This window comes from Rhamphochromis sp. 'chilingali' (genome assembly GCF_963969265.1).
Source record: "Rhamphochromis sp. 'chilingali' genome assembly, chromosome: 15".
Lineage (NCBI taxonomy): Eukaryota > Metazoa > Chordata > Actinopteri > Cichliformes > Cichlidae > Rhamphochromis > Rhamphochromis sp. 'chilingali'.
Genome location: NC_137942.1, coordinates 26,450,626 through 26,721,977, shown reverse-complemented (window position 1 = coordinate 26,721,977; position 271,352 = coordinate 26,450,626). Strand labels below are relative to the sequence as shown.

The following is a 271,352-nucleotide window of genomic DNA, read 5'->3' as shown; positions in this document are numbered from 1 at the left end:
GCGCCAGATGTGAGGTTGAATACACAGAGCTTTCTCTGGACGCCATATAACATGCCCACCCCCAAGGCCCTATATGTATGTGTTATGAGTGTGAGTAATGTGGATGTCAGGGTTGTGGAATAAAATTTATGTAGCATTTATGGTCAGGGGTTAAAGTGGGCGAGTGAGTGCAGGTGTCCTATGTTGTAGTCAGTATCCACTGCAGAAGAGGAGGAGCACAAGGGAAGTGAGGTTTCACTACAACATAATGTTTCAGCTGTTTTTCTATCGGCTCAAAAAACTGTGTCACAGTGTGTTGGTAGCTAAAGCTCCAGCTTTACCTTTTATCTCACAGGGGCATAAAATAAAGAAAGCTAACTTCACTATCAAAGAAAGCTAACTTATCTATCAGGCCGCAAGAAAGACAGGACCTGGGGGGAAGAAGAGAGGTTAGATTTAAAGATAATGACTGCTCAGTGATACCTGATAAACTGCTAAAACTATTTTTTATCACATATTTGATTTGTATGTGCAATACTAGCTTTGTGTTATTCAAAAGCTGCATGAAAATGCTGTGTAGGTTTGTGCAGGCTAACAGATTAGTTTGCAGTAGTGTGGTGAATTCACAGTAAAGCACTGCGATGGACTGATAGACAGTGGCTGTGGTGGTCAGTCTTTGGTTACATCATAAAGCAGATAATGATCTACATTTAGGCTGATGATGCTTAGATTCATTTACTGAATTGAATCGTTATACCAACGTATACTGTCTAGTATAAAGACACTGTACAGTATAATGTTGGTGTAGGAAATGGAACTCAGTCGAGAAAACTCTGAATCATCTGCTTACATCTTGTTGAATTCAGTTGTATAAATCCACAAAGAGCAGCAGGTTAGCTGATCACAGTATGAGTTGTTTGTATTTTCCCCACACCGAGCCACTGCAACAGATCTTTGTGTTCCCACGAAATGTTCAAATCTCACTGTGACCGTTCTCATTTTTCTGTTTAGATGGCAAAGTCACATTCTGCAATGTAGGCAACAGAATATATATTCTGTTAAGATGAGTATATTCATTAAAAATAGAAATTAAATTAAAGTGGTAGTGCCAGCCAGATGTTTGTAGCTGTGGGTGTCTGGACTTTTAAAGCACTTTTAAGAAAGTTAATGTTCAATTTTAGAGAACGACTGGATGGTTCGAGTAACAGTATAATTTTAGCACTTACAGATCTGACAGTGAGTGGTTCCCGTTACTCATCCAGTCTCAGAAAGCACTGGTTAAAGTGTTTGTGTATTTATTGATTTATTTTAAGTAATTGTGTTTTATGTATATTATGGTTTTATATTTTTACAAATGCTTTATATACTTATTTATATACATATATATATTTAATGGTTTATACCTTGTGTCGTGGGGGGGGGGGGGGGGGGTAGTTGTGTGTGTGTTTCTTGTTTCTTGTCTTGTTTTTATGGACATGAAGTCTGCCAATAAAGATTGAATTGAATTGAATTGAATAACATTTACATTCTCATGTACCACTATTATTGTTGTCTCATCAGATAAAATGACAAAAAAAATCCCTCAGAATTTTAAACTACAGCATCCATCTGCGTGTCCGCATGTGCAAACGATTCAAAGTTCCGAGTTTTATATGTGATGTGCGATTTGTTAAAGTGCGGTGGTTATGAGAATCACTGTGTGGCGGGGCGCTGCATTTCATTAAGCGCGTGTTCTGAACGCGACACGTCGTATTCAAATGGCTTGATTTTCGTGAAAATTCTCCGCTTTTGTGCCACGGCATGAGGTAATACACGTCGAAGATATTTGTTGAAATGAAAAAGATGACGTTGTCGGCAGGATTCGAACCTGCGCGGGGAGACCCCAATGGATTTCTAGTCCATCGCCTTAACCACTCGGCCACGACAACTCGTACATCCCAATTACACAGACGTCAACTCATAACAAAATTTCCGTTATACTACTAGTTACACAAATAAAGCATGTTTTGAAGAGTATCTATAAGGCACTGGAAGCTGGAACAAGCAGGGAAACAAGAGCCAATCTTAACTCAGTTTACCGCTTTATACTCGCCTTAATATAACCTCATCGGCTTTTTAAATCTATTTAATCGTGCCAAATAAATAGATTTGCTGAATATTTTCTCTATGTAGTTATTAGAGTATCCTCTCCCCTTTTATTAATACCAAGTGTTTGTATTTGTTCAGTTCTTACGACTTAATATATTAGCACTGCACGTATATAAACTATTGCAATCTCTGAAAGTATGCATCAGCTGAAATCCTCCACACATGCATATGAGCTCATTGTCCAGTTTACAGCTCGTCGTAACGTGTAGTTTTACATTAGGTGCATTACTTTCGATTATTTTGTTGCCGTTTATCTCCCATCTTAACAAAACCTAAAGGGCGGCACTGAGCCATGGAGATGCAGAAAAACAGATGGCCTCAGTTATGTTCGGTTAAAATTAAAATGTGCGCTTATTTCTATAAACTAAACAAAAACAGAAGTGTGACTTTTAACATGAGACTAATTTGGAGTAATTGTCATTTCGGTCATTGTTGCCACTGAGCTGGAAGCAGTGACATCACGTGACTCCCGTAGCGAGGGCCTGCTGTTTGTTCAGCCAGAGAGGCAGAGGAGAAGAAAAAATGGCGGCTCTCGGCGCACCAGAACGGGACGCCGGGCTAACGTTTTGAGCTTTCACACCCGAAAAAGACACGGGGGCTTTACGGGGCCTATTGCACCGTCTGAATCCTCGCCAGTTCAGCTTTGTGGCGGTCCCGCTTTCGCTCGCGTTCGTGCAGGCTAAAGAGACGCAAACATTGGAAGCGTAAAATAATAGATTTCGCCTATCATGAGAGGGAAAAGGGGCAGGCCGCCCAAACCGCTACAAACCGAGGAGCCATCTCCAGCTGCGGCCCGGGGCTTGCGACCTAGGAGGAATTTGAAGCCCAGGCTAAGGGATAGCGGGGACGAGGACGCTGAGAGCCCCACAAGGGAGACCGTAAAGACGCCGAAAAAGAGAAGAGGGGGACCGTCGACACGGGGCAGGGGACGAGGGAGAGGTGCTGGTGCTAGAGGAGGCAGGGGTGGTCGTGGAGGAAGGCGGACGCCTGCATCCAAAGCGGTTGTGTACGATGACCACGAGAGCGAGGAGGACGACGATGCTGTCAGCCTGAGGTCGGAGGAAGATGAGTTTATTGAGGAGGAACCTCAGTCCGAGGAGGAAGAGGCCCTCAAGGAGGACTCTGACTGCCTGGAAGATGATATGCTTGAGGAGGAGGAGGATAATGCCAGCTACTGCACAGAGAGTAGTTTTCGGAGTCAGAGCACACACGCCAGCACTCCGGGTAAATAAGCACTTAAATATTGCCACGGGCACGGTGTCTGCACACACTTTGCAGGGGTTTGAAAATGCATCCCGAAATGTTGCTGATGAGTGCAGGAAGCAGTTAGGTTATTGTTCAAAATGGAGAATGCACACAGGCCGCAGTCCCCTCATTAAGGCTACTGCAGGTAGAGCGAGGCGGCAGCGGGATCACCAGCTTACCTGGTTGTCACAAACGTCTGTCACCAAATAGCTCACATATATTTCACCTGTAACACCACCGGCCTCTGGCTCCAAGTATCAAATCTGCAAATGCATTCATCTTAGCTGCTAACGTGCTAACTTTAGCAGGAAATATTAGCTTCTAGCTAATGTCTTAATAAGTCTGCGTTGGTTAAAGAACGACACCTGTATGTTTTTTAATCAGTGTTCGTAACATCCAGTGCTTTTTATGAGAGCAGTATGTTCTACTTTCTACTTTGAGTGTTTTATTAGGAGTACACAAAAGAGACTGCTAACTAACCTAGCCCACGAAGCTAGCATGCTTGTCATTTTTTTTTGACAGCTTGGCTAACTGTAAATCAATCAAGTTCAAACTCATGAAAACACCGACAGCAACTGTTCTCGTGGTGCAACCGAGCCAGGAAACATTGTATTGGGATTCTTAAGTAGATGTAACAATATTAGCCAGGTGACAGTCACTGTTTTCCTCAGTGCAGGGAGGTGGAGGTTCCCTCATTTAGCTAATAATGACACTGGCCATGTGTCGACCCGGCTATGCCAAAGTATCGCTCTAAAAAGTTTCCCACCACTGCAGGATTCTCAAAAAGGTGTGCCGCTGTGTATAATGTAGATAGAAAGTAGTGAAAATAAAAAAAATCAACTATCTAAATTTGATTTTTAACACAAAAAAAGGGACATTTAAAAAAACAAAAAACCAGTTGCTCGTTTTGAGTTTGAATCTGGGTTCTCAGTGTTGTGTTGAATCGCAGCTTCTTTTTAATACTCGGTAAACCTGAGGAGAGCAAATGCTGTAGTTTTGAAAGTAAAACCATTCCCCATCCCTGCTTGGCACGGGGTTTCAGGGGTAGCCCTGCACAGCTGCCCGTGTTTTCTGTTTCACAATGAACCATGGGGTTTCTAGTGGGGAGCTTTATTATAGAGCCATGCTGCTATAATAAGGCTACTTCTCGGTTTTACATTGTCTTACTAAAAATATAGACCTTCCCTTAGAAAGATAGACAGTGATTTCTTTCCTTTCTATTCTCATTGAGCACTCAAAGCACCGTGTACATGCACCATATGTTGTTCCATAATCTGCATACGTATGTATCATTCATAGTCAATGTAGCCTTTAAAGATGCGCAGGTTCACTAAATTCTCCATAGAAAAGCAGAGAACCCCTTCCCATCATAAGCCAAAGGCTGAGGAACGGCCTAAACGGCGAGAGTCTAATTAACACGTTACAGCAGGTGTATTGCATAGGGGTTCTCCTGACTTTTTGTTGCCAGTATCGACTAAAATGATGGATGCAAGGTTTTACTTTTTGAACCAGACTTGGAAAGTTAACTTTTTTTCACATTTAGGGTAAAATGTTCTATTTTGTCTTTTTATTTGATTTTTTTTCTGGCACATAAGTTTCACAGGCATATTTGAAAACAATAATAGTTAGAACTACCTTAAAAAATACTACAGGTGAGCATTGTAATATATTGCAAATGTATGACAATTCAAAAGCTGGTAATATCCTTAACATAGTTATTACCATGACAGCTTTAAAAGTAATTGTGTTACTTTTTTCTTTTGTTACGTTGTACTTGGTACTTTGAGGTGCCGTATTTCTCGTTCACAAATCTCATCGTGTTTCCCACAGGGAGGAAAAAAGGCCGAACTCCCCGACCTCGAACTCCCATTCTTGAAGAGAAGGAGATCCCTCCTCTTGAGCTTCCCGACACCTCTGAGGACCTCCTGGTGGTTAATGAGGAGCTACTCAATGCCATCTCCATCTACGAGGTGCTACGGAACTTCAGCACTGTGCTGCGTCTCTCCCCCTTCCGCTTCGAGGACTTCTGTGCAGCACTGGTAGGCCAGGAGCAATGCACTTTAATTGCCGAGACCCATATTTCCCTGTTGAAGGCCATCCTGCATGAGGAGGACTCCTCCAACACTACCTTTGGCCCTGCTGACCTCAAGGACAGTGTCAACTCTACTCTGTACTTTATTGACGGCATGACGTGGCCCGAGGTGTTGCGGGCATACTGTGAGAGCGATGTGGAGTACCATCATGTTCTGAAATACCAGGAGGTGGATGATTACCCTTACAGTCCTCTTGGAAGTAAGATTAAGGTGCTGCAGTTTTTGGTGGACCAGTTCCTAACCACCAACATCGCCCGCGAGGAGCTCATGTCTGACGGCAGCATGCAGTACGACGACCACTGCCGCGTGTGTCACCGCCTGGGTGACCTGCTGTGCTGTGAGACCTGCTCGGCAGTCTACCACCTGGAGTGCGTGAAACCGCCACTGGAAGCAGTTCCAGAGGACGAGTGGCAGTGTGAGATTTGTGTGGCGCACAAGGTGTCCGGTGTCACAGACTGTGTGCCTGAGGCGCAGAAATGTAGGCCCTACGTCCGCCAGGAGCCCATTGGATATGACCGCCACCAAAGGAAATACTGGTTCCTCAACAGAAGGATTATTGTGTAAGTCGGAGCCCTCGTTTCCCTCAGTATTATTCTGTGCTGGTCTCTTTGGCTCCGGCAGCTTATTTCCAAGCAGCAAGCATTTGATCATTGTTATTTAAGGTGGTCAAAATCTATTCAGATTGTTATTCTCAAATCTGACTTTGCCCAATTGTAACTTGAATGATGTAACACCAGAGATATTATCAAACCAACCACTTTGCAACTTATTCAGAGAAAAGACTGAAGCACAGTTCGATGAAATGAGTGTCTGTTCGGTTATCTCAGTTGCACTGTAGATTAGATATGGCCGATTTGCAACATCTAGTTATTTTACAGTTTTAAATGTCCTAATAAGTTCAGTCATCCTTGGTTTTCTGGCTAATTTTTAGCTAAACAAATGTACTTACATCTACATGGTCTAAGTATAAATGGTACATTACAAGCTATTAATGAATGATACCATAAGCAGACAGGCCCCAGCTTTGAGTATACAATAAAAAAAGACCATGCAGACATAAATGTATAAAGTTGCATACCATTTTCTAAAAGATGATCCCTCATTAATCGCCCTTTTGTTTTCTAACCTTTAGAGTGAACAGCTGCAGAGAGAAAGTGAAAGTTGTTGGGAAATAATATAAGCTTTCATATATTCAGTCCTTTGTTTGTCAAGAAATTATAGAAGAGCCCTGCAATCCAAGCCCTTTATCTTTTAGTGCCAGTCATGCTTTTCCTGATTGCATCTCATGCCCGGAAATGATGTTGTTTGAGCATAGCCTTTACAAACAACAGGTGAAATCAATCTCAGTGCCAGGCAGTATTTGCCATAATCTTTTTAATCTCTTTGACTCAGGGGAAAGAAACTTTATACTTGAGCTGAACGCATGATAAAAGCAAAGAATCGAAACCTATTTAACACCTGGTAGTCATCATTTCTGGTGTGTGGTCTGGTGGTTAGCCCTGTTGCCTCACAGCAAGAAAGTCCTGGGTTCGAATCCACCATCTGGTCGGGGCATTTCTGTGTGGAGATTGCATATTCTGCCTAATGTCTGCGTGGGTTCTCTCCAGGTGCTCTGGCTTCCTCCAACAGTCCAAAGGTTAATGTAAACTGGCTGTAGGTGTGAATGTGAGTGCTAGCACTCTCTGTGTTACCATGGTGTGACCTGTCTTGTGTGTAACCTGCCTTTCACCCTATGGCAGCTGCTACACCTGAAGAAGATGCAGTGATGATGTTTCAGTTATTCTTTATCTTTATTCTAGCAGTCCAGAATGCCCACCCACCTGCTGTTCAAAGCTTCTGTTTACAAGAGGCAGCCAATCAGCACAAAGCTTCCTTGAAGGGGAAGGAGTTAAAACAGCTTGTTTCAGACTCTGTGTAAGACGCATAAGGATTACTGTGAACTTTGACTCATGCAAAGCTGCTCTATTGGAGCCCAAAAGAAAAATGTGCAATTGGAGTTCAGCCCCTTTAAATTATATTCTATTTAAACGTTGCACTGTCATAGCCAAGGAAATAATGTTTTTTTTTAATCTAATGGTTAGCCTTTTCTCTCTTCCTAGTGAGGAGGATGGGGAGCATGAGAAGAAAAAGATCTGGTACTACAGCACCAAGGCTCAGCTGGAGGAGCTCATGGAGTTCCTGGATAAGGAGTACTGGGAGATGGACCTGCATGCAACCCTCGAGGAGATGAAGGAGGAAGTCCAGGCTCACATGGACATCACAGAGGACCTTACCAACAAAGCCCGTGGAAACAATAAAGCCTACCTCACTGCAGCCAACGGTACACATCATGGATTTTTTACTTTTGTGCGATAGCTGCAAATGGAGGGAGCTCAGGCTCATAGTAGTGGATTTTCATGCTATAGAGATGTAGAATGTAGCGACGCTTAGCTTGAAATCATTGATTTGACAGTGATCAGAGCACTTGCGACTCGAGCTGTGATACGCTTGCATCCTTGCGCGTTTAGGTCCCGCAGGGTTGCACTCTGAAACACGTCGATGCTTCAGATGATGCTCTGCAGGCAGCAGCACTTTGCATCTCTGACAGTTGGCGCAGAAATGTTAGGTGCTGCCTTTTCTTCCTGCGTCGTGTTCTCTCAGACAGCAAGCAACTGTTTTCCCCTTCTGTTTTCCTCCAGGGAGGCAGTGGTTAGAAGACTTTTTATTACTTAGCCAGCAGTTTCCGTTTGAGTTTGACAGGCTGCCATGTCTGTCCTGTGTTTTCTAACAGTTTTCCTGTGTATGTCAGAAACTGCTAGATGCTGTGTTTTATTAAGGATCTGCCAAAAGATAGAGGTTTTTGTAGGTATTCTGAAGCCTGAAGAGGAAGAAAATGTTTTGTTTTTTTTAAGCCACTGCAGACAAAAGAGAGTTATGAGTAAAGCTGGTGTTTTTCATCAGTTAAAAGCTTTCTGCAGCTGCACGGTGAGGCCTGCACCTGGTTCGTGTCAGTGGGGACGCAGTTGTCTCTGTCCCAGTGAAAACTAGGTTTATGACACATGATGTCTTTGAGATGTTGAACATTTGATAAAGGAAATTCCACTCCATCTTAAATCTTTATTTATGGGAATAACTTAATTTTTGCTGGATTAGTGAAGTTATAGAAACATAATGCGGGTTATACTGGAACTGAAAAGTATGATATGGATGCCTTATTCTGTAGTGGACTCTGGAGGATACTATTAGGGCTGCACGATTTTGCATAAAATGAGAATCACGATTTTTTGGCTTAGAATTGAGATCACGATTCTCTCACAATTCTCTTTTCCAATATAAATATTTATTGCACTTATTAACTGCACATCAACTTCGTAACAGTTGAGACTGAACATAAAAACAATAAATAAACATAAAAACAACAAATGTCTCACATTTTGTCGTTGCCACAAAATGTTGTACTGCTTGAAATTCCGTCTCCACCGTTGCTCGACGCTGCGTGTATAGAGCAGGTAGTGCAACAATAGAAAAATAGTTGCGGGACGGCACTGTGTAGCGTTTGTCTAGGGTGTTGATCATTTTCCTAAATCCCTCGTTTGCACAGTGTTGATGGGAGCCATATCTTTGGTCAGGTGATAAGTAATAGCCTCCGTAATTTCTTTGTGCCTGCGGGAGTTCGACGTGTATAGGGAAGCGCTGTATAAGGTTCCCATTATTGATGTTTGGGTGGTTGACCGGGACGGATTTTCTCCTGTCACTTTCTCGTCATCCCTGACGTGCTCTCCGTTGTTTTTTCCCTGCTAATTTTAGCATCACACGGCACAGCTTCTGTATCACGTGGTATAAGGCTCCGCCCTTGTCATTTGTTGAGCAGGAAGAGTGAGCGCTTGTTTTCATGCAGAAGATGAAGATGTCTGTCTAATAACTCATATATGAAATAATTAGTCAAGAAAATGATCATGAGATAACTCAATAAGGGAAATGTCAGACAGGCATGCATTGATTGTGATCTCCTGATACAGATTTTTCTTTGTGAGAACTACAACTGACTGCATGACATCTTTTCTTTAATTAACCTTATTATGTTCATAATAAAACCATTTGTTAAACTTTACCATTTCTCTCAAGCTGCAGTAAAAGTTACAGGATCTTCGTTTACTTAAACAACCCTGAAAATAAAGCGCTCACCTCCTAGAAAGTGGTACAAAGACCTGAAAATGAGTTGCTGTACGCTCACCTTTACCTGATATATTTCACCTACCACACAAAAGCAAAAGAAGGGCAAAACAAATGTCAGTGCTTGCATAATTTTCCATTGTCTTTATAACTTCACTAAATAAAAGCCTTTTCTCTTTTTCCACTCTTCGCCATAATTTTCTTTGAACCTTTGCTCATACCGAGGCTGCTGGCTTGTGGCGGGCCTTCACCTTTGGCTGGTTTTAACCACTTTTGCCTTTGTTAGCTTCTTTGAAATATTCATGTTCAGCTGGATGAAGGTGGTTTACGTGTCTGATTAGCTCTGTTGTTCCGAAACTTCGTGGTTAACCTTTTTCATTTTTGTTTTACTGTAAGTACACCACAAATGTAGTGGAGTACAGTAGGCAAAAAGAGAAGCTATTTTAATGCCATTTATACTTGCAGAATTTTTATTTCTATGCCATTCATTTATTATCCTTTTTTTTTCTTTTGTTTTGGTCTGCTGCACTATATTTGTCGGCTCGTTATATCTTCTGTCTTTTAAGAAACGATCAAGGAAATGCTAGAGCCTCTATGCATAATTTCTTTAACGCGGTTTTTAATTATTTATTATTTCAGTGATGCTGGAATGTAAGCCTCCTGTAAACAATGACTATCTGCACGTAAACATCTCACAAACATTGGTGGGGTTTGGTTAGATGCTGGTCTGCTCCTCACTGCTATTTAGTACGTCTAACAACATGTTGTCAGACTGTGACAGGCTGGCCGTAGTACATGTTTGTTTATTTATCCCTCGTGCCCCAGAGCAGCAGCTCTGAAAGACCTCTTATTTTACTTTTAATGCTTTAGATTTAAGACTTAACAGTTTTAAAGTATTACTTTTCTACGTCATTTGCACATATGTGTAATTGTTGCCTTCCATGTCGAATGAATGAATGTTTCCGTTTGTTTGTAGAAGTTGTCGTGGAGCGTTTGAAGGTCAGGCGGGAGGCACGGGAAGCAAAGACTCGAGCAGAGGAGCCAAAGCAGGATTCAGATAAAGGCTCTGTAAATGCAGCTGACGCTACTGCCGAGTCCACATCGCAGCCCGACAACGCAGAGAGCAAAGCGGTTAAACCGATGGGAGAAGCTGGTTCACAAGGTAAAAAGTTTCTCCAATGTATTTTTATTTTTTTTATTTTTTTGTTCAACTGCCCACTGGAACTTTCTCCAATTCCTCAAAGTAAAGAGCTAGCCTCCTACACGCAGAAGCTGAAATTCTGTCTGCAGCATTATCAAAGCAAATTCATTTTTACCTCTACTTGACCCATTTTGACTCTTCCGGTGCTGTTCGTCTTGTCGCACCACAGCGGCTAGCGCTCCGCCTGCTGCAGAAGAGAGCCGCGCGTCAGATCCTGACCCGGGCTCTGCCGCGCTGGACACAGCCCTGCCTAAAACAGAATCCATTGAATCAAACAAGGAAGCGCAAGTTTCCCATTCTGGGAGCCAGGAGAGCAGCGAGTCAGCTCCAGATGCGAAGCGGGAAAGGACAGGTACTCAGACTCATGTTTGGTCTGCAGTCCAGCTGTCGTCCTGCACTTCACGCCTTGCTGCTGGGCTGTGCATCCATTATCATCTGTCGCTTTGTTTCCGCTGTTTCTTGCTCACCCTGCCTTCATTTTACCCCGCTCATCTGTTTTGTTGGATTTAAGGGTTCGTCTCAAACCTCGTCGATCACGCGTAAGAACTTTTTTTTTTTTAAGGAGCAGAACTGGTCTGATTTCGTCTGAGCAGGCATTTAAACCAGAGAAAGAGTTTTAGTATCATTATATTTTACAGGCTACACCAGTTACCATCTACATGTGTCTGACCTGATTTATATCAGCAGATATGAGAAGGACCCTGCCCTAACATCAGCCATCATACTGGGCTCCAGTGTCACCATACCTGTGCACAGTAAAATCTTTTCATATATTGCACACATTTGGTTACGTTTATCAAACACTTGCAAATGTAGGAATAGAACTGTGGTTTTGTTATACTATAATATAAAAACTAATTCCATTCCTTCCTTAATATACTTAAGTTTTTTAACCATGCAGCTCAGCTGCAACACTTTTTCTGGTCTCCATTTATTTTTTTTCCACTTATAGCTTATTTGTAGTGTTGGCTGTCCGCTCTGTTACGGTTTGCCCTGACTTTAACGGGCTAGTGTGAAACGCTGTGATGCATATTTCCTAGCGGAGGCCGCTCGGGTGCATTCCATGCGTCTCGGTGGGTGTGAAAGAAAACGCTGAAGATCTGGACACAGGGAAACATTTCAAACAAAAAAAAGCCTCAGTGGCAGTTTTTACACATCCATCTGTCTCTGAACATTCAAGACCTGACGACACTGGAGTGGCCATAACTGTGAGAAGATGATTTCTCCTTTCACGTCACTGCACAGAAACCCTTCCGTGTGTTTTGCTCCTACGCTTAGCTTTAAAAGAAGGCAGGTGCATTAAGCGCTGCTAGCAAGCTCTCCCAGTTATTCCTGGTGCATTTAATTACTTATCCTGTGCTTTGTGTTGTCTGCTGCACGCTTGGTCTTGAAAAGCAAGTCATTTTTTTCCTCTCTCTCTCTTTTTTTTTGTTTTTGGCACTGTGATAAACGGCGTCCCTGGCAGCAGCTACCACGCCATGTCTGTCACAAGCAGCTCCTTATTCTCTTTCCAATTTATGGCCATTTGGTCGGGTTCTTGTCGCTCAAGACAAAAGGCTCTTTCCGCCGTTTCCCCACCTGCTACCTCGTCAACAAAGAGCTCCATGTGTGTGCAACGCTCTCCCGTCACGACTCTGAGGCAGAGCCGACGTTTTAGGTTGCCGCAGGTGTTCGCCTCATTTTGGAAGTGTCATAGATTTCAGTTATTTTAGGTCTGAGGAAGCTTTGAATTGTCGACTAAGCATTCTTCTTTTATAACAGTTTGTTGGGCATATGCTAATTCACATATACACTTCTTTTTTTTCACCTTTTTTTGAGGATTTAATAATTGTTATTTTTGGTTTGTTCTTTTTGTTCACCAATGTTGTGTACATTTTTCTTTTTTTGATCAATTATTTACACACAGTTACCACTTACAGCTCACCGTCACTACCTGAGCTGCACCATGGGCTCTTTCTGAGGCTACCCTTCACAATAAAAGCTTTAGGCAGATGCTAAGATGAAAAAGACGTCTTTGTAGAAGCAAGCATAAATATGTGGCTTACATTTCTGATGGCGATGTGAATATAATAAGCACATTTCATAAATTTCCACATGCATGCACGGTATTTTAATACTTTAGTAGTGATGGGAGCAGGCACATTTTCCCACATGCATAGAGGAACTTTTACTTCCTAACACCTCGCACTGCTGATGCTGTTATTGTTATTGTTAACTGCACTCAGTCTTTTTTGGCATATTTCTGTAGACGAGGACTCGAAAGAGTCTAGCAGCGAAGTCAGGCGAGCTGGTGATCTGCAGGCACCAACTAAAAATCAACCACAACAGCCGCAGTCGTCTCAAGCGGAGGCAAATGGTGGCAGCAGCCAGGTTCCTGGATCGGCGAGTTCCAAGAAACCCGAGCCACCTGACCTGGCCGATAGGTCCTCTCAGTCCTCTTTTACCAGCCAGGATGGGACAGGTGATAATTAAATGGGCTTTTTCATTTGTGGTGAATTGCCTTTGCCTTGGTGATACTGATAGTGAGTGTGTGTTCTGAATAACAGAGGAGTATAACGAAAGGGTCAAGAATGAGCGAGGAGCGGCGCAGGAGTCTAATAACCATACGCCCAGAGGGAGCAAGGAGGTGAGGAAGAGGTTTGGTCCAGCTTCACTGCTGAAAAGTGAAATGTGCCGCTTTAGTCTGTTGCAACTGTCATTCTGTTTTTTAAATATAAAAACGGGTTTTTATGTGCCTTTGTCCTCTGCTCGTGTTTCAGTCATCGCCCGTTCGCTCAGACGTCGAGTCCTTGCGTCTCAGCTTCTTGAAACGGGACCTGACGGTGAATTTGAACAACTTGTTCAAACTTGGCCAAGAGGGTAAATACAGGGTCTACCAAAACCAGTACAGCACCAATGTCCTGGCCCTCAACAAACATCAGCACCGGGAGGACCACGACAAGAAGCGTCACCTCTCCCACAAGTTTAGCTTGACCACCGCGTCGGAGTTCAAATGGAACGGCTCCATCTACGGCTCGAGAAGCCTGACAATCTCCACCCTGCGTCTTACCATCATCCAGCTGGAGACTAACATCCCTGGACCGTTTATGCATCCCAACTGGGCATCACACAGGTACACCTGGGACCAGTGGAAACGCCCCCCGTGTAGTTCTTAGACGTGCTACGTTTGGGCAGAGTCGCATTTCAGATATGAACATCACTATCATTAGTTTTATGCTGCTTGTGTTTGGTGTTTCTAGGACCAACTGGAACAAAGCAGTGCAGATGTGCAGCAAGGCCAGAGAATTTGCTTTGGCCTTGGCTATACTGGAGTGTGCCATCAAACCAGTGGTCATGCTGACTGTATGGAAGGAATCCCTTGGACACACAAGGTAAACAAAACTAACGTGGCGCTGTGAAAATGTCTGTACAAACAGTAAAACACAACTAAAGGGTTATTTGTGAGTCACTGCACCTGGGATTTCTTCATTTTTCCTTTTTGGAGTGCACGGCTGACAAACTCGGTAATGACTTTCCTGTTTCCAATACGGTCCTTGTGCTTTATGTCTTTGCTCATGTTTTTTTAATACAGGCTACATCGTATGACCTCCATGGAGCGGGAAGAGAAGGAGAAGGTGAAAAAACGAGAGAAAAAACTGGAAGATGAGGAAACACTGCAGCAGGCCACATGGGTGAAATACACCATCCCCATCAAACACCAGGTACAAACAGCAGCATCTTAACTCTTCTCTGTGTTAATGTGTAAACTACCTCGTCTGAAAACTACTTTTTAACCTCCTCGTAATTTTTTCCAAACAAGGTGTGGAAGCAGAAGGGGGAGGAGTACAGAGTGACGGGGTATGGCGGGTGGTGCTGGGTCAGTAGGACGCACGTGGCCCATTTTGTTCCGAGGCTCCCGGGAAACACAAACGTAAACTACCGCAAAGAACTGGAAGGTAAGAGATGAAGTAGCTTAATTTCTTAATGGTACTTGATATGTTCTCCTGCGGCTGACGCTTTGGGTGCATAAACTATTTTTGCTGTCTTCATTAGCGGCTAAAATGAGGAAGGAAAATGCAGCAGACTGTACAAATAAGCAGAAAATGCCAACAGAAATGGAGACTCAGGCAATTCAAAAGACAGCCGACAAGGCCAAAGAACAAGCATCCGTCACAGAGTCATCTCAGAGGGCCTCGTGCGAGGAGGACCGTAAATCTGAGAACTCCACAGAGGAGGAGAAGCCTGCAGAAGAGGCGCAGGGAAAAAATTCTGAAGCAAAAAGAGAAGATGAGAAAACAGAGGTTTCTTCAAACAACAAGCAGGGTAAGTTTAATTTAAGGTTTTGTTTTTTTTTTGCCTCTATGCTGTCCATGAATGTGCATCTCCATCATCCACTAACCCCTGCTCTTCTTTGTCATAGATAATCCTGATGGCAAAGGCCCTTCCTCACCTGCTGCACATCCTGAGAGGGATGAACCAACCCAGAAACTCGAGCAACCCAAGGAGGAGCCTGCAACATCGAAACTCTTCGCTGACGTCGTGAACGTCAGTGAGGGCTTCCAGCTGCGCACAGTTTATAAGAAGAAAGTAAAGCCTTCCAAGCTGGACGGGCTCCTGGAGCGCCGGGTGAAGCAGTTCACCTTGGAGGAGAAGCAGAGACTTGAGAAGTTAAGACAGGCAGCCGCAAAACCTGCTCCTGTTATTAAGACTGAAGGATCAACCAGACAGCAGACAGCTACGACTCCGTGCGTTAAAGTAGAAGAGAAGGACGAAAGCCTACAAGTGAAAGATGGCATGGTTAAAAAGCTTGACTTCGATCAAGAGGACATAAAAGCAAAGACGGACGGCCTGGAGGTCAAATCAGAGGAGTTAGGACCCGACAGAGGTCAACAGGGGGAATTAAATTCTGTGCACGGAAACAGCGGGGAGGTTTGTGCCCATAAAGAGGTGAATGGAGGACCCTTAACTAACCCTGGCCTTAACAATAAAAACAACTGTATAACAGAGACATTAGAAAACAGTGAAAAAACACAGAAGTCTGAGAATTCAAAGAAACGTGCCTATGAGGAAGTTGAGAAAGACTCTGAACAGAGTGACACAGAGAGCATGGAGGTAACCCAAAGCAAGACCAGTCCAGTACAGGTGAATGGGAAAACTATGGTCACAGAACCCGTGCACTCAAACCCAGAAACCCGAGATCAAGGTGACGTCAAAGAGCCCGTCAAGTCCCTGATGAATGGAAACCTCTCGCAAAACGATGTATCCGATATATGTCACCCCCCTCCTATGAAAGTCCCAAAATTAGAGAACCATGTTGGAGAGAAAGGAGACTCTGTTAGTAAGAGTGAGGATGTGGCCATGGATACCAAGGAGGCAGTGCCTGTTACGCTTCAGTCTTCAAGCCCTTCTTGCCAGAATAATAAAACTACAGATAATTGCTCTAGTGGTGAAGGTTTGAAGTCCTCTGCCACCAATGACGTTGTCACGAAAGTATCTCAGAACTCCCTGATACCAGACACGCCCAGCAGCACCAGCAAGCTCGATGTGCCCGCAGGAAGTAGCGCCGTTTCCAGCTCCGCCACCCAGCCCAGCTCCGGAACGCCCGTTTCCCAGAAGACTAAACTTCCAGCTGCTGACACCAAAACGGGCGCCTCTGGTTCAGCCAGCTCCATGACAATAAGTAAAGAGTACTCCACCAAAAATAGAGTCAGCCTTCTAAGGTTCTCCAAAACTAAGAAGGCCCGCTCGGGCACAGCCCTGCCGTCTTACCGCAAATTTGTCACCAAGAGCAGCAAGAAGAGCATCTTTGTCCTCCCGAACGATGACCTTAAGAGACTGGCGAGGAAGGCAGGCTTCAGAGAAGTTCCCATCTTCAACTACAATGCCAAGCCTGCTCCAGATATATGGCCGTACCCTTCACCTCGGCCCACCTTTGGAATCACGTGGAGGTCCGTAACACATTTAACCTTTTCTTGAAATTACCTTTAGATCTGCTGCTACAGTATGATGTCATTGCAATAGCCAGGTTGCCATAGACTCAATCCCTCAAATAATTTAGCTGCTTCTTTAATGAAAGGCTCTCGTCTCACAGTTGGCTGTAGTAGTAGTGGCCTCTCAGCCACTGTGATGAACCCCAGTGAATAAGAGAGCAGCTGAAAAAAGTTTAATATAAACTGAATTACTGTTGGAAGATTTACTAACTAACAGCTTTGGTGACTGTTCAGGTACCGTCTTCAGACTGTGAGGTCGCTGGCAGGGGTCAGTCTAATGCTGAGGCTGCTGTGGGCCTGCCTGAGGTGGGACGACATGGCTGTGAAGCCCTCTGCTGCTGTAGGGACAACGCGAAAAGGTTAGAAAATTCTGAGCACATGTTATGTACAGTTTTCTGCTGTTTTTTTTATTTAAAATATGAAAATGTGGCAATGTGTTTTATCTTTCACCAAAGAAACAACGGAGACAGACATCACCACAACTGAGATTATAAAACGAAGAGACGTGGGGCCCTATGGCATCCGCTCTGAATACTGCATCAGGAAGATCATCTGCCCCCTCGGAAACAGAGACACTCCCAAAGGTAGAAAACGAAAGTCTGTTTGGGCATGATGTAGGATCTTTGACAAGCTGTTAATGGTCCACTTGAAGAAGATTTCTAAACATAATTAATTGTTGCTTTCTGACTTTTTGTGAGCAGAAACCCCCACTCCACAGAGGAAAGGCCTGCGCTCAAGTGCTCTGAGGCCTAAGAAGCAGGAGCCCACTAAACCGACTGGTCCTGTTGCTGTGGAAACGTGGGTGCCCGAGGAGGAGCTGGAGCTGTGGGAGATCAGAGCCTTTGCAGAGAGGTGAGGAACTCCCTCAGCGTCGCCTCTGTATGTTTCTTCATAGCGTCACTGTGTTAGTGAACACTTTACCTTCTTTTTGGTGCCACAGGTTGGAGAGGGAGAAGTCACAGGGCGGAGATCCCTCCAAGACCGGCAGTAGTCTGAAGACAGCGGAGGAGGTCAAGGCCCATTTAGAGAACCAGCTGAAGCAGGCCAGACTGGCAGCCCAGCAGGTAGAAACTCGGCGCAATGCAGTTACACGGGTGTAATCAGAGATTCTGGCTCTGGGTAAAGCGCCGCACCAGCAGCACATTTAAATGGTTGGACACATTTCTTTCAGAAACGTCTCGAGCAGCAGAGACCGACCACAACTGCCACAACAACCACGACAATGTGCACCACCACCTCAGCCGGCACTCCCGGCACCCCAGTATCGGTGGGCCAGAAGACAAGTCAAATAACTTCAGGAACCAAGATGGTGTTGGCCTCCAAACTGAGCTCTCCAGTCCCGTTCCAGCAAGACAAGAACTTCCATCAGTCTTTTGCTTCCTGGGTCAAGCAGGGTCAGGCTAACAACAGCTCAGGTGAGCAGCTGGAAGATGAGGAGAGGTTTAGTCATCTTCCTTTTTACTCATCATCCTCATCATCATCTGTAAGATGGAGGAACCGAGGAGGGTGCCATAAGATTTCTTCTGTTTTTTCTATTTAAGTAATATTGGCATCCATAAAAAATACATCATCTGCACGACTTCAGCGTTTTCATTATGAGTACGATTCGCATGCCAAAAGAATTTTGTGGTTCGTGGTGTCCACTTTGAATCCTGCAAAAATTCTCAATTCTGTATATCCTTTGAGGCATTCATGCAATACCGTGTGTCATTAGACTCTAAACCAATATACCCGATACCAAAATATTCAAAACATCAGCCTCCTTATATTGACTCCCAACAGTGGACACCACAGCCGTAGACTGGCTGTTGTGGTGGTCCTTCTTGGGTTACCCATGACCACAGGTGGCGTGGTGTGTCTTGCAGCCTCCACTGTGGCTGGTAGCATCACCACCTCAGAGCAAGCCTTCCAGATCGCTGGTAGCCCAGTGACTGTGGCTGGCCAGGTCCTCGCCGCCAAACTGCCACTGCCCGCTAACAGCAAGATTGTCACCTTGAACATGCCCACTACTCAAGGAGGTAGGGAGCACGAGAATGACATCCATTCCTGCCGTTTTTGGCGTATGTGTGCCCAAAAATGGATGGTGAAGTATTATGTGAAAATGTCAGACTTGCGTTGAAGTATTGATGCTGAGCTTAGATAATGCCACATTTTCTGTGTGTGTGTGTGTGTGTGTGTGTGTGTGTGTGTGTGTGTGTGTTTTCTTTGTATTCTGAAAAGGTTCTCTGGCTAAAAGCTGATCGCTGTTTTGTAAAATCGTTTTTTTCTTTGGCTTGTGTGTATAAACTACTTTAATCTAGTTAACTGAGTGAGGAAGACTTTCAGACACGCATACTCAGTGCATGCTTTTCCCTTCTGTTCTTGTTTACCTGTATCTATGTTCCTAGCACATTTCTGCTTTTTCTCCTTTTAACATAAATGTTCCTGTCAGCAGGTGTAGTGCAGCAAAAAGTCCTGGGTATATTCCCCTCTGGGCCTCCTGCGAACCTTAGGACATACAGCACACTACATCCTACAACTGGCAACATCAACCTCAGAGCCACAACCTCCACCTCAACCACCCAGCAACAGGTCTTTTGTCCTTCACCCTGCATTTTTCACTTATTAACTAAAGACACTAAGCATGATTACTGATGTTTTCACCCTTGGGTTTGTTTTTCTAGGTCACCACAGCAGGAGGCCAAACACAGCCCAGTACCGCAGTGAATCAGCCACTCACTCAGTCTACCTCTGTAGGCACAGCAGGGGTCAGAAGTTCAGCAGCTCAGCCAGGTTTGTGTCTGAATGCTACTTTTTATTCTCAGGTTAACATCCCCAACATTTCAATACAAATAATAAATCTTGATCCCTTCCAGGTCAGGTTCATCAGGCTGTGGCTCCGATGGGCCGTGGCCAGCCTGCAGCTGTGCCTGGTTCTACACCTGTGCAGGCAGCTTTGGGTCAGAGGGCTGCAGGTCCTGCACCATCACCGTGTGCTGCCTCCACAGCTCCTGGACAGTCTCCCGGAGCTCCTCCCCAGACACAAAGACCGCAGCAGGGTCAAGTTAAACTCACTATGGCACAGCTCATGCAGCTTACACAGAGTGCACAGGTTTCCCTTACTCTTTCTCTCTAAAAGTAATTTATAATATCTTAATCTTACAAATATATAAAAAAAAAAAAAAATCCTTTTGTGTGCAACTCCACAGGGAGGAAACCCAGGTCTGACAGTGGTGATCCAGGGTCAAGGCCAGACCCAGGGACAGCTGCAGATCATCCCGCAGGGTGTAACAGTCATCCCCGGCCCCGGTCAACAACTAATGCAGGCAGCTATGCCCAATGGCCAGGTCCAGCGCTTCCTCTTCACTCCGATTCCACCATCATCTTCAGCTCCAACTTCAGCACCTGCTCCTGCTACCCCTGCCAAACCCACTGCAGTCCAGACCCCCCAAACCCAAATGTCAACTCCTCTTCAACCCAGAGCTTCTGCACAAGTCCAGACGACTCCCTCATCTGTAGCCCAAACCCAAATGACGGCCCCTTTGCCTGCCCCAACGCATGTTGCAGGCCCGACACAGATGCCAAGTTTAGCCCCCACTCCAGCTCCAGTCCCCATGCAAACCCAAGTCGCAGCCCCCGTGCCCACTTCCCCACAGGCTGTCGTCCAGGCTGCATCTCAAATGCACCTTTCAGCCGCTACCCCGTCACCTGTCCCTGCACTCTCGCAAATATCCACTCCCATGACTGCTTTGCCACAAGTTGCAACCCACTCCTCCACACAGATGTTGCCCTCCACACCAGCCTCAGCTGTTGCACAGCCCCAGCTGGCATCATCGGTTCCAGCCCTCCCAGCACCAAATGCAGGCCCGTCTATAACTCAGAAACAGGTTTTGACCTCAGCATCATCACAAGCTGACCTCCAACCTGTGGTCCAAACCCTCGTCTCCAGCCTCGCACCCAGTTCTCTACCTACACAAACCCAAACTGCAGGCTCACCACCAGGACAAGCTGTCCCCAGATCCCAAGTCCAGGCACACGCCTTCAGTTCTGCTCCAGGGTTATCCTCCACCCCAGTTCAGGTGCATGCTGCTGATCCCCTGCTCCCCCAGGTTGCTGGTGTAGCAGCAGCTGGTCCTAACTCTGTTCCAGTGCCCATTTCTGCCTCTCTTCCTTCACCTGTCCAAGCTCCCACCCCGGCCCTTGCACCCGTCTCTGCTCCCGTCATAGCCGTCATGTCCACGCAGATCGCTGTCCCGTCCCCAGCCAAAGCTCTTACTCAAATCCAAGCCACAGGTCCTGTCCCCCTCCATGCTGCTGTGGCAAACGCTGTTGTCACACCAGTTACTGCCACCTCAACAACACCTTCAGTGCCAGGTAAAGTGCCCACCATCATCAGCACTGTCCTGTTGTAGTGGACCTTAGAATGGTTTTGCTTTAGTTGACTTTAAAATTTTCTGTTTGCTTCTCTGTCTCGTTGTAGCTTTGACAGAGCAGAGGGCAGCTCAGCCTTCAGGATGGACTCCCACCTCGCCTCAAGCGCAGACTCCAGTTCAGCCAGCTCTACAGGCAGCAGATGCTGTTCAGCCACCCGCTCTGGCTGCTGTACCCGCCTCCGCCCCTGCTCCAATCGCCACTCACTCCCCCCCTGCTCCAATCGCCACTCACTCCCCCGTTACTCCGCTGCCTCAGGCATCTCTGACTCCTCAGTCTCAAGCACAAGTCCAGCACCCGGTCGTCGTGTCCGTGCAGCAGGTGGCACAAATACCGGTCTCAGCAGTGCAGGTTCATATGACGGGATTGCCGGTTTCCTCTGTCGTGACCACCATGAGACCCGCTCAGTCTCAGCTTCAGCCCCAAACCCGCACTCAGCTTCAGCCCCAGTTTCAAGGCCAAATCCGTGCACAGGTTCAGGTTCAGCCTCGCGGCCAAGTCCAACAGTTGCCACACATTCAGGCTCAAGTGCATCTGCAAGCACAACCTCAAAGTCACCCCCAGGTCAGAGTTCAGTTTCAGCCACGAGCACAGATCCAACCACAAACTCAGCAGCCACCCCAAGGGCAAGTACCCCCTCATGCTCAGATTCAACCTCAGGTGCAGTTTCAATCCCAAACAAAAACCTTGCCTCATGTTCAGGCTTCAACCCAGGCCCAGATCCAACCTCAGTACCACCACCAGGTACAAGCTTCATTCCAAACGCAGCCGCAAACCCAACCTCAGGCTCAGCAACAGCCTCAGGTCCAACCGCAACCCCAGGTTCAGCCCCAGCCTCAGGTTCAGTCTCAGGCCCAAAGTCAGCTTCAACAGCAGCCTCAGATCCAAACCCAACTCCACCCGCAGGTTCAGGTTCAGTTCCAGCAACAAAGCCAGATTCAAACTCAGGCCTCTCAGCCGCCCCAGGTTCATATTCAGTCACAAGTTCAAACTCAAGTCCAAACCCAACCCCAGTTTCAAGTCCAGTCATCGCAACCAACTCAAGTCCCACAACAGCTTCAGGTCCAAGCCCAACCTCAAGTCCAAGCAAAGCTCCAAGTCCAGTTCCAACCTCAGAACCAAACTCAAGTTCAAACACAGCCTCAGATTCAGGTCCAGTCTCCAATCAGGCATCAGCTCATCACAGTTCCAGGTCTCCAGCAGCCCGTGCAGCTGCTGTCAGCTCTGCCGCCCCACGTTGCAGCCCAGATCCAAGCCCAGATCCAGGCGCAAGCGCAGCAGCAGGGTGGCACGGTTCCTCAGCAGATCAAACTGCAGCTTCCGATCCAGATCCAGCAAACCGGGGGACAGATTCAAGCCCACCAGATCCAGAATATGGTAACCATACAGGCACCGGCAAGTGTTCAGGAGCAGCTTCAAAGGATGCAACAACAACAGCAGCAGCAAGTTCAACAACAGCAGCTACAGCAAACACCAAAGAAGAAGAAACACCAGGAGGCTAAAAGGGAACAGAAGGAGCAGAACGCACAGGCGATCAGCCCTGGAGACGGCATCCAGAAGCAGGTATGAGTCAAAAGAAGAACAAAAATTAGGGATTTCTCACAAAATTTATGTCTGTGTGCAAATGTTAGTTATATAAAGACCTGTTTTAGACCTGACACTGTATTACAATCGAACATATATTAAAATAACTTCTTTGGGGTTTTTTTAATGTCAGGCGGTAGTGAAGCAGAATGCTACAGCAGAACAGCTGAAACAGAGGAAGACCCTGGCTGCAGCTGAGCGAGAGGAGAACCAAAGGTTCAGGAGCTCGAGTCGGTTAAAACTGTTTAAAACCGATGACGCGGATGAACCAGCGACTAACGCGCTCTTTTCTCTCTTCAGGATGATCGTCTGCAACCAGGTGATGAAATTCCTCCTCGACAAGATTGAGAAGGACGAGAAGCAGGCAGCTAAGAAAAGAAAGAAGGAAGAGGTGGTGGAGCAGAAACGCTCCAAGCAGAATGCCACCAAGCTCACCGCGCTCCTGTACAAGCACAAAGAACATCTCAAGGCTGAAATCCTCAAAAAGAGGGCCCTGTTGGACAAAGAGCTGCAGCTGCAAGTGCAGGTGAGCACATCTCCAGCCTTCTCAAACATATTTTTTTTGTCTATAGACAGAGAGAGTGGGAATATTCTTGTTTACTTTTATTCCTTACATGTGCTGTCTCCCTCTCAGGAGGAGCTGAGGCGGGACATAGCCAGGCTGCAGAGAGAGAAAGAGAAAGCTCGAGCTGCTATTGCCCAGGCTGCTGCAGCAACAGTCAAGGCTGCCTCTTCCCAGTCTTCCCACTCCTCCCAACTCTCTCACTCCACACATTCCTCTCACAGCACGCGCACAGTGACCTCACCTTCATCATCCCACAAGCGGAAGAGAGAAGATGAGAGAGACAAAGACAGAAACAGGGAAAGGGAGAGGCATCACGACAAGAGTAAGAAACGGGACAGGGACAAGGACAAAGACAAGGAGAGAGAGCGACACAAAGACAGAGATAAAGAAAGAGATCGGGAGAAGGAGAGAGACCGAGAACGGGACAGACATCGGGATAGGGACCGGGACAAGGAGAGAGATGGGGACAAAGACAAGGACAGAGATTCCAACTCTTCAAAACACAAGAAGAAGAAGAAGAAGCTGTCTTCTACCTCAAAGGATCACAAGAAGGACACCAAATTGTACTGTATCTGTAAAACGCCCTATGACGAGTCAAAGTAAGCTGTCTTGAGGGGAGGGGGGGACTTGTAATAAGTCATTGTAATTTGACTGTGAGGCACTCTGCTGTCATTAAATCACCTGATTTCTCTCAGGTTTTATATCGGGTGTGACCTGTGCTCCAACTGGTTTCACGGCGCCTGCGTTGGCATCACGGAGAAGGAGGCTAAGAAGTTGGAGGACTTTGTGTGTAACGACTGTAAACGCGGGCAGGAGGGAGGAAGTAATGAGGAGCTGTACTGCATTTGCCGGACACCATACGATGAATCGCAGTAAGTCACCATATGGATGGCTTTACGTTAGCATTGTCTGCTCTAATTATAGCACCGCTTTTGTTTTTCAGTCTGTGTCAGACGTTTCCTTTGTTTGCATATTTGTGTGGAGTCTTCCTTCAGTGTGCTAACCGGGATGTGTGCGTCGCTCACCCACAGGTTTTACATAGGCTGTGATCGCTGCCAGAACTGGTACCACGGCCGATGTGTGGGGATCCTGCAGAGCGAAGCCAATCACATCGACGTGTACGTGTGCCCGCAGTGCCAGTCGACAGAAGACGCTATGACGGTCCTCACGCCGCTTACTGACAAAGACTACGAGGGGTTGAAAAGAATATTACGCTCGTTACAGGTATGAAAGTTTTGGAATTCAAGACTGTGTCATTTTTTTTATATTAACAGTAACAAGGTGGTTTCCAATGTGTGGGCTGAGGTCAGTGAGAGGTACTTTCAGCGACTTCCTTATTTCCCACACAAGGTTTTTATTTACGGGGTCAGCACTAGGAATACACAGTGTTGGGCAAGTTACTTTGAAAAAGTAATTAATAGTTTATAGTTACTAGTTACTTCTTCAAAAAAGTAACTGAGTTACAGTATTCTAAAAGTAATTAATTATTTGAAAAGTAACTATTGCGTTACTTTTTTTAAAAAAAAGCGTTTAACCCTCTGGGGTCCAGGGTATAATTGGCCATTTTTAACTACTTTTGATTTTCCCTCCACATTTCACCTTTAAAAACTATTTACTTTGCCTTGTTTGGTATCATCCTTTTCAGCACAACCTCACGTGTCTGAATTTACAGTTATGTTTTCATTTTGACATACTGTATTAACACAATTGATCTAAAATCAGACAAAAAACATAAAATCAGAGAAGAAAATATTTTTTTACTGTAACAACCACAAACATGTTTAATGAATCATTTTTCATAACTTTAAATGCAAATATACATTTTCAATTTTAAAATCATATGCACAAGTTTTGCAAACAACAAAGTTATTTGCATCCATTTACCTTTTACCTTGATTTTTTAAATAACCATTTTAAACTATTTACAGAACAATCAGCTGTTCTGCATTCAATAAGATGCCACACAAATTATTTGTGCCACTCCAAAACAATAATTTCTGTCCACTATAAAGGAGAACATCACAGCCTGATACCTGCAGGTCTGACAGCAGCAGGTGTATCACTCCTGTTTCTACCTGGAGACAGCAGTCGCCTCATTGTTCTGACACACAACACAAAACTATCCACAACACTAAACACTAACTACACAAGACAACACATTAACTACACACCCCAAACACGCTAAACGTCACAAATCTCTCAACATCTCAAAACTCGCTCTCCCTCTTTTTCTGCTCTCTCTCTCTCTCTCTCTAAAACTTCCCCTGTTTTTTTTTTTTGCTCATAAGCAGCATATATTGTTTATCATGACTCTGGTTTTACGTGGCCTATCAACACAATTTATAAACTGGTAACGCGGGGATGGGGATGTTTTGAGTCAATCTCTATTTAGGTCTTTTATATTTCAGAAAATGCAGGTGGCTCCAAAACTGGGTGAAACTGTAAAATCTATAAACTGTAGAAAAAGTGAGTGAAAACTATGGATTTTTTGAGATTAAAACATGGCAACAAGACACAATAAAATACTTGCTTTGTCTTTACATTTAAGTGCTTTGATGCTATTTATGTGTGTGTTTGTTTGTGTAGTCAAGGGATGTTGACAGTGAAGTTTTATTTTATGCCTAAAGTAGTTGCAGTAACAAAACCGGCATCATTTCCTGAATTATTATTTTTTTCTCTTCCCCAGTCTCATAAAATGGCATGGCCTTTCCTGGAGCCGGTGGATCCACATGACGCGCCTGATTATTATCGTGTGATCAAGGAGCCAATGGGTAAGACTGTGTGACAAAAGGTCATTTAAAAAAAAAAAAAAAGACAATGCTTTTTAAAGTATTTACTCACGTGTGAATTCACCACGTACGGGAGAATTTTGTTTTAACTTATTATAATTATTTAGTTTCTCCTCCAGTTACAGCATTTATTTGCTGTTTTTGCCTCTCTTTGTCAAGTTTGCATAGACTAATTATGTGATAAAAAATTGTGTAAATGTATGTATTTTTTGTGATGTGAGCAATGTGTCGTGCTTTTCCTTCCTCGCAGACTTTTCCACAATGGAAACCCGTTTGCAAAAGCGACATTATCACAAGCTCACGGAGTTTGTGGCAGACGTGACCAAAATCTTCGACAACTGCCGCTACTACAACCCCAACGACACGCCCTTCTATCAGTGCGCCGAGACGCTCGAAGCCTTCTTTGTACAGAAGCTAAAAGGTTTCAAAGCGAGCAGGTGAGTTTAAGCGCTGCTGGTGCCGCAGACTCGGCCTACAAGTTTCTCTCCTCCGTGCTCGTCTGTTTGCTGTAAACACTCGACTGGCCTGACTGGCTTTTTCAGTAATTCTGCCATTTCATTTGTTTCTTCCTTAAAGGGGACCTATGATGGTTTTCCATATTTTCGATACTGTTATGTAATGGTTTATGCTTAGAGCCTATATAGGATTGTTAAGACTGGTACCGATATTTAGTGATTTTAAAGAAATCTGATATTCTGGCCAATATTTAGCATGAAACAAATAGATTTCCTGACATTCGTTCTTGCTAAGGTTGGATCAGCTGGTTGTTTGTCATGTTTCTAATCTGTATTGCCAACAGGGCAGTGCCCTCTGGTGGACAAACCACGCAACATTAACACTCATAACATGGTTGCCAGGTTTTTAGGGATTTTTTTCTCCCTCAGCTTTTTTATTTTACTATTTTTATGTTTTGTTTTTTGCCATTTCTCAGCTGTTATAAATGCCAATACCAGTATATCAGCTGTGGTGTATTTATGCTCATATTAAACACGGGTAAGGTTTCAAATAATGAGCAGGTATTCATCTGCCTGATGTCAGTGAGAGTCCTCTTTACAGGCATATAAGTCCCACCCACTGCTGTTACAAGGGGCAGCCAATCAGCAGAGTTTTGGCTTAAAGGGACAGAGCAGGGCTGAAATAAGAATTAAGGATTACTTTGAAGTTTCAAAGCTACTATAGTGGACTTTTAATAGGTCCCCTTTAATGTGTGCATTTATGGCTTTCCATTCACGGTTTCTTTTCTTCTTCTTTTGTTTTATAGCACTAGCATGTGTGTAGTGATGATGTTTTACTTGTGCTTTACTTGTACGTTGTAGTTGCTTGGCAGTACTAAAAACCCAAGAGAGCTGACAGACTTTAGGCCATTACATCCAGTGTCTTGGCAAACCCGAGTGCCATGTTTACATCTTGTATTGTGTATCATCTTGCATTTGTGTCTGTTCACTTTTGCTGCATGCCTTTTTGATTTATGCCATCCCATTTTCTTCTTTCTTACAGATTGTCAGATTCTTAAGTGGGCCAGTCTAGCTGGAGTCTGGACTGGATGCTGGGGTCTCTAGTAATATTGATATGAAAGCAAAACAAAAAGAATAAAAAGGCACAAGAACACAAACAAAACACCAGAAGTTTTCAGGAACCCGTTGTGATCACGGTTTTCAGTGACAACACAATGGCAGCCATGTTGACAGGTGTCAGTCATGTAATTGAGGGGCATGCTGTCTTCACATCGTAAACATAGACTGTATAGAAAAAATGAAAGTAGCCCCAACTTCAACTTTTTATCTGCTTTCTTTCTTATAGCTACAGAAAACAAGCCACTGACTTTCACTCTCAGTCAACAGTCTCAGGTTTTATTGAATGCAACATTGTTGCTGTCAAAACTGATAATGGTGAGCCACGGTGGCTACTTCCATCTTTTATATACAGTCTGTGATCCCGAATCAGGAGTCGTGGCCTTTTTGAACAATCAGTCACACTAACGAGGGTTGTGTTCAGTAGAAAATGCGTTTTAGTTTCTCATTCTTGTATTTATTTCAGTTCTACACCCGAGTTAATTTGGGAATTTTGACTCAACGATATAAAGCTGCATATTTTAATATAGAGAGATATTTATAAGACGTTTTGTATACTGCCTCCCTCCTTGAGTTTGATTTTTTTTTTTGTTGTTGTTGTTGTCCTGGCTGTTAAGGTGGTTGTCTTGAATGTATATACCCTTCTTTTATTTTTTTCTCTAAATCATGTACAGCGTTTGTAAGATATGCCTGTATTTGACTGTTTTAAATAACAATGAAATAATTTTTAGATAGTATTATTTTATGAGACTAAAATGTACTAGACGGAGTAAGGAGTTAGAGCAAAGTAACCTCAGTTTGTAGTTGTGGAAGATTTCTTCACTAATAAAAAGCATTCCCAGTTAATTACACCAACATGGCTGTAGGATCCCATGCAGACCCCTTTGCATCCTCTTGTCTCTTGTCTGATCACTGTTATAGCAATAAACAACCTTGCGAAGGGCTCTCAACTTTCCCCTCTCTTCACGTTCTGTAGGTCTCATAACAACAAGCTTCAGTCTTCTGCAGCCTCTTAGGATACATCGCACATTGCGCGAAACAAAAATGCACTTGCCAAGAATATGGCTTTCCTGAACTGTAACTCTGTGATGGACTCTGCCTCACCCTGTGTTTGGGGTTTGCTCCTCTTCGCCGCTGCAGCGGGAGGTGGTGGTAGTGGTGGTGGGGGGAAGCTGGACAACCAGCTTGCTGCTTTCACGGGATCTCTTTTCCAGGTAGAGCCGCCCTCTGCTCATTTCAGCTGTAAGGGACCTGTTTTTATGGACCTGCTTTCATCAGAGGAGCGAGAACAACTGAGGCATTTCAGAAGAAAGTTTACCTCGGAGAAAAGACTCTTACGAGCTCTCATATTTCCATGTACTTTTTTTTTTTTTTTTTTTGATCTGAGTCTTTTTATCTTTTTTTTTTCTTACTTGGTTTAAAAAGAAGAAGAAAAAATCCCTCAGACCATTTCTGTGGTCATCATGTCCAATGTAATAGAAACGGAATACTGTCAAACAATGGCTAGGTTCTACTCAGCATAATGAGTAGAGTTTTGTGTCTAAATTCATATATCACAGTGGAGCAATGTTTTTTCTCCCATTTCCACTCATTGTTTAGTCTGATGTGGCATGAAAGATCGTTTAAGTACTAATTATCTGGACATCGATAGTCTGCTTGGTTAAACTTCTATAACCTACTGAAAGTAATAAGCTATTGTAAATGAGTTGCTTTGCAGTAGTGACTGAGAAGGATGATGTATTTGAAGGTTCCTGCCCTGTTTGTTTAACAAAACAAAAAAACACAAAAAAAATCATCAGATTTTGACTTGATTTTCTTTTCCTTTTTTTTGTATTACAACTGAAGAAATATTGATGTACATGGAACTTAATAAAATGGAAAACACAGATTTCCTTCCTCTGATTTTGACACAAAAGAGTTTTTTTTTTTTTAGTGTCTCTTAACTTGCAGACATAAATCATAATGTAAAAACTGACAGAAACTCAGGTTATGCTGTACATAACCTGAGTTTCTATATCAACTGAGTGATCAGCTGACAGAAAATTGGTTAATCTTTTTATAATTGTTTCCTTTTTATTTTATATGAAAATCCCAATAAATATAACCTCATGCTCGCTGATCCTGTACAGAAAAGTAACCGTTACAGTTCAAAACAATATCCAGTTGTGGTCAGGAATATATATTCACTTATCGGCACGGATCTCATGGGCTTGTAATGATGTCCTCGAACTTTTCTTTATCAAGGGTGGAGTGATTGTACAGCGTCTCTTTAATGACTTTAAAAATTGATTTTGGATTTTACTAATCCATACAAGGTCAAAAGTAAACACACATTCCCACTATTATTTGGTTAGCAAGTTCCACTTCAGCCTGACCCTTTTGTTATCCATAAAGAAGTCCTTGGCATAGTTTTGGATATTTGACCACTCTTCTTGGCAGATGTTTATTTAAATTGGCTGATTTCCTGACTCCAGCTTTAAAGTGTATTCCACAAATTTTCAGTAGAGTTGAGGTCGGGGTTTTGAGGAGGCCGTTCCATAAGCTTAACATTGGCCTGTTCTATCTATTACAAAACCAACTGTGATGTGTGTCTGGGATCATTGTCCTGCTGGAACGCCCAGGTGTGTTTGAATTTAAGCCGGTTATTTATTTGAGCCGAAGTTGAAGAATCTGAAGGTCGTCCCCCAGAGCACGATGCTACCACCACCGTGCCTGGCAGCTGGTACAGTGTTCTTGGGTTTGAAAGCCTCACCTTTACCCCTCCAAACATCTCTTGTCACTGTGGTCAAAAACCTTAATCGCAAACAAGCAATTTTTAGCTGCGTTTGAATGTTTCCGTTTCGGAGCAGGGGCTTCTCTCTTGGTCGGCAGCCTCTCAGTCCACGGCGATATAAAACCTGTACTTATGTGCAACTGTTTAAACCCATGATCATGGATCCTGCAGTTGTTAAAGAATGCAACAAATTTGTTTAAATGTAAAATTATTCAGAGTTCTTCTGACTTTGATGAATCCAGTGTATATATCCTGTCAAATTATTCCTTTTCATGCTCGCAAAGAGAAACTACCGGTTCTAGTCGATCGTGATCACTAATGAAGCAGGCCAAATTAAAGGACGCTGTCGAACATTCAGCGCTACTTTTTAAAAGGTTTAAGAGAGTGCATGTATTCTTTTGAGCCTGTATTGATTACATATCCAACATAAATCCAAAACTTGTTCACCCAGTTCTTCTTTTTTAAAGTCATTAAAGATGTATGCTATACAATCATTGTATCCTGGAAAAAGAACATTTCAAAGAAACTATTAAAAGCCCAAATTTACCATGACATTCACGGCCATGATGTGTACATCCTCAGACCACACCTGTATTGTTAAACAATGGTTCATAATGTAACTTCCAGATTTATTGTTAATATATTTTATTACACGTACTTTTTAAATGTATTCTATTAAAGGTTAGTTAAGACATGGGAAGGTAGTTATTTTGTGGGGGTTGTTTCCCTGCAAGAGCAGCGTGATACTTGAACAAATATGCACAGATCTGGGAGCAGTGCTACCGTTCCAATATTCAACTCGAAATGTACAAAGTTGGCACAAAACCGACCCGCAGTCAGATCTGACGTGGTAGCGCCCAATACAGAGTTCTCGCGATATTTAAGTGACGACATTTCCTGTGTTCACCGTGATTTTTTTAAACGGCCCAATAAGAAGAGGCGGCAGGATGCTTCAGCTTGAACAGCCCAATCAGAAGGCTCCAAAGCAGGAATTTAAAGGTCTGTGCGGCGTTTTCGGTATGCCATAACTTCTGCTCGAGCACAGGTAAGCATGTGTTAACTCCTTAATGAGACTTTTAAAAGTGTTTTACGATTAAGTTTTGAAAAAGAAGTTGTTGTCTTTCTGCGTGTAGTTATTGCATCAACTGTATTTTCTACGTAAAACGCTTGCCCGATAGCTTAAGTCAAACAAGCAGTACCGCCATATGTCTTAATGCGCGATCACGAGGCGCTTCCGTGTGCTTAAGGACTTCTTCTAAATGTCTTTCAGGAATAAACACGACTAGAGGCTATTTTTATTTTTGCCCACCGCTGTTGACATTTCCTGTTACTTAAAAATGGCTGAGAACTCCCCCCGTCTGAACCAGTTCAAGAACAAAGGCAAAGATGTCAATGTGAGTTTCATCTGCACTATTCACAACTGCTCGCTGAACGGCAAGCTTGTGAGAATTGATTATTTTATTTATTGGTATGTGACATAAATGCAGGAGCTTCGACGCAGGAGGGTGGAGGTGAACGTGGAGCTGCGCAAGGCCAAGAAAGATGACCAGATATTCAAGAGGAGAAATGTGTCTGCGATGCCTGAGGATGCCACTTCTCCTTTACAGGAAAGAAGCCAGAACTGTCAGGTGAGCACTTGAAAGCATCATTTGCTGTTTTGCTTAAATCTGGCATTGAGTAAACAGAAAAAACGGATCTAGTCCCAACAGCTTGGTGCTAGTGCTGTGCAGTACTGCCAATTTTGATCTGATACTAGGGGCCTCTATTGCCAATATCAATAATCATTTTGTTTCAATGTCCACAAAACTAGAAATTGAGTGGGTTACATACTATCCTTTAAACTCGGTATCAATCTTATCGTGCTAGTCAATCAGTCAATACCAATACTGCTGTTGGGATCAGTACCATTGGGATTGATCTGCCCATCTGTTAGGTTTTTGTATGGGTTGGAGTTCGTTCAGTGTGATATTCATTGTTAACCCACTGACATGTCAAAATATAGCAACACAAAATCCAGTTTTAAATTTGCATGTCCAATAAACTGCTTTCTGTTGTCCTGTGCAGGGGCTCAGGCAGTGGACGGTCGAGGAGATTGTCGCAGGAGTGAACAGTGGGAATTCTGAGTCCCAGCTCCAGGCTACACAGGCTGCACGGTAATGACTGTGCATTAAAGAAATCATCCTTTTTCTTTTTTTCTTCTTTTTCCATAAATAAAGGCTACATAACTACTGGCACAGTAACTCTTATGTACCGTTTTGAATACAGGAAGTTGCTGTCTCGTGACAAACATCCTCCCATTGACCAGCTGATCAGCGCTGGTCTCATCCCCAAGTTTGTCTCCTTCCTGGGATATGTGGACTGTCCTCCGATCCAGTTCGAAGCATCCTGGGCTCTGACTAACATCGCCTCCGGGACGTCCGAGCAGACGGCCGCTGTCGTGTCAGGCGAGGCCATTCCTGCCTTTATTAGCCTGGTCACATCCCCCCACCAGCACATCAGCGAGCAGGCGATCTGGGCCCTTGGAAATATTGCTGGTAATTAATATGAAAATATTCATATTTGGTTTTTTGTTTGGTTTTTTTGTTTTTTTTTTATTTTAGTGGTGATAAAGTGAGGTTTGTTCATTTTTTTTTATTTTTTTTTAAATATATTTTCCCCTCCTTTTTAGGTGATGGATCAGCTCTTAGAGACAAGGTCATCAAGCATGGCGCTGTGGCCCCTCTGCTCGGTCTGCTGGCTGTCCCTGACCTCAGTGCATTTAGTGTGAGTGTGGATTCTGTTTCTCTCCCTGTTTATATCTGGAGAAAGTTTCAAAAGTTTGACATGATCAGACTCAATCGTTTATTCTCCTCCTTGGCCAGTAGGTGGTTTCCCAACTCAAATATAACTGACCTTGTGCTCTTCTCATATTTGAAATCTTTGCAGGCTGGCTACCTGAGAAATGTGACGTGGACACTGTCAAACCTGTGCCGCAATAAGAACCCCTCCCCTCCTATGACAGCCATCCAGCAGATTTTACCCGCTCTCGTCCGTCTGCTACACCACGATGACCCGGAGGTGCTGGCTGACGCGTGTTGGGCTGTTTCATACCTGACAGATGGCCCCAACGACCGCATTGAGGTGGTCATCCAAACCGGTTTGATCCCTCGTCTGGTGAAGCTGCTTGGCTTTGAAGTCTTGCCTGTGGTTGTACGTATAAAGTCTTGCTTGAGTTTCTTTTATGTCGTAACTTCTCACCCAGTCCCCCTGATGTGCAGCGACTTGTTCTCACTGCATTTCCTCTCGCCTTTCCTCAGACTCCTGCACTCCGCACCATTGGCAACATTGTGACTGGGACAGATGAGCAGACACAGGCGGTGCTGGATGCTGGAGCCTTGGCCATGTTCCCCCCACTGCTTCGCCACAAAAAGGCCAACGTTCAGAAGGAAGCTGCCTGGACTCTGTCTAACATCACAGCAGGAAAGGACTCACAAATCCAAGAGGTCATCAACGCAGGCCTCGTTCCATACATGGTTGAGCTGCTCGCACGGGTATGCTTTTTGTGTGTGTATGTAAAGGTACATATTTTATACCCTTTATTTATTTTAAATTAAATGATCTATGTTCCTTATGAACTTTGTCTGCAGGGAGACTACAAAACTCAGAAAGAGGCTGTATGGGCAGTTACAAACTTCACCAGTGGGGGCACTGTTCAGCAGGTGGTCTACCTGGTTCAAGCCAATGTGATTGAGCCACTTCTGAATCTCCTCTCCTCCAAGGACAGCAAAACTATTCTTGTCATCTTGGATGCCATTACCAACATTTTCATGGTGAGTTGATATTTATATTTTTGCAAGATTCGATGATGGGGTTTTTTGTTCTGATGATAAATGACATCACTGGTGTGTTTTGATCTTAGGCTGGGGATAAAATCGGTGAGTCCGACAAGCTGAGTCTAATGATCGAGGAATGCGGTGGACTGGACAAGATTGAGGCGCTGCAGTCACATGAGAATGAGATGGTCTACAAAGCCTCCCTGAACTTGATTGAGAAATACTTCTCTGAGGAGGTGGGTTATAGTCCTGGAGAGTGGTTTGCAAAATGAGCATTTCTGTGCCTTTTTTTTAACTTTAATAAGAATAATTATTTTATTTTTATTTTTTTTAAAGGAGGAAGTCGTGCAGAGTGTCATCCCAGAAGCAACCAATGACGGCTATGCGTTCCAGATCAGCGAAAGCCAGAGCACTTTCAATTTCTAGATTGACTTCTAATACCTCTCCTCTCCCTACTGTACCATCATTTCTATTGTGCGTCCTTTGTTCATGTCTGTGTGATGTTTTACCATTTTTGTTTGTATGTGTTGTACATACTGTTTTAACATGGCTGTAAATAAAGTTGTCAGATCGTGTGTGTGTGTGTGGTTTTAGTTTATTGTATCTAAACGGAGTGCTGTAAAATGGTAAATGGCCTGTATTTGTATAGGGCTTTACTAGTCCCTAGGGACCCCAAAGCGCTTTACACATCCAGTCATCCACCCATTCACACACTGCTGTAGTCTGAATGACTATAGGGCGTGCAGAATTATTAGGCAAGTTGTATTTTTGAGGAATAATTTTATTATTGAACAACAACCATGTTCTCAATGAACCCAAAAAACTCATTAATATCAAAGCTGAATGTTTTTGGAAGTAGTTTTTAGTTTTAGCTATTTTAGGGGGATATCTGTGTGTGCAGGTGACTATTACTGTGCATAATTATTAGGCAACTTAACAAAAAACAAATATATACCCATTTCAATTATTTATTTTTACCAGTGAAACCAATATAACATCTCCACATTCACAAATATACATTTCTGACATTCAAAAACAAAACAAAAACAAATCAGCGACCAATATAGCCACCTTTCTTTGCAAGGACACTCAAAAGCCTGCCATCCATGGATTCTGTCAGTGTTTTGATCTGTTCACCATCAACATTGCGTGCAGCAGCAACCACAGCCTCCCAGACACTGTTCAGAGAGGTGTACTGTTTTCCCTCCTTGTAAATCTCACATTTGATGATGGACCACAGGTTCTCAATGGGGTTCAGATCAGGTGAACAAGGAGGCCATGTCATTAGTTTTTCTTCTTTTATACCCTTTCTTGCCAGCCACGCTGTGGAGTACTTGGACGCGTGTGATGGAGCATTGTCCTGCATGGAAATCATGTTTTTCTTGAAGGATGCAGACTTCTTCCTGTACCACTGCTTGAAGAAGGTGTCTTCCAGAAACTGGCAGTAGGACTGGGAGTTGAGCTTGACTCCATCCTCAACCCGAAAAGGCCCCACAAGCTCATCTTTGATGATACCAGCCCAAACCAGTACTCCACCTCCACCTTGCTGGCGTCTGAGTTGGACTGGAGCTCTCTGGCCTTTACCAATCCAGCCACGGGCCCATCCATCTGGCCCATCAAGACTCACTCTCATTTCATCAGTCCATAAAACCTTAGAAAAACCAGTCTTGAGATATTTCTTGGCCCAGTCTTGACGTTTCAGCTTGTGTGTCTTGTTCAGTGGTGGTCGTCTTTCAGCCTTTCTTACCTTGGCCATGTCTCTGAGTATTGCACACCTTGTGCTTTTGGGCACTCCAGTGATGTTGCAGCTCTGAAATATGGCCAAACTGGTGGCAAGTGGCATCTTGGCAGCTGCACGCTTGACTTTTCTCAGTTCATGGGCAGTTATTTTGCACCTTGGTTTTTCCACACGCTTCTTGCGACCCTGTTGACTATTTTGAATAAAACGCTTGATTGTTCGATGATCACGCTTCAGAAGCTTTGCAATTTTGAGACTGCTGCATCCCTCTGCAAGATATCTCACTATTTTTGACTTTTCTGAGCCTGTCAAGTCCTTCTTTTGACCCATTTTGCCAAAGGAAAGGATGTTGCCTAATAATTATGCACACCTGATATAGGGTGTTGATGTCATTAGACCACACCCCTTCTCATTACAGAGATGCACATCACCTAATATGCTTAATTGGTAGTAGGCTTTCGAGCCTATACAGCTTGGAGTAAGACAACATGCATGAAGAGGATGATGTGGACAAAATACTCATTTGCCTAATAATTCTGCACTCCCTGTATAGTGTATTCAAAGTAATGGCTGTTAGTGAGTTTAAATGCTTTTTAAGAGTTTGTGTTAATAAACTTCCAAAGTCACAATGCATTAGTTATAAACAGGAGCCCTGGAAAAGCTATGTAGAGCTTACATAATACATATAGTATAATTTCCTAAAACAGATTCTTTTAAAAAAAAGTTCATTCCAAATTTCTGGACCTCTGCAGGTCATAGATTTCACAAAAAAAGCTTAGTGGATTTGATCTTTAAGTAGAAGCATGATGTGCTGACAGTATAACTTAACTGGTGGTTATTTGAATTGGCTTTGTATGGAGCACTAGAAGTGGGACACGCATTAGAATAAAGAATTTGGTGCTCCAATTGTGCAACAAAATATGCAGTAAAATGCCTAAAATTTTATTTAGTAAGACATTACTAAATTTATCATTTAAGTAAAGTAACACTAAATATTTCAAAATTAATCCAATAATTCTTTAAATCTGATGGATTTTGCAAAGAACCACTAACTCAAACACTGAAAACATTTTAAAACCCATCCGTTCTTTTATTTCTGACCTTTAAAATGGTGAATGCAGTCCTCATTTTCAAATCCATTTCCCCACTGTTTCCTTTTCCTGTTAGCTCATGGATCATATTAGAGGCAAACTTGTGGTGTAACGGGCCCATCTATTAAATCTGCTATGCCCTGCAAGGCCAGCTGATGTGTGTCCATAGTGGGAGGTGGTCTATTAATCAACAGATACCTTTTGGTTTTCCACAGTCAGAGTTTAAAGATGGTTGGTTGCATCTCACCTAGTCTGTGAATTTTGGTGGTTAGTTGATTTTCTGGGTCCACCTCGGAAGTTGGATTGATGGGAAAATGTCATCAACCGTCAGTGATGCAGGTGGTCGCCAGTCTTCCCCATCCATCTGAAACGTGGCTTCTCTTTTAGACTGGTTTCCACTCCATAGTTGAAATATGTCAGACATATTATTATCTGGGACTGGTAGACCAGGCAATGGTGGCTGTTTGGTGAAACTGTGGAGAAGGACTACTGGCTTCTATGTGATATTTCATCTCCAGCACGGCCGTCTGTAGTCGCCAATTTTTTTCCTGCCTAATAGGTTTTAAAACCTCTACTGAAGCAGATGTAACAGGGTGGTGGATATTATTGTTTTTAAGACAGATAAGGGTTAATGTTTAAAACTGCCTGCGCCCACCTCAATGCACATCCCCGCAGTAACTCAACCAGTAATTTTTGTGCCGTCTGACGAATAGGTTCAGCTCTGTTGTCTAAACACCAAGAAAAATTGTCTTAAGAAATCTGAAAAAATACCTCAGGGGTTGGAACAGGTCTCTCCAGAGGTTTGGGAGGTGACAGTGGCGAAGGAGCGAGCAAAGGCTGTGCCTGGGTAGTGACAAGTGGAGGATTAATAGTGTGAGATGGGTGAGACGCAGAAGAAACAAACATATCCTAGAGTTCAGCAATCTTTTGCACAATGGCATTTGACAGAGCATGTTTTGATGTGTGCTCAGCTTCTCTTTCTGTAGATCCAGAGAGCGACTCAGCACCTGAGTCCGCTGAGTCCATGTGAGCCTGATCATTCTGTCATAGTCTACAGTACAGACTGGACTCAAGATGCAGAACCCAGAAAGATTCAGTGAAGGTGTGTTTATTTACGGTGCAGTGGGGACGGCAGAAGAAATGTTAGTCCACAGAATCATCTCCACACAAGGAGAAACCCACTCTCAGAGACCCACTCAGGATTCCCGCGGAGAGAAACGGAAGAGTTGAGGAGATGACACAAGCCAATGCATACAATACCTCAGACTATGAGCCAGTAACACTAACTAGTTCCAGTTCAACAACCATCTTAAACAGCAGGCAGCTGAGATGATTACCAACAGGTGAGTTTGTTATCTGCATCTTCAATGTGCACTTTATTTACATATACTGATAGCAGGATCGCTTAAGTACCAAGACAAGCACCAATCCATGTAGTACAATAAATAACAGCATTCTTTCAGTGCAAAACTACACAACCACAGATATCACTGCAAACCTTGAGTGGTCAGTAACTGTGCTATTAACCAGCTCATTAACGTGACAGGTAAAAAAACAGTTTTTTTCAAACCACTTCAAACGTCTCCTGGAGCTCAGTAGCAGGATATCTAAACATGCATCTGAACTACAGTTACCATTCTGTACACACCGCATTTCCACAGCATCCAGCGATACAAACCTCATTAGGGAAGTAAGATTTAACAAGTTATGTGAGAGTACGGAGGCACAATGAGACAGCAACAGCCAGAGATGCTCACATTAGCCACAACATTAAAACTGCCTGCATAATGCTGTGTACAAGCCCCACTGGGGTGTGGACACAGGCACCTTGGGATGTGAAGTCTAGCACTAGGATGTTGGCAGTGGATCCTTTGGGAGCTGATGGTTGGGGAGTGGGTCCTCAGTGGATCTGGCTCCAATGTGTTCCTTGGATTCTTAATTGTATTTTGATCTTGGAAGTCTGGCAACACCTTGGCTTGTTTGTTATGTTTCTCTGGCTGCTCATGTAGTCGGGGGCTGTCACTGTGAGGGAGTGTGCTCAGTCTGTAACAGTGTTTGGGCAGGTGGTCCACGTCAGGATTACTTCCACATAAAACCCAGACCCGTTAAATCCTAAATAAGTAAGTATAAAGGGCCACCTGGGAGGAAGTAAGTCAGGCATTCTGCAGGTTGATGCTTGGACTGCACAGCAGTGATTACACCTCTTTTCTTACATGTCTTACATCTCTCAGCTTGATGAATGTTACAAGTTCAGACTTTCTAAGAACATATGTGATATTTGAATCTTGCAAAGTACCTGGCTAATGTTTTTGTTAGCAGTCTCCAACAGTGCTGACATGGAAAAAAAAAACTTTGTTTGCATTACATTCAGTTTTTACAAATATATGAAAAATAGCTTTTAGTTAAAATCGCTGCAAAGGATTTATGTGGGGCTTAGCTATGCCTAACAGTTCTCTGATTGCCGACACAGTTTACTCAACTAAAATTTTTGGGGGTTTTTTGGTAACCTTTAAGTGCTGCAATTCAACTGCCTGAAACCAGCATGTGATCAGTCGCTATACTGCATTTAAAACATCAGCCGTGCACCTGTTGAATACAGAACAGCTCATTTGTGATCTCTATGAGTAAACCCAATGAGCATGTGTCCCCACAGACCCCACAGTGTTTTTATCTTGCTTTTCCCTGACACCTAGTGGACACTGATGGGCATGTGGTGTGTGATGTATATGATTGAATAGAAAAGCCAAAATTTGTGTGGGGTGTTATAAGACATTTCACAGTGTAAAACCACTCTGACCTATGGCACACTGCATACTGTGAAAAGTGTTAATGCTGTTTATTTACTTTATATACTGAACAGTATAACTACTATATATTTTATCATCATTAGTTGATTAGTGTGTTTATTGGACTACAATTAGGCCTCATTTATACCAAGGTAAGCACTGGAAGTATCCAACTCATTATAAATTCATAATAAATGCTAATAAAAACTGGAAAATTGCAAAAAGATTTCTTTTAGTTTCCATTTAATGGCTGATCTGTTAGAAAGTAATGTATTTATCTCACAGCTTACAGAATGAGAGTTCATAGGTTAGGAGCTTTAGTGGCCCACATGTTGTGCTCAAGCATTTGCACTAAAAAGGAGATCAGTGTGTTTGTGTGCATTACGCTTGGACACTACACTATGTGTAATCTGTCCAACAAAACCGCTGCTGAGCTCTTCACCTCCTTTTAGAGTCACAGTCGCAGGAGCAGGGAGGAAATCAAACTCCAGCATGAAAGATGTGCCGGCTTTGCAAAACTCCTTTTTTCCCTAAGAAAGACCTGCAAGAGATTTGGAGGTGAGACACTGTAGTAGAGAGGCATCCCTCCTTGTTTACAGTGACAGGACTTAGGAGACAGAGGCATTAGCTACTCTGCTTATTCACATTTCTTAAATCTGTTAGTGTGATAAAACAAAGAGTACCTTGACCATTGCTTACGCCAACCATATTTTTTCTAGCCTGCTCCTAATATGTATTAAAGTCTGGTTACCATGTAGTTAGATGGATGCTAGGAGCTATTTTCTTACTGTAGTACCAGGCAGACTGCACATTTATATTTTATTATGATTGCCTTTCGTGCTATTGCAGCTATATGATGACCCAGAGGTGTTCAGGCTCAAAGCTCATTTAAATTATCTTCAATACTGTCAGTTTCAGCCACATCACTCAGGCTGCTAGTTAGAGACAAAATCCTCTGACTTGTATACAGTGAGTTTGTTTCTACCTCATTGTTCCTTTCTGGCAGCTTATGTAAGAGTTTGCTGGCCATAAGCTGAGTGATCACAACTGTCCCCAGTTACATATAACATTTGATTTAAAAGCTCCAATTGTAGTTACTAGTTAATATAAAGGGACTTAATATTAAAATCCCAAAAATCAAATGACCCCCTATGGGCAAACACTTGGCAACACTGATAAGGAAAAATTCCCTTTTAACAGGAAGAAACCGCCGGCAGAACCAGCCTCAAGGACGGGCAGCAATCTGCTGTGACCAGTTGGGAGTGAGGGGAAGGAGACAGGACAAAAGACACACTGTGGAGCCAGAGTTTCATAATAACAAGTATAAACATAAAGACATGAGTGAAGAAAAAACTCAGTGCATCATGGGAACCCCCAAAAAGCCTAGGCCCAATTGCAGGCTGACTAAGGGAGAATCCAGGGTCACCTGATCTAGACCTAATTATATGCTGGTGTGGCACTATGTTAAAGACAGAGACATGAAAATAGTAGCCCCCCATTTTATTTTATACTCAAGGACATTTTCTTTTAGTAAGGCCACTGCAATGTAAGTTTTACTGTTGTATAAGTTCCGCCAGCAGAGGGCGCTCGGTCCTGTACGGGCGCTCGGTCCTCGGTAGCTGACGCTACACTAGAAGAAGTAGTGCCAGTGGTGAAGAGGCAGCGTACGGCCTGCGCGCCAAAGAGAACTGATGGTCTTATTTTTCTGTTTTTACAGTTTTCTGTAAAAATAAATATGTTGCACGGGAGATGAGTTGGCCCATCATTTCAACAGTGTAACATATTTTGGCGAGCCAGCCAGGAGGTGGCGCTAGTGAGTCAACACCATCACCAACCACCTTCTTTCCCAAGAGACGAACCTTCAACCAAAAGAAATGGAATCTCTGCAACCTCTGCGTGACGAAGTGAGTGCAGCCTTGTGGCAGTTGGAGAGAGAGCATCTTGTGGATGTCTGCAGGCGACTGAAATGTTCCGGCCTGGACAGCGCAGAGTCTCACAGCAAGACCAAGAGGACACTCATCAGGTTGGCAGAGGGCATGTTTGATGATGTGGAGAAAAGTGAGGAAGAGGATCAAGTGAAACAGTTTTATAAAGACATTGCTGTATACATCCAGAGACTAAGCAAAGGGGAGAGTCAGTCAGAAAGGGAACCCCAAGGCATAGAGTCTATGCAAAAGAAAGATCTTGAGAACACCGCATGTGCTACTCCAGTACATATTGCAGATTACTCACCCAGAGCCCGACCAGAGGCAACGTGAACTCTTCAAGAGGTAACACTGAAGAAGGAGTTTAAAATCTGTGGGCAGATTGGAGAGCATGGGCAGAAGGACAAGCTATCCTATCTCAGCTTGATTCGCCAGATTGAGAATGGGAGTGAAAAAGGGCACTCGGAGACTGAAATTGTGGAAGCGGTAATTAGGGCCATTAGTCCAGGAACACCCCTAAGAGACATGTTGGAGATTAAACGTGGGTTAACACTTAGCAAACTGCTCACCATATTAAAGGGACACTATAGGGTAGACAGCCCCACTGAGCTTTACCATCAGCTCCTCAATATCTCCCAAGAGCCCAAAGAAACTGCTTTAAACTTTGTATTTTGTGCCATTGAACTTAAAGAGAAGTTGTTATGGAAAGCGGCAAATGAGGAGACAGATGAACTGTATAGCAGAGCCACCATCCAGCGCAAATTCCTCCGCTCCATTGAAACTGGGCTGCTCAGTGACTCTATCAAGTATCAGCTACTGCCCCCCCTAAATGACATAACCATAACAGATGAAGAACTGATTGAGAAAGTCAATGAAGCTTCAAAGCTAGAAAATGAAAGATTTGAGAAACGGAAAAGGTCCACTGCAGCCAAGATTCCCAGGGTCCAAGAGCTCCAAACAGAATGCCAAACAGCCCTGACATCTGCTCAGAGCCCCTCCAAACCCAGAGAATCCCCCGCTACAGTGGCCATGACAACAGTGAAAAATAAAGACACTAAGTCAGACACGCAGCAGATTATAGAAGAACTACGTAAAGAGATGAAACAAATGTTTATGGCTGTTATGGAAACCAGTCCCCGCCCCATGGCACCAAAGCAACGAGAAAAAGACTGTAAAAAGTGCAAAGAAGAGGGGAAAGGAGAGAGCTGCCTGCACTGTTTCAAATGTGGGCGAGAGGGCCACTACTCCCGTGGATGCCAAGCACCGAGACTGCCATCGGGAAACGGGGAGGGACTACTGAGACGGGACCAACAGTAGTCCAAAGCCCACGGTCCCATAATGAACAGTCAAGCCCACCAACATCCTCCAAAGAAACTGCAACTGGTGTCCCATCAGCGATAACTGAGGTTCACTATCTACCCCCTCAACGGAAGTCACGGTTAGTAAGCCTGGTGGGAAACAGATGTACTGTGAACTGTTTTATGGACAATCACCCAGCTAAGGTGTTGTGGGATTCAGGGGCACAGTCCAGCATAGTAAATGAAAACTGGCGGCAAAACCACCTCCCTCACACAGTCGTCAGACCTGTTTCAGAACTGTTAGACAATGAGACGCTCACAGTGTTTGCTGCAAATGACACACCCATTCCCTACATTGGTTGGATAGAAGTCAGCTTCAGACTAGGCAGTGATTTGTCCCCAACCAGTGAGCTGCAAGTTCCAATATTGGTATCCAGTGACCCGGCTGTGGCCAGTGATCCCATCATTGGCTACAATGTCATTGAAGCTATCGTGAACCAGGAAGAAGTAAAGACCAAAGGAGGAAGAAAACAGCTAGCACACTATGTGAGTAAAGCATTTGAAATAACTGTACGCACTGCACATAATGTTGTCAAGCTTGTGCAGAACAGCAGTGAAGGCCCAGAGACAGGTGTGGTAAGGACTGGTGTAAGAAGAGTGCCTTTGTCAGCGAACCAAGTCACTACAGTTTATGTACGGGCACACGTTAGTTCACATGCCCGGGGCCAAGACATGCTCTTTCTACCTGATGGAGCTGACCCACAACCAGAGGGCATAATATTCAGTGATGTACTGGTGAAAATCCCAGACAGAAAAGTACCATATGTGCCCATCCCTGTGACTAACACCACAGACCACACCGTTTATCTGGAGAGCCGTAAAGTGATTGGATACCTTGAACCAGTAAAGACTGTATACACAGCTGGCATCCAGACTAAAGTAAATGAGCTGACACAAGAGAACAAAAATGGTACAGAGCTAAAGTCACACAACCCGAGTAACACACAGACACGAGAGAACCAACAGAGACCAAAGTCATGGGACCCACCAGTGGATCTCCAGCATCTGGATGAAAATCAGCGAGCGGATGCGAGGAAGATGTTGCGAGAGGAATGTGAGGCGTTTGCATATGACAGTGACGATGTCGGCTGCATACCATCCCTGAGGATGCATATAAGCCTCCATGACACAAATCCTGTGAAAAAGACTTACATGTCCATCCCAAAACCCCTGCACAACGAAGTGAAAGAGTATTTGCAAGACCTGCTTAACAAAGGCTGGATCACACCATCACGGTCCCCCTACTCATCACCTGTGGTGTGTGTCCGCAAGAAAGACGGCACTCTCCGCCTTTGTTGTGACTTTAGGGAGCTCAACCGCAAGTCAGTCCCAGACCGCCATCCAATCCCAAGGATCCAAGACATGTTGGATGCTCTGGGCGGGAGCTCCTGGTTTTCTGTGTTAGACCAGGGTAAGGCGTACCACCAGGGTTTCTTGGATGAAGAAAGCCGCCCCTTAACCGCCTTCATCACACCCTGGGGGCTCTATCAGTGGGTACGCATTCCCTTTGGCCTGAGCTCCGCACCCGCTGAGTTCCAGAGAAGCATGGAGCACTGTATGGCAGGCCTCAGAGACACTATCTGCCTCCCAAACCTGGACGACAACCTGGTGCACAGCAGCAGCTTTGATGAACACTTGGAACATATCCGCCTTGTCCTCCAGCGTTACAGAGAGCATGGTGTTAAGCTGACCCCAAAGAAATGTGAACTGTTCAGGCGAAGTGTGAAGTTTCTGGGAAAGCTGGTAACAGGTGAAGGCTACACAATGGACCCAGCAGAGTTGGCCCCAGTAATGGCGTTAAAGGAAAAGACACCTGCAACCGTCGGAGAGGTACGTCAAATGCTTGGTTTCCTCTCTTATTACAGGCCTTTCATCCCCAACTTCTCCCGTATAGCCCATCCACTCTACAGCCTGCTCAGCCCTCCATCTTCTGAGAACTCTGCTCCAGTCTCAGTCGACAAGTCCAAAAAGGAAGTGAAGAAAAGTAAAGGCCACTTACCATCACGGGCGCCCATTCAGTGGACGACCTCCCACCAAGAGACATTGAACCAGCTTGTAGATGCACTTACACGACCCCCCATTCTCGGGTACCCCGACTTCACAGAGCCTTTTGTGTTACATTGTGATGCATCACAGGTTGGGTTAGGTGCTGTTTTGTATCAGCGGCAGCAAGGCAAGATGAGAGTCATAGCATATGGCTCCCGCACCCTGAGTCCAGCAGAGAAAAAGTACCACCTGCACTCTGGCAAATTAGAGTTTTTGGCTATGAAGTGGGCGATTTGTGAACGTTTCCGGGATTATCTGTACCATGCCCCATCGTTCGTGGTGTACACTGATAATAACCCACTAACATATGTGCTCACTACTGCGAAGCTTAACGCCACAGGTCACAGATGGGTCGCGGAGCTGGCCAGCTACAACTTCACCATCCGCTACCGTCCAGGCAAGACCAACGCAGATGCTGATGGGCTGTCGCGAATGCCGCTGGACATTGACAGCTACATGAAGAGCTGTACAGCTGAAGTTGGACAGGAAGCCATAAGCGCATCAATGGAGTCTGTAACGGTGGAGGAGAGAGACCCTTGCCAAGGCGTTGGAGTTATCCAGGTGAGTGCTCTGAAATTAATCAAAGATTCTGACACTACCCAGTCTTTTACACCAGACCATATACGCAGAGCCCAGGAGGCAGATGAAGTTCTGGCAAGAGTGCTCTGGTATAAGTCGCTGGGTAGAAGACCAAGTAGAACTGAGGTGAAGTCAGAGCATCCTGCAGTAGCTGCACTACTCAAGCAGTGGTTGAAGCTTCACGTCGACCAGAATGGTGTCCTGCGTCGCCAAACATCACGGCGAGAGCAGCTACTGGTCCCTAAAGCCTATCGTTCCCTGGTTTTTAAAGAACTCCACCAAGACATGGGCCACTTAGGGGTGGAAAGGACGCTCGACCTGATTCGAGACAGGTTCTACTGGCCGCAGATGGCGAAAGAGGTTGAACACTTTGTTACAGAAGAATGTGAGTGTCTTAAGAAGAAAAAACCGAGTAAGCAGACCCGTGCACCTCTGTCCTCGATCCAGTCCACTTACCCATTCCAGCTGGTGTCCATAGACTTCCTTCACCTGGAAAAGTGTAAGCAGGGCTACGAGTATATACTTGTTATCATGGATCACTTCACGAGGTTTGCCCAAGCCTATGCAACGAAGAACAAAGCAGCTAAAACAGTCGCTGACAAGCTCTTCAATGATTTTGCACTCAAGTTTGGCTTCCCGACCAGACTACACCACGACATGGGCAAGGAGTTTGAAAACAAACTCATGGCAAGACTGAAAGAACTCTCTGGTATCCAGGGCTCCCACACGACACCCTACCACCCACAGGGTAATGGACAGGTGGAGAGATTCAACCACACCCTGCTGTCCATGTTGCGGACCCTGGAGGACAAGGAGAAGGATGATTGGAAAGAGTCGCTAGCTAAAGTCGTCCACGCGTACAACTGTACGAAGAATGAGGCAACAGGCTACGCCCCATATTACCTCATCTTCGGACGTTCCCCACGCCTGCCCATCGACTTGCTCTTCAACCTGAAAAGGGATGAAGCTCATGTGGACTATGATGACTATGTTAGCTGCTGGAAAAAGAGAATGCAGGAGGCGTACACAGTGGCTTCTCAAACTGCTACCAAGGAAGCTGCTCGAGGCAAAGCGTACTACGACAAGAAAGTTAAAGGGAGAGATCTTCAGCCTGGGGATAGAGTGCTCCTCCGAAATCTCACTCCTCGTGGTGGTCCCGCGAAGATCCAGTCCTTTTGGGAGAACCAAGTCTACAAAGTGAAGGAGAGGAAAGCAGATAACAGTCCAGTGTATGTGATCAGCCCTGAAAATGGCCAAGGCAGAGATAAAGTGGTGCACAGAAATCTCCTACTGCCCTGTGACTTCCTACCAAGTGAGAAGCCATCAACACAGACTGTTCAGCCCCAAAAAGACTCGCCGACTGTGACAAGGAAGAAGTTCAGACCTCCGCGTAGACAGCAGCAGCCAGGGAATGGCGACACATCGGATGATGACGACAGTGGCACCTTCCAGTGGTACCTCAGGCCGGTTCCAGGGAGACGACAGAGGCAGACTCCGCTTAACCCTTTGGCAGAGTCCTTCCAGCCTCATCTGAGTCTCCACTGTCAAGAAGAGGATTTGCCACTACAGAGCGAAGAGGATTTGCCACTACAGAGCGAAGAGGATTTGCCACTACAGAGCGAAGAGGCTTTGCCACTACAAACTGAAGAGACTGGGCCTGGGCAGATCCAAGGCCCTGACCCTGACAATGACAGGCCACTGAGTGGTGATGCTATGACTGACATTCTAGCTGCAACTGGTGGTGAGACTGACTCTGTGAGGCAGTGACCTCAAAGACAAAGACAGCAACCAACGGTACTGAGCTATGACACTTTAGGTCAGCCAACTTTGGTTCAGAGGAACTGTACAGTGACTATGGCTCAGGTTATTGACTGTAATGGCTTCTGGAGACCATGGGCTGTGGGAGTGTGTTAAAGCTATGGTTGAATAGATGATGCACACAGAAATGTCAGGTGACATTTAATTTTGTGGGGGAGAGTGTGGCACTATGTTAAAGACAGAGACATGAAAATAGTAGCCCCCCATTTTATTTTATACTCAAGGACATTTTCTTTTAGTAAGGCCACTGCAATGTAAGTTTTACTGTTGTATAAGTTCCGCCAGCAGAGGGCGCTCGGTCCTGTACGGGCGCTCGGTCCTCGGTAGCTGACGCTACACTAGAAGAAGTAGTGCCAGTGGTGAAGAGGCAGCGTACGGCCTGCGCGCCAAAGAGAACTGATGGTCTTATTTTTCTGTTTTTACAGTTTTCTGTAAAAATAAATATGTTGCACGGGAGATGAGTTGGCCCATCATTTCAACAGTGTAACACTGGAAAGTTTTAAGTCTAATCTTAAAAGTAAAGAGAATGTCTTTCTCCCAACTCCAGATTAGGAGCTGGTTCCACAGACACCATATAAGGTGCCACACGTGACCAAGTTTAGCCAGTTACAAAGGTATTTTGTGCATCTGCATTGTTCAAAAACGGCAATAAGCAGCAATGATTATAACAGAAATTAGAGTTTAATACAACATGGACTTTGGTGTTTGTTTAGCTTATGCAAATTATTATTTGACATGTCATTTGGGGGTATGCAGCAGTGAAGCTCTAACATGATGAGCCCATAAGTTGACACGTCTTTTATTACACTGACCTTGATGCATTGTCCTGGTTTTAGTTCTTATGATTTTATGTGAACATGTTGGATATTTTTTGTCGTTACAATCACTGTGGACAAGTTATTCAACCGTGCGAGTGGTTTAAGTAGTTTATGGACATATGAAAGGGTTTGTTATTTTTTTAATGTTTCATGAACTACTAACTGATGTCTGCATTACTGTCATTTTTGTGTATACCTGCAGCTTACTGTGCCCGATCACCTCAAAGACCATAATTATTGTAAGAGAAACACTGCATGCCAGGCCCGTGATGCAAAGAAACCCAGAGCCAGCAGGAAACAACCGTGCTGCAGCAAGGACCAGGTTGGATGTGTAAAATTTCAGGAACAGAATCATTTGAGGGTTTTGAAGTTTGGACTTCATTGTGGTTCATCAAATTTAGATTTTTGTCTTGTTTGAAAAAAATGAGGTCGCTATTAACTACTGACATTCCCTTGTGTGCTTCTGACCTTTCCCCAGGTTGTTAATTCAACCCAGAGGCCCCGGCGCCGTGACAGAACAGTCAGTCAGCCCCGGAAAAGGAAGCGAAGCCCAGCATCCAGTTCTTCCCGACCTCCAAAGACCTCAGTGCCTCCCTCTGCAATCTCACATGATGACCTGCCAGTGTCAAAATAATTGCCCCCCAGACCCGAGCCATGCAGTACCGACCACCAGCCAACCAGCTCCAGCTCCAGCCCTTTAAAAATCCACAACCTCTCAGTGGAAGATTATCAGCGAGTCTACCATGAGGTGGTAGATAGCATGCTGACGTACGTTTGTCTCCAAATGTCCTGTCACTTTTTTAAATCGCCAGCTCTAAAATGGTTACAGTATGGTTTTTGACCACATGCATCATTTTGATTGAATTTCTTCTTGCAGGTCCAAGAATGGCCGCAAACGTCCCTACAGTTTAGAGCTGGGGAGAAGTATTAAACAAAAGCTGTGGGAGAGACTGAATCGTCCTGTGGTGGAGACATCAACCAACGAGGACGGACTTGAAGAAATTGACATTGTGTATGGGCAAAAAGTCAAAATCCCACAATATGATTTTCTGTAAATAGTTCACATGTGACTTTGATTAAAATATAATTTCTGCACAAGTTTGTGTTTCTGTGTATTATAGATATATTCCACTGTGTGTTTGGACAACTCTTTAAGGTCACTGCTGAGAAAATTCATAAAACCTTCATAGGACTTTTATTTTGAAAAATCACTACTTATATTATTATTTATCTGACTCAAAAGGGCTCATTTGAAGTCCTTCTTGACCATGATATATATTCAGGCACTGTGAACAAAACATAACATCCATCTTTAATTCACTCGCGCCTTTGTCTTTTTAAAGACAACACATTACTTAACTTCCTTGAATAAAGTGCAGAATGCTAGAGATTTATGTCATTCTGTTTGCATACTAAATATTCAATAATCATTCATGTTCTCTAATGACCGGTGCCCAGTGTTGTGCCAAAAAGTGATCGTTTGCCAAAGTGATTTCTGGTATTTGCCAAAAGATAATTGATGGTAACAGATGTAAATGACTTGCTGTCATATAATCTGTCAAACGTTTCTCTCATGAATGAGATCAATTCATTTTGATCCAAAAAGAAACTTCCTTTCATCAGATGTGACTTTTATTCAGCTTTCATTTATTCAGGTAAAAAGTGTCGCTGACATTAAAAATGTCGTTTTCAAACGAGGTCTGGCCTGGAGGGCTGCAGAAGTTACAAAAAAATCACAGTCCTTTAAAAAACTGTGATGTTCTTCAAGTGGCCGAAAAGGACTGGATGGATCTTTATAATGTAGGTACAATAAAGCAGATTCATAGAGCTGCTTTAAAATTTGATATAACATATAACCCATTTTTAAACTCTGTTTACTGCAGCCTATTTAACAATATAAGCAACTATATAAAAACATAAAAAGAGATCTAGACATAAAAAACACGCAAAAAGTGATTGGCATACGATCACTTTTTGGCACATCAGTGCAGCGAGGTTGTAATTGCTGCTTGTAACCATCAGGGGGCAGTATCGCTAGAGTGCAGTCTTGGAACCTGTAACGAGAATCACCCTTCATTATCATTAGAGTTACATCTGCCTCACTACTCCCTTTTCTTGCCTTCCAGTATAACATGTTTGTCACTTGGCCCGCCCCGTTACATCACCACCAATAGTTTAAAAAGGCACTCTGGAGTTCAGACACTATCAAGCTGCACAACTTGTTCACACCAAAGAAATGATGGATCACCCAACCTTTGAACGAGAGAACCAAGAGCGTGTGCAGGCGGTGGAGAGTTCATTCCATCAAGCAGGGAAGCCCTTGTCCAAGCCGGGCCGGATTCTAATCGGAGAGGGAACTGTGTTTAAGCAGGGTCGCAAGAAGATACAGCAGAAAATCCTCTTCCTCTTCACTGATATTCTGGTGTACGGCAGCATTGTTGTGCCTGGTCGCTGGTACAAAAAGCAGAAGATCATCCCTTTAGGTGAGACATTCATCTGCATTTCCTGCAGCTAACCTACTGTGAGAAGATTAATGTGAAACTGCCAAAAAAACAATTTTATGACTGAAGAGAAAGAAATATAGACAAAAGCTTCAAGAAGAGCCAACACTATTGAATACTGTCCATAATATGACTGGCAAGTAGAAAATAGCAAGTGTGCTGTGCTAATTTAACTTCATATGTTCAGCTTTCTGCTCATACCACTTTATCCATGTAATTTTTATGTTGTTATCAAATTCACTATGATTTTAGAGGACATTGAGCTGGACGACCTGGAGGACAGTGACATATTCAAGCATCAGTGGCTGATCCGAACACCGAGCAAGTCTTTTTTTGTGTCCGCCCCTTCATACGAGGAGAAGAAGGCCTGGATAGAGCACATCAATGAATGCCGGTCCAGCCTAATGCAGGGCACCAGCTGCAAACCTTCCAAGAAGTTTGCTGTTTCCTGGATTCCTGATCCGGCTGCTTGCAAATGCATGCGGTGCCTCTCTACAAAGTTTAGTGGGGTCAATCGTCGACACCACTGCAGGAATTGCGGCTTCTTAGTCTGCAATTCATGCTCCAAGCAACGTGCCGTTATCGATCACATCCACCCCACTAAAAAGCTGAGGATCTGCAGTTTCTGCTACAAGAATATTAATGAAGAGAAGTTTCGCGACAGGGGAGACAGCGCCGGGAAAAGCAGCAAGTCAGAGGAGGAAGATTTTTGTCCTTCTGGTGAGGAAAATGAGAAAGTGGAGGAAGGAGAGATAGGGATCTATTCTCCCAGCAACTGGCTGGACACCAAAAACGGGACTTGGGAACGGCTGAGCATTTATGATTACCCAAAGTCAATACCATCACAGTAGCCAATAAACTGCAACAAAGACGCTTTTGAATGGATTCAGATTACAGAAAGTTGATTTTCTTACATGAAGTTACATAAATGTAAAGATAAATGTGACGACGTATTATTTGTTTGTTTCTATTTGTGTTTTAATCTTAGGCTGTACACGCAACAATTTGCACTGTAAATAACAAATCAGGAGTGAGTCGAAAAAATCATTTTAAAAAGACAAGAATATATCATCTTTGTACATATTCAGTGCCATTAACCATGCTAGTTAAATGAATAATGCTCCATCTGCCTGTCACTTTGCTGCTGGAACAGCTGAATTTCACAATAAAGGATATTTCTATTCCAAAAAGCACTGTCTTCTCCCTGTGCATGTGACTCTGAATGCACGTTTCTTTGTTTGAATGCATGTAAAGTATTTGCATCCAGTATCTGCTCTTTTGCTGCTCCTTAACCTCAACAATAAAGTGCAGATAATCAATTTGTGAGAGATGTTATTACAACACTGAAATCTCTCATCATTTAGTAATAAGTCCTCTGTTTAGCCCTCAGAGTCTTATTGGAGCATATTACAGTGTTTTCTTTTACTTCTGTGACTTTTTGGGGTTTTTATTGTGCAAGTCAAGGTCAGTGAAGTAACCGTATATAGTTCCTCACCCACTTAGGGTATACATTTTTCCAATAAGCATGTATATAAAAACCATTCGGGAAAACACATAGAACCTTTACAGCACCATTGATTTATCATCATTTTTCTTCTCACTGGCATTTTTCATAAATATAACATACAAACATACATATCAAACTGTAGCACGTCCTAGTGTTACAGTACTTGATGACGCTGCTATAATAATGCGGTAATAACAGAATGTGGCTAAACATTTACACTTCTTTTCAAAGATTTAAGTTCATTCTAGTTAACTCTCTGAATCGAGCACATCCTAATACAGTAGACAGCTCCAAAACAAAAGCGAGTACATTTTTGAGTCAGTCAGCCAGTTTTGAAAGAACAGTAAATCGACTGAAAGCAAAATACTGATGTAGAAATTGTAACTATGTAACAAGAAGTAGACAAATTGCCTTCTAACTAGTGGTGGTTTCTGCACATTTTTTTGTATGCAACTCAATTAAAACTAAATAAATTATAAATATTGAATTATTCCGTTAATTTTAGCAGTAATAAGACTTACAGTAAAAGTAAACACCAATATATGTGATTTAAGTATAATAAAACTATTATAAGGTCACAAAAAATAAATGAATAAAGAAAATGATGTATAAATGGGTCAAATCACTGGATCACTGTACAGTGATATGCAAAGTTCTGGCAACATCAAATATCCTGTTTACCTATGTTCTATGTTTATTTATTTATTTATTTGTTTATTTATTTATTTATTTATTAGGAGTGTTTTTTGTTTTTCTGGAGTTTTTTGTTTTGTTTTGTTTTGTTTTGTTTTGTTTTGTTTTGTTTTGTTTTGTTTTGTTTTGTTTTGTTTTGTTTTGTTTTGTTTTGTTTTGTTTTGTTTTGTTTTGTTTTGTTTTGTTTTGGAGATATCATGGCTCCTTAGATCCGTCTGGTCAATGTCTAATACCTGCTGCTAATTTTAAGTAAACAGGTCACCATCTTTATACTACACATTTCACTAATTTCTAAAAGTTAAACAATCTTTTAAATTTTTCTAATGCAAGGGTTTCATTAAGTTACCCCTGTTTGATGTTATGATGACCAGTGTTGGTCAAGTTACTTGAAAAAAAATAATTAGTAACTAATTACTGATTACTTATCCAAAAAAAACGTAATCCCGTTACTTTACTGACTGCTTATTTTCAAAAGTAGTTAGTTACTCAGTTACTTAGTTACTTTTTAAAAACATGATACACAACCTGAATAGGCAATAAAGCAATAGACCTTTCAGCCCAATTCTACTTTTTCTGCATAATACATCATACAAAATGTAATCAAATAAAAAAGTCTCTTTTCAAAACTTGTTTTATTAGTTTTAATCTTTTAACTTTGTGCACATTGCATCAAGCAAAAATTAAATTATATGCAACAGTCTTTGACAATTAAACCTATTTTCTGCATATTCCAGAATATAAAATAAGATATATTTTTTTCTGTTTACACTCACTCTTTCAAATAGATGCAAGTAAAACACTCCCTTACTTTACTCATTACTTGAAAAAAGTAATCGGATTACAATGATACATTACTTGTAACGTGTTACTGCCCATCTCTGATGATGACAAGTGTGTGAGTAGCTAAGGCCAAAAACACCCAGTTTCCTGAATTCTTGAAGAACGCTGAAGTTTGAAATACTTCAGGCTGATCGAGCTGATGCAGTGATCTCACTGCATTATCTGCCACATAACCTGATCTTTGCTGATTGACTGGAAGAAATTCACCTGGTTCTACGAAATCACAGTGAGTCATAACGAGGTCAATGTTGATGTCCATTTAAGTTACCAAAAATGGCTCCTTGTGCAGTGAAGGGTTTATTAGACTGAGAGGCAAACTGCTTCTCGCTCAGTCGTGTGGAATGGTTTCCACAGAACCCATTTAATATCAGCACTAGTACTGATACTGGTCAACACAGAGCATGAAGTACAAATAAATACTTGTTGGTTTAAGAAAAAATACATGAATCCCTTTTGAGAAGTTTAATAGAAGTACAGCCACAAAGACTAGAACACCTAGTGTTCAAAAGTAAAATTACCATATTGTCGGGATGCTTGGGGCTTCCCATGCTTTAATTACAATATGATCAGACACATAGAGCTATTTGTCTGTTTGTATATCTGTCAGCGAATTTCCTGAAAGTGGGTGAAGAGGTGGAGCATGAGGAAATGAAGATCTTGGTACAGATTCAGACTGCTTATTTGAAATATGAAAAATATGCCACTGGCTTTGGCAGATGATGTGCTGCTTTAACTGTTGAAAGCATATCCCCTAACCTGTCAGTATCTTGGATATATGGCCTGTCTGTCTGTCTGCGAGCCAACAATGATTAAATGATAAATGGTAAATGGACTGATTCTTATATAGCGCTTTTCTACTCAAAGCGCTCTGTCATGTCATAACATGTCATAGTTTCAGGTTTCTGCAGTGTATTTGTTCTGTTTGATCCTTGTTACATTGGCTGTGTTTATGGTTTTTCCAGCCTCCGGCCTGAACGTTTGTCTTCATGTGTTAGTTTTTCATGTTTTTGTCATTTCCTGTTTTAGTCTGTAGGTTAGGTTTTTTTCTGTCTTTTTCAAGCCTTTTTCCTGCTTTTGTTCCTCTCATTTTTGACTGAAAGCCCCATCGTCATTACTCTCACCTGTGTTTCATCGTATAATTAGGCCCGCCAATTTAATGCAGTTTCCTTGTATTAAAATATCTCTGGGATTAAATGTTAAGTTAAAGGTAGTAACTTTCTTTAAGCTGACAGAAAGAGTCTGACCCCTTTGAGATCAGGTACGCTGTATGTGACCCACAGTGTAGTATAAGTTTGACATCCCTGGTTTAGATCCAGTTTGTAGTCTGGATGGGAGGAGTCATTTATGGTGTTGTGAGCCTTCTTCGAGCTGCTATTCCAGGGTATGTTGAGAGTGGAGGAGAGCTGGGCATAAAAGATGCCCAGCTCTCTGTGAGGTTTGGAACTCTGCAGCTTTGAGTTGACAGAGCGTTGGTGATTTTTACACACTATAGACTCAGCACTCAGCGAGAACACGTTCTAAAAGTTCATGGCTAAGTTGCTGTGGTTCCACTTTGCAACAATAGCACTAACAGCTGATTGTTGTACATGTAGGACCAAAGAAATTTCACAAACTAACTTGTTGCAACTGTTGCATCCTATCACACTATCACACTCAAATTCAGTGAGCTCTTAAGAACAACCTGTTCATTCACAAACAATATGTTATAAAGGCAGACTGCATGGCTTGTTACTACATTTTACACACCTATGGCCACAGGACTGAAAACATCTAAATTCAAAGATTCAAAGAGTTTGGCCCAATACTTTTGTCAACGTAGTGGATAGTCTTGACTTTCCCCTTTGTTAAGGTGTTCACCTGTTCACCTGAGTGACATATTTCCTTTCATTTTTGTTAATGATGTTTTTGTTACTTACTTATTTAGGATTGTTTTTTAATTTCTGATATTACTGCTTATTATTACAGATCATTAATTAGATACCCATATACGGTGGCCCTGAGAGGTCAAATGCAGTGCAACTTAAGAAAACACTAATAAATAGAAAAAGAGCTAAGGTATCCGTGTTAGTGCTGCGTGACATTGCAAATTTTGGTATTGATTCAATACCAAGTAAACACAGAGCCAGTATTACCGATACCAAAACTGATACTGATAATTTTAACCTATAAAGGCAGCTTATGTAGGGATAAATAGTGCCTCATAATTTATGAAATGAATCATCAATTTGCAAATGCTGAACACACTTTAATGACCGCAAAATCACTGTGATGTTTTACTTTCCACTATGATTAGTTGACAGCAAACAACAACAAAAAAAACTGTCAAAAGAATTTTCATATATTTTGACACCTGGAATGTAAATGTGCCCGTCTTTAAAACAATTTGGGCAACTTCAGACTGTAACTACGCCCATGTTAAATTAATAAAGGGATATAAACACAGGGAGCTGGGCTTGCCTGTGCCATCAAAGGCGGTCCTACTCATCACCAACCCTTGTTGGAGGGGGCTGTGTATATGATTCATAGTTATATGCCACATGTTGGAGAAATGCTTCACTCCCACAAAGCGTGTTGTCGTCACTGGTCAGCTCCCAGCAGCAGCCTCCTGAAGGGGGATCTACCCCGGAGGGCTCCGCAGTTCAACTCTCGACGAGCAGAGGAGGACTCTCACAGTCCGAGGAAGAGGTTCTCAATGAAGATGTGAAGATAAGCAGCGCCTCGGCTCCACCACCAGCTCGTTCACACGCTCCAGCAACGGCGGCCTCATTTCCAGTAAATGCAATTTGCAGCAGCCCTCCACTCGGGCTTTTCTTTTTCCTTTTCCTTAATTTTTCTCATTTGTGAGCGATCGCTATGGCAGTTCAGTCCACATCCGGGCCACAATGCTTTGACTCCATTATTGTCTAAAACTGGCGGAGAGGTTGATAAACCTTGTCATTTTTTACATTTAAATAGACATTTTTTTGGGACGCGCAGTGACGGCTGGGGTCGAGAGGAGATGTCTAACCAAGGAGTTCGGCGGAATGGCCCCGTGAAGCTGCGATTAACAGGTAGCCTGCAACGCTTTTAAATCCCCACGTATTCCCACACACACACCAGCTAGGAAGGCTCCGTGTATTTGCTGGCTGGGAACAGTTCACATGGGCTACGGAGTTGGCTCGCCGCCGGTGCTTTCTGCTCTCATTTGCACAGATTTGTTAGCAGCAACAGTGTATTTAAATTACTAGCTGACTTCACAGGGCTAAGGCAAGCAGGAAAAGCGAGGAAAACGCTTAATGAGGATATTGTTGCTCTTGGAAATAGTCTCAGCCTCGTGATTGTCGCCAGTAAAGCACCACCAGCCATAACAGTGGTACCCGGGTCGCTCAGCTCCAGTAATGAGCCGCCTTCCAGTTGTAGCTGGTTGACGCTTATCAAACCTTAGTGTGTATTAGTGTCTCACATTTATATTCCAGCTCGTAAAATTCCATTATTTTTAAACAAAGGGGAGCTTTACAAGTGTTGTGCTGTTCCGCTGACAGACGGGCTCGCACAAAAGTTGGCTAGCTGAACGTAGCATTCCCGGTTAGCTCTAATCAAGTCTTTATGACAGGACAAGCTTCGGCTGAGATGATAAGCAGCTCAGGTCACTGGAGTCTGAGCAGTGAGCGAGCAGTGCGCCAGAACCGACAAACGGCTGTTTGTTTTGGTGTCGTCGTTAAAGCAGGTTAAAGTTGTATCCGTGAACCCGTGGCCCCCTTTGTACCGCTACGTTATGATTCACTGGGAAACACTTGAATGTCACTTTGTTTGGAAGTAGCATGTAGCTGTGCTGGTCTGCTCGGACCTGTCGCTCTCCTCGGCATCAGCACACTCAGGAGGGGGGGAAATAAAAAGGTTTACACGAGAGCAGCTCACTGTTTTGACTGGAAGAGGGGGTCAGACGGCTGCCTCCTGGGTCTTTTTTTGTTTTGTTTTGATGTGCGTCCAAGGTCCGACCTGAATCCAATTAAAGGGCTGTTTGTTCCACCAGGAACTGCCGAGGGAAACATTTAAGTTGGTGATGTTTCTGATAGGAACAAGTGGAGATAAACAGGGGATCTCAGTGAGGTGAGTGGGATACATGCAGAGTGGCAGAAGACAGGAAAGCTTTCAGCAACAGTTTCACAATGACGCAAAAATTAGATACTGATCATCCATACAGTTGTATATGAGTGTGTATTTGAGAATGCGTTGCCTTCAAAACTGTTAGGATCCCAGTCCTTACTTTCTCTACAGTGATGTTCCTCTGAAGTAAGGCTGCTAACAGAAACTAGACACTGTTATTAACATATAAGCTCGACATGTACAGAGCCCTGCTTATATAGCAGAGCATCTGAGACCCAATGACTACAGCTGGCCTCTCCCATTCTCTACCGAGGATCTCCTAACTGTCCCTCGCTCTGATTTTAAAACCAGAGGTGATCTTGCTTTTTAGGTTTTGGCATCCAAGCTGTGGAACAGCCTTCCTCAGCCTGTCAGGTCAGCTGATTGTGTTATTGGTTTTAAAGCTGAAAACACATTAGCTTTCCCTTAGTCTCGTCCCCTTTATTTTCGACCCTTGTTTACAACTATTTGCATGTATTGAAGTGTGAATAGTTGATTATATGGCTGTCTATGTGTCCGTATTTTGGATCGTTATACTTTGATGTGTGGATTTTACTTAAACTGTGAAGCACTTTGTAACTCTACTTTGCAAAATGAAGTTATGTCATTTTTTTTAGGTACACAACTTCAAATTAAAGTGGACCTTTAAAGTTAAAAGGGCTTGTTGCAGAGAGTATATGAACTGAGAAGCTATACAAGTTAAACAAGGATTATTTTGAACCCCGTGTCATGCAAAGCTACTCTAGTAGACTTGCAGGGTTGAGGAAAAATGCGACTTTGGAGATGAGCATAATAAAAGTCTCGGTTGTGAACTAGTTTGTCACTGCAGTCGTCTCCTGGTGGAATTCGAAGAATCTGAGTCCACTGTAGGGAAAAAATGGTGAGAGCAGGACATTGCAGCGCACCTCTCCTGTTTAAGCTCAGTTAAACTTGTGAAACACTCATCAAGAGTCAATATTAAGCTCCCTACTTATCAATCAGCAAGAGAAATAGAAACTACTACTTGCACACATGTATGTGTTTGGCTTTCAGGATCCTTGCATGCTTTGTTTTGTTTTTTCAGTAACACCAGCTATCCATGGAAAGTCCCCCCCCCCCCCCAGACTTATGTAATCTGGTGCTATCTCATCCATATGGTCCGCTCTGTTCCTTCGCTCAGGCCGTCGCGATCCCTTGTTCTCCAGCTCGTGCAAAGCGGAGCTCAGAGGAAGTTCTCAAAATCAGAATCAGAAAGGGGTTTATTGCCAAATGTTGAGCAGGTTTACAACATTAGGAAATTGCTGCGGTGCTTCAGTGCAAACATAGTGTCATAAATAGCACTTAAATAGACATGAAAAAATAAAAGTAGGGATAAGAATTAAAAGTGCTACGTAGAAAGATATGTGCATGAGCTATACATGAGATATATACATGAGAATAAGAATTAAGAGTGCTACGTAGAAAGATATATCTGTAGGAAGGCAGACAGAGTCCTCACTTTCATATTTGAAGCTTCACTCCACGTTGTCATTATGTTTCTTTGTTTAGCCCTGCACAGCTCTGTGTACTAGGTCGGTACAGAAGAAGCAATGAGTTCAGAGAGTGTTGCTATGTCGTAGCTGCGTGTTGTCATCTCCAGTGGAGTTTTTTTTTTTTTTTTTTTTTTTGACATAGCTCTCTGATTAATTTCTTCCCCCGACAGGTTGTGAGCGATGAGTTGCTACATTTAAACAGGCCCAGAACTGTTTGCGTCGTAGGCTTCTCTCCTCGCTGACAAGCCTCCTGTCCATTTAAAGCAGATGTTGCAGATGTTTGCCGGCTATTAAAGCAGGGGAAAAAAAATATCACAAGCAAGCTGCTAAAGCCCACACTTAGGCTCCTGAGGGCAGGTTTCCATTATAACCTGCAGCTGATGTCTGCTAAGTTATGTCATGAAACAAACACGGCTAATGGCGTAACATTACATCACATGCACCTAAGTGAAATTGCTGAGAAACGACTCGTCTTATCGTCCGATGCATCTTAAGCTCTGTCATGCACGCCTGGCTTCTGGCATAACTTGGGATGCTTTCCATCATCTGTGCCTGAATTTTTTAAACTTTGCAGAAAAGAGAGCACGTCATTTGTACCCTCAGCAAATATAGAACCACAAGCTCGCCTGTCATAGAAGTAAAATCAGACACATAAAATAGATGGTTAATAATCAGGCACAGTTGGAGCGATGTCCTCATGAAAAATGCTTCTATCTGGAAAGATGTGCACCAGAATAATAAAACTGACCGATGTTTAATTTAATTATTTTTTTTGTCTCTTCTGGTTAGGTCCTTTACGGGTTATTGCTGTTGTGTCTCAGCTCTGAGTTTACATGTGACTTGTTAAGCATATGGTTTGCTCATCTGAATTCTTTGGCGCGGCGTGAACCGCCAAAGAGAGCTATCTCAGTGGGATTCCCTGCAATTCTCCATTCGCGTTCCCACCTCTTCCTCTCTGAGTCACTCCTGTTCTTTCCGACTGTAAGCCTCTTCCCTCTCAGACCAGGGTCCAAAGCATATTTCACTCCCACCCTCTCTAACCGAGCTTCCTCATCACTCTCCGATCGTCCTTCTGTCTGATGCACTTTGTGTTTAGTTTATTTCTTTCTTTTTTTTTCTGTTTTAAATAACCACACATGAGAGTTTGACAGTGCTGTTATTTTTCATGAAGTGGTTTGCAATATACCAATGAATGAACATGCAGAAAAAAACACACTTATTTGAAAGCTGCAACAAAGGCCCAGTGTGGGTTGGAGTGAAAGACTTGGGTCTTTTTTAAATTGCAAGTCCTCGCTTTTCAGTGCAGCTCATCGCCTCCAGATGAGGGTCTTTTGGATGCTGCTTAACTGCAGAAGACCCCCCCCCCCCCCCCCCCCCCCCACACACACACACACACACACACACACACACACACACACACAGCTGGGCACCGATGAGGCTGTGGAGGCACACAGGACCTGATCATCAAAAATGTTTTAATGTGGTCTGAGCTGGCTGCTCGGTGCATTCATGTGGCCTCAGTCAGAGCCATTTTTACAGAGTGGCTGTATGGAAGTGATTTGGGTGCATCTGGGTGTTCAGACAGGATACACTGTAAATACACAGTGATTAGCTGCATGTGGTGAAATGTCGACTCTGCTCGGCCCATCGCGGTCATGCATCTTGAGCAAACATTTCCACATTTTTACTTTTTGTTTAGTTTTTTTCTAAGCTTTTGACAGGTTGTAAAAGAAAACAAAAGAATAGCTGAAAAAGACCAGGGAGGAGTGGGAGAGGTGGAGAAAATAAAACAACAAGGGTGGAGGAATGCAACGAGCAATTATGGCACATCATTTGTAAACACACCCCCCCCCCCCCCCCCCCCCCTCCCCCCTCCGCTGTGAGCCTCCCATAATTTTTAAATTGTCCCATCAATTAATTGACTGGCTGAAGTTGGCTTTCCTGTTGGTTCAGCTGCTCCTCGATGAGGACAAAGCCTTCTTGCGGTTGCTTTAGCCCTCAACTGCTGCCAGCAACAGCCCAGAGGAGACCAGATGTAGCAGGCGGGAGAGAAGAGTGGGCAGCTTTGTAGAGAGGAAGTGCTCCCCAGACTCGAACACTTGTCCAAACGTCACCCCCGACAGGTGGGGAGCAGAGCAGTCTAGATCCCCTTATGATAATAAGTAAAGTGAAGAACCGCAGTCGTATTACTCAGCGGGACTTCAGGCGTCTAGTGTGTTGCTTGTGTCACTGGGTGCCTCGCAGATGTATGTGCTCGCTGAATTATAACAGTGTGTATGGGTTTGATTAGTGGGCAGCGTGTGTGGTTTGGGGAGATTAACTCTTCCTGCTGAGCAGAGCTTCAACACCTCATATTGGTTGCTTTGTGATATTAATATTCGAACAAACAGTATTTTCCTGTATCCACACACTCTGTTTTATTTGGTGTCTGAAAGAATAGGGAAAATCAGCCGCGGTGTTCCCTGTTTGTACTCAAGTTTTCGACAGCAGAGATCCTCAGCCGGGGTGGCCTGTATCCGAAGGGGATTAGTTCTAGAGATGCCAGTAGGGTACAGAGCTCATAGTCCTTTGAGAAGCAAAGCAGACCACTCATGATCCATCCTGGTAGCTTATCTACAGCTGTTATTTGGGGAGTAACTTTTTTTTTTACATTTCGATCCAGATGTTGAAGCTGTGCGACAGATATTTGGGAATTTCAGTGCGGCCGTTTGAGCTCTTGTTGGCAGAGTTGGGACCACAACTGAGACAATTCAGGTCCCCGAGATGCTCAAGTCTGACACGCAGGCCCTCTGTGTGCCTCAGACTTCCTGTATTGGAGGTTGCAGGCCTTTATGCCTTTTATTTGACAGCAGCACTAGTGGCCAGGACAGTGAAGTTATCAAAGGCAGAATCAAACCAGTGTTGACCCAGACAAAAATCTAGATGAATAAATGGGACTAAAGGCCAAATCGGAGGGGGAAAAATGCACTGCTTTTCTCAAGCTTGTGTGGTTGCCTCACATGTAGGTTGTGCCGCCTCATCTTCTGACCCATTTAAACACTAAACACACACACAGATGTACATCTTTTGCACTGTGTGTCAATTGGCCCTCCAGGTAGAGAAGGATGATCATGTCTGCTGTTATCTTGAGACAGGGACGACCTCCATACCTATGTTTTATGTAGTGTATGTGCTCGAAGCCACGGTTAATTACAGTTTTTAAAGAATTTAGATTAGCAGGGTATATTCAGGGTCCGGGATGAGTCAGATCAGGATCGCTACACTCCAGGATCGCACTAGTGGTGTGGCTTCTGTGGGCCTGACAGGGAAAAAAAAAAGAGTGCACAGAGTGAGACCATCTCTTTGGCCTTTGGAAAAATACTAATCCTTCAGGGTGGTTTGGGGAAGACCTTCAAAGGCCTGCTCTCTTAACCTGGCTGTGGTGGTTAATGGGCTTGAATTGGATTAGTGGTGCGTGTGAGGGAGGGACGTTCCAGTGAAAACTAAACAGATTCTCGCCCGCAGGCACTTCTCCTATCATCCCCTGCATAGCTGTTATACATGCTGTCGGTCCCAAAAGCCCAACCCTCCCAACCCCAGCTCCATTTCTTGCCTACTTCCCAAACTGGTTCTCCCTTTGAAGTTAGAAACTCCACTTGAGGGTATTTTTTCCATTAGAGAGTTGCATGCATAACCGATATCAGTCCAGAACCCTGTTTGACTTTAGATGCCCTTGCATGTCTAAAAGAAGTGTATACTGAAGAACAGTATCCATCAGACATTGTGATTATATCTTATTTTACTGACAATTTGAGGGTAACTTGGGTCAGAATCACCCATGTGTGCATGAAGCTCGAGTTGTCTTTCACCTGATGGTCAGGATGTCTGCGATTATTTATTTATTTTTATCACTCAGCAGCGTGCCCAGGTGAGATCACTCAGCACGTTTGCACAAAGTCTCATTAGCACTGATAAACATCGACGCATGCATGTAACCTGAGATTAATTCTTCAACGTGCTAGGTTGACTTTAAACTCTGATGGACAGGGGTTGACAAGATTATCTGTGTAACTCTGACTAACTTTAAGCAGATGGGGTGCTCTCTAGTCTCCCAGTGTTACCAGCTGTTGGTGGTGGTGGTGTTGGTGCTAAAGCCACAAGACGCCAACAGCTGACTGGAAATGTCTGTTCATGCCTTAGCCTGACGTTTGAGCCCCCTTGAGTGCTCTTAGGAGACAGGATCAGAAGAGAGATGTTTATATTCACACCAGATCACATTTCCAATGGCATCTCCTCTGAAGCTGAGAAAATACACCACTGGATTCCTGTGCAGTAAAAAAATCTGACCGCATACGCACAGACAAGTAACTATGATATTTTAGCAGTGGCGCTTGCCTCAGAGTTAGAAAAATCCTAAATATGTGCAGAGGCTCGTAGTTACTCACTATTCCCGGTCTACTCTCGAATGACTGTCTGGTTGATAAGCGTTGCGGTTTCCTTCGCAGGAAGTCACTTAAGATATCAAACTCAAGATCCAGCCAAAACTGGGAGTGCCTGATGAGTCAGCGCTCGGGCAGATGCTACAGACACTGAACTCACTCATGTTTACAGATGTAGTCTGATATCTGCTTTTAACCCATATTATTACAGGCAAAGTGTTTGATGTACAAATGGCTTAAGACTAAAAGTGTTTTTTTTAAAAGACCAATACAGCAGGAGACTTGTGCACTAATTGTGTAGGCATACTTAGTTAAAGATAAACACGTCTAAGCTTGTCTTTGAAATGTCTGCATACCTATACACTTTAGTAAGTATTGGAAAAATGGGTTAAACTATATGGAATGTGCATTTGATGCCTTGAGCTAGGCGCTTTTCTAAACATGAAACAGGAAATCATCAAGTCATCAGGGCCCTGCAGTGCGTGCCTACTCATTATTTAGTCAGCACAGTTTCTTTCATCTACTGACCAAACAGGACTCCGTTTAAATTGTTCTCTCTGTAGCCACATTGGGTTGTAAAATCTCTGCCACTGTTGCCACACGGTTGTTGTTTTTGAATTATTCCAGGCCTGTATTGACCGCCACTGGTATTGTGGGTGTATAGTGCTGTTAACCCCCTCATCTGCGCTGGGTATAATAGTTTTTTCTGGTTGATATCCAACTTCAGATTCTAGTGATGTAACCAGCCACCAACGGTGCTGCTTTTTTCCTCTCAACCAAAATATTTCTTTTTGCAGAGCAGTCCAATGCAGAAAAACGATTATCAGCAACAGGCTTGCAGAGTTTCCTGCACACAGACGTTATTTTATTGTAGGCAGCAAAGTATATTTGGTGACTCATCTTAGCAATTTTTCCAACTGTCTGAGAGAGCAATTCTATCTGCACTCGGTTTACCGGTGGATGATCCCCCCCCCGGTCTTATTTTAAAAGTTCAGCTAGCCCTGGCCTCTCCATCTCGTATTTCTGCTGTCTCTCCAGAGAGCTTCTCATCCCACGGTCAGACACGGTTCAACTCCACCATCTTGCACCGCAGCTGGTGATTGTACTTTGGCTCTTAAAATCCTGAACCTGCAGCCAGTGGAGACCTGTATGCACGAAGCTCACCGAGGTTTCAGAGCGGAGCAGGGACCTCCTTGGCCAGCTGCAGTCCAAGGTGATGGCGTCTCTCTGCAGGATGAGACAGACTGTGCCTTATGCTGTTTCATTATTCATTTACAAGCTTTCAAATTCTACTTTAGATATTTTATTTTGGCTGCTGTAATACAGGGATTTCTCAACTTTTGAGCTAAAGCATATCGTCTCATATTTAACAAAAAACAGGAGCATCTTAAACAAGTATTACTTAATAATTTAGAAAAGCACGGGTGTGCCTCGTTCCTCGCACACATGGATGCCCTCACAAATGGTTTCAGCATGGCTAAATTTGGGTCAGACATGATGACGCATGTCCTGTTGACACTTGTCAGGCACTTTAAACGCGACTCGCAGCGCATTGTAAAAGCCGTTTATTGCATGCACCTGCACACAGCGGCATTCGGCTCTAGTTAATGCTGACAATTACTGTTAATGAACATGTGACGTCACAGCGTTAGTCGGACATTGCTGGCGTGCAGCGGAGCGCTTTCATCTACGATGACCGTGCTGTTATTGTCCCGAGATCCACCCAGTGCAACGCATCCATTGGCGAAGTGCAGAAGGGAAAATATGGCATGGTGGTAATGATGTAACGGTGCTCCCAGACGAAGCTGTGAAGTCATTCTTAGAAACTAAAAGTCCCCGGGAAATTTTGGAGGGAGCACGCGGTGGTCCTCAACTTCTGTTAAACAAGTTGGTACTAAGCACCCCTCCACTGCAGCTTGATCCAAGCCTCTCCTCTGCTCTCCTCCATTACATCAGAGTGGGCAAAGGAGCCAAGAAGCTAGAAGAGCCACGCAGCCACTCAAAACAGCTCAGGTCCAAGCCAACAGTGGTGCAAGCTTGCAGAAGCCCGAGCGGTGCCTCTGCTCTGCTCCGCTCACTGTTTTGACTTCTCACTTAGTAGTGATGGTACTGTGGAAGACTTTACTCGTCTGGATGGCTCTCTGTCAGGCACATTGTAGCACACAGAGTGGAAAGAGAGAGTGATGTACTGCGCAGGGGAAGCAGGAATGCCACAGTGCCATTGTGGCATGGTTTCCCACTATTTGGGAGCTGAAAATAGGAGGGCCGGACTCCTCTGTTATGCAATTGCAGCGGACTGTATCACGGAGGGAAAAGGTGACGTGAGGTGGATGAAATGCTCTCACATTAAGAATGCTGCCAGCCTCTTTCCTCTCACGTGTGGATGTGTGTGGCAAGTTTTCCCCATGTCATACAACAGGTTTTTTGCAAAGGCAGCTGACCTGTTTGATAATCTCCCTTTCTGTGCATCTTTGTATCGGCATCTTCTCTTTGTTTAAAGACTAGTTTGGTCAAAAGGTAATCTTAGTTCAACGTCACGAGGTCCTATTGTGTGTTTTCAAGCATTTAAAGAGTCATTTTTTAGGATTTTGTATCACAGTTAAAAAGCTGTTTTTTGTTTCCGGGACTGGGAGCCCTTATGTAAGAGGAAAATTTAGGGCTTAACGTCACTTCACAATGTGGACACACTTTCTTACACTATATAGCTGCAATAATCATTTGTTACACCCTAAAAGCCATGTGATAGTTTTCGCGGCTGCGAGTGTGCTAGAGTCCACTTGTATCCAAGTGATACAAATTTTTGTTATCAGATGGTGAGCTCAAGGCTCCTTGTGGATGTCTGCACCCCTGCCAATGTTTTGCTACCGTACTACAAGCAACAACTACACATGCTCCCGTCAGCCCAGATCCAAGCGGGCTTCAAAGAGCTATAACAGGAGCGACTACTCTTTCTCCATGGTGTCTGCAGCTGTCCATGTCCACTACAAAGTTTAATCCCCATCTGAGGAGTGTGAGGCATCACAATCATATCAGTTGCTGCTGGCCCTAAGATAACATGGGAGGGAGGCGTGGGCACAATATACTTGCTTTATTGGTGTAAATAGTCCCTGCTTGTGTGCACTTTTTAATGGTCCTCTGCAATTTCCTGATTTATGGCAACTTATTTTGCTGACTGCTCAGATTGCTGTTCTAACTTTTATTTTCTTTCTTAATGCATGGCGTGTTTCCCAAGGTGAATTTCCCCAAATGTCTTCTGTTAAACAATCCAAGCCCCTAAATATTAGTTTACTACAATAATGGACAAAAAACAGAAACCTGAACTGGATTCTGTGGTATTGTCTTCTTTTAAAGCTCCCGTGTTTAAAATCTCCCCACTAGATGTCAGTAGATTGCAGATTGCAGTCAACTGAATTTAGTTTTCTTGTACCTCCCAATGCAAGTGCATATTCCTTGCTACAGTGGCAGCTGTAGGACAGACAGTTCTGGCTACCGTTCATCTGTAGTGAGTTTAGGCAGTCCGTCCGCTGTTTACCTTAGCTGGAGGTTATTTGCTCTGGAGGAGGGTGTAAAACTGTGAAAGGAGTCTGTCATCAGACAGTAGTGAGCTTCACTGAGTCATCGATTTGTATCAGAGATACTGAGGTGAGTTGTTGAGGATATCCTGAACTTTTGTCTCAGTAAGTGCTGCTGATTTTGCTGTTGTTGGCTGCTGGTAGTGAAACCAAGCGCATCTAATTGTCAGACACTTGGCGAATAAACTTTCCTCCTTAGCTCACTCAGCCTAACATTAGCTAGTGTTGAAGTACGCCGACTTCACGGATTCTTTTTGATGGTAGCGATCAGGCCGAGACTCTTACTTCCAAAACCAGATGTATTTATTTGCGCTTTACAATAAAATACGGATGCATCCGGAGACCTAGCTAACTAGCCTGCTTCCGCTACGTTTAGCGAGGTCTGGCTCACAACCGGAAGTCAACACAATCTTATGGGTTCGGTGTCCCACCCATTGTACCACCCCCTTCAACTGTCCTGCCTCTGGTCTACCCCACCTCAGCACTATAAATAAAATCCTCTAAGTTTAAACCTAGCTCTGTAATCCTCTATACCTACAATGAAAAAATATACCATCATGTCCCACAAGCATCCCTGTTGTTATCAGCTGCCCGGAGACGGTACGGTATCATGTCTAACCTGCTGACAATAAGTAACTGTGACAATACATGCATGTTTTCGTGTCTTTAAAGCCTTGACTTTAATTCAGGAGATGAGGCTTGAGGTGAGGTTTTATCTAGATGTCTCTTTGTCTCCTGTCCTTCATATTTTCACTTCTTTGGTAAAGGGGACTTTTCATATCATTAATCACAGGCATGATCCTTCATGTCTTGAATCTAAAAGTGTAGACACAAATTGATATTAATTAATATACTAGTTTTGTATTCATCTACCTTCGGTGTACCACGTATGTAACCCCTCTCTAGTCACATAGATAAAGTGTGGTTAGATGGAACAGTGATGTCGAATTCAAAATGGCGGTGCAACATGTTGACTTCCACAAATTGGCGCCTGCTTTTAAACAGGAGTAGTCTGTTATTCCAGTTACTGTGATTGTTGCTGTGAGACATAAACATTAATACAGTCACTTCCTTTGCTCATTAAATCTCAAATGTCACCAAAGAACTATTGGTGAGAGCAGCCAGCGCTTAAAATAAAACCAAAGCTTATCTTCCCACCTAATGACTCACCTCGACTGGTTGCCCAAACATTAACAATATCATATAATCACTGGAATTTAATACATCCTTTTCTAACGCCACCTGGAAGAACAGGTCTTCGCTTCCTCTGAGCGTCTCAAAACATTTCACGAGTGCTCTCATTACTTTTCCAGCAGGTGCTGAGTGTGATGTATGATGATATATGGCTTCTCATAGTCACGGCCTTTTATCCTTTTTATGAAAAGAAGCTCTGGGGGGATTTTATGTCTTCTGTGGTTTTTCTTCCCTCTAATTCCATCACTTTTTTTATGCTTCTGGTCACACTGATTTGGGTGCAGCAGATGTCCCCAGTCATCCTTTCCTCCTGCAACAGGAGTCCAGGGAATCTTGAGTTTTCTATCTTTGTTTGTGCCATATACAGTGGATGTCACAGGGAGTTTCTTTAGTGCGTCTCACTGCTGCTCATTTGTTGACATCGGTCTTTTCCCACCATGCTCAAGACACGTGCAACTTGAAAGTTTACCTTTCCTGTTTTTCTCTCCGTTTAAAATGATTCATGGGGATATTATGTTGTTCTTTTTCCTTTCTAATTTTCAAAACCCTTGAAATTGCAGGTCTGTTTGGAGGTTTTTAAAGAGATTTTCCTGGCAGCTAGCTGTTCCATGATCACTCTGCTACCAGTGACTTTAATATCTGTATAATGTGACCAGAAGTCTTATCAGATTTGCATATTACATAAGTGGATTTACTAAGATGTAAAAACCTGCCAGAGCAAAGTTATTTCCCAGTACCTACAAGCCAGTTTGTCTCAACCACATTTCCATAGTTAGTCTGTACCCCATGTAGAGTTGGACGGAGCTCCTGAAATTCTACCCAGCTTCCTCATTCTACTCTGCCTGACTGCAGTTTAAGGGCTAACGTTTAAGTGGTGGAGCCAGGTCTTTAAAAAGTAACCCACTTTGTTATAAACAGGGAAGCAGTGAACGAGCTCGGTAAATAGGTGGTGCGGTTGCCTCTGTGGCAAACATACTGCCCTTTAAAGCAGGGTCTTAAAGCAGGCCTTCTTTTCTCTTTTTTAAAATTTTGCATCAGCCTGAGAGATAATTAGACTCTTCAATGTTTCATCCATCATATTTATACTATGGAAAAGATGAGGAATGAAATGGATTTTTGTACATTTTTAGCATATTGACTGGAATTCTCAGTTTCCCAGGCGACTATGAACCTGTCAAGGAATCTAGTGCCGGTTAAATCCTATTATGCTGTTCCTTGAGACATCTGCCATGTTGGACGTGATGTAAACACGGGTTTCTGGCTCTCACCAGGTGAAATCGGTTGCAAAGAAACTGAACCACAAACCTCCTGGTGTTTTGGTTTTTTTTCCTCCTCATGCTGGTCTGCAAAAACACGCCAACTACTAGCTGAGCGGTACAGAATCTTGAGAAGTGGGACAAACTTGAATTGGAAACGGTTTGCCTTCAAAGTAAAAGATGTTCCTCAGAGCTGCAGCTAACATGTGCACGGTTTTTGCAACATGTTGGGGAATGTACATTTTTCCTAAACGACAGGCGGGTCCCCGAGGGGAAAAAGGTCACCGAATAGTCTGTAGGCCTGTATGGGTGGGGCTTTAGCGATTATTTTCCCTGATATATTTACTACCAGGTTACATGTCGATTAACAGAATCCTGTGCCCTCCTTGGTAGTCGCTTCAATCGCTTGCTGGGAAGTTGAGAGAAGATAATCTCAGGTCCCGCCCACTTTGCCTTGTTTGTGGTTATTTCACGTGTAGTCGCTTGAAGTCTAAACAAGAACTCGCAGACTTCCTTATGCGTGCCCATTATGGGTTTAATCTTTGTGGCACATTAGAAACACAGTCTTGGTTTAGTTTCTCTAGTTCCTCGAACTGTGTTGTCAAAAGAGCAATTGGATACATCACAGAGTCATTTCTCTTCAAAATGAACTTGGACTTGTTCCTGCTGGACTGTGCGTTATTTCCTCTTTGTGTCAGGCTCGATAGCTGCATGCCAGCGAGCCTGTCTCGCATGGAAGCTCCGGTACCCAGCTAATATCAGCTTCCCTTTGCTGCAGTTACAGTGATAGTGGTCTGAAGACATGGTGTTCAAGACTAAACATTACCCAGCATGCTGTCATTGGAGACGTATAAGGAGGCGGCTTGAAGATTAGCAATGAGCCGTCAGAATTCTTCATCTTGGCTTTCTCCCTCCGTTTAGGTTCAAAATCCCACAAAGGTTAGGGAGGAGTGGAAAAGGGAAAAGGAAGCCCTTTGTTTATAGAAGAACAATGCGGCGCATGAGAGTGCATGGCGCTGGGCCTGCAGTCAAAACAGGGCAGACAGGCAGAGGAAAGGTCTGGGCCTGGACGAGAGGGGAGGAGGAGATGGGGGGTTAATGCTACTCCCTGAAGATGTGTCAGACTGTCTGGCGATGCTGGGTCAGTGCACTGAACTGGAGGGACCAGGTGGACAGGAAGCGATGATCAGAATGTGGTCAACCTGAGTTGGCAGACCTACGGGGATTTCACGCAACCAGACGATCTGCTCATGCTCTCCATCTTCCTCTTAGCAGCCTACTTTTCCAGACTTTTTTTTTTTTTTTTTTTAACTCATGGATAGGGATGGGAATGGTGGAATATTACCAGGCGGTTGTCTCTGCTCCCACACCCCCATTTCCTCCACCTCATGGGCTCTAGTGTAATGGTTAACCGCAGAGCAACAGACTAGAGGCAGTGCGAGCCCTCTTTTTCTTTTTCTTTTTTCTTCCCCCTACGGCATTGTGTTCCTTTCCCATGCTTTGTTGTGTTGCTTTGAGTGAATGTAACCATTATAGTTTCTACATATGTTTAGCTCACAACAGACCAAAGTCAATTCCTAGTCCTGACCAGCATTCACTACCACGACCTCCACCCTCCCCACCTCCCCTAGACATCACGTGACCACTCCCTTCCCAGGTGTTTGGCTTGCGTCTGGTGGACTTCATTGATTCGTCTGCACAGTAGGGCTCTTTGTGTACCAGCCTGTGAGAAACTGTGCCCATCCTCTCCCCACAGGTGGGACTTTTTAAACTTCACCCCCAAGGTCTCCGTCTTTGCCCGCATGGAGCGGCTGTCGCCACTCTGCGTATTTGATTTTTATTAAGAGACAGGCCGGCAAAGGAAGGAGCTAAGTCAATGCAAGCCGATAATCAGTTGTATGCTGTGTTTGTTTAGCTTTCCCAGCTGTCCTTTGGGGGGTTGGGGATGGGTGGGGGGAGGGAACAGCTCTGTTTGGGCTGTAATGTGAAAAGCCATTATGTGACTAATAAGTTGCAGTCAGCCGAGGCGTTTCCACTCGCTCACTGAGAAATTAGGTTTTGTTTTTTGTTTTTTGGAGGTACTCTGTAAATCTACAGGTGAGCCTTGAGTGACATAGCATCTTGATTTTGATTGTTTAAAATGTTTTTTTCCCTCTGCCTGCAGTCCTCAAATCATTTTTTACCCAGTTCTTTGTGGTTTATTAAAATAAGAAAGTAAAATGGGCTCTCAGGCTAAGAGGTTGTAGTTTTTTATCAGATGCAAGGAAGTGAAACTTATGATCCACTTTCAGGACAGGAAGATGGGGACGGCCAAATAGTCTGAAGTGACACATCACGACTTTACCCCAAAAAAAAAAAATCCCACTCAAAGTGAGAAACTCGAATGACAGATTTCCGACTACTGTGGAAAAAGCGCACATGCCCACTTGTCGTTCCTATCCAGTCGTTCGTCGTGGTGTGAAAGGCTCACAGCCTCGTGATTGTAATGTTAAATGTTTGTACCCATATCGTGCTGCGAGTGTCTCAGTGGCATTCATCCTGTCTGTAGTCTCCACAGTGGTGTCCCCCCCCATCAGTCCTATCAGTCAGCGCCGCAGTTACTGGCTGCGCGAGCCGCTGCGACCGGAATGAGAAACACAGGCAGCACAGAGAAACCCTTCTCTCAGCTTTGCCTCGATACTTGCCGTCGCTATGACGACAGAGGATTTTAGATGGGCCCGAGATGCGAGGGGTTATTTGATGCTTTTCCGGAGTGAGCGACTGTGTGCCTATGTGATAGAAGAGCAAGTCAGGAACAGTCGCGTGACGATACAGTCGTCCCATAGATTGCGTGTCTGTGTAAAATGCAGATAATGGTTCGCTCAAATAAAAAAAGATTAATATTTAAATCAAAAAAAGGGTTCTACGTACCAGAGCTACAACATTTACTCTGATAGCTGATCAGTAAGTCCTTAAGCAAATTAATCATCTTATTTAAACAATCACTTCAGTGAGTTAAAGTGTCACAAATATCTCTAGTTAGAGCTTTTCACATGTAGTGACTTTTCATTCTTAATTCATACTGGGGTTTTTAATCTAATCATACATTTTATTAAATTGGATACAAAATCAACACAGAACAAGGATGTTCAAAGACACTGACTAGCACTATATTGCCAAAGATATTGGCATCTCGTCTGCCTTCACACACATGAACTTGAGTGACATCCCATTCTCAATCCATAGAATGGATTAATGTGATGTCGTCCCACCCTTTGCAGCTATAACAGCTTCATGTCTTTTGGGAAGGCTTTCCAAGAGGTTTAGGAACGTTTATGGGAATTTTTGACCATTCTTCCAGAAGCACATTTGTGAGGTCAGACACTGATGTTGGACAAGACGGCCTGGCTCACAGTCTAATTCATCCCAAAGGTGTTCTGTCGGGTTGAGGTCAGGACTCTATGCAGGCCTATCAAGTTCTTCAACACCAAACTCGCTCATCCGTGTCTTTATGAACCTTACTCTGTGCACCGGTGCACAGTCATGCTAGAACAGAAAGGGTCCATCCCCAAGATGTTCCCACAAAATTTGGAGCACTCCTTCCAAAACCTAAGAAATAGTCTGGCACAAGTCACTAAGCCATTCCATTCTTATTCACTACATAGATTGATTCTTATATAGCGCTTTTCTACTCGGAGCGCTTTAGACAACATGCCACATTCACCCAATCACACAAGCACTTCTATGCTTTTAATTGCTTACTAACAAACATTCACACTCATTCATACTCCGATGGATGCATCGGGGTTAGTATCTTGCCCAAGGATACTTGGTATGCAGACTGTAGGAGCCAGGAATCGAACCACTAACCTTCCGATCAGTAGATGACCTGCTCTATATATTTTAGGATTAATATTACCTTCAAAAGATTATGGAGTTAACACTGTGTCTGTCTAAAATCTGTCTAAAGTGCTTTATAGCCATGGAATAGTCTAGCTGGCCTCTGAAATGTAAGAAAGTGAAGTCTGTTCTTTTTTTTCTTTTTCTTTTTTGTGGGTTGGATCTTTGCATCATGCCTTTCTTCCAGCTTTATGTAGATGGAGAAAGAACACATGATTACATTTATCTGTGTGTGAGTTCAAGAAAGCCCGTCAGCGGTGACCCAGAAAAATAGCAGATTTACGATGTTACCCTGTAGGTGAGAGCTCACCCACTTACTTTACTTAGAAAAGGCATCGGTCATCATCACCTCATCCTGTAATGACATAAATTTGGATGAAAAGCCATTTCACTTAAAGTCATTACATAAACCTTTTGCATAAGAGGAAAAGAACCTGTTTCTCTGTATGTTGGGTCATTTAGCTACTGATGATGTACGGTGTCTCTACAGGGGGTTGAGCATTGCAGAGGCTCCCCAGTTAAATCTGTAGGCCATGCCAAAAGCATTGAGGGGAATGCCCAGTCATGAACTCACAATAACGGCAATAAAATATTTGTGTGTAAAGCCGCAGGGGTTGGGCTCTGGGGGTGGATGAAATTTGCCTAGAACGTACTTGATGTTTATCAGGCTGTTTTGATTGAAACCACTGTGTAGTCTTGCATAAACCTTGCAGACGGTGCCTCTGGATTTGCAGACTGGCGTATTGTGGTCTGTTAAAGAAGGGTGTGTGCCTGTTACCAGGTTATCCCTCTCTCCACCTTCCCTGGTAGACACCATGGCAGGATACTGGAAGGGTGACCAATAGGTGTGATTGAATCAAAGAGAAACTATGTAGGTAGTAACACACCCTCTCACTAGTGATGGAGGGGAGTCTGGGAGGTTGCCAATCCAGTCTACATGTTTTATAGACTTGGAGAAGGCTTATGACGTGGTTTCTCAAGGGATTCTATGGGAAGGTGCTTCGGGAGTGCACTTTCACATCCCGTCTGCAGCGTTAAACGAGACGTGTTAATTGTGGTTGTTGGACTTTGCCAAGGCTGTACTTTGTCTCCACTCCTGCTTGTGGTCTTTAGAATGTAGGCTTCCAGGCAAAGCTATAGTGAGGAAAGCATCTGACATAAGGATCAGTAGGTCACACCTCTGCTTTTTACTCACCCAAAGGGCTGAAAGAACAAGACTGAGACTACAGGTGGCTCAATTTTCTTTACCGGGCGGTTGGAAAAAATCCAAAACTGGATGAGAACTTCAAACATTGCCAAAAACTCTCTATAAGTGATTCCTCAGGAGGAGCTATCTGGAAATAGTTTGCTCAGGGTACTGCTGCTTCCCATGTAGTTATGGCAACTCTTAATTGGATGAAGGAGTTGGAGGATGGATGTGTGGATGAATATGTAGGAGGACAAATTTCATTTTCTCATCAACATTGAGCTTTGTTGAGTTCCTTTCTACACTTTGGACTCTCCTGCCTGACAGAACCCACGCTCAGTGTTTATTTATTTGATGTTTTTTCAGGCTAGAATCGGAGGATCACAGCACTTACAACAATCTCATTAGAGAGACTTTACAAGCTGGAGGTGTGTGAAATTCAGAGCTTGTGAAGAGTGACGGTGATTGTCAGAGCGAAGGCGGCAGCCACCCTTAGAGAAGTTTCATGAAATTAAATGAAGCCAGTGCTTTTGCAAAGTGTGACAGTCGTTTCAAACCAAGGGTCCCAAAAACCCAGCCCGCCCTTTATGTTACCCCTCTGGGAATCCTTTGATTCCTCAGCACTCGCAACATCAATCACTTCGCTTCACAAAGACAGAAAGACTTTGCTGATACCCTCATTTGAAGTCTTTGGGTTAACTAAAGGAAATAGTGCGCTCAGTGGCTGGCAGTTCATTTGTTTGCATGTAGACATTGAGAAGGTCAAAGCTGCTGTCATGTTGAACTTTAGAGTGGCTGTTTCCTGGAATCAGGGCATATCAGAACTGGCAATCCTTTCATTCCGTTGTGTCTTGTGGGTGTCTGATCACACACATTTTAATCCTTCTAGTGTTTCAAGATCTGTAAAATATGGCTCCACTTAGGTTTATGTACATTTTTACTTTTTCTAATGACTGTGTTTGGATGGATGGCTGGATGCCACTCCATCCTGATTGGTGTCCTTTGTCTCCCCTTCTCGCTGCACAGCAGCATCAGACCTAACTGGCTCTCTCGCTGCTATTGTCTCTGTGCATCAACCATTCCAGCGGTTTTCCCCTCTGTTTTCAGCTGTCGTTCGGCCCCTTTTATTTTTCCATAAGAAGCCTATATAGGTATAATTGTAGCGTTGCCTTCCTGCTCTGTGGCTAGTTGAGTGCTGCTTATGCCACTTACACAAGGGTCTGCAGCTTTTTCCGGCTGTGGTTGTCTTGCCGTTCCCTTGAATGGATCTCATAGGGTCCTAACTCTTGCTCCTTTGGGCCTGGACTTTAATTAAATGTTTTGTTGTCTATACATTTCCTTGCTGAAGAGTCATATTTCTCAGTCTTTTGCTAGTCATTTCCTCAGTCATGTTACAATGTAAACATCAACTGTCTGAATTCATTTCACTATACTAGATCTTTTTGGAGACACCATCATCTGTTACCTCAGTCAGCCCTTTAGTGCACCACGCACACACACAAAACCCATGCATTCACTCCCCAGTACTTGTTAATAATTAATTAGATCGTTGGAGAGGAGAGTGATGTGTCTCGGGGAGCATGCGTGTGCTCACATGCTTTCCTCTGTGTTCAGGAAGAATGTGACCGAATGTGATGTGTACCAGATGTTTTAGAAATGAGGTGGGTTTCGCTGGAACGTAATGCATTCCCAGGGATGTTTGCGGAAAGAAATTCTTCCTCATCTGTCGAGCATGTTCTTTACCCCCCCCCCCCCCCCCCCCCCCCCCCCCCCCCACACACACACACACACACACACACGATGGCTGTTTTTAGTATCATGTGCATGCTCACTTGTGTCACTTGTGTGTCTTTCAACACCATAAAGCTGATTGTCGGTTCCTTTAATTTTGTCCATGCAGCATGTCAATAATATGGCTTTCTCCTTCTGATTTCTTGTGGTAAAATTCTTTGAGCTCAAACCAGACTCAGATTCAGACTGATGCTTGACATGGTGCACGTTTGAGTACATGCGGCATGGGGGAGAGGAACAGGCAGTTCTGCTGCAGGCTTGAATGGCACAACCTGCTGCCCTCTCACCTTTAACATAAGAACTAACCAAGCCAACTTCTTCAAGGTGAATGAGGGGCAGGAGCACAGAAGCCTGAATCAAATACATGTGAAGCATTGCTTAGACCAGTCTGTTGCTACTATCACAGTTTTTTATGTATGCAGTTACAACAGCAATGATGAGTGGGGTTTTTTTTTTTTAATATATTAGAAAGATTTTAAAAAGAGTTGACTACATAAGAGAAAACATGCCAACATTTACACTGTCCTAGCATGACAGTTCAGCACCACCCCAACTGTCCTCTAAAATTTGCTTTTCTTTTTTCCTTATTTTTCTGTACTTTTAAAATTTGCATTTGTTAGCAGTTATAAATGCCAACACTAATATACTGGCTATTGGTTAACTGAAGCCCAACCTTGATGTTGGGGCTGAAATATTGGTCGGGCTTTACTTTTTAAACAATACTGAATTTGATGACATTCATAGAAGTAGTATTTATTTTAAATTGCACTGGAATGCATTAGTTTTAAGTAGGTTTACATAATACTAGGATTTGAGAAAACAGTTTACAACATTATATTTGTTATATTACAAGGAATTCTTCCTTCCCTTATCACCCTACTGGTTGCGGCAGATGGCTGCCCCTCTCCAAATCTGCTTCTGCTTCTTCCTGTTAAAAGGGAGTTTTTCCTTCCCACTGTCACCACGTGCTTGCCCATAGGAGGTTGCATTGGGTTGCCTCTGTATTATTGTTGGGTCTTTACCTTACAGTATAAAGCACCTTGAGGTTAATAGTGTTGTGAACTGAATAGAATTGAATTAAAGGAACTTTATGGCTTCTCAGGAGCCATACTTAGTATCTCCTCAGGTGCTTTTGAGGACTTGAGTTTCATTTTGTCTGCTCAGAAATGTAATTGTACTGGCATAAAAACATGTATATACCATTGATAACACAATATGACTAGCTCTGCACTCTGTACACCTTTTTACGCAGTAAGAGCAAAGCATCCAAATAAAGTTACAAGCAGCAAAACAGATTCTGGAGTAGACTGAACTTTAAATGACAACATTTACCCTGTGTAGTGTTTAATTAACAAAAAGAGGCAAAAGTGAGATTAGTTACTTTGTGTCATACTTTGCATCAGCTAACCATTTCTTTTTTTGGCACAATTTCTTCAAAATAAAACTAACTTGGCGCACTTCCCTCTGTACTAATAGTGACTGACTGAATCATAAACCAGACTTTCACTGTTTTATGTTTGTATTACTTTGATGTAATGTATCATCCCTCTTTGAACCCATGACTCAGCCACATCAGTGTCCAGACCAATTAGGGGCAGCTTCTCAGAAGGGCTTTATTCCTGAGAAAAGCAAAACTATTTCCATGTGCCTGACTCACCGGCTGCAACCGTGAGCTCCAGACACCCAGGTGGTTACTGAGCTTCCTAATCCATCCACACTTGCACAAGAGGGAGTAAGTGGCTCTGCCTCATCACCTCAGCAACTGCCACAAAGGCTCTCAGAGTACAACAGTACTATCGAGTCTGCACAAATTTTGGAAGGGAGAAAGAAAGACTAAACAAACACTCACTCCTGCAGCTCAACATCATGTTATAATGGGATAGCTGGGCAGGGATAGCTCAGTAGGTAAAGTGGTCGCCCCATGACCGGAAGGTCGGCGGTTCGAATCCACTTAACGGCTACCCTGAGGTACCCCTGAGCAAGGTACCGTCCCTACACACTGCTCCCCGGGCGCCTGCTTAGTGGGCTGCCCACTGCTTCACAGAGTGAATGGGTCAAATGCAGAGAAAAACAAGTAATTTCCCCATGGGGATCAATAAAGTATCCATTATTATTATTATTATTATTATTATTATTATTATTATTATTATTAATGAAAAGTGCAATGTGGTGTTTTTTTATTATTTCTGTTTGTTTTAATGACACCAAATCTTAATTGTGCTGAAGTTTCAACTTTAAACCTCCAGCAAGGGAGTTGGTTTCTCTGCTGCTGTCGACATGTGCTATAAATACGCAGTCTAATCAAAGGAAAGATTGTTTGTGTAATCTGTACCAGCCTTGGCTTGTGTTTGGCTCACAGCTGTAATGTAGTCGTTCTCAGCACACTGTTTTCCGACTCGAATCCTAAACTAGACGAATCGTTCCCTGCGGCCTACCCATGCACATTCCTGCCACTTTTCTAACCAGGGAATTAAAAGAAAATGCATAAAAATAAAAAAAGATATCCACAGTTTCAGATGGAAGAAAAAACCCTTAAGTTGCAAAGTTGTATATTGCAAACCAGACCGGAACACCTCCAGAATTTTTTTAGGGGTGGCCATGTATGGGGGCCACTAAAAGTCTTGGGGCAGCACACTAAAAACAGAACAGTGCAGGGGCACAACAGAGTGGCAAACAAACAAACAAACAAACAACAAAATTGTTACCAACATAGGACAGTCTTGCCAGGGATCAAGGGCCAGCAAATTTTGGGGGGTGGCCAGTTTCCCCCTTGGTGATGCCCCTGAAACCTGATCTTGTTGGGATGAATATTAAACATATATCTAATGCTTGACTTTTTGCTTTTGTTTTTCAGTCCTCTGCGCAAAAAACCTGGTGAAGAAGGACTTCTTCCGTAAGTATTTATTGCCTTTTATTTATCTTTTCATCATAAACCTTTTAAACCTTATTCAGACTTTCATTTAACCAACAACCATGGGAATTTGGTATGAAAGTGAAAGTGGTATGAGGACACTTTGGGCTGACAGAGAGGCCACTGTTTGCAGCTATGCTAGTATTTAAACAGTTTCATTTCAACAGATTTTCTCCAAATGTTCCTAATATGCAGTGTGTTTGGTAAATTTGTCTCGTATCGTAGAATGCCTTTAAAACCCTATAAGTGTAAGTTTTGTGCAACTGTTGCTTACTAGGTTCTTCAGCGTAGGTGTCAGCAAGTGTCACGTTTTGGTGTGTTTGGGTCAGGCTGTCATGGTGAATGAGCGTTTAAGACCCTCTGCTCGCTCAGGAGCTGAGCAAACATTCAGTTACGTGGAGAGTGGTGCTGCGAACATGGATACATATACAGACTTGGCTCTCGTGGTGTATTACAGTGTACTTATGTGAACATGCTGATCCAAGCTACAACTACTTTATTTGTAGATAGGAAAACATCAATCATAGAGGCCAGGCGCTTTTTGTGAAATAGTCACGAAAAAGTCTGTTTTGTGCTCAGGCACAATTTTGTTTTTTTGTTGGGTTTTTTTTCATGACAGAATGGCTTTAACATGTATTTCATGTCTGCAGCTTGTATTTTGCCCAGACAAAGCAGGGATGTGTCTCATGCTCACAAGTGAGGAGTCAATCCGATTGCAGGATGGGAGAGGCTCTCTAGAGAGCAGCTAAAAGACAGGGAGTGCCACAAAGCAACCTGGCCAGTGAGCCAGCCAGTAACCGTAGCTGGTTAGCAGCAACTGAACTTTCAAAATAAGAGGACGGAAGATTTTCTGTTACTAAGTACATCACAGTTCTCTAAGACGGATACAAAATACAAGTCTCAAATCTAGTCATTGTGGGAAAGCTGCTCACCATCTGCGCTGCTATCATGCTACTCTGCTACATGTGCTGCAGACAGTACTAGACTGATGTAACGAGTGCAGCTGGAGCCGGTAAGCTAAGTAAACGGTGTTATGACACTATTTACAAATTCCCCTGATCTTTGTTTTCTCCCTATCAGAGAATTTTGGAGAACATATACAGCAGGGATGCCAAACATAAGGCCCGCGGGCCAGAATTGCCCCGGCAAAGACTCCAACCTGGCCCGCTGGCCGTGTTTGTAAAATGTTAATACATTTTACAGCTTGTGCTACTAATAAAGAACACCTCCACCGTCTTTCATACTACACCAAAGTAATAATCAATTAAAATAACAGCTTTTGGGTTCCCCAGTGTTTTTACAATTTAAGTCCAACGAGTTGTGTTGATAGATTTATTTAATTAAATAGAGCAGAATATATTTAGCTGCGCTTCTTTCTCTTTTATTGAGATATCGTAGGGATTAAATGTGCAGCTAAACTTACGCAGACAGAAAGTGGATTTTTACTTGTCCGGCCCACTTTAGATCAAAGTGTGCTGTATGTGGCCCCTGACAAAGAATAAGTTTGACACCCCTGATATACACCAATCAGTGATAGGCTGCTACAGGCTAGTAGCACTGGTCCCACATTCTCAAACTGTTCTGGAGCACAAGAACTGTAATTATCATTTGCACCATTTATACTGTGAATTAATCATTTGTTATGTAAGGTGTCCCGTGCATCCTTGCACTGCAATGCGTTAACACCAGAGGATGTCAGTTGTCATAAGAATAGAAAAAGTTTGTGGAAGTAATAAAATGGTAATCTTTAGCCTGCCTGGACTGGTCCTGCAACAGAAATCAGTGTTGTGTTGATCACTGCATGTGCATTGTCTTTGTGTCTTGTTAAACTGTTTATTCTTGTGCTGCGGTGTGCTCTTTTCTCCCCGCAGGCCTGCCTGATCCATTTGCCAAGGTGGTCGTGGATGGTTCAGGACAATGCCACTCTACAGACACTGTGAGGAACACGCTTGACCCAAAGTGGAACCAACATTATGATCTGTGAGTCTCAGAGTCATTTTTCTTCTTCTTCATTTATTTATTTATTTATAACACTGAATCATTTCTGACATCTGTTTGTAAGGATTTAAAAAGTCTTCTTTGGTTTATTTGAATACCTCCCACCGCCCCACAGACTAAATCTGATTACAAACAGCAGTTTGAGGCCATGCTTGGCTTATTGCAGTGCCTCTCAATTAGTATGCCTTTCTTTTTATAACCTTGAAGTGTGAGACTTTGCCAACCGATGAAAACAGCTCTTGCATCTGGCCTCTCACTTATTTAAATACTGTGTAATGACATAACCCTTCAGTCGAAAAATGTCCCTTGGAACAGTATTTAAGGAATCAGAAAAGGAGGGCCGTCTCCAATAGTATTTTCTTCCATTGACTGAAACACGTGCATGTCTTGTTGTACCCCGATTGCCTTTTTCCCAAAGATGGAGTGTCCTGCGAAAGTAACCTGGAAAAAACAGAGACAGAGCGTGAGTGAAAATGTGAGAGTGAAAGTTTCCAGTATTGGCCCAGTGTTTATCCAAGCCGTCATGCGTAGCCAACAGCGAGAGGAAGCACGTGTCTCCGTTTGTTTGGTTGCTGGGGATACAGGACCCTCTCTCTACAAGGCCCCACGCCTGTCGCATTTGACAAGAGGGAAAAAGTCACGCGCACGTACGCACACCTCGGGGATGAATTGTTGGAGCGGAGAACACAGACTCGTGGCTCAGTGGAAACGTCTCTGCTCTAATTTGTCCCGAGAGCCTGCAGATATCGTAGACTGGAATTTATGTGAAAACGACTTGGGTTTTTCTGCACCGGTGATACGTTTACCATGACTGTATCCCGTTTTACTGTCTGTGTTTATTCTCGTGGTGAACAGCAGAAGGACCCTCAGGTGGTGTGTTGGAGGAGAGAGGTTTTAATTGACTGAGAGCAGCTTCTCTGGCTGTCTGGCTGGCTCACACTTATTAAAATAGGGCCTGCAACACCTGGTGTTCCCAAAAGAGCCTAGTGCATTAAAGCTGTTGGCAGTGACTCTTTTTTTCCATTTGTTGTGTGTGAGGGTGTAGAAATGATGTGTGTGTGTGTGCTGGGTCTTCATTTCTTGGGCATGTTGCAGAGAGCAAACTGGCCCATGGTCTGTGACCCTTCAGCATTGTTGCAGGATGTTGCCAGCATGCCAAGAATAGTAGACGCAGTCTAGCTAGCTGCCTGGGTCGCACAATCCTTCTGCTTGCTCTCGGTTTCTAAAACAGATCCGTAACACTCATAGGATATGACTGAAATAAAGGAAGTCTAAGCTGAATAACTCCTGTTGGGGATTAGTAGAGGCAAGGATACTGTAATTATGAGTAATAAAACCGTTCGTCTGGAGGACCTTCATCATTGTAGTAAGTGACGGGAAGTGTCTTCCTGCATTTTTGCACTCTTTTGTCATGCTGTCACATTTATTCAATTAGGAATCCATCAGATATAGTGTTATTAAATAATACATCTGCAATGTTAAGTGCCCTGTCTAGACTCAAATTTCTTTACACCCACCCGCTTATCCATTCCCCTCCCATCGTCTGAGCTCTAATTCTGTAGAAGCGACAAGTTCAAAAGAACTAATAGCTGGCTATTCCAGTTTCTCAGCTTTCCAAGGTACTACCAGTACTGTGCAAAAGTCTTGTGCCACCACTCATTTCTTTAGGTACGGTAATTAATTGAGACATGTGCAAACATACATACTAATATAAAGGCATAAACAGAATTTGTACAATTTTGAGTGCCAATATTTGGTATGATGACTTTTATTCTGAACTCTTCCATCTTGTCATTTCTTTAATAGTCTTCAGGAATAGTCGTCTGCCTTTCTGTTTAAATGACCCCACACTGCTTCAATAATGTTGATGTCTCGGCTCTGGGGAGCAGAGTCCTTGACTGATAGAAAACACCATATATAATTCTCCAGCTATGCTTTTACTACATTGGCAGTGTGTTTAAAGCCTTTGCCAATCAGACACTTTCCTGATTGCATACATTTCTACATTCATAATTACATCAATTTTTACAAGACCCCAACATCACTGGCTCAAATGCAGCCCAAACCATGACAGAGCCTCCACCATGCTTTACAGATGTACACACACTCCTGACCACTTGTGTATATATTGACTAGAATTTGAATCAAAAATGTCAAATTTGGATTCATCACTTCATCAGACCTGTTGCCACTGATTTTCAGTCCAGTTTTTCTGTAATTTGACATACCTCAGCCTTTTCTCCTGCTGCTTTAAGAATAGCTTCTTGTCAGCCACTGTTCAACTGAGTTTTTTTACTGCAACTTTTTGTGTGTGTCAGATGTTGCTTGTCCTATTTAGCTCTATCCACTGATGTTAGGTACTACTTGACTGGCAAATGACTGACCTTGCAATATAATACATTATTAATTCTATAATAAAAATGGTGTATTCTATTACTTTGAGCTATTTCAGTTCCAAATCTGTCATAATTGCTTGTGTCTTTTGGTCTTAAAATATCTTAAACACACATTTGCTAACAAAGGACCTTAAAAGATATCGTCTTAAAATCAGTTTTCTGTTTTGCGAGGGTTTTTTTCCCGTTAAATCACTGGGTTAAGTGGTTTTGTTTTCGAGTCCAACTCCTGACTGTTGTTTGTTGCTTTGTTTTGGCTGGGATTTGGTTTAGTACATGTAATACATTGAAAGAAACCCTGAGGATAATGCTGAAAGCAGCCTCGCTGGGAAGCCTGCTTGTTTAGGTCCAGTAAAGTCTAACAAGAAATGACTTGAGAGCGATGATTGCACTTTGTGGTTAATGATGTAACTGTTGTATCTGTAGCAAGCAAGCTGTTGTGTATGATGAAATGGTTTGGGTTCCTTAGAATACTTCAATTTAAACTTTTTATATTTGTTAAATCAAAGAGGTATTTTATTACTGCCCTTTTTTAAGAGTCTTTAGGAAACAGATTTATTTTTGTTGGTGTTCGTCCACAACACAAATATCTGACACTGATTCACAGGTCTGGGATTTGTTGCATTTGTATCTCTGATTATGAATTTTTCATTTTGGTGTGTATTTTTTCTTAAACCTAAAATAAAACCAAAGATTCCTCTACTTAATGAAAGGTGTATTAAAAAAGCACATATGGCTCTTTAAATCTGCTGCTTTTCCTTTAATGCCAGTTTTCCCATTGTGTGTGTGTGTGTGTGTGTGTGTGTGTGTGTGTGTGTGTGTGTGTGTGTGTGTGTGTGTGTGTGTGTGTGTGTGTGTGTGTGTGTGTGTGTGTGTGTGTGTGTGTGTGTGTGTGTGTGTGTGTGCCTATTACAAGGATCCAGATGACTTTGGTTTGGTTATAATACTTCCCTCCTGTCATGTCTGTCTGACATAGTAGCGCTCTCTCTCACATCGCACCCCAGACAGGCATTTGGCACTGACTCAAAATGTCCAGACGTCTTACTCACAGCCTCATTGTTTCATATCCCTTTTGGTAAGCAGCATGATAATTACAGTGGGATGCAGTTCTCCGAATCGTACAGACGATTAGTTTTAGACTGAAGGAGGGAGCCCACCCGAGCAGATGTGCCGCAACAGGTTCACATGCTGAGATTTTATCACACTGAGGCCTGACATACGAGGAGGCAGACACGATAAGGAAATAATTCCACTTATTTAGACGCGTCTCTCATTGCCAGCACATCTGTAACTCTGTGTGTGCCTGATCATGTCCTTTACTTGCATAGTGGTCAAACCAGTTAATCTTTTAAAGAGAAAATTATGCCCATTTCCAGCTCCCTTTTAAAAAAAGAAAAAAAAATTTCATGGAGTCTACTGGCCTATCCCAATTATTTTTCCCAGTTCCCCCATTCCCACTCCCTCAAATGCATCTTATTTCTGATTGGTTGCCCCTTGCTGACAGAAGATTTGACCCACCGAGTGGGAGGGGCTTTTGTACCTATAACCTGAGCTCAGTGCCTGTGGTGGTGATGATGATGATGATTATCTCTCTTTGAAATCAGACCACAGAGCCAGGATGATAAAAAGTAAAAAGACTGTTGAAATGGAGCATTTAAAGCAGTTTGAAGCCTGAGCTTTCTGGCTCTCAGGAGTTTGTACTCAAGCTGACCTCATTATTTGAAAGCTTGACCAACAATAATATTGGTGTAACAATGTACACCAGTCAGGTACAATGTTATGACCATTGAATAAGATTGTGTTGGTCCTCCTTTAGTTGCCAAAAAAAAGCCAGACCTACCCATCAAAGCATGGACTCAACTCGACCCCTGAAGGTGTGCTGTGGTATCTGGCACCAAGATGTTGGCAACAGATCCTTTAAGTCCTGCAAATTTTGAGGTGCTGCCTCCATGGATTGGACTTGTTTGTTCAGAACATCCTAGAGATGCTCAATTGGAGGAAAATTTGGAGGCCAAGTCAACCCTTAAAATTGCTATTGCTTTCCTCAAACCACTCCTGAACCATTCGTACTTTTTGGCCTGGTCCATTATCCTGCTGAAAGAGGCCACGGACATGAGGAAATACGGTTTCCATGAAAGGGTGTTCATGTTCATGAAGCAATTTGGGTAGATGGTACGTGTCAAACTAACAGCCACCTGGAGGACTCGAGGTTTCCCAGCAGAACATGGCTTTCCATAGGTCATCCTGGTCTCAGGTGTTCCCCAGGTAACCAATGCCCACAAATACCCAGCCATCCAGGCCGCCTTCTCTCATCGCTCCAGTTCTGATGCTCACATACCCATTGTTGGTGCTTATGGTCGTGGGAAGGGGTCAGCATGGATACCCTGACTGGTCTGCAGCTATGCAGAACCATACACAACAAACTCCATCTAACGCTGGTTCTATCAGAACCAGCGTTAGATGGAGATAAAGAGAGATAATCATTGTTACTCACTTCACCGGTCAGTGCTCATTTTCTGTCTTACAAAAAACAATCAGGCATAACATTGTAAGGAAAACTATAATAGGACCTTGTAATGTTCTCAGTACTTGCAGTACAACCGTAGCAATCGCTGTCAGTCATAACATGGGCTAGTTTTTACGCTAAGTTTGTGTAGTGTTTACCTACAAAAACTTGTATACCTATACCTGTTATTATTTCCCTCTTTACTCTGTCTCGTGACACCATTCCCATTCAGTTAGCTTGAAATAACAAATAGTATCACAGTGAGACTAAAGCTGGGTTTTTTTTTTTTTACACAGGAACTACAAAAGATGTCAGAAGAATTGGGTCAGGACATTGTCTGAAGTTTTCTTTTGTAGATGTAGCCCACAGCTGGAGATCATTTACATCAGCCATGAGCCGCCTGAACGAGGCAGAACACAGGACAGCCAATCAACAACCGCGAATTCACCTGCAGCTTTTTTCACATCGCCACAGATCGGTGCAGTCGGGCATCACAAAGCCTTTGTACTGGAGCTGCATTTACACTTGCAACTCCTTCCACTGCTGTCTAGAAAAGCTCATGTCTAAAACAACCGTAGACCATCAACCTCTGAAAAACAGGAGCCTCTATGATGTTTAATAGGGTGATATCCCCTCAGAGCTGCTAGCGCTGCTGCAGAGTCGGTCTTGCTGTGTGATATTTCATCCTATAATTATTGACTTGTCATTTAAATTTTTTTTCATCCTCTTTAAGTGCAATCATTAACCATCTTCAACCGAGATTACAGTGGGTTTTAACATTATGTCGAGGGCTTACTGTACAGCTACTGCACTTCTTACCTCATCATAAACTCATAAAGTCAAAATAGTTTACTTTGAGGCAAACAGCCTTCAAATTATATAACTAATGTTACGGCCTTCCATGTTTGGCAGAGCAGTTAATGACTGTTTATACCCAATCATAATTTCAGTGCTGCTGGTTTGATCAAAGAAAGTCATTTGTACTTTTCATATATTGAGGAAAATGGTTTTCTTAAAATGTCTTGTGTGTAAATTGTATAAGCCAAAAGAAAACTCGATGTCAGCCCAAGTTTAAAAATCCATTTTGTAGCAAAACATAGGGCTTATTTCATTTCCCCTGCACGCTGGGAGAGTATTTAAAATGACGACAGATCAGGGGGCATTTTACAGTTAAAGTGGTTTTGTTGCTGTGGTGTCATCGCAGGAGTACCGTGGCCTTCTGTCCCACTTTTATTGAGGATGGCTGGTGATAAATGATTCAGAGAATCCCACTCCACTTGTGGTGCTTCGTCTTCTTCTCAGGCACAGAGGATCAGAAAATCCCTCTGAGCTTGCTCACCTACCTCTTCCACATCCATGTGTGCCGACTCCGCCTCGCTTTGTAGTCCTTGACAAGGAGTTTTAGTAGTAACCTCCGTGACGTGGGTGCGTCTTTGCTGTAGTGCCGGGGAAATCCTCAGGGAAATTTCTATTACCTTTCACCAGATGTCTGTTTGTTGAGCAGTAAAAGAGAGTTTCTATGGCACATCTCATTAAATACGTGTACCTATTATATCTCCTTTTCTCTTTCCCAACAGATACATTGGAAAATCGGATTCCATCACCATCAGCGTGTGGAATCACAAGAAGATCCATAAGAAGCAAGGAGCTGGCTTTCTGGGCTGTGTCCGCCTTCTGTCCAATGCTATCAACCGCCTTAAAGACACAGGCTGTAAGTGCCAGTGATGCTTTAATGTATCTGCCGCACATTATGATGTTTAATTTTCCCTTTTTTCCCTAAACCCTCTTTAACAGTGTAGCTCTCTGTGGATTAACAATATATTTGGCATTTTGTGTCAGCACAAGTAGCAAAGTGATGTACTTTAATGCGTATAGATTTCTGCATCCAGGTTAAGATTGTCTTGTAATATTCAAATCTCCAGCCCAACCTTATACCTCTGAAAAGCTTGTACAAACATGACAAATGACAGCTGCTGGTTATAGGTTATACTTCATTATCATTATGAACATTATGACCAGATGGATCTTTTTAAAATTTTGCCAACTGGCCTCGTACTTTTGGCCCCAAAAAAGCAACTAATTATATTAATTGTTGAAATTAGCAGCTCTAAGTCTGCGTTCATGGATCTCTGTGGGAAAAGGATGGACTGCACTGTTTCTTGTCTAATGTGCGTTGGGATCTCGTACGTCAGTAGTCGGAGAATGGATTGAGAAATTGACAGGCAGATCATGGAGTATCTTCAGCGATGTGGAGAGATGGGAGCCTCAAGCTGCGGGTAGTGACCTAAAAAAATAAGATCACAGATACAAGCGGTGAAAATGAGTTTCCTCCAAAGAGTTGGTGAGGGATGAGGCGTGGAGCTCAGTCCTTCAGAAGAGACTTAAAGTACATCTCTTCTGCAATGAGCCAGATGAGGTGGGTAGAATGCCTCACAGATTCTTCCTGGGTCAGGTGAAGTGTGCATGTCCAATTGGTGGGGGGGACCTGAGGGCAGACTAGAACAGGCTGAAGGAAATCTGTCTCCGGCTTGGCTTAAGGCCGCCTCAGGGGAGGGGGTGGTCAGTGTAGCTCTGCTGAGACTTTGATTAAAGGAGCACTAAATTCCCAGGAATTAAAGAAATGTAAAATATTTTGGAGCATAGTTAATAGAAGGATGCTTCCTAATAGTTGTCGGTTGATTATTACGAAATGTATATTTGACATATTAAAATAATTCTGATTCAGATAATGAAGGTCCTGAAGACTAAATGTGTTAATAAGATATGAATACAGGTTAAAACGTGAGTCCTCTCCAGGTTGTTGTGAAAATTGATAATAAACATGCTAAAATACTGCTGCATTGTACTTTTCCTTGACATCCAGTTGCTTAATACATACAGAGACACTGTCAGGCTCCTACTTAATATATTGCATTAAATTATAATGCATGTGGAACAGGATATCCGTAATCTTTGTTTTTTCAGACATTTTCTTTAACGGGACTTCCTTAAAATTGAGATTTAAAGAACTCTTGCTCTCCTCACACTTAAAAGAGGGCTTTTCCTTCCAAACTGACTGTTAATATGTTCATTGCATTAATTAGCAGCTGCTAGGATTAGCCTGTGCTTTGCTAATGAGACAGAGGGACTTGATCTCAATGAAAACAAGTATGAAATCACAAACTTTAAAGATGATCTATTACAGTTTTCCTTATACTTGTCACACATGTGTAGTGTGACAAATGCTAAAGGCTCAGTTTCAGACTGTTTTTTGTGCCCGTGGCTCTGTATGATGTAGTTAAGAGCAGATATTCCTAATATGGTCATCTCAGTCACAGGGCTCCACCCACATGCTGTTCAAAGCTTTTGTTTGCCAGGGGTAGCCAATCGGAAGAAAGCTGGCAGAGGAGGCCAACCTCAACAGCAGGCTGATGTGAGGTTTATTTTATCTGGATCTTGTACTTTAAAATATGTCTGGATGACCTCAGTTTTTTTTTCTATTAGCTCTTTATGCGTTATTTGATTTACTCGGTTTATTACAATCTGCTGGAGAAGATGACAGCAGTTAAATTGTCATTTACGGCCATCAGACCTCCACAGCTCACTGAAGCTGGACTATCTGTCCACACCGCTGCTGCCAGAGCTACGCGACTGCAACTTAGAGTGGCTCCATTTAGTGCCCTGTCTCACTCGCTAAGCCTGACAGAGGCCAGACCGGGGTGTGAGAGGGGTCAGCACTCTGCCCCTGCCAGAACAGGAAGAGCCATTTAACATCACCCAGCAATTACGGTAAAAATGTCTCATGTCAGAAGCTAACTGGATAAATGAGACGAAGGTCTTAGTTAATGGCTCCCTATATAAAAGCCCTGCCAGATTGTTGTAGCTTCAGCAAAAGCGGTCTGGAGTGAATCTGAGCCAGTACCTGCTCCATGGGCCTGCGGTCTTGTAGGCAGAACCGTGAAAGAATCCCACCAGTTTTCCTAGAAGCTCCTGACATTGTTGTTTTCCTGGAGGGACACAGGAAACCTGAACCTTGTGCCACAGCTGTGAGTGGTTTGCCTCCCGCTTTTCCCCTCGCTGTCTCTCTCTCCCTCTCTCTCTCCTGGCCTTCTCCTCACCCCTCGGGTTTCTCCTCGAGTCTCCTCTGTAGACGGGGAACATGTGCGCGCGCACACACACACACACACACACACAAATGCCATTGTGACTAATCTCGCTCTATCTCCGTCTGCCGATCTAGACAACCGGTCATTTCACGCAGACATGCATAATTGTGCAGCTATTTAAGTGTAAGCATAGATATGTAGTGTTGTGGTCTCTCCCCTTGTGTGCGTTTGTCATTCTTTTGTCTGTGTGTGTGCTTTTACCAGCACTTGCCATTCAGTCCCCTCCACAAGCCTTACCGAGGGCACAGAGTACAACTTTTGTGTATAATTGTAGAGCGTCTCGGGTTGACTGTAACATTTATACATAATTGCAACGTTTATGTTTCATGTCCTCTTGTATATGACTGTGCAAGTATTTACATGTATACACTTTCATCCAACCTCAGCACGAGTACATTTTCTGTTTTGTCAGTGGCTGCTGACCTCCGGCCAGCCTCGTAACGCTTCGACCGTTGCCAGTTTTGGTCCCTGTTTAGTCTAGACACACATCCTGAGCTGATCTGCATGACACCCAGACAACAGAGAGCAGATAGTGGCATTTCTCATGTCTGCAGGCAACTTCTTTTTTCCTTTCTCTCTTTTCCGCCTGATCTCTCTCCGTTTCTCACTCACTCTCAAATTCCGCAGACTTTAAGAAGTTCAGACAAAGAGTTTCCAGACTTTGGCAGAAGTTCATGTCCACGCTAAGGCTGAGCGGAATAGTGCAGGCTTTGTACTGAAATTTGTCAAATGTTTGACCCCAGCATTTGAACTGAAGCCCGCTCTGTACCGATGCTCAGTGAGTTTTTGTTTTTTACTGCCAGTGGCTGTTCCACGGAGCAGACCATCTGTTCCAGGGCACAGCCAAGCTGTGGTCTGCAGACAGAAGAATGAGAGACAGATAATGACGGAGACTCTGAGTGATGTAAATGATACAGAGCAGTGGGAATTATCCAAAGTGTGCGGGGAGACGAATACATCCCAACACACGCTAGTTTACATGTCTTTCTGAAGTTGATGAATCCTTTTTTTTCTTTTGTTCTTTTTACTCCTCCTTTCATCTCTATTCTCATTTCCTGTCTGATTGGCTTCTTCCTCTCCTCTTTGCCTCTCTCACTCTCTCCTGAACAGATCAGAGACTAGACTTGAACAAACTGAGTCCCAACGACAGCGACACAGTCAGGGGCCAGATAGTGGGTGAGTACGGTTTTGTGTGCCCGCTGTAAAACTATCCGGTGATACTTTATAACTTCCTTTGACAGAGGTTGTAGAAGAATCGCAGTGTTCTGTTTTGCTTCTCACGTGTATAAACAGCTCAAAATGAATGCGACCTGCCAAATGTTGCTTGAAAATCTGCTTCTTTTGTCACACACAAAATACATCACTGAAGCTCAGATTTACCACGTGCTCCCGGCAGAAGTTTAAAAACAAAAAAAGATCTGGAAGGAAATGCATTTTTGTTTAACCAGACCCTTCAGCATACCTCTGATTTGAAAAAAAAATAAAATTAAAAAGAAATAACCTTTTCCCTGCTTCTACTAAAGACACAAAGTTCCATTTTGTGCATGGATAAAATATCTGTGCCTACGCTGTGAGCTGCAGTCTAGTAACACGTGTGTGTGTGTGTGTGTGTGTGTGTGTGTGTGTGTGTGTGTGTGTGTGTGTGTGTGTGTGTGTGTGTGTGTGTGTGTGCGCGCGCATCTGTCTGCCATGTGTTGCTGTAGTGAGCCTGCAGTCGAGGGACCGGATAGGCACAGGAGGTCCTGTGGTGGACTGCAGTCGGCTGTTTGACAATGATCTTCCAGATGGGTGAGTGAGTCGGGGAACTCTCTTGTCTTCTCGGAAGAGATATTATTTTTGAAATTCATATAAGAATACGATATCTGCATGTAGTGAAAGGGGGCAGCGCGTCTACTAGATGCTTCTGTGTCTGCTTAACCGTGTGCTGTGTCTGTGTACGTTTCTGCTGCCAGCTGGGAGGAGAGGAGGACCGCGTCTGGGCGCATCCAGTACTTGAACCACATCACACGCACCACACAGTGGGAGAGGCCTACCAGGTGAGTACACTCTGCAGAATCTCAAAGCCAGACCTCTTAAATCAAACAGCAGCAGGCTGATGGAAATCCACATCACTGGCCTCAGTGCTCCCAAACTGGGGAGCTCTGGAGAAAAATTGAGTGGGCTCCTTGAAGGGGGGAAAAAAAAACAAAAAAAAGGTGTCAGACAAATTGCTTCAGACAGTGGCGTTAAATGATACGGAGGAGCTGAGAAGAGCAGAAATGAAGGCATCTCTTTTTTTCCTCTGCCTTTTCTTCTTAGGTTCTTTTTTTTTTTTTTTTTAATGTCTCAAGCAACCTCTTTTGTATTTATTACTCGATTCTGACGTCAGCCACACTCTTCTGTTAATTATTGAACTCCTCCTACCTGCCTTTTTGCCCTCTCAGGCCGGCATCGGAGTACTCCAGCCCCGGCCGTCCTCTAAGCTGCATTGTGGACGAGAACACGCCTATTAGCACGAACGGCGCCACGCCCACCACAGCGTTACCGCCGAGCAACGGCGACCAGCGGGCGCAGGAGAGACGGGTCCGTTCGCAGAGGCACCGCAACTACATGAGCAGAACCCATCTGCACACGCACCCTGACCTTCCCGAGGGATACGGTTAGTATTTGTGAACATGCGCACAGCCTGGTGAAAAGACTAAAAATGTCACATTTACATGCTTTTTGCAGGTTGTGCACCGTTCTGAGTAAGTGATTGCAGAAGATTGACAAACTGTCATCATTTGCTGCAAATGCACTGAAAGAATTCCTATACGAGTCATGGCTTCCCATAATGCACGGGGCATTTCTTCTTCACTGTTTATTCGCCACTCTGAACGTAATCATTAGTTGTGATTCATCTCTGGCTCTCTTCCACAATTTGTCTCTAGTCCTTTCTTCTTCCCCTCACCCCCAACCGGTCTAAGCAGATAGCTGCCCCTCCCTAAGCCTGGTCCTTCTGGAGGTTTCTTCCTGTAAAAAGGGAGTGTTTCCTTCCCACTGTCGCCAAGCCATTGCTCATAGGGCATCTTCTGATTGTTGTTTCTCTGTTTTCTTTTCTGAATTTTTTATATCTTTTATCACTTATAATAAAATCATTCTTACTGGTGGCAAGAGTCATAAACTCCTACTCCTCCTGACAGACAAACAAGTTATTAACTAATCTGACTAATCAGTTCAGTTCTTTTGAAATGGTGAAGTTGAACTTGAGTTCTCTGAAAAGATAGTCTTCCAATCTTTTAAAAAAAGTGATATAATTCAGTGCACTGTGCTAATAGTTCTGCACTTGACCCAGATTTTCTAATCTTAATGCAGATAAATCTCCAGCGAAAGCCGCCTCCACAACAAATAGTGCCATCATTCTACTGCTGTTGTGTTAATTGCTTGGCCCTCTTCCCTGCTCAACGCTGAGCCCAGCTAATCTGCGTCCTCATTCAGTCGGCCGCTGCTCACATGACTCTGCAGTTCGACACAAGGAGCCTGAAATACTGGCTCCGTTTTAGACCATCTAATTGAATTGATCTAACTGTTAAAAGCTGGCTGCAGACACAGTCTTCCCCCCTCTGTTCCCCTGATTTTTTTGTTTTTTTGGAAGCAGACAATCAAACGCATTCATATAAAAGCAAACACACACAGGCTGTGTTTCCCTGCACAGCTCAAGGGAATTTTGTTTATCCTCACAGTAACATCATCTGCAGGATTTGGGAGCCAGAGCCATAGAAGCGTATCACAGCTTTGCCCTCAGTCCCTCAGATTAGGAGGCTCCAAGCATTGCTATGCTTGGTCCTCTACCTCCTTTGCTCCCCATCTCTGTACCTCTTTCTCTTAATCGAGTTAACATGAGTGCCAGAAGAAGCAACCTCGGCTGGACCGAAAACAAGTAAAGATTATGATGTTTAGGCATCAATTCATTCAATTTTTTCTGATAACACCAAAAGCTGCTGATTCAGAGAGTGACCTTTCATTTGCACATACAGCCAGTGTAACAAGACCGTGAGAAAGCCTCCTGTACTTGCTTAGCATGTCTGAATAAAGCTCTAAGGATCCTGTGGCTTAATTAAAGGAGAAGCTAGAGCGAGGGGGGTTCATTGTACAGCCTGCAGGACAGAACAGACCTGCCAAAAAGATCCAATCTGGCCTATTTAGATGACTTTCCAGGGGGAGGGTGTATTTATTTATTGATTGATTTTTAAATTGGATCTATGAATTGACTTTACAATGTTGTTTCTTTGAGATTAGGCTTGAACCGGCCCATAAACTGAAACCGCACTTGGAGCTAGACAGATCCAGCAATATAAGTACGTCCTCACTCTGCCCTTACTTTGTTAATTCTTCGGGGTTTCACGTAAAACCTGTCAGCAGCTTTTTGGTTCCCGCATGAGCCAAGAGATGTCTGCCCGCGCCTCGAGCGTGCAGCGCGCTCATCGGCTAAGTGGTGGGTTTGTAAGGTCGTGTGTACGTGCGTATTAAAGTAGGCTAGCACAGCCAAAGGGATGCCAGCGAAGAGCTCTCTCTTGGCAAGCAGCTCCATGGAAATATATGTCATGCCATGATGAATGAGCTCACCAACTAAAGAGTCAGACATCCCCCCCCTCCAGTCTCTCCAGCGTTCATCTCCCTGTCTCTCACCTCACCCCCTCCCTGCCGCCACTTTCAGGCTGCCTTTTGGGATCTCCACTGACTCGAGCAGTTTTTTAAACTCCATCTGTCTATCACGCTCGAATGCAGACGGGGGTCGCCCAGTGGCATACAAACTCAACTCTGTTTTTTCAAATTCGTCTGGATGATTTGATGCACATTTAATTGCCTAATCTAAGTGTTCAAGCGAACATATAATGAACGATTAATTGTATGTTTTTGTCTTACTACAGAGCAAAGGACAACACAGCAAGGACAAGTTTACTTCCTCCACACTCAGACAGGTGTCAGCACGTGGCACGATCCCAGGGTACCCAGGTATATTCTTCACAGGACGTCCAAATGCATACACATAACACTAGTTTAAAGCCAAAAATGCTTCTAGAATAAATGTAGTCAAACCTGTTGCTTGGCTCCACTTTTCATGATATGCTGCTAGAATCAAAAGTTTCAGGTCACTGCACACAGACTGTCTGTGGTAGACAATTGGCTATTTTAATTGGGGGGAATGGGGAAGACACCAAAATCACTTATCCTTCTTTCTTATACTTCACGGTCCCCCTGACAGAATCCATAGCTCGTGTTATTCCCGGTCGCCTTGCAGTGCGCCGTAAACCTGGAGCTGATTATGTATGGGCTCAAAATGTGGTCATAAATATTTTGTACTTGTAAAAAAGATTTGTATGTGTAAAAAAGATTTGTGTGTGCGTAAAAAAGATTTGTATGTGTAAAAAAGATTTGTGTGTGGACTTAGAAAAAAAAACCCTGCAAGTTACAAGTACGGATTTTTGACCCTATTTTTCTACCCTTCATCTGATTGGTCAATGTCATGTCAATCACACATGTAACAATCCAATCAGAGAACAGATGGGTTAGGCTGTCAGAGGGGCGCTTTTTTGAACTGCAGGTCCTTGAAGGGTGATACCGTTTGAAGCTGGAGGATCGCTATATAAATATCCGATAGCAGCTAGGTCCCCTAACTTTCAGTAGCTGTTGAAAGGAAAAAGTTGTGGTATATCAGTGGTTAGAAATAACATTATTACTTTAGGATTAGTTTAACACAAAGTCAGGGCTGACCCAGGACCATTACTGTGAGTCACAGTGCGCAGCATAAAAGTCCTTTCACATCGGATGCAGGATACGCTGCTAATGTTAACTGCTAACTAAAAGCAAAGGATCCAGAATTTGTTACGCTGGCTGCTGGGCTCTGTGGGTTTTTGCAGCTGCTCTACCTGTACTAGATGCACCTGCTCCTTGTCTTTTCTATCTCTGACTTTATGTCCTCTACAAGAGTTTGTTTTTTTTGCTAGTTCTTCAAATGTTCAATAAAAACATGTATGCTAATTCATAACGAAGAAAGCTTTGTAATGAAGACTGTCATTTCCAAAACACTGCCCGCCCCCACCCCGCAGTCCGCAGCGCTGTTGAAAAGGCTGTGGAAGTCCCTGTATTAAACACGTAGACCTGTGACATAAAAATCACCAAACTCTGACAACCACAGACTGTTTTCCTTCGTGGTGATGAAGGAAAACGCTGGGTTGGCATGTAAAAGGGCATTTATTCCCTTCAAAGACCTGCAGTTCAAAAAAAGCGCCCCTTGACAGCCAAACCCATCTGTTCTCTGATTGGATTGTTACATTTGTGATTGACATGACATTGACCAATCAGATGAAGGGAAGAAAAATAGGGTCAAAAATCCATACTTGTAACTTGCAGGGGTTTTTTTTCTAAGTCCACACACAAATCTTTTTTACGCGCACACAAATCTTTTTTACACATACAAATCTTTTTTATGCACACACAAATCTTTTTTACACATACAAATCTTTTTTACGCACACACAAATCTTTTTTACACATACAAATCTTTTTTACGCACACACAAATCTTTTTTACGCACACACAAATCTTTTTTACAAGTACAAAATATTTATGACCACATTTTGAGCCCATAATTATGAGCCTAACATGCTGTGAGAAGACCCATGTCACGGGGCTCTGAGAGCAATTCGGTCCTCTGGCATGAGTACCGAAAGGCCCGAACCACATGGCCAACAGCACACAGGTCTCACTCAGTCATACCAGAGGCTGTTGAGTAACACCCGCTGAGGCATGTGCATCTTATTGATTACCGTATTCTGAAAGAATGCACAATCTCTAAAATGTGTAGAAACAGACTTCAGTGCGCTCGCTCAATAAATCACGACTGATCACTTCTGTCTTGCATCCAATGAGATTATGAGTGATAGAGGATGTTTTTATTGGTCTAGATAGGAGCCTGTCAGGAGCCACAGCTTGTGAGGCTCTGGTCACTTTGGCTCCAAATCTTAAAAACTGAAAGGTTAGCGCCAGCGTAGCTGCAATTTCTGAACGTCTTGGTCTCCCTGGAGTCCAGCTGAAAGGCTGAAGGGCAGCTGTAAATAGTTTTAGATGGGAGGAAGAAGAAAAACAGAATAAAAGTGATTTCTCAGACATTCAGAATCCCGCTGTCTGCTTTAATTCTTTTCAGTGCTTAGTGCTTTCACGTGTTTCATATCTACCCTACATTAAATTTGCGCTTTCTAACTCTTTGTTTGCTGTTTTCGTACACCTCAGAGATCTGAGTAATGTAAACTGTGAGGAACTGGGTCCTCTACCTCCGGGATGGGAAATACGGAACACGGCAACCGGGAGAGTGTACTTCGTCGATCATAACAACCGAACCACACAGTTCACAGACCCGCGCCTCTCCGCTAACCTGCATCTAGTCCTAAAGTAAGCATGGGACGCTTCAATCGGGGAAAAATGTGAAATAGACCGATGCAAAAGCAAAGATTTATTTTTCTTTCCATTTCGTCTCTGCAGTCCAAGTCCAAATGGTTCTCGAGGAGGCATCGAGAGTCAGAATGTCAGGTAAGGGTCGGGCTTTGTGCCAGCAACACACACACACCCACACACACACACAAGCAGACACTGCCAGACTTCATTCGTATAGTTTGCCTCCCTCTGAGCCAATGTTTTTGCCCCAGGATCCTGCGTGTTCACCACCTGCAGACGTTCAACACCCAGCGCACTGCTTCTGCTGAGCAGACGTCTGTGAGCACTCACCCACAGAAATACATACACAGGGCACTTCCCCCGCACGCTCTTTCTTTTCAAATTTCCAAATTCCTCAGTCCATGCAGAGGGTTTTGATCGTAAAGGCGTTTTAGCACACTATCCGTCACAAAGCTGTCTTTGGCCAGACATCAAATAGCAGAGTGGAAACCGAGGCTGGCGTGTCTGCGGCCGAGCAGCGTCTCAACGTCCAGGAGGCGAAGCATAAATTCTATGCCCAAAGTAAATGAAGGAACTGTAATGGCCCGCGCTCGGTGCATGTCGGCGTGCGGGGATGCACATGCTCAGAATTTCTTCCCCTGCGCAGCTGTTCAAACACACACTGCGTAGAAGCATCAGCAGCCGCCGTAGAATTACCCAGAGGCCTTTGCTCTGCAAAAGCTGCAGAAGTGTACGGGCGCTTTGGTGGGCTTTCTCCGCCTGACCTCATTCCTGCTCCGTGCAGAGATGGAATGCATCGACACGGAGATCATGTTTCTTTCTTCTTTTTTTCCCCTCCTTCTCTTTTCTGATGGATCAAAGGACGTGTTTGGGCTTTTGGATTAGCTGGGCCCTGTGGCCCTCCTAACAAAGTTAAAAAAATAAAATTGGTTGCTTTGCATGCCACATTTGTTTATAATAATTTGTCATAAGCATAATTATGACCAGATGTATAAAGGAGAAAAAATGGAATTTTGATTGTGTATAAATTATGATATGAAGATTAGCTAATAAGTGGGTGTGTGTTTTTAAAGTAAGATAGAAAAATGTCTGCAGTTATTGGAGTTCTTGTGCTGTGTGGTTCCTCTTTTTGTGTGTGCGTGTGTTAAGTCTTGGTTACTCAAGAACACTTGGACCTTGGTCTGAGATATGCAAAACCTCCATAAATCTATGTTAATCCTTTCTCTTTACAACTACCATATAATAGATCATCTATAGGCTTTTTTACGTTCTGTCACAGCTTTGGAATGACTTTCTAACTCGTGACAAAAGTCTGGAAAACACATCATTCTTCATGCATTTCCTTCAAGACATCTGCCTTCTATCAGATTTTTAAAAAATGTTCACCCTCCGTGTGCTGTCACCCCAGAAAAATGTTTGAGATATATATATATATTTATATATACATCTGTCAGTGTTATAGTTTATTGCCCTCTTTTTATTTGCTAAAGAAACATCCTGAGCATCAAGAGTGTGGTTTTGGTTAAACTTCCTCTGTGATGTTGCAATCCTCTGCAGATTCCAGCCGCTTGAATGGTCAAGGTCACTGTCCAATAGGTAACCGAATCCTCGTCTGGTTTTAAGACCTGGCTGCAGAATTGCCCGTCTGTACAGTTGCATGAGAAATGATATTAGCCTCTCAGACGTTTGTGATTTGTTGCGCAGCGAAAACATTGCTTTTATTGCAACAACTTGTCTTTGCAGTGAGCGTCTTCAGGTAACATGCACCAGAGTCGTGCTCCTCGGTGAGCTTTTGGAAGGAGAACAGAGCCGTAGGGCCGACGACTGTGAGCGAAAGAGACAGAGAGACGGAGCAGGGACGTTTTGATTTATGGGGGAAAGTGCAGCGAGAGATGCTTGTGCCTCCTCTCCTGCTCCTTCCCTCCCAACATCTGAGTGTCTACAGTATTTTGGGCTGTCAGGAGAGTGCCCTTCCTGCCTTCCCTCCCTCTAAGTCTAGTCTGCAGGAAATAAAGGGCTTCACAAGGAGGTCTTCAGTGTCCTATGGGGCCCTGTGGCTTTCTGGGATAGCAGGAAGTGATTGAAAAGCCAAACTGGATTCTGCCTGGCAGTCACCAAAACCAAACTCAGTCACTTTTTCAAGAAGTTGTCATTGTGGTGCAGGGGAATGCAAGCTGTTGGGTGGATAGTTTAAGGTAGTAGTGCTGAGCTAAACGAACTCTGGACACGTTTTTAGGTCTCCTCCCTGTGTTTCTTTGCCTCACTGAAAACCTGATAAAAGTTGGCGTGGACATGATTGTTTTAACCTTGGCGTCCCTTTTGAGTGTTACTTCCTACATAGCCATACTGTGCCCGCAGACTGTGGTGTGTGCGTGTGTGTGTGTCAGCCACCCTCTGTGCTCAGCTCCACAGTCTGGTGTTTATGACCCTGCTCATGCCTGCCCCCCCGGGCCACTGAAGTGCAAAAGGCCACTGTGTAAATAATCCTTTAGTGAAGGCCTCATAGAGGCTCTTTTGACTCTGTGTGTGTGCTGTGTACCCCCCTCTGAGGCGTTCTTCCCAAACCAAACTCAAAAGTTGTATTCTACACTGGAGTCGGGAGCTTGGTCATCATTAGCCTCAGACAAAGATCACAGTCTCGCTATTGATCGGGCGGTAAGAACTTTAAAAGGCAGCAGTGTTTAAATTAAAACATTAGTGTTTTATTCTCTGCTTACTTTATACTTATGTAGAGCAGTCTGATGCAGACATTTAGATCTAAAGAAGATTAACATGACCACCCAGTGCTTTGTGAACGACCTCTGTTGGATGAGATGGTGAAGCTATTACCTAGCGAGCTGAAACATATAGACATAATACTAAGTAGCATCAAATAAAATACCCAAACTGTCACACAGACTCACAGGTGGGTTGTAGTTACAGTTAACCATACCACAGGCCATCATTCTTGACAGACAAGTGCTTTACAAATGCTTCAAAAAAACATCAACCGCACGATTCAGTTCAGTGCCTTAACTGAAAACGAACAGCCTACTCACCTCCAACCCGTCAATCAAAGTGGCCGTGTTCCTAATAATGCACAACTTGAAGCTTTTATAGTTTAAAGAGCGAGTTATAAAGAAAAACACTGAACACTTGTCAAAAACCATAGAAACTCTTTAATTGTGAACATTTTCAAATGCTTTGGTCTTAAAATTAGGTAAATATGGCTTCAGATGTACAACGCCCAATGCAGATGCAGTGTGTCAAAATCCAACCTTTTCACTGGTTTCATAGGAATTAAGAGAGTAATGGCAGCCAGGTGCTGCCAATCAAGTGTAGTTTGTTAACTGATGATTAGCAAGGGTGAGGGTCTTCATATAAACTGAGGTTTTGTCAGTTCGGGCCTTTCAGGTGTGTGTTAACACAATGCCATGGAGGAAAGAGACCAGCACTCATCGTAATTAAGCAAATGTTGCTGCCCATCAATCTGGGAAAGATTGGTTTTAAAACCCATCATTCTACATTCGACAGATGGATGGATGTAATATTACAAATATGTAATATTTGGTGAAAATCAAACGCAGTGGTGTGGAGGCGTGATGATTTGGGCTTATTACGGGACCTGGGCACCTCACAGTCACTGAGTCGACCATGAACTCCTCTGTATACCAAAGTATTCTAGAGTCAAATATGAGGCCGTCTGTCTGACAGCTAAAGTTTGGCTGAAATTGGGTCGTGCAAAAGGACTCTGATCCCAAGCACAGCAGCATTGTGCCGTTATTAGGATGCACTTAATTTTTTACACATTCCTTCTGCATTTCAGCTGAATGTTTGTGTATTAATATGTGACACAGCGTAACAATATGTGACCTTTTATTATTCATCCCAGGTTGTATTTGGCTGAGGCTACGTCCACACTAGCCTCAGAACGCTCCACGTCCACACTAGCCCGGATAACTATCGTTTTCACAGAGTTGTGCGTCTACATTGAAACGGCTGAAAACGCTTACGTTCCAGTACTGTGCATGTGTGAAACGCAAGAAGATTCGACCTGCCTCATTACTGTCTGCTGTTTATTTACTTTCCGGCTCTTTGAAGCGTCGCTGCAAAATGTCGAGGAAAAGCACCGAGTTTTTTAAATGGGCTAACAATGAGGTGGAGTTGTTGCTGCAAGCAACACAAAAGTACAAAGTTGCAAAAACGAGTGAGAATTAAAGAATTTGAAGAAAAGCTATCTGGAGCATGTACAAACTGATATTAATCTTTGAGAGGACTGTCAAAATTGAGAGCAAACAAAACAACTGCTGTATAATGCCCTCTACTATCTTAGTTTAATTGGTCACACGACTAAAATGTGTCATCCTTTTCGAAAAGGCTCCGGGTTCACTGTCCACACTGTGAAGCGAAAACGGCATTAAATGTATGCGTTTTCAAAACGCTGCATTTTCCTTGAACTAAAACGGCGTCTCAGTGTGGACGGGAGGCCAAAACGGAGAGAAAAAGATGCATTTTGAAACGAAAACGTATTAGCGTGGACGTAGCCTAATTTTAAGACCATTTTCGTGTTGTGATATGTAAGACTTTAGACCTGACTGGGGAGTAGCTTTAGTGAAGGCCGACTGTGACTCTTCTGTTTAGCTGTATAGATCCATGCTTTTCTTTTTCCCTTCCACACAACATTTTCCATATGCCAAAGCAGACGGTAAATCCTGCCTTGACTTACTTTTGACCAAATATCTAGTTGCTGCTTTTCTACTTTGTAGGCCAGTATGCGGTATGACAGCGTGTGTAGGCTTTTCTCTCGCCGACTGTTGGTGACAAACTTTTGGACTTGTCAGAATGTGCCTGCACATCTCTGAGGGATGGCCTTGAGGACCTTACATTAGCTCAAGTTTATGTGATGAGTCAAAAACAACAGAGTATGTTTTTTTTTTTTTAAAAGACAGTTTTCAATTCAGTCATCTCTGTGTGCGAGGTTTCTGCCAGGTGTGGGGGAATGTATGCGTGCGCACGTTGTGATGTCTTACCTCCAGTAATCCCACCTCCACCTACTATATGTCTGTGTGTATGTGAGGAGCTGTTTGACTTGATGTTCTTACCAGATGACCTCAGTGTGTTTACTCCTCATTCCCTGCACTCAGCAAAGGACTAAGAAAGTACGCGTTTTTGAGCCTTTTGGCTTTTCTCTTGTTATTCTTGCACTAGTGCTTGCTTATTTTTCTCTCAAGCGATGTGTGTCTTTTTGTCTCCTTCTTTTGGCCCGTTCTCATCTTCCTCTGCCTTTCCGTGTGATCTTTCCCCTGCAGTCGTCAGAACCAGTTGAAGGATCAGGCCCAGCAGGCTCTGGTGTCCCCCGGTCAGCTCCCCGAGGAGGCCGAGTGCCTCACGGTGCCCAAGTACAAGCGAGATCTTGTTCAGAAGCTCAAGATCCTTCGCCAGGAACTGTCTCAGCAGCAGCCTCAGGCCGGCCACTGTCGCATTGAGGTGTCCCGCGAGGAGATCTTTGAGGTGAGTAGGGAAAGGAAAAGTCCTCGTTACAACTAAAGCTTGCATGTTCAGAAACTGGTACGTGATTTAAACCAGGAGAGTATTCACTTGAGAGCCAGAGCATGTGCGAAACATTTGAAATGAGATTGTGGAAATAATAAATGCGCTCCGTTGCACAACCACCTGATCCTTTAACCTAAAACTCCAGCCAACATATTGACATTTGGCAAAAAAAACCTCCCCAAAAACACACAACAATCAATGCCCTCAATTTCTCCATAATGCTACAAAATTACATGCCTTGTAAGTTGAGCAACTACCACAATTACTTGTGTACCCGCTGAGCAGCTTGTAATTGCACACGTTATTTATAGGTATTTTTCTCCCCTGTTCTCCGTGTGTGCTCCCATAAAGGTCGTTGCCCATAGCAGTTTGGCTGTAAGAGCGATTTCTCTCACACACACACACCTGCACGCACGCACACAGTTATCTATGATGTGTGAAGGCAGTCTGTTCAAAATCTAAAGCAGACCCTCTTGTTCGAGATGAAGTACATTTTCTCAGCGGGGGAGGGTTTTTTGGGGGTTTTTTCTCCTTCTTCGTTTTTTTTCCTCCCGTGTCTTATGACGTGCAGGGCCTTCACCAGAACAACAACACCTGCAACAGACTGCATGACCCTCATAAAATATGCACTGGAATGTGCTGGAACAGCCACGTCTGTTAATCTGAACGAAGACATTTTTGTTGGCTGATCTCGATGTGAGCGAGAGAGAGGGTGGAGGTGGGGGGGAGGCGGGGCAGAGGACATCTTGAGGTTGAGCGAGACATAACTGCATAGTTTCTCCAGACCAGCTGAAGCATTAAATTATGAGTGAACAGGCGAGTGTTAGGCGGTGGACTGTCAGAGCTGTCTCCGTGTGTCCTTTTTCGGCGCAGATAAGACATTCCCAGTTCTTCCCCAGCACCCTTCAGCCTGTCTGCTCCGTCTGGAGGGCACAGCGGAACCTGGCTGTGGAAGAGGCGGTGTTATTATAGTCTTACGACTGTGTTTATTATAACTGCCCCTAATCCACTTTAAATGAATCCCCCCCACACGACACTGTGAGCCGGTCGCACGTGGGAGGAACGCTGATTTAGGTCGTCCTAAATCCTTGGAAGCAACTGCTAAAAAACCAAAAAAATGCACTGCCATATTAGCATAAAAGACCTCAACATGGCTTCTGAGCCATTGCCTTTCATTTCAATGGCCACAAAAGCTGCAGGTGTAGGATCAGCGGTCAGGGCTGTGTTCTTGTATGTGTGCTTCATGACCAGAAGGTAACGGGGGAACTGGCCACGCGCGATTTTTGACAGCGGCCGCAGCATTACGCGAGTCTTCTCAGTGACTCTAACATCAGCATCTAGCTAAGTCGACACTGTTCCTGACATGTTTGTGTCTGCGTTGCAGGAATCCTATCGGCAGGTGATGAAGATGAGGCCAAAGGATTTGTGGAAAAGGCTGATGGTGAAGTTTAGAGGTGAAGAGGGGCTCGACTATGGAGGAGTGGCGAGGTAAAGAGTTTGACCAACTGTGAATACGGCATCTGCCTCCTGATACCCGTCTGTTTTGTTGTTAGGTGCTTTTCCTGTTTAGGTCTGGGATTACAGTGCAGAGAGTGTAACTGCTTTCTGTTCTGTTCTTCCATGCTTGTTGTACCCCGGTGCAGGGAGTGGCTCTATCTGCTGTCACATGAGATGCTGAACCCGTACTACGGCCTGTTCCAGTACTCCCGTGATGACATCTACACTCTGCAGATTAACCCCGACTCTGCAGTCAATCCTGTGAGTTGCACATATAACCTGCAGCCATGTTGGAAATATGCTTTTAGAACCAAGTGTCCACAAAAAAGATGGGATTTTCTTTTTCTTAAATAAATAAGTAAATAAACACACATAAACATCTTTCTTATTTCCTATTTTTTCTTCTTCTTCCTTCCTTCCCCTTCTGCCTTCTTCTTCTTTCTTCTTCTTCCTCTCTTTTTTGTCTTTTTCATTCTTTCCTTTCTTCTTCCTTCATTCCTCTCCTTCTTTCTTTTCGTCTCCTAATTTTTTTTTCTCTTGCTTGGTTCCTTTAGATGTTGCCACTGTCACACCAAGGCCGTCCTCTTTCATAACAGCTTGCTGTGCAGCTGCCATCAGGGACTTCTTGGCGTTTTGTCTTACCTTACACGGCGTCATTGCGCTATGTTTAAGCTGGTGTCATTTAACATTAATTAGCACTTTCATGTTTGCGTGAGTGGAGAAGCAGCCTCTGCGTAGTGTGGTTGAGATGTAGGTTCACCTTCGTTATTTACTGCTTCTGCCATGTAGAAGCAGCTTCATATTACTGTACATTCCTCCTGTCAGAGAGGTGTGTGTTTATGTTGAGCACAGTCTGGGGGAAGAGTCCAAAATACACTGTGAACATTCACGTCTGCAGATAACTCGCCGCCATCTATTCATTTGGAAACTGAAGTTTGTTTTGTCTGCCTTCAGGAGCACTTGTCATACTTTCACTTCGTGGGCCGTATCATGGGAATGGCAGTGTTCCATGGCCACTACATCGATGGGGGCTTTACTTTACCCTTCTACAAACAGCTGCTGGGTAAACCCATCACCCTGGATGACATGGAGTCTGTTGATCCTGACCTGCACAACAGTCTTGTCTGGATCCTGTACGTACAAGTCAGAGCAGCGTTCCTTTTCTTTTCATTTTTTGTTGTGATTTCTGGATCATTACAACACATCACTCACAATTTTATTCCCATTATGTCAATACATGTTATGCAAAGGGGTGGGGTGGGGGGGTATAACTGTGTTTACTTCTTCTAACTTTGATGACAGCGCCCCCTATGGTTTAAAACCAGTTTTTACATCAGTGGTCTGTTAATCACATATTTTCAGACTCATCAGAGTCAGAATACTTTAATAATCTCTAAAGAAATTATGTAATGTGACATGATGTCAGGGCATTACTCCGGCTTAGCATTCTACCTGCTGGGTTTACTGATTACCACTTATTTAAAATGTTACATTACTAATGATGCCTTTTTTTTTTAAGTCTGTTTTGACTCTTCAAAAGTAATTTAAAGGTTTATCTTCCTCCAGGGATAATGACATCACAGGTGTGCTGGACCACACCTTCTGTGTAGAGCATAATGCTTATGGAGAGATCATCCAGCACGAGCTCAAGCCCAATGGGAAAAGCATCTCCGTCACCCAGGACACAAAGAAGGAGTACGTGCGGCTTTACGTAAACTGGCGTTTCCTGCGAGGCATAGAAGCCCAGTTTTTGGCTCTGCAGAAGGGCTTCAACGAGGTCATCCCCCAACACCTTCTCAAGGCTTTTGATGAGAAGGAGCTAGAGGTAACTTAACATCTCCTTATTTGTGTGAGGATGTTATGTTGCTCAGCTTAGCTTGTGAGTCTGTTCACTCTAATTGAGGACTTTCTCTCTCTCTCTCTCTCTCTCTGTAGTTGATTGTGTGCGGCTTGGGTAAAATCGACATCAACGACTGGAAGTCCAACACACGACTCAAGCACTGCACTCCAGACAGCAACATCGTTAAATGGTTCTGGAAAGCTGTGGAGTCTTTCGATGAGGAACGCCGAGCCCGGCTGCTGCAGTTTGTCACCGGTTCCTCCAGGGTCCCCCTCCAAGGTTTTAAGGCTCTCCAAGGTAATACCATTCAGGATGAAAACATGAAACACAGGTGCGTGTTGGAGTGTTTGCCTGTCTCTGTCTGGATTTCTGCGACTTGATATGCACCCTGGTCCGTCCTGGCAGACAGATCTGTGCACAGACACATCACCCTGGCATGAGCAGTACACAGCGATCCACATGCTGACAACACCTTACATAACGTGATCGTCCTGTCTTGAGTAAAATATCTGCAGACGCCAAAAGACAACTCTCATTCTTACATTCTTAAGGAAGGAAAAGAAGGAGAAAAGGCTGAGATATGCTGAATTACACAAGAACTAAATGAGAGTAAACAGGTCTGATGGAGTGATGAATCCACATTTGGTTCAAATCATTGTCAGTATATATGGAGGAGATCAGGAGAGAGGTACAGCAGTGGGTCTCTACACCCATCTGTAAACCATTATGGAGGCTCTGTCATTGTTTGAGGCTGCATTTCAGCTAATGGTGTTGGAGATCTTATTAAAACTAATTATGAACACAGAAAAGTACCATCAGATTTTGATCCAAAATACAAACTTATCTAGAAAGCATCTGATTGGCCACAGCTTAATTTTTCAGCACAACAATGATCCCAAACACACAGCCAGTGCGGTAAAAGCAAACCTGGATACACAATCACACAATGGAGCACAATTAGTCGTGCATTGGCCTCAATGTTACTGAAGCAGAGAACAGAACAAAGGAAACATCCAAAGAAGAGCTTTGAATGTCCTTCAGGAAGCCTGGAGAACTATTCCTGAAGACTACTTAAAGAAATGACAAGAAGCTGCCTAAGAGAGTTTAGACTGTGTTGAAGAATAAATGAGGTCGTACCAAATATTGAATTCAAGCTGGTTACAAATTGTAAAAACTGTTTTGTTTTTTTTAAATTATAGACTACATTTCCATGTTTGTTCTGTTTATGTGGTCCTCAGTTCGACACAGTACAATGCAGGTATGTAAATATCCTTTTTATTGCTGTTGTATACAGGTGCTGCTGGCCCCCGACTCTTCACCATTCACCAGATTGACGCCAGCACAAACAACCTGCCCAAAGCCCACACCTGGTGAGCAAACTGTTGACATTATAATAGTTTTAGTCCTCTCGCTTTAAGACTCGTTGCTCCGGCATTGACCCACGATCCTAAACTCCATCTCACCCTCTGTCTTCCAGCTTCAACCGGATTGACATTCCTCCCTATGAGAGCTACGACAAGCTGTACGACAAGTTGCTCACTGCCATTGAGGAGACGTGCGGCTTTGCTGTAGAGTGAGTCTCCGACGCTGGCGGAGCTCACCGACGACCAGAAGCAATGTGGTTCGGCCACGATGAGCACCCGTCCATTCCAACTGGGGTTCATTGATGGATGCTTCACAAAGGGGTGCTCGAACTTCCCAGAGGACAAGCTAAGGGGGAGGGTGGGCAAAGAAGACCTCAAAATGTCACCTGACTCTGGGTATTTTTTTAAAGACACCCCCCCTGCCCCCTAGCCCTCCTTAATATCTTATTTTTATCTTTGAAAAGGATCTCTTCAGCTGCTAATAACTCAAACTATTTACTAACTTGTTGAACTGGCAAAATTTGCTGGCTCTTCCCTTTTTCTAAGTTCATTTTAGCATTTAAAAAAAGAAACATATTCCATGTAGCAATTGTCGATCTTGCCAAGCAGAAAACAAGGTCAGTCCGCTCTGAAACAATGGCCACTTTAAACAAGACTGTTGTTTGCTAGAGCACAGGGTCACAAGTGGTTACAGCACAACTACTTGGAAACACTAAATTTGGACGCCGAGAGTGCGTGACTCGGGCTGTGTGGTGCCTCGCGGCGATCACGCTGGGGTTATCTCTAACGCCAAGGATGGGAAAACTGGGGATGTGCGTGGATGAGAAGGGCAGGACTCGAGACTGAATTACAATCGACGGTTTACAACCTTCTCCAAAGACAGCAGTGGGGGACCAGCGCTCCTGTGTCTGCATACCCAGAAAGCCGGTTTTCACCAGTTTTGACAACTGTCCGTGTTCAGAAAAAAAGAGTAAATGGATGAATGGCTTGAAATGTGTTATTTTTATATAACAGGGAAAATTGAGAAAGAAACACTAAAAAAAATAAATCTATATAATATATATAATTTATTGCTGTTATATTTCAGAAACCCCTTTCCATTGTTTCAGAAAAATAAAATCTTTGTTAAGTGTTGCTGTTTAAATTATAGAAGACAAATTGTGAAAAACAAAAATTAAGCTTGACTCAATCTCACTAAAGAATGCTGTGGTTTATCTCTCGCCGTGACCCCTCGCACTGTACGAGGAGACGTTTGTCAGAAAGGGCAAAACAAACAAGGTCTTTGACACACATGCGATGTCCTCTCAGTGCCATAGCTGTTCTGAATGAATGGATCTTTGCAAATATTGAGCTGACCCTTTAAATTCTACTGATTTTCATCCTGGAGCGACAGACATGGTGATGTGAGCCCCCACCCCCTTTTTTTTGAATTTTTATTTAAACAGTCATTTGTAGCTGGGCTATATTAATGTCACAATGCCTGCCATTCATTTCTAAAGCTGTCCAAACTCTGTTGGTGTCTTCTTTGCGCTGGCTCCATATTGCTATTGTTTTTTTGTTTTTTAAAAAGAAGAAGAAAAAAGAAAAACCTCTACTACCTTGTAGCCACGTGGTGCTAAATAGCATTAACACTTGTCTTGTATCGGCATCCTCGCTCACTGACATACTACTGCTTAAAGTGCACAATACACTACTCGCACTCATTACCTGTTTGTGGACACCAAGAGCTCTACTTAGCCACGTTCTCAGGAGATGTCAAAAGTAGTTTGGGATGTTGGTTTGATTTGAAATTAATTCTATTTGTCTCGATTTCCTGAATGTTTAAGGGGACCTATTGTGTTTTTCCTTCTTTTGTGTCATATATCTGCTGTTACAGTGGGTAAAGTTTCAAATGTAGAGGTCACAGAGTAATCCTTGTAAGCCCAAACCTCAGACTTCTCACTGCTAAATGTTATGTTTTATGCTTCTTTTTCTAACACTCCTGCCTCTGTGTGAGTCACTGAGGAGAGGATGCTCAGACACACAGCACCGCCCACCTATTAAAGTAAAGCTGGCTTGTTTCAGATGGTGGATTGGACTGAGGCGGGTGCACTGGGCCCAGGATCATTCTGAGCTGTGAAATCATGCAAAGCTACTCTAGTAGAATCCCATAATAGGTCCTCTTTAAGGTGTTTAAAAAGTCATATTTTCAGTGTGCCCACAGAAAAGCATAAGCGCACACTCACTGTTGCATGTCTCCATCGTTTGTTTGAACGTGAACTAAAATGAGACAAGTCCTGTGTTTTTTGTTTTTTAGCCTGCTTTCGCTACGTTTTAATCCAGACAGGAGGGGGTGGGGGGGTGTTTTCTACAATTTTTGAAAATGAAACTCTTGAATGTTTTTAAAAGATGCTGCCTGTCTAGCAATCTCTACGACCGTGGACTGTTCTTAACGTTTGCATACGCTTGAAAAGAAATACATTTAGACCGAGTGCTCGCAAAGTGAAAAGTGTCCTCAGATGGTGCTTTTTGTACAGTAATTAAAAATATCGTTCGTATATGTGGATCAAACCAACTGTAATTTATCTTTTAACTTAAGCAGAAGAAGACGTTTTTTTTTCTTGAACCGAGTAGAGGAATTGCACACGAACAGATGGAGGTTGCCTCTTCTTCGGCGACCTCTGTGCCAGATACTCATTCACCTTTAAGTCCAGTGCACAGGCTGATTTGCCCAATTGTCTTTCTACACTACGTCGCTCAGCAACGCCCCACAGCTGCCTCTCCATTGAACTACACTTTTTATTCAATAAGTTGAGAGATGCCGCTTTTTTTTTCTTTTCTTTTTTTAATTTTTTTTAATAGCATGATCCACTAGCAGGACTATATCTCTCATAGCTGACTGATGCAATTTGATATATGTTAACACTATCATTTTGTAAGAGTATTTTATTTTTGTGTGTAATTAGTTCTAATTAAACTTGCCTTTGTCTAACAATGTAAGGCCTTGTACAAACAGATGTCCTGTGGTTTCTTCAAGAAGAGTGTTTTGATTATGATTAGTATTGGGGTGGGGTGGAGGGTACTTCAGGTAGTATTGATCCTAAACAATCACTTTATTTCAGTTTGATTGCATCATTAGCACCATCTAATATAAGAATAGCTCATGTGGGTGTGCAAAGTCTTTATATGTGAATGGGATAAGGCTGTGACCACCCACTGAGACCACTCCAGATTAAACGGCTGGTACTTGGCTGGGGAGGGGGGTTTCAACTCCTCCTGTAGATTGGTACAGGAAACTGACCTGTTCTCACTCTGGGGAAAAATACTTGTGTAATATAGGGAGAATGTAGGTCACACTGGTTGTGGCTTTTACACATTTAGACATACAGATAAGAAGGAACCAGTCTAAACAAAGATTTGTAGATGTAAAAAAACAACCAAAGGGAAAGTCAGCGGGTATGCAGAGATGGCCTTTTAGCAGCAGCATGTAGAGGACAGTGATGTACATGATTTCCACAACCAGTATTTAAAAATAAAACCCTGTCAGACAGTATCCAGCTTCTTTAGTTACTGGCCTGGTGAATTCATAAATAGCAAATCACTGTAATCCAAATAAAGGTTTGTGGGGGGAAAGTCGCAGAGATCAAGTGTTTCCTGGCTTGGGGAGAGAAAAATGGCCTGTGTCAAAGCCCAGACCTAAGTTCTGATTTATAATGGCACCCTAGACACTAACAAGATGTGGCTTTATCAATTTCGGCCCATTGAATGGTTTTGATCTTGGGGAGTGCAAATAAATGTAAAGAAGGAAAAAGAACATTAGACTTTTCTATGTGGGTTTGGGTTCAAAATGTTGACAACACTGGTAATGGAGAACTGGATTATGGCTCACTTATCTTAACTAGCCAGTTAAGTCGAATATTGCTGGGTAAGGTAGTTCTTTGTTTTTATATTCATCGGGCCCCAATGTGACCAAATATCAAAGAGAAATTAAAAATGCATGTCGTGGAAGAGTTCGGGTCTTACAAAGTTACAGCTCCCTAATCAGAGACACAGATTTGTTTAGTCTCTCTTTGTTAACGGTTATCCAAATAATGCTCTGTATTCTTTTGTTGCTATGGGATAATTTCTTGTCGGGAAAAAACGCTTTTCCCTACTCTTTAAATATTTTCTCTGATTATTACAATACTATTATTATTATATCACAATATTTTCTAGTTATTCGTTCGAGTATATGTAAAACACAAGTTTACACGTGCTGCGCGGGGTGTGGCTGACTGTATACAACATACGATCAAACAAACAAAAAGTTTATATGGTGAAACCTCTAATGACGTCACTTACAGTAATAAGTCGGGAGTTCAAGCAAGCCGCGTGACCGCTTTTCTGTCTCGTACATATTCTTCCGCCAGTATATGATTCAGTAACCGAGGTCAAAGCGATCCTGAGTTTTTTCCTTTTCTGACTTGTGCTTTACGATTTAAGAGAGATTTTTATAAGCATGTTATTCAGGAATAAAACACGAAAAACATTTCTTTGAGTTATTATTTCTGAAGCCTTTCTGACGTTTCTTCTATTTTGCCAAGCTTAGCTTCTAAAATAGATTTAGTAAAACTCTCGGAAAGACAGCTTATAGCTTAAAAGTTATGGTGAGTTTACTTCTTTGTTGTGTGTTATTGTGTGTTTTATTCACATTTTGAGCATTAAAAGTCGAACCCCGTATGGCGGATGAATACATCCCGGGGGGTGGAACTTCCTCTTGTTATAAAAACCGGACCCCGTTTTTGCGATACCGGCATTTCAGCGTCAGTGCCGGTCGGAATTTTTCAGTCGGCGGGCCAAGTCTGTTGTATTTATCCTTTTCCTTTTAATTTATACGGTTTGTACACAAAATGCCTGGATATTCCGACAGAGATCGTGGCAGAGACAGGGATAGAGGGTAAGTACATTATTTGATATATTTAGACTTTATTTTTTTAATCACCGTCTAGTAAAAATGTCCAAAGGCTTTCGTAGTCGAAAAAAAGAACCACTCAGCTCAATATTGTAGTTTTTGTCGATGAAAAAACAGGCAGAATTTACTTGAATTAACAGAAAGTGTCTCGCTTTGGAAAAACAGGCTTTTGACCGGTATATTTCAAACCCAAGGCCTAGGCCGGTGAGAGAAGCCCGCTGTCGTTGTCTTTGGCTCAAGGCCTAGTTTGGCCTCGTGCCCTGGCACACTGGGTTTTCGTTAGCTTCAGGATACGTTAGCAAATTCGGAAGGAAGCAGGGAGCTAATTCAAAATGTTGGTGATCGGAATCGCTTGGCCTCGCGTCCTCCCCACCTTTTGTGATTAAATCTAGCCTTTTCTGAGAAATGATTGTGGTCAGCGCGAGTGATGTTAGTAATGCTAGCACAGCTGGCTAGTCGGCTTTTCGCCATGTGGTAGCGTGAATGCGGATACAAAATGCCGGCTTTTTCGCCCCCTCTTTGTTCCTCTGCTGGCTGGAAAGTATATAGCAGCTATGTAATTTCAGAGAATGACGCAGTTAATAAGAAGTTTTCTATATTATAATAGTCGGTGTCTAAAGTGACAGCGCAAGTCGTATTTTTAATAATAACTGTAAGGAGACTGAGTTTTAAAAAAAAACTTACACAAAAACTACTTTATTAATTTCAGTTATGGCGGTGGGCCTCCTCGTTTCGGTGGAAGCCGTGGTGGTGGTGGCGGTGGAGGAAAGTTTGGCAATCCCGGTGACCGACTGCGGAAGAAACACTGGAACCTGGACGAGCTCCCCAAGTTTGAGAAAAACTTCTATCAGCAGCATCCAGACGTTGCCCGGAGGTCTCATGTACGTATGACATGTTTTGTAACGCCTCTCGACATGTGCTCTGCCCTGCACGTGTTAGAAGTTATGCAATTGGTTGTGACCACTGATCTTATTTTTCTTCACTCTTTGCAGCCAGAGGTTGAACAGTACAGGAGATCCAAAATAATTACAGTGAAGGGGAGGGATTGCCCAAATCCTATCATGAAGTTTCATGAAGCAAGCTTTCCCTGTAAGTTTGAAAACAACTTAGTGAGATGGTATTGCAAACAGGTTAAATTATTTCAATTAACATTTGATTTCTTTCTTCTTAGCATATGTGATGGATGTCATCAACAAACAGAACTGGACTGAACCTACACCCATCCAGGCTCAGGGCTGGCCTCTGGCTCTTAGTGGCATGGATATGGTTGGCATTGCTCAGACTGGTTCTGGCAAAACTCTTGCTGTAAGTTCAGTATTGTTTTGTCTTTAAACAAATTGCAGCTTTAATCATCTGAGCTGACCAGATGATTTAATATTTCCTTGATACTTTTCTTACCTATGAAACTCTTTTGACTTGCAGTATCTGCTGCCTGCAATCGTTCACATCAACCACCAGCCTTTCTTGGAACGTGGAGATGGTCCAATTGTAAGTAACGACATGCTTTCTGTGTGTGTGTGTTAGCTTCAGTACTGGCTTGAGTAGGGGTTTTCGTGTTTTCTTTCTCAGTGTTGAAGTTGTGTAGCCATTTGAGCCATTTGTAAAAAGCTATTATCTTCCTCTAACAGTGTTTAGTGCTTGCCCCAACCCGAGAGCTGGCACAACAGGTGCAACAGGTGGCCGCTGAATATGGCAGAGCATCTCGTCTAAAGTCCACCTGCATCTATGGTGGTGCACCTAAAGGACCCCAGATTCGTGACCTGGAAAGAGGTACTGTTGCTTATTTTTATTTTTTATTTTTTTGGGGGCGGGGGTCAAGTGCTTGCCCTGTATAGTTAAGATGTTAACTTCTCATTATTACTTTAAAGGTGTGGAGATCTGCATTGCCACTCCAGGCAGACTCATTGACTTCCTGGAGGCAGGAAAGACCAACCTCCGTAGATGCACGTACCTTGTGCTTGATGAGGCTGACAGAATGCTGGACATGGGCTTTGAGCCACAGATTCGGAAAATCGTTGACCAAATCAGAGTAAGTTTCTGCATATATATCCAAGTAGACTTGTTGGAATAAAGTGATTCCCTGCTAGACATGTAATGCGTTGCAATTTTTTTTTATTATTATTTTTTTTTTATATTTGCAGCCTGACCGGCAGACTCTGATGTGGAGTGCCACTTGGCCCAAAGAAGTTCGCCAGCTAGCTGAAGATTTCTTGAAGGAATATGTTCAGATCAATATTGGGGCACTGCAGCTCAGTGCAAACCATAACATCCTGCAGATAGTGGATGTGTGCAATGATGGCGAGAAGGAGAACAAGTGAGTAACTGTTCTATAGTAAAGTGCCAACTGTAAGGTGACAGGATGTGTTCCTCAGTTTTACTTACGGAGTGTCTGATTTCTTGTAGGCTCATTCGTCTGCTTGAGGAAATAATGAGTGAAAAGGAGAACAAGACCATCATCTTTGTAGAGACTAAGAGGCGGTGTGATGACCTTACCAGGAGGATGAGAAGGGACGGGTAAGTGTTAAAACTAAACTACTGCTTTAAAGTACTGCTTTTGCTGAGATGCAGTAACACAACTAAATTTGAACCCTTGTTTACTTTTAGATGGCCTGCTATGGGAATCCATGGAGATAAAAGCCAGCAGGAGAGAGACTGGGTGCTCAATGGTAAATTTAAACCACTGGTTAAACTGAGATTCAGAATAAAAAGTACACATCATGGTTGAGTCTTACAGCGTTTGGTTTCTGTTTTCTAGAGTTCAAATATGGGAAGGCGCCAATTCTCATTGCCACAGATGTTGCATCCAGGGGTTTAGGTCAGTATCCTCCATGATGTGTTTAATACCTATATTGTACCTCTAAAAAGAGAGTGTATTTGCTTTCTTTAACTTTTCTGCTTCTTTCTGAGTTTCTCCCCTGGCCTTAAGGAGCAGTCTATGTGGCAGGGCCTTGGCATGACAAGCCCAGGTATCCAGAGGGGGAAGGAGGATTCTTGGAGGTGTCCCGACTGGCGAGGCACGGGTCTCCCAGTTGTGCAGATGTACAGAGGTGACCAGGCCCAAGTGCAGAATAACGCTCTGGCCTGCCTAAAAGAGGGGGAAGTTGAAGGACTCCCCATATGCTCATCTGTTCTCTGGCAATGGTTTGGACTGCTTCACACACCCAGGCTCTAACTCTCCCAGCTCGAAGCCCACCAACACAGCCTCTGATTGTCTTGCATTTGTTTGGGCATGGCAAGTCATTAGTCATATTAGGTGCTTCCTTATTAGACTTTTAAAAGCATGGGTGGCTTAATGTTGCAGTTTCCTAAACTTCTGTCTGAAGAGCAGTCTGTCAGATCGGTCATACCTTCACCTCTGTAAAGACATGGCTACTGGCCCTTTTGGTGACAGTGGGACATGCTAGTTGGACAAACTTGGACAAAATCCAAGCTCACACTCCTCCCTCGCCTGCGTTTCAAAGTCATGTCGAGACCTGCCAACGAGAGACATTGTGATCAAGTGAACAGTGGGTCTGGAAAAGCTGAGAAGGGGTGCACTTGTAGACATCCTGCAAATGGGTTCAGAGCTACAGTTTCTTGCCAAGAGATGCACATGTGAGCTTTAAAACAAAGGTCTCATGTGTGCGTAACAAAGGGACCTCGGTAAAAGCTAGTTGAAGCACACTCGGAGGCAGTAGTGTGCATAGCAGCCCTACTGTGTAGCGACATGAGGTCACTTGACAATATGAGGGGCGTGTTCTGCAATGGGAATGGACTAGTGAATGCATACTCCAAGAATGGTAAGGCTGCTGATCCATTCTTTTTTGTGTGGTTTGGCAGTTGCTTAGCAGGGAAGGTTTTTATTTTCTCACTGGATTAGGAGCTAACGGAGTGTGCATCGTTTCTCTCTTCCCACCGTAGTCTCCCCGAGGATTATGTGTCTAATGCCAGTCAATTTGCAGCCTTTGTGGGTTAACCAGCAATCCCACCGTCATGACCGTACTAACTTGCCCTCTTTTGTTTTTGATCCGGTTGTTGTGGTGGCGCCGGTGCACATTTTGTGTGCTGTCCTCTTTTTATGCCACACTGCAACATTACAGATGTTGAAGACGTCAAATTTGTCATCAACTTTGACTACCCCAACAACTCCGAGGACTATATCCACCGCATTGGCAGAACGGCTCGTAGCCAAAAGACAGGCACAGCCTATACCTTCTTCACACCAAACAACATGAGGCAAGCCGGCGACCTCGTCTCTGTGCTTCGAGAGGCCAACCAGGCTATCAACCCAAAGCTCCTCCAAATGGCAGAAGACAGAGGAGGTAAATCTAATTGGTGAGATACAAAAATGGTGATGAGTCTCTTTAACCCGCTCCTCCTTTCTTTTAAGATTAATTTCTTTATCACGACTTGATCTTTGCATCAACTTTGAGTTTAAATTGCTTTCACTAAAACGTGTTCCTGTATCGCTTTTCTAATGTTGCCACATCTCTTTTTAGGTCGTTCAAGGGGAGGCAGAGGTGGTGACTATCGAGATAATCATCGAGATAGGTATTCCTCAGGAAGGCGCGATTTTGGCAATTTTAGGGACAGGGACAACAGAGGCTTTGATAATGGACCAGCTAAGTCTTATGGCATGAGTTCTCAGAATGGAGGCTATGGGGGCAACAACGGCAATGGCTTCAATGGAGGAAGCTACAATGGTAACGGACAGTCAAACTTTAGTAGTAACCAGACTGGGTCATTCGTAGGCCAGAACAACTTCCAGGGCCAGCAGTTTGGTGCTGGTAAGGCTGTTGCGCAGAATGGTGTGAGTCATCCCCCATTCCCCTTCCCCCAGGGACAGGCTCCGCCACCGCCGCAGCAACAGCAGCATCCTCCACCGTCACTGGTGCCGTACCCCATGCCTCCTCAGTTCTCACAGTAAACTTGTCGTACACTTGAAAGAAGTAATTTATTGCTTTTTGTCTGAGTTGTATACTTGATCCAGATTTTTTTTTTTTTTTTGTATTTACACAACAGGGTTACAACAACTCCAACCTCTGTCAAACCTTTTTAAGATCTGCAGTGCAGCACTAGTGATGTTGCGCACATTTTTCCTAATGCTATTTAATTTGTTACATTCCTGTTTAGTTAAAATTTTGTACTAGGTAAATAAAAATGTATCAGTTTTCACGTGTATCATTGAAAGTGATGTTAAGTTCCTTTCTTGAAAGTGCACTGCATGATCTTTCAAATAAACTCCTGAAAAGACAGTTTTGTGTCTCCTTTACTACAACATGAATGTTGCTGAGTCATTAGAGGAGCGGTATTAGTATGACTCTCAATGTCCAGCAGATGTCAGGGTCCTGCAAGAATTCAAGCGACGTGTGCAATCAGGTACAACAATCCCTTAAACCAGCATTTAACCTAATGACAATCAGGTGTCTCAGGGTTTTTGTGTTACTGATGTTGCCATAACAGGAGTAAAAATAAAAATCACCTTGCTTAATCTAGTAGCTGAAATAGTATTTGTTTTGCAGGGAGGGTGGTGCCAGGTGAAGGCAAAATGGTTAAAAGGGTTGCATCCCACCACAACTTAATGACAGTGTTCATAAAACATGAGTTTTGGGTTTGTATAAATGCATTAATGTTAAATTTTGAATACCTGTGGAGCTGCTAGTAGGCTGAGATGAAGCAATGTCTACATCTGCTGGTAGAGAATTGAATAGCAAAGTGATTTCTTGTCTACTTCAAGTTACGTTTTACTGCAGTATGAGCAGAGTAACGACTACTGGGCAAGCTTTTCCATGCAGTGCTCCACTTGACTATCAGCAAAATCTGTTATTTCATATGTTAGCCATCTCTTGTTTTTTTTGCCTGTCCCGTTTGGCTCTTTTGCCATCAGAATTGTTGTCTAAAGGCAAACAAAGATGCCCAACGGATTTACTTTACCAAATTGACCATCCCAGCCTTGCCGTAATGGTCCATTTGATTCACCTTTTATTGTTTATTTTATTTTCACTTACTGAATACGGGACAGACTTGACTGGGGGAAAGAAGGGGAGAAAGAAAGAGGGAAAGAGAAACAGCTGAGAAGAGGGACGGGGGAGAAGGGCAAAAAACATAAACCAACAGAACGGGCAGAGAAAAAAAAATGCATATATCAATCACCTGGATCACCTGCTGAGAAAGAAAAAAGAAAACAAGCAGAAGAGAACAAGAGTAATAGAATAAACAACATCACAATGATATATGGGAATATGACAGTAAATACTAAATGTTAAACATTATTGTGCAGCACGTAAGATCAACAGAACACAGTGTGCTTTGAGGTAGGAGCCAAAAACGGTGTAGTTTGTGGGTGTGATCACCCGTGTGTACACCTGTGAGCATGGACGTGCTTGTTTTTTGTTTTTTAAAAGGTTCCTTCATGTAATAATCTGCTAGAGGGTGTGGGGGGGGGGGCACAGCCCCGTCCTCCAGGGCATGAAGCAGGTATGGAGGAGATCAAAACTCCAGACATCCAGAGGCCCCCAGAACACAAGAGACCAAGGAAGACCAACAGAGGGGCAGCTGCGCCACTGTCCCAGAAAGAGCTGAGGAGAGTCCCAGATGAGGGCTCACTCAGCAGCCGCGGAGCAGAAGCCAGGGGGACTTGCAGTGACGCGCCCGTGAGCTCCGCCGGCAGCCAGTCGTGCCTGAGTGACCGAGCCCCAGGCCGAGAGGCCGGGGGCACCCCACCTCCGAAGTGGCCCGAGCGAGCCCCAGGCTCCAGGCCCCGATAAGCGGCCGCCAAGGAGTGAGCCGGTGTGTACCTGGACGCCCATCCCCGGACACAAAGAACCACCAATGCACCGATGTCTGAGGGAGTCCGCCACTGGCAGGGGAAGTGGTGGTAGGGGGAGATAGGCCTCCAAACCTTGGAGGGCCTGAGATGTCCCCAGAGAGGTGGCGCCTGACACCCAACCTGACATATAGACACAGACATACAGGCACACACAGATACAAACATCCATTCCCACCCTCATGCTCTCATATGCACTTACTCCACACTCAACCAACGTGGAGACAGACATAAAGAGACGCTGTACACACGATCACACTCCCCAAGCGTACTCTACAAACCGGGTCTAGGTACCCTTGCCCCTGGAGGGGGGAACTTCACCCAGACCCAGGTGGTGTTACCCTTTTCCCTGCGGTGGGGGGAGGCAGATCGCCCCGACTCCGCAGCAGCAGGAAGGCCCCACACTCCAGACCGCAGTCAGACGGCCAACTCCTCCTCCTAGCCCCCCCGCTCCAGCAGGTCGCAGAGAATGGGGGGTGAGAGAAGACTCCAAACCTCCCTCCACCCGCTCATTGTAGTGTTGATGCATGTGTGTTCTAAGGTGCATTTAAAACCCAGGAGGGCTTGGAGCTACCTGCCAGAGAGCAGCAGGTAAGCGCATGGTCCCTCCTGCTAGCCCTCAATGTCTACGTGTATTTAACTCATTCACTGCCAGCCATTGGCAGTGAATGAGTTAAACCCATTGACTCATTCACTGACATTGACGGCTATAGACGTCAATGGCAGTGAATGAGTTAAAATTGAGAGGTGGGCAACGACGCCCAGGGTGGGGTGTACACCCTGATGGTACTTTGGATTCCGTGTATCGTGCCCACCCCCAAGATCCTATATGTATGTGTAATGAGAGTGTGAGTAATGTGAATGTCTAAGTTGTGGGATAAAATTGAGGCAGAGGCAGCCAGAAGGGGACAGGGGGGGTAGCCTCCTCTGCACCCTGGTGACATACCCCTACTCCAAGGCCCTGCATGTGTGGGTGGTTGTGGTGGAGCGGGAAGAGGGAGGCAGCTGGAGATGGGGAGGGAAGGAAGGGAGGGGCAAGTGACCCCTCCCTGGGGCCACCTCCCCCGCTGACCCCAGTAGGCACCCCCATACTCCGCGACCCGCCAGGGAAAGGGGGCCCAGGCCCATCCAGACCGGGGCCCAGTGCAGCAGCGCCTCCCGGCCCCACAGAGCACGGGACAGTCCACCCAACCCCACCACAGAGAAAACTGCACCCACCCCACCATCCACTCATCTTCCAGACTACATAAGACAATAAACACCCAGGCTGAGATCTTCCTCCACCTCTCCTGTATCTCCCCTCCTGCAGAGGGAGCTCCTGAGGAGAGGAAAGCTCCTGCAAGATGTGACAATCTCCCCCACCAGTTGAAGAGCCCCCCAGGTGGCTCGATGCACCGGCGGCACCCTGCTCCAGGGCTGGGCCCCCATGCATGTTAGCCATCTCTGCAGTGTTAAGATGGAAATAGGCAGTCTTGAGCTGTGTATCCCACTCCGCGTTTACACTCCTTATAGCAGTTGGCACATGTTTGGCTACTTCCTGAGAACATCCAGTTATCCATAAAATGTACAAAACAAAGTGTTATCCAATATCTATCTTTAGGCAAGCACATGTTAGGTTCACAACTACAACCTTCTATTTAAAATAAGTCACAGGTAAAGAAATTTTGTGCAGCAGAAATATTAGGAACAAACTAAAGGAATCAAGTGTACTTATGTACACTACATAAAGATATGGAGATATCACTGATTTTGCTCATTTAACTCCTTTTTTGATTAGGAAGCACAACTGTTCTGTCATAGCTCTAGTAAGACTAAGCATTGCAGTCTTTCTCATTAAGGTTAAAAGAGGATGCGGGTCCCAGTTATCACAGCGCAGCTGGTGCTCCACCCAATGAATGTATATATTCATGATAAAGAGACTGAAATCTGGTCACAGGTCAGTGGCGAATGATTACAGATCAGATCTCTGGATGAACAGTCCCCGCTGCTGCTCACAGGTGCTGTGGGTGCGGCTGATTAAACTGCTTTCTACATGTTTACAGAACCATAACGTAGAAGTATGTGAGGAACGCACGCTGTGTAAATACTACAGAGCCAGAGAAGAGCTCTTTTTTTTTTTGTGACAGCCACACCTCAATGCCGACAGCATTATCTGAAATGAACACACGCTTGTCTTGTATGTTTTTTTCTTTTCAGGACTACAACCTTTTTTACATTGTGAAATCAATTTACGGCAGGTACGTTTGATTGGGAGAACAAGCTTATCTTTCATGAATTGCATAATGTGTTATTTAAACAGATGGGCTGGGTTTAAGGACAGAGGTGGATCACACCATTGCTGCCTTTGAGGAAGCTTAAAATGTGCCTATGACCTCACTGCCCTCGTCTTACTCATTGCTTGTGTCATTCTGCACTTTTTTTTCTAGAAACAGTTCATGGCAAAACACTTCCACTGATAAAAGTTCATCATTAACCCTGCTGCTTCAAAGCAGAGCTGTCATAGTTTTGAATGAATTTTTATCTTATTTGAAATGAATTAGATGCTTTTTCCTCTTAGTTTACTATAATATCCTCTCTTCTGAAACATCTTCTTAATGCTTATCCAAGTCAGGGCTATCCTAGTTGTAATTAAGTGTGGGTGGGGTACACCCTGGACAGGCTGCTAGTCCACCACGAGTCAGACAATCATTGACATTCCCACCCTAACACTGTCATCTTAAAGCTGGGGGGCACAAGGGGACCAGGCTGAGCATGTCTTCTAGCAACATATACTCACATTCATATATACTTCAACTGTAGTAACAAAGGCATTTCTCAAATTAATTTCATCTAATTAATTATAAACAAAGAGTAGAAAGCAGTCAGCCATATTTTAAATCAGGTCATTTAAAAGTTTGTTAAATGACAATTATTTATTGCCCATTAGAGTTAAAAAAAAAAAAAAAGTTACATAACAATAAAAATATCCATTATGAAACTTAGCTGCCCTTTAACGTTAAAGCACAAGTTAATGGTGCTAATGTGTTTCCCTGAACGCCAGGAAGTGGAGCAAACCACTGTGAGGTGTACGCTTCTATAATGAAATTCAAATTCATTTTATTATATTATTTTAAATCATATAGTTACATTTACAATTACGCATTGATACGGTGGCCCAGTGAGGCAACTTAAGCAAAGACCAGTAAAAAGAAATGCACATGAAACACGACTGATATGGAAGAATATGAAGCAAAAGTAAAAAAAAAAAAAAAATATATATATATATATATATATATATATATATATATATATATATATATATATATATATATATATATATATATATATGTATATGTATGTATATATATATATATATATATTTAAATATATATATAAAAAAAACACCCAGCACGCCCCTGCGGGCGGTTTATCCTTCAGGCTCGGGTCCTCTACCAGAGGCCTGGGAGCTTGAGGGTCCTGCGCAGTATCTTAGCTGTTCCCAGGACTGCGCTCTTCTGGACAGAGATCTCCGATGTTATTCCCGGGATCTGCTGGAGCCACTCGCCTAGCTTGGGAGTCACCGCACCTAGTGCTCCGATTACCACGGGGACCACCGTTACCTTCACCCTCCACATCCTCTCGAGCTCTTCTCTGAGCCCTTGGTATTTCTCCAGCTTCTCGTGTTCCTTCTTCCTGATATTGCTGTCATTCGGAACCGCTACATCGATCACTACGGCCATCTTCTTCTGTTTGTCTACCACCACTATGTCCGGTTGGTTAGCCACCACCATTTTGTCCGTCTGTATCTGGAAGTCCCACAGGATCTTAGCTCGGTCATTCTCCACCACCCTTGGGGGCATCTCCCATTTTGACCTCGGGACTTCCAGGTTATACTCGGCACAGATGTTCCTGTACACTATGCCGGCCACTTGGTTATGGCGTTCCATGTATGCCTTGCCTGCTAGCATCTTGCACCCTGCTGTTATGTGCTGGATTGTCTCTGGGGCATCTTTACACAGCCTGCACCTGGGGTCTTGCCTGGTGTGATAGACCCCAGCCTCTATGGATCTTGTACTCAGAGCTTGTTCTTGTGCTGCCATGATTAGTGCCTCTGTGCTGTCTTTCAGTCCAGCTTTGTCCAGCCACTGGTAGGATTTCTGGATATCAGCCACCTCCTCTATCTGCCGGTGGTACATACCGTGCAGGGGCCTGTCCTTCCATGATGGTTCCTCGTCTCCCTCCTCTTTCTTGGGTTTCTGCTGCCTGAGGTATTCACTGAGCACTCGGTCAGTTGGGGCCATCTTCCCAATGTATTCTTGGATGTTCGTTGTCTCATCCTGGACTGTGGTGCTGACACTCACCAGTCCCCGGCCCCCTTCCTTCCGCTTAGCGTCCAGCCTCAGGGTGCTGGACTTGGGGTGAAACCCTCCTTTATGTCAGTGGCTTCTATCTCCTCCTTTGGCCAGCCTATTACCCCAGCAGGGTACCTGATCACGGGCAGGGCGTACGTGTTGATGGCCCGGATCTTGTTCTTACCATTCAGCTGACTCCTCAGGACTTGCCTGACCCTCTGCAGGTACTTGGTGGTTGCAGCTTTTCTAGCGGCCTCTTCATGGTTCCCATTCGCCTGCGGGATCCCCAGGTACTTGTAACTGTCCTCTATGTCTGCAATGTTGCCTTCTGGTAGTTCAATCCCCTCAGTTCTGACTACCTTCCCTCTCTTTGTTACCATCCGACTACACTTCTCCAGTCCGAATGACATTCCAATGTCATTGCTGTATAGCCTGGTAGTGTGGATCAGTGAATCGATGTCTCGTTCACTCTTGGCATACAGCTTGATGTCATCCATGTACAGGAGGTGGCTGACAACTGCTCCGTTCCGTAGTCGGCATCCGTAGCCAGTCTTGTTAATGATCTCACTGAGGGGGTTCAGGCCTATGCAGATCCCGCACTTGATGGTGACTTGTGCTATGGGCTTGGAGTTGGCCTCTAGTGTTGTACGCCACATCCCCATTGAGTTCCTGATGAAGGCTCTTAGGGTCCCATTGATCTTGTACAATTCTAGGCATTCCAGTATCCAGCTGTGGGGCATTGAGTCATAGGCCTTCTTGTAATCAATCCAGGCAGTGCACAGGTTGGTCAGTCTGGTCTTGCAGTCTCGGCTGACTGTTCTGTCTACCAGTAGCTGGTGTTTTGCGCCTCTGGTATTCTTGCCAATCCCTTTCTGTGTCCCGCTCATGTATTGACCCATGTGCCTGTTCATCTTAGCCGATATGATGCCTGACAGGAGCTTCCATGTAGTACTGAGGCAGGTTATTGGTCATATATATATTTATATATATCTATCTATATCTATATCTATATGACTCCTGTCTCAGTGCGATCCTTCGCATGTTTTGGTTTCTGTCTCTTCGGAAGCTGTTCCATCACGATATTGTGTACCCAAAAACATTTCTGTTGTATTTTGTGTGCTTTTTTCTGCATTTCTAATTTTAGTTCATTTCTAAATATGCCTCCTAGTGTTAACCACTCAGGGCTTTGGTACACTGAGGATGAAAACACCAGTTTGCCTAAAAAGGGGGAAGCAGCCCACTTGAGGGAAGGGGGAACCCGAGACCAATTCTTTAGCTGTGCCCTTGCCCCATAGACTGTGGTGAAATCTGGAGCAACCTCAGAATGCATTGAAGCTGCTGAGTATTCCCTCGGTGTTAACTCTGTTTTTGTTCTGTACAAGGATGTAAATCTGGCTCTTCAAGCTCTTTAATGTTCCAGTGACTTCATCAGGTAGTTAGTACATGTCAGATGTTTGATTGCAGAACAGGGTGATTTACGGTGTTAGGCTGTAAGGTTATTATTAGGTCGAAACCTCAACCAAAACTAAAACTTGGTATGGCTGCAGGCTCAGGCAGTAACCGTCTGCCGGTTCATTACTGTGGGAAAAACATTTCATGCTGTCACTGTTGATCTTGCAGATTCAAAGTGCTGCAGGGGTCAAAGTGTCACGTCCATGACCCCAACCATGAGCTGCTTTTCATGTCCGACCACCTCTGTTTGATTTTACTTCGTTTTACCTTTTTCTGGCTTCTACTCAATCCCTCCCTGTCCTCCTGCGCAGGTATGTAGGAGTTGGTTTCCTGAGTAACTGCTCTGGGTGTGCATCAGACACACCTACAGCAAGCATGAGACGGAGCAGCGTGCTGAACTAATTTCTTACAAACTCATATTGTTTGACTCCACGAGCAGAGGTGCATCTAACTCCAATCACCCACGTTAATTACTAAGCATGCTGCATACTTACACAGGCACACACACACACACTCAAGATACAATGCATGCTCTGCAGCCCTGCAGATTATCTTTGTTATCAGCTCTTTTCTTTTCTTTATTTACCTCTTTTGGCAGCAGGTGAAGTTTGCATTCCTCACATTAGACCTTGACTCCTGTCCGGTAATTTCACAGGGTGTGTGTGTGTGTGTGTGTGTTTGTGTGTGTGTGTGTGTGTGTGTGTGTGTGTGTGTGTGTGTGTGTGTGTGTGTGTGTGTGTGTGTGTGTGTGTGTGTGTAGGCACAGACGATATAGAAATTTATATGCTCACCCACGCTGAAAGGTGAAAGGTCAACTATTTAGAGTACCACCCAACATTTAATGAAACTGAGTATACAATTTAGATTTCATACTCTGTCTTTTCTGTTTTTATTCATACTTCTCAGATAACAAATACTGAAACGTAGCACAGTGAAAATCTAGGTTAGACCTTTGATTGTCACATCTAAACAAAGAGAGTAAAGATGAGCCTGATATCCAGTCAAGTGGCTAGTTTTTCTACATTCCCCTGTAATCATCTCTGAGGGGACCACGAGTGCTTTGTGAGAAGCAACTTTAGAGCCCGTTACTATGATGAAATTCTGTAAAATGATCAAAAAAAAGGAAAACAAATCCCACTGAGCTGACTGTAAGTCACATATGAGCTAATCAATGATTCTGGTGTAACCTCAGGAGCAAAATGATGTTCTGTCAGATTTTCCTCTCGAGTTTCCTGCAAAGGGATTAAAAAAGAGAGAAAAAAGAAGAAGCACACTCACACTTCTGAGAAAGCACAAGCGCACAAAATTACAAGGGTAAACACAATTATTCTCCTAGAATGTGAGGTTGCGGGAACGTGGAACAGGTCCGCCCGGTCTGCCGCTCTCTCTGCTTTTCCTGGCGACACACCTGCTGGCCCGGGGAGGAGCTGAGACAGGTGAACGCTCCCTTAACTGAGAGGGAGACGCCACGGGAGGCAAGAAGGGAGCAAGAGGAAGAAGAGAGCGTTAGGAAGAAATACACTTGGACTCAGATTATACACACAAGCGACGTCCCAAGATGTCGAAGAAACAGGATCCCAGCACTGTGAAGTTAAACAAGTGAGTTGGGATTTACTCTCTCTCTCTCCCTCTGTCTGTGTGTGTTACTGTATTGTCTTGGTTTCTCTCTTTTAAATGCCTGATGGTGTTTTTTTTGTGCCATGATCCCATTTATGTTTGCACAGGCTGTTTCACTTTCCCCCGACAATCACACTGAGTGTTAAAGTACAGCCTGTGTTTTTACGTGCAAACAGACTTTCTGTCTCATTCATTCTCGTCTCCATGTCACTAACTTTAAAGTCAGTTTGTTTGTCACCTCGCCCAACTCCTTCACTTAACCACACACATTTTTAATTGTTTCTTTGCCCAAGGGGTGTATCACCAGAGTTCACTGACTCACTTTATCCATTTCTGGTGCCACTCAATAGGCTGAAGTTCTGACTCACTCAGCCGATATGTCAACAACGTCCCTGTCGTTTCATCCGACAGCGTGTATAGTGTGCAGCTTGCAGTACTTGCTTTGCAGTTGTTCGAGGGGGAAAAGTGAGTTGACTCCTGACGATGTTAAATGTGTGGACTCTTGAAGCGATTAAGCAGGGGTTTTATCTCATCCTGGTGTGAGGGGACACAGGCAAACACACTCATACTGTTACAGTGGGGCGTGACCTGAAACCAAAGACTTGAAAGTGTGACTGGAAAGAAGGCATGAAGGAGCGGCAGGGCAGGGTTTTCCTGCTGCTTTCATAATCAGTGCAGTGACACTTGTACCTGAATGAAGTGAATGTTTATTCCGCCTGCATGCCTGCGACAGGCTCAGGGTGGTGGGCGCGTCCCATGATGCACTGAGTTTATACACCACTGTGCATTTTCATCGTCTTCTGTCCTTGTCTTCCTCCCCTAACCATGGTCGTGCTGGAGGTTCCTGGTCATCAAGGGGGTCGTCTGATTATCTGGATTTTGTCTGTGCTATTTTAGGGTCTTTACCTTGTAGAGGTGACTGGTGATTTGATTTGGCACTATATAAATAAAACTTAATTGAATTGTGTTGTGGGCATTCACATCATTTCTGATGCACAGAGCTGAACATTCGCGATTCATGGGGGTCACGAGCTCCAGCAGCGCTGCGTATTTCTTCTGCGGTTCTCAGGAATGAAGCACGTGACCCGCATCTTAGATGTTTGTAGTAAAAATCAGTTTGAGTAAAGGAGAAATCAGTGCTCGAGGAAGTATTCTATTTATATCCTGTTTTTCCCTAAAAGTACGTCAGAATTACAAATTGTGAAATGAAAATGTGTGTGTCATTTAATTACACACACACACACACACACACACACACACACACACACACACACACATTTATAGTTTACTTTATAGTGCAAAAAATTGACATTTTAAAATACTATTTTATATGAAATCGTTGTTGTATATATTTATGTAATTTTAGTTAAGACAAGTGTTAATTAAGCTGTGGCTGTTTTAAACAGGACTGCAGTTTATTTATTTTAATCATGGACCAATAACATAACTACATACCCTATTTGATAAAGAGCTGGCAATTTAAAAACAAAAAGGGATAAATTCTTACTAATTCTTACTAATTTCAAATATAATAAAATAATCAAAAGAAACCATGAAATATGAAGCGCTTTTTAATATAAAGCGAGCAGCTATGGCAGGGCTGTCAAGCACTGGCCAAGAAAAATCACCCCCCCACCCCCCCCAAAAAAATAAAAAATAAAAATTGACACACACTGTTGAAATTGCTCTTCTTTTTACTACATGAATTAAATATAGATTAAAGACGTGACAGAGCAAATTAATCCAAACCCTTTTTACCCTGCAAGACATGAAAACAACACCCTCCTAGATCTTACCCTCCTGCATCAGTGCTCCTTTGGAAGCCATCATGTCTGACTACAAATGTCAATCAATGGTTAATCATATGATTAAAGGTGCAACAGGGATGTCTGAGCTCATCACAGACAGCATTCCTGACTGCTAAAGGGAGGCGACAGGGGGACACTCCCCTCTACCCTGGAATGTGCGTCCCCTCATCTGGGGTGTGTCAGGATACATAGTTGTCTTTCATACTACAGCCAAGAAGGAATGACAGAAAAAAACACATTTAATGAGAACAAAGAGCTGCGTGGAAAGTGTTTGATGAGTGACATTAAAGTGAAGAAACACGAAGAGCCACCGAGCTGGTTTTTATGTTCACAGCTGAACAGATTTCTTTGTGTGAAAGGTAAATAACACCATCATTTAGCTTTAACCACTTTCACAATTAGGATGTTCTTTTTCTTCATGTTCATCTGGAAATATTTAAACTGGGCTTTTATGCTTTTCATTATTTTCTGTCACAGATTTAAAATAATGGATGCTCATGTTAAATTGACTAAAGTAAAGTCAGCATATGTGGCAGGGTTTGTTTTAAACTCTTGGCTCTGTATGATGCACCAGAGAAGGGATATCCTCTCCAGACACATCCATCCATCCATCTTCTTCCACTTTATCCGGGGCTGGGTCGTGGGGGCAGCAGCCTAAGCAGAGAAGCCCAGACCTCCCAGCCACCTCCTCTAGCTTGTCTGGGGGAACACAAGGCGTTCCCGGGCCAGCCGGGAGATATAATCTCTCTAGCGTGTCCTGGGTCTGCCCCGGGGCCTCCTCCTGGTGGGACATGCCTGGAACACCTCACCCAAGAGGCGCCCAGGAGGCATCCTTGTCAGATGCCCGAACCACCTCAGCTGGCTCCTTTCGATGTGGAGGAGCAGTGGCTCTACTCTGAGCCCCTCCCAGATGGCTGAACTTCTCACCCTATCTCTAAGGGAGAGGCCAGCCACCCTTCGGAGGAAGCTCATTTCCGCCGCTTGTATCCGCGATCTTGTTCTTTCGGTCACTACCCACAGTTCGTGACCATAGGTGAGGGTAGGGACATAGATCGACCGGTAAATTGAGAGCTTCGCTTTTACACTCAGCTCTCTCTTCACCATGATGGACCGGTGCAGTGTCCGCATCACTGCGGCTGCAGCCCCAATCCGTCTGTCGATCTCCAGCTCCCTTCTCCCATCACTCGCGAACAAGACCCCGAGATACTTGAACTCCTCCACTTGGGGCAGGAACTCGTCTCCAGACACGCCCACTTGTATTTATGAGGCACACCCAATCAGAGGAGATAAGGATAGTGATTAATTGGGAGCATTTTCACCATCATCTGTCTCTGTTCCTACCCAGGACTCAGGCCCAAGAACTGGCTGTGCTGATTTCTCGCATGCAAAAGAATGCAGACCAAGTGGAGAAGAATATCCTGCAAGCAGAGAAACTGCTGGCTGTGGTAAGAAGTCCTGATGAATCATAGGTGGAGGCACTGTATGCCAGCATTTCCTTTACTTAACTTATCATTCTGCCATAAGTGTTAAAGTGAATCTCTGAGGCACTTCCTTTCCACAAGAAGTTTAGCAAAAAAATCTAGAGATTTTTAAAAAAAAAAAAAGCTACTTTGTTGCATTTGCGGTTCTCCTGTGCAGGACAAAGAGCGAAAGGGGAATAACGAGCAACTGCTCCACAAGAAGGAGAATGCAGACAACCTGGCCCAGGCCGAGGGACTGCTCAAGGATCTTTTCATGGACGTGGGCGGAGCCAAGAAGCTTCAACACCCTCAGGCTAAAGAGATTGAGAAGGAGTGAGTGTGTTTAGGGGTGTCATGGCCAAAATTCAAACACGCACAAACGCTAGCATGCATGCCAAGCAGACAGAACTTGATCTGTTACATGCCACGGAGGCACACTCGCCACAAACAATCATTTCCACAATCCCTTTCCTTGCTCTCCACCCATCTTCTCACTTCTAACTTAAACATTTTGTCTCTCAGTGTGGTAAATCTCCACTATCGCTGGGCCAAGGACTGTGCTACCTTCAGGGAAGTGTACGAATCGGTACAAGATGTGGACCTGACCCAAAAGATTGGCTGGGGTCCTCTGTTTGATGAGAGGCTGGTCAGTTGAACGACCAAAATTTCTGCAACCTTAAAGTCCTTCAGAGATTTTTAGTAGCCGCTTGAATCTTGAATGGTTCTCTGTTGTGTTTCACAGAAACAGCTGAGAGCGGAGGCATACGGCCCTAAGCTTTCTGATGTAGAGAGGCAGATAGCAGCTCATAACCTTCGCCATCAGGAGATCAAGGCCTATCAAGACCAGCTGAAGCCCAGCACTACCCTCTCACAGGTAGCAGAGCAAAGCTTCACATGTATGTACAGTTCCTGCGTGCAAGATGGATCATTAACGTGCTTCTTGTTTGTTCACAGGAGCAGTACGCTGCCGTCAAAGAGAAATATGCTGAACTTTTTGTAAGTCGATTTAATTAGTAAATTTGCCACTTGGAGTTAAACTTGAGGAGTGTTGTGTGTGGTGTTCATATGTTGTTTGCACCTTGCGTGTTCTGCAGGAGAGCTCCGAGCGACGGCGCAACCACCTGGCTTCTTTATACGAGTACATGCAAAGCTGCAGCAAGGAGCTGATCTACCTGTCGAACCAGCAGGATAGGATCCTCCAGAGAGACTGGAGTGATCGCATGGTTGACCCGCCGAGCGTCCGCATGGAGTATGAGGTGAGAATCCAGCATCACGCATGCTGAGTGATTATTATTAGTTAAAGTCCCAGTTTGTGATTTTATCGGTGCAAAGGCAACTTTGAATTGAGCACTTGCACGTTTCATTTTTGCACAGAAATTCAAAGCTAACGGACTGTTAGCACACGAGCAAGAAGTCAACCAGCTGCAGGAGGAAGGAGATAACCTCATTAAGATGAAACACCCCGGCAGCCCAACCATAAAAGTACATTTTACATCTGTGATAAATCATCCTACTGTCCCGTATGGCTGTATGGTTGTAGCATTAATTAAACATGATCGTTGATGTCGTTGTCAGGCACACAGAGATACGGTACAAGCTGAATGGCAAGCCTTTCTCAACCTGTGTCTGGCACAGGAAGTACACCTGGACAATATTGACAACTACAAAAAGGTAAAGAGCTGTGAGGAAAATTAAAAGTTTCCAGTTGACTAAGAGCCTGCTGCTAACAGCTGACTGTTCAATGCAGTTCCAATTGGATGCAGAAAGGTTGTCAGAATCTCTGGAGAGACTCAGCTCGACTCTGGACTCAAAGTCCATGGAGAACAAGACGAACCCCGAGATCCTGTTGGCACTCGAGGTAAGACACAGTTTTTTAAAAATATGTTGTGATTTCTGTGCAACTTCTAGGAGTCTTAACAAGCATAGAAAAGCCATGTTTTCATGGCTGACACAAGAGGGACCGACAACTAGTCAAAGGTGGTACATGGAAAATTCTACCAAAAATTAACACCAAACCAAACCAGACAACAGTTTGGGAATTCAGTCTGTTACAATTTTAAATGCACAGACTTCCATACCCATGAAATTAGGAGACTCAGCTGGACTGTAACAACAACAAACTGCTGTGATGACTGAGACTGCCGTAGAAAGGAATGATTTTAGGCCAATGTTCAAGATCAGGGATGTTAAAATGGTTATTACAGCAGTGCTACTGTAGTTGTTAAGTGTGTGGGATTTATGACAAAGTTCAAATGTCTGTCTCCTCCTAATAATACTGTGTACAGATAACCATTCGCACCTTTGGCCCATTTAGAACCACCAGTTCGGCCTTTATTGACTTTATACTTTATACTTAATTCTGCTCATTAAAGTGTTCATTTCCTTGCTGAACAATGGTGACTTTGTTGTGTTATGGTGCAAAATAAACCCATTGTCCCCATTTAAGGATATACTCAAGGAATCAGTTTGTACCTCTAACTACTTGAACAGTGGGAAAACATGGAAACTACTTTGAAACTGTTTTGAAATTCACTTTCAGGGAGATGAACCAGCAGTGAAGAGGAATGAGCAGCGCCTGGCTGCCCTCAGGGAACTTAGCGATAGCGTCGTGCCTCTGAAGTTGCGCAGAATGCAGCTCAGCAAACCGACCACTGTAATATCCCTGTGTGACTGGATCGATGAAGAGGTACGATGTCAACAGCTGTCATTTACAGGCAGCCACCTTATGTTGGAGATAGTAAATTTAGGGATTACTCTTTCCTTCTCTATCTGTTTTAGGGTGCCGTACGACGTGGTGAGAAGCTAACCCTGAAGTCCAGCTCTGATAATAACAACTGGAAGCTTCAGGACAGCAGTGGGAAAACCAAAACCCTCTCTGCAGCATGTTTTATGATCCCACCACCCGATCCTGAGGCCTTGGAGACAGTGAATAGGTATAATCACGACTCCTTCAGCATACTTTATTGGTGATTATAATTCAACCTGAAGCTGATTTTAAACCAGCACTGTGTGTGTGTGTGTTCAGTCTGGACAGACAGCTGGCTGATCTAAAGCGTCGTAGATCTGCTCTCATAGCCTCCTTAAAGAGCCCTGCTGTAGAAGTGATTCAGACTCAGAAAAGAGGTGAGAACAAAAGCAGTCACTTCACTTCTTCTCATCTCCTTGGACTTTCAGACCAGGACAGAAGTCTTTTCTGAAACGATTGGGCTAGTCTGTCTTTTCATTGTAGAGCCGTTTTCCTTTCTCCTCAGTTGCTGTTAAAAGTCCAGAGAATCCCAGAGTTGCAGAGCTCCTCAGTGAATTAGGCAAAATCAATAAAGCCCTGGAGGCGCTGGAAAAGGAGATCCTGAGGCGAGCGAGGACCCCGTTAGACAACCGTAACCCAACTCAGGACCTGGCAAACAGATTGCAAGAGCATGAGGTAAACATGACGAGCATTATACTTCAATGGCACCACGCAGGTCACAACGTAATTGAATTATGTCCTATCTAAACGTGTTCCTTTGCCCTCCAGAAATCGGCTCTCGCTGTGAAGAAGCTAGAGTCAGAGAAATCTGCCATCCAGAGAGAAGTGGATCCTATTCTGGCTAAGAAACCTCTGGGTCCCACCGCCTCTGCCCTACCACCTAAACTCAGCGCCACCAACAAAAAGTTTGATGACATCAATGCTCTCATCGACCTTTATAATAAAAAGTACGAACATTAGAATGAAATTCTAAATAAAATCTCAAATCTAGAATGAAATCTTCCTTAAAGTGCAGTCATTATAATGGAAGTGTTTTAATAGAAAAAAAGCCTAGTTCACTCATAAATATACATAGACTAGCGTGTAATTATGCCTTGAATGAAAAATGATACGTCATAAACGTATAATTAAGCCATTAAAAATAAGCAGGTTTGTGGAAACCGTCATGTTCCCCCACCATAATTGAATACAATTATCTCCCTTCCACCTGATCGTGTTTTATATATGTGGCTAGAGACCGGCTACATATGGATTACACCAGAGGTGGAGGAGAAGAGAATTTGTAGGCGTTCGCGTGCTGTGGATGGACATTTCAGTCCGTTCTTGGACCTTTAGACTCAAGATAAAAGGCATCATGCACATGTTTTATTGACAGAGGAGGGGTCCCCTTCACCCCAGAAACATAAAGAAAGAGACAACAGTCAGAAGTGAACTTCTCTGACTGAATGACCTGTATTGGATTTATTTCAAAAGGTTTTACAGCCTCTGTAGTAAATAAAGATGGACACATCTCACCCAACATTGACAGCTGTGGTAAACAGTGGACAAAAATAGCCAATTGTTTCAATGGATTTTACCATTAAATTGAGCATTTAGCAACGTGTCAGTTCAGATATAGTAGAGTAGCATATCTATGTGCGTGTTCTTGTGGCGTTTTCTTTATTTTATTTAACTTTGCTACTTCTCTGCTTTCATCAGAGCAACAGCTTCCATGTACTTGGAGAAAGAGATAAAGAACGTAGAGGGCGTTGTCTCTGGGTTTGAGAAAGAACTGGCTAAAGACGGCACCATTCTTGACCAACCAAACTCTCTTCAGAGCCGCAACCAGAAGCTTCAGGTGTTGTAAATAAATCTAAAACGTACACAACAATATAGATAACTGGAATCGTGCAAATGTGTCTTTTCTCATGCCTTTTCTTTGTCGTTATGTTGTCAAACAGGCAATGAGTAAAGATGTGGCCTCAAAGAAAGATGAGCTGAAGAAATTAGGCAAAGAATTGGACCTGACAGAGCAGGCGTGCAACTCTCTGCAACAGAATCTCAATGAGTATTGTCCCGACATCCGCCGCCAGGAGGACCAGGTGAAGAACCTGAAAAACCGTTACACAAGGGTCAATAGCCAGCTTCAGGAGAGGTGAGAGAAAAGTAAAGACAAAATCAGGCATTGTGGTAACCATTGCACATGGGTGTTGTTGTAACTCGCGTGTATGTTTTTGCTTTAGGTCTGCTCTTGTGCAGCAAGCAGTCAATAAAAACCAGGATTTCCAGAGTGCCGTTCAGTCGCTGGACTTCTTCTTGGTCAATTTGCCAGATAATAAGATCAAACCTACGGACGGAGTGGCACAAATTACAAGCAAGGAGAATTCTCAGAAGGTGAGTGGAAGTATTTTGTTTTGTAATTTTCATTTTATTTACATGCATTAACAAGACTCTGATGTCTATAAATAAAATAGCTCAAGTCTGCTTTTGGTTATTTTTTAGAGAGTGGTAGAGGACATCAAGAAGAAGTCAGGTGATCTTAACCGCGTCAAGGACCTTTCCCGCAATCTGCAAAATGTCTTAAATGTGAGTTCTGAGAAGAAGACCTAAACCTAGCGAAATATTTACTGTATATTAGGCATAGCCTCAAAATGATGCCATTCTTAAATGTATTTCTATTTCTTTTCAGGACTATGAGATCAAGTCAAACACTTACAGTGCCATTCTGACGGATGATGATGGTGCTGACGAGAGTGAAGAAGACGTTGACGAGGAACCAGTTTCACTGAAACGTCAAACTTCAACTCTGTCTCAGGCGATACAGAGAACGGTATGGTTTCACACAGCTACACAAAGACAATAAAGTAGCTACAAATAGATATTTTTCTTTGTCAATCATTACTTCAAGCACACCATTGGCTCAACAGAGTCAATAAGTGACTCTGCAAGCAGCTTTGCAACCCACCTTTTTGTCATGCTGTATTTGACTTATTTACTGTCATAATTCACAGTTCCCTGCTTTTTTCTCTGTTGCGGTCTTGCCATTTCTGTATAACCAAATTTTAAATTATTGTAGATGGAAATAAGAATCTTCTTCTTTTACTACAGGAGAAAGATCTGTTGAACCACTTCGCTGAGGTGTCTGCAGAGAACAACCAGCTACTAAATCAGTTGGGTACAACAAAGAACATCATGGCTATGGTAGGATATCATGGAATCAAAATAAACCCAGCAGCATTGTTGTTGTTATTTCACTGTGTGTCTGTGTTTTTTGTTTTCTGTTTTTTTACATTAAATAATACTCACCACCTCACCTCACCTGCCTTCTCTGACCTCCTTTGTGTCCTTTTATTTATGTGCAGAATGAAGAGAAAATCAGTCAGGTGGCTGTCACTCAGCAGCTGCAGCTCCAGAGCCAAATGAAAGACCAGGAGCAAAGCGATAGTCTGAAAAAGGAATTAAGTGAGGAGGTCAACAGGCGTCTTCATGCTGAAAACAACCTGGATACATACCGCAAGAGGTTTATGTCTCTGAAGAACAGGAGAGGAGTGGAGAGGTTGGAGGAGAAGGAGGTGGTGCAATATTACCGCGATCCCAAACTGGAGATGGAACTGAAGTCGCTGAAAAGTCGGATCGAGGATGAAGAACTGAAAAGGTCAGGCACCAAAACAGAGATTGAAATCAACAATGAGAAGATTATCAAACTGGAGCTGCAGCTAACCAAAGTCGAGCCTAAACTAGTGACTAAGATCCTCACCGAATACGAGAAGGACCCCCAGCTTGATAAAGAAGCAGCTAAGCTTCGAGACGAGATACAGAGGTTGCGCCTGGAACTCCAAACGAGGAACACAGAGGCAGTTCAAGTGAAAAAAGAGATAACCGTTTTGGCTCAGCAGAAACCAAAAATCATAGAGAAAGTTGTTAAAAAGGAAGTGGTGAGACTTGAGAAAGATCCAGAGATGCTGAAAGCTGTTCTTCTGTTCCAGAGTGATATTGCAGAGGAGGAGTACCGATGCAAGGCCCTCAATGATCACATTTTTAGCACAAGGAGCCAAATAAACACACTGGAGAGGGTCATCCCCACCATCCAGCCCAAGGTTATTACGAAGGTTGTGAGCCAGGTACGACAAGATCCGGAAACGGTTGAAGAGTCAAACAAGCTGCGGATGACTTTGGAAGAAGAGAAGGATGAAAACGTTATCTTGATGAAAGACCTGACCACCCTTCAGTTACGTTACAGTGAACTGGAGAATCTCAGGCCAAAGGTGGAGGTGAAGGAAATCATCAACGAGATTTACAGAGTCGATCCTGAGACAGAGGTCGAGATGATACGTCTGAGAAAAGAGCTGCAGGATTCAAGCCAAAACCGCACGGACACGGAGAAAGAAATTGACACAGTGACAAAAACTCTGGTTACACTGCGGGCTCAGAAGCCCAAGGTGGAGTACAAGGAGGTGACCCAAGAGGTGATCAAAGAAGAAAAGAGTCCAGAAGTCATCAGGGAATTACAAAGACTAAACAACCAAATGAACCGTCTGCAAGTCAACTATGACACCACCATAGAGCTTCTGACCCACCTGCGCAAAGAAAGGGATGAGCTGAAAGCTGAAAAAACTAAAGTGGAGACACAGCTAGTGAATAAAGAAGTCATTAAATATGAGAATGATCCTCTTCTGGAGAAAGAAGCTGACAGGCTTCGACGGAACCTCAGAGAAGAGATTCAGCAGCGCCGATCTTTAGAGGAATGTCTCTTTGACCTGCAGAACCAACACATCACCCTCGAAAGGCAGAAGCCACAGGAGAAAATTCTAACACAAGAAGTGGTTCGGCTTCAGAAGGACCCTAAGCAGATCCTGGAGCATGAGAAATTAAACAAGAAACTGGATGATGAAACGAAAACCCGCAGAAAACTTGAACTGGAAGTCCGACAACTCAGAGCTCTGATTCAAGATAAAGAGATTATGCTGGCTCAGCTGGATGATCGTCAGAAGAAGATCCAAGTAGAGTCAGAGCTGAGACAGATCAAAGCTCGTATTCTTGAACTGGAGAATACCCCACCACCCATTGAGGAAAGAATAATTGTCGAGGAGGTCTTGAAAGTGGAGAAGGATCCTCAGCTGGACAAACTTATTGGTAGTATACATGACAACTTGGAGACAGAGGGCAATGAAATCAATCGTTTAGAGAGAGAAATCCGCAACATAAAGCTCAAGCTTGAAACTCTGCAAAAGGAAAAATCGATTGAGAAGGTTGTTTACCGAGAAGTTGTCCGTGTGGAGAAAGACCCAGCAGTTGAAGCTGAAAGGGAACAACTCAGAGAGCTAGTAACAAAGGAGAGAAATCTCAGGCGGAACCAAGAAGATAACATTCAAAGCACACACCTCAAAATGACCCATCTGCAGACGTCAAGGTCTGTGACTTCTCAGGAGGAGACCACTCTCATTTCCATCAGAGATGCTCTGCAGAGAGATAAGGAAGATCTCCTGAAGCAGTTCAAAACCTTAGAGTCCCAAAGACAGAGTATCAGCATCACCTTCCAGCAACAGTCCAAGTTGATGAGTGAGAGGAACCTGACGGTGCGGCAGAGAAGTCTTAAGACGTCCTCTGAAATACAGAGGCTTGAAAAAGAGATCCTAAAAGAGAAGGACAAAATACACGAGAAAGACAAACTCATCATCGAGATGCTGGACAAAATAAAGCATGAGGACCATTCTGAGACTAAAACCAGAGAGGCAAATCTTTCCACCAAGATCACCATCTTGGATCCAGAAACTGGTAAAGATCTGTCACCCTACGATGCCTACTTACAGGGACTAATCGATCGAAACCAGTACATCAAGCTGTCAGAGCTGGAGTGTGACTGGGAGGAAATCACTTCAACTGGTCCAGGTGGAGATACAATCATTTTGCACGATCGAAAAAGTGGGAATCAGTACTCTGTGAGGGATGCTCTGAGGGAGGGCCGTTTGACTCAACGTGACGTGAGCCGCTACAAGGAAGGGAAAATGCCCATTTCTGAGTTTGCTCTCCTCGTTGCAGGCGAAAGAAGCAAGCCCTACGTTCCTCCATTAATGCCAAAATCTCCCACCAAAACAATCCCAACCGCTCCTACCAAACCCATCTCAACCTCTCCCTTGAGCTCCATGTCTTCATCTCTGAGGTCCTCCTACACTAACCTGAACACTCAATACAGCGGCAGTCTCGGCAGTCTGACCAACCTCAGCGCTTTACCAGGTGATGCGTTTTTCCCAATCTCTGGCATTTTTGACACCACCACCGAAAGCCGCATGTCTGTGAGAAGTGCCCTCACCCGCGGTCTCATTGATGCCGACACTGCTCTAAAGCTGCTGGAGGCACAAGCAGCCACCGGTGGAATAGTTGATCTGGGCAAAAAGGACAAGCTGTCTGTCCACAAAGCAGCTGAACAGGGCCTCATTGACACAAACCAAAAGTATAAGCTTCTGAATGCCCAGAAGGCCTTCACCGGAGTCGAGGATCCTGTGACCAAACAGCGTCTCGCTGTAGGACAGGCAGCACAGAAAGGGTTCATTCCCCAAGAAAATGCCAGGAGGTACTTAGAGGCGCAGTATTTGACCGGCGGGTTGGTAGATCCCACCAAAGCAGGCCGCCTCACTATCAAGGAAGCTCTCGCCACCGGTCTGATTGACAGCACAACGGCAAAAGATCTGCAAGATGAGGCTTCCCACACAAAGGAGCTGGTGGACCCCATCAGTAAAGGGAAGATATCATACAAACAGGCGATGGATCTGTGTAGAAAAGATTTCAGCACAGGCCTCTTGCTTCTTCCTGCAACCTCCACTGACGTTGCCAATGCTCCATCATACTCAAACTTCCGTTTCTAGGAAGTTTTAAAGTCTAAATTTAGCTAAAGATTTAATTTTCTACAGACTGTGGTGCTAGAGGGTGCATGAAAAGTCTATTTAACATATTTAGGGGGGAAAGAAAAAGAGAAAGACAGGTGTTCATATGTTTTGAAAACACTGAAAAAAAAGTGTCTGGTAGAGCTGCACACTTTTATCTGTTTCATTTTTTCCAGTTCTATTGTTGGTCTGCTGTGAAAACAGTTATTTTTTGTTATGTATGTGCTGCATAGGGGCTTATTAAAATGCTTCACTTTGATTTTTTTTCTGCCTTGTTATTTAAAATACAACCAGCTGCAGCCTGTGATAGGCTTTTGACCAGTCACGGGTGTAACCTGGACATCAAAGTGCTGCAGAACTGAGTCGGTATGATCTGAAAGTAGCAATAGAACCTATAAACTCATCTAGAAAGCGTTTACTCAGGTCATAAAGCAGACTTCTGTACAACTTTATGCAGCTGCATTTGCTGCCCCCTGCTGGACATTGCAGGTTCAAGCCACTTCTCCAGTTCTCCGGCCTTCACTTTTTAGTTTGCCAGCTTTGTCCATGTTTTATATACAGTCCATGATGACCGCGGACTCCTAGTTTTCAACATTAATATGAGGAATCTGGCATTACCAGAAACAGTGTTCTTCATAAGTGACGCTTGTGTTGCAACTACAAATACCCCTCTCATGAAAATAGTTGTACAAAGCTGCCAACCCCAGCGAGTCATATGTTTGGAAATGGTGGATTACGGATACAGATTAAACATGAGTCACATAAGAGCACTGTAGTGCGTTAAGGTTAACAAGGTCGAACTCGTTGAGGCGTGCGTCTAATAACAGACTGCCCCAGCGACGTGCACGCCTTCTTGTCTCCAGGCCGATGAGCAAAGGAGCGTGCAGAAGCTGATTTGTCTACATGGGCCTAAGTTGTGATATTGGTTATGGTCTAACACTGCGGTGGTGATAGAAAACGGTGTTGGGAATGTGTGGCCTCCATGCTGGGATGTCTGCCTGCCAGATTACCCGGTGACTGTAAGGACTTTGTGGGATTATTGCACGTGAGCCTGTCTGGAGACTGCAGTAGCCCCATTCTGTGTCCAAAGCCGGGGGGATGAAGGATGTCCCCTGATTTGGTTGGGTCATCTCACTTAATGTAGTTGGCTCACATAATGATGTAATTTCTCATTTTTTCAAAGTGAAAATTGGAGTTAAATTGTGGATTTCAGATGTTTTTGTGTCTAACCCCATAATGCGTGTCTAATAACCGCCTGCCTATTAAAAAGCCTGCTATATGGCAGCATCACTAGTGCGTAGCAGCAAAAGTGGTCCCTTTGGACTCACCGATTATTGCCCGAGTGACGTATGTGATAATTGGAAGCTCCTCTTTGTTTTGTTTGATTATTGCAGTTATAATTCTAGACTACGGCGCTATCGGTTAAACATTGACAATGGGTCTCTGAATTGATTTGGACTCTGTGAATGAAGACGGCAAAGCCTCACATATGCCTGCCCTGCAATCATGCCAACAACATATCAGCTACCATTTGGAGCGCTCTCATTCAGGCAGCCCGTCCAGTATTTGCACTCTTTAAATAAATATAGGCAGCAAATTTTCAGTCTATTGTTGCTACTTGAAATTGATCATTACTGAAAGCATTTAAATATAAAGCTGCAAACTATATGAGTTCTCATCACAGTCATCCACACACTGACAAATCCTTAAATAAACAGCATGCATGGCCTTATGAAGACCTCAGTATCACAAGACTAAAATAAAACTTTCTGCCAGGAGGAAGAAACTCCCATCGAGCAAAATGTGCAAAGGTGCCAGCTGGCTGGAATCAGCCATAAGACAATATCGCTGCGAGCCAACTTCACTCTGCAGATTTCTGCTGGAAGAGAAAAATTTAACTGAAAGAATGTGAAAAAATCTTTGATGCAATCATCCTTCCCAAAGTCTACAAGATTTTTAAAAGGAGTCACAAATTGAAATAGTTCAGTTTCCTGGAAAAAAAAAATCATATTTAAAGAGAGCATTTTTATACAGTAAAAGAGAGAGACAAAACTTTCACTTACCAGCTGCTTTATTAGGTAGGTGGCTTTTGCTCGGACAGCCTTTTACCTTCAGAACTGCTTTAATTCTTTGCGGCACAGATTCAACAAGTTAGATGGGTTGAATCTGAGGGGGACATCAGAGGATGGGTACACTACGGTCATACAGGAATGAACATGGTCAGCAACAATACTCTAGTAGGTGTGATGTTTAAATGATGCTCATTTGGTGCTACGAGACCCATGGTTAACCAAGAAAATGTCCCCGACACCTTTACACCAGCAGCATCCGCCTGATACCAGGTAGGATGGACCCATGTTTATTAGGGGTGCAACGATACACAAAATTCACGGTTCGGTTCGGTTCGATACTTTGGTGTCACGGTTCGATATTTTTTCGATACAAAAAAATGTTCATGCCTTTTTAATTTGTCATTTATTAAAATTATAAATATATATTTTAACTCAAAAGTACAGTTTTTAAATTTAACCCTAACCCTTGTGCGTGTTTTTTATTTTGACAGCGAATGCGCACCTGCGGACCACTTATGTGCAGCCCTGGTTATATAGCTCGTCATATTGCAGCCACAGAAATTATTTTGTCCATGAAACCATAAAGCTGCACTTTCTTTTTGCCTTATAGTCTGATTTGTCATAACTTCTCCGTTTTGTGGTAAGCTTTTATTTGGCTGTCACTTCTTCACCCTTACCTGTCTTATTTGGCTCAGCAGAACTGAAATGCTTTTACACGCGCACTCACATAAGCTCAGCGATTCTCTGCACGATCAACCTCTCACATGTTTAAGCTTGCTGCGGGAGATTTCACTTGTCATGTTTGCATAGTAAGCTAACGATTAATAAGACGATGTCAGAGGAATTGGTGCACAAATTATCATCACTCACAGATCAGTGCTGTCGCTCTCTATACACAGTTCGCACGATTGCAAAGTGAAAGCAAAAAAACAAGCGCAAATTCAAACGCGACTTCAATATGTCACATATTGACAGTGGCTCACCGATGCCAATGACATAATTACCCAGCTACATTTCTGAAAGAATGCAAAAGCATTGACATATATTTTTCCTACAATAGCCCGACGGGCAGGGAAGAGATAGATTTTGGTAGCCCGACTGAAAAAATCGCTAGCTCCGGGACGTCGGGCTAGCGATATTGCAAGCCCTGTATCTGATTGAGGAATCACTCATCTTTGGAAAAGAGAGTTTATTACAGAGAAATGGCTCTTTCCAAAATAAAAGCTATACTATCCGCTTCTTCTGGGCTATATTCTCAGCAGCATAAGGAGAATCATGTGCTAACAGCTGTCTAAATGACTCGGCTAAAGTTAGTAGCATGCTTGCTTTTTTTTGTCTTTGCACTAGGATGATGTCGGCGTAAATGTGCAGTCATATTCGTTGTGTTCCCACTAGTGCTTTCAGGTTAATCTCGTTGAAATGACCTTAACGCCACAACACGGCAAATCTCCGTTAACGAGCTACCGCCGATCGCCCCGTGCATGGGGCTAGACGGCCAACACGTTAACGAGCTTACTGCGCTAATACACTAGTTCCCACCCATGTAATTGAGCATTGCATGGCACATCCAACATACTGTTTTACTTTAGTTCATGACTCGCTTACCTTCAGGGTCATACGTCACATGAAAACCAAAATAATTCCAAACGCCAGATCTGAATGAGGTTCAATTTGCCTGTTGCAAGTAGAGCTTAACTTCTGTCTCGCTAGCTTGCCCTGCGCTCTTCCTTCTGACTATGCTGTCTGTGTGGAGCGCTCAGTGGATCTGCCCTCGACAGTGCAGCCTAGGCGGAGTAGTCGAACACAGATTCACTGAGCGCTCCACACAGACAGCATCGTCAGAAGGAAAATTGATAAAATAAATTACAAATGTTGTATTGTTCGATACATATGCGTACCGAACCGAAAGCACTGTATCGAACGGTTCAATATCGATACGAATATCGTTGCACCCCTAATGTTTATGCCAAATTCTGACACCCACTATCTGAATGTCACAGAAGAAATCGAGACTCATCAGATCAGGCAATGTTTAACCGACTCTAGCTAATAAAACTTCTTCTATTGTCCAATTTGGTGAGCTTGTACTAATTGTAGCCTTAGTTTCCTATTTAGCTGGCACAAGCACCACCCAGTGTGCTCTTCTGCAGCTCCATGTTCAATGTGCACTGAGAGATGCTCTTCTGTGGTTGTAATAAATCAGGAGATGAGTTGGCTTACCATCGCCTTTCAGCCAGAACACTACTGCTCACTGGATGTTTTCTCTTCTTCAGACCATTTTCTGTAAAGCCTACAGATGGCTGTGTTGGAAAATCCCAGCAGATGAGCAGTTTCTGAAACACTCAGACCAGCCTGCCTGGCACCAACAACCATGCCACCTTCAAAGTTACTTAAATCCCAGTTCATTCTCACTCAGATGCTCAGTTTGAACTTCAGCAGGTCACCTCGTCAATGTCTACACGCCTAAATGCACTGAAATGTTGCAATGTGATTGGCTGATCAGATATTTGCATTAACGCACAGCTGATCAGGTGTACCTAATGGAGAGACTATTGAGTGTATAACTGCACCCCAATCAGTTTTACATTTATTTACAATTTTTTCTTCTTCTAATTAACAAAAAAAACCCCAGCTGATCCTAAGGTGATCAGATGAGAGGCACTGACTGATTTTTCACAGTCTGAGTCTTGCGTCATTATGTCTTCATACTTCACAAAACTACTGTATGCACATACTTACATTCCACTGAACCGTGTTCGGTCACTGATAGCTCGGACAGACTGCAGCTGGGTAAGTGGAAGAAAATGGTTGGATTATATTTTAATGGTTTTAAAGTTTTATTTCCATTTCTGATGAGTTTAAATCCCTCTGTGTTTAGTGGCTACAGGTGCAGATTCAAATTCCCTACTTTTGGACCATAATCATCATTTTTGGACCATTACAGGGAAGTACCAAATCACCAGAGGTTAAGGTTTGGCCTTCATGACGTAGGAAATACAGGGGTCTAAATAAGTACCTGATCTTTAAGGTACAAAGTGTAAAGATAGAATCCAGCTCGTCTCTCACATCCAAGAGAGAGCAATTTTAATCCTGTGATGATTTTTCTCCCCATAGCTTTTTAAGAAATATCCATAAATGCGCTTACATTCAGACTTCCACTCTGAGGTAGTGTTGATGTGACAGTTCTGGGTCATTTATGAGGTGACCACTACCAGGTTTGTCCTTCAGAGGGGTGGGAGCAGCTCGTCCTGGTACGTTAGGGGATTACACCTGAGTCGGTGACTGTGTCATGGATTACAGCTTCACCTGCACAGCACACTGTCTACAGCATGGAGTGCAGGGACAGCTAAAGACAGTGGGTGCTTGTGTAAGCTATGGTTAGTGCAATCTTACAGCAAAGAGAATATCAAATGTCTGAGAGAACAAATTACATTAAAAATGAAACTTTTTCATCTTAAAAAACAGTATAAAACATTTTATTGAAACACTGTCACAGAAAAGAACTTAAAAAAAATTACATGGTTTGTCAAACTGTCGTCACAACTAACGCCAACCTGCTCTGTTTGTGCTTCTCTAGGTAAAGGTCATTGGTCCTACAGGTTAACTAATCCCCACTCTGTGGTTACAATAGCTAAAGCCCCCTAATGGAGCTGAGGAGGAGCTGGAGGATGGTGGAGCTGTGACTGAGCTGCTAAAGCCCGGTTTACTGACGTCAGACCACAGTTGTAGGAAGCCCAGGAAGGTGCTTAGCAGAAGACAGCTTTACACCCAAGCGCAAAGTCTACCACAAATGCGACATTTAACTCCAGTTACTCACTACTTGACTCTTCTCGCATATTTATAACACGTCACAGTACAGTATATAGTACATCCTTTGTTTTATTATACATATTAAAATCATTTCACATGGGATCAAAAGTCCAACAAATCAGAGAAACGGCTGGAAACTTGAGACAAACCCTGAAAGATGCTACAGAGAACAACACTGAATTCCTTCCTCTTAGATTAAAGACAGCCTGCTCGGCCCTCAGTAAGCACTTCATACATCAACGCGTTCGTCAGTCTTTGTCAGGGGCACAGTCAGGGGGTGCTGAGGGAAGCGGATCGCTTCGCTGTTGCGGCGCATGTACGCGTGGCCGCTGATTGGGTACCACATCTCGGTGAAGGTCAGGTTGGCCACGGTGATGGCGCATCGCCCCAGCACCTTGAAGCCCGACTTGCGGTAGAAGGGGATGAGGAAGTCTTCGCACATCAGCACCGCTCGGCGCACGTTGGGCAGGCAGCGGAGATACTGCAGGTAGCGCCACATGAGGATGGGACCTTTGCCCTGCTGCCTGAAAGTGCGATGGACAGCCAAGACGTGGATGTGCACGGTGGAGCCGCAGGGCTTGTGGAGCGTCAGCGCTTCCTGGAGGGGAGCGGAAATGGGAGGTTTAATAATTAGTGATGATTTTTAACTGTGAAAGGACAGAGAGAGAAAAAAAAATGCAGGATGTCTTACTGTGGTGAGCCTGTCCTGGTCCCACAGAGAGCCGATGATAAAAGCCACCAACCGACCCTCCTCAAACCAGCCCATGGATAGCTCTGGACACAGTGTGAGGAAGTGACGTACTTCATCCAGGTGGAGGGGGCACTCACCTGACACTGAGATAAATGCTGAGAGAGAGAGAGAGATTGGTGGTCCGTGCGCAATAGCGGTTTGGCACAACTTTTACACACACATTTAAACGGACCAAATCGATCAATTAATCGACTGTGGAGCAATCACGACATCTTTAGTTCATACACCAAAGGAAAATACATCACGTGACTTCGTTAAATAAATCAAATCCCCACATGAAACCACACTTTAACAAAATCATTATTTCCACTCAGCAAAAAGTCCAGAGCGGATTTCTGCGTCAGCATAAGACCCACAGGAAGGATCACTTACCCTCTCGCTCGATTTCAAAGACGCTTATGGCATCCTGCGTGTTGAGCGGTCGGACTTCACTCGCGGGAAGCGTGTGTCTCCTTTGGATACCGGGCGAAACTGAAGGTGGGGACTGCATTGGCTTGATGAAAGGCTGCGCGCCCACAACTGACATTATACGACACTGCGCTCTCCTCCCGGAAAAAAGTGTTTCTGCGCTCTCCTGCTCTCCTTCCTGCTTCGCAGGATCACCTCTGTCGGGCCCTGCGAGGACAACAGGGGGGTTTGGATCCGTATTTATAGAACAGATCTCCTAGCTGTGATTCACAGGCTGATTTGCATTTGAATATTTTGGCTGTCAATGAATGAATAAAAAAAAGGTCACAACAGTGTCGGGCCATTTTCTGAACCCTGTAATCAACAGAAGCCATTGTTGGTATTTACCATTAAAACCGACAGAGAATGATTGATGACTCACTGAGTCACCACTGCTGGCTTTTTTTTTCTTGGCTTGTGTACAGGGAGCCATGATGCCCCTGGAGCAGCTGCAGGTGGTAAAAGTTTGCTTAAGTGCTTTTATTGCATTTGATCAAACTATCCAGTGCGGTCAAGTCTGATAAGAAGCAGATTATAACGAAACAAACCTCTGTCATCCATCACTTGTACACTTTCCAAAGCAACAACCAGGCTGTGAGCGATACTTACCGGAAGGTGTTGACGTGTAAGTCCGTTAAGTTTGCGGAGTGACTGCTGAAGCAGCTCTGCGTCTCTCTGTTTGCGTCTCACCTGCTGCACAGCTCTCTTCATTATGGAGTGATTATTACTATGAGTCACATGGTGAAGGATTACAGAAGTTGTTTCCACAACTCGGCGCATTACAGGCACTTTATCTCCTCTCTCACTGAACACACACACACGCACACAGACTCCACAGTGTGTTTTGGATAAAAAGGGAAGCACTGTATGTAAGTGGTTCCCAACGCTCCATAATTTTATGTTTGGGCTGTTGATTGAATCACCTAAAAATGTTTAGGGGTGAAATGTCTCAGCTCGTCTGAGGGAGAAGGCTGCTCTGGGGATGGCATCCAATGCCTGGCATTGGATGGTCCACATATGTTAGTTCAAATGTTCATTGTCAAGGGGCAGCCAATCAGAACAAAGTTGGCATGAAAGCGGGAGGAACTTGTTTCACACAGAGGATGATCTGAGAGGAAGCAATTTATCACCCAGTGTGGGATAAATAAAGATTATGTTGAACTACTAAGACACTTTATTAGAGCCTCAAAACCAAATAACTGAGAACATAATGGATCCCCTTTAAACACTGTTAAGGTACAGCACTGGAGTAAACTTACTGGACACTGTTGGTGTTCACAGTTTGGTTTCTGTGACTTTAAAAAAGGTTCCTGTGCTCAAAAAGACAGACTGACATTAAATTACCTTCTAGGACTGGAGGGCTTACAAAAAAGGTGTAAGATCAGCAAGACAATTTTATAAAAACCTTCTGCTGGGCTGCCGAAGTGTTAGAAGTGCTCCCATTTTGGCTTTCTGAGGACATTCATCATACTTTACCTTCTTTGTCTTTCTGGTTTTGTGTTAAAAGATCCCAGCAGGCAGGTGTGTATGGGTTTGTTCTGGTTTAGATTTTCTTTTTTTAAGGATCCGTCACTACAAACTAGCATTCACAAACTCACCACACGATGTTCTTCTTTCTTTTTCTTAAAAACGTAGATACATTTTGGTTCTGTTAACTCTGTTATCTCCGTTGGCATTCACCCTTTTTATCTGACCTTTGAACTGGTTCATGACTGTATTTTGTAACACTCAACCCTCACAGGTTCTCACCCCAAACACAAGTAAATTGGTTAAACTGAGGAAACACTGGCAAGGTTCTTAACAGCAATGAGTGGAGGGTGAAAAACGGACACATCATTTTTCTTTTCTTGAGACATCTAAAGCTGTTTATCATCCGATCTTTAAACAGATCGTTCATGAAAGTAAATCTTCTTGTTTTTATATTAGCTGTAAGATAAAAACATGGATGTGTTATTAGTTATTATGCAGTTATTTTCCTGGGCTATGTGTGACTCCCAAACTAATAGAAGTTTGATGCCTCTGGCAGTGAAGAAGACATCTGTAGCATCTCATCTTTGAGTTCAGCTAAATGCTCTTTAGTCAAAAGACAAAAAATAGACAAAAACATCAGTGACTGCTGAGGAAACCAGGAGAGTATTGGGCTCCATAGACTTTAATGCATTATAGAACTTCTAAAGACTCATAAACTGTACGTGTCATGAGCAAAGGTACAGTTGAGCAATGTGCAATACTGAGCATTTTGAAATATGAATGGAGTTTGTCTCATATACAATAGCAGAGATATAAATACAGTTGATGTCTATTGGATTGTTTTTAACTCTTAATAACTCAAAAAGTATAAAAGTTACTGATAAGAAAAGTCATAGCACCCATCTACAAAGAACCCCACACGGCTGACATATCAATCATCGTGGCAACATACACGCTGCAGGAGGACATACACGCCAAAGTAAATCAGGTTTCCACTAATATAATCTGTTACAAATGTAAATTTATGATTTTTGCTTTATGAAAATACCTTCATGAAATTAAGCATGTTTCAATATATGAACAGTATATGTGGCATAAATGGGTTTAGAGTTTAAAGAGAGCGAAAAAAGGCACAGAAGAAGAAGAATGAAGCGAGAGGACATGAGTGCGATTTAGCGCTCACGCCAAATAATTACAAGTCAACACTGACCTACTGTCGAACGTAAGAGAAACCAATGCAAGAAGCAGCTTACACTCACATTTTATACTCATACGCAAGCAAGCAATCCTAGCATAGGACTGGAAAAGCAAACAATATCAGTTCCAGTTCATAACTAATATAACTAAACTGAGTCACATGGTGCATGTATTGTAGATCGGTGAAAAAAAATAGCATCTGTTTTCATTATGATGCGCTCCTTTCAAATATTGCAGTGCTATCGTTTTAGCATTTGGAAGCATTTTGAGCAGGGGTGTCGAACTCCAGGCCTTGAGGGTCGGTGTCCTGCAGGTTTTAGATCTCATCCTGGGTCAACACACCTGAATCAAGTGATCAGTTCATTACCAGGCCTCTGGAGAACTTCAGGACATGTTGAGGAGGTAATTTAGCCATTTAAACCAGCTGTGTTGGATCAAGGAAACATCTAAAACCTGCAGGACACTGGCCCTCGGGGCCTGGAGTTCGACACCTGTGAGCTAAACGGTGGTCCAGCAGAAGAAAATCAACTAGAGGAGCTGAGCACAGAGCTGGAGTAGTAAGGCGTTTCTTACAGTCTTTAGTGGGGCGGTGGTGAGAGCATTGGGGGTCCAACTGCTGGTGTCTGCTAAGGTTAAAAGGAAAGTCAGGATGGCTTAGGTCATGCTGCCTGTGGTTTGAAGAGGGAAATCTAGTCAAACTGGGGATGTTTTGGACTTCATGTGCTAAAGTGGCCAGAAGAGGGTCCCTGTTTAAGCTGTGAGAGTCCCGCTGTGTCTGTTAGGGCTGACTGAGGGAGGGTAAAGGCTTTTCTTCTACTCTGTTTGTGGCGCTGGGGTCTCATTGGCATTGTTGTCAGTGATCTTGTTTTCCAGCTCATCGTCGGACAGGAGGTCCAAAGAAGAAGTTCCCTCGACCTGCAGCGGACGTCTGCCTGAGCGACTGGAGGAGAAGGTGATGGGGCCACCACGCCTGTAAGAGGGAGAGGAGCAGAGAGGAGGTAAAAAACAGGAAGACACAAATTAAAATGGAAAATGTCTGCTGCTGTTAGCGACAAATGGTTAAAGTAGCAATGTCACTTTAAAAAAAAAAAAAGATCAAGTAAATGAGGATCCTGTGACTGCAGCCACTTTCTCCCTCCTCACCTGAGGCGGTTCTTGAGAGTGTGGACCTCACGGCTCAGGCCCTCGCTGGCCTCGGTGGCGTCATCCAGTTCTCTCTGCAGCTTCCTACGTGAAGCGTTGGCCCTCGTGGCCTCCTCTTCAGCCTCCTCCAGCTGCCGCTTCAGCTGCTTCATACGGGAGTTGGCCTTTTCCACCTTCACACACACGGAGACGCGAGACATAGAGCTGTTGTTAAGCTGAAGCTGAGAACACGCGCAGTGAGTGATAAATGCAGCTTATTTACAGCAGCAGTAGACATACTTGCTCTTTAAACTGGTCGGCATGGCGACGCTCATCCTCCACTTGCATGCAGACTTCTTTTAGCTTCTTCTCGGTCCTTCTGACGATCTTGTTGGCTGCCGCTCGCTCCCTTGAGTGGAGAAGATGTTCCACGTTTAAAGTTTTTTGACTGGTTTTGTTCATTAGCTAGAGCACGAAGAGCGGTGTAGTAAATTCCTACCTTGCCTCCTGCTCCAGCTGTTCCTCCAGCTGTGCTATTTTGGCCTCCAGGGCAGTGATGGAGGCCTTGAACCTGTTCTTCACAGAACCCTCCAGCTCGCCCAGCTTGGCCCGCAGCTCCTTGTTTTGACGCTCCAGTTGCTGGCGAGCATTTTCGCTTTTCTGGGCTGTGCTGCGCTCTGCGCTCAGCTCTGTAGTCAGAGTGTCCACCTGATGGAGGGCGAGAAAGGTGGAGTAAAAAAAAAAAAATTGTCACGGAGAAACAGAGAGAATCCAAGTGGACAGGGATGGTGCACGACACAGGTTATGGTTCCTCTCCGATAGCCGAGATGGGTAAAAACCTGCCCTCCTCATCAGTGCTGCCAGACTGAGGTTGACAAAACCCCCCCCAGATATTTTCATTTGGAGATGACATCAGTTGATATTTGGTTTCACATGGATTTGTTGGCTTTTTACGTTTCCTTAAAAAGCTGCAGTCAACTCAAGACAAACTGATACACCTCTGAAATGAAACAAGGGCCCATCCATCTTTCTTACATTCTTACAGCTTCTTGGAGCTCAGTAAATGTTTTAGTCCAATGAAGACTCGGATGATTAAAGACACTGAATACGCTCATACTGACATTGCGGTATGAAATCAAACCTGCATGGTTGTCTTTCTGAAGCGGTCATTGAGTAGCTCCATGTTGCCCTGCTCCTCTTCCAGCTCCTCCTCCAGCTGGGCGATGCGAGCCTCCAGCCTTCTCTTCTCATCCATCAGAGCAGTCCTGACACAACGAGAAAAATAAGATGTCCTCGATGAACAGAGCAGCCGAAATACGACTGTCAGGGTCATTTTAGTTTTTCTGTAAATTATTGGTTTGGTTTTTGAGAGTCATTTGTTTTGACTTTTGCACTTTTCTCGTAATGTCATTTCCTAGAGCAGGTGAACTTACTTCCCAGAGGTGCTGTTTGAGATTTCATCTTGCAGCTCATCGCGCTCCTGCTCCGCGTGGCGTCGTCCCCTCTCAGACGCTGCTAAGTCCTGCAGGGCAGAAAAAAAAAAAATCTATCAGCACCAATGTTCCCTCTAATTTTCCATGTGTCTGAGCGAACACACAAACTCCCTGAGCGATCCCTTGGACCACTGTGAGTGACATCAGACGTGTGCACTGTGGTCACGCCAGCATTGAATCCATCCAAGTTACATGGTTTATTAAGATAATCAAATTACAGCATTTACATGTATGTTAGACTACTTTTAATTAACTGCTTTAGCCCACTTACAATGAAAATGTAAAACCAAAATGTAGTCATTGACCTGTGTAGTATGGTAACACTATTGGAAGTAAAAATAACTTGAACTCAAATTTTGAAAACACAACTTTCTTCTTTTTTCTTTTTTATAAAGCTCTGACTTGTATTATGAGTCTGTGGTCTGGGAGAGAGTCCTGTAACTCTGTCTGCAAAATACAGTATATAATGACCAATGTTGGGCAATTAATTATATAGTTACTTCTTCAAAAAAGTACCTCAGTTTGGCAAACAACAAAGTTTTTTGCAGCTATTTTTTTTTTTAAATGCAGCCAAGGTGTTTTTTTAATAAACATTTCAAACTATTTACAGCACAATCAGCTGTTCTGCATCAAATTTGATTCCATACAAATTATTTGTGCCACTCCAAAAATAATTTCTGTCCACATAAAGGAGAACAACAGCCTGATACCTGCAAGCCTGACAACAGGAGATGCATCACTGCTGTAACACCTGTAACACTCAGCAGTCGCCTCATTGTTCTGACACACACAACAAGACTATTTACTACACTACACACTAACTACATAAGATTTGCGCTATGGTGCAAATCTCTTACATCTCAAAACACCGCCGTCACTCCTAAAACTTCCCCCCGTTTCTTAACAACTTGCCATATCATTTTTTGATTGGTCGACATGGAATTTTTCGACCAATAGGAAAGGGTGGGGTTTTTTTGGTTTTGTTTTTGCTCACAGGCAGAGAGTGCTTTCGAGCGTTTTTTCTTATAGAACGTTTCTTCCCGCAGTAAATATAAACAACGATAGTATTCAGGAAGAAAACCAAACATTGCAGATATTTTTATCATAACTCTGGTTTTACGTGGCCAATCAACACAATTTAAAAACTGGTATAAAGTCCACACTTTTTCCGTTAGTTGTTCCGTCTGTCCTGCTCACATCTCCAATGGTTGTACACGTTGTCATTAACGTGGTTTCACGCCACATCAGCTACACCGCTTTGCTAGCTAAAACACCGGTGTCGGCACATAAGGACGCTGTCATAGCCTGTCAGCGACATTGATTAGCTGCGTATATACGAATGTGAATCGCATTATTGGCTGGACTATGGGATAAGGTGGCATCGTTCTAATCCCATACGGGAGCAGCCAGTCACTTACTGACTAACACTGCAAAACAGAATTGTTAAAATTTGAATTTTAATTTCAATTCAGGTTACCTTTTTTTTGTGCGCAACGAAGATTTTCTGTGCGCAGAGACCGTGCCAGCAGTGCGCAATTGCGCACGTGTGCAGCTTAGAGGGAACATTGATCAGCACTTCATCGAACATTAAGAGGGACTCTTGAATGTATAAACTGCTGTTAACTGTGAATTACCGACACCCTGCATAGCAACAAACATCACAAAACGTCTGAGCTTCAGACTGTCCTGACCTCGTGTAGCTGTACAATCTCTGCCTCCAGGCTCTTGAGCTTCTTCTCGTTTTCCTTGGATAGGGCAAAAATATCGTCTCTGGAAGCTCGAGTGTCTTCCAGCTCCCTCTGGTAGTCTTTCATTTGGGCCTGAAGGAAGCAACAACAAGGCATGACTGGAGAATAAAGTAAAAAAATTCGGCTGATGCAAACACGTGAATAAAATCTGCACCTGTAACTTGCGCAGCTGTTTGATGGCTTCGTCTCGAGCCTTGTTGGCTCCTTCTATGTGACCCTCTATATCCTTCAGGTCCATCTCCAGCTTCTTTCTAGCAGCCACAGCCAAAGCTCTCTGCTTCCTCTCATCCTCCAACTCCGCCTCCATCTCTCGCACCTGGAAGGAGACATCACAAGTCATCAGTGTGGAAATTATGGGGAATGAACCAATGCAACATAATTAGATTTAATTTCCACCTGCTTGACCAGTGCTCTCTTCTTCTCATCGTTCTGGTCGTCCCGGCCCTGCAGGTCTCTCTCATACTGGGCCTTCATGGCCTGCATGTTGACCTCCAGGCGCAGCTTGGCGTCCTCTGTGGCCTGCAGCTCGTCCTCCAGCTCCTCCAGCTGAGTCTTCATCTCCTCCAGCTGCTGCTCCAGCGTGCGCTTCGACTTCTCCAGCTCATGGACCTGATATGTGTGTGTGAGATATGAAAAAGAGGAGTGAATGAAAAAAAGAAGAAGAAACACTTGGATACAAACTTCAAAGGTCCCCTTCTAAAACACTGTGCCGCTCACATTCTTGCCCACGTCGTCCTTCGAGCTCATCAGATCCTCCATTTCAGCGCGGAGCTGCTTGTTAATCCTCTCTAGCTCCTCTTTGGCTTCCAGTGCCTCGTCCAAGGCTCTGGCCATGGACAAAGCTTTGGTCTCCTTCTCTCTGGCCTCAGCTTCAGCACGGTCACGCTCCTCAGCATAACGAGCAGAGATGCTCTTCTCCTCAGCCAGCATCTATCAAGAGAACAGAGTTGCTCTCTATAGTCTTAGCTTAAAACAAAAAATTGTATGTACAACAAACTTGACCTGAAATGCATCCACTGACATGTTCTCACCTGGTCAAACTTCTTCTGTTTCTTCTCCAGGTTGGAGACGATCTGTCTCTGGTGGTCCAAGTCCACAGTTAGATCATCTAGCTCCTGCTGCAGACGAGTCTTGGTCTTCTCCATTTTTTCAAAAGCGATCGTCTTCTCCTCCAGACGCTGGTTGGCCAGTTCCAGGTCCTTCTGCAGCTTCTTCTTCGTCTCCTCCAGACCTTCAATTGTTCCAACATCGTCTTCAAGCTTCTTCTTGCTCTCTGACAGCTGCACCACAGAAAAGAAACTTTAAAGGACAGTCACATTACTTAAACTTTGTTTCCTACAGCAGAAATCATGTCCTACCTGAGCCTGTAAGGTAAACATCTGTTTCTCCAGATTCTTGCGTGCCTCCTCATCCTCCTCCTGCTGCTCCTGCAGAGTGTTTTTCTCCTCTTCCAGCTGGCGAATTCGACTGCTGAGGTTTAGTTTCTGGCGGGTCTCCTCCTGGAGTAGCTCCTAATAACAATGAATATGGATACAGTTATTTTAAAAGAACAGTTTCACTTAAATGATTTTGAGGCTAAAAGAGGACCCGTTACAGCGTGTATATGGTGTGGGACGGAGAGATTTCGCAGGTCTTTCCTCCCCACTGCTGTCAGACTCCATAATAAAGACTTTAACTGATCAAGCACACACATCCATACATATGCAATAATACTAAGTGCAATAATCCTTTCTGTCATCGTTGTATTTTTACTCAGTTGTATATAGTATTTGTATTTGTATTCTATTTTTATCTTATTGTATATTTATTTTATTCTACTGTATATAGTATTTTATTCTATTCTGTACAGCTGTGTACTGTATTTATTCTTATTGTATTCTAATTTTTGCCTCATAACTTTTGCACTGTCCACTTCCTGCTGTGACAAAACAAATTTCCCACGTGTGGGACTAATAAAGGTTATCTTATCTTATCTTATCTTATCTTATCTTATATACACTCTCCAGTAATAGAGACTGGAAATGGGCACTGGAAAAGTTATAAGGGTGTGCACCAAGGCCCAGTATAAGACAAAGAAACATTTTGTACTTGAATAAGAATAGAAATAGAATAAGAATAGAAATACTGAGCTGGAAATGAGCATAGGAGGTTCCCTTTAATATCACAGTTAACTTTACGCTACCTGTGTGTCTTGCAGTTGACTCTCTAGCCCAGCGACATCTTTGGCCAACTTGATCCCCTTCCTCTCTGCATCTTCCAGCATGGTAGACACATTGTCCAGCTCAGTCTGTGTGAAGATTTTAAACCAGATTATCTGCTTTGGTCCAACAGATTTGAATACAAAAATGACAAGTGGCGAAACAAAATCTCTGCGAGCTTATATTTACAGTTTTTCAAGAATCTGTCCTTTAGCAGTCAGTATGTACTATAAACTCATTAAATGAAGCAGCTGTTGTCCAAAGTAAAGACTAAACAGCTACAAAAGAATTCTTACAACGTCGACTTATCGTCAAGAGAAAAGATAAAGAGTCACACAAAGAAATACAACTGAACAGTGAAAAAAATGAAGTTACACTACAATGAAAAAGGTTAAAAAAGGTTGGTGGTTCGATCCCTGGCTACTCGAGTCTATATGCCAAAGTATCCTTCGGAGTGTGAATGATAGATAGAAAGCACTAAAGAAGAACCAGTTCATTTACTTTAAGCTTATGTACACGAACAAGAGGATTTTACTTCTAGAAGAATCCAGATATTTTTGATAAGCTAGCACATTTAATAAAAATGTGTTTTTCCTCTGCTCTGGTACCTTAAACCAGTTTCACCACCACCCAACACCACCTCACCTGCAGTTTGTGTGAGCGCTCAGCCAGTTCTCCCTTAGCCCTCTCTCCTTCAGTGACCCTGGCCATGAATTCTTGCAGCTGAGCCTCCAGCTTCTTCCTCTTGTGTTCGGACTCTTGCTTTGCCTGCTGCAGGCTCTTGACCTCGCTGGCCAACTCCTTGTTGGCAGTCTCTTGGCTCTGTTTGGTCTTTTCCAGGTTAGCCTTGAACTACGTATAATCCATAATAAACATTAGTAGTATAAATGACAGAGTAGCACCTATAGTAACTTGTGAATCTGCTGATTGGAAAAAGGTCAGTTACCCTCTTTGCCTGTTCGAGCTGTTCGGACAGCTCTTCTAGGGCTGTGGCATGCCTCTGTCGCATCTCCTGGATCTGAGCCTCGTGGTTTTTAGTCTCCTCCTCAATGGCTTTCTTCAGCTCTGCAACCTCCTGTTCACGCTTGGTCCTACAGAGAACATAACAAGCTCTCCTAAATGCACCACTCTTTAAAATATGGATGAGAAATGTAGCATACAGTACCTAAGCTCCTGCTGGGCTGCAGTTGTGTCGAGGGTGTCCTCCAGTTCAGTCTTCAAGGCCTCAAGCTCTTCACTCAAGTCCCTCTTGAGTTTCTCAGCCTTGTTCCTGGCCTGTTTTTCGGACTCGAGGTCCTCCTGCAGCTCAGACAGCTGCGCCTGCAGCTCCCGAATCTGCTTCAGAGCATTGTTCTTATGGCTGACTTCTTCCTCGCTCCTGAAATCAAAGTATAAAAGTGGCTATAATAAAAAAAACACAATGCCTCTGGAGATATAGGACAACCTCAATGTTCCACTAAAAATAAGCACTAGAAACTTTTTCAGTCATTTCCTCTCTTCTTCCTTCAGCCCGTCTAATTATAAAACAGAAAAACCATTGGTTGAATGTAAGACGGTTTAGACTTGAATAAAAGTAAATGGTAAATGGCCTGTATTTATATAGCGCTTTACTAGTCCCTAAGGACCCCAAAGCACTTTACACATCCAGTCATCCACCCATTCACACACACATTCACACACAGGTGATGGGAAGCTACATTGTAGCCACAGCCACCCTGGGGCGCACTGACAGAGGCGAGGCTGCCGGACACTGGCGCCACCGGGCCCTCTGACCACCACCAGTAGGCAACGGGTGAAGTGTCTTGCCCAAGGACACAACGACCGAGACTGTCCAAGCCGGGGCTCGAACCGGCAACCTTACGATTACAAGGCAAACTCCCAACTCTTGAGCCACGAACTCAATAAGTGCCAGTGCTTGTTCAGATTTGCTTCTCCAAAAATGCCGTGCATGTAATGAAACCACTGGTCCAGTGGGTGGCAGCAGAGGCAGGATCACTGTTGATTCTAATTAAAAGAAATGTATGAATGTAGTATGATCTCACACTTATAAATGATCAATAATGCCTCACAAATAACAATCGCACACTCCAAACACATTCCAGTGCCGTGAGAGTCACGTAGTAAATATCAGCCGGCGCCGGGTCACCAAGCAGAACAACAAAAAGTGAACTCTAACAATACGAGCACTGTTGTACAACCGGCCTGCAAGTCTAATAAAACGCTCCATATAAAATGGCTAGTGTGAATGTTTCCAGTGCGCTGACTGCTTCGTAATGCTATGCAACACTTATCTCACTCCTGCTCTAATCACTTTAGAATTTCTATGACTCTGAAGCCCATATTTAGCTCAGTCTGTTGAACTGATCAGGACTCATTCTCCTCCGTAGTCGGGCTACCATCTCCTACCTCGCCTGCATCATCTGCTGCTCGTCGTCTTTCTTGCTCAGCTGCATTTTAAGTTCTTCTATCTGGGACTGAAGCTCTGATATCTGGTCCTGAAAGTCGGACGTCTCCCCATCCAGCTTCCTCTTAGCCTTCTCTAGCTCCTGTCGGGTCTTCTCCTCTTTTTTCAGCCTCTCTGATTATAAAACACAATAAAACATCAGTTTAATATAAGACAGTTCTTTTAACAACTGTGCTGTAGAAGCGATAGTTTACTATTCTCCGTATGCTATTTTATACTTGTTTACCCTCCAGGTCGACCATCATCATTTCCTGCTTGTTTTTGACCTTGCCCAGGTTCTTGGCCTTCTCTTCCTCTTCAGCTAGCATCGAGGTCACCTCATTGATTCTGTCCTCAAGCAGCTTCTTTTCCTAAACATGAAAAGAGACAGACCCCTTAATGCACAGCTAACTTCCTAACTCAAACATGAATGCGTCCACCCTTTTAGAGGCATCTTCCTCTCACCTTGAGGAACTTGGAGTTCTGGTCCTCCAGCAGCAAAATGTCCTCTTCGTATTTCTTCATTTTAGCTTCAGTCGTCACTTTCTCCAGCTGCAGCTTCTGCCTGGCAGCCTCCTCCTCATCCAACTGTTCTTCCAGGTCCTACGCACAGCAACAAACATAATGAGCAAACATATTTTGCACTGAGTAAGTCAGTTATATTTTAAAATATACTTGTTTTTTTAACATTCCCAGCTGTTACATAAGTAATTGAGAGACAAAGAATCTATTTCTCCCAGCATTAATGCCCTGATACCTGGATATGGGACTGCATCTTTTTCTTCTCGTTCTGCAGCTCTTGGCTCCGCTCTTCTTCTTCCTCCAGCCTGGACTCCAGGTCGTGGAGGATCTCCTCCAGCTCTTGTTTTTTGGAAGCAAGACGAGCTCTCATCTCCTCGGCCTCTGCGAACAGCTCTGTCTCCGCTTGCAGCTGCTCGGCTAAGATGTTCTTCTCTTCCATTAGCTACACATCGATAATGTTACTGTGTCGATTGTGCACCTCAGAGAGTTCAACATTAAAGCGAACATTTGATGTTATTGCTGTAGTTGTAACCAACCTGCTGATGTTTTCTCTCCATCTCCACCAGTTCTCCCTCCACCTTCATCTGCTTCTCCTTCACTTTGACCAGCTCTTCATCCTTAGCCTGCAACTCTTCTTCCTGCCTGGTCACCTGCAGCAGGGGCTTCACCTGTGGGTACAAATGAACAGTAGCAGCAAAACCAGAGGGACTCTGCTTTTGCACAACACTGACTACTACAAACTCTTAATAATTATCAGCACCGAGAAATGAGAGTTACACACCTTAGTGAAGAGTCTCCACCACTGCCAGTGACGCAGCTTTAAGTAAGCGGCACAGTTTCTCTGGAGAACCTTTAGCGCACTGAGCTGCTGTTGTTTCTTAGCGAAGGCCCTGAAGCAAACAGAGAAGAAAAGAGAGACAACAGTGAGATTTTTGTGATCAAATATATAGAAACAACTCTGTTTATACTTACTTGCGTGCCAGATATCCTCGACAAACAGCCTGGAAGTAAATGATGATGTCCGTGATTTTCAGGTCCCTCTCTTCCTCTAAGTGGGCGAGGACTCCGGCCCTGAAGAAGATCTTACTCTGGCCAATTCGGAAAAGGTTGCCATCCAGCTCTAGGGCTTGAATCTATCATTTAGAGGGAGATGAGGTGAAGATGTGGTTGAAACGGAAATAATACTGTTGTCTATTCATAATTTATTTATAATCATTTTAATAACAAGGTGACCTTTACTTCTTAGACTCCTCCATGTAAAGATAAATCACCGGAGTTTGGACGGGTCCTTACCATTCTCTCACAGGCCTGCTTGCCATCCATGAAGCCCTTGGGAATGGCGTTAGGAGTGAGGATCTCATACCTTGTTAAAAAGCAGAAAGAAACAAGCACCATCACTGAGTGACAAAATGTCCTTGCTAATATTATATAAAACAGAATGAAAGACAGGACCGAGTCCTTTGTTTCCCGTCAGGTAGAAGCTGCACACATGAATCCCTTTTTTTAGTTACATCTGTTCAACTTCTCGTTAATACAAATATTTAATCAGCCCAAGAATAACGTGACTTATTTGAGCAGAGGTCTCCACAGTCACCAGATCTCAGTCCAGTAGAGCATCTTTTGGATGTGGTGGAACTGAAGATGCATGTCATGGATGTGCAGCCGACAAATCTGCAGCTGTGCGATACTATCACGTCAATACAGATGTTTCCAGCACCTTGATGAAGAATTAAGGCTGTTCTGAAGACAAAAGGTGCTCCCGCTCATTACTAACAAGCTGTACCTAATAAAATGTCCAGTGAGTGTGTATTTTAACATGTAAATCACACTTTTTATAGCTGTCTGTCTCTCTGTATTAACCCTGTGACAGAATGGCAACCAGTTCAGCGTGTACCCCACCTCTGACCCAGTGACAGCTGGGATAGACTCCAGCACCCCCAAAACCTTGAACTGGATTAGCGTTTAAGAAAATGCACAGATGGATGGATTCATATATGACAAGTTTAATTCCGAAAAGAGCCTTACACGTTTTTTCCCCAAAGTAATAAATACATTTAGCTTATTCCAAACCTTAGTAGGAAAACATTAAGGTGACAAACTGAGACATAGATTAAAAATGACCTTTGTCTAAACTCCTGGAAGACGATGCGGTTGGGGAAGCCCTGTCTGCAGATACGGATCCCCTCAAGCACACCATTACACCTCAGCTGGTCCAGAACCAGGTGGGGGTCCAGTTTACCAGCCTGGCAAAGCAGGAAGAGGAAAAATAATGAGACCATGAAAAACATTATGTAAAGCTTCTGTATAAATAGCCCTTTAAAAAAAAAAAAAAAAGGGTTTAATGAGATCTGTTTCCATGACACTGCACGTGTCATCCTCTCAGCCAAAGACATCAGTGCTTCTTGCCTGTACTCACGACGATCAGTGCAAATGTTTCCCATCTCAGTGCAAGCATAAATAAGTGAAGGCATTTAAAATTCCCACAGAATTTGCACATTTGTTTGTAGTGACGAACTCAGAATCTACGCTGAAGCAGGACATTTTGCTGATGGTTAGATTTTAAGACTCACCCTTTTTTCATGGTTGGGGATGATGCAGCGGACAAAGTTGGGGTTGGTGTTCCTCAGTGTGGCCATGAGCTTAGACAGTTGCTCCTTGTACAGCTGCCCCACGGTGCGAAACATGCCCTTCTTGGTCTTGTAGGCAGCACCAAACGCTGTCTCATTCATGCCCGCAACCTGGTCCAGTCCCACTATCCGGTCAACTGGTAAAGAAAAATTAGTTAAAGAGGATTACAGATAACTAGATTAAAGGAGGAAACCACAGATGCAGATATGATTGATATGATCTGCTATTTACATGAAAAGAAAAGAGAAAAGCCGGCAATTTTTCTTTGATGTGTATTTTAAATCTAATGTGAATGTTTATCATGAGACGCTGCCAATAATGGCTGACGTGTTAAACTCAGCTGGGTTTGCTCTTTTCTATTTTTATAGTACAGCATGAAGACAGACAACACTGTTACCAGACCAGCTGTGAGCGATGACCATCTCAGTTAGCACACTACTTAATTGTCTTTTACTCTTAAATGCTTTTAAAGCTTTTAATCTAATGGATTTGAGTCCACAAAGCAGGAGTAATGTTTTTCAGATGATCTTCTAAACGCCATACACACATGAAAATATAGCTAAAAAATGGGGGTGTGGTAGAGAATAAGAAAAACTAGGATCGCTATTCCTTTTTTTCTGTCGGGTAAGATCTGGATATGAATGTCTTTTATAATTTTCTGCAAATTTTTTCTGTAAATTTGGCCAAAATAAATCAATATGCAATCACATTTCTTGCTCTGGGTGTAGCTCGGTGGTTTAGTAAACCAAAATTTTAATATGTGGTGGCACGCTGATGTCATCTAAGAAAGGGAAATTCCATATAATAAACAAAAAGATCAAGGTGCTCATAAATGCTACACAATATTTCTGCTGGATGAATCCCACACACACTTCCTTCTGCATAAGACATTTGCAAAGCAGATTTTTAAGAAACATTTTCTTACATCTGTAGTTACTTACTAGCAGTTTCTGTTCTTCACTCCGCTTTTAGATTAGGCACTATGTGCACATGATCACCAAAGGTTGCATAAAACTTCAGAAACAGACCCCATTTAAACATCTTTATTCACATGTTTACAAACTGTGGTATAAACATCACCAGAGGAATTATCAGTGCTAGAAATCATATTCAAAATGTAAACAAACAAAATGAAACAAAAAAAGATTTCGCCACAAATTCATGAATTTTTATAAAACATCACTTTGTTCTCAGGATGCTGGCTTACTTGTGGCTGTTTCTTTTTTACCTCTCTCTGCATTTAATCATTAGTTATTATTAATCCTTTTCTCACTTTCTTCGTCACCCCCAAGTGGTCACAGCAAATCGCTGCCCCTCCCTGAGCCTGGTTCTGCTGGAAGTTTCTTCCTGTTAAAAGTTAGTTTACCCCTCCCACTGTCGCCGAGTGCTTAGTCGTTGGGTTTGGCGTTTTCTCTTTCTGTGCTATTTCAAAAAAATAATAATAACACCCTCATGTTGAAGAGCTATTTCTTGTTAGTTTTCATCATATTTGCTTAATGTCTAAGTAAACTAAACACTTTTTGTTAAACAGTAGATTGTTAATCACAGCCTCCTATGAGTAATAAGGATTGACAGGATGTAGTTGTTTTTCCTTTTGAATTGTTGACCCTGATTCTGAATATGCAGCCCATTAATTCAGTGAGCTTTTTTTTTTTTTAAATCCTTCATTTGTACACTAGAGCCTGAATCAACTTTAAAATGCATCCCCCTGATCAGGCACACTCCGATTTAGTGTTTAAGATTTTCACAATTTGTAAAAGAAGACTTCACAAACAATAGATGTATTAAGAGTGGCAGTAAACCACCAGCACCAATAGAAATACGTATGAGAGGTTTTAAAGCCATGCAAAGCTGGAGGAGAACTTTTTGGACAGATGCACGGTGCAGTCATGACAGGACAGGAAACCAATGAGACCGCCAGTGCAGAGCAGGAGAAGCAGCCAGTGGTTTACAAAGGTTAAGTGTTACTATCATTCACCTGGAGCTTCATGGAGCCCAGACACATTGTCATAGAAAGAGGCTCTCTGAAACGTCTGAATGTCTACAGCAACAGAGACACAGACAGAAGACAGGACAGTAAGAGAGAAAAAGAAAGACAGCAAGGATGCAACGCGCACGCACGCACACACACACACACACACACACACACACACACACACACACACACACACACACACACACACACACACACACACACACACACACACACACACACACACACACACACACACACACACACACACTTTCACAACACTGATTAGCTGTTATTAAAGAAGACAGAAGAGTAAATATCAGTGTTATTACCATGTTATTAAGCTTCTCATTAATCAGATTGTTAATTCCACAAAATCAGAACAACAATGTTAAGGGCCACAGTTAGCACCTGAAAAACTAATAAGGTGTTTACTGGTATAATTGGCAGTTTTAGCACCAAATGTCATTCAGCTCATTCGACTGAACGGAGTGGGCTGTGGTTTAACTCACTTACCCTTAATGTTTCTGCTGGCAAAGCCTTTCCCCTCATTAGTAAAACCATAAAACACACCTCTAGCTCTGAGAGAAAGTGTGAGAGGAGAGGAAGTATACTTCCCTCCATGAAATATGACATTCACTCAGTTATAGCATGTCACATTGGAACTTGTGGTGTGTAATGTCAGTCTGAAATGGTGCAGAGAGCAGGAAAATACATATAAATACACACAGGTGAAGACTCAGTGGGCTTTTTCAGGCCACTACAAACTTCTAAATGACTTACCATCTTTCCAGAGCTCGGCCACAAACTTGTCAGTTGATTGGTGCAACAGCGTGGCTACATTGTCATTCAGAGGATCCATGTTCTTCATAAGCCATTCATCAGCTTTATAGTCCACCTAAGCAAAAACAGTGATCGCCATTGTTTAAGCACAAAAAATGCTTTCATGTGTTTTTATATGTGCAAAAAACAAAAATCAAAGATGAGAACACCATGAGGGCTGTGACCTCCACCTAAAACCCACACAGGAAAAACAGCATCAAATCAGGCTTTATTTATGCAAATTTGGCTCTAGGCCATTCATTCTCTTTCCTGTCTTTTATCTTATACCCCAGTGTAACTGTATAAATAATAAAAAGAACATGTGTGAAAAATCCACTCTCAGAGGAATGGTTTTCAGGCTCTGATTAACTGCCTCTGCTCTGTTGCTTCACCTGTCTTAAGTGACAGCTAGGTCTGGCGCTGTTTCCAGATACCACGCAGCAGTTGTTTTAACTTACAGGCAGCACCAGATGTGCTGTGTGAGTCTATTTCAAACCACAAACTGATATAATACTGTATATGATGAGATTCACAGTTGGATATTATATTTGACTGGCAGCACAGTGAAGAATCGCGGCGGCACAGTTGGGTTGGATTAAGTGTCTGAAACAGGATAATGACCTGTATGTGTTTTTCAGAAATGTGACATACTACGAACAGTGCTGGACGAGAGTGGAACATAACAAGCAAATTACACGCCCGGCAACCTAACATGAAGAATGTAAGAGCCGCATATGGGTTTAATCAAAGTCCAGGAAAAGCAAACTTGCTATGTTTGTACTTATTTTCCTCTTCGGTATCACTCTGTCACAGAGGATTTGTTTGCCCAAGTTCAGATTTAGTGTTGGATCCAGTTTTGTGAGCTGGATGTGAAATATTTATCTGAATCACCCGTTTCTCATACGGACTAATGTTAAACTGACTGGTGGTCTTCAATGAGCTTGTAAAAATATGTGCAATTCAGAAAAAGAAGCAGGTAAATAGTATTCAACACATCAGGGTAGCTGTGATATCAGATGTCAAGCGCCCCCTTTGGAATGCCGCGGAGGATCATTTTTTCCGTACAGATGGCAGAATACCACACAAAGGTGAAAGTTCACATCTCAGTTATGCAACCGCAAGGCATCAGGCACTCAATCTCACACCAATGTGAACCAGATGTGGGGTTCCAACAGCAGCGGCAGCAGCACAACAACAGCGCTATTGTTTTAATGCAATGACCTGGTTAAACTACGCAACCACAAGTCTGTGCCACAGAGAAAAGCAGCAAAGTCGTTGGACAAGGAATGCACAGAGCTCCCAGAAAGATTTAAAGCTATAAAGGAAACAAAGATAATTGCTTTCGTTTTGATTTTTGTCTTCCAAGCCTGATATACGTACCCTTCCTGCATAGTGGATGATGCAGAAGTCAGCTTTGTCTTTGAGTTGACGTGGCTTCTGAAACTTGCTATGTGTGCCCAGCTCCTGCAGCACTTTGTCTACAAACGTCTTGTCAGTGGCCTTGGGAAACCAGCACTCCTCATCCAGCAGGGCGAGAATGCCAGGGGGGTTATTCTGAGGAGATATATTTAGCGAATAACCGTGTATTTAAAAGCAGACACGTATACACACTGTCATACATGCACACAAGCACACTGACCGGTCTCTCAATGAGGTCGATGCAGGGCTGCAGGTCAAGGCCGAAGTCGATGAAGCTCCACTCGATGCCCTCCCTCTGGTACTCCTCTTGCTCCAGGATGAACATGGTGTGGTTGAAGAGCTGCTGCAGCTTCTCGTTGGTGTAGTTGATGCACAGCTGCTCAAATGAGTTCAGCTGGTAGGAAAGTGAATAGCAGAAGGAAATCTTTGGCATATTTTTTTTACATGTGATTTATCCTTTCGCTGGATCATCTGTCCTGTCTGTTTTTATACTCTTACAAGGGAACAAAACTACATCTGCCAGACGTCACTTTGTATGTTGTAGAAAAGCATCTGTCACTATTAAAAGCACCACGAGCACCTCAAAGATCTCAAAGCCAGCAATGTCCAGGATGCCAATGAAGGACGCCCCCTGCCGTTTGGTCCTATCCAGCGCCTTGTTGATGCGATGGACCAGCCAGCGGAACAGCCGCTCATACGTCGCCTTAGCCAAGGCTTCAACAGCAAAGTCAGCCTGAGGTAAAACAAAGAGAGCAGAAAAGTGCGGAGAGCAACATGAATTATACATGAGACACACACAGACTCGTGTTGTTGTTTTAGTTTGGAGTGTTGGGGCATGACGTCAAACAGTGGGCCACAATTAGGACAATCCATTAGCCAGCTGGTGGACCAGTTCAAACATATGGTTTGAGTTCGCAAAAACGAAGTGTACCCTTAAGCACTCTGGAAATTAACCTTTTCAGCTGCAAACAAAAAGACAAAAACGGAATACAAACATAGCTATTATAAAACATTTAGTTTATTAAGTTCTTATAAAAACAATTTAAAATTCAACTAAACTGATTACAGATTTGGATTTTTTGTAATCGGGAATCTAAAACGTTTCCAGACTTTGGTTTCCAGCTCTGAGGATTTTAACAATGCTGCTCGTGCAATAAAAACTACTTGAAAAGTTTGAGATTTAAAACATTTTTAAGAAAATCTGTCATGATTTTCTGACATTCAATTAAATAATGAGAAGATTTGCTTAATTATTCTCACAGTTTTACACTAATCTTCTGGGAAGATGCAACGGTCCGCTTGGGACAAAGTGACAAAAATGTCATCAGAGGTTAAACGTGAAGCTCTGTGTGGATGTCTGCATCTTCTCCATTTTGCTTTGGTCTGGTGATCTAGCCCAGCGGTCCCCAACCTTTTTTGCGCCACGGACCGGTTTGTGCCCGATAATATTTTCACGGACCGGCCTTTAAGGTGTCGCGGATAAATACAACAAAATAAAACTAGTACTAGTACTGAAAAAAAGAAGATTTATTCATAACACACGTGAAAAGACCCAGGAAAACAGAGTTAACGATAAAGACGATAACAAAATAACGCTGAAAACCGATAAAAACCCTGAAAACCATACATTTCACACCTGAGCCTCAACTCTTGCGGCCCGGTACCAAACAACTCACGGACCGGTACCGGTCGGAGACCCGGGGGTTGGGGACCGCTGATCTAGTCCATACACTACAAGGCTAGAACTACAAATATATCCTCCAGGTGGACTTCCTGGTAGGCTAGTAAGACCTGGCCATAGATGGCACCTTACCTGTTCTTTGGTCTGTGCCTTCTGCACATAGTCTCGCCCCACTTTGATCCTCGGGGTGAGGATAGCTCTGGTAAACTCCATAACATTCATTCCAAGCAGGTGGCAGAGCTTCTGTGCCGCTGGGAGAAGTAGGGAAAACAAACCATGCCACTAATTTATATACAACAGAAATCAAATCATAAAGAATACAGTGAAAGTTTTATTTTTACATAAACCTGCTGTATTTAAAAGCTTTTTAAAATCAGAAACTGTGAGAAGAGTTATGTTTGTTTATTTCGACTGGATGTCGTTTACCTGTATTCTCAGGCATTGAAGCTTGATCGGTGTTTCTCTCCTTTTTAAAAACAATGTTTCCAAACTGCAGCACTGCAGAGACCACCTTCAACATGCCTGACAAAAACAGGAGATAAAAACCTTACTGAGTGCCAGACAATGCCTGAGGAAAAGCAGTGTCTGAGGAACCTGGATTTCCAAAGGAATGGAGCACAGATGGAACTATAACTCACAGACAATCTCGTCATGGGAGAAACTCATGATGTGCATGGCCTCCATCGTCTCCTGGAAATTCTCCTTGTCCTGCTGGCCCGGAATGGGAATGTTACCATTTGACAGGAAACGGTAGTTGTTAAAGCCTTCGAGGAGCAGATCCGCTAAAGAAGGAAAGGAAAAAAGAGTTGTTCTTTATACCGTAGAACATATTTTCCTTATACGCCACTGTTCTATCAAAATTTTAAACGAATATCCTCATACGTGGCTCTCATTTTTCTTAAAAACAAAAATAAGGTAAAAACAAAATCTGGTAATTCTTTGTTTTTACATTAATTGGGCCCCAATATGCCCAAATATCAAAGAGAAATCAAAAATGCATGCTCTGGAAGAGTTCAGGTCTTAGGAGGTTAAATTAAGGATGATGGTAAAAGCAACTTTAATTGTTTTTTCTGGAGTTTGGAGGGCTCTGGAGCAGTGAGCGTGTTGGGGCTGGACTTAAGGTGATTAAAAACATCTAAGTGCTCCTTTCTGAATATTAATGATCAGTGGGTATCTGCTTAATTTTGCACAATAGGCATTTGTTGGTGTTTTACTGTGTACATCTAAAATGCATCTGCAGAACTCTGCATGGAAATTCTATTGGATGGTGATCCAGGGCAGGATGATACTATCAAACATTTCATCTCTTTTCCCCATAAACACATGTGATGACCTCCACTCTACACTTAATGGCAAGTTTTGAAGCTTTGGTATTAGAATAGTTTCCGTGTTTTTCCAAGAGTAGCTGCGTGGGCATCTTCGTTAACTTCTGATACCCAGTCATTCTGTTATATAAGCAGGCGTAAAATATGACAGAAGCTCTCAGTTCAGAAAAGAGCTTCAAGGGTTACTCATAGTTGGCTTTCAAGCGGAAAAGAGTTAAAGAAGATTTTACTTGGAATTTGAAAGTTCTAACATTTGTCTCAGATGTTTTATTTTTATGACATTCACTAATATCTTGAGCTTCCTAATGCTCTTATTGCAGTATCAAGGCAGGTACAGCTTATCCTGTGTTAAGTGATTTGATTATTTATGGTGAATCTGTTTATATTAGTTTTTTAAATATTTACTGCGAGGTCCCAGTTCTGACACAATTTATGTGTCAGACTGTGGCTGTAATCTTTGTTCAGTAGGAGACAGAAGAACAAGGCGATCAGAATAAAACAAAGATTTCATCTCTTAATCTAAGGGGGAAAAGCCAGGAACAGCACAATGATCCAGCTGAATAGCAAGTTCATTTGTATACATATAAATATATATTAAATGAAGTCAGACTTAGAATGAAACTCTGACAAACTCCTTGTTTGTCTACAATTTTAACAGCTTGCCAATTAAATCAGTTCACTCTCACTGCCCGTGCTTTGAAAGCAGTGCACAGACACTCACTTCGAAGATGCTCTCCAGCCCCTGCCAGCAGCCGATAGAAAATGTGAAAGGTCCTCTCATCTTTGGCCTGTCTAATCGCTCTTGACTTCTCCAGAAGATCTGAGAACAAAAGTTAAGTCCTGACAAGGAAATCACAAAACTAAAATATGACTCTGTGGTCCCACTAATGAGGAAGCTCCTGTTTTGCCACATGCAGTTTGACTGGAAAGGTTTACCTCTTGCAATTTTTGGTAATCCTTTGTTTCCAGTGGAGGCCTATGAATAAGTTGGGAAACTATCTTTAACTTTTTTTTGTGTTAGAACACACAAATTTCACCTAAAAAATTTGACTTGTGTATTTGATTTCTCACCGTGAATAACAACACATAAAAATGAGGAGTAACAGTAACAGTGTTGCTTCTCTATAGCTCAGTGTCCTCGTGTTTATTCTGGGAAATTACATTCTTGTGGCTAAGCCCAAGCTCTGGTGATACATACAACCTTCACTGCTCTCTTATCCCAGTGAGCATCCTCTCCTTTAGCCCTGCTCTGTGTCGTTTTATTTTTAAACATTGATTTATGCCTTTGCTTCTTTAGTCCTTGCAAATAATAAGGATACAGGTTTCAATATTGGCCCCAACAATGTAGCCTGTGACGTCAAAGTTGATTCTGATGAACTTTCCCTGCAAGAAACAAAACACTGTTAAGAGAAATTAAGACATTTGTTGAACTCCGCAGATAATCACGAAGCCTGTGATGCATGAGTGTTTATACGTTATTATGTATATGTGTATTTGCAGCTGTCCTCTCTTTATTTTTTCTCCCTCTGGGCACAGCTGCGTTTTAAGTACCACCTTGTAGGTCCTTGCAGATGACAGAAATGTGGTGAAGAACAAAATGTCTATATTAGGAAATACCAGGTTGACGGGTCAGAAAGAATCTCAGGCATGTGTGCGGTTTCCTGACAGTGATTGTGAGCAAGCGTGCATGAATATTTGTGCCCATCTGTCTTCTGGTATTCACTGCTCTGCATCCCAGACAGAGGGTGATTCACGAGGACCCAGGCTCCATAGTGGTTAATCTTGACCACATGGTTTACTTAGTCACAAAAAAATGTCAAATGTTTAGAGTGAAAATTGTTGCGATTACTGTAACTCATCTCAACATGATCTGAAATAAGCGAATATTAGAAGCATGACATCAGTCCACTTACGAAACAACCTTTTTATTTTTTATAAAATCTTCCAAAGTTGCATTAGTCAAACCAAAAAGCCCCAAAAATGTATTAAACAGTTTTGTGCGTTGGATTAGAAGACCGGGACTGCTCTCATCTAGATGGGGGAATATGAAGAAAACTTTGCAGTACTCTGCAAAGGTAAGAATATTCCACCCACCATGCCCGTCAAAATCTCACAAAAACCTCATTCAGAAATGCACCCCTCCCATTTAACCTGACAGAGCCTGAACATGTGTGAATGTGCTCTTTGGTAAATTTTCTGAACAATCTGGATCTAGTAATGTTTACATATTGCTTTCAACACAGTACAAGTCTGTAAAGTCACTGGACCTTTATATACTGTCAAATTGAGAAGCAGTACAGTATTGTGCAAAAGTCTTAAGCCAGAATGTGTAAAATTCTAGCAATATGCAGAGTCAGTTTTGGCATGACTACATTTATTCTTCAACACAACCTCAACTCTCTTAGGCAGCTTCTTTGTAATTTCTATTGCCGTAATTTACTCCTGAAGTTTCAGGAACAGTTCTGCAGGCTTCTTGACTGACATTTAAAGCTCTTGTTGACTAATACAGTTACATTTTGTCTTTTTCTATCCAAGTATGCTTTTACTGCATTGGCACTGTGTTTGGGATTATTGTCATGCTGAAAAATAAAGCCAGTGCCACTTTCCAGACGGTACTGGATGGTGAAACCACAACAGAGCCTCCACTGTGCTTTACAGATGGCTACACACACTCACTGATGTACTTCTCCCTTCACCTCCTCTGTACATGCTGATGGCATTTTTAACCAAAAGCTGCTATTAATATCAAAGTGCCTAAAGATATAATTTGAAATTGTGCAGACTCAACATTGGCTCATCCCACGTGGAGTTAGGTGACTCTTTTATGCTTGAATGATTTACAGGTGAGCGTTAAGTAGCTCAGCAAACAAAAACATTCCTCCTAAATGATCAGGTACAAGGACTGGACTGAAGTCAATGTCAAAAGAAAAACTTTGAAAGACCGTTAGAAAGCCCAGAGAACTATTGCTTGAGACCACTTAGTTGAAGCAAAATAAAAATAAATGACTCAAAATGTTTGCAAAGTGCTGTAACTGATTGAATGAGTACTGTGGCTTGTTCTGACAATCCTGCAGAAATGTTTAAATGACGTCTTGAGGAACACTCATGACCGAGAGTATGTCGGAAAGACCAGAAATGGTTAGTTTTACCTCCAAATAAGAGCAATTTATCTCAGGGGGTGAAAAAGGAAGATTCAAATGTTTGATGTTTTTGCATGAAACATTTTGAATAGATTCTGTAACTAAATATATGTCAAACCTAGAGTGGGATCAAACATTGCATGCTAAAGCTGTTTAACATGAAGACACAATGTTTTTATAACCTCATAACAGACTCAATGTTTTTCCCTTCTGGATATCTGTTCTTGCTCATGTGTTTAAATCTGGAAAATGATCATTTAAACAAGAAATGTGAACTCACAAAGCGAGATGAGTTGTCATTTTTCACCGTCTTGGCATTGCCAAAAGATTCAAGGATGGGGTTGGCTTGCAGGAGCTGGCGTTCCAACTCACCCTGTGGAGAAAGAAAGGGAGGTAAGCCAACTAGCTGTCAAACGTGTGCATTATGCAACTGAATATTTTCTTGTTATCGCTATTTTTTGTGTCTTCCAAAATATCCACAAATTGGCAAGGCAAAATCAAATCTTCTCGAAAAGCAGAGAGAGAAAATGTAGCAAAGTCAATATGCTAAACCAGTCTTTAGACAACCAAGTCCACTCACAAGCTCTTTACCATGACTCTGCTGGCTTTACTTTAGTCAATTGCAGTACAATGTGAATTTTTTTTTTTTTTTTTTTTTTTTAATAAATAGGACAGGGGGAATGAATGAGAGAAAGAGGGGGAGAGAAAGAAAGAAAACCAAAGGGGAGAAGAGACGGTGAGAAGGGGGGGGAAGAGAGAGAAAAAAAAAAAAAGAACTCCTGGGTCACCTGTATGGAGAAAAAAAAAAAAAAAAAAAAAAAAAAAAAAAAAAAAAGACAAAGGATGAACTGAAGCTCTGCCATCACGTAATGTCGCATACTGCTGTTTCTGATGTCATTTAGAAAAAAAAAACAAAAAAAAAAAAACAATGTGAATTTTCTCTGGGGAACTCGAAAGGATTTTAGGGGGCCAAAACAACCAAACGGTTTTAGAGAACTTGTGAAACCACAAAGGCACTACAGAGACGGTGTTTCGTCACATATCCCAAAGTGAGTGATTATCTTGGGTTGATGAATGAGATGCTTCCTCCGGCCTTCGCATTCCTCTCGTTGTTATAATATACCCTGTAACGTATGTCTGAAAAGTCTGCCAACACTGTGATAATGATGGCTTCCTCTCAGTTTTGGAAAAAGACATTCCTATGAAACCTTTTACTCCCGGAGAAATGAGATAACCTCCTATATCCAGGGCATGACAGTCCAAAAATAGCCTCTACTGCAAATCAGAGAGTTGTTAAAATCTACTGAGGATATTCCTCTGGACTTTGATAACTCATGGGGAACAGATTAAGTTATGCCTTAACTCTAATTTGCTGCCAAGCTGGCTCTTGTTGTAAGCTGGTCAGTAATGGCCTATAATGGCATATAAAGAAAATATGGGTCCACCTGTAGCCATCTTTTTTCTTAAACTGAAGTTATTATGCTTATTTCAAGAGCCATAATTTCATTCTTGGACTCTAGTAGAGTAGCTTTTCTATTTTACTTTGTCTACCAAACATGATTTCTAGCAAACCACATTCACTAAATTCAGCAGACATCCAACCTGGCCTCTCTCCCCTTTCCATGAGGTCTTGGAACGACATGGATTTTTGCCAGCCAATCAGCAATCAGGCTATGTTACAGATCGTGACTTTAAGGCATCTAAGAGCCCAGCCTAAACCATAACCTCATAGTAAGTGCACTGAAGTTGATTTTTGACATAAAAATGAAAAGTTTTGAAAAAGAAAATCACAAAAAAGAAGGAAAAAAGAACCTCAAACTCATATCTTACAATTAATTAATAAAATTTAGAATTTTCAACTAATTGAATTTATAATTAAATTAATTTTTGACCAATTATTTCAAATAATTTAATTGAATTTTTAATGAAGCCAACTGGGTGGGGCTTCTGCGCTCACAGCTAGAGCCGTGTGCCTGAGATGACCAAATTCAGGACATCCCAGCTCCGTGACATCATACAGAGCCCGGTGTTTGAAAAAAGTGAATAAAACCAAGAGCAGTCAGACGCCTGAGCCTTTGGCTCAAAGCCATTACTTATGAAATTGCTGACCTCGTTAGAAACTATGACCATTCACCACTCGAGCAATCTACTGAAAACAAGGACAAGCACAGTAGGTCTACTTTAAATAGAAAAATGAAACCGACGCAAAGAGAGACAACAGGGAGCCAGCAGCTTACTGTTTAAAGGCGGATACCACATAACTTTAACAGGCACGGCTTGACTCATGACCCATGTTCACTTGCCGCATGTCTCTCCTCATTTCCTGTCTGCATCTTAGCGACATTACCTAATTTAAACAAAATGCCCCACAAAGATATTTCAAAGACAAAGAGGTAATAGTACTTTATCTTATAGCACGGATGGAGGAAGCAAAGAGTAAAACAGAACAAATAAGGTAAATCAAAAAAGATCTGAGCTGGGTGACTGAACAAGAGCAACCTGATCCTCTATCCTATATTCCACAAAAAGCAGTCTCAGTGTTGCAAAAATTATGAGCAGAATGAGACAAATAAGTCAAAATGTGGAAAAAAAAGCATTTCTAGCGGACCATCTTTTAAGCTTGTCGCTCCATATGATACCAAAAAGGAGAAAAAAGGTTTATGAACAAAAATACTGAGCTCGAGTAGAGTTAATACTAAAGTTTAAACCCTCTGAGCAGACATATGGGCGACACATGGAAATATAATATGTGCAAAAACATACAAATATCATGAACTGCTTGAATCTTCATATGCCGCTTCAGTATGCGTGTGCAGTCTGCTACATATGTCTGCCTAATGAGCTGTCTGGAACTGTTCTCCATTCAAGTATCCTGACAGGCATGAGGTTCACTGAGAAAAGCTGGGAGTAACCGATTCCAACCAGTACATACATTCGTCTACAAATGGCATTTCCATTCATATTTCTTACAGAGAGAATTCATATAGTCTCCTCCCTTCAGGTCTGCTTTACCTCTTCACCACCTCCATCTTCACTCCTCTTACAGTCTCCTGTCCTGCTTCATATTTTTGCTCCCCCTCAATCCCTGGCTCTACATTCCTGCGCTCAGAGGTCACTCTAATGCAACGCAGCGGTAAAGCGGCATTAAGGAGGTAAGCGTGGATGGTGTACACTGGCAAGGGAGCACTGAGGCACTTAGTTACAGCTACTCACTCTCTGCGACTGAAAGTATATTAAACAGGCATTTACTCAGATTGCCTTTGCACAAGCGGGTTATTGGACTTCTACGAGGGCCTCTTTTTCTACAGTTATTAGATTTTCTGAAGACAAAGAAACATCAGATATTGGTTTAGGGGGAAAGATAAATAGCTACCAAATAAATCAACCAGAGACAAGGAGAGCCAGAAAATAGTTTTGGAGAAACCACAACAAACAGAAGATGGAATTTGGGAGTTTTCTGTACTTTTCAAACTTATCTGTGACTTAATATTTGAAAATCCATGTGAGGCTGTAACATTCAATCACAACAGTGATCATGCTATTTAAACTACAAACATGCATCACGAAAGGAAAACATGCAGAAATATATATATGCAACATTTACACATTGATATTTGAAATAAAAACATTTGCTCTGACAAAATATGAAAGACGAAGTTTGAGGAGAGATGTTTAGTGTGGCCGTCATCTGATTTTCACACCGCTCTTTGTGAATAAGAACACAAAACTGTGCCAGAAAGGGTTCATTTAAGCTCCCGTAGCACTCAATGAACAGCTTTAACAACAGGTATTTGACTGACAGATGTTTCTAATAAGACCTCTCAGTTTTCCTCAGTTCTAATAAACCCAAACCAACTGATAAAACAAAGTGTTTAATATCGTGAGCCTGCACGCCGGCGGACAGATTCACTTGGTTTCAAATAATCATGTGAAAACACCGAGCCAGCACAAACAAATACCTCATAAAGAAAGAAGCTTAGATTAGTCCGTCATCATCATTACAGAAGTAGCAGAGATTTAGAGAGAAGGGCATGCAAATATACACAAACATAGACAAAACGGACGGCACACTGATTTTGGAAAAAGCTGGAGATACACTTGCCTGTAGTTTGAATGCTTTGGGAGAATCGGGCTGTTTGTTATGGATAAACAAATACAAGTGTTAAAACCTGAAGCTCTTATGTCAGACAAAAGCCATGAGAAAGAGAACACCAGTGCAAACTTAGCTCTTGCTCGAGCGTTGGGCTAACATTTTAGGTTAACTTTTACTGAGGTAGGCACTTTAGGATTAGGTAGAACACAACAGCATTAAAAACAGTTTACTTTACAGCTGAGCGCTAAGCTAGTTTCATGTCTCCTGAAGCTAGCTTAGCTTCTTGAACAAGAAAACAGTTAGCTTAGCATTGGCTAAAGCTAAAACAAATGGCTAGTCACACTAGAGTAAAAACAGGATAGCAATCTGTGTTGACAACTGCATTACATTTTTCACATTCGACAACTAAATGCAAGAAGATATGGCAACCAAAGTTGACTGCTAGGTGACTGCATTTGTCGTTTGGTGGGAGGCAACATGTCTCCAACACATTACAATCAATCTGAGTCAGTAGTTGCAGAAACTGCAACTTGCTTCTTTGCTTTAGAGGACTAGACTCAGCTGGTTGCAAACTGGTTGTACTCCAACAGAAAAGAAAGGTTGTTGAGTATGTTTGTCATTTTGCAATTAAAGCACCATCCTGCAGCAACTATGTCACTATTTGTGGAGGAATTTCTGAGATTCACATCTATGATGTTGTGCCCAGATTCTGAATGCAAATAGCGTGAATTTCTGTCTATGTACACTACCACTTAATTTTTTGCCAATTTACCACTGACTGTTAATTACTGTGTATTATCACAAACAGATTTCCTGTAATTGCTAAATACACCCAGTTAACATAAACTGACGGCAGGGTGCTTTATTGCCATCTTATTGCTGCTTTATTGCTGTCTTGATCCACCAAAGTAACTTTTTATACAGCAGCTGACTGTACATGTTCACCCCCCAGTGCCCTACATTGAAGCAACCATTTCAAAGGCAGTGAGATCACAAATTTCATTGCACCCAGACACAATTACTTTGGTGCCGCGGTCTCCACTGTTTTCTCTAGTGTGACTGTACCTCAGAAATGAACTACTCAGGTGTGTTAATCCACGCAGAAACCACAATATAATGACTTTTCACCTTTTTATGGAGCATTACATGCTAGACTATCATTTGCCTCTGAGTAGAAACCAGCAGAGGTTCATGCAGGTTGGTGGTAACAGCCAAGAAAAGTGTTACACATAAATAACTCAATTACACTTTAGTTTTTGCATGGATTAAATAAATGAGAGTCAGGCTGTTGCCGTTTCCTGATTTGTGCCAAGCTAAACTAATGGGTTGTAAGATAAAATCACTGTATGACAGAAATCAACCTTCTCAAGCTTTCTGACATTTTTTAAAACACAGCAATAATACTTAGAAATAATTCACACAGTGATAAAGCCAGCCAGTTTTTCAATGAAATATGAATTTTAGAGGAGATGGGGCCATGTTTAGTGTAGGAGAAACGTAGGCAGTACGGCTCTCACAGGAATGTTGTGATCTTTGCGTCCTTTGTGTGAGGAGGCAACGTGGGCCAGGTACTGGATGACCTTCTTCGTGTTCTCTGTCTTGCCAGCACCTGATTCACCTCTGAAAAGAAAGAGTAAAGACAAATACACATGAATAGAGTGAGAAAATGTGAGCCAATACATGACAAGGGAGAAACAAACAGGTTTTGTTTCTGACCTGAATTACAAGGTTTCCCTTGTGAAGCACAGCCACATAACAGGAAATATTATGTATGAGTTGTTCACAGTTTACCAAGGTACAGAAAAAACAACCCTAAAACCTTAACAAAGATAACTTTCACTCATCGTTATTGTGGTTAAGAGTGATTGGATGAACTCCAAGGACACAATTAATAGAAACAAAAAAGAAAACAGAGAGAGTGACTAAACATCAGGCTATCTTGTTGTTTTTGTAAAAATCAATCCATTTGTTTGTCAGTCTGTTTTGCTAGACAACCCTGTGGTTTGGAGAGCCAGGCTCCAAAGTTTCCAGACCCCACTTTTGGGCTGTCCTTAATGATAGCTGTGTTCAGGCACGGCCATCCGCAACTCCCACAGTTGGGTCCTGGAGCTCAGAAAACCAGGGCCAGCAGTGAAAAGAAGCCAGTGACACTACATCCATCTACATACCAGTGGCTTTAGTCTAACTCACTATTAGCTGTGCACTGCAGTTTTAGCTGCAACACTAGAACTGCACGGGCGAGTCCTCGAGTGCAGTGTACGAACATAGGAATATAGGTCAAACAGGTACTCATCCAAGTGTGGTTTGATGTATTCATTGTTTTACTATGAAGACATGAATCCTCTTTGAATAAGTCTCCCAGAAATCATTCATTGGTTTTCTCGTATATTCTCTCTTTCGCCAAGCATGTGGTTTAAAAGACCTTTGACTTTGGGAACTATTTTTATGTCTAGCCTCTCCTTTTCTCACAGATCTCAGTGCTAGAGAGTCGAACTAGATTCTGAAAACTTAAATGAGAGATTCTTCAAGGTCTCAGTCTTCCTGGATATTCCCTCTCCTGTCCTATGATATGTACCATATGGACATTTTGTAACACAGCGGCTTTTGAATTGGCGCTACCTAAAGATGAATCCAATTAAAAGAACATTTCTGTGGCTTGTTTTCATGCAGTTAGACCCTACTTTTACAGTCAACTCCAATGACTGGAAAACATCATACATAGTTAATGCATGGTTTCTTGCCACATTTGACCATTTATACAACACTATGCATCATTACATACCAGACGCTGACTGCTCACACAAGGCCTGGATCTCTAAATGTTATTCTAAACTATGCACTATATAATTCTGTGCTATGCACTGTTATGCTTAATGGCATGGTGGCCTTTCAACTGAATCAAAGTGATCTATATTACAACAGAGCTGCATAAATGTAGGTCATAAGCAACCTTTTTCATCTGTTTCTTCAGGAGTAATTTTCCTTAGAGCAGGATGAGGAGGAGACATTTCTCTAAACTGGTTGACCATCTAAACCGCAGGTGTCGAACTCCAGGCCTTGAGGGCCGGTGTCCTGCAGGTTTTCAATGTGTCCTTGATCCAACACAGCTGATTTAAATGGCTAAAATACCTCCTCAACATGTCTTGAAGTTCTCCAGAAGCCTGGTAATGAAGTAATCATTTGATTCAGGTGTGTTGATCGAGGGGGAGATCTAAAACCTGCAGGACACCGGCCCTCGAGGCCTGGAATTCGACACCTGATCTAAACTGTGGGGCTAAACTCTTAAAAGGGCGCCTTTTCCCCAACAGGGGGTGCAGTTTTCTGAATTTAGGGCATATTATTGCAACTGCTTCTCATCTGTTCATTGGCAGCATCAAACCCCAAGAAAGACAGTGGCACTTAATTACCCTCTGCCAAAGAAGATGAAGGCCGGCCACCAAACCACACTCATAACTCCCTCGGTATTGGGTAGAGCCGCTGTAAAAGCCCAGCATCCGCAAAAAGCTATTTGAAACCAACTTTTAAATAGAACATGGCAGGATAAAGGGAGCTGGCCAAATGAAGATAAAAAGACACGGGAAAAAAATACTATAAATAATCCTTGTAAAGTACTCATAACTATAAAAGATACTTATATTTAAAGGCATTTCAAGGACAAGCGGTCTTTATATAATGTAACTCTATTAAGGTGAAGCGATATAATCCTTGTCTTGAGACAGTTTCATTTTCCAGTCCATCAAGCTGGTTGATCTCTAGAACCACCTTAAAGACCAGTTCAACCATCTGCCCTAAGAAAGAAATTAAGACAAAAGTAGAAAAGAGAAGTTAAGAGTTGCAGTACTCACGTGCAAAGAATTGATTGGTCCTCACGGTCTGTTCAGAGAAAACAGAAAAAGAAAGAAAGCATCTCTTGTTTAGTCATTCATTTTGACGTACAGAGATAGCATTCAATGGCTAAGCTGTCACATACAATGGAACATAACAGTTTAATAGTTTTCACCAGGCTAATACTGGAGCTGTGAGTACATACACGTACATAAACACAGCTTGCATTTTCCTGAGAATTTCCTGAGAATAACAGGAGAAACATACTGCTCCGTGAACACTGAAGTTTATAAAGGAGGTGTGTTAGGAATGCATTTTTCACCACAGCCAGCAGGGAACTGACATGCTTATCATCAAACAGAAACTCTGGGCTAATTTAGAGACTTAAAAATATGTTTGAAAACACGACATGTTTGGTAATATGGCAGGTTTAATCTTCCAGATGACCAGGCAGCAAATCCAGACTTTTTTAATATGATCTTGTGAAGAGATTTAAAATTTTTAAGAGATGTTAACTAACACTAACAATTAACCCTACAATACCCTTTGTATCATATTTGATACATGAGTTTTTGAGACCTCTATCTCATCAACATGATCAATATTTGCCATGATTTCAAAATGTTATGGACAAAACGCTGCCTAAAATTAACATTGTTGTTAAAAAAGAAGTTACCAAAAATGCCCAATGTATCAAATGTGATAGAAAAACATATAATAAATATATAATTAAAATATATCATACACAACATGATACAGCAAAAAAAGCGGATTTTGTTATAAGGGTTAATAAAAATCTCATTTGATAGGTTGGGTCTTACAGGGTTACTCATGTTTTTTCAGATATTTTTTCAATTTTCTGACATTTAAGTCATAACCTAACCCTAAACCTAAGCAATGAGTATATGTTATCTTTATATACATTAACTTGTTCCCCCAAGTCTTGACAAATTCAGAAGTTTTTGCCTTTCTCCAAAATACAATTTTTAAAACAACTGAATTTATTGTGAACCTTTCATAGTGTCAAAAACTAAAATGGTTTAGTGAACTACAGAAGCTGAATCTATTTAAACTCAAAACTGATGTACGTTGTATTATTTTTAGCCATTTCACCTAGTTTAAATAATTACTTTAGGTATCTAATAGGGATGGGTATCATTTAGGTTTTATCCGATACCGGTGCCAAATCGGTACTTTTGAAATGGTGCCGGTGCTCAAACGGTGCTCAAACCGGTGCTTAAAGAATGGAGAACACAAACTTTGTCCAAAAACCTCTCATGTTCAGCTGTTTTTTTTGTAAAAAGATAACAATGTTAGCCTTTTCTGCAGCTATGGGTCATATATGGTATCACTCTTGGCTGGAAGCAGTGCTTAAACAATGGAAAAAACACAAACTTTGTCCAAAAACCTCTCATGTTTAACTGTTTTCCACTTCTTCTTTGGTCATTTTAGCCTTTTTGGCCAGGGTGAAGGGAGTATCTGCCATCAAACAAGAAGACAGCCACATGTAGCTATGATGACGTTTGCTAGCTCACCTTACATGCATTAATGTAATAACGTGGTTAGCCTACTCAACGTAAATCACACAAGAACAACATTAAGCTACTCACGCAGAGAAGAACGGCTGCTGCTGCTGCCATCAAATACGGCGCATTTCTCGGCTTTTAAAAAACGCTATGCGTCGCCAGGTGTTTCATGAGATTCGAGGTGTTACTTCCTTTGACAGTATCACAGTATCAGCTTAAAGCACTTGTTGCTGCTGAGTTTGCATATTTTGCTGTGAAGTACAGCCAGACTTTTGACCGCTTCGCCTTGGACATTTTTAATCTGTAGCTCTGCTCTAACAGAACGTACGTACCTGGCCCCGCCTACTATCCTCGGAAACGTAAAACGATTGGCTAAAAGTGTATCACAGCTCAGGAAAAAAAAGCACCGAAATAAAGCACCGAAATGTGCGCTGCTTTTCGGTCTGGTTACTACCGTTTATGTCAGAACCGGTGCCATCATGGCACCGGACACCGGTACCCATCCCTAGTATCTAATGTATGTAATGTATCTACTTGAAACATTTATCAGTTTCATAGCATACTACACTTTCTAGGAATCTTCCCTGAGGTTTTCTAAGCTACAGACACCTGGTTTGGTGAAATTGAGGCCTTCGTGACTACAGGCCAAGAAGCATACTTCATCTCAAGAGACTGAGAACAAGAAATGATGAGAAAAGAACTTCAAAAACCGCAGTCATCTCTGAAGAAACAAACAATTTACAGTTAAAAAATATTTTTCTTGTTGTTTTAAAATGATAGCAAACCATAATTTTTCCTGACACTTATTTAGAGCCTCAAGTACAACTTCAAATATACAAAGATCACTCACCATTCCATTTACTAGTTCACACGAGAGCAGCCACTTAATAAAAACCATGCTCTCTAAGTAGCTGTTTACTGTGACTAATACCTGCAGTCATAACCTAAAACTAAACCTAAAACCATCTGCTTGTGTACCATGTGAAGAATGAAGCCTGACATCATCGCTTTGCCCTTTAGGAGACAGAAAACACAGAAGAAATTACCTCATCACATGTGCCTATGACAAAGGCCAGGGGGTAAAAACGTGCACTGAGCCGAGGAGCAGCTGCAGCATAAGGGTGAATGCCTTACTGCTAACAAAATATCTATAACACACATTTAATGATGACACGGGGACAAAACATGTTATTTTATTCTTATTTATTGTTTTGACATATGACTTGATCAAGGAAGCATCTGAATAAATTATGTTTTTAAAAGTGAAACTGAAAGGAACGTATCACAACTACAAATCAGTGCTGGGGAAACAGCAGCAGGTTTACTGTTAGACATCACAGAGGGTCTGTTTTGCTGTGGCTACATTAGATGCTTGCAGGTAAAGTCCTGTTTTTCTCACATGTTTAAAGTACTCTTGTTGAGTGGTTCTTTTTTATGTGTGAATAAAGCTGGTTCACAAAAACATGGCGATTAACTAAAAGCTCTAATGGATAATTACAGTGGTCTCTCTAAAAGCCATCCGCTCCGCAGAGATGATAGTTCAGCTTAAAGGACTTGGCACAGAAATTTACTCACACCTTGTTGACATGACTCAGTTTTCACAGGTGGCTCAAACAGTCTTTAAGGTGTTATATTTCCCTAGAAAAATGTCCTTTTGTTGTGTACTAAAGCGGAAACTTCCTTTAAGTGACAAAAAGCAGGTGACAAATGAGTTTGTGCGAGTGTGTTCATGTGAAAACATTAAAAGGGATTCTCTTTTCTCTCCACGGAAAATCAGCTTTGTTTGATTAAAAAAAAAGAATCACGGATGTAAATGTAGGGCAGATAAGATGCAACACAAAGATTCAAGCCTAATGTATGCAAATATAACTGGCATCATCTCCCCTGACAATCAGGCTGCCTTGAGGTGACTTTTGTTGTGATTTGGCGCTATATAAATAAAATTGAATTGAATTGAATTTAAACTCGGGTCAAAGTTTGATAACTCATCCTGCCAGTGTTTTATAGTCTGAGACCTGATGCTCATCTGATTTACCCAATATTGGTTTAAACAGGCCCAAAAGTCCTATCGGACACTCACGCAACAGCACGTAACCCCTCATGAAAATTAAAACCAAACACATACTAACTACACAGCTTCTGAACAACATCAGGTGTTTACAGGTTTAAACAGGGGAGGCGCATGACCTCATGTTTCTGAAATTAACACCTGATGGCAATTCGAACAGAACAATCCCAAAAAATTCAGCGTGATTTTGGATTTTTGTGTTTAAATGATGCATACAGTACAACTGTGACAAGGCCAAATGGCAGTTTATGACCTAAACACCATGTGCCGGGTTAGTTCCCAGAAACATAGGTTCTGATACACAGAAATTATGTTTTGTTCTTCTGGCAGCAGCTTGTCAGTAGTCAGCAGTGTTGGTCAAGTTACTTGAAAAAAGTAAACAGTAACTAATTACTTATTACTTCCCCCAAAAAGTAATCCCATTACTTTACTGATTACTTATTTTCAAAAGTAATTAATTACTTAGTTAGTTTTTAAAAACACGATTTACAACCTGAATAGGTGATAAAGCGATAGATCTTTCAGCCCAATTCTACTTTTTCTACATAATCCATCATACAAAATGTAATCAAATGGAAAAGTCTCTTTTTAAAACTTGTTTTATTAGTTTTAATCTTTTAACTTTATGCATCAAGCAAAAATTAAATTATCTGCAACATTCTCTGACTGGAAGAAATTTGTTTAACATTTGAACCTATTTTCTGCACATTCCAGCACATAAAATAAAATATTTTTTGTGTTTACACTCACTCTTTCAAATAAATGCAAGTGAAACACAGCAGAAAATAAATAAAATAAAAAACTAGCGGTCCTGTTGCTCTATTTTCACCTGTAAAGCAGGAGTAGGGTAGGCGGAGGTTTGCCCTGGTGCAGGTGTGCCGCAGCGGTCAGTTGAAGAATCCGCGAGTTTCTCTGTGAATTTCACATTACGTCGTAGCGCACTCGGTGCTTGCTCGGAAGTTTAGGGTTTTTTTTCGCTGTAAAAATAAGTTTTCTTCCCACGCAGTGAACAGCGGACGCTAATGTTTTTGTCATTTTTTTACGTAATCAAACTCAAAGTAAGGTCTGTACTTCCACGCTTTAAACGCTGCACGCTCAACCTCTCCTACAATCGATTTATGATCCATTGTTGATCTGCACACAGCTGTTTCCACGAACGTCGCACTCGCTTACGTCATTGTCATGAGACACTCTCGCACTGTTTTTGCAATAGTAATCCCTTACTTTACTCATTACTTGAAAAAAGTAATCGGATTACCGTAGTTAATTCAGTTACAAGTAACGCGTTACTGCCCATCTCTGGTAGTCAGTAGTAATACAATCAGACCCGGATATTTTAAGATATTGCTGTATGTGTCTGCTAACGTTACAAAAAGAAAAAGAATAAAGCAAACTCTGCAAGTGTCAACTGATGTGATCCAACACAAAAAGGCAGACAGGCTTTTTTTCTGCACTGTGTCTTTATAAGGTAACAGATGGGGCTGATGGAAGTGGTGTTTAGATGTGTGAGTGTGTTTGTGGACAAGCAACATATACACAAGCTATCAGTTCTGTCAGATGGAAAGGGGATAAAAATAACGAATCTTGTTTGTACTGGAAAAAACAGGGATTGGCAGACACACACAAACACACACAACCTTGGACTTCCACTGGAGTCGCAGTCACTTCATTCTCTGCTTATCAGACATCTATTTACCCATCACACCTTTGATGCTCTCCTGTGATTTTTATCCAGCCATGTATTTTTCAGTCAACATCCTACACCTTTCAGCTTTTCCACTGATTGACAATCATTCCTTTAATCTAGTGTCCTCTTTCTGATTTCTTTCCCCTGTGAGGCCACACAAAATAAAGGTAACACTGACTTCATCTGCCAGAGGGGAGTTTTGCACAAAGCCTCATGTTCAAGCACACAGTGATCCATCAAGTAGAGAGTATGCAACAATATATCTGCTGCATTAACGATGGTATAACAATACGGCTACTCAGTGACACTAGATACATTTTGTGTGTATCACCATTATTATTCACTTTTAGTGTCAGTTATATTTATTAGCCATCTCTCACAGGCCACCGTTTTCCTGTCAAGAAACCAGCAAAACTGTATTTAGAAAACTTTTAAAACAATATTTATTTGGTCTGAATTTTTGATAACAGTTAGAAATTGTTAAGATGAGCCTGGATTGATCTTAAGGAGTTGTTTTTGTTGTTTGGATTTGTTTTAGGTTTTAGGGCGCACCGTCAAAATCTAAAAATGTGTGACCCCAGGAAGAACAGCTGCTGGACTGCTGCAGCTAATGGGGATCTTAATAAACTAAACTAAACTGCTCACCTTGTCCAACTAATCTGGTAAGTGCCTAGACTCCTGGAAGTCTAACGAGTGATAAAGCTTGCATGTAGTGCTGGTGTGTTGATAATTTTATCTATATTTCCATTGTTTATCCACCTCTAGTGCAGAATCAAACTACAAATGGAGAATGTCCCTCTAAAACGTGTGCCTCAATGCTGTAACCAGCACATTTCAAAAGGTGAAACTTTTACTTTGAAGTTGAACATTCTGTGTTCTTCTGCTCATAATGTAGTCTGCAGTCAAGTTGGTGTTTTCCATGCAAACTACAGGATACAATGTGTCAACGACCAAAGCAATCACAAGGAGGTTTCCACTGAACCACTGTATACCTCTTTGCAACCAATTTTCACCTTCGACTGCCAGTAACCATTCTCTAACCAGGTGAGGAAGTATGCCTTGTAACCTAGCAACTGGTAGTTGCCAGATATTCGCTGACTGCTGTCTAGGCCTGTGCGAGTTTGGGCTGCACTGAGTGTTAAGACTGCATGTAGTAAACTGTTAGAAAGATTATGTGTCACAGTTCTGGGTCAGTTTGACCCAGTATTTTGAGTTACGTTTTGGTGTGTTTTTGGCATCATGGATTGTTTTCTTATTCTCTTGTGGTGCTCTTGTTGGTGATGATGATGATTATTATTATGAATCTATGTTTCAGTTATTCTTGTTTTGGGATTAGTTCTTACGTTTTGTGCTCCCATGTTTAGTCTGGTCTAGTCTGTCTCTCAGTGTCATGTCTGCGGCTTTGTTTAATGGTTTCTTGTTTCCTGTTTTATTGTGAAAGTCTATGTCTTATGTTAGTGTGTGCAGCTTTGCTCCCCATGTCTCGTTAGTCCAATCCCTCCCAGCTGTGTCTTCCTCCTGTTGCCCATTCCCTGATTAGCAACCTGTGTATATAAGCCCTGTGTTTTCCCATGCTCAGTGTCGCGTCGTACCATTAGATTATGCCTGTGTGTTTCTTCATGTTTTGTTTTCATGCCTGCAATAAAGCTTTGGTTTTGAGTTGCATTCTGTCTTCGAGTCCTGCATTTGGATCCTCATCCCTGTCTGCCCGCACACAGAGCCCTGACATTATGTGCATACTGTTTAGTAGTCTATTTGTTATAACGTATGTTCATTGTTTCACTGTAAATGACATTTTTGCGCTTTTGTTACATTTTTGTTGTGGTCTTCTATAAAAATCAGTTTACTGTGACCTGTGCTATCTGAATGAATTAGTGGGTTCATTCACCCTGCCTCTGCTGCCACCTTGGCCTTCTTGGCAGCTCCTGTTTCCTAAATCACCACAGCAACCAACAGCAGGGTCATATTTACCCAGGATGCCATGCTGGCTAGGCGTAGGTGGACCAGTCAAACTGAACATGCGCTTCCTTTCCAGTAGCTCATTACTGTCTCACTAAATCTTCACCCCCTTTGTGCTTCATTTTCTCTCGGTTGCTCTCATTTCCCCTTTTACCCCCCACGAATGCGGCAAAGCCAGATCACTCACACCACAAAAGAGGGGGGAACTTGCTGGAGACAAAATCACTTTTTCACAGTAACAGATGTTTTTCATTTAAACACCTCATCAACTTAGCTTTTAGTTTCTTTAGTTATTTCCTCCACCACAACTCAAAGGTCATTAGTTGATGTTAATGTGAGTCGGAAATAAAAACGGCTGTTCATTCAGCTCAGCTAAGGTAAATAACGAGTCAAAAAAAGCTGATTTTTATCAGTATTACTACAATGACATATGGTAGTTTACTGAGAGGTGGAACGCTTCAATACAAAGGTAGAAAGAAGAAAGCTAGAAAAACAAATGCTTGACCACACTATAAAAAATTTATTGTTGTTTTCACGCACACAATGAAACATTTCTTAAGACTATTTTGCACTCCAGTTAATTTAAATATGTCCACAGTGCAAACTGAGGACATATAATGCTGGCACTTGTATGCAAGAATGTCCCTTAACGTTCCTGTCTTGCACAGCAGGGTTTCCCTTTGCTGCTAATAATTTATCCCCCATGAGGATTAAACAAACCCTCATTCCACACATTCCAAAGCTTTGCCCCCCTTTCCCCCCGTCTCCACAAAAGCCTCAGTCATTATCATAACCCCCCTATTATCAACCTTATTTAACCCTATGCAGCCTTAGCGCTCCTCTCCTGGGTCAAGTTTTCAGTTCAGTTTTCAAACTGTGAAATATTTTTTTTGACCCCATGTTACTTTGGTTAAAAGATTAAAAGAGTCAAATATCTTTTGTTCTCATAGCTCCATAACAGCCCTGCTTGGAACACATAAAACATTATATAACCTTAAAAAAAACCCTTGCAGTCATCACCTAAAATGATGACTTGTAGTTCGAATGAAAAGATAAACAATGAGACTCTCGTTTAAAGCTGTGAGTGAAATGGGTTTTCTTAAAATACTGGGAAGCCATGAGCATTACTCCGAGGGCAGAAGAAAATTTCTCATTTAAACTCCAATCTTCTCACCGCAGCCACCAAAAACACTCCACATCCCAAGCTGAAACCAGACCTTAGTGTACAAAAACATTCTTAGTGCAAGAATCATAATTGTGCCCATTTATTGTCAATGGTCCTCAGCATTGTGGCTTCAGTCCAATGCAGCTCAAGTCTAAATCAACATAATGTGCTTACAACTGCTGCAAGCTGATGTTTTACGTTTATGCACATGAATCAGACAGCTATCAAACACTGCACACTTGTGTTCATTTTCAATAATCCAATACTTGCGGTCATCACGTTGACAAAACAGGAAAAGTTGACACCTCTTTGCACTCAATGCTTTCACACGCATTTTGACACAAATCACAACTTTCTGGTTATGAATAAAAAGCAACGTAAAGAGTATTAAAACAGGGGGTCTTTGCAATTGGATGTAACACATTTTTTCCACCCTGAAGCACAAGCTCCCACAATTTGCTTCATAAAAGAAGTCGTAAAACGCAACTGCACACAGTGAAAATCATAGCACCATGGCAACCACTTCACACACATTAGAAATCCTGAGTGACGGCCAGTGAGCTGCTCTCTCATAAACTGTTATATGTTGTGGGGATTACTCATGCACACTCAACTCCCTGCTCACAACACAGATATGAAGGTAATATAAAAATGGAGCTCTGATTACTCATAAAGGAGCAGAGAGAGAATCCAGAGCTACTTGAAACAAAAGAAAGGCTCTGGCTGTGTGTGTGTGTGTGGGAGAGAGAGTGAGCGCTCATTCACATTCCCAGACAGTGGAAGTAGCAAACAGTCAGTGTGATCTGGGTAGTGTCTGTGGGTACCTGCAGTGTGTAACTGTCACTTGGAAGCTTCCTAACGATTATGAGAAGCACACTTAACACAGTTAAGTAGATGATTAAGGAAGAGTAATATGTAATGTGCCACATCCTCAAACAGCAACTTCGATAAAACAGACACATTTAGACATTATATATTATCTAAAAGGCAGTTAAGGTAGTAAAAACACTCACTTAACACAATCTCTGGTGTGGAATGGAGTAAAGAAGAAAAAAGAAAGAAAAAAACCCCCACACTAGGCCACAAAGACAAGCCAAGAAAATACATGAAATCATCAGGGTTACGTTATCACATATTCCCTCTAAACGTGTGTTTGGACAGAAAGCGAAGTGAATGTTCGTTTTGAGCCAAAAAGAGCGCCGAACCTTTTTGAAGTCTGTGTGGATTGATCCAAGACAACCAATAAACCAAATGTACAAATGTTAGCTATAAAGTAGCTAGAGACAGACGCACCAACAGTGTGTTTGTGTGTGAAGGAGAACTGGACTGTGTTCAGGGCACTTTAGACTCTGGCTTATATCAAACTATAAGGTTTTTCCATCTTAATTCCTTTTATTTCTGTATACATGTCAAGCATTTAATTTTATATTTTTATGTTTAATGGTTTAATTTGAATGTTTAGCGCAGCAGTTTTCACCTCAACTTTGTGCAAATGTTCACCTACTCTTTTTTTAACATAATGACAAAACTTAAGAGCACAGAACAATAAGATAGGAAGTAAACACAAGATTTAATCCCGACTTCCTCAAGATTTAAAGGAATTATAAGAATTTCTTCACCAAATGCTCACTTTACTGTTACAACTGTTCAACTGTTCGTTAATATAAATATCTAATCAACCAAACAACTCAATGTATTTAGGCATGAAGAAATGGTCAACACATCTAGTTAAAGTTCAAATCCAGCATGGTGAAGGGACTTTGAATGTGGCGTGGTTGTTGGAGCCGGATGGCCTGGCCTGAGTACTTGAGAAACTGCTGACCTACTGAGATTTTTCCACTTAACCATTTCTAGGGTTTCTAGAGAAAACACCTTGTTTTTGCCAGAAGTCAAAAGAGAATGTACAGACCGCTTTGAATTGATAAGAAGGCAACAGTAACTCAAACATTCACTGGTTACAACCAAGGTAACAGAAGAGCATCTCTGAATACACCTTGAGCTTTGGAGCAGATGGACCACAGCAGCAGAAGACCACACTAGGTGCTGCTCCTGTCAGCTAATAACAAGAAACTGAGGCTATAATTCAAGAGGCTCACCAAAAGTGGACAACAGAAGGTTGGAAAAACATTCCCTGGTATGATGCAACATTCAGATGGTAAATGAAAAGCATGTTGTTGCCAAATGCGGCCTAAACGGCCTTGTATCAACTGTTTAGGCTGGTGGTAGCTATAATGGTGTTGGGGATATTTTCCTGGTACACTTTCCACCCCTTAGTATCAACTGAGCATTGTTTAGACTCACAAATCTATCCGAGTATTGCTGCTTACTGTGTTCCTCCCTTTATGACTACATTGTCATAAAGGGATGGTTGATGCAGTGTATCCATCTGACGGCTGCTTCAAACAGGATAACACAACAAATCATGTCACCAAGCTCAAAGCACAACAAACTGGTTTGTTAAACACGAGACTGAGTTCACTGCACACAAATGGCTGACAAAACTGCAGCAGCTGTGATGCTACCATATCATGGACCAAAATTTCAGAGGAATGATTCCTCTGAATTCTGGCATATTCCTATTTCACAAGCAAATAAGGCAGTACTAGTACCCAGTACAATAAGTGCAATAAGTAGTACTAGTACACAGTACAATCAAGATATACCTAACAAAGTGTCCGTTGAGTGTTTATTGACAGCATTGTTTCCCTGGATGGGTATAGAGCAGAGTAAGCTGCAGTGAATGGATGATGGTTTAACAACATCCCACTAACGTTGTTAAGACATTGATGTAGTAAAATTGTGAGCTCTGTTACTATTTGGCATAAAACCAAATTGTTAACAGGCACTGAAAAGCTTTATGACTCTCAGCTAAGGACAAAAAATGCAACATTTAAAGACATTCCAGCTTATATTTGAGCTACTGTCGTTCGTAGGACGTTCGTTTGTACTGTTCGTTTCTTTACATATGGCCATTTGTAACTGCTGAGTGACTAAACAGCTCAAGTGCATTTCTCAATGTAATGCTGTTGAACCAGCTGCCAGTTAGGCATTCACAAGAACAGAAGGGCAGAAAGCCCCATCGAGATGCCAAGCCCTTTGCAAGTAACAGTCAGTGTGAGAGTGTGTGTCCTGGAATTTGATTGCTCCTGGTTTCCCTTGATTCCAGCACTGGGGCCTCTTGGGTGTGGAACAGGCGTTGTTTTTAGCAGGCTGGTGGTGCAACAGAGGTGGCATTAAAGGGAAATGAGGCCTGCTTTCCTACTCGGAAACTGATGTGCTCCATCATCAACTAAACACAATAATCAAACCCTTCTCCATGCCAATTTAAAATGTGCCAGTGAGACGCATCATTTTCACACCATCAACAAATGAACAAAAGGGTGGAGACTATACTAGATCCCATTGACAGTCACAGGACATTCCCCTGTGCATCTGGCATAGGCGAATACTTCCCATGAGAGGGAAGAGAGTAGTAAGAAAGAGGAGGGTGTGATGCGACGCGACCAGATAGCAGAATGAAGAGGAGGAAACTGAGATAGGAGGCAGACAGAAAGAAAACAGTACTGAAACGGGAGCTTTCCAGCTTTAAATACTGACTCGCTTGCAAACGAAATCCTAAGGATGTTTCTGTGTCACTCGTGGGATAGTGATGACAGTTGGCAGCTGAGATCACAGACAGAAATAGATTGTCTCCACCCTCTTGGAAATAACACCAGTGTGTGAGGGACCACCTCTCTCTCTCTCTCTCTCTCTGAGGACACAATGGGAAAGAGTGGAGTATGTAACTACATTTGGGATACCGGCTGATAAGAAGTGTATTCAACTGTCTTTGGCATGAAAGGAGGAATTTGGATTTTCACAACAGCCACAGTTTTAAGATGAGACAAAGCTGCAGCTAACAATTAGGGCTGCTCAATTAATCGAATTTTAATCACGATTACGATCTGGGCTTTCAACGATCATTAAAAATGACTGAGCCGATTATTAGCCCCTCCCTCCCTCGTGCTTTACTCTCGCGCTGCTTCGTGTGGTAAATCGAGCGCACCTCTCTGCATTTCGAACACGCATCACAACAATTAAGAGGACCCGAGGAAAGCTCGGAAAGCTAAGCAGAAGTTATTTGGACAGGAGAGTGACTGCCGTTGGTTGAAAAGAGAGGTAAAAAAAAAAAAACTTAAGTGGTGTGGAAACATTATGGGTTTGCGGAGTCAGACGTGGATCAAGTAGACACAGTGTGTAAACTTTGCTATGGTGTAGTAGCTGCACCACAGAGCAACACTGCAAAGTTCACTAAACATAGATGTTTACATTTTTCATTTATTTCTTATATTGCAAACATTTGCACTGTTATCAGTATTTGCACACTATTTTATATTATTTTTTAAAGTCATTATTCAATACATTGTTATTATTAACCCTTTAAAGCCAGTCAGAGCAGCACGCTCCGTTTTGCGTAACTATTTTTAAATCCCTGTAGAACCTGAACCGTGTAAGCTAGCGCAATAATTTGTTTTGCATATGAAACCAGAGGAGTTGTACTTACATCTTATGCCATCAGCTTGTCCTAAGTCACGGTTTGCTTCCACATAAAGCTTTGCAAAAATTGCATAAAAAGCACTTGCAGGAACAAAAACATAATATTCCAGAAACACTTTGCCGATCTGATCAGCTGTTCTTAACACTTCCCACATTGAAAAACACGTCAACGTGAACTGTCGCATTTCCTGCCCGAAACCGGAAGTGACGTCATTTTCGCGGAAAATGTAGTTTTTTACTTGTAGGCCTATACCTATACTGGTGTTTTTATAAGTCATGTTTGACTTTTCTGAATAGATTCCGTGATGCTTAGAACTCAAATTGCACTGCTGGAAATAGTTTATTTTGATGCACCTGCTGTTTTCTTTGCAAATTTGCATCATAGGATCAAAATAAATTTCCTGTTGTTGTAAACTATTTTTTGCAACTTTTTTGTATTTAGTTTTGAGGGATAAACCTCTTAAATTTCTCCAAGTAGAAATATATGTAAAAAAAAAACAAAAACGATTTTCAATTTTTTTTGTAGTTTATTGCGCTTTTTTGCAATTAATGTAATTACTATGGACTTAATGCAGACATATTATTAAAATTTGGGCTATAACAGTTGTATTGATGTATAGCAACTTGAAATGCTCCCACAAATGGCACTACAACATGTAAAAAAATAATATAAGCTCTGGCGGACTTGGTTCTATGGTAGGTCTTAAAGGGTTAAATAAATATCGTCAAATAATCTCGATCTCAATTTCAGTGAAAATAATCGTGATTATCATTTTTGCCATAATCGAGCAGCCCTACTAACAATTATACCGTTTTTCAAACACACTACTGGAAACGGAAGGACAGAAAATCTACAACCCTTTGTAAACAAGATTCTTAGGAATAATACCCACTTAAGCTAATCTCATAGAAAGCCTTTTTCATGGCAATATAAAATCTATCCATCCACCTCAGCTTATTCAGTTCCAGGTTACTGGAGCCTATCCCAGCTGTCATGTGGCAGGAGGCAGGGTACACCTTGTATTATTCACCAATCTAACAGAGACACACTCACATTCGCACCTGCTGCCAATTTAGAACTGCCAGTTCACCTAACATCCATGCCTTTTGACTGTGGGAGGAAGTCGGAGAACTCCACAACAAAAGGTTCCAGCCAGCAGATTCAAACAGAGGATCTTCTTGCTGTAAGGCTAACCACTTCACCAATATATCAACCTATAAAATATACACTATTATTATTTATTAGATTACCTAGCAGGCATATTAAGACTGATATATCTAAAGCATTTTAGACTGTATCAACAGACAGTATCAGTGTGCGCTCATACTAAGAGCCAAGACAACCTTAACCCCAAAAACATTTGTAACACTGCATGGCTGTCTGTGAAAAAAAAGGTTAGAGGAAGTCTGAGAAAGTGTTGCATATGATTGGAATGTAGAGACTTCTGCATGTCAAATTAATATTCTCGGCCCCACGTCCCGTCGGCTTGGGTTCGACATGTAGAGCCTGTGTTATTCTGTCTGAGCTGGACTCCACAGGGAGTAGGCTTCTGGAGTCTTTCCTATGTTGAGTCCCACAAAGCACATTTTTCAAAGAAGAGAAAATGAGGGGTATCGAGATAGACACAGAGATAGAGACAATGTGAGAGGGAAAGGAGTTTACACCCAGTTCCCACATGTTTCTCATGAAGAGGTGCTGGAGTGGTGTGGAGCACATCTGTGGGCGATCTGATGATCTTCTATGATCTAAATTTGGCATCAGCTTTGAAGAGTAACCATTCAGATTATTAAATAAAGAACAGCGCTGTCCAAACAGACCATGACGAATGAGGAACAGCAGTTTACAGATCAACATCCTTTTGTAATGGTATCAGAACATAAACAGGATGAAGACATCTGTAAATTGAACCATTAACCAAATTGAGTTGAAATGAGAAGCACTGCATCTCAGCATCCATGGACACAGCTAATCCTGTGCTTACATGAATTCACCTAAATATGTTTTGGAGAATGATTGCAACCATAGTATGTGTTGATGCATGCCCAATCATTCAGGCGGGTAAATCTCAAAAAGTTGATCCTGTTCATCTGGATGTAGACTTTTCAGTGGGGGAAACTCATCCAAGTTTCTTCCTCAGTCTTAGACTGAAAACGCTACGTCCACATGAACAGAATCAACTTTGTGGGGCATAGAATGTCTATGAAACATGAACTACCTGCCTATTGGTGAATGGAGTCTGCATCCTGAAGCCTCTGCTTTGGTATTTTGGCTGCTGCCATGTTGGTTTTGGAAACAGGAGTGGCCATGTTAAGTTTAGTGGGTGGAGTGCTAAGTAACAACCTGTTAGGATAATAAAGTTTCACTTAACCAAAACTAGTCACCTGTCAACCAGGCTTAAAGTTGTAGGCCCATAATAATATGTAAAACATTAGGCTTTAACAAATTTGAAAAGGATAAATTATTTTAAAAAGTATCCCTTGTTCAGTTACTATGACAAGAGAAAAGAGTAAACATGCTATTTTCGTGAGTCTGGTCAGTTTAACATATGAGCCATTCCACGGGCCTTCTGCTTGACCATCTCCATTTTGCATAAAAAATTTTTGGTTACAAAGTTTGAACATTTACAATTATTGGTATAAATTTATGAATTATATATCAATACTATTAAAAAGATATTTTTTGAAAAATGGTCTGTTGACCCACTTTCAGGCCTTTTTTTGTACACTGAACTCTGAGGCATGAATATTTTGAAAACTATTAAAGATAAAAGCCTGAAATTTTCATTGGCCTTTATTGCTATCAGAATGAATCAGAATCTGTAATTTGGGACAAATACATCAAAAAATGTTTCAGTACTGGCTAAAACTAAAATAACAATAGATAGCTTAATTGGAATAAAAATGTAAAAGATCTTTAACTATAACTGAGAAAATCAGTTTGTTTTGTCATTCGTTTAATTTATTTTTTCTTTTATTTATACTTCCTGAACTATAAATAAATACTGATACTTTGTAGAACTGCTTAAATTTGTATTTCATTTTTTAAGTAGCCAGTACTTGAGATATATATCATGACTCATTTTGACGGTAAGAAAGGCCAGTGAAAATTTCATGCTTTTCAAGATATTCATATTCAAACACTGCCTGAAAATTCCATTTTGGAAAAAAAATTGTCCAAGCGGGTTGACAAAAGAAACACAATACATTAACACTAAATCCATACACATGGGATACTACATGGAGTAGAGAGACATAGCAACGCTGAGACTTAATCTACTTTTTTGGTTCAGTGAACACAGTGGCCATACCAGACAAAGTACTAGCGCTGTCAAATAGCAGAAACACACAGTCATGTTCCCATTTCCAACAATAGCAAATGAGGGTGGGATTCAGTCTCCTCTTCTGATATGCTCAGTCACTATTTAGATCATCATTGACTAAAACAAGATTATCGCTGTTCTAGTGCAGAGTACAAATGAGAAACCTGCGATTTCTCTGAAGTCCAAAGATAATGTTTTTAGTGGACCAACCTGCCTGTTTACTATTAAAACCTCTATCGCATAGTAGGGAACATAATATAAAATAACTAAGACGTTTGAAACCTTTCTTGTTCTACTTCTTCTGTGGAACATCAGGGACAACTCCTTCATGATCATCATGGCTACCAACTGTCAAAAATCCCTCAAAATACTATCCACATTATCCCTAAGACAAATTTTCAAGACAGTGGATGCACTGAGCTGCATAACTATAGATGTGACATACGCACAGGTTTGTTTTTCCCAACAGAGCTTAAGTGCTGCATAACAGTTTGCCTACAGTGAGCATAAAATTAGCCTCGTCCTGTTGGGTGTTGCCTTTACACCAAATGAAAGGGGAGAGAATGCAGTTGCGGAAGATATGGCAGCAAGCGTTTGGCAATGTAATCGATTGCAGATGGCAGCCATCGGGGGGGCTTGTTTGGTCCACAGTGGTTCTTTGTGATGGCTAGGCCTGCCATAATCCAACAGGACAAGGCGGTTTTCACGTGTTTGTGTGTGTGTTTATGCTGGTACCTCTGATATCATAGCGCTAAGCTCTGCAGCCCCACAGGAATTCCAGACACACAGGGGGGAAAAGGGATTCAATCATAGGGAGAAAAATGTATCAGTGTGATGATGACTGACTCTGATAAAACGAGTGAAAGAAGATGTTTAAAAAAAATACAATAAATCTGAAAATGTAACAAGGTTAAGCAAAAATCTAGTGGGTGTAACTAATATAAGTCAAACTTAATGTTGTGCAACAGCAACAAGTAGAAGTGGAGTAAATTCTCAAAAGAGAAATTATGAGAGTAATTGTTAACTCAAAAATGGAAAAAGTGATTTGCAGCCTTGTACTGTAGCTACACTGCTGTGCATATATTTACCTTACAGATCAGTAAATATGCACATGTAATCAGTTGCTCATTAAACCCAGTGATGGAGCAGTCATCTGCTTTTCTCTCTTGCCTTCAGAGGGTTATGAGTTTGTCAGAGAGAGAGCAGTGACGGCAGGTAATCGTATCTGTACTGCTGAGGCTTCTGGCATCAGTGCTATGCTTCTCTGATGACAACACTATCGAAGAACGAGGGGAATATATGACAGTGACTCCACCTTAAATCATCTCCTCACCACTCTTTTCAAACATTGGCACCGTGTTCGGGCTGAGAGTGTTATCTACACATAGTAGACTAATGCCTATCTCACGCAGATAGTTATACATTTGGGGCTTGAAATAAATACAGAGCTATAAAAACTAGAGATGCATAGGTAGGCCAAAAACAGGACTTTCACCCAGACCGAGGTAGTAATTGTGTCAATGTTTTCCAGATGCTCTTTGGTTATGTTTAGTCAGCAAATCTATTTGGTTAGGTTTAGGAAAAGATTATCAAACCCAAGAGGTTTTGGTATCCCTAAAAGGAAATCCACAAAACTGTAATAAAAAAATATTTGAACCATTTTAAGTAGGGATCCATTTATTCAGGCATATGATGCATCTACATTCCTGCCAAATAAAGGCTAAAAAGCTCAAAAAATATCCTTTTAGAAAAGTGACACTATGGCACTGGGCAATAAAACACAATCCACAATTTTGTTGTACATGTACAATGACAATAAAGGGCGATAAAGTCAAATCAGTGAACTAAGCAGAAATAATACATTTATTCTTCTTAACATACACAGTTAAGGAATTTTTACATTTCTACCAAGACTCTGAAGTCCATCAACTTGTAGTTAAAAAAAAAAGAAGCCATGTCAGACACCAAGGATACCAAGATAACTGACAGAGAACAGCTTTCTGGACCTTGCCCCTGTCCAGGTTAGGTAGGAGAAAACTATAAGTGTTTACACATGGAGAGGACTGTAACCATAAATCAGAAATGATGTATGACCCCCAAACAGAAAAATGATTTTATCCTCCACGAACTCCGCAGCTGCCTGTCATTAAAGACTCATCCCCTCACATATATTTGTGTGTGTGTGCTTGTATGAGTCGGAGTATATTTGCAGTACACTCATCCAAGTATGCTGTTTGAACAAGCTTCACCCTTTCCCTGGAAGTTATAGCTTCAGTATGTTCGGAGTATAGACAGTCATTTTGACTGCCCCCCCTCCTCAATACACACACACACACACACACACACACACACACCTGTCTTGTCAGTCAGATCTTGGGTGTGCCCCTCACCAGCACGCCACTCGAGCCCTCACTGCCCCAACAAGTGGCCCCATTTCCCAGGGAAGCACTCTGTACTCCAGGCCTCCCTGCCTGCACCCACACTCACAGGGCCTTGGTCCCAGCCCCCTCCAGACTGCACAAAGCCCCCATTGTGAGGCACAATGCTAGCCACCCCTTTGCCTTTCCCCTGTACCCTCTACTCCATTTCCCCATAAACTGTGTCGCTTCTGCCCCTTCTTCCTTTTTACCCATCTCCATCACTGACTCCTTTTCAGTCTTTGCCGTCTTTCCTCTTCCCTCGTAGTTATTCCTCCTTAAACTTTGATCCTGTCTGTTGGGCTCTGCCATCTTTTATTCTTGTGCAACCCTTTCCAAGGATCCCCTTCAAAATTAACATCTCTATGCCCCCCCCCAAACTCTTTCAGCACAGCCCACCTCCTTCACATCTCTGTGTTCCAAGACATTTTCCACTTCTGTGACTGTTTTGTTACCTCTGAATCTTCCTTCTCTGCTTTGCTGGGGAGATATTTCATATATAGGTGTATCTGCAACTCTGGGGAGGAAGAGAAACTAAACATATACCACAACAGCGTTTTTCCCAGTATCTGCAGACCTGTTTTTAACAACACTACACTACACATTTCAAAACAAAAAGTAAAACACACTGGGGCGATAAGGTTAAGACATTATCACACAGCAGGAGATGGTTCTCATCCTCTGTGTTCTCATTAATTGGACAAACTGATTAGACTTTTTCCAGCGTTGTTATAACATCAGCACAAATCAGTGCAATATAACATCACACAGATGTATTGTACTGGAAAGATGGCAGATTAAAAACCTAATTAATGTCTACTATGACTTCAGACATTTGTGTTCTCACTTGCACCTCTGCTGGGAAATGACTAGGCAAGTTCAGGGCTGCAGTGCATGTGTATACATCGCAGTGCAGCTATATTTAGATGTCCCACAGTTTGTCTTACAGAGCTTAAAACCAATACATCTGCAGCTGTGCCTCATCAAGTAAAGGGAAAATTCCTCCTAAAAAGGTTAAATAAAGGGTAATGCACCTAAATGGCATATTTAATTAAGAACATTTATGTGCAGTTTTAATTGACAGATTTGATATAAGTATAAGTATAATAGCTATAAACTAAAAATAGGAGGACGTCAGCAACCAATAGTGAAAAAAGCTAAATATGTCTCCTCTTCCTCCCTCAGTTATCTACACGACATTGTGATGGAGACATTCCAGTCTATCTGACTCAGTGTCGCCTGCTTTTAATATGTGATTTGTATTTGGATAAAAATAACCTATACCATGGGTGGCAACCTTTCCGATGATGAGTGCCATCTAAAATTTCCTCAGAAGTCAATGTGCCATATAACTGCATTAGCAATAATTTAATAATGCTCTATAATAACAGTTACACACTATATAGAACCACTTTATAGAATTACATTTGTTTGCAGATGTTTGCAGCTATCAGCGAATAGTTATCAGCTATTTTGAAACAAAAAAAAAGACTTTTTATCCATAACAAGAACCCCGTAACAGCAAATGAACTATACAACAGATCTCACAACAATGATAAGAAAAATGAACTGGGCCAATATGACATGTTTGTTAATACAGAGATACACATGTTAATGTGATCTCTGGTCTCCCACTCAGAGACACAGGTCTCCGAGTGTCCAGCATTCAGACGGCTACCTGAGGACACTCATGTGAGAGAAAATCTGCTCACGCAGATATTTAGAGCCAAATACTGTCAATAAGGCCTCTGCAATGTTTTGAAGACAGTTAAACTAGTCAGTTAGTGATGTCCAGCAGGTGAAAATGCAAGCTCCATGAACACGCACAGCTATGCATCCCAGCTGCGTTCGTAGTTCTGCAAACTTGGACCCCCACAGAGTCGAGCTTTTCATTTTAATCAGCTGCATTTCGAAGTCACATTAATTGGCATTAACTTAGCCAGTTAATGCGAAACAAATCCAGCTGCTCATTAAAGCTTTCTGGTTTGGTCAGTAAAGAAAAAACTGGTCCATATGCCTGAAAGTCCCGAAAACGCATTGTGAATTCTGTCTCGAGTCTACGGATGTATACGTGTATTTCCGCGGTGCTCCTGAAGCATTTGAAGTGTCGGAATGTGGAAATTTCAACATCGCTTGAAAAAACTGCCAGCTAGCAATGTCCCTCTCACTGGTAAGTTATTTTTAGGCAATTACAAGTTGAATCTGGTAGTTGGGGTTGTTAGCTAAGATACCGTCATTAAGAACCTGCAGAACTAGTCTGTCTATGCGAGCTAATTTGTGATGTGCATCGCTGGCCCGGCCATTTATTTTTTAATCCACATTCTCAGATTAACTCACTGCGTGTCATGCCAACGGCTGGACTGGGACAAAAAAAATCTGCCCAGGCATTTTGACTAGAGACCGGCCCACCAGGTATTACAAGAAAAGCCATAAAGCCTTTGAATGAAGACAAATGCTGTTGTGACAGTGATGTACAGTCTTATTGGTATATATATGATTTCTATACATTTTACATCAGATAAAAACTTTGATTGTAAGATTCAGATAATTATTTATTAAAAGCTAGACATTTTAAATGAGAATAAGAAAGAAAAGTATTTCTTTGTGCCCCCCTTTCCCTGTTGATGCCCTACCTAGCCCCCTGGCAAAACCTTGCTAGACCCGCCCCTGCACAAGTTACCAGCTGTCAGCTACAAAGGATCTTGGTGTTATTTGTCTCTCAGAAACAGTTCATAACTTCCCTTCAACTCATTCATGTGACCTAAAAGGTAAACCTGTTTCTCCATCACCTGTTCAGCTCTGATGATTCAGTAAGGACATCTCCTGGTTTCATGTTTCCCTCTCACCACATATCCAAACTGATATCAGGACCAGCAGCTTTTACAGCTGTGGCTCCAGCAAACATCATCTGATACTAGAAATTAATATTCAATAAATTCTAACAACAGCTGATCAAGCTTAAACATGCTGCTGTTGTTTAACGCGACCTCCGCTGGTTTCCTCTTTCTGGCGCAAAGTGGGCGATAAACAAACAAGAGAGAAAAGCCGATCAGCTGATCATTGATCAGTTTCATGATTGAAGTAACAACAGGGGAGGGAGGGGGAGAGAATGAGAGAAGAAGAAGCAGCTGACAGTGTAAAGACGCAGAAAAAGTCCAGCTTTGTGCCTTTTTTCCCCATTGTAGCTGAAGTACGGGACAAACTGTGTTCCTTTTCAGCTCAATACGAAACGCGTAATATTTTCTCTGAATGAGGGATCATTCAATTTTTTACGGGACGGTTGGAAACTCTACTAACAAACTTTGTGAATTAAATAAAGTTCAACATCAGTAACATCAAAGCACCCACCCAGCTGCATAGAAACTCCATCATGCTAGCTAGTACGCAGTACGAGTTATTCTAACTGACTGTAAAAAGTCAGCAGAACTAAAATAAACTCCACATAAACTTGGTTTATATCTGACCCAGACAGACTGCAGGTCATAACTTATCACCTGAAGTTCAGTTCACCTGACACTCGGACCGGTGGCCGCCTCGCGTCTCTCCTCCTCCTGCCTCCCCTTTCCCTCACCCACCTGCTGCCCTCTGTGGGAGCTCCGCCATAGCCACCAGCAAACAACTGACATTTTTACATATCTGCCAGCATCTGGCCAATCCACCACCTTTAATTGTTCATGCCGTTACAAGAAAAAAAAATCATCGGCCCATAAAAACTAAAAATCACCATGGCCTGCATTTGTATAGCGCTTTTCTAGTCCCTAAGGACCCCAGAGCGCTTCGACCGACCGGGCAAATGCCCGGTATACCTGATGGCCAGTCCAGCTATGGTCGTGCCATCAGTTAACCCTGGCACGCGTGCCCAGGATTGCCGACCCCTGACCTATACTAAGGGAAATGCACTGCATTCTTTAGTGAGGGACTTGTAGTTCTCATGTTTAAGAAAAAGTTTTGTGATAGCATTACTTTAATTTCTGAGGTTGCATTCACTCTATAAAGGCTCACCTCCCATTCAAATCACAATGGGTTTTGTGTGAATTTACACCTAACATTAACAGTAGATTTCCCTTATACTGACAGATGCTCATCACACTGACGTCAGGATGAGTATATAGAATAAATATGGAATGAGATCTACAATACCTAAGCAAAGAAAATGTCTTTACAGTAGAAGGAGACAGTAGGTTTGCTTTTCTTTTTTTAGTTATTTCTAAACAGGTTGTGTCTACAGTACCATCTGTGTTCTCAGATGTGCTGGATCTCTACCATGTGATGGAGATCAGAATAAAAATAATCTCACTGTAAAATCTGCTTTTCAAATTTGTTGATGTGAGGCTGCAAACCAGGCTGTGTTGCATACAGAAAAAAGAAAGACTCATAAATGGATGCACTCATATTGCCCTTTTTTGACAAGCAAATTACTCCTATGGAGTGCAGTCAGTATATGTGACTATCTGTGGCATTCACTTACCAGTCCTGTAAGTGAGTCGAGTGGCAGTAACATGACTATATTATACAGTTCCAACCTGAGTGTGAGGCGCACTCTTCTCATAGAGTGAAGCAGCAGTAAGAAACAGACAACTAACTCATAAAAGGATAAAAAATATGGATGAAAACTGCTGAACACAAAACACAAATGCATACTTACAATACTTACGGACAAATCTGTCATGAACTGAGCCTTGTGGCCTGAGCAGTTGAGAGGTGAAATAAGAGAAAACTGAGACACGGTGTTGTCAATTAAACAGGGGTCTAACCCTGGCTTCATCCTGACACGGAGAAGGGATGAGAATGTGGACATTCCCCACACTTGTTCTCCTGTGTTTCCTAATCAAAGCCTGAGACAGAAGGAACAAAGAAAACTGCGCTGCCACAGAGTTTCCAGCAGAGCTGCGGTTTGTATTTTTCATGTTAAGTGAAAGGCGACCAAAATGCTTTTAAGGACTTGGGGAATTTTTCCTCTTCAGTGTCTTCAGAGCCAAAACATTCTGGTTGAAAGGAAGAAAGGGACTGAACAAACTAGTAAGTGAAACAGTAAAGGGGTAGAAATAAGAGAGGCCAGCTGCTCTACTTGCTGAGAGGAGAAAGAAATCAGTAGGAGATCCCAAATAGTTTGAGATGGAGCTACAAAAGACATCCTGAACAAGACTGCAGAAATATTAAAAAGGCTGAAGTAGATTCATACAGAAGCAGCCAGCTAAATAGTGCCACTCAGAGTGACACCTCCATTCAAGATCCCAGGGGTAGGTTATTTTAGTTGCATATACAGATAAACACATCGGTATCCACGGTGATCTACCTCTGCTCACAGCAGCCCAGCAGTGGGCAACAGGCTGCTTGGACAACTATGAGAACTTGACAATGACTCAGCTCGCATAATTTAACACAGTGAGGTATGGAGAGCTGGAGCAGCGATGACCTCATTCCACTGCCTGGTTTGCCCTGCCTGTTGTGAGGGGTCCGAAAGAATGAACAGAGAGAAAGGGGGTCAGAGAGAAGAATGATGGCACCAGAGAGGTGTCCTATATCGAGACAAACACATTCTGAAGGCACAACAGGCCGGTAAGACTGAGTGTGTGTGTGTGTGTATTCAAAGTTTTGAAAACCACATTGAAGAAAATATACAAAGACAGGAGCTATATAATTAAGGTGCAACATTAACCTCATGTTATATAAATTTGTTTTCCCAGAACTTTGGGATCTAACTCTACACGAGCCACCTTAAAAGTTCCAAAACCAAACTTTAAAAATCAGATCCAAGGTCAATTTAGGCCTGAAATCTTTCAGCAACAACCATGTGGTAAAGCTGGCAGAGAGTTCACAACTTGCCTCAGAGGAAGTTAGTTAAAGTCCCATTTGGAGGTACTTCGGATTTGATATGATTTATTTAGTATGTGTTAGTACTTTGCTCCATTAAAAGACATGTTTCTGTTGAAACAAATGTACCTCTACAAGCAGATATATATCTCAATATACTGGCTGGGCCTCTTCACATGGTCTAAACGTGGGCGATTTTCTTATTTTTTAAATAACTGAATGTGACTTTTGGCCAGTTATGACTTCCCTGGAGTGGCGAGAGTCGCTGAAAGCAGAGACCAGAGAACAGCCTGAGGTCATGACAGGAAGCCTTCAGCACATCAGTCAGACACACAAACCCTGAAGCTTTACAGCTGCAGCAGGTCCACCAGACAGTTATAGCCCTTTTTCACTTATATCTACTCGACTTTGGACATTTTCCATCACAACCCAGCACCACCTAACGCGTGTAGTGTTTTTATAGTGATACTGCCGAAAGTCCCGTGATGTCATTTGCATGTGACACGAATGCCATGGTATGGTGATGGTATGCCTTCTGCTTTGTCTATGGATATAGGTCAAACTCAGGGACCACAGCGTTGTTTTTTTGTGTAGCCATTTCCCTCGTTGCCAGGTTTTGAATTTTAATTTGATTTTGTGGAGGTGATGCTCTCATGACTCATTGAGTGAAGCCACATCAGCTCAGATCACTTGGAGCCCTGGCCGAATAGGTACTCCAAAAAAAGTACCAGGTACCAGGTATTACCACCTAATGAAAAACCCTAAAAACTGAGTCGAGCCTTGCCAAGTTAACATGAGCAGGTACTAGTGGGAAAGGCCTCTTACTGTCGCATAAAGCTGAAACAGGTACAAATAAACACACTATTTAAAGAATCAAAACCCTCAGATGTGAAAGAAGACTCAAGAGAAACAACAGGGAGACATGAACACTGTTGTTCTAGTGACCGCGATGGCTCAGAGCAGACAGGCTAAAGCTGTCTAAACACTGATAAACTCTAATAAAGGTTCTGCTTATCACAGCAGTCCTTCTACATCAGAAATTCAAAAACAATTAGTTGGTATTCAAACTGGGTCATGGCCTTGTGTCTTGTGGGTCTTTATATTGTAATCATGCTCACATGATGACATTTTTAGAATTACAAAAAGGAGACTAGTGTGGGCTTCAATAAAAGACCATCAAAACAAGTTGTGCAACTCTTTTCCAATAATGCATGCTCTATTAACCTTTTCCTGCTGTCTATCCTACAGCAGGCCGGGTGGATTTTGATGAGCTCCAGCTACACCGTAAGTTCAAGTATGCAACAGCTGTAGCTCAAGACATGAACCAACTATGCAGTGTATTTGCAAGATGAAAACCAATCTGTGCTGCAGGTCAAGTTAATGACAACTTGAAGACTGATGTTTTTAAAACCTGCTTTCTCACTTTGCCTCCTTCGGTGTCTGCCCTGCCTTTCTGTATCTCCTTTACTTTTGCTATAAATTCCTTTGTCACAGGGCATCAGGTCTACCAGGCGAGCCTCTCGCTACACACATTATTAGGAGCTTAGAGGCTTCACTCTCGCAACTCACAGCACATTACGCTCATCTGAAACACAGAAAGAGACTACTGTCTCTTTCTGTTGAAACAAAGCAATGATATACTAAACCTTTTAGCTGACCTGGCTTAAATTTCCAAAACAATCATGTTTTTCAAACTGAACAAAAAGGAGAGGATCTCAGAACTACGGTGTTTCTATAAAAAACTAAATCAGTATCTGAAAATTCAAAGTAAGAAGTTTTGGCTGCACAAATCTAACCTTTTAAAGACATAGTGCAGACTTAAACGTGCTTATGTGCTGCATAGTAAAAGATACCACTGTACTATGATGTCAATACTGAAATTTCTACCTAAATTATAAAACATCCCCAGTGATGAGATTTTTAGCTCAACTCTTTGGGACTACATTACATCATATATCAAACATATACAGGAGCTTACGCTATTTTTGCCCTGTGTTTGATTATGGCTCAGTGGTTCTGTGATTTCAGTGGAAGCTGAAGCACCACATTTTTTCCTTTCAAACCTGCATGTGGTTCTGCGGTATTGCAGATGGTACGATGGTTCACCATAAGAGTGAGACAGAGGAACAAGCCTTGGCTTTTGGCACTACCAAGCCTTGAGTTAGAAAGTTGAAATGCTACGGCTCTCAGCTACCATGGGGCTGAAAATGCCATTTTATGTCCCCCTCCTAATCTGAGACATCCAGTCTAAGGCTCTCCTAAAAATGCCACCATTATAAAGTAAACTTCTGTCTTCATTTCAGCTTGGAAAAAATACTGCAGTGGTTTAAAAGGCAAATCAGTTCATGGTTTGGAGAAATAATTATGTAGAGAGCCAAAAACATTACATTAGCAGACCTCTGGCCAGTATTTGTGAGAACAAGCTAAGAATAAACGATGCAACTTAAAGCTTTGATGTAAAACTCTTTGCCTGGTGTTTAAAGGATAAAGACTGTGTTGAACAGCCTTGCATTACCCTGCAATTACCAATTAACTGACTGACCCCAGCCATACACCTGGAAAACCTGCCACATAGTTAATCTGCTACTTGACCCCTTCAGTGATAACAGACACCTCTCTGACCTTGTGACCTTCCACATACATTACACAACTATATTCACACACTAATCTCCAACACTATACAGGCAAACCCAATCCTGCTCGCAAGTGAGATAAACACCAAAATTCTTCAGCTTCCATTATACCTGTTTGCTAATAAGTTAAGTTACCTTTAAATGTGTTTATCACTTATTTTACATACTGTAGTTTTCAAGTAATCATAGCAAAAGGTCCATTTCCAAAGAGCAGATGTGTAACATACCTTGAAGCATGCAGCGGTATGCTGATTCAGAGATGGCATAAATGTGCGGAGGCATCTCATGCCTCTTCTTCCCTCTGTACATCTCAATGATGTTCTCTGAATAGATGGGCAGGTTCTTGTAGGGGTTGATGACCACGCAGAAAAGCCCAGAGTATGTCTGTATTTAAAGATATGAAACAAACAAACAAACATGGAGGTTAATATCAAAGAGTTCTCTAAGAACTAAAAGAACATATGATTAGGTCTGTTGTGGATGTTTCTCAAGTTTGCTCACAATGATCACATAAAGGCTCAATGGAACCATAAGTGGATACAAACAGGATTGAAAGGAGCATGTACATTTCTGGTTTTATAAATCATCTAGCTTGCATTTTATCAGTGCAGGAAGACTTGTCATTACCCACATTTTGGTAGCTTACATCATCATAGCTGGCATGCAAGACAGTGATAGACGCAGAGCAGAGCAGATCTGAGGGAATGCTGATAAATGAAACACTGAGCAGACACTTGTCTGTGTGCAATACCCAGAGAGCCTTTTTAAGCCAAAACAGCACCGCATTAATATGAATAATGAGTTTATGGAATATTATAAAGACTCATGTTAGAGCAAACAGTGTGCACTGCAAATGTTTAGCCTACTTTCTGACTTGCGGTGTTGCATTTGGCTATGCCATTAGCTTGACAATGTCTCCCTAGAGAGTGTGTGCGAAGGCTTCTGAGCTATGCTGTAGGCTGAATCTGACTCAACCAGAGAGCAAGGCAGACGGCGTGAGGGGCCCTGGTGGGGCAGTGGCTCTCGCTCATTCTGCAGATGCTATAGGGGCTTCACATTTCCCCTATGGATGACACAGAGAAAAGGCTGCTTCACGGTAGTATGACCTTCACACTGACATGCTAGGCTTATTCCAGGAGCCCACACAAATCTCCATTGTATTTACAGAATATAAAGTACAGCTATAGTGACTGAACCTTAAGAAAGTAATAATAACGCATACCTTGAGTTATGCCTCTTTCAGTGAGTTAATACCTCATATATAACTAAAAAAATTAGAGCCAGATGTTGAACAAAAGATAGATGGATATTATAAATCTGTGAGGCCGAGATGGCTAAACACCCTGGGCACCAGAGTCGGGCACCTCTCTGCTAGCTACTTGGAGTTACAGATATGTTTGTGCAGTGTTACTTAACACTACTTACAAAAACATGAACATAATTCCAGAGGTGCATATCTCCACCAATGATAAAAAATTCACTTGAGACCATGCTTGAATTAAGCTCATGGGTTCCAGAAGGATATCAGAGTCTGGATGAGTCTGCTCCATTTTCTTGAGAACATCAGAACAATCCTCATTTCATTTTTATTTCAACTTGATGTGGTTTTGTGAAAAATATTACACAAAATGCCCAATCGTGCACTCTCTTAAGTGTTGATGATCCAGATTCAATCTGGATCAATTCCAAGAGTTAATAACTTCTATTTTGGGCCCAACTTCACTTCTGGTTAAATTTTCAAGCAGTTGCCTTTTGAGTAATCCTGCAAAAAAAATAGGCAACAAACCAATCACTAAAACCTCTCGAGCAGAGGAGAAGTCCGGAAATAGAAATCTGATCTATGAAACTGAAATTATTTTGACGATCAGGTTCCTCTTTTGACTGTCAACATGACAAATGCAGTTCAGAAATAAATAAATTTAAAAGGCAAATGCTCCATGAACTGTTGTCCATAATAAGAGCCTTTGTTTTGAAGAGCCGTAAATATTTAAAAAGCTATTTATTCTATCGCTTCCTCAGCCATTAATATAGTACAACTAGTAAACAAAGCTACAATATTTGGAAAAGCAATCTCCTTCTGGGATCTTTTTGTATCAAAGCATCACACATCATGACACCTGCTTCATTATTAACGCTGCACCTAAGGCTGAGTACAGCACTGGGACGTCTACCTGAGTGACTCAGCAGACGATCACAAAGGACCCGGAGAGCACACAGCGTACTGTAGCTGTTACGTAACAGCTCAGTCAGGGGCCTAAGTCAGCACTGAGCAACTGATGCTGTGCTGCTGATACAGAAGAAAGAAGGCGATGAAGTAGAGAGAGGCAGACGAGGATGAAGAGCAGAGCAATGATCCAGCTGACGGAGCTCCCTGTGGTCCAATCCAATGGAGAAGCAGAGGCGTAAAAAAACACCTAGCCATGCTCTCATCCTTTCTGTAAATTGCTCCCTACATGAGGGGGAGAGAGCTGCTGAAACTCTAACTCTCCACTCTCCTTTTCGAAGGCTAATGAAAATTTAATTCCCCCGTATCTGAAAACTGGAGCCACTATAAATGGAGAGTCTGTTCTGTTTCCATGGTTTAGTTCTGCAGCATTTAGTGCAAAAGCAGCTGGTGTGGCTGCAGAGAGATACCTGGACTTGAAGTTTGCTGTATCACATTCTATGTTCATGTTTTATTTGGTTAAAACTGCACAGAGCAGACCCGCCCTTATCTATAGATTTCTTGTTCATTTTGAGGGTCAAGTAAAATGTCTTTTGTCATAAAACACTATTTTCAGCTCCTCTCTTATTCATAATGGTTTGTCACAGTGAAAAAAAAATATGATGCCAGAATATTAAGTGGTTATTATTCCTCAAACATATGCAAATATGAGAAAAATAAAATAAGGATATTCTTATTGTGAAATATCCTGCAGGATAAATCCAGTACGAAGACCATTAACAACTGCTATTGCCAACTAGCAGAGGACACAGCTAACTTAACACCGCCTGACAAGAAGCCATGCCTGGCCCAGTCCAGGAAAGAGAAGGTGATATTTCCACTGTGAAATCAGATCCAGGGGAGGGGATGCCGTGGCCTAGTAACAGCTGAGCAACACATAGCCAACAGCAGACACAACAGCCGACCCCATCTGCCACCTCTGATCAGTCAGACAGCAGGCCTACGTTGACGGGACTTTCTCCACTCCAAAAGCCGTTAAGGGCACTCTGAGTGCAGAGACTTGCTCGGCGCCACTAATCTGTGTGGACTACAGTAGACTTTGACCAGTTCCCCAACGGGGCTCTGCTTCACTGATTTCATAGCAAAGCTAATAAATACTTCAGACTTGGCTTTTGAAGTAAAACACTGGTATGTGTGGTATCCAATCAGTTTAACAGCAGCAGCAGAACGATCAAATGTATAAGCTTTAAGGCAGTGGAGCCCATTATATAAAACATACTATATGCTATCAGAAAAGCTGTATGAATCTATGGCATTACATCCACCACACATTTTATTTCTGTAGAAATCTAAGAGGCAAAATGAAGAACAATCATAGCACAGCAACAGGTTACATCATAACCAACCTAAGTTCCTCCAGAAATAGAAGTCAACCGATGACTTTAATCTAATCATATTAAAACATTTTCTCTACAAAGTTATAAGGATGAGCCTGGCCATGCAGGTTTTCTTCTCTTTCTTAGGTTGCGCCTGCTCTAGACCTGCAGGCAGATCCACTATTACAATGTAATCATTCTGAGCAGGGCCATAGTGTAGGAACTACGCAAATATTTGAAATCAATAAGAAAGAAATGGATTGTGGGTCAATACTGATGTTTAAAGTAAGAGTTTTCATACACATTTTTAGTGCAAAACTGCGATACATGAAGTTGATGATCGGTCAACAGAGTGAATATCAGCTGATACTTATAGAAAACCAATGCATGCCATAAAACAAAGAAAGAAAGAAAATCTATGTCATTATTCTCCAGGACAAGTACGTCAGAGCGGAGAGGCAGAGTGAGTGTGGGAAAAGGAACTGAGTTGATGAAGATAGGACAGACACTGAGCAGCAGAAGAGCTGAAGTAGGCGGCAGGAGACAGACAGACGGATGGTCTTTTTGCCGTGGAAGAATGCTGAGGCTTTCTGACAGCTGAGGCTTATCTAACAACACAAAGGCTTGCTTGTAGCCCAGCTAGTGAGTAGCATGGTGGCTAGCCTGTGACTCACCACCGTACAGATAGAAAGGTGCCAAATTTAGTGAGCCAGCTTGACAGGCGGCCTGACTTTACACGAAACAAGCCGTCAGCTCTACAAAGGGCCATACAAAAGAGGCTGTACAGGATAGAAAAATCACACAGAAACTAGGATTTCACTGACCAGTAACAGATGTGTGATTGTAATTAACAGTAAAGATACACACTGGAAAATTACTGGACGCCCACAGTTGACTTTTCTGCATGTTTCGGCAACAATATATAAGATTTGTTTTCTTCACAGTAACCTTAACATACAGAATGTGCATTACTGACCTACTGACTCATCTAGCTCAGCAGGAGCTCAGTCTACTCCACTTAACTTGAATTTTCAAAGCTTACACAATTGAAAATGAAATAATATAACATCACAAGGGACACCAGTGTGAGGCATTCTCTCAAAGCAATACAGTTTCTAATAGGGGTGCAACAATACTCGTATCAATATTGAACCGTTCGAAACAGTGCTTTCGGTTCGGTACGCATATGTATCGAACAATACAAAATTTTTATTTTATCAACTTTTCTACTGACGATGCTGTCTGTGTTGAGCGCTCAGTGGATTTGCGCTCGACAGTGCAGCCTAGGCGGAGTAGTCGAACGCAGATTCACTGAGCGCAGGGCAAGCTAGCAAGACAGAAGTTAAGCTCTCGTTGCAACATGGCAAATTGAACCTCCCCCACCCTCATTCAGATCTGGCCTTTGGAACTATTTTGGTTTTCATGTAACGTATGACCCTGAAGGTAAGGGCGTCATGGACAAAAGTAAAACAGTTTGTTGGATGTGCCACGCAATGCTCAATTACATTGGTGGGAACTAGTGCGTTAGCGCAGTTTGCTCGTTAACGTGTTGACGCCGTCCAGCCCCAAGCACGGGGCGATCTGCGGTAACTCGTTAACCGAGATTTGCCGTGTTGTGGCGTTAACGTCATTTCAACGGGATTAACGCTGACAGCACTAGTGGGAACACAACGAATATGACTGGACATTTACTCCGACATCATCCTAGTGCAAAGACAAGTGGAAGCAGACAAAAACAATAAGCAGGCATGCTACAAACTTTACCCGAGTCATTTAGACAGCCGTTAGCACAGGATTCTCCTTATGGGGACCTGATATGTTTAATATGCTGCTGAGAATATAGCCCAGAAGAAGCGTGTAGTATAGCTTTTATTTTGGAAAGAGACATTTCTCTGTAATAAACTCTCTTTTCCAAAGATGAGTGATTTCAAAACTGTACTTTTGAGTTAAAATATATATTTATAATTTTAATAAATGACAAATTAAATAGGCATGAACATTTTTTTTTTGTATCAAAAAAATATCGAAACGTGACACCAAAGTATCGAACCGAACCGTGAATTTTGTGTATCGTTGCACCCCTAGTTTCTAAGTACCTGATACATAAAGACATGGTACAGTAAGTCCTGTACTGTATAAACATACACAACAACCTGCACTGTCTGCTAGAATGTGGATTGTGATATTGGGGATTATCAACATAGGTCTTCTAAGTACAGTTAGACCAAACTACAGAGTCCCTTTAATATTAGGTTATTGAAAACAGTAATTGTGTCCTAAAGGCAAACCTATGAAAATATTTTACAGGTTTAGAAAAACAGTTAGTACAGACCTCAACTTGTAAAAGACTTGCAGAATCATATTATGACTCAGATACAGAGGTCTTTCCAATTATCTCAATTCAAAGCACAGCCTTGGGGTAGGCATTATATTATGTCTGCAGTAGACATATCAGAGCTCTGGGGGGTAAGTCAAACGCACTGGAAAGAAGTTTCAAGCACAGGGGGTTTCTTTTTCTAACAGTGAGCTAAACAGGAGAAAATTCTCTTCCTTTTAGAAAACCAACACAGTCAGACATATGTTTTCAATTTCTCTTAGGCAAGGGGACAATTAACAAGCACCAAAGCCAATTCTGAACCCAGAAAAAAACTGAAACCATGACACCATGGTATTAGGAAGAAACTGAAGAGGGAGCTGGTGGAATGACATGGAAATTCAAGCCATATGGGAAATTGCTGAAACGCTTTCTTCCATTTTGGTAGCGGCAAATTATAATAATACTTTTAAGCATTTGACGATTGCAATGCGTTGCTGCATTCACTTTATCACATCTTGTTGGATGAAAGGCTCATTTATAAGTGCAACGAGTCACCCAGCAGCGCCCGAACCACAGTCTCTCAGGTAAAAACTAACCCACATTCTATTCCTGGTAAACATGTCACTAAATGGGTCAAGATCGCGTCACAGAGCTGCTTCATCTGTGGTGAAACTGGATTATGGGGACAGAAGCGATGCAGTGATAGAGACCACTCCAGACACTGCGTAAAAATTCACTACTACAAAACATTTAGATATACAGACACCAGAGATTTTCCTGACTGGTCTACATGTGTAATATATTTTAAAAAATGGCCATGTGGATGAGAAAAACTGAACTGATAGGGTTGTTTTGTGATCTGAGAAACAGCTAAAATAAAGGAATGTGGGGGTTAGGGTGACACCAGCAAGGTTTATGGCAAAGGTCTGTCTTTAGCCAAGGTGAGAGAGAAGTTATGGCATTTAAGACCATAGAGCTCTGTCAGTCATTCTGTGTGCAAATATGTGAGTGTGTTTGTGTGGTCATGAGTCACTCAGATGAGCTGCTTTTTTCCCTAAACAAAGATGGATAAATATCAGATCTCACTTTTAACCAAGACTGTAAGACAGGTGACTAAACACGAAACAACTGCCTGCAACGAGCAGAACAGCCAGAGAAATAATTTTGAGGTCAACCATCCACCAGTGTGTTGAGTTTACAGTAAACTGTTAGAAAAAAAAAAAGAACCTTTTGAAGGCTCCAGGTCTAAGTCACTCACATATATGAGTCCAGAGTAGTAGCGGTCCTTCAGGTTGTACAGCACAGACGCCTCATTCAGGCAGGTGAGTTCAGCCATGTCTTCCACCTTGCTAAATTTGGGTGGGTTCATCTTCTGGATGTCATCCTTGTTGATCACCACCTTTTTACCATTCTCTGCCAACTCCACTAGCACTTCCTCGCCACGCTCTTCTCGGATACCCGCCGCCTCAAAGCCATGGCGCTCGGAGGGGACCCACACTAGCTTCTTGGCCGTCCAGTCAGCCTGTGTGGCTGGGTTGTAAACCACAGCCCGGTCCACAAACAGGTAGCGCTCTGGGTCCTCTTGCCCACTCCGATGAGACATTTTAACTGGGAATGATCACCACAATATGGCCACCTAGAAGAAAAGGGGGTGCAGCGATAAGTAGCAAAACGTGAAATTTAGTCAAATTTTACATCTCACCCTATGTGATCAACAGGAGTGTGTGTTTGATCGCAATGGGATTGCACTGGTCACTTCATAGGAAGTAACCTTTCTGCAAACAGCTGCACTCTGACTGTAGTCACTCTCAGAGTGAGTGATGGAGGTTTGCAGATAACTAGCTAATTTATAAATACAGACGGATTGCTAACATGCTGCCATCAGTCTGAATGAGTCATTGTCAGCGAGCACAACTCAAAGGTACTCCACACAACTGGCTGCCAGCTGGTTATATTCTAGTTATATTCCTATAAAACAGGAACACTGCTTAGTGCAACAGTTAAATATACATTTCTGTTAAATGTGAATTTCTGTCTATGTAGACAGCAACGGTGATGTTTGAAGATATATTACAATTAACTGGTGTATTATCAGAAAAGGACTGCATGTAGATGCCAATTTCACCCCATTCAATAGCAGACTGAATCTGTCGTATGTTAGGTTTTAGTGAATAAATGAATAAATAAATAACTGAAGTGAGATAAAAACTTCAACTTTGAGGGCATGATTTGCAGTTGAAAGAATGTGATATATACTACTGCAATTCTCAGCAGATGGCAAAGTAGTTCTGTTAAAATAACATCGCATTATGAACTTAGTGTCTGGTGATTCCCACTTGTAGTCATCACTATAGATCCAATAATGGCAGAAACGTCCAGTGACACTAATACTTATGAATTTAGTAGAATTCACTGATCATTATACATCACATAGATATGCATGAATTTAAGTATGTCTCTTGATTCATAGCTGGTATAATAAAGTAATACAGTGAAGAAGGGAACTCATATGTCAGACAATCAAATAAAAGTTGCGAGTCAGACTTCAGTGTAGGTTTGGCAGCCTGGCACTGCACAACAATAATGCGCGTACTGCGGAGACTACACCGCTCTGCCAGAAAACCAAACGGGACAGATGGACGACGTACTGTGAGTGTCACATACAATAAGTCGCTCTCGTTCTCCAGGGAGCTCGCTGTATACAAAATAACCCGAATTTTAACACCTATCCAGGTAGCTCTGGAAACTATAAACGCCTGAAACATGCAGCTGAAGTCGCCCTTCCAAATATTAGGCTAATAACTGCGTAATAAACCTGCGCAACTGACGGAGCTAGCTACATAAGTGGGTAACGGGAATAAGTCACGACACGGTTAATTTAAAAGAACGAGTAACAGCGGCTAAAAGTTATTGTCTGGAGAACAACCATTAGGATAAACAAAAATAAGGTTACTGTCGGAGAAAATTATTGTCATGAGCCAAAAGAAAGAGTCATAAAGCTAGCTTACCACAGTCTGCACTTTTTCTGTTACGTATTAAGAGTTCAGGTGTTACCAATTAACACGTTTCTATGGTGAGAGAAAAAAGAGAGAGAAAGAGTCCTCGAGGTCAACCAGAGCGCTTATGACGCCGAGCGGTGGATTTTGAACCCCGCTACTCAAATAAAGACTACAGCCAAAGTACGTTTCCAGAGCGACCTCCATCCCCTATCCCGGAGGCTGCTCACTCACTGACGCCGTAATAATCACCACGCGCCCCATCGTTCTTCGCCCTCGCGGCTGGCGCGAGCAAACTTACCTGCAGCAGTCAGAACCTGTTCACAAAGCTCCCCCTGATTAGACCCTGAACGCAACTATACAGCTGCTAGCCACAAGAGAAATGCAGGCATGTATCTGGGCTTCGGTATGCACCACAGTGCACAGTGCTGCCTCCACACTGGGGCCCCTCCTAAAGAGAGCAGGCTTGACCACCGCTGCTCCCGCCTACGGTGGACTGTGCGCACTAGAAAGTGATCGCGCAGATCAATACGCCACACTGTCGCACTCTTGTCAGGATTCAGCCGCTAATAAATTTTTATGTGCGTGCCTTCACGCCTGTCAGAATCCCCTCAATGGCATTAATGAAGGCAGCAATAATGAATACACTGTCGGGCATTATGCTGCGGTGGATACCTTTTAAGATCTATCCCACAAATATCTAGGCACTGCACACCCACTACATGCAGCCTAGAAGCGATTGGGCTCTCGCTTTGCGGTCTTTCTCTGCCCTTCTCCACTATTGGCTGGAACAAACCAACCCCCCAATTTGCTGCAAACCACTGACAAGCATAAAAAAAACCCAAAACATAATAACTATTGCAACTGCTGCTTGCATGCATTATAAAACCGCCTCAATTTGCCACGCATTGTTATTGTTGTCTAATACCTCACATGTTTTCTAAACAAAAAAGCTAGAAAACAAGAAGGGTTAAGTACTTCTTAATAAAACATAATGTGGCTTTTGACTGAAACAGCTCCCTCTTGTGTCTGAAAGCAACATCAGCAGCGGCACCAGCTCACACAATCGTGCGACTTCTTGAGTTTTATTACAAATGGAAACATGTCACCAGGGGCGAGAAAAACATGTGTTTTCTGTAATTAAATAGTCATTCACTTTACTAAGGAAGCAGTGGAAAACGTGTCATAACAATGAAAGTTTCAAAAGACGGTAAAGGCGTTGTATGTCATAGTTCTGTACAGTCTGTTAATGTTGGGGCTCTTCAGCGTCCGCCCCTCCAGGCTCCTCCGCCACGCTTCTTCCCTCCTCCTCCTCCTCCTCCTCCTTTAACCTTCTTCCTCACGCCGGTCGCCTGTTCCGTGTCATCATCGTCTCCGTCCCCTCTTTTAGGCCTTTTCCTTTTGTCGCCTTGCTCCTTCATTTCCTGGGGAACACAAACATTTTCTTAATGTTCATCTACACTAATAGCTGACTATATTCTATATACAGGCATTTTAGGTCAAGACGGAACAAGTTTAATTTTAAAAAATCAAACATTTCTAAATATGTATTTTTGAAGAAATTAGCCAAGGTTTAGCCAAGTTTCAAACATTTGTTCGTAACTTTTAGTTTATGCTTGCAGTCATTGCTCTTTTAAATATATGGTTACATTTAAATCATTACACTCCCCAACAACTTTACCACCTACACCTGCCTGTTAATGCAAATATCCAGTGTGGTCAGTTCTCTGGTCATCTGCTTCGAAACTTGAAGCAGATGACCTGCGGCAGCAGAAGACCACACAGAGTGCTGCTCCGGTCAGCTAAAAACAAGGAACTGAAGCTAGAAGCTGCATGGTCTCATGAAACAGAAGGACAACAGAAGATTGGAAAAATGTTGCCTTGTGTGATGAGTGTTGATTTCTGCTGCCACAATTGGATAGGATGGTAACAGTTGGCATAAACGACATTTTATCAACAGCTCAGGTTGCTGGTGGTGTAATGGTTTTGGGGATATTTTTCCAGCACACTTTGGGATCCTTAGCACCAACTGTTTACTGTTCATACACCACAGCCTGTCTGATCATGTCCATCTGTTTATGACCACGCTGTATCCATCTTCTGATGGCTGATTTCAAGAGGATAACACACTGTGTCACAAAGCTCAAATCACCTCATGTAGAAACATACCACTAAATACTGATGCATTGGCCAGGCAGGCTCAGACGGGTTTATGCACCATTGTTTTCACACAGCATGTTTTTTTCTTCTTCAAATTTTAGGCTATACCTGACAAATACAGAGAAAAGACACAATAAAGACAGGATGACTTACTATTTTGGCAAATCTCTGGGCCTCGCTCACCCTCTCCACCAGCATCATCACTTCCTCCTCTTGGGTTGGAAAGGCTGGAAGTTTCTTCCCAATCAAGCTTTCAATTCGCTGGAAAAGCTCCACATCATACCTATGGTTATATGGACACCAGACACATTTACTTGCTGCAGTGACCTTCCTCTCCAAACCACAGTATTGCACAACTTACTCAACCATGTCAAAATGGTATAAAAATGGCAATAAGTGGAAACAAAGCAGAGATGTTATTGTATATGGAATGACTGGTGACAATAAAAAGGCCCTTCTTACTGAGTGACGAAAGTGATGGATTTTCCAGATCGTCCTGCTCTGGCTGTTCGGCCAACCCTGTGAATATAGTCCTGTAGGATCAAACACATCCACAGATCAGCTCATCGGTGAAGTGAAATAAATCATCAAACGCACCACCAACATGATTATCGGCGCCTCGGTACCTTAGAGTGAGTGGGAATGTCATAGTTGATGACGCAGTCGACATGAGGAATATCCAGTCCTCTGGATGCCACGTCAGTCGCCAGCAGCACCGACCGAGACTTGGACTTGAACTTGTTCAGAGCTCCAAGACGTTTATTCTGCACGGCGAAGGAAGGAAGATCCAGATCACATCACAGTATCCACCAGAAAGAAAAAGGGAAAACTTTCACTTCCTTAAAAACTCCATTTGATAAATGTCTGTGTGCATATTTACACACAACTCATATCATACATTAGGTCACATTTGCTGTAATGCCACAAAACCAGAAAGAGGGCTGACATCCAGCCAAACGGGACCAAAGCTGGTCAACATTCACTTTCATTCATGAGTGAAAGAAATTTTTCTTGGTCTACAAAAACAGCATCTTAGATGGTGCAAAGAGCTCTATTCAAACATTTAAGTGAACTGCAGCCTGATTTGAATGTAGATTTGATTGTAGACTGCTTATGGTAAACTGCAGACCATGACAATGACTTCCAGATGTTTCCAAATGGTACAAAAAGTACACTAACTTGCATGTAAAGTTAATTAAGCATGACTTTAGCATGTGTTGCAAGTGTGATCGTAAACCAAACTGTTTACAGGGTTTTATAGTATGCGTAGGTAATGCTGACAGAGCAGCAGGCACTATAATGAATGCTAACATCTCAGGTTAAATCCTTATACTCAACCGAGTCTCTGAAGCTTTACCTGACTCATCTGCCCATGTAGAGGGATAGCAGTGATGCCGAGGTTCCTCAACAACAGCGCCACCCGCTGGGCTGTGTTACACGTGCTGCAGAAAATAATAAAGGAGTTCCCGGCCAGCTCGTTCAGGATGGAAACCAGGTAGCAGTCCTGTTGGCAAAACCAAGAGCTAAACTTACTGAATATAAAACAGCTTCAGCAGGTCACAAACACAACTGTCAGCACATGGTCAGCACATGTACACGTGTGCACCCTACCTTGTACTTAGATGGTATAAAGATGTAGTACTGCTGCAGTTTGTCTACTGTGGAGTATTTCGTAGACACCGCGCACTTCACAGGATCTTTCAAAGCTGCTCTCTCTAGTTTCTGGACCTGTAAACATATGACAGAAGGTCAGGCAAAGGCTACTCTGGCAGCTGCTTATTACTGTCCCCCATAATGTGCAGGACAAGGACGGCTAAAAGAAACGCGACTAACATTCTCCGTCATCTAGAGTCGACAAAGAGAGAAGAACACAAAGATACCTTTTTGGTCATGGTAGCCGAGAACAAGAAAGTGCGTCTTTCTCTTGGGATCACCTTCAAGATTTTATCCACCTGGTAAAAAAATAAATAATAATAGGTATAAAAATGACAGTTTACATGAGCTACATGCTTCTTGAAATTTGTACAGGTTAAATTCTCGAAAACCTTCTCTGTTTATAGGCAAAGAGCTTCACAAATGGACACGTCACAGGCGCAAATCTAGCCTGAGGCGTTGGAGGTGTGGAGCCCGTAGCCAGCAGGTTTTTAATTTAAAGCTCAGCCTATCAGCTATTTGTAATCTTTCAAAATGCTCCACTGTCAACCAAAAAAATATACGTCAACTTGGGTTTTTACCAGCTTACGGCCAGTAATGCGAAGTTTAGGTAAATTTCACTTTTTGGATTTAAACTGCCATAAAGGTTGTCACATTCACTTTAAAATGCTTTCATCAATAACCTTTGAGCCTGCCATTTAACAGCACACTGAGGAGGATGTGGCTGAGGTGCTATAGTGAGTCTCCTACCAATAGGAAGCTACTGACCTCAGTTTCGAAGTCCATGTTGAGGATTCTGTCTGCTTCATCCATGACCAGGAACTTCAGCGCTCGTAGAGAGAAGCCCTTTGTGTTCTCGAGGTGATCGATCAAACGACCGGGCGTGGCTGGAAAAAAACAAAACGATTTTTTTACTTAAAAGTATATCATCAAAATCAGTTTATAAAGGATACAAATAAAGGATACAAACATTACAACAGTGGGTGAACATAAGCAGACGTGTGAAGTGTGAAAAATATGCAACGTTCTTAAAGGTAAAGTCTTACCAATAACGATGTGCGGCTTTTTCGCTAACACCAGGGACTGGGACATCATGTCGATTCCACCAACTATCACGGCTGCAACGGAAGACAGACGGATTTAGAGCACAGAGCCTCCCGCACTACTGCAAGCCGCCTCACCTTTCAAGGACACGTACCGCACTTAACGCCGATACTGGAGCCCAGGGCCTCAAACTGCTCAGAGATCTGAAATGCCAACTCTCTAGTGGGGGTGAGAACAAGTGTGTGAAGCCTCTGGGGGGAGGCCAGCAGCGACTGGAGGATAGGCAGAGCGAAGGCACCGGTCTTTCCTGAACCAGTCTCCGCCAGGCCAATAACATCCTTCCCTGCAGGTCACAAGGAGACAAGAAATGTCACGCACTTTAACCTTTAGAGATTTAAACAAGTCCTGAGATTCAGACTGAAGCGCTGCTCCTTTAGCTTCAGTCCATGTTAAATTGTAATGATTCACAGAGAAATATGGAGAAGTTTCATATGTTACACGTACAGATATGAGGTGTGTAATCACGGTACAAACTGATTTCCAATCCTCTGCTGAGATTTCAGATTTCAAATCCCTGGGCCATGCATTTAGCCCATCATCTCTGATTAACAGGATATTTGCTGTCATTGTTACTTCAACTTGTTTTTTTGATGGTCTAGTACAATGATGCACAAATGGTGGCTATGCTAATGCCAAAACAAAGCTGAAAAGTAGCCATACAAAAACATATAAAAACAAGTTCATGAATATTTGAACATTCAGGGGCTGGTAGTGTCGGAGTAAATCTGCCTCTTTTAATAATTCAATTTATTCATGTCCTTTCTTCACTTTGTATAATAAACATTTGTCCCAGTCTTGTAGAAAGTTTTCTTCTTTCTTTTTCTGTCTGTATGCGAGTTTGTCCATCACAAGGATCTCCTCAACAACAACCACCCATTGTCTACAGCTCATTGTTTAAAACCTTAGGGGACTTAAACAGCATGGACGCAAATGGCCTCTAAGATGATCCAAATAGAGGATCTGAAACAATCGTTGGAATTACATAACTAAATATTTCCCGCAGAGCGAAAAGAATTTTATTCCAGAAGGGTTGTATTTTTCCTGATGTCCAAAAATGTGCGTATGGTTGTTCCGTGTGATCATGTACTGTTACTTGAGTAAAACTGACAGAAAGAGGTAAGCGTGATTTCTCACCTTGCAGAGCCACCGGTATAGCTTCTATCTGGATCTTCGTGGGGCTCTTCCATCCCAGCTGATCACAAGCCTCGCATAGGACATCAGTAACACCCTGTCGGAAGCAGACAAAAGGTAGAAATCTTTGTAACACGATCGTAATTGTGTACTAGCGCCGTATATGTCTCACAGACATATCCCATTCATATTTAAAAGGATAAAATGAGGTTTACATAACACAGCGGAGTTGTAGCTAACTCGAACAGCAGTGGTCTCTCCGTGTTAATGTGCTTGACTCTTTTCCTTCGCTCGCTGAAGCAAACCTACCAGATCCTTGAAGCTCTTCACCGTCTCGTCGTTTTCTCCGCCATCACCGTGATCGCTTCCTTCATCGCTGCTCGAAATTTCGAGTGTTTCGTATGTGTTTGGCTTCACGCTCTCCTCGTCCGCCATGCTTTTCGCCCCAACGTGTCGTCAGTTCCGCACTGCGCAGATGCGGAAACGAGTTCGAGCTTAAGCCGCAGTGGATGATGGAAGTTTGTGTTTACGACCGAAAACGCCAGTGATTGGCTAAAAATACGACATGGGAATTTCTGTCGCGGATTGATTCACACTGAAACAAGATTAAACCAGTTTTTTGAGTTTTTATTTGGCTGAAGATCAAACAGTTTTACACTTTTACTGTTGTCAGTGGTTGGAAAACATTCTATAACTATTTTTATGTTAGGAGATCTGCAATAAAAAAAACAGAAAAAAGTAATACAAGATTGCTTCTAAGGTCAAGTTGCAAACAGGTGGTTGGAAGAAAAACAATTTCAGAGTTAAAAAACAAGACAAAAAAACAAAACAATATGCTGGATGTGAAAAAGCACTTCTGTGCAGAGCATAGTGTTCTTCTCTTGAATTGACTATGCAAGTTACCCAGTAAAATAAACAGATTTCTTACTCTTTTTGAAATGCACATTCTTGTTGATGCAACAAAAATCTAACCCAGATCAAATGAATATGAGCCTGTAGAGAACAAAGCTGAGGGTGTAGTGGCCTTTCACTGGTAGGTGACAGACAAACTGATTCTAGCTGAAAGTTTGAAGACGGCTACCTCTATAACTCTGCACAGAAAACACAAAACAAACACACTGCTGTTGTTCAGCTTGCCACACTGATCATCATTATCGGCAGTACGCTCCCGAGTCTTAGAGGAGTCCCTCCATCTCCCTCATAAAGGCTTCATACACCTGGTCTTTAGTCTTCATGTTGGGCTGAGACACAGCACCCATCTGTGATGGATTGGCCACGCCCATAGGAGCTGTTGCTGTGCTGTGCTGTTTCTGCCACTGGCCTCCTCCCACACCTTCATCTCCCCTCCTTCCTCCAACAGAACCCCCTGCTTTCTCCATGGGCCCAGGTGCTGCTCCTGGCATTGTTCCAACCTTGTCCCTACGCACCCTCAGCGCTGTGGGCACAAAGCGGGTCACCTCTGCCTTGGGATTGATAATTTGAGGTTTGGCAGAGATGGTAGCCCCGCCTGCACCGGCACCTGCTGCCAGGTTGCCTCCTGCAGCTGCGACAGAGGTGATGTTTGCGCGTTTTTCGATGGTGGGAGGGTGGTGATGGCTGGGGGGATTGCTGCCCGGATTGGTGCCTGTGGAGGCAGCAGCTGTCCCAGGCGGAGGGGGCATCTGCATGACACCAGGTCGCATGGGCATGGCAGGGGGTTGCAGGTTGGTCTGTAAACCGTCCTGGCTGGATCCTGAGCCTTTTTGTCGCTGAACAATGTTTGGAGGAGCACTCAGCACATTGGAATTGAGAGGTGGAGGGAAGAGAGACAGAGGTGGTGCAAGAGGACGCGGAGGCCCTCCAGCTCTTGGGGGAGGAGGCGGGATACCTACAAGGAGAAAAAAAAACATAAATGAGAAATGCATTCAACAGAAGTTCTCACTATTTTATATCTTTAGATTGCCTCCACACACGTGCCTACCTGGTGGTGCTGGGGGTGGTAATCTGGGAGGTGGACCACGTGGTGGAGGGCCTGGTGGAAGGCCAGGAGGGGGGCCTGGTGGAGGACCAGGTGGTCGACCTGGTGGAGGCCCAGGAGGCAGAAGCCGAGGCATTGGAGCCCTCATTCCTGCAGGCATGCCAGGAGGCCTCAAGAACGGAGGAGCACCTGAAGATAACAGAAGATCTCTTTGAAAAAACGATGCAGAGCACTCACACTTAGAGAAGTAGAAGACCCCCACAGAACAGGCACAGGAAATTATTCTAGTATGACTTCAGAGTTGAAGCAATCAATCTTTTAGCTAATCAGAATGCGAACCTGGTGGGGGGCCAGGAGGTGGGCCAGATGGTGGACCAGGAGGCCTCATTGGTGGTGCCGGAGGTGGACCAAGTGGTGGAGGTCCTGTCATCGGTGGCCCTTGCATGTGTGGAGGCCCTTGCTGTCCCGTGGTCCCAGCTGGAGGGGGTAGTCGCTGATTGGCCATGAGATGGGACTGGTTGTCCCCTGGAGGGCCTCTGTCCTCGATGTCAGAGCTGTCTGATTCATCTGTGTATTCTTCCTCTACCTCTTCTTCTTCCTCCTCGTCAGGAACTGACTGACCTGAAGACAAAAAATGAACAAATAAAAATGGCATAGCATATCATCATACAAAGAAAAGACACTGTGAGGAGCACTAGCTTAGTAAGTGCTTAGCACTAACAGTACCTGCCATCCTTAACATCATGGCTTGCAGAGGTGTAATGGCCTTGGTCTTCTTCACAACCCTCTTCTTCTTCCTTTTTCCTTCACGGGGTGCCTCTGCAGGCATATCTGCGAAACGTACGCTACGACCTGCAGTAGTTAAATAATAACAAATTCAGGAATACAACAGAATAGAAACAGTTATAAGATCAAGAGATAAATAAAGGCAACAAAGACGTGAGTTGAGGCTTAAATGTGTTGAAGCAGTCAGAAACACTCACCACCATGTCTTTCACTTCTGTCTCTATCTTCTTCTCGTTCTCTCTCATCGTCCTGCCTGTCCAAGCGCATTCTCTGTTCACCATCTCCCCCTTCATCTCTCTCTTCTTCACTGATGTCTTCAGAGTCGCTGTCGTCATCAATATCGTCCTGATCTCTGTCGCTCTCACTCCCGCTGTCCCGATCTCTCCCCAAATCCATTGCAGAGTCCTTTTCAAATCCAGGAATGGAAGGCTCTGTTCAAAGGAGAAATAGTGTAACAAGAAGAAATGTTAAATTATAGGTGGAAAAAAATCATTTGATTATCAGAGGGAAACTGGCTGTATCTCACCTGCATCTGTGCCGTAACCGCGTCGAGCAGGTCCATACAGTGCCAGGACCTGAGGAGGTGGGGGGCCAGGTGGAGGCCCAGGGGGCTTCTTCCCTGGAGGTAAGCGTGGGACACCTGGCACTGTTGCCAATGCTGGTCCGGAGGACGATGGTCCTTTACTAAGACATGCATAAAAACAGAATTAACTCAACTGCCCATTAAAATTCTAAAATGTCACATACGGAGTTTAACTGCTGAAACTTTTACTACTCATTGAATGAGTCTTACCCAAAAGTGGAGCTCTTCTTCAATATGGAGGGAGGCTGAGCCCCTGGTAGTGGGATGTCCTGGATGTGGATACTGGATGGGGCATGAGGCATGTCTGGTAGAGGGATACTGTCAACCTCCACCAACTCTGCATTCTGAAAAAGAGGAAACGTCACACAACAGAGTAAACAGAGAGCACAACAAAGGATAAATAAGGTAATGGAGCACACATCTGAAGCAATCAAGCTCAAGACAAATAAAAGACGAGTAATGGGTTTTGGTGTCTGCCCCAAAATATTCATAATCCTGACTTTTAAGATTTTTTTGCAGCCCAACAAGGCGTACACAAGCCTGTAGGACAATGTGCATACAATATACCTCTCATTCCTGCATCAATTTATGCAAGAATTATTATAAACTGAGGAACCCCGCCCCCCAAAACTGTCATGTAGTTTCCAACACACCTTGACTGAGTCAAAATAAAGAGACAGCTGCCCTCTTTTAGTCTCATAGTCCAGTTCAAGTTTGCGTAGCTCTTTGTAGGTTTCAGGATTCTCTCTTTCGTACAGACGAACAATGCGCTCAAATGTCTCACGCAACTTCTTCCTCTTGTCCCGCAACACCTTCTCATTCAGCAACGGCTGCTGAACTGGGTTGAACTCTGTTCAGAAACAAAGTAATTATTTTCATTAGAAAAGCAGCAAATTAATTGTAGAATTCAGATTTTGACTGTGATTTTCTGCTGTTACCTAAAGGCCTGAAATACTTAAATACACACACTAATTATATATAGCATTAATCTACTGATACATGTGTTCCACAAGCTCAGGTCCTCTACAAGTGGCAAACATACAACTAAATAGTTACAACTAAATATATCTCTAACATCTAAATTGCATAAACTCTGCCCTGTCATCTCACCCATCTCATCCAGCTTCTCCATGTCTCTGATGATCTGTCTGGGATCCTTCATCTTCAGGACTGCTGCTCTCACCATCATCCTCTGCTTCTTGTTCTAATATTTCCAAATGAAAACGATGTTACCATCATATTATCACAGTATTGTTATCCTGTATTGCATATTTAGAAATATCTTTTTTTTTTTAAGTGAATGGTTCTAACCTTTTTTAACTCCCTTTTTCTGGCCTCCTTTCCTGTAGAAGGGGGGGAAGAAATGACCATTTTTATATCTAATCAGCAACTGAGCAATATCCAGCAGATCAATTCATGATTGAATTAGCGCCAGTTTGTTATCAGCACTTACTGGCCTGGTCGGTGGGATTCATAAACTTCCCACTCTTGGTGGAGGAGGTTGAACGTCGCCCCATTGTGACGGTAGGTCTCCTTCACGCTTCCATGTAATACAGCAAAACAGAAGAGAAGTGACTTGTAAAGGAAACCTTACGTTGTTATTTTGTGGTACGTTCAAGAATAAGTCGGATTTTGTCACAACCTAAAAATAACACTTTTAGCTCATATTTATGAATCACTGAGACTTTAAACAATGTTTGAATTCATTTTTGACAAATTGCAGCCTCCTTTTTGTTAATTCTAACTTCGATATCAAGGCAGTTTAACCAAACTATCTACAATACACGCCTTAAAGAATTTTACTGTTAGCTATTATTAGCAAAGAAGATAAGAAAGTTGACAATCAACGCACGAGTCAAACTATCTAAGCTCTTTGCACAATTAAACTATTGAATGAGCTGATAAACACCACAGAGCCAATCAAACATTTGTAACACATACATACATATGTTAAATCATGCCGGTCAAAAGCATTTGCCTGGCAGGTTAGCGGCTAACGTTAGCTTGCACTTATAGCTAGGCCCGCGTTAGCAACGAAAGCAGCACAGGAGGGAAAAATTCACTGTACCTTTTGTTCAGTAAAAACTCACAGGGCACAACGCCCTACACACACGCACACCTCCGTGTGCCAAAAGCAATGCAACACGTTTTGCGTACGTCCTGAAAGAGAAATCCAAACCCCCCAGGATTGAATATCACACCGTGGCTTCGCTAACTGTCCGCCATGTTTACTGCCGCGAATGAAAGCGGAAAGGCGATTTTGACGTCATCAAAACAAGCGAGCAGTGAAAGAAAAATAAAACTAACTGGGCGAACGGTATTATTTAAAACTTCACTTCATAGCATTTGTACATATACTAGGACTTTATCATATTCATATTGTGTGGCGCAATGTAACTCTAATGATAATGAAGGGTGATTCTCGTTACAGGTTCCAAGACTGCAATCTAGCGATACTGCCCCCTGATGGTTACAAGCAGCAATTACAGCCTCGCTGCACTGATGTGCCAAAAAGTGATCGTATGCCAATCACTTTTTGCGTGTTTTTTTTATGTCTAGATCTCTTTTTATGTTTTTATATAGTTGCTTATATTGTTAAATAGGCTGCAGTAAACAGAGTTTAAAAATGGGTTATATGTTATATGTTTTGTAGCAGTGCTCCTGCTGCTCTACATTCACCTCTCCTTTGCTCTTTTGCTCGGTGGATGTTGAGGATTTGGCTAACTCGAAATGTCAAAATCATATTGTGGGATTTTGACTTTTTGCCCATACACAATGTCAATTTCTTCAAGTCCGTCCTCGCTGGTTGATGTCTCCACCATAGGACGATTCAGTCTCTCCCACAGCTTTTTTTTAATGCTTCTCCCCATCTCTAAACTGTAGGGACGTTTGCGGCCATGCTTGGACCTGCAAGAAGAAATTCAATCAAAATGATGCATGTGGTCAAAAACCATACTGTAACCATTTTAGAGCTGGTGATTTTAAAAAGTGACAGGACATTTGGAGACAAACGTACGTCAGCATGCTATCTACCACCTCATGGTAGACTCGCTGATAATCTTCCACTGAGAAGTTGTAGATTTTTAAAGTGCTGTCACTGGAGCTGGTTGGCTGGTGGTTGGTACTGCATGGCTCGGGTCTGGGGGGCAATTTTTTTGACACTGGCAGGTCATCATGGGAGATTGCAGAGGGAGGCACTGAGGTCTTTGGAGGTCGGGAAGAACTGGATGCTGGGCTTCGCTTCCTTTTCCGGGGCTGACTGACTGTTCTGTCACGGCGCCGGGGCCTCTGGGTTGAATTAACAACCTGGGAAAGGTCAGAAGCACACAAGGGAATGTCAGTAGTTAATAGCGACCTCATTTTTTTTCAAACAAGACAAAAATATAAATTTGATGAACCACAATGAAGTCCAAACTTCAAAACCCTCAAATGATTCTGTTCCTGAAATTTTACACATCCAACCTGGTCCTTGCTGCAGCACGGTTGTTTCCTGCTGGCTCTGGGTTTCTTTGCATCACGGGCCTGGCATGCAGTGTTTCTCTTACAATAATTATGTTCTTTGAGGTGATCGGGCACCGTAAGCTGCAGGTATACACAAAAATGACAGTAATGCAGACATCAGTTAGTAGTTCATGAAATATTTAAAAAATAACAAACCCTTTCATATGTCCATAAACTACTTAAACCACTCGCACGGTTGAATAACTTGTCCACAGTGATTGTAACGACAAAAAATATCCAACATGTTCACATAAAATCATAAGAACTAAAACCAGGACAATGCATCAAGGTCAGTGTAATAAAAGACGTGTCAACTTATGGGCTCATCATGTTAGAGCTTCACTGCTGCATACCCCCAAATGACATGTCAAATAATAATTTGCATAAGCTAAACAAACACCAAAGTCCATGTTGTATTAAACTCTAATTTCTGTTATAATCATTGCTGCTTATTGCCGTTTTTGAACAATGCAGATGCACAAAATACCTTTGTAACTGGCTAAGCTTGGTCACGTGTGGCACTTATATGGTTTAAAATTACGTGTAGGATATAAAGAAAAGCAAGCTGCAATAATAGGAGAGCCCTGCCTTGTGTGTGGGGGGTAATGAGTTCAAGATCATCATTAGGCTGTGGTGTAATGAGGGACCTCTACCCAGAGGTGACTGTCTTGTCAGGTGAATAATTGTAGCATAAGCCACAATGAAGAAGGAGATTAAAACTTTAGTTAAAAAAGCCCAAAAGCAGAAGCTTTGAGGATTTTAAAGATGATCACAGTTACATGTGGCTCCTGTAAACATGTGACAGTGTGTGTACATTTGAAAATTCAGATGATGCTGCAGAACATGGCTTGCATATTTGTAAATAAACATTTTGGGGATTAGCTTTTCTACAGTGAATAAAGTCTCAGTGTTTACTTGTTTTATTCCCTGATTTTAGTTTTAAATACAAAATAAAGGCCCCCAATCAGGAACATGCACAGCCCACCCCCACCCCCCCCAAAAAAAGCTAGAAACAGGCCTGGTGATCATTATGCACTTGAGTTAATTCGAGATGTAAGATACTCTACTTATTAGCAAAAACTGAACATTTTTATCCCAGCTGCAAACTTTGGTGACATGTCTGCCACAAGATCATTTAATACACACAAAAGAAAACGTTATTATAGGTAACATACTAGTTTAAATGACTTTATGCACAGTTTACCCGTTTACAGCTACAGTGCAACAGTCTAACATGCAGGTATAACTCCCACGTGCACAGGCACGTTTTTAATGCTTTTTATCCACATTTATGTCGTCTATATTTTCATGTTGCCCTGTTGCAAAGTGAACTCTTTCTGGCCGTCGAGTAAATATTCAAAACTTATTGAAAACGGTCATAAAATCTCACATTTTCCATGATGGATGATGGTTGCTGGGTCGCTTTCCTCCGTGACATGGGAGTTGGACACTTGTAAGGCTGCAAGAAGTCTTGAGCAGAAAGTTGTCTTACTTTTGCAGAAATTTTCAGAAATCCCTTGTAGCTTTGCACAACACGCCGAGTGAAATCTGTCTGAACTATACCAAAAGATGCAATGCAAATAGAACCTGGAGACGCATAGCAACCACGCAACCTGTCATTTTAAATCACGCATTTTTGTACCTACTGTTAAAAATCACTGTAATAATTGTTTTTAGTGAGTTTTTCCCTCAGTTCAACCTCAGTTATGGCGGCTTTTTTTAATATTTAGGCATCCACATAATTACTCCATCAAAGTGGTGCGTAATGATCATACGAAAATACGTCAAAACAGAGCAAAAGTGGTTTTATTTGCCACAGCATATCACAGCAGCTCATTGTATTTGAAAACTACTGGATTTCATAAGTTGTGCTTATTTTATAAATGGCCCGGAGAGTAGCAAATTCTCTCTTTCTACTCACTGTACTGAACCCGCTGCACTACCCACTTTCACCAATAGGTGTCACCCTTTTACCGTGGAACCAGCTATGTACAGCTCCAAAGTCAATCGCTAGAGAGATCTGTTGCAGTAATAACTTCTTTCCAAAAGGTGTCTGTATAAAAATCTCTGTTATGCTCTGTCAGTTTGCAGTGCCTTAGTCTGTGGTGACATTTTTACTGGCTCATGCTCATGAATCCACATGCAACGCACCCTCTGTCCCAGCCTCAGAAATGGATTTAAGACGTTTTAGTTTGATATATCACCCTGTGGTCAGTTTTTGACATTCGTTTTGTTGCGGTCTTGAAAACAGAAAACAGTTACATCTGAAAGAAGATTTTAAATAAAACAAAAAGGGACAATTATATAATACATAATAATACATAAATGTAAATTGTCTGTTTTTATACAGCACTTTTCTGCTCCACTTGCACACTCAGAGCACTTTATGAAACATGCCTCATTCACCCATTGACACACACATTCATACCCTTTTGTAGTGTTTTTTAAATAACATTGACATGCATTCTCACTCTATACTGTTTATGGCATACAGTATCTGCTTTGTTGTTGCATCACTAAAATAACTTTTGCTTAAGCAACATGAACCCAGATGGTTTAAAAAACAAAAACAAAAAAATCGAATGGCATTACATAACAAGAGAGAAACAATGACTGGAATGTGCAATGTGGATTTCGGTAAGTGTATAAAAGAGGCAACATTTCCTTGTACCATGTGGTCATAAACAGGTTGCTCTTCATTCTAAGAAAGAGCTGGATGTTTACAAAAGATGTGACGGTGTCACCATTTAGTTAGAAAGTATTAGGCCAAACTCTTTAAATCTTTGAATTTAGATGTTTTCAGTCCTGTGGCCATAGGTGTGTAAAATGTAGTACCAAGCCATGCAGTCTGCCTTTATAACATATTGTTTGTGAATGAACGGGTTGTTCTTAAGAGCTCACTGAATTTGAGTGTGATAGTGTGATAGGATGCAACAGTTGCAACAAGTTAGTTTGTGAAATTTCTTTGGTCCTACATGTACAACAATCAGCTGTTAGTGCTATCTTTAAGCTTCTATGAGTCCACATCACAGAGAGCTGGGCATCTTGTATGCCCAGCTCTCCTCCACTCTCAACATACCCTGGAATAACAGCTCGAAGAAGGCTCACAACACCATAAATGACTCCTCCCATCCAGACTACAAACTGGATCTAAACCAGGGATGTCAAACTTATACTACACTGTGGGTCACATACAGCGCACCTGATCTCAAAGGGGTCAGACTCTTTCTGTCAGCTTAAAGAAAGTTACTACCTTTAACTTAACATTTAATCCCAGAGATATTTTAATACAAGGAAACTGCATTAAATTGGCGGGCCTAATTATACGATGAAACACAGGTGAGAGTAATGACGATGGGGCTTTCAGTCAAAAATGAGAGGAACAAAAGCAGGAAAAAGGCTTGAAAAAGACAGAAAAAAACCGAACCTACAGACTAAAACAGGAAATGACAAAAACATGAAAAACTAACACATGAAGACAAACGTTCAGGCCGGAGGCTGGAAAAACCATAAACACAGCCAATGTAACAAGGATCAAACAGAACAAATACACTGCAGAAACCTGAAACTATGACATGTTATGACATGACAGAGCGCTTTGAGTAGAAAAGCGCTATATAAGAATCAGTCCATTTACCATTTATCATTTAATCATTGTTGGCTCGCAGACAGACAGACAGGCCATATATCCAAGATACTGACAGGTGAGGTGATAAACTTTCAACAGTTAAAGCAGCACATCATCTGCCAAAGCCAGTGGCATATTTTTCATATTTCAAATAAGCAGTCTGAATCTGTACCAAGATCTTCATTTCCTCATGCTCCACCTCTTCACCCACTTTCAGGAAATTCGCTGACAGATATACAAACAGACAAATAGCTCTATGTGTCTGATCATATTGTAATTAAAGCATGGGAAGCCCCAAGCATCCCGACAATGTGGTAATTTTACTTTTGAACACTAGGTGTTCTAGTCTTTGTGGCTGTACTTCTATTAAACTTCTCAAAAGGGATTCATGTATTTTTTCTTAAACCAACAAGTATTTATTTGTACTTCATGCTCTGTGTTGACCAGTATCAGTACTAGTGCTGATATTAAATGGGTTCTGTGGAAACCATTCCACGTGACTGAGCGAGAAGCAGTTTGCCTCTCAGTCTAATAAACCCTTCACTGCACAAGGAGCCATTTTTGGTAACTTAAATGGACATCAACATTGACCTCGTTATGACTCACTGTGATTTCGTAGAACCAGGTGAATTTCTTCCAGTCAATCAGCAAAGATCAGGTTATGTGGCAGATAATGCAGTGAGATCACTGCATCAGCTCGATCAGCCTGAAGTATTTCAAACTTCAGCGTTCTTCAAGAATTCAGGAAACTGGGTGTTTTTGGCCTTAGCTACTCACACACTTGTCATCATCAGAGATGGGCAGTAACACGTTACAAGTAATGTATCATTGTAATCCGATTACTTTTTTCAAGTAATGAGTAAAGTAAGGGAGTGTTTTACTTGCATCTATTTGAAAGAGTGAGTGTAAACAGAAAAAAATATATCTTATTTTATATTCTGGAATATGCAGAAAATAGGTTTAATTGTCAAAGACTGTTGCATATAATTTAATTTTTGCTTGATGCAATGTGCACAAAGTTAAAAGATTAAAACTAATAAAACAAGTTTTGAAAAGAGACTTTTTTATTTGATTACATTTTGTATGATGTATTATGCAGAAAAAGTAGAATTGGGCTGAAAGGTCTATTGCTTTATTGCCTATTCAGGTTGTGTATCATGTTTTTAAAAAGTAACTAAGTAACTGAGTAACTAACTACTTTTGAAAATAAGCAGTCAGTAAAGTAACGTCAGTAAATTTCTGACGAAACCACCACTAGTTAGAAGGCAATTTGTCTACTTCTTGTTACATAGTTACAGTTTCTACATCAGTATTTTGCTTTCAGTCGATTTACTGTTCTTTCAAAACTGGCTGACTGACTCAAAAATGTACTCGCTTTTGTTTTGGAGCTGTCTACTGTATTAGGATGTGCTCGATTCAGAGAGTTAACTAGAATGAACTTAAATCTTTGAAAAGAAGTGTAAATGTTTAGCCACATTCTGTTATTACCGCATTATTAGAGCAGCGTCATCAAGTACTGTAACACTAGGACGTGCTACAGTTTGATATGTATGTTTGTATGTTATATTTATGAAAAATGCCAGTGAGAAGAAAAATGATGATAAATCAATGGTGCTGTAAAGGTTCTGTGTGTTTTCCCGAATGGTTTTTATATACATGCTTATTGGAAAAATGTATACCCTAAGTGGGTGAGGAACTATATACGGTTACTTCACTGACCTTGACTTGCACAATAAAAACCCCAAAAAGTCACAGAAGTACAAGAAAACACTGTAATATGCTCCAATAAGACTCTGAGGGCTAAACAGAGGACTTATTACTAAATGATGAGATTTCAGTGTTGTAATAACATCTCTCACAAATTGATTATCTGCACTTTATTGTTGAGGTTAAGGAGCAGCAAAAGAGCAGATACTGGATGCAAATACTTTACATGCATTCAAACAAAGAAACATGCATTCAGAGTCACATGCACAGGGAGAAGACAGTGCTTTTTGGAATAGAAATATCCTTTATTGTGAAATTCAGCTGTTCCAGCAGCAAAGTGACAGGCAGATGGAGCATTATTCATTTAACTAGCATGGTTAATGGCACTGAATATGTACAAAGATGATATATTCTTGTCTTTTTAAAATGATTTTTTCGACTCACTCCTGATTTGTTATTTACAGTGCAAATTGTTGCGTGTACAGCCTAAGATTAAAACACAAATAGACACAAACAAATAATACGTCGTCACATTTATCTTTACATTTATGTAACTTCATGTAAGAAAATCAACTTTGTGTAATCTGAATCCATTCAAAAGCGTCTTTGTTGCAGTTTATTGGCTACTGTGATGGTATTGACTTTGGGTAATCATAAATGCTCAGTCGTTCCCAAGTCCCGTTTTTGGTGTCCAGCCAGTTGCTGGGAGAATAGATCCCTATCTCTCCTTCCTCCACTTTCTCATTTTCCTCAGAAGGACAAAACTCTTCCTCCTCTGAGCTGCTTTTCCCGGCGCTGTCTCCCCTGTCGCAAAACTTCTCTTCATTAATATTCTTGTAGCAGAAACTGCAGATCCTCAGCTTTTTAGTGGGGTGGATGTGATCGATAACGGCACGTTGCTTGTGTTGCCTCCCTAAGATGATGACCAGAGGGGCAACTGGTTTCCTGTTCAACAATGTGTGGTGCTGTGATAAAGAATAGAAAAAGGGACACACGTTGAGCTGATGTCAGTTTCACAACAGGAAGGTTTATTCTTCACAACAGCTTAGAACAGCTTCAGATATCACCATACTAACTGCAAAGAAATGGCCTTATGCTTCAGTCCGGTTTACCATACATGGCCACAGTTCCCTGAGCTAGAGACTGTATAAATCTCTCAATACAACTTTGACAAAACATAAACAAAATGTTGCTTAAATCCATTGATAATATCAGATCCACAATGTATCACAATAAACACATTTGTTTTACAAAGATAAACAAAACACAATAGTGTACTCTGTACTTCATTTTTAACTACATTTACAAACATCATAAAATTAACTCATTTTTAAACATTTTAATTCTTGTTCAGCACTAAATTATTTATGTGAAATGTATTTCCACTGTACTGACAATGTAACTTCTGTTTTTTAAAATATAGCTATTTTACTCTTTACAAGAAAATAATGTCTTTGACATAAAACAAACATATTCACTAGGGGTGCAACGATATTCGTATCGATATTGAACCGTTCGATACAGTGCTTTCGGTTCGGTACGCATATGTATCGAACAATACAACATTTGTAATTTATTTTATCAACTTTCCTTCTGACGATGCTGTCTGTGTTGAGCGCTCAGTGAATCTGCGTTCGACTACTCCGCCTAGGCTGCACTGTCGAGCGCAGATCCACTGAGCGCTCAACACAGACAGCATCATCAGAAGGAAGAGCGCAGGGCAAGCTAGCGAGACAGAAGTTAAGCTCTCCTTGCAACATGGACCTCCCCCACCCTCATTTAGATCTGGCGTTTGGAATTATTTTGGTTTTCATGTGACGTATGACCCTGAAGGTAAGCGAGTCATGGACTAAAGTAAAACAGTATGTTGGATGTGCCATGCAATGCTCAATTACATGGGTGGGAACTAGTGTGTTAGCGCAGTTAGCTCGTTAACGTGTTGGCCGTCTAGCCCCATGCACGGGGCGATCGGCGGTAGCTCGTTAACGGAGATTTGCCGTGTTGTGGCGTTAAGGTCATTTCAACGAGATTAACCTGAAAGCTCTAGTGGGAACACAACGAATATGACTGCACATTTACACCGACATCATCCTAGTGCAAAGACAAAAAAAAGCAAGCATGCTACTAACTTTAGCCGAGTCATTTAGACAGCTGTTTAATATGCTGCTGAGAATATAGCCCAGAAGAAGTGGATAGTATAGCTTTTATTTTGGAAAGAGCCATTTCTCTGTAATAAACTCTCTTTTCCAAAGATGAGTGATTCCTCAATCAGATACAGGGCTCGCAATATCGCTAGCCCGACGTCCCGGGGCTAGCGATTTTTTCAGTCGGGCTACCAAAATCTATCTCTTCCCTGCCCGTCGGGCTATTGTAGGAAGGAAAAATATATGTCAATGCTTTTGCATTCTTTCAGAAATGTAGCTGGGTAATTATGTCATTGGCATCGGTGAGCCACTGTCAATATGTGACATATTGAAATCGCGTTTGAATTTGCGCTTGTTTTTTTGCTTTCACTTTGCAATCGTGCGAACTGTGTATAGAGAGCGACAGCACTGATCTGTGAGTGATGATAATTTGTGCACCAATTCCTCTGACATCGTCTTATCAATCGTTAGCTTACTATGCAAACATGACAAGTGAAATCTCCCGCAGCAAGCTTAAACATGTGAGAGGTTGATCGCGCAGAGAATCGCTGAGCTTATGTGAGTGCGTGTGTAAAAGCGGCAGGATATATATTTTAGTTCTGCTGAGCCAAATAAGACAGGTCAGGGTGAAGAAGTGACAGCCAAAGAAAAGCTCACCACAAAACGGAGAAGTTATGACAAATCAGACTATAAGGCAAAAAGAAAGTGCAGCTTTATGGTTTCATGGACAAAAGAATTTCTGTGGCTGCAATATGACGAGCTATATAACCGGGGCTGCACATAAGTGGTCCGCAGGTGCGCATTCGCTGTCAAAATAAAAAACACGCACAAGGGTTAGGGTTAAATTTAAAAACTGTACTTTTGAGTTAAAATATATATTTATAATTTTAATAAATGACAAATTAAAAAGGCATGAACATTTTTTTGTATCGAAAAAATATTGAACCGTGACACCAAAGTATCGAACCGAACCGTGAATTTTGTGTATCGTTGCACCCCTAATATTCACTGTTCTTATACAACCTACAACTATATAGAGTGCAATGCTCCTTTAACAGCGTTCACTACTACTATGCAGTCAGCATTGATCAAACAGTTTCCTTATAACACTTTATAAATGTCTTTGTATTAAACCACAACATCAACCAGAAGAATAAAACATAGTATAAAACCCATTTATCAGAGTGCATAATACATTAATAGTTCACAGTCCAGAAGTCTCTCACAGGTCAGATTAGCTCCCCCACACACACACTCAGTATTCCACATTAGCCAAGTCCGCTAGCATTAGCATCATTTAGCCTGCAGCCTTAACCCACAATTCAGACACAACTCAGAACGAATCCATTTCTTTAGCGAGTTGCGCTCATTACCCACATAAACAACATCGTCCGTTTGTAAGGTCTGCAGTATACATTCATTTAAATGCATTTACTAACCTGTGATAAAGAATAGAAAAAGGGACACAGGTTGAGTTGATGTCAGTTTCACAACAGGAAGGTTTATTCTTCCTCTGTGCCCCAAAACGCTACTCGATACCACTGCGCGTAATGCGCCCTCTAGCGGCTGGATGTAGGATAGCATTTTAAATGACAGGTACAAAAATACAATCACAACAAAAACCTTTGGGGGGGGGGGGGGCTGTTTTCCCCAGTTTATTTCTGATACCAGATTTTACTAGAGAGCTATTCTCAACTCTCTACATTAGGAAAGCGCAGGCCAATAAAGAGTCTGTTTTGGTAGTGTTTTTTGACATAGAAAAGGCATATGATATGTTGTGGAGGGATGGGCTTTTAATCAAGTTGCATAAGTTGGGTATTGGTGGCAGGACATTCAATTGGGTCCAAGACTTTTTATCTGGTAGGAAGATCCAAGTGCAAATTGGGTCTACAATTTCTAGTCAGTGCATGGTTGAGAATGGAACGCCACAGGGCAGTGCGATTAGTCCCCTGCTTTTTGTTATAATGATCAATGATGTTTTTTCTGATGTTCCTGAGGGAATTGGGAGGTCTTTGTTCGCTGATGATGGTGTGTTATGGAAAAAAGGAAGAAATATTGAGCACCTAGTGGGCAAGGTTCAGGAGGCTGTGAATATGGTGGTTGAGTGGGGATTTGACTGGGGATTCAGGTTTTCGGTGGAAAAAACAAAAGTGATGTTCTTTACCAAAAGAAAAGTGAGTGAGACTTTGACATTGACACTGTATGACAAGGTAATTGGGAAAGTGAGCTCTTTTAAGTACTTAGGTGTTGTGTTTGATTCGAGACTGACATGGTGGGAGCATATTGATCGGATTGAAACCAAATGCAACAAAGTTATTAATGTTATGAGGTGTGTAGGGGTTGGGGAGCGAGCTCTTCTGCTTTGAAAAGACTTTACCAGGCATTAATTAGGTCGGTCTTTGATTATGGGTGTGTGGCATATGGTTCAGCAGCTCCTTCTGTGTTGAGACGTTTGGATGTTCTGCAATTGGAAGCCCTTAGAGTATGCTGTGGAGCTTTTAAGACGTCTCCAGTCGGTGCCCTACAGGTGGAGATGGGAGAAATGCCCCTAAATCTTAGGAGGAAGCAAGTGTCGGTGAATTACTGGGTTCATCTTGGTGGTCATGGTGACGCACATCCCACAAAGGAGGTACTTTTGGAATGCTGGGAGTATGGAAGAAGTCAGAAGGCTCATTTTGGAAAGGTGGGGAATCAGTGGGCTAAGGAGTGTCAGGTGTATGAACTTAAAATATGTCCTGCAGTAGTGTTCTCTGTGGTTCCCCCATGGTTATTGGAGACCCCTCCTGTGGACTGGTACTTGCTGGATCTGAAGAGAACATTGAAAGGCAGAGTCGATCTTGTTTCAGCATTTCATTTTCACAGCTTGACTGAATACCCTGAGTGTATTCATGTGTTCACGGATGGTGCTAAAAGTCCAGTTACTGCAAGTACAGGGTTTGGACAGTTCCGTCAAAATATATTGGAATACACAGACGCACTTCGGATGGACTGGCAGTATACACGGTTGAAATGGTAGCAATTTTGGTAGCATTGAAATGGGTAGAGTGTTCGAAAATCAGGCAGGTGGTAGTGTGTTCTGACTCGGCAGCTGTTCTTTCAAGTCTACAATCATTTTGTTCGAAGACAAGGCAGGGCATGCTGTATGCTATTCTGGAGACTGTCAGCAGAATAAGGTGTTGTGGTGGCAATATTCACTTTCTTTGGGTGCCAGCTCATGTAGGGATCAGTGGAAATGAAAAGGTGGATAGGTTGGCGAAAAGAGCGTTGACTAAAAATAGGACTGAGATGGAAATTACAAGCAGTGGATCTGAAGCGAAAGGTGTTGTTTGGAGGCAGGTTGTTCAGGAGTGGCAGAAGCGGTGGGATTCAGGGAGTACGGGCAGGCAATTGTATCATCTTAAGAAGGAGGTGGCAGTGAGTAGGTTGTATAGGGGTAATAGGAGAGATGAGGTAGTCATTACCAGGCTTAGACTGGGACATTGTGCATTAAATAAAACACTACAGATGATAGGAGAACATGGGACGGGGCATTGCGGAGTGTGCCAGGAGGAGGTGGAGACAGTAGAGCATGTAATACTGCGGTGCAAGGGTTATGATGTGGAGAGGTCAGTTCTGCAGAATAGATTGAAGGAGCGGGGAATTGGGGAATTTAATCTGAAGAGTGTGTTGGAGGGTAGTAGGGCACAGGTGAGGGAACTGGTGGGGTTTCTGAAGGCTATATGTGTTTATGAAAGAGTGTAGGGTTTTGTTTTTTTTGATACAGCTTGTGAACTCACTGTCTGACCCATACTCCGGAACAGTAGGAGGCAGTAATTAGAGCAGGGCGATATGGCCAAAAATATTTATCACGATATATATTTGAAAATTTGCGATAACGATATAACTGACGATATAATTGATGCGAGACAAAATACAACTCCACAACATTACTAGCGCAAAAAGACAACCTTCCATTTATTTTCACTTAAACAAGAAGCTGGTTTTTATGTACATTAAAGCTTTATAAAAATGTAACAGTGCAAATGCAAATTCCTTGCTGAAAGTTTAACCAAAAGGCATTTCCAGTAGAAATGGGCTGACATATCCTGAGCATAACCATGTATAATATCCACTGAAGTTAAAAAGAGGTGCTTTGCAACATTAAACTGCAGTGTGCAGTACGTATTTTTCGGACCATAAGGTGCACGGGATTATAACGCACATTAAGCGAAACAAAGCAGTCAGATAAATCAAACTTTATTAAACTCATTCTTCTTGCTTCCTCCACTTCTGTACCATTGATTCATTAATGTTGAATTCTCTGGCAGCTGCTCTATTCCCATGTTGTTGCAGTATATTAATGACTAACCTTGTATTGTGGATGGATTATCTCAGTTGTTCTCCTGACTGAAGTTCGGTCCGTTTACAGCATCCTGCCATGCGATTGCATTTGTCTCTAACTATCAGGAACCTTAGTGTTCGTCCTCCAGCTTCACTGTTTATGTTATGCTAACATAGCTGTGTCGCTAGCGATCATGTAGCACATCATTATATACCAGCTAGCCCAACTTCAGTAACCCTACAAACGTCACTGCTGTTTAGTTTCCTGTCTTCATTTATGTTGGAAGTGATAGCAGAGCTGTACGTTTGAATTTTTTTCAGAAATTTCTCAGTCAGAACATGCAATATCATGCTTAGGTAACTAGCAAAACTAGCGAGCTAACTTCCGCTAGCTTCCTGCTAACTTCTAACTCCGTTAAATGTAATACATTTTGTTTTCATGGATGCCTGGAAGTTAAACTTCATAGTTACACCTGGTAAAGCAGCAATGCTGATCGTTTTATTAAAGATGAAAGAATTTAGACAGTTTTTAACTCTCAGTGATGCTACAGCGTTCGTTTGACCTGAAGGACACAGAGTTTAGGACCCAGATTACTCCCAGATTTAAGAGCATCTTAGTCTGACAAATACGACAAATACGACAATAACGACGGCCGATTGCATGTTCTGCAAAAAAATGTGCTTTGTTGTGTATCTGACGGACAAACACCAAACCAGTTCCACATCACTGAAGTTGCACCATTTTTACAAACCAATTCTGGTTCATCTGTTTCACTCAACAATCGGCCATGTGCGTATGAAAACAAAGGCACTGCGCATGCGCGTTTTACTCATATTCTATCGCGATATTTCATTTTCCTATCGTTGCATACCGGTATTACCGTGAACGGTATAATATGGCCCAGCCCTAGCGGTAATGCCCCTTTACGTTGGTTGCCAACCGCCGTTAAACACAAAGGAGAAGAAGAAGTCCATGAGGGCCGGTGTCCCTGCAGGTTTTAGATCTCACCTTGGGTCAACACACCTGAATCACATGATTAGTTCGTTACCAGGCCTCTGGAGAACTTCAGGACATGTTGAGGAGCTAATTTAGCCATTTAAATTAGCTGTGTTGGTTCGAGGACACATCTAAAATCTGCAGGGACACCGGCCCTCGTGGACTGAGATTGCCCACCCACCCCCAACCGGTCGCTGCAGATGGCCGCCCCTTCTTGAGCCTGGTTCTGCTGGAGGTTTCTTCCTAAAGGGAGTTTTTCCTCCCCACTGTCGCCCAGTGCTTGCTCAAAGGGGATCATTGGATTGTTGGGGTTTTCTGGCTTTTACTGTAGTGTTTTCACCTTACAGTATAAAGCAGCTTGAGGAGACTGTTGTTTTGCCATGATGCAATATAGTATTAAATATTACTAAATTTTAAAAACATCTATTATAGCATCAAAGTAAAACAAAAAAACTAAAGTATACTTCAATGAATTTAATCAAAATGTCTAATCTGGCAAAAAAAGAAAAAAAAGGTTTCACCTTTAAATAAAAATCCAAATCACAAACACATTATGATTTTTGTTGTGTGTGTGTGGGTTTTTTTTTGTGTGTGTGTTGTCAAGTATAAGATTTTTGCACTCTGTCATGGTCTCGATGTCTGCCCGGCCGGCTCCGCAAGGCTACATATGTTTATTGTGTTGCTGCTTTCTTCCACTCGTTATTCTGCCTGGGTGGAGCTCAGGCCCACTCACCTGTCTGCAATTACGCTGCAACGTGTCCTGTCTGTATGGACTGAGAGCTGCCAGAGTAATAATGTAGAACATGTATGTTCCGTGTGAGACAAAGGTATCTTTACGAAAACAGCAACGTACAAGCTTCTTATGTTCGACACTTTTAATAATTTTAGCTATTTTTGATTAGTGTTTAGATGACGTAGTTTATCTGTGCAATAAAAATTAGAAATTAGAAATGTGCAGTTTACACAAAATAAACACACACACACGTAGGATGACCATATTTTGATTTCCAAAAAAAAGAGGACACTCGGCCCAGTCATGATAAACTTTAATAATACTGTTTTCTTGAAGAAAATAAGATAATTTTAACACATTTAAACGATGCCTTCTCGGTGTGGTTAGTGAATGGTGAAACAAAAAAATGTCATATAGGCTTTTACAAGTCAACAAGGGCAAAAAAATAATAATAATAACTTAAAGCCAGTGGAATTAAATAATGGTACAGAAATAAGGCCTAATCTGAATAAGAAAAATGACCAGTACCGGGACGCTACGAGGGAAATTTCTTTTGCAGCTCTGTCCCGTCTGTGAGCGCGGAACAACAACTCACAAAGCAGCAGCTCAGGGATGACGTCACACATATGTGTGTGTAGGAAAACCCAGACATCTATCATCTATCTCGAAAATCTCGAAAAGAGGACGCTATATCAATAAAGCTGAATTGAATGCAGTACGTGCAGAGAGCTGTGCTACAGAGCAGAGGTTTAGTGAGATATCCTGAGGGTTGACCTGGATTTACAGGTTTGCAGAGGGGGTTCACATCAACACGGTTATGTGCCCCACACCTAATCTGTGTTTTAGCAGGTTATGGTCAGGATAAGTAATGATGTGTACAAAACTGCCACCTACTGGCCAGTCATTTGTATGGAAAAAAGTATCACCAATTATTATTGTGTCCCTTTCAGTTGTGTGCATATAACAGGTTACATGAAGACATTTCTTGTTTTATTGGTGTCAATAGAACAAACAATTTCTGTCTCTTTAATCTGTGTCACTAGTTGAAATTCCAATGATGACCAGGAGATGGAGACATTACAAAAGGAACACTGTTTGCTAAGTGTCAGCTCATATGTTTCCTTTTATTGCAGAATAAGAAGAACAAATTGTTACCCTTGTACTCGTTAGTGTGAGCTCCCCCGTTGATGTAGTGCAAGTCAGTCTGTTCATCAGTGGCGTGTTTTGTGTGTCTCTTCACAGTGGAGAAGTACAAAAACTGTCAGCCCCTGGCAGCTTCCAGTAACTGCGATAAAGCCTTGGACCCTCTGGTTAACCTCAAGAGTAAGTAAAACTCTGACTTGAGCTTCCTCTGTTCTGGAATTCTTTCTTCTTTCCCTCTTTAAATCTTCACAGGATAAGAGTTAAAACCACAATGTGTTTTTTTCAGGTTTCTCCAGATTTCAAAGCAGGAGTTACAGCTTTGTCAAACATCCCCAACATACAGCGTCATGACGACTACCTGGTTATGCTTAAGGTGAGAGCGCTCTAAAGGGTGCTTTACTACTGTAGCAAAGCTCAGCTTGGCACAGAGAAAGAAAAAGTTGGTCAATAATCGGTATAGTTGGTGAAGTTTGTGTTTGCTTCACAATAAAAGCCCTTAAAATGCCTTTCATGTGAGCTGGCAACACGAGTAAAGCCCTAATTTGTTCTTTGAATGCAGATTAATGGTCAGATTGATAACAGAGACAAAAGTTGGTATTCTGATCCAAGAGAGACTTTCTCCAGAAGCCACCGCTAAAGCAACAATAGAGAGGTAAACTCAAAACATCCATCCAGCCATCCATCCATCCATCCTCTTCCACTTATCCAAGACCAGGGGCAGCAGCTTAAGCAGAGAAGCCCAGACCTCCCGCTCCTCAGCCACCTCCACAAAGGTGTTTTCAGGCCAGCCGAGAGATATAATCGCTTCAGCGTGTCCTTAAATACACTGGGAAATAACGAGAGGAATGAGACACAGAAGGGGAGCACAGGTAGGAGAAATCAGACATAACGAGAGCCAAGGGAATCGAAACACAATATATTCACGTAGGACACAGACCTTTAAAGTAAAACAGGAAATGTAACACAGAGATGCAGACTGGACTAGGAGATACAGCTGACAGGAGAGACAGAGCAACAAAGAAACACAGAGATCAACATAAAGGAGCACAGAGGGCAGCTACTAAATACTCAGAAAACTAAACAGAATACAAGAAACCCAAGACACTAGACTCTATAGAATAAACTGGGGCAACAAAGAGAACTTAGAACATACATCATAGTACAAAAACACTGAGATACAAGAAACTCAACACTGGGTCAGGAGACCCAGGATCCTGACACTTCAAAGTGAATAATACTAAGCGATCACCCTTCATGACACCATTTAAACAATTAGAATTCCAACTGTGCGTCTAAGAGGGCACTGCCAAATGTGGGTGTGCTTTGGTGAACATCAAAACACATCTTTACCACGTCGTCTTACGCTGAAAGCTTTGTTAATCAAACGTGACATGTTTCTTGTGATCGGTTCAGTGGAAAATTTCATATTTCCTTCTGTGATCCATCCATCCATTTAGAGTTAAACTGTTCTAGTGAGCCTGTTGCATTTGTCAGAAATCAGCAGTTGTCATGAGGCATCTAACTGGTGAATAATTTGAGGCATACTGCTAGAATGTATGTACATCTGCCCCAGATAATCCAAAAAAAAATTCAAAGATTAGACAAAGATACTGGCAGAGTCAATACAAAATATGTTAGGCCACTCTAAAACTTCCATTTCATGAACTCTGACCTTAAATGAGGCAAGTGGAACCTGAAATGTTGTTGTAGGGCTTTTTGTCACCTCCTGAATGAATCTTCAATGAAGTCTTGGAGAAACAGATTAGGCTTTCGCTCTATACTAAACGGTGGTGTTCACTGCTAACTTACTTGAGTACACCAGTTTGTATCCTTCTGTCAAGGGCAAAGACCAAATGTGTGTATGTGTGAGTGAGTTTACTTTGAGTATATCACCCTGGGCAAGATGAAAGGTTCTTGCAGAGATGTTGATTCCTTTCCCAGCTTGAACCTCAGATCAACATCAAATCGAAATTAGCACTAATGACCCACATAGCAGGTGACAAGCCCTCACAAAGGTTTGAAGACTGGTAATACATTTGACATCTCTTAAATACTTGCAATGATCAATAGCCATTATTTTTCTCAATAAAAACTCATGTCATGCATATTCTGAAGCGTTAAGATCTATGACCTTGATGCTGTAGATGCACTTGTGGTTGTTCATTGTTCATTGGGTAGTTTGGCGAGAGCAGTATCCCTTCATTATTTATGACTGAAGAACGACACTCTGCTGAAGACAGAGGATAGAAAGGAGACAATTAAAAAATGCACAATATGGAGACATTAGTTTAATTCTTAAGAGGCTTATAAGGATGTGGAGTGGTCATGTGAACCGGTTTTTGTTGTACCACAAATTGACCTGCATTTAAAGCTTTAATGATAAACAAAAGCTGTGTTCTGTAGCTTAATAAAGAGGCTTGTGGCTTTTTAAAGTCCCTGGTCCTACCAGATAAAAGTTTTTGCCCATTTTCTGTGCAGCTAGGGGGAACGCAGGCTGTCCTCAGAGTAATAATCAGTGAAATTCCTTTGTTCTTAATATAAATGAAAAATGAGTCTCATGAGTCTCATTAGGGTTGTTTTTTTATGTTTCTGTGTTCAACCGATGTAATAAAATATAACTGTAAAGCTTCTACAGCTTTTAAAACCTTAGTTGTTCCACTTTTTTTTACATGAGCAGTGTTACAAAAACTACAATACAAAAAATACAAAAACTATTTACATTTTAAATGGTTTAAGTGTGTGAATGTGTGTGTGAATGGGTGGATGACAGGTTGTGTAAAGCGCTTTGGGGTCCTTAGGGACTAGAAAAGCGCTATACAAATACAGGCCATTTACCATTTACATTTTAACTTTTAACTATTTGAATTTTCAGCTTTCTGTCACGGGTTGCCGGGGCAAGCCATGTGAGAATTATTTAGTACCCAAAATGCGGCAGCTGTGGTGCAAGTGAGTTTTTTTAAACCAAAAGAGGATAGAACAGGAATGGCGAGGGTGAACATGAAACTAAGAAAACCTAAACTGGGAAAAACTAACAGAAACCAACCAGAAACAGATATGCAGGGAGGTACGGGGAAATTCACTTCAAAGATCTGGCTCTAAGATTTGTTTCGTTCGCGACCGACACATCACTAGTGCAGATAGTGGCAATGAGCTCTCCTTGCAGGGCCCTTTCTAAGAAATTTGACATCATAATCTTACAAGTTTCATTGTAGGTTCAAAGTTATTTTCCCCAGTAAAAAGTTACAGTCAGTCAAAAAACGTATTTTTTTTTTAATGCAGGAGTGGCACATGCTCAACAGAACAGAGCTAGAGATATAACAAGTAGACAATTGTAAAAGGGAATTTTTTAATCAACGTGAGACCTAGCCAGGTTTTTGTATCTGTATTAAGTGGTGTCTTAAACTTTTTTGATTAATTTCTTTTCTAAAAAAGGAATTAAATTTTTTTTATCACATAATAAACTTTAGTGTCATTTGTAAAGCTGACTTTAGGTGGCACTACTACCACTATTACCACAAAGTAAACCAATGATTCGATACAGTATTTGAGATTTGAGCTTTCTCAGCAGATACATGGAATAGACTACAAAACAGTTCATTTGATGCCAGTCCCACTCTCTCTCTGTATGTCACTCACTCGCTGATACTAACTGTCAACTCATTACTTCTTTTTCTCTGTCTTGCAACCCCCCCCCCTCCACCCACACACACACACACACACACACACACACACACACACACACACACACACACACACACACACACACACACACACACACACACACACAAATTAAAATTTAATCATGTTTCAAATTTAATTTCAATCTGCATGTATTTCAATATAAACTATTGGAAGTAAAACAGAATTTTAAAACAAAAAACCATAAAGAGAACTTAAAAGTATTCCAGCTGCCAATTTGTAAAGAGTCAAGTGTATTTCTCCCTCCCTCTCTCTCTCTCTCTCTCTCTCTCTCAGACACAGACACATTCAGACAATTTCAGTAGTGTGTGTGAGAGCGTTTCAGTTGTGTGTGTGAGAGCGTTTCAGTAGTGTGTGTGAGAGCGTTTCAGTAGTGTGTGTGAGAGCGTTTCAGTAGTGTGTGTGAGAGCGTTTCAGTTGTGTGTGTGAGAGCGTTTCAGTTGTGTGTGTGAGAGCGTTTCAGTAGTGTGTGTGAGAGCGTTTCAGTTGTGTGTGTGAGAGCGTTTCAGTTGTGTGTGTGTGAGAGCGTTTCAGTAGTGTGTGTGAGAGCGTTTCAGTAGTGTGTGTGAGAGCGTTTCAGTTGTGTGTGTGTGAGAGCGTTTCAGTTGTGTGTGTGTGAGAGCGTTTCAGTAGTGTGTGTGAGAGCGTTTCAGTAGTGTGTGTGAGAGCTAAAATGTCAGTAGTGTGTGTGAGAGCTAAAATTTCAGTAGTGTGTGTGAGAGCTAAAATGTCAGTAGTGTGTGTGAGAGCTAAAATTTCAGTAGTGTGTGTGAGAGCGTTTCAGTTGTGTGTGTGAGAGCGTTTCAGTAGTGTGTGTGAGAGCTAAAATTTCAGTAGTGTATGTGAGAACGTTTCAGTAGTGTGTGTGAGAGCGTTTCAGTAGTGTGTGTGAGAGCGTTTCAGTAGTGTGTGTGAGAGCTAAAATGTCAGTAGTGTGTGTGAGAGCTAAAATTTCAGTAGTGTGTGTGAGAGCGTTTCAGTAGCGTGTGTGAGAGCGTTTCAGTAGCGTGTGTGAGAGCGTTTCAGTAGCGTGTGTGAGAGCTAAAATTTCAGTAGCGTGTGTGAGAGCTAAAATTTCAGTAGTGTGTGTGAGAGCGTTTCAGTAGTGTGTGTGAGAGCGTTTCAGTAGTGTGTGTGAGAGCGTTTCAGTAATAATGTCCCTTACGGCACCTCATACGATATGGCAGCCTCGCTTCTGTCAGTCTGCCCCAGGGCAGCTGTGGCTACAACTGTAGCTTGCCTCCACCAGTGAGTGAATGAATAGTGGAATTGTAAAGCGCTTTGAGGATCTCGAAAAGCGTTATATAAATGCAATCCATTATTATTATTATTATTATTACCTGCACTTCCGTTCTGGTGTTGTGGCAAAAACAAAATGAAGAAACAAACATCAACAAAACACTGCTCCACTTTAACCTCTTACTTTGGCAGAAATCATCTCTCATTATCCTATAATATAGGCTGCTGCATAATAAACAAAGATTTTTGGAGGCTAATAGTAACGTGAAATAATAACTCCTCCGAAATGCATTAAAACAAAAGAGGCCTCTTTGAAAATGTAAGGAGCAGAAAGTACAAATATTTGTTTAAAAATGTATGGAGTAAGAGTAAAAAGTAGTGAGAAAAAAAACTACTCAAGTAAGATACAGATGTCTTTAAATTCTGCTAAGTGTGAAGAAATCGACCCAACACACACAATCTTTGCGTGCTCAGTGTGGCTTTTATTCAATACTCAGCAGCTGATACTGTTGTTTTCGGTACTCAGACGCAGGAAACAGGCACACCTTAGCTGCTGCAACCAATCCGCTCCTCCAGCTCCACCGTTACTAAATACACAGAAGGGGAAGAAAGATCACACACCCCGGCCACATTAAGTAAGTTACTTTAAGTAAGTACAGTAACAAAATATTTGCATTTCGTCACTTCCCACCTCTGCACTTAAGAGAATCAAGTACAGAGCAGGCTCTTCTGTGTTTTCATGGCAGCATGGAAAACACTTATACTTACTCCAAGCACTGCTGCGAGTTTGGCCGTCAGTGTCAGTTTTCGGATTCACCTGCTGAGCTGCTGGTGGACATCCACCCGGACCCAAGCCTGGCCCTCAACTTCAGCCAGAAGAGCCACCGGGACCTGGCCACGCAGACAGGTGTGGAGATGTCAGAGCACGAGGTGAGCCTCACTCCCAAGAGATCATGGGATAATTATCAACTAAATTATCAAAATCAAATAATAAAATAATTATTACAGAAAACGTTAAAAACAAAATTGTATGAATCTGAAGGGTCTTGATGCATGCAGACTTATGTCAGTCTGAAATTACCTGCCACTTAAGTAACTTATTACTTAAACTTCATTCCAAAAAGTTTGAATAGAGATACAAGACTAGAATATGTGACCGTGATCTGCCAGAACTTCCCAGTCCCAGTCTCTTATGTGGGCCCTTGGGAAAATTAATTGCCTGCCACATCATAGACTGTGAGCCTGAGGAGCCATGCTGATGGTTTTCTCTCATTTTTTACTGCAGCGTTTCTTTGTAGTTTGTAGAAATGGAGATGTTTTATTTTTCTGAAGACATCTCAGGCTATTGATGAGTTTTAGAAATTATTTATGAGTCGTGGACACTGTCAGATCAGCTGCCTTTACACAGAGAAATGTGAATACTCTAGAGTTATGGGCAGGGATAGCTCAGTAGGTACAGTGGTGGCCCTATGATTGGAAGGTTGGGGGTTCAAATCCACTGAACGGCTCCCCCGAGGTACCCCTGAGCAAGGTGCTGTCTCTACGCACTGCTCTTTGGGTGCCCAGTGGCTTCCCACTCCTTCTCTGAGTGAATGGGTTAAATGCAGAGAGGGATTTTCCCTCGGGGATCAATACAGTATTTATTATTATTATCTTATTAGTATTGGGCTAGGATAAATCAAGCTAGAAGCAGTCCATGAACTAAAATGAGTGTGACGCTCCTGCAGTAACTGATCACCTACACACAGCTTGAACTGGATTGCCAAAAGGGTTGAAATTACATACATAGTAAAGACACTGGTTCTTATATACAGAACATGCCTCATTCACCCATTCATAAAAGCAACTTTTCTGTGTTTTTTATCACACTCTGATGAATGCATCAGAAAGCAATTCAGGGTTCAGTATCTTGCCCAAGGGATGCAGCCAAGGACTGAACCACCAACCTTCTGATTAGTGACCTGCTCTACCTCCTGATTAACAGTGCACTGTGTGAATTGCCTGTCTGTGTGAATCTCAGGTGCTACTTGTTGTTTTCAGGTGAACACAAAACTTCATGAGACAAGAAGCTGTGGAGTAAACCAAGTGGAGGGGGGGTGGCCCAAGGACATCGACCCTGCTGAGAAGAAACAAACAAGCCTTTTCAGGAATAAGGTGGAAAAGGACGAGAGCTATATCAACAGTGTTCTGCAGCTGTGCAGAGTAAGATCCAAATGAATCCACAGCAGTCCACCTAGTCTTACTATGATGCATGCTGTCTGGTTGGAGTTTTGGGTTGATGCATGTTGGCGGGATGGTTGCTGGCTTTATGGATAGTTGGGTTAATGCAGGTGTTGTTGGTTGGATTGATATTGAATGGATACATGTTGTTTATGGATGTTGTGTAGCCCAGGGTTACAAACAGATAAAAGTAGAAACCTTTTGTTAATATTATTACACAAGTTGTTAATACATTTAAGTTAAAACATTCAAAGCTAAAAGAGCAACACTGGTTACGCTGGTGAGGCTGCTTGGCTCTACACTTGCTGTAGCTGTGCCTCTGATGTAAGAGGAACATTGTTGCTGTTGAAGCAGAGAAGCAGGTGAAAGCGTAACGTGTCTTTTGTTAGCTAGTAGATCTGGAGACCTGAAGCTCTTTCCTTATAAATACACAGTGTTTGCACTAACAGTTGCAGCTGCTTAAATGTTAAAGCTGTTCACTTGGTAAACAAATGTCAAAGATTACAGTTCTATGTGATTAGCTAACTGGTGCTGTCTAAACTCACACTCCTTTGTGTTGGTGTTTTGGTTTGGAAGTTGAGTTGTTGTTGTGAGTTGAAAGAAAATGAACATGCATGCCTATTTGCACTGAGTTGTTTTAAAGTAGTGTTTTTGTTTACCACTGGTGTTATTAATTGGTATAATGAATAGAATATAGCGAGTTTGCTGCCTTAAAGGAGCAGTATGGATTAGATCTATGAAACTAATTAATTTAGTTTCACAATTGGTAAGGACCATATTACTATGTAACATAAAAAAATGAATTTGATAGTTGTACAACACATTAGAAAAAAGAACTTGCATTTAAAATTTTCCGTTAGTCCTTAGTTCCTTAAGCAGCAATTTATGGATAATTGGTAGCATGCGTGTGAAGTAATCAAGTGGTGTTGTTATAGCAATGTGGCCAAATATTGCATCAGTCTCATCAATCTGTTCCCAAAGTCAAGGTGTGTGTCACGCAGGAGCTAACCGCAGCCTTAGGCTGTATATTTTGCCCCTTTGTTAAATTTCCAGTGGTCTTTGGCCAGTGTTATACTAAGTTTGAGGCTCGCTTGCTGATGGTAGTGGACCCACTCCGCTATTCCTGCTGGGAGCGCCTCTACAAATTGCTGCAGTACAAGGAGGTTTAGCAGTGGAGCTTCTTCCTTGTTGGCCCAGGCTGCATCTCTGGCTACTGCATTGTGCATTAGCATATGCAAAGGGCCTGTCCCCTGGCTCCATCCGTCCTCCTCAGAAACGGCGGTAGTGGCCCTCTGATGCCCTCTACCCAGTCGGTGTAGAATTACCTGGCAGACATTGTAAAAACAGCCCCTTGCTGATGCTGAAGGTTGAATGGCACTATTTGGGCCTCCCCCAACAGAAAAAGCAAGAACTGCGACTGTTCTCGCTCCCATCGGCTGCTCATGGTGCATGGCAGTCCGCAGCTCTCTCCTCCAGGACCCAGCGTTCCAACTGAAGTAGGGGAGGCATGATTGAACAATGGCTGCCAGCCATGCTGAACCCACAGCACCACCCCTGGATGTTGCCTTGCATGGAGGGAGAATAAATAACAGACTGTGACACTTGCACTTCGATTAGTTGATTAGTAGCAGGGCTCTAGAGTGCGACCAATTTGGTCGCAAATGCGACCACATTTTTCAGTGGTGCGACTAAAAAAAAAAAATTTGGTTGCACCTGTGCGACCAACTGTTCGGGTAGCAAAAAAAAAAAAAAAATCTGCAACATTCCCTGTGGTCAACAACAGACACACATTTTGCCCCTATCGTGGACTAAACCAATCAGAGATAGTCAGGGGCGGGACCTCTCTGATTGGCCGTGGTCCAGTTGAAAGTGCAGGTGGAAGTGGGAGGTGAGTAGCTTGAATAAAGCGATATCAATTCATTAAATCCTGAATCGACTTTTAAATATAACTGTGTTTTGCAAGAAACGCCAGATTCTCAGATAAAAGCTCACAAAACCATTTCAACAACAGCCAAACAGCAGATGAGAGCAGGTACACGGATTCCACACAAAGACGTAAACACAGAACGGACCGACGCATCAGAATCAGCTTTGTCTTTCTCGGCTTTCTCACCCGACGGCCCGTAGACGGACATGCAGTCGGAGATTAGGGATTCTGATGCGTCCGGTCCGCGCTGTGTTTACGTCTTTTTGCGCTGATTCTGAGCTGCAGGTTTTGTCTCTCTCCAACCAAAATCCACCGAGCCAGCAGCAAAAGAAGCAGCAAACTGCGCTTCACATTTGATCAATGTCGTCATGAATTTTGCTGTTTTGCTTCCACGACTATTAAAATCACACTTCATGCACAGCTAGCTCTCTCTCGATCTCTCTCTGTACTTCAAGAACAGTTTCCCGTCTCCAATCTCTGTTTTCTGTATTATTCATTCGCTTATTACCCACCAGTCTACCGTTGTTTACAGCGCTGTGGCTGCTGTCTTTTTCTTTTCTTTTTTTCACTTAAATGACCTCGGACAAGAAAGCCTATTTTTTCTGTTATTCAAAACTGAAGAAATTTAAACTTTATATGCAGAACATTGTAGAATATTTTTAAGGTTATCTGCTATAAAAAGCCAGACCAGAAAAATCTCCTTCATGTTTTTCTGTTTTATTCTCTGTTACTTTCACACAAAGGCATCTGCTGTGATGTTCACAATTCTGAAGAAGTCAGTACTGATAAATGATCAGAATTATAATATTTCTGACTGTCTGAGGCTAAGTTGAATCGAATCGGGACTTTGAAAACCGGAATCGAATGGATTATAGAAATCAGTGATGATACCCAGCCCTAGTGAGCAGCCTAGGCACGACAGAAGTGGATGTAGCTGTAATAGGAAAAGAACTATTGCTAACTTTTCTGTTAAGTTAAGGCCTGATCCTTCTGAAATTCATAGCCAGTGCTCTGACACGGTGTCATCAATCTTTGAATGCTGAAAAAGCACAGTGTATCCAGAAAAACACATTATATTATATAAATTATTATAAAATTTGTGTGCGCCTAACTTTTGTGCCGGTACGCCTAACTTTAAAAAGTTAGGCGTACCGGCACATGGCAAAAAGTTAGTCTAGAGCCCTGAGTAGTGTATGATGATAGCAATAAATCAACAAAAGGATCAATGAGTGCATTTCTGGCTCTGGTCACACCACTCATTCTATGATGTCATTCTAATGGTATCATGTTGTCCAGGTCATGGAGGATGCCATCAGACTGAACAATGCTGTGGACATCCATCAGGAGCATTTCAAGGATGAGGAGGAAGTGAAGGAAATTCAGGAGTCACCATCAGAATATAGCGTCAGCCACCATCAATGTCTTCAGGTATGGCTGACATGAGGGGTGTTTAGCATCATAGTCATTAATGTAAAGCATTCTGTCCTCCTCGTTTATGACATGCGGATGATGGATAACCTGAAGCTTCTTGTTTTTTGCCCAGAAAATTATGTACATATTGAGTTAATAAGCATCACTGTACCATGTCAACCAATCAAACAATTATATGGAAACATGGCATTTGGTTGTTTAGGAAGAGGGGGAAGTTTTAGGAGTGAGAGAGCGAGTAAGTGAAAGAAGGAGAGAGCAAGTTTTGAGATGTGAGAGGTGTGTGACGTTTAGCGTGTTTGGAGTCTATAGGTAGTTTGATGTCTTGTGTAGTTAGTGTGTAGTGTAGCTGTTGTTTTGTTTTGTGTGTCAGTTATACTAGTGAATGTCACAGTTGTCGCAAAAGAGCCACCAACGGAGGATTGCAGTGTAAACGCTGTCTCCAGGTGAAAAACAGGAGGAGTGATACACCTCCTGTTGTCAGGTGTGCAGTGTTTAGGCCTGTGGTGTTCTCCTCTGTCTTATAGTGGACAGAAACAGTTTTTTGGAGTGGCACAAATAATGTGTGTACCTTCTTATTTGATGCAGAAGACCTGATTGTTCTGTAAATAGTTTTAAATGCTTATGTAAAAAGCCTTTGCTGCATTTTTAGGTAAAAGATTGCGTGTAACTTTGTTGTTTGAAAAACTTGTGGATACATTTTTAAATTAAAAATTTCTATTTGCATTTGAAGTTATGAAGATATTTTGTTAAAAATGTTTGTGGTGTTACAGTAAAAACGTAACTTTTTTCTACTGGTCTGACATTACCTCAAACTCTGACAGGCGATAACTTCCAGTTCAGGTTAGACCCAATCTCTCTGATTGGTCAAAGCAAGAGTCTGCCTATCTGAAATTGCTCTATTGATCACTGTTGTTTTTTTCAATGGTAAAGGGTAGGGCCACCTCTAGTTTAAATTGCTTTATCGCTGGAGGAGGAGCCACAGCTCAGGGTTTGCTTCGTGAGTCAACGAGATTGTCATTTTTACCTACACTGGCCGATGTGTGAAGACGCACCTGACTCTCTTGGGGATTCTCGCTCCAATACAATCACCTCACAATGTGTTGGAGCATGTGTAGACTGACTAATTCAGATTTTGTCATGGTCCGGGTGAGTTCTGGATTTTTCCAGCGTGCCGGTGGTCTCAAACATTCTGTGCCAGGATGTCGATTAACCCTCGTTAGTGAAGGCTTCACAGTCGTAGAACCTCGTCATAGTTAAACTCTGTTTTAATTCTGTTTTTCCCTCTGCTCTCAGCAGCCCGCTGGATGCCAGCTCTTCACCTCCATATTCCTGACCTCAGTCCGACGCCGGTCTGCTCGCAGCTTCTTTGTTCCACGCGCCTGCCTCTCTGCCACAGATACAAACATCCATTCCCACTCTCATGCTCTCATATGCACTCACTCCACACTCAACCAACGTGGAGACAGACATAAAGAGACGTTGTACACACGATCACACTCCCCAAGCGTACTCTACAAACCGGGTCTAGGTGCCCCCGCCCCCGGAGGGGGGAACTGCACCCAGACCCAGGTGGTGTTTCCCTTTTCCCTGCGGTGGGGGGAGGCAGACCGCCCCGACTCCGCAGCAGCAGGAAGGCTCCACACTCCAGACCGCAGTCGGACGGCCAACTCCTCCTCCTAGTCCTAGCCCCCCTGCTCCAGCAGGTCGCAGAGAATGGGGGTGAGAGAAGACTCCAAACCTCCCTCCACCCGCTCATTGTAATGTTGATGCATGTGTGTTCTAAGGTGCATTTAAAACCCAGGAGGGCATGGAGCTACCTGCCAGAGAGCAGCAGGTAAGCGCATGGTCCCTCCTGCTAGCCCTCAATGTCTACGTGTATTTAAAATTGAGAGGTGGGCAACGATGCCAGGGGTGGGGTGTACACCCTGATGGTACTTTGGACTCCGTGTATCGTGCCCACCCCCAAAATCCTATATGTATGTGTAATGAGAGTGTGAGTAATGTGAATGTCTAAGTTGTGGGATAAAATTGAGGCAGAGGCAGCCAGAAGGGGACAGAGGGGGGGGTAGCCTCCTCTGCACCCTGGTGACATACCCCTACTCCAAGGCCCTGCATGTGTGGGTGGTTGTGGTGGAGCGGGAAGAGGGAGGCAGCTGGAGATGGGGAGGGAAGGAAGGGAGGGGCAAGTGACCCCTCCCTGGGGCCAGCTCCCCCGCTGACCCCAGTAGGCACCCCCATACTCCGCGACCCGCCAGGGAAAGGGGGCCCAGGCCCATCCAGACCGGGCCCAGTGCAGCAGCGCCGCCCGGCCCCACAGAGCCCGGGACAGTCCACCCAACCCCACCACAGAGAAAACTGCACCCACCCCACCATCCACTCATCTTCCAGACTACATAAGACAATAAACACCCAGGCTGAGATCTTCCTCCACCTCTCCTGTATCTCCCCCTCCTGCAGAGGGAGCTCCTGAGGAGAGGAAAGCTCCTGCAAGATGTGACAATCTCCCCCACCAGTTGAAGAGCCCCCCAGGTGGCTCGACGCACCGGCGGCACCCTGCTCCAGGGCTGGGCCCCCATGCACCCACCCGCCCACAACCCCGGCAACACACCAACCAGGACCCAAGCCCCCGAGGCCCGGTCCGGGTCCCAGCCCAGAGACGGAGCGCCCCCAGAACCTCACGCCCATCCCGGACCCACCCAGGGGCAGCCAGGCTACCAGGTCAGTAACCCACGTCCGTCAGCACAGACCCTCCCCTAGCCCTGCTGCACGCAGCCGCGAGGAAACAGTCACCTGAGAGCCAACAGAGCCCCTAACCGGACATGACCGCTACCCCGGGTTGAGCCCCCCAAGGAAGATGCCTCCGGGGAACCCCCCGACGCCCTAAGCCTGTCCCTACCCCCACACCAATCACAACAGTGAAGGCGGGACCAAACTATGACCCCCCACCCCCACTAGGTGATGGAGCTGATCAAAGGAGCCCAGAGCAATTGATCTGATGTGGTGGCAGAGGCTGTATCAAGACTAATGTAATCTAATAGATAATTTCTATATTGGTTAGAATTAAGATTATTTTTATTTTTCCAGTTCATGAGGACTGTTTTCTTGGCTATGCATAGGGCAGTGAAAACCATATGGGCGATATTCTTTTCTGAAGTGACATTATCTAAGCTGCCCAACAAACACACTAAGGGGGAAGTTGGAATGTTACATTTCAGACACTTCGATAAGTCTTCACATATCTCGCGCCAAAACTTCTGAACTGGTGGACAGAACCAAAGAGCGTGGATATAATTGTCCGGTGAATTGGTTTGGCAGTGTGAGCAGTTGTTGGTAGACGTAAAGCCCATCTTGAACATCCGATGACCTGTATAGTGCACTCTATGTAATATTTTGTATTGAATTAATTGAAGACTGGGATTTCTAATTAGATGAAAGGTTTTTAAGCAAATCTGAGACCAGAAGTTTAGGTCTAAGTTAACTGATAAATCCGCTTCCCATTTTGCAATAGGAAGTGATATTGATTCATCTGTTTTAGAAAGCATTCTGTATATTTTGGATAGTAATTTGGGGGGTTTAAGAGTAAGAAATTGAACCACACTTGGTGGTGTTTGTAGTTCAACTTGACCCGGTTTAAATTTCTTTTTTACTATGGATTTAATTTGTTGATATTCTAAAAATCTTTTCTTGTTGATCCCATATTGTGTAACTAGTCCGTCAAATGAAATAAATTCTGTTCCTTCTAGTATATGTTCTAAATATTTGATTCCTTTACCACTCCAATCTGAAAAGTTTATCATATTATTGTTTTGTAATATGTCAGGGTTGTTCCAGATAGGTGTACGTTTGCATGGGATTAATGAAGACACCGTCAATTTTAGAAACTCCCACCATGCTGTCAGAGAAGAGCTGATGTTGATGCTTTTAAAGCATTCATGTCGTTGGATGTTTGAGCTGATAAATGGTAGGTCTGAGATCTCTAGATTATTGCAGAGTGCTTGTTCTACATCTAGCCAAGGTTCATCTAAGAGGGTGTGTTTTAGCCATCCTGAGATAAACTGAAGCCTGTTGGCTAAGAAGTAGTGCTGAAAGTTAGGCAGTTCTAGTCCTCCTTTATCCTTGGTCTTTTGTAGTGTTTTTAAGCTTATACGTGGGGGTTTATTTTTCCAAAGGAATTTGGACATACATGAATCTAGAGATCTGAACCAATCTTGTGGCGGTTTAGTTGGGATCATTGAGAATAAATAATTTATTTTTGGTAAGACCATCATTTTTATAGCGGCAACCCTTCCCATGAGTGATATGGGTAGACATTTCCATCTAGCCAGATCATCTTCTACCTTCTTTAAAAGTGGGATATGGTTTAATTTAGTTAGATCTGCAAGCTTGGGAGAAACATTAATACCTAAATATTTTATATTTCCCGATTGCAGTGGTGTAGAAGAGGAATTATGGAAGGAGCAATTAATCGGTAGGACTGTAGATTTTGACCAGTTAATTGAGTAATCTGATATTCTTGCAAAAGAGTTTATCAATTCAATCACCCCAGAGATATTGGTTTGTGAATTTTGGAGAAAGAGTAACACATCATCCGCATAAAGGCTGATTTTATGTTCCACGTTCTTGCATTTTATGCCCTTAATTACTGAATTCTGTCTAATTGCTGCTGCTAGTGGTTCAATAAAAAATGCAAATAGTGAAGGGGAGAGTGGGCATCCCTGCCTGGTGCCCCTCAAGAGACAGAAGCTGGAGGATGTCTGGTCATTTGTTCTAACACAAGCTGTTGGGGAATTATATAATATTTTTAACCAGTTTATGAAAAAGGATCCAAAACCAAATTTGTGTAAAGTTGCAAATAGAAATTTCCAGTTAACTCTGTCAAATGCTTTTTCTGCGTCTAAAGAGAATATTGTAGTTTCTAGGTTTTTACTGTATGAGTAGTCTATCAAATTAAGTAATCTACGTGTATTTGTTGATGAGTGCCTACCTTTTATGAAACCAGTTTGGTCAGGATGAATTAAGAGGGGGGTTATTTTCTCCAGTCTCTTTGAGTGAGCAGTTCTTTCACCACCTTCATTGCTGTCAACAAAGACAACAGAGAGGCGATCCAAGGACCTCTGCACCGCAGACATATTCTACCACCCTGTGAGGTTTGTTTAAAGCAAACAAAGCAATACCATGAAACTGTTAACAGCAGGATGTCAGAGTCAATAGAGAGGACTCAAAAGAGCAACTTCAAATCAAACTATTTATGTAGTAGGTGTTTCTTTGCCAATGTCTTTCCCCTGCATTAGAAAGTAATAAGCCAGATGGAAGTACAACACACATCTATGCATTTCTATAAAAACTGACCTGCCCTGAACTTAAAATCTCTCTCTCTCTCTCTCTTTGTTTTTCCTTAAAGTGATGGCTGTCCATTCTTCCTGTAAAAGGTGTAAATATAAACCTGAATGAATGGGAGTAGAAACTGTGTGTGCGCATGAAGACATGCTTGTGTCGCTGAGATTTAACAGATTTATGTATGTTCACGTAGCCAAGTGATAATCATATATAATAATCACTGAATAGTAATAATGTTATTGAACAGGTTAAACATTTAGATATCACAAAAAGTTGCAAAAAAGCAATAAAAAAAAACCCACACACACAGCTGTGAAGTCAGCTGCACATGAATAACATTAGTACAATGACAACTTTAATCAGAGTGAGTTCAGAAGATCCAATAGTGGGACACTAAAAACAAGCTAGTGAAAGCAAAAAGTGACTTTGAAAAATTTATTTCATAGAATTAAAACACTGATAGGAAAAAAAACTAAACATGAGAAGAATGGCAATCCTGCAGCGACCAATCAAAGAAGACTGTAATGGCTGCATTGTAAAGAAGTGAGTGAAGAAAGCTGATTTTTTTTAGTTTTTCTGAGATATGCAGAGTTTTAACGAACAATTTGAACACTATTATTCATTTACATTATTTGTTCTCAACAGAGATGGGCAGTAATGCGTTACAAGTAACGTGTTACTGTAATCCGATTACAGGCACTTGCCCTGGTGGCCATTCTTTCAGTGGGCATTTCTCAACAACAACTACAAACACTAGTGAAGTGAATGGGCATTTAATTAAATAATGAAACATTTAATTCAATAATTAATGGCATATTTAATTCATTCATTTTGTCACTCCTGGCCCTCCACACCTCACTGCCATGATTGTTTGTGTAGTTATTGGATTCTAAAACTACTAGAATAGAATAGAAAACACATAAGATGCAGTCTCTGTTTTTTCTTCACCTTATTAATTTGAACTGAACTGAAATAAATCCGTTCTTTTCTGTATGGTAATGACTAGGACCTGTCCCAGCTGTCTCTGGTGGATTCAGTATTGTCTCCAATGTTTCTGATAACTTCCAGTTTGGGAAGTTTCCCATGCAGGTGAGGAATGCAGTGACTGACAGACTACCCCTCCTTCATTTAGGACCCATGCCAAACACTGAGTAAAGACTTCCTTGTATTAAACCTGCATAGCTGTTTTCACATTTATAACAAATCACCTAAGTGACCGGCAGTGATCGTATAGTTAGTGCTCTGAGTTGTTGCCTAAACAAGCCCTCTTCAAATCGGAGTTACAGCAGAGAGAATATGGCACTGAAGCAATGATGACAGCTTTAATAACCTATTTTATCTGCAATTATTCTTGTATGAAATTCTCTTAAAGTAGCAACTGAATTTCAACCAACTCAGCTAGCTCTGCATATTTTATTTCCTCTGTTAAAATAAAATGTGGCGGAGCCCAGCTGTAATTGTACCTTGCATTAATATGGTGTATTATTGATGGTGACACAGCACTGCTTAGCATGTCGTCCTGAATCTCAGGTGTGCCAATGACCTGTGCAGTATATGAGGCACTAAAATCCTGGTGGATTTCTGGGATACGAACAGGACGGAGTCATGTGAGCTCTATCAATATTGCACCACTTACGTCTCAGACCTGTATTTATGTATTTATGCACTGAAATCGCGCTGTAATATCCAGTTAACTGTTCACATTTGTACTGTTTTTCCATTTATTATATTTTTTTCATTAATTTGTCTGAAAAAAGATCCACGTAGTAACCAAAGAGAGACTAAATCAATGGTCTCTAATAGCAGCCAAATTATAAGAGCTTTCATTAGTGATGGTGAGATGAAGCCTTGTGATGAACTGAAGCTTTCCATCCAACTGGTCGACTCATGGTTCGAAGCATTGTGACGATTCATTGGCTCTACTGCGCCATCAAGTGGACGATTAAAGTCAGACAGGCTCAATGATTATAATGATGTGATGTGTAAACCTCTAAACTTAATAAATAAATTGTTTTCATGGTTATTTATCCCGAATATTGTCTCAGTATGTCTGATACAAAAGAGAAAGTGGAAACTATCAGGACAGAGTTTGGTATGATTGTGTAACTGTGTAATCATGCTTATGTACATCTGGACAATGACACAAACTAGTGTGTGGTGCTTCACTTTTTAATAAACTAAAATCAGATTATAAGATCTGTGGTGTTGTTGATTTATATTATGGTACTTATCATTTGTGATATTTATTACTGTGTGCATACTTTATTAGGAGAGATGAGATTAAATGTTGTCAGACAAATATTCTCTTCCTTGCTGGTTCCATCGAAGGAGAAATGTTCAAGTAAGTATGTAACTGGGACGTAATCCAATTCCACAACACAATGTGACGGGGAATCAGCTGTGTTTTGCTGCCCAATTTATTTAGAATCTGGTGCAAACCGGCGAGCCAGTTCCTGAATCAGTCACGTGGTACGGACTGCCCGCGAGGCCTCGAACATCACTGCATACGTAATCAAAGCAAGCCTCGATACGCGCTTTACAAAACTACCACGAGATTACCCGACACACGCTTCAAAGCTTCGACACACAGGAGACATCACTACTGCACACAGCCTTCACACGACAACAGGTGCACCACACTGCTAAGTGTGTTTTGTGTTTAGAGTTTTGCTAAATGGGAGACTGAGCTTTGAATAGTGTTTAAGATTTTGGCAACAGTGGGACTGATTTGATGAAAGAGTTTTCATAGTTGACAGTTTAGTTTTTACAATGGGGTTTAGTGTTTTAGCAATTCAGAAAAACTCTAATACACCTGTGCTTTTCCCAGCAACTGAGGCTTTTACCCTGCACAGTTTAAGGTATGATAAAGCACTGACCTTATAAATGGCACAAAATACACATTTTAGCTGGGAGCTGGTCATTCACAGGGGAAAGGCTCCATTGTACAACAACAACAACAGTAGTAATAGTAATAATAAATTATTATTAGTCAGGCAAGTATATCATATACCAAACATGCTTCCAAACTAATGACATTTTTTGCATTCTTCACATCAGGTCAAAATGTACTTTTTTTTAAAAAGTGACTGGCACTGCGGAAATGGATCTACAGCACCACTTAAGAAATTTTAAAGAACTTCTAACAACTTATTTACAGCTTGAAATACGTGTATGACATTTATTACACACAGATTCAGTGAACCCAATCCAAAGAGGAAGTCTGGAAGTCCGCCATTTTGAATGTAAAATGACATTTTGGCACAGTTTTAGTGTTTTCCAGGCATCGCTGGTTTACACATTCGCCTGCAAAGTGAGAGGTCACTGGTTAAATTCCATTTGGTTACTTCAGGAACTTTTTGGGGTTACTTCAGAAAGGGACATCTTCGTCAAAGCCATGTTTGTGGTGGAATTTTGATCATTTATCACTGGACATAAGATTTTCATCTCTAAAAATGTATTTTGTCCAGTCTGTCCCAAACTTCACACTTTTGATGACAGTCTGGCGACGACTACATGCCAATATCTGGTCACACATGGTGCCACAGTTCTCATATAACATTTTAATCAAGACTACCCCACTGTGATTGAAGTATTTCTTGCAAAACAATCATAACCAAACAAAACCTTTCCTGTTCTGTAAATGAACAGTAGGACAAAATGATTACTAGTCATTGCGGAAAGCACAATTAATGTTTTTGTTTACATCGTTGGAACGAGGAAAAATTCCCCCACCACAAAAACAGAAATACTCATGAAAGCAACCTGTAGTGCAAACACGAGGGCTGAATTTATTACTTCCTGCACTAGAAACCTGCCGATGTTGCTGATATGGATAGATCACCAGTCTTCCTTGTCTTTATCTTATTATCTCCTGTTGAGATGTTGCAGCAGAAAATGCAGCCTGGCCTGTTGAAACATTGTTTTTTTTTAGTGTTTCAACTGAAAAAATAGAATGCCTTTGATCCAAATGGAATGCATCTTGTGAAAAAAGGTGACATCTTGTGACATCACAAGATGATGACATAGATCCTTTGTTATGTCATCATCTTGCTGAGAGAAAAAACCCTTAAGTAGGAGCTTTGCTCTGTTAAACTTTAATGCTCAACGGACCTTGACCTGACAGCAAGCAAACCCTTTTTGGAGAGTTTTGAGAGAATTTTACTTAGCAATTCACCGACCAAGCTGACACATTTCACCATGTCAGCTCACCCATCCTTCAGCTCAAATGAGCTTGGATTAGTTAAAGGGAGCATTTTGGGAAAGCACTACAAGGTAGAGGCTTTCCTCGGAGAAGGGGGCTTTGGTATTGTAGCCAAATGTCGTGATACCATGACTAACCGAGCTGTGGCTATTAAAGTGAACAAGAGCCGCCCTGATATTCTGCAACAGGCGAAATTGGAAATTTTCATCCTGGAGCAGCTGCGAAGGTTGGATTCAGATGCCGCCAACATTGTTCAATGGAACGGCTTTTTTCACGACGGAGAGCGGGTTTGCCTGAAATTTGAACTCCTTGATCAATGCCTGAGGGACTACATATGGGACCGGAAAAACCACTGTCTCCCCATAAGCGAAGTCAGGCCAATTTTAGGTCAACTGACAAATGCTCTGTCCCACCTGGGTTCTGTGGGAATGGTGCACGCTGACCTCAAACCTGGAAACATCATGGTTGTAAACCGCCACGAGTCTCCCATCAAAGTCAAACTTATAGACTTTGGCCTCGCATGTCCTGCGTCTGCAGTGATGCCTGGTGACCGTGTGGGGACGGTTGGTTATTGTGCACCTGAGGTTATGCTTGGCCTTCCTTACAATGAAGCAATTGACATGTGGTCTCTGGGGCTGGTAGCTGTGGAGCTTGCTACAGGGCTGCCACTCTACCCTGGAAATGAAGACTATGATGTTTTGAAATTCATCATAGAGACTCAGGGTCAGCCACCAGATCATGTGCTAGACTCTGGCGTCTACACTGAAGACTATTTCATTGAAGACAAAGACAAGCAACAGCGCTGGACATTTAAGACTGACCAACAATTTCAGTATGAGACAGGATATGAGTCCCTGGAGACAAGATGCATAAAACTGACGCGTCTGGATGACCTTGAACAAATAATAATGTTTAGACGAGGACCAGAAGCTGGCCAACGCTTATTTGTCAGCTTAATTAAACAGATGTTGGCCTTGGATGCACACCAGCGGATAACACCCTCTCAGGTTCTCCGGCATCCCTTTTTCAGCCCTAAGAGTTCCCTGTGCATTGACATGAGTGCTGAAAGATCACAAAACCCTGTGGTCTTTCAGCACCCTTCAAACTTGGAAAGCAAGAGATCACAGAAAATCAACTGCAGTTTTCAAAACTCGGTTGAATTTTCTCATCAAGTATTCGTCCACACATCAGCCAGTCCATCATTCAGCTCAGATGAGCTTGAATTAGTTAAAGGGAGCATTTTGGGAAAGCACTACAAAGTAGAGGCTTTCCTCGGAGAAGGGGGCTTTGGTATTGTAGCCAAATGTCGCGACACAACAACCAACCAAGCTGTTGCCATTAAAGTCAACAAGAGCGACCCGGATATTCTGCAACAGGCACATGTGGAAATTTTCATCTTGGAGCAGCTGCGAAGGTTGGATCCAGATGCCGCCAACATTGTTCAATGGAACGGCTTTTTCCACGACGGACAGCGGGTTTGCCTGAAATTTGAACTCCTTGATCAATGCCTGTGGGACTACATAGGGGACCGGAATAAACAGGGTCTCCCCATAAGCGAAGTCAGGCCAATTTTAGGTCAAATCACAAATGCTCTGTCCCACCTGAGTTCTGTGGGAATAGTGCACGCTGACCTCAAACCTGGAAACATCATGGTTGTAAACCGCCATGAGTCTCCCATCAAAGTCAAACTTATAGACTTTGGCCTCGCATGTCCTGCGTCTGCAGTGATACCTGGTGACTTTGTGGGGACGGTTGGCTACTGTGCACCTGAGGTTATGCTTGGCCTTCCTTACAATGAAGCAAGTGACATGTGGTCTCTGGGGCTGGTGGCTGTGGAGCTTGCTACAGGGGTGCCACTCTACCCTTCGGAGAATGACTATGATTATCTGAAATTCATCATAGAGACTCAGGGTCAGCCACCAGATCATGTGCTAGACTCTGGCGTGTACACTGAAAACTATTTCATTGGAGACAAATACAAGCAACAGCGCTGGACATTTAAGACGGAAGAACAATATAAAGGCTCTGTTCCAGGGACAGGACATGAATCCCTGGAGACAAGATACATAATACTTACACGTCTGGATGACCTTGAACAGCTAATGATGTTTAGACGAGGACCAGAAGCTGGCCAACGCTTATTTGTCAGCCTAATTAAAGAGATGTTGGCCTTGGATGCACACCAGCGGATAACACCCTCTCAGGTTCTCCGGCATCCCTTTTTCAGCCCTGGCCTCTCTAAAAGGTTCCCATGTATCAACATTGAAAGACCATACTGAATCAGTCTCCAGCATGGCATCTTCCACCCTGGACAAAAGTGATAAAAATACAAACTGGGGTTGGAAAATGACATTAACAGCAAATTATACTGCAAAAATTAATTAAGCTGCTCCAAAAATGATCACTTTGGCTTCTTTTTTTTTTAATTTTCACTCCCCCCACCCCAACCAGTCGTGGCAGAGGGCTGTCCCTTCCTGAGCCTGGCTCTGTTGAAGGTTTCTTCCTTTTTAAAAGGGAGTTTTTCCTTCCCACTGTCGCTAAATGCTTGCTCATAGGGAAATCTTCTGATTGTTGGAGTGGCCAAAACTCTAGGGGAAGTAGCAATTCTTGTGAAAATTTAAAAAAAAAAGCCTACCAATCTTCAAAGTGCAGCAGCGGACACCTTACCATCACATCAGTCCTTCAATCAGACCTAAAACACCACGTTTACAGAAATAAATTCCATACAAATTGGAAATAAATTGTGTAATAATTGTTGTTTTTGATTGTTTATAAATATATAGTGCTACCCTTCAGCCTCCTAGTAGACATACCTGTGTTATGAATGTGAAACTCCTCTGATTTTCAGAAAAGTTGACCTCTGACCTTGAAGTCAAGGTCATTGAGATTTAAGCTTCACAGAGATTTTCAGTAGATGCAACCATGGTATTGACTTGAAAATTCTACACTATCAAAGACTTAGGTGCCCACAGCACCTCGCCATATACAAAAGATTTTTCTATTCATTTATGTATTATTAGTTTATTTATTTCTTCATCCCGCTCTCTCTCTCTTTTTTTAATTCACCTTTCTGTTGCGATGCTCTGGACATTTCTAAACCCCACAAGTTCAGCCTCAATTTTCAACCCAATTTTCCTATACTTTCACTTGAACACGTCCAGCCTTCACCTCTCACCGGTCCTCGTCCCCTCTTCTCACAGCTTCCTGTGTGGCCTCCCAAATCAAACACAGGCCCAAATCAGCCGTTTCTTCTTCTCTGTTCATTCACTCTTCATCTTTTCAGTCTTTTCTTGGCGGTTAACTCCCAGCATGGCAAATATGAACTCAGACAGTCCAATGCAGTGCTTTCACACAGTCATGTCACTGGTACACTTTCCAGCTTGTAATTCAGAGCACATGTTCCATTAACATACATGCTGCTGGACCCTTCAGTGTTTTAGGTCAGTTGTACTGTCTTCTGCCTGCTGTTAATTCTTCAAATCTACGGTGTTGTTCTGTCTGTCTTCTGTCTTCATCAGGAGATTGACTGTCCTTTAAGCTTCTTCTCAGGATAAGGGCAGGATGAGAGGTGAAGCTGTAAAGTTTCAGCCAAAGCCTGGCCTGTTTGTCGTTCCAATTATGTTAATCTATCATTTTGCCGCTGTACTCATCTGAGGTTGAGCCAAGTCCATGGGCACCTGTATTAACACACTAAGACATTTATTTAATATCATTTTCATTACTATTTCTTAGCACTTTCATTCTCTAATTCCTCTGTTTTCCTTTTGAAACGTCTCTCACAAGCTCACAAGCTATATTCAGACTTCCTGCCAGACACACACACACACACACACACTCTTCACTTTACTGGATTTTCATCCGTTTCTACAGCCTAATCAAGCTCTTATTTTATGTTCACACTCTATATACCCTCTGTAACTCTACTAATTCTAATATAAAAAGAATGCACCCTCAGCACAGAAAAACAGAAAAGTCAGTGATGTACTAATGTAGCAAAAATAGGAAACATTAGAACTGTAAATGTTTTCTTCCTTGTCTGCAGATTAACAGTCCACAGGTTGGGTGCTCGCACTCTGATTCGTTCCCTGGAGATGAAGGAGAGAGAGCTCAGAGGACAGCAAGATGGAGGAGTGAAGGAGAAGGTGGTGCAGCTCAGTGTCCAATCAGGAGTGAGCAGTTCTTTTTTTTTTGTTTTTTTTTTTTTGGCCTGTCCCGTTTGGCTCTTTTGCCATCAGAATTGTTGTCTAAAGGCAAAGAAAGATGCCCAACGGATTTACTTTACCAAACTGACCATCCCAGCCTTGCCGTAATGGTCCATTTGATTCACCTTTTATTGTTTATTTTATTTTCACTTACTGAATACGGGACAGACTTGACTGGGGGAAAGAAGGGGAGAAAGAAAGAGGGAAAGAGAAACAGCTGAGAAGAGGGACGGGGGAGAAGGGCAAAAGACAAAAACCAACAGAACGGGCAGAGAAAAAAAAAATGCATATATCGATCACCTGGATCACCTGCTGAGAAAGAAAAAAGAAAGCAAGCAGAAGAGAACAAGAGTAATAGAATAAACAACATCACAATGATATATGGGAATATGACAGTAAATACTAAATGTTAAACATTATTGTGCAGCACGTAAGATCAACAGAACACAGTGTGCTTTGAGGTAGGAGCCAAAAAGGGTGTAGTTTGTGGGTGTGATCACCCGTGTGTACACCTGTGAGCATGGACGCGCTTGTTTTTTGTTTTTTAAAAGGTTCCTTCATGTAATAATCTGCTAGAGGGTGTGGGGGGGCCACAGCCCCATCCTCCAGGGCGTGAAGCAGGTGTGGAGGAGATCAAAACTCCAGACATCCAGAGGCCCCCAGAACACAAGAGACCAAGGAAGACCAACAGAGGGGCAGCCGCGCCACTGTCCCGGAAAGAGCTGAGGAGAGTCCCAGATGAGGGCTCACTCAGCAGCCGCGGAGCAGAAGCCAGGGGGAGTTGCAGTGACGCGCCCGTGAGCTCCGCCGGCAGCCAGCTGCGCCTGAGTGACCGAGCCCCAGGCCGAGAGGCCGGGGGCACCCCACCTCCGAAGTGGCCCGAGCGAGCCCCAGGCTCCAGGCCCCGATAAGCGGCCGCCAAGGAGTGAGCCGGTGTGTACCTGGACGCCCATCCCCGGACACAAAGAACCACCAACGCACCGATGTCTGAGGGAGTCCGCCACTGGCAGGGGAAGTGGTGGTAGGGGGAGATAGGCCTCCAAACCTTGGAGGGCCTGAGATGTCCCCAGAGAGGTGGCGCCTGACACCCAACCTGACATATAGACACAGACATACAGCCAGCTTGCAACAGTTTTTGTGTTTTTGGACTCCGTTCACGCCTCACCCGGACCCCTCTCCTTTCCCATCTACGTCTCGCCTCCGCCTGCACAACTAAGACTGTTACTAATCACTGCCCATCACATTTTAATACCTGACCCCACTTGCATTCCACTTGCATTCCTCCCTTCCCCTGCAGCATAGGGTTCACGCTCGGGATTTTACCCAGTGTCGGGTTCCTTAGCTGCTCCCCTTACAGCATGAGACTAATTCCCAGGACCTTTTTCACGGCACATAAAGCGTACGTCTAGTTCATGGTCATGTTTTTGTTGTGTGATTCTTTTAGTGATGTCTAGCTGTGCCATAGTGTGTATATAAGCTCATAACTTAACACAGAAACTTTAGCTTGTTTCATTGACCGAGTGTTTGATACTGTTCAAGAAGTTTTGTATGAATTAACTCATAGTGTACTTTCGTGGCCTGTGCCCACTAGTATTGCTTTAGTTAATAGTTCTTTCTTAGTGGTTGTTTCCCTTCCAGAGGATTTTTCTACTTCTCGCCCTTAGTTCATAGTTTTAGGTCATTTGCATTTTGTTGTTCACCCCACAGTTTGTGTCACTCTATTTGCAGTAATAAACAGTTGCGTAACATCCACACCTTGCAACTCTGAGTGTTGTCTGCACCTGAGTCCATTTACCTGTTTTTGGCCGCTCGGCAGTGACAGATTTTCCTTTTTTGAATCAAAAAAACACAAGTAAAATGAATTAAAGCCTTCCAATGCCAGTGCGGCATGCAGCCTCCAGCTCCCTCCGTCCTCACAGGCCTCTGTTGTTACAAAAGCACCGATTTAATTAAGAAAAACCTTTTTATTGTCGTTCAACACATTTTCACACATACACACAGCCCCCCAAAAGCAGTTGTCTTAATTGATTATTTTATTTATTATTTTTGGACATATGATTATTGATTAGTACCAAGTTCAGAAATATCATAATGTGAGGATTTTCATAAAACGTTATAACTGTTATTAACTCTTACTACTTCCTTTATTATTTCCTCAGTTATAAACCAGGGTTATAAATCACTGGTTTGACATAAGGTACATAATATCTCTCCAGATGTGCTAACTCATGGTGTCCAAGGTTATCTGGGGAAGTAGCTGAAAACAAAGTGAATCTTAACTAAAAGAGACACACAAGCCCCTTTCATCATCAAGAGAAAAAGGCAAAACTTAGAAGCTAAACAAATGTCAAGAAGATTAGATGAAAGCAGATACACTCCTCTCCATGGAGCAGGAGTAAATCATCAAAACATATACAGCCACCACACAGCAAAGGCAGGCTAACACTGGAGTTCTGCTGTCTCTTCCTAACTGCATAGGACAAACAGCTGCACACAACAGCAGGAGAGGGAGCAAAAAAACTGGAGCAAAATCACAGTGTTTCATGCTAGGCCTGTACGCCACACACAAAATGACCAATGGGTCTAAAAACTACTGGTTATGGAATTGACCCGTCAGCGATGGTCAGTATACTCCTCTAATTCTCAACCCTGGTCCGATCTCTAGCTAATCAGCATCCTGACTGGTAATTGCTGTACTTCTTATGTCCTCAGAGATCCTAATGAGGTCAAACGTACTGTCACCAACCTGTCCACAGGCTGACTTAACACCACATCAGGGTCAGTATGTTCACTGCAGAATGTTTTGTGTTACAGGGAATCCGAACAGGAGTTGCCTGTCTGGAGTTTGAGTTTGAGGCCACCG

At 42.6% G+C, this 271,352-nt stretch overlaps 11 protein-coding genes and 1 long non-coding RNA gene across 17 annotated transcripts; 8 read left to right on the top strand and 4 right to left on the bottom strand.

Annotated features, from left to right (window-relative positions):
- Nucleotides 1-2,615: 2,615 nt before the first annotated feature.
- Nucleotides 2,616-29,608, top strand: bptf (bromodomain PHD finger transcription factor). 3 transcript variants are annotated; one of them, XM_080905015.1, is made up of 31 exons: nucleotides 2,616-3,351; nucleotides 5,203-6,025; nucleotides 7,565-7,785; nucleotides 10,594-10,779; nucleotides 10,988-11,170; nucleotides 13,067-13,279; nucleotides 13,365-13,444; nucleotides 13,578-13,930; nucleotides 14,058-14,189; nucleotides 14,390-14,519; nucleotides 14,618-14,753; nucleotides 14,851-15,120; nucleotides 15,218-16,745; nucleotides 17,022-17,146; nucleotides 17,243-17,371; nucleotides 17,489-17,639; nucleotides 17,728-17,851; nucleotides 17,959-18,202; nucleotides 19,222-19,358; nucleotides 19,451-19,559; nucleotides 19,643-19,878; nucleotides 19,976-21,140; nucleotides 21,247-22,760; nucleotides 22,915-22,997; nucleotides 23,082-23,307; nucleotides 23,416-23,945; nucleotides 24,042-24,218; nucleotides 24,378-24,570; nucleotides 26,033-26,117; nucleotides 26,386-26,572; nucleotides 27,633-29,608. In XM_080905015.1, exons 1-31 carry the CDS (start codon nucleotides 2,856-2,858, stop codon nucleotides 27,646-27,648), a joined length of 10,182 nt encoding a protein of 3,393 aa, XP_080761141.1. In that variant the 5' UTR covers nucleotides 2,616-2,855; the 3' UTR covers nucleotides 27,649-29,608. The 3 variants fall into 3 exon arrangements, with proteins under 3 accessions (XP_080761141.1, XP_080761140.1, XP_080761142.1); XM_080905014.1 differs by having other exon boundaries at nucleotides 19,219-19,358; XM_080905016.1 differs by lacking the exon at nucleotides 10,988-11,170 and having other exon boundaries at nucleotides 19,219-19,358.
- Nucleotides 29,609-31,499: 1,891 nt separating this feature from the next.
- On the top strand, nucleotides 31,500-34,866 carry kpna2 (karyopherin alpha 2 (RAG cohort 1, importin alpha 1)). The gene is made up of 11 exons (XM_080906273.1): nucleotides 31,500-31,524; nucleotides 31,750-31,873; nucleotides 31,967-32,107; nucleotides 32,544-32,632; nucleotides 32,745-33,013; nucleotides 33,148-33,242; nucleotides 33,405-33,668; nucleotides 33,776-34,009; nucleotides 34,106-34,288; nucleotides 34,378-34,527; nucleotides 34,628-34,866. Exons 2-11 carry the CDS (start codon nucleotides 31,817-31,819, stop codon nucleotides 34,715-34,717), a joined length of 1,572 nt encoding a protein of 523 aa, XP_080762399.1. The 5' UTR covers nucleotides 31,500-31,524; nucleotides 31,750-31,816; the 3' UTR covers nucleotides 34,718-34,866.
- Nucleotides 34,867-50,557: 15,691 nt separating this feature from the next.
- LOC308412220 (pleckstrin homology domain-containing family F member 2-like) lies at nucleotides 50,558-52,254 on the top strand. Its single transcript, XM_080906391.1, has 2 exons — nucleotides 50,558-50,933; nucleotides 51,204-52,254. The coding sequence occupies exons 1-2, from the start codon at nucleotides 50,687-50,689 to the stop codon at nucleotides 51,800-51,802; spliced, it is 846 nt and encodes a 281-aa protein (XP_080762517.1). The 5' UTR covers nucleotides 50,558-50,686; the 3' UTR covers nucleotides 51,803-52,254.
- Nucleotides 52,255-56,552: 4,298 nt separating this feature from the next.
- Nucleotides 56,553-111,513, top strand: smurf2 (SMAD specific E3 ubiquitin protein ligase 2). Of its 2 annotated transcripts, XM_080905020.1 has the most exons (20): nucleotides 56,553-56,763; nucleotides 56,947-57,041; nucleotides 79,778-79,816; nucleotides 81,706-81,814; nucleotides 88,309-88,442; nucleotides 91,987-92,052; nucleotides 92,580-92,664; nucleotides 92,829-92,912; nucleotides 93,300-93,514; nucleotides 95,766-95,850; nucleotides 98,127-98,285; nucleotides 98,376-98,423; nucleotides 103,577-103,778; nucleotides 105,205-105,308; nucleotides 105,464-105,578; nucleotides 106,272-106,450; nucleotides 106,884-107,142; nucleotides 107,253-107,454; nucleotides 108,452-108,527; nucleotides 108,635-111,513. In XM_080905020.1, exons 2-20 carry the CDS (start codon nucleotides 56,990-56,992, stop codon nucleotides 108,732-108,734), a joined length of 2,313 nt encoding a protein of 770 aa, XP_080761146.1. In that variant the 5' UTR covers nucleotides 56,553-56,763; nucleotides 56,947-56,989; the 3' UTR covers nucleotides 108,735-111,513. The 2 variants fall into 2 exon arrangements, with proteins under 2 accessions (XP_080761146.1, XP_080761145.1); XM_080905019.1 differs by having other exon boundaries at nucleotides 56,553-57,041.
- Nucleotides 111,514-113,270: 1,757 nt separating this feature from the next.
- Nucleotides 113,271-118,685, top strand: LOC308412076 (putative ATP-dependent RNA helicase DDX5). Its single transcript, XM_080906163.1, has 13 exons — nucleotides 113,271-113,436; nucleotides 114,161-114,332; nucleotides 114,444-114,540; nucleotides 114,623-114,756; nucleotides 114,874-114,939; nucleotides 115,080-115,221; nucleotides 115,320-115,480; nucleotides 115,593-115,765; nucleotides 115,855-115,965; nucleotides 116,056-116,117; nucleotides 116,207-116,266; nucleotides 117,531-117,752; nucleotides 117,930-118,685. Exons 1-13 carry the CDS (start codon nucleotides 113,390-113,392, stop codon nucleotides 118,355-118,357), a joined length of 1,875 nt encoding a protein of 624 aa, XP_080762289.1. The 5' UTR covers nucleotides 113,271-113,389; the 3' UTR covers nucleotides 118,358-118,685.
- An 8,794-nt stretch (nucleotides 118,686-127,479) lies between these two features.
- LOC308411290 (envoplakin-like) lies at nucleotides 127,480-140,789 on the top strand. Its single transcript, XM_080905175.1, has 22 exons — nucleotides 127,480-127,638; nucleotides 130,810-130,909; nucleotides 131,103-131,257; nucleotides 131,447-131,570; nucleotides 131,667-131,798; nucleotides 131,879-131,920; nucleotides 132,019-132,180; nucleotides 132,299-132,406; nucleotides 132,500-132,595; nucleotides 132,672-132,782; nucleotides 133,464-133,610; nucleotides 133,703-133,857; nucleotides 133,950-134,047; nucleotides 134,176-134,345; nucleotides 134,439-134,617; nucleotides 135,369-135,507; nucleotides 135,611-135,804; nucleotides 135,893-136,043; nucleotides 136,152-136,235; nucleotides 136,339-136,479; nucleotides 136,758-136,850; nucleotides 137,012-140,789. The coding sequence occupies exons 1-22, from the start codon at nucleotides 127,598-127,600 to the stop codon at nucleotides 140,510-140,512; spliced, it is 6,123 nt and encodes a 2,040-aa protein (XP_080761301.1). The 5' UTR covers nucleotides 127,480-127,597; the 3' UTR covers nucleotides 140,513-140,789.
- Nucleotides 140,790-146,102: 5,313 nt separating this feature from the next.
- Nucleotides 146,103-148,385, bottom strand: LOC308411872 (serotonin N-acetyltransferase-like). The gene is made up of 4 exons (XM_080905912.1): nucleotides 148,220-148,385; nucleotides 147,536-147,778; nucleotides 147,104-147,258; nucleotides 146,103-147,010 (listed from the first exon to the last, which is right to left on the bottom strand). The coding sequence occupies exons 2-4, from the start codon at nucleotides 147,687-147,689 to the stop codon at nucleotides 146,642-146,644; spliced, it is 678 nt and encodes a 225-aa protein (XP_080762038.1). The 5' UTR covers nucleotides 147,690-147,778; nucleotides 148,220-148,385; the 3' UTR covers nucleotides 146,103-146,641.
- A 1,332-nt stretch (nucleotides 148,386-149,717) lies between these two features.
- On the bottom strand, nucleotides 149,718-217,531 carry LOC308411202 (myosin-10). Of its 2 annotated transcripts, none has more exons than XM_080905017.1 (42): nucleotides 216,988-217,531; nucleotides 214,949-215,326; nucleotides 208,061-208,217; nucleotides 180,729-180,756; nucleotides 178,401-178,503; nucleotides 176,893-176,922; nucleotides 173,071-173,163; nucleotides 170,970-171,033; nucleotides 170,372-170,470; nucleotides 168,964-169,107; nucleotides 168,752-168,847; nucleotides 168,458-168,576; nucleotides 167,225-167,377; nucleotides 166,865-167,038; nucleotides 166,606-166,779; nucleotides 165,187-165,301; nucleotides 162,374-162,567; nucleotides 161,925-162,046; nucleotides 161,097-161,166; nucleotides 160,776-160,936; nucleotides 160,585-160,693; nucleotides 160,340-160,471; nucleotides 160,039-160,245; nucleotides 159,747-159,884; nucleotides 159,529-159,652; nucleotides 159,245-159,416; nucleotides 158,004-158,216; nucleotides 157,785-157,929; nucleotides 157,484-157,690; nucleotides 156,823-156,927; nucleotides 155,999-156,151; nucleotides 155,672-155,920; nucleotides 155,358-155,570; nucleotides 155,037-155,249; nucleotides 154,795-154,956; nucleotides 154,584-154,712; nucleotides 152,833-152,921; nucleotides 152,541-152,664; nucleotides 151,899-152,107; nucleotides 151,700-151,808; nucleotides 151,421-151,593; nucleotides 149,718-151,247 (listed from the first exon to the last, which is right to left on the bottom strand). In XM_080905017.1, the coding sequence occupies exons 2-42, from the start codon at nucleotides 215,291-215,293 to the stop codon at nucleotides 151,091-151,093; spliced, it is 5,973 nt and encodes a 1,990-aa protein (XP_080761143.1). In that variant the 5' UTR covers nucleotides 215,294-215,326; nucleotides 216,988-217,531; the 3' UTR covers nucleotides 149,718-151,090. The 2 variants fall into 2 exon arrangements, with proteins under 2 accessions (XP_080761143.1, XP_080761144.1); XM_080905018.1 differs by lacking the exon at nucleotides 216,988-217,531 and adding an exon at nucleotides 216,699-216,880.
- Nucleotides 186,538-187,584, top strand: LOC308411207. Its single transcript, XR_013974351.1, has 3 exons — nucleotides 186,538-186,651; nucleotides 186,755-186,830; nucleotides 186,922-187,584. It is a non-coding gene; the product is annotated as an uncharacterized lncRNA (long non-coding RNA).
- A 203-nt stretch (nucleotides 217,532-217,734) lies between the features above and the next one.
- On the bottom strand, nucleotides 217,735-223,202 carry ddx47 (DEAD (Asp-Glu-Ala-Asp) box polypeptide 47). Its single transcript, XM_080905022.1, has 12 exons — nucleotides 223,044-223,202; nucleotides 222,738-222,831; nucleotides 221,698-221,886; nucleotides 221,546-221,617; nucleotides 221,268-221,386; nucleotides 220,727-220,798; nucleotides 220,458-220,574; nucleotides 220,204-220,350; nucleotides 219,473-219,610; nucleotides 219,309-219,379; nucleotides 219,000-219,129; nucleotides 217,735-218,110 (listed from the first exon to the last, which is right to left on the bottom strand). The coding sequence occupies exons 1-12, from the start codon at nucleotides 223,167-223,169 to the stop codon at nucleotides 217,949-217,951; spliced, it is 1,437 nt and encodes a 478-aa protein (XP_080761148.1). The 5' UTR covers nucleotides 223,170-223,202; the 3' UTR covers nucleotides 217,735-217,948.
- A 138-nt stretch (nucleotides 223,203-223,340) lies between these two features.
- wbp11 (WW domain binding protein 11) lies at nucleotides 223,341-228,310 on the bottom strand. Its single transcript, XM_080904274.1, has 12 exons — nucleotides 228,129-228,310; nucleotides 227,514-227,600; nucleotides 227,372-227,403; nucleotides 227,171-227,264; nucleotides 226,714-226,910; nucleotides 226,271-226,404; nucleotides 226,004-226,161; nucleotides 225,675-225,908; nucleotides 225,418-225,543; nucleotides 225,031-225,312; nucleotides 224,695-224,880; nucleotides 223,341-224,601 (listed from the first exon to the last, which is right to left on the bottom strand). Exons 2-12 carry the CDS (start codon nucleotides 227,575-227,577, stop codon nucleotides 223,910-223,912), a joined length of 2,199 nt encoding a protein of 732 aa, XP_080760400.1. The 5' UTR covers nucleotides 227,578-227,600; nucleotides 228,129-228,310; the 3' UTR covers nucleotides 223,341-223,909.
- Nucleotides 228,311-244,144: 15,834 nt separating this feature from the next.
- Nucleotides 244,145-258,017, top strand: LOC308411836 (dynein axonemal intermediate chain 2-like). Of its 2 annotated transcripts, none has more exons than XM_080905873.1 (6): nucleotides 244,145-244,413; nucleotides 244,520-244,606; nucleotides 249,698-250,101; nucleotides 251,212-251,373; nucleotides 254,615-254,746; nucleotides 256,046-258,017. In XM_080905873.1, exons 3-6 carry the CDS (start codon nucleotides 249,919-249,921, stop codon nucleotides 256,427-256,429), a joined length of 861 nt encoding a protein of 286 aa, XP_080761999.1. In that variant the 5' UTR covers nucleotides 244,145-244,413; nucleotides 244,520-244,606; nucleotides 249,698-249,918; the 3' UTR covers nucleotides 256,430-258,017. The 2 variants fall into 2 exon arrangements, with proteins under 2 accessions (XP_080761999.1, XP_080761998.1); XM_080905872.1 differs by having other exon boundaries at nucleotides 256,043-258,017.
- Nucleotides 258,018-271,352: the final 13,335 nt, after the last annotated feature.

Coding starts and splice junctions, on each gene's coding strand:
- bptf (XM_080905014.1), top strand. CDS start 2,856: ATGAGAGGGAAAAGGGGCAGGCCGCCCAAACCGCTACAAACCGAGGAG. Junction 14,520..14,617: donor CCATCCCCATCAAACACCAG/GTACAAACAGCA, acceptor TTTCCAAACAAG/GTGTGGAAGCAGAAGGGGGA. Junction 17,372..17,488: donor AAACAGAGACACTCCCAAAG/GTAGAAAACGAA, acceptor TTTTGTGAGCAG/AAACCCCCACTCCACAGAGG.
- kpna2 (XM_080906273.1), top strand. CDS start 31,817: ATGGCTGAGAACTCCCCCCGTCTGAACCAGTTCAAGAACAAAGGCAAA. Junction 32,108..32,543: donor AAAGAAGCCAGAACTGTCAG/GTGAGCACTTGA, acceptor TGTCCTGTGCAG/GGGCTCAGGCAGTGGACGGT. Junction 33,669..33,775: donor TTGAAGTCTTGCCTGTGGTT/GTACGTATAAAG, acceptor GCCTTTCCTCAG/ACTCCTGCACTCCGCACCAT.
- LOC308412220 (XM_080906391.1), top strand. CDS start 50,687: ATGATGGATCACCCAACCTTTGAACGAGAGAACCAAGAGCGTGTGCAG. Junction 50,934..51,203: donor GCAGAAGATCATCCCTTTAG/GTGAGACATTCA, acceptor CTATGATTTTAG/AGGACATTGAGCTGGACGAC.
- smurf2 (XM_080905019.1), top strand. CDS start 56,768: ATGCAATTTGCAGCAGCCCTCCACTCGGGCTTTTCTTTTTCCTTTTCC. Junction 57,042..79,777: donor CGTGAAGCTGCGATTAACAG/GTAGCCTGCAAC, acceptor TTTGTTTTTCAG/TCCTCTGCGCAAAAAACCTG. Junction 108,528..108,634: donor CTGCCCAAAGCCCACACCTG/GTGAGCAAACTG, acceptor TCTGTCTTCCAG/CTTCAACCGGATTGACATTC.
- LOC308412076 (XM_080906163.1), top strand. CDS start 113,390: ATGCCTGGATATTCCGACAGAGATCGTGGCAGAGACAGGGATAGAGG. Junction 115,481..115,592: donor AAATCGTTGACCAAATCAGA/GTAAGTTTCTGC, acceptor TTATATTTGCAG/CCTGACCGGCAGACTCTGAT. Junction 117,753..117,929: donor AATGGCAGAAGACAGAGGAG/GTAAATCTAATT, acceptor ATCTCTTTTTAG/GTCGTTCAAGGGGAGGCAGA.
- LOC308411290 (XM_080905175.1), top strand. CDS start 127,598: ATGTCGAAGAAACAGGATCCCAGCACTGTGAAGTTAAACAA. Junction 132,407..132,499: donor CCGGCAGCCCAACCATAAAA/GTACATTTTACA, acceptor TGTCGTTGTCAG/GCACACAGAGATACGGTACA. Junction 134,048..134,175: donor GATTCAGACTCAGAAAAGAG/GTGAGAACAAAA, acceptor CTTTCTCCTCAG/TTGCTGTTAAAAGTCCAGAG.
- LOC308411872 (XM_080905912.1), bottom strand. CDS start 147,689: ATGTCAGTTGTGGGCGCGCAGCCTTTCATCAAGCCAATGCAGTCCCCA. Junction 147,259..147,535: donor CTTTGAAATCGAGCGAGAGG/GTAAGTGATCCT, acceptor TCTCTCTCTCAG/CATTTATCTCAGTGTCAGGT. Junction 147,011..147,103: donor ACCAGGACAGGCTCACCACA/GTAAGACATCCT, acceptor GCTCCCCTCCAG/GAAGCGCTGACGCTCCACAA.
- LOC308411202 (XM_080905017.1), bottom strand. CDS start 215,293: ATGTCTCATCGGAGTGGGCAAGAGGACCCAGAGCGCTACCTGTTTGTG. Junction 162,568..165,186: donor GGCCGAGCTCTGGAAAGATG/GTAAGTCATTTA, acceptor TTTCTTTACCAG/TTGACCGGATAGTGGGACTG. Junction 157,930..158,003: donor GCAGCCCAGCAGGAGCTTAG/GTACTGTATGCT, acceptor TGTTCTCTGTAG/GACCAAGCGTGAACAGGAGG.
- ddx47 (XM_080905022.1), bottom strand. CDS start 223,169: ATGGCGGACGAGGAGAGCGTGAAGCCAAACACATACGAAACACTCGAA. Junction 222,832..223,043: donor TGAAGAGCTTCAAGGATCTG/GTAGGTTTGCTT, acceptor TGCTTCCGACAG/GGTGTTACTGATGTCCTATG. Junction 220,799..221,267: donor ACATGGACTTCGAAACTGAG/GTCAGTAGCTTC, acceptor TTTTTTTACCAG/GTGGATAAAATCTTGAAGGT.
- wbp11 (XM_080904274.1), bottom strand. CDS start 227,577: ATGGGGCGACGTTCAACCTCCTCCACCAAGAGTGGGAAGTTTATGAAT. Junction 226,162..226,270: donor AAGAAGAGCTCCACTTTTGG/GTAAGACTCATT, acceptor TGCATGTCTTAG/TAAAGGACCATCGTCCTCCG. Junction 225,909..226,003: donor CGGTTACGGCACAGATGCAG/GTGAGATACAGC, acceptor TCCTTTGAACAG/AGCCTTCCATTCCTGGATTT.
- LOC308411836 (XM_080905872.1), top strand. CDS start 249,919: ATGGAAAACACTTATACTTACTCCAAGCACTGCTGCGAGTTTGGCCGT. Junction 250,102..251,211: donor TGGAGATGTCAGAGCACGAG/GTGAGCCTCACT, acceptor TGTTGTTTTCAG/GTGAACACAAAACTTCATGA. Junction 251,374..254,614: donor GTGTTCTGCAGCTGTGCAGA/GTAAGATCCAAA, acceptor CATGTTGTCCAG/GTCATGGAGGATGCCATCAG.